Raw genomic sequence first — 284468 nt, 5'->3', positions numbered from 1 at the left:
GTAACTCTTGAAAAATTTTTCATCGTAGGATGTAATTTTGCCCCAGTGCTGAAGTAAAATTCCTATTTGGAGGTCTACAAATAAGAAAGTAGGGCAACACTTTATTAGGTTAAGATGTTACGCTGTGTTTCGTGAATGCAGACATTTCAAGTTTGAGGTTTGTTTTGGTTTTGTTTTAATATCAATTGTTAAACAGGCTTTCTGCACATGTGTACAATTCCCTAACAACAAAACAAAATACTTTCAGAGGTAATGAGGAATGAAAAGGATAAAAAGAGTTAACAATCAAATAGTACAGCTTCTGGAAAACTTTAAACTTCTCCTCTAAGTATTCATCACAGCAGTAGCCTAAAAATTTAGTTTACATTTTGCATGGTGTTATGAAGTGTTTATAAGATTTTATAGTGTTTTTCACCAAGTCTGGAAATAATACATTAATTTTTTTTTTATTCCAGAAGTGTGCCTTATGTATGTTTAGCTCTCACTGCAGTGGCTTGAGCTTATCTCTAAGAACTAAAGTTTGAGTAAGCCTACTCCTGTTGTTTTTTTAAGACAGGAACAACATAGATCTCTACACATCCATGCTAGATCTTCTGCACAGCTTCTGAATTCTGTACTCAGACTATTACTAGAAGTAGAGAGTATTTTGCTCTTTCTGTAGATACACTTTCATTCTGCAGAAAGATTCTATTTCTCTGGTAAGTACATAGCAAATATTAAATTCAGTACTCCATATCCTGTGTCTTCTAGTAGTCTACTGTATCTGGCTGGCATTACTTAAAGTAATATTCTGAACTTGGGTGCTAAATTGTTCAAGTCCTCGGAAGCAAGATTCAGGTTCAGCTACACATTTGCTCAAGAATGTCCCTAAATCATTCCTCAAAAAAGGGCTGTACTGAACCTAAAATCTGTAACTATCTAAACACAGTATCTAAATTTTATTTCAAAGGACTTACATATTTCTGGGAAACATAAAATGGAACGTTACTTCACTCATTTTAGGGTTTTTTTGCGAACTCGTTCTTTTGAGCACTCAAAGCATTTTCTATTTAACACTACTTTCAGCAGTATTTGTGAATTTGTCAGCTTTGGAAATAATACTGAAGATATGTTTTGGATTTTCTCTTTTCATCTTGTTTCTTCTTTTCCTCTTGACTGCATTCTTAAACTACTGTTTATATAATGATAAATGTGAGAGTAATGCCTCATGAGTTTGTCTCACATCTGATGACAAATATGAGAGTAACCACTAGTGACTTTGACTCACTTCTGATTTCCCTTCAGGGATTTATGCTTTTATTTTCAGGATTAATCCCTGCTATTGTAAAAATATTTCTTGTCTTCATAAAGGTTCCCAAGTGATTTTGGTAATGACTTGGGTGTGTCCTGTTTTTATATAGATATATAATGGACCCATATGTACACAGTGGTTGATTAACTGCCAGTTCAGTGCAAACCTCCTTAGTTTTTCAAATATACTTTTATCCTGCCATACTGTGCCCCATTTAAAATACTGTTGGAGGAATTTACTCGATCTTTATTTAGATGTGCTAATCCTGGTAAAACATACAAAAATATTTTTGGTAGCTAAACTGAATAGGTTCATATTTGTTCTACTTTTACTAGATTTAGTATCTAAATTGTGTGCATGAATATAAAATCTTTCCTGAAATGCCCAGAATCTTCATGTTTCCAAATTTAACTTAGTAAGAGTCCAGCTTAACCTCAGCAATTTTCTGAATCTAGAGTGAATATTCTGTTTCTAATTTCAACTGTTAAGAAACAGTTTTTCTTCCTAAGGTCTTCATTTTATTTATTTCTTAAAAGTACACTTACTTACTCACATGGCATTGACTAGGACTCCTCAGTATAGTGTATGATTCTTTTGCAGGGTTATATTACTTCTTACGCAGAGTAGAGGCTTACTATTAGTCTGTTATCTCAGTTTTCTGATACTAAATGTGAGAAAAAAGCTTTTCCTGAACTGAAGTTGTGGGGATTTAGAACTTATTTTTGAGCCATGTAGTGTAGAAAGCTGGTGAATTTGTTTCCAATTTTTCACACAGATATTTTTCAATCTGATTTCTTTCTGTTAATCTTTCCATATTTTGTTTTCTTTTAACTGTGTTGTATTATTGCCACTTACAGTATCAACCCATGTACGAGTGAGAAATAGAGGACAGAAAGGAAAAGTAAGAATAAACAACTTAGAGTCTTAATTCTTAATCAGCTACTGCTTTTGATACTTTAAACATGGTGATAATTAATGTGGAAAGCTCTGGAAGCCTTAGTACGCTAACTTGATCATCTGAAGAATGCCAGTACTTATTAGGGAAAGTTCATGATTCATACTCAAGGATTAAGCCAAGAGAATCTTGTGACCTAAGCAGCCTGGCTCTCCAGTGGTAAAAATGGGATTTTCTTATCTTCAGAAAAATAATAATTGAGACAGAGAGCAGGGATGGAAGCTGACAGTATACATTTGATTTAAGAGCTATCAGTGCTCAGTGTGCAGGGAAATTGCTGTTTTGGAAAATTATTGGTATCATTTTAGAAGTGTAAAACTAAACTACGGTGTGTGAAGTATTCTGTGGAGATGAATCAGAGAATGCCTGAGAAACAGTAACAATGAGAGTTGTAACATGAAATGTTAGGCCTTTCATCATCAATATCTGAGTTATCCTGAAGGAATTTTTGGTCATTTGCCTGATATTCAAGTAAGTGCTCTTCCCTGGCTATTAATCACTTAAACCCAAACACATGAACATGTGTCACATCACGGTAGGCAGTCAGTGCTTGAGACTGGATGCAAGATTTGGAGTGATGACATGAAATCTAATCTCTTTTCTAATAGTAAACCTTGACTTGACAGAGGCAGTCAGCTTCAATACTTCAATTTCTCCATTGCTGTGACTGGGATAATAATTTAACTTTTCACTTACTTTAGAATCTTGAAAAAAAAAAGGCCTTTGAGATATGAAGACTAAGGGACACAGTGTGTAAGGGAGCATTGTGAACCAGCCCCCTGACTGAGAAAGTCACATAAATGCATGCTTATCCTTCTGCAGAGCTCACTGACATAAACCTTGGTTATATTTAGATATACATTTAGAGGCCTTGCCACCCCTATCCTCTCTCTTCATTCTTCTTTTACTGCTTTATCTTATTGTAGTTTACAAATTGGAAGGGAAAATTAAAATAAGACACAAAAAGTCTAACCATTGTGGCTTTTTCATTTGGATCTGTATTCACAAGCATGAGAAAAGGAAAACACTGCTGGTTTGGTGCAGTTCCTGTCTTTTCATATTGCTTTCATTTCCTTTCAAGATGGATGAATATCAGCAGGCAAAAACATAATCATTGTAGAAAACTGATGATCCCATGGTTTCTTTAAAAGCTATGCAGTCAAATTCCTTAGCATTCACAATGTAGAAATCTCTGGCATGTGCCGAGAGAAGTTTCAGTGGCAGCTTTTGTGGGAACTGCATAGGTAAGGTAACAGCACACTTTTCTGTGCAGTCTTTTGTACTGGCTTTTGTATTGTACAGATCAATCATAAGGGAATAATGCTGTAAGGGACATATGCAGGCATGCTACTCATTTTAATAACATCAGTGGTTTGGTTTGAGTTCTGTGGAGGAAATCATACACTTGAAGCTTCTTGCAAGGAGCTGATTTGTGGGGAAAAATTTACCATCATTACATTCCTGTGCTCAATTGCAACATCTCAAATTCATGTTTGTTCAAACCTTCCTTTGCAATCCTCTTGAGTTGCAGTTGAAATAAAACAAATTATACTATGAAAAAGTGTAAACCATAGCAGTACATAAAGCAAATTCCATCAGTGCTGCCAGAATCTTTGCTCAGATAACAGAGTACTTTAAAATCTTCTGTAAAACATTTCTGTGCATTTAAATTTCAACTTGCTTTTGTGGCATTTGGAGAAGAAGTAGATAAATTGCATTAAGGAAGTCACCTTCTATTTAATAATAATACTTTAAGAAATTGCAGTCTAAATTGTTTAATATTTTTCTTAAATTTCAGTTGCATACCAGCCCTTGGCAAGCAGTAGTAGTCATTTCAAGACACATCCTGGACACTCCTTTGTCCCCCAGTGAAAAATGGGTGGGGAAATGCTCTCTCAGGACAGCAGTAATTTTCTGTAATGTAAATCTGAAATTACAGGAGTGGTGGTGTACATGGAAACACCGTATAGCAGCCCTTACCTAGCACTGCTCGTTTTATTTTTACAACTATTCCCACCTTTAATAGCAGTCTGGAATTTTCATCCCTTCTCATTATCATCTCAAAAACTGAAAAGTGAGATTTAGGGTAGCAATAGATTTCTTTCTATGTTTACAATGAATACTTTTATATATACTGCATTGTTACTGTCTTTTCAAAGGGAAGACTTTTAAAAGCAGAAAAGACATTTAGATACCACACTACAGAGAAATCATGATCATGAACCTGCCTAGCTCCATTTATAACTGGGACATAACCAAAGTTTTGTTAAGAGGTTTGCTAAATGTTATTTACTACTTTGGGTAAATGGCCAAAAAAAGTATATTATAAACATAAAAGCCTGTTATTCTACGACCTCTTTCACCTACCAGGTCAAGACAACCTTCTATTGAGGTAAAAATGAGGACGCAAAGATGTACACTTGTAGGTAAATATCAAGAAACTACCAACAATTTAAAGGTTAAGTTTAAAGTGATAGTTCCTGTTGTTAAACTTTTACTTCTTTCCATGCAGTGATTATTTCACATATAAATTGAAAATTGGTAGGTCTTTTAGATGTTGTTTGCTAATGTACATATTTTAAAAGTATTCTCCAACTGAACTTGTAATTCTGTCTTCCCTCATTCTTATTCTGACTTAACATTTACAGCTTCCATTCTATAATTGTGCCTAAGTTGTTAGCTTTCCATCCATCTTTTCTTATTTGAAGTTCTGATATTTTATAGGAAAATGCATTTAAAGAGTTACACTAAAAAGACACCTTTATTTGAAATTTCACTTCTAATTACTTTTACTTCATTATTGTAAATAACTTGCTATTGAGTGTGGCATAGATGTCGTTTTCTCACATACTGAAATGAAAGCTGACACATGTTTCGAGAACATGAAGAGATTAACTAAGTGCAAGCAGGCACTGGGTAACTCCCTTGCCCAGCTTGTTGGTTCTGACTTGCAGAGCCAGTCATGGGATTCATTAAAGTAGGGAAGAGAAAGGACTGCTGAAGTGGTGTAAACCGTGCAATGTTTGCAAGTTGTGTTCCAGATAGACACCTTAGTTTTCTTTATACTGCATCTCATAGAAAATTTGACATCAAACTGCAGCATCTGTCCAGTCACCTACACCTTCAGAGAGTCTCTTCTTTCTGTTATTTTTCGAGAAGCCTATGAGGTGCTAGCACAGTTAAACTGTGGTGAGAAAATCAGAAAGAAACTGCATCTCTGCCAGTTCCTGACACTCTCTTACTTTGTGTTTTCTGGAGAAAACGGGTATTTTCGTTACGAATCAGAAATAGCTGTTAAAGGAAAAAACAGCATGGAAATTTCACTTGGTGAACAGGGAGAACGTACAAATGTAATAAATTCAAAATCAGCAGTTGTAAGAAAACAAAAAACGTTTTTGTTTCAAATGCATATGTCAAACTGATGCAGATATTCTTGTATGTGTAACCTATATTTATATTTCGGTCCATCTCTGATTGCTTCATGCTGGAAACAATGGCATTGCACTAAATGTGAGCAACATAGAGGGCTTCTTAGGAAAAATGCAGTTTTCTCAGTCCTATAAATTACACCGTTGCTATTATTAACTAAAGAGGCATTAAATATTAGCATTTATTCCTGTAAGTAAGAGAGGACATCTGCTCCAGAGAAAAGTGGGCTGTCTGAAATTTGTGAAGATGATATAGTTTATCAAAAATTGGTAGAGTTTGTACTGGAAAAATATTTGATACATGTTTTATTCTCATATCAAAGTTATACCCAGTGTGAATATCTTAAACTCATCTACATAATTCTGACATTTGTATGGACATAAATTATCTCAGTTTTCAATATAGCTTTGAATAACAAACTAGAATATTTTACCCATAGGAAAAGGAAAAAGCAAAACAAGGATTAAGATAGAATTTATATCTTTTAATTCTCATAATATTGTAAAATATTAGCAAAAATATTTTTCCTGCCGAGTAGAAAGAATTGAAAAAGCCTCCGTTCTACACTAATTGTACCCAGGCAGCCCAATGCAATGCCTGTAAGAAGCCCCATCAATTTAACAATGTTTACTGCAGATAACAGTTCTATAGAATGTTATTGCAGAATAATACATTTATGTACCATAAATAAAACCTATTTCTACAATGTTACATGAATTTAGGATTTATATTTTGGAGAGCAGGCCAAAGCTACCTTTATATTTACAGCAAGATTTTGAGTCTGTGTAGTGAATACCACTCGTGGATTGGGAAATCAATGAACAAAGGTTTACAAATTAGGAATAATGCCAGATAAGATTAAACTATTTTAAATATTAGCTATAAAGAACAGGGCTATAAAATTATTCACAGAATTCTATCACCTGAAATAGCAAAACAGTTTACTTGGCTTTACTTGAAGTCAATATAATTTAAATGTTTGCTGTGGTATGGCTTGTCTGCACGCAGAATTTCTCACAGTAAAATACTGACTGAAAGACAAACTCTGGAAGATTGGCAAGAAAGAGCCAAAAAGAAAGCAAAATGGAGGCATAATATAATATTAGGAGTATTTACATACCCACAAATACATCAATGTAATATCTTTCATTTACTTTTTTAGAAAGTCCAGTACTCCATTTACTTTTTCAGGTTCAGTATTCCAGATGTTATATCTGAAGATGTCAGGTGCAACAGATGTTGCTGTGATATACCCGTGTGTGTTTTCAATTATCTACATACTGTCAGCCCAAACCATATTTTCAATTCTTTTTTTTTACTTCTAATTTTGCATGCCTCAGTTTTTTAAATGTATTTTGAACATCAACAAGTCTCTACTGATGTGAGATGCAACTGGAAACTGCCCCAGAAGCAGGTTCTTTTTACACTCCAGAATAAAAGAGAGTAAAGCCTACAGAGTGGGAAAGTTCACTGGAACATACTTTTGGTCAAATGTTTCTTTTACAAACATAATCTTTTCAAAATAGTTTGTAAGAAGAATATGAAATCCACTGGTATAAAAACCTAAAAGTTATATATTGAATACTTGTCTTCTTAAGTAATTTTTTACCTTGCTCCTTTATGAGGAGAGCCACCGTCCATAACACAAAATTATAAAAGATTTCTTCATAATAGGAAATGGGCTGAACAACTCAGTTTTATAAATACTTTGAATATAGAGATTATTTTAAAAACAATGCTGCTTTTTGCTGAGTTTTTAACTTACAGTGTTTATTTTGATGGCCTTTAGAAATTTCATGTATGTAACTGAAACTCAGTCATCATCAACATTAAAGGAATGTGGTATATGGACCCTGTAAATTCCACCAGTGCCCTTAAATTCCATGAAGAGAGAGGGGTTCCAGATGGCTCTGCAGTTACCTAGCAGCCACCCTGTGTCAGAGAATAACAATTTACTACATCTTTTCTAAATATAAGCATATTGGGCATTTCTGTCAGCATAGAAGTAGCTTATCTGGAAAATCTCATTGTAATATGTCTCAATTAGGAGATACCTTTTTTCCCCAATTACAAGTCAATTTTTAGATATTGATCTAATCCAAGTTCACATAGCTCTGACGTAATGAATTTTTCAGCTTGGAGTAAACTTTATTGCTAATTAAATCCAACCTTCCCACAAACAGATAGCAGAAACACAAACAACACATCTGTAACTATTTCTCTAAAAGCTGACATAGATATAAAAAAGATACTTAAAAAATCATGTGCTTGTTTAGAAGACTATTATTTTTGGAGTATAAATATTTTTCTCAGTGAAATGAAGGTAAAGTCTCTCCAGGAAATTGTTATAATGCCAATATTCTTTATAAAGTGAGAGAGATTTCTGCAGTATTTATATTCTCTTATACATGATTAATGGTGTCAGTGCTGCCTTTTTTATTAACATGCTTTTCCTATGGTATTTATGACATTAGAGGGTTAATAGTACTGTCTGCAGTCAAATCTAGTATGGAGAGGCACTATGCGGTATGCAGGCTTCTTGTGCATATTTTAACTAGACCACTGCATTTTGGGACAGATTCTTATCCTAACAACAGAGTTTGCTCAGATTTAATACATACAAAGCAGCTAAGCAGGGTAAAAGTCTAATGACAAATGGAGTAAAAATCTCATTTTCTTCAGGTAATAGCCTCTGAAAATGTAGGTGGTAGCTACCTGATCATATTTTGGCTGTTGTTGATGATGGTGGGAATAGAAAAGCCCCTGCTTCACTAAGCATGCTACATTCCACATAGATCTTTGACACACAAGAAAGAAAGATTCCTCCACTAAATCCTTCAATGATTTCATACTGTAACTTGTTCATGCTGGTAAAGAGTTGAGGAATTCTGATAGAATTGGGTATGTGCAAGTATTAGTTTTGGTGAATAAATGGTTATCACAGTTTAATCAAGCCAGTGAAGGTTTTGCCAGAAAACTTTAAACCAAAGTATTAAAAGACCTTTTTAATACCAAACAGTAGCAAGATGTAACCAAGTAGTTTTCTGTCACTAGACATTAGTGATTCAATTAGGTCATTGGAAAAGGTGGCTAGACTGAAAATACACTTTTTACATTATTCACTATAGTCAAGCAGTCACTTTAAGGATAAACCTTATGCTATGGAAAAAAAGCCCATGCTTGGGTTAGTGTAAAAGAGTTGTATTTTTAATGGGCATGTATGAAGAGATTAAATATTCAGTGAAAATTGTTATTTGTATAATTGAAACACAGAATCAAGTATTCATTGTGCACAGTGTCAAATAATGCCTACAAATAATACTCCTGAATGCAAGTTTTAAGTAGAAGGTATAGTTATCCTAGATGATTTCTGGATTATGCCAGCCACTTCCTAACATGCTCAAAGCAATTACCTTAAGTGTGTCTTTTTATTTGGTCCAGCTACTAGAATGAGGAAAAAATTCTCTATTTAGCAGGCAATGTGTTATTTCATAATGAAGCAAGTTCCTAATAGTGCATTAACAGTCTCATTTTTGCATCAGGTTCCAGCCCCAGCCAACAGCCAGCAGGAAGGGATATGCAGCTATATTGTGCTTTGCCCTCGTGCAAAACACACTCTGCTTAGAGCAGCAGCTTCTGAGACAGCAAAGGAACCTGTTCAAGATGCTGAATTAAATATATGAATTGTGGTTAATTCATTGTGCCCTCTCCTCCTGAACCAACAGGAGTATTCCAGAAGAAGGTGTACAGAGAAACTGCCAGTAGCAGTATCTAGAAGGTCATCATCCTCATTTATTCAATGTGTTAATACGGCTCTCAGAGTTTGTGTTCCAGAGAGAACCTCCTTTAGGACAGGCATCAGCCGTTTTTATCAAGCAGTACTCACAGGCTGCAATGTTTAATCATGGTGCAGTTGGTAAGAGAGGGAGCCTTGTTTGTTCAGGACAGTTGTATGATTTGGGAGTTTTGTTTTGTGAATATAGGAAAAACTTTTCATTTTGGTAAATCGGCATTAAAAGGTTAGCATGAATATTTCCTTCATTTCCATACTAGTTTCTCACACTTTAGAGTTACCAATACTTCAGATTCTACATGAATCTTGGCCGAAATCTTTTCAGTTTCACATTATTTCTTGTCATTGGTACTAACTTTTTGCCGTTTTGACACGAAAGTATACATCAGCTCAGGCATTCTGAATGTGTAAGAGGGACTTTTGTCTGGATTTCTAGTTGATTTAAAAGCAACACTTGTTGAAATCAAGACTCTTTTCCATAGACTGAGATTTCTTTTTCAGTAGTTCGCACCAACCTATGTGATACTCATCATTTACATAAATGATTTTTAGGGTAAAATACAGAAATAGGGACTTGGAACAAAATGTTCTGTCACAAGAACATTTTGCTGTGTTCCATTATAAATAAAATGGTCTCTTACAAATGTAGTTGTTTGGAGATATGCTAAACTTATGATTGTGCAGATCAGGTTCATATATCAAAACAGATCTGTGCCTAGTAGAGATGCCAGGTGACAGAGATACCTATTTCTGCATTCTTTGATTTTCAGTAGTGCTTCTCTAAATAAGGGAATACAATAGTTTCAATATAATCTTATACTGCAAGGGGTTTTACAACATAATGTTTAATGCATACTCTTTTAGTCAGAAAAGTTTTATCTGTATTACGATAGTGACATAAAAATATCACTGCCAATAATTTTCTTTAAGTAGGCAATTAGACTTCATCTTTGACTTCTTCACTTAGACTTCATCTTTGATGATATTAGTTCTTTGCAAGTCAAACACCTAGCTGCTTTATTTTTTATGTGGTATTAGCCTTGTCTAATACCATTTAAAACATGTTTATAGGCTGAAATGATTTATGTGTGATAAATGCATGATATATTTTCTATATTCGTGCTTATTTTTATTTTATTATTTAAAGTATCTGTAGGTTGCATAAATAGATTCAGGTGGTTTATAAAATAGTGCCATAAACAAGATAGGCAGCCACAATTAGACACTATTAGAATAGTCCTTTTTTCACTGTTTCTTTTGATCTTGCAAATAAGAATAATAATGTGCTGGCTTTTCATGTCATAATCCTCTAAGGAAGATAGTGACTAAGGAGAATTAATCCCTCCTTACTTTGGGCATCTAAAACTTAGGCACCACACTGAATGAGATCACAAAGGAGTACACTGTTATCAGGGAAGAGAAATGGCTACTGCCAGAGAAGAATTTGCTGAGTTTTGAAAGACTCTGCAGAACCAGACCGCCATCTTTGAGGGGGTTATGCTGTTAAAGTCATGCTACAGCCATGAAAAGGTGGATTTTATAGAGAGCAGTGTTTCCTTTGCATCTACTAAAGCAAGCCTTACATGTACATATGTGAATCTATGTATAGCTTTATATATTTACTAGGATAATAGTTAGGTCTTGTTCCTATGATCATTTGTTGCAGTGAAATGCTTGTCCATTATTTAGATCACCTTTTAATTTAGACCTTGACTAAGAACAGTTGAACTGGCTGTAATGTGAAAGTCAAGTAGAAATAGATACTGCAGCTATAGGAGTACAGATAAGGCACTTTCCCTATTACCAAAAATTGCTTTATAAGGTTCTGTTACATTTGCAAAATTTCTTCCTTGAATAAGGACTAAAGTAGTCATGCTCTGTAGGAATTCTTCTTAATACTCTGCTTAGTTTATACTTTTCTGTAAAGAACTTATCATTCAGCTCTATAGTACTTTTTTTTCCATAGAAGAGGAATATTATTTCTATCCCATTCATCTTTACATTCCATTTGCTGCTTTGCTAGGATTAACAAAGCATTCCAAGTATTTTAACAAGAAAGGAATACATTCAGAAAAATTCTCATTAAAGTCTTTATCTTCAAGATACAAAAGACTGCACTTTTTAACGACTCAAAACTGCATAGTGAAGCAGCACATACTTACAGAATTATTCCAATAGTACTTCTGTTGCATTGATTTGGGAAGATCCCTTTCTTTGCTACCACATACTTGTGTCTTGGAGCTTTATAATTGCAGTAATAAATACTGCATTCTAATTCCAGAACATAACATGTAGCTATTAATGTCTGACTAACACACACGTATCTCTTTAATTTAAACAATCCTAGTGTGGAAAAGTTCAGTTTTAAACCTAGAGGATCAAATTGTATTTGGGTTTGTACAAAGGGAATATGGCTACAAGCACAACTAAATAGCACCTTTTCAATAAAGGTTTAGTACTTTGAAAGATTTATGTCTCAATTTCATGGAATTTGGGAAGATTTTTAATTCATACTGTATATATATATTTTTTTTTTTAATTCAGAAGGGAACTCTATGTAGTTACTATCAGTACTGGAATACATTACGTAAAGAGCAAAGTAGGTGCATTGTCTATTCAAGCAGAGGTAAACACTCATTAAGATGAATTCCTGGTGCAGTACTGCCGGTGCATTACCTCTGAGCCATTACGTCAGAATAGTTTCTCCACCTCTAGTACTTGGCAACAGAAATCCAAATAAACGGAATTCCCTACAAAACATGCTGAAATGAGGTGTTTCAGACTCATGGCACGTTTCCAAGGTGGGTCCTCTCAGAGAAATACTGCTGGCATGTTGTTTGAAATGAAGGGCTCCATGAAATGCCTTTGTCAGTTACTTCTGTGGTAATGTGTGAATAGAGGAAGACAGAGGTGATTTCTCAAAGGTGGTATCTACAGGGATATGTCACACACATTCAAATCCTAATGTTGAGCTAGTCTCAATTCTGAAGCAAAGTGCTTATTAACTTAATTGTGCAGTCAGGCCTATGATACTGCAGTTTCTAATACATTTCAAGCTACTGCTGTATTGACAAAATAAAAATGCAGCTGATTGCTCTGGGAGATGCACACACTCACTGCAAATTAAATGAACTGTTAGAACACCACAAATATTCTTCATGCTTGAAGAACACTGGATATTCTCAGAGAACACAGAAATGAAAAAAATGTAGTTCTTAATTGTTGTTAGTCTCCACACACTTTAATTCTCCACTAATTTGTGATGATTTATGAATGTACACCACTGTTTGGTTCTATACACAAGTTGCCAGAGCTTTACTTCCCAAAAATTCAGTTCTCAAAAAGTCTTGTAAGGTACTGGGCTGGCAGGTATGTGAAAAGTGGCAAGACTTTAAACTCAGAATTTGGAATAAATGCTCCATCCCTGGCAGTGTTCAAGGCCAGGCTGGATAGAGCCTTGGGAGACATGGTCTAGCGTGAGGCATCCCTGTCTGTGGCAGGAGGTTGGAACTAGATGATGTAAGGCCCTTTCCAACCCAAATCATTCTGTGATTCTGTGAAATGTTTGTCCATTGTAGAGAAAATATTTTTAATGATAATTTGTGCATGCACATGTATGGGTAGTTAGGAAACTTCTGAACACTAACAGTTAATACAATGCCCTGTACTACAAAATTTTATGAACTCTATTGTACAGTTGGGCTTGATGATCTTGGAGGTCTTTCTCAACCTCGTTGATTCTATGGTTCTAAGGTTCTCTGTGATATAACTTGGCATTATGCAAATCCCTGCTGGTATTTTGCTATCGTTGTATGTCTTTTCTGTTAGTGTGAAAGAAAACAAAAGGAAGAACTGACTATAGAATTATGCATTTGACTGTATAAAGAAAGAAAATAACTTGTGAAAGCAAATTTTTACATGTATTTATACATTTAGAGAGAAAATAGTTCTGTTTTTTCTTCACTCATGTATACAATTTCATAATTTAAAGGGATGCATACATAATAACAGTTACATAATTTCCATTTTGCCATCAGGTTTCTTGTCCAAGTGTGTTTTCCTGAAAACATAAGAGTCATTTCAACCACTCAGTGATTCTTCTCTCCCTCCTCAAGTTTCTGTGGTCACCTTCACCAGTGGAAATCACAAACTCATTACTACTACTTGAACTGGCAGGTATTATAACAATACTATATCCAATGACAAAATGAAAGCGAGACATTAGCGTGTTGCAGTAAAATCATTACATACATAACTGTTCAGAATTATATTGAATTTTGAAGGGAGGCAAATGTAAGACTGCTTTATTTTTTCTTATTAAGTCCTATTTCTGAATATTTTTCCATTCATTCTATGTTAATAGTGAATTTAAATTCCTGTGTAAAAAGCCTGGACGTAACTGCACAGTTTAGGTTTGATAAGGCCAGTGAACATGCCTTAAATATTTTAAAAGACTGAACTTTATTCTAAAATAAACCATGACAACTACATACCACGCCAGCATTGAGAAAGGGGTATGTAAGTTCTTAAGTAAGAAATAGATTTTAATAGATATTCACTACTTATTTATATATTTATTTCCCCAGAAAAGGTCATCTTACTTTCAAATAAATCCTGCATTCAAACATTAGATATCTGGCTAAATCCAAATATCTCTTAGTTAAAAACAGTCAAATATTTTCTAGCTACATTTTCAGTTCATCTCCTGTATCAAGAGAGATCTACTTTCAGTGTGCTCCTATTATGGCCATAACCCATACCTGTATTTACATGTACATGTCAGTGTCTGGTTTAAGTTACCTAAGTTTTTATATTCTAGAGTTGAGAATCAGAAGAAACCAGGATAAGCAAATTAAATTAGCGAAATTGATAAATAACTAATTGAAAATTATTCATTTATTAAATTATTGAACTTATTTACTTAATTAATTGAAAATATCTAGCATGCCAATAGCAATACTTCTGTGGTATTAACCTGAGAGTAGCTCAGTTTAGAAAATAATAATCCCTAGTTTACTAATATTAGTATGGTGAATAAATATGCTACCAGAAAAACTGTTTATGTTTTCAAGGAAGCCAAGCATCTGCAAACAAACAGTTTTGGTCTTGCAGCAGAATGTTACTCAGTGTCTGAGAATACAGAGGAAGAAAGCCTTTGCTCTTTATCCTTCATGACAGACAGGAGCATGTTTCCTTTCACAAAATATCCATATATGTGTGACACTCTCCCTCATAAGCATTCTGTTGCTGGAAGAGTAAAATTTCTTTATTCTTTTCAATAAACATCCTGTACACACATCTTCTCTCTGTGTGCACCAAATAAAAGAAGAAAGGAAGTCCTGAACAACTGTCTATGTATTCAGTTGTGAGCTCCCAGAGGGAAAACAAGGCAAAGGATGCAATTCTCATAAAAATGGGCAAAGGTACCTACATTCCACAGTGCCAAGCAACCATCAAATCCAGAAGAAATTCCTAGTCCTCATCCTTGCCCTACTTCAGGCATCTGGGAATCATTGAGTCTTGCAAATAACTGAAAATATTATAGCCCTCTGGTTACTGATCACCCCTTGCTGAAGTTTACATTTCATCTACCCGTCCTAACTTTCCTGTCCCTTTTACCCCATATTGTGAGACAGGATATTAAAATAAGTTCTTCATATTTCTGTGACAGAGTGTAACACATTTTCCAGGCAAAATGTGTCACAATTTTCTCCACAGTGTACTACTGTTATTTCTCTACAGCCATAAAAATTGGCATACCACAAATATCAGTGGTGCTTAAAAGCCTGTCTTAGTGGGGAAAGGGACTAAAAAACAGTATGGATACTTTGGTAAGAAAAAAAAAAAGAAAACTTCTAAAATAGTTCAATTTAATATTCAATAAAATAAATGATACAAAAAAGTATTTAAGTGTAGGATAGAAGTCTCTTCCTATAGCCTAGATAGAAGACCTTTATCCTTATGTTTTTATCATCTGTGATTAATATACCCAGTTTTTGCCAGTAAACCCTGATATTACATCACTGTGCATTATCTCTGTTTCTCAGTGTTTACATTATGCCGCATAGCATTTCAAAAGGTAACTAAAAGTGACATCTGGGATACATACAGCAGGAGTTTTATTATTTACTTTGGCAGATCTTCGTTCAAATACAGATTTGGTGACAATATCACAAGTCAAACAGAATCATTTCGTTCTAAGGCATATAGGCCTACCTCAGAAAAATAATCAGGCAAGACTTTAAGGAGTGCTACATAAAGGTGTACAGCAAAACCCATCATAGCTCCTGCTTTGTACCATACCTAAATACACAGTATTTAATTAATGCTTCTTTTAAATCTAACAGTCCAAATTCTTGCCTATTGTGCCATCACTTTAGCATAGTTGTTGAATGTAGACTCCTGTATTTGTACCACCTGAAAACACAGAACCACAGCACAGGGCTATAACGTGTGCAAAAGAGGCAGATACATTAATTTACCACAAACAGCATGAAAAGCTGTCCACAGCAGTGAAAGCTCCAGTTACAAAGAATAGAAAACCTTTTCCAGCAGAAAAGTTTGGGCACTGACCGATTTTTTTTCATTTTTCAGCAGCACATCAACACCTTTCATCACATTTCTATCTTGTTCCAATGAACTAATAAACTCCTGATACAAGTCTTGATACTGCTTATCAACTTGTCATGCATGGCAGTATTTGTTAACTTGCAACAAGAAAATGTTTATCTTTTTGCTACACTCAAAGCAAGCAGCAAAACTGAAAGTTCCTGTAAGAAGCAGCTGGCAAGTGGCTTGCAGTCTAAAGAGGCTTTGGTTTGCTCTATTTGTTCCCATGCCTTTTCTCAGCACAACACTGTCCATATTCCTAATGCTAAACATTGGTAATAATTATCTACAGCCTGAAGTACAAAAAATGTTCGAAATAATGTACAGCACCTTCAAATTATTATTTTTTCTTTCCAATCTTTGAACACTTGAGTGTTAAACATGTAGATCGGGACTGGGAGATGTAGAAACACAGAAGAGAAACAAACTCCCTATCTCCCAAATATGTTTAAAACTCCATATTAGTGCTGTAACACTGCTGTATTCTGATGTGTTAGCATAAAATACTGAAGTGTTTTAGTGTTCTGCAGATAGAATTGGGAAATACATCTTTCTGTTCTCTGTGACATAAATAGAAGGGGAAAATACGACTTTGGAACATATATGTAATGTTAATAGCATCCAATATTATGGTTCATTAGAAATGTTAACTTTTCTGTGCAATAAGATAAACTTTCTATTAGATTTATTGTCTATATACACTCTGCCGAATTTGGTGTTCCAAATATACAGCTCTGCTCCTACTAATTCCTAGTGAAATGAGGTAAAACTGTGTAGCTAACCAGTTTGCTATGCAGCATCAGGGCTGCAGGCTGTTTTTCAATCCCATTACTAACAATGAGAAAGAGATTAGCGATTCGGGCAAGAGGAAACTCATAATGCAGCAGTCCACCGTTTCTTGTAATTTTGTGGGTGATGGCTGAGAAAAGGCAAATACAGCCAGACATGTAAACCAGCAAGAATAAAGGTCCGGTGTGATCCGCTTGCTGACCAGTGCCAACCAGTGCATGCAGCACAAAGGACAGAGCCAGTATTACTTCCACCACATGCACCACTGTGCTGTACAACCCCTGGCAAAGGCATGCTTCTGTCATACAACGTGCCACACTGGATTCATGTCTCCTGCAGGACATTACGTGTGGGGTGCTCTGCTCTATGAGAAAAATCAAGAGGCTTGAACTGACTAATTGGTATAATTCTTCCCCTTATCCACACCATGCTGGGAAGGGTTTAGCAAGAGGTACGTTATCGGTGAAGTGCAGCCGTGGCGCAGTCTTTATTTTCTGCCAGGAGTGTCTTTAAAAGCAGTTACCTCTGGGTTTGGGTTTGGTTTGGTGGGGTGTTTTTTTTACTTCTTGGAACTTTCTATTTATGAGCCAGATAAAGGCTCCAGCAAAGGAGATAGGAATAGAGCTGGTACAGAAAGATACCATGTGTAAGGCCAGGCCAGAGCTGACTTGCCTCCTGGTTAAAATGCACTCTAAAATGAGGTGGTTGCTGTGACAAGTGAGGGGTGTGCAGTACCTTACCTGGCACAGGTTCTAATGAAGGCATTCTGCACCTTCCTGTGACTGGCTGGAGGACAAATCAGGGACCAGACCTTGAATCCTCTTCTGTTTCCAACATTCATCTCCTAATGCTCAGACTGGAACCAAAACTTTCCACATTTTCATTTCAGATATATTGTAAGGGGTTTATTTTCCTAAGGTTTTTAGATATATTCAGAGTTTTAAAAGAATATTACTGTGAAATTCTGGTACTAGTTAGTATAAATTTATACTGTAAGATGATTTAATATGAATTATCAAGATACTGAATCTAGATTATTTTAATATGAATCTAGATTACATCACAGAGTCGATATTTAATTCAAACTATACTCTAAAGACCTGGACACACTCAATTCTCCTTACTCCTACCTCCAGTCATGGGCTAATTTTGTTATGGATTAGTTCAGAACTTGAAAGATGACTAGCAGATGTTCCCTGGCTTTATGTATCTCAGTGCTTCTTCTGGTGCAAAATTAACCTGCTGCAGTCTAGTTAGATATTTATGTTGTTCTCACCCCTGAGATCTCCAAAAGCCTCAGACAGCAGTCAGATCAAGGCTGTAGATTTCTCTTTCAAATGAATATAAAAAATACAATTTGTCATTGGAAAAAAAGAAATAAAATCTTTTAAGTGGCTTTTTCTAAAAAAAACCCAAAACCAAACAAGCAAAAACCAACCCCACGAACAAAATCAAAACAAAAAAAAATAAACAGACAAACCAAAGCAAACAATAACCCAGAATTCAACAAAAAAATATCATTTTGGTTAAAAATTCCAGTAACTCAGTATATTATTTATCAGGTAATATCACCTGTCAAGTCTAACCACCGGATAAGTTAATCATCTCCAAATATTTCAGCTTTGCTTTTAACTGCTTAAGTGTAAAATAGATCATATTATCTTGATGAAAGCATGATTATGAAATGTGTGTTTTCTTTTAATGATCATTATTAACTTACAATGATCTCTGTATCGCTACACTGTATTCACACTGGCAAACCTTCTTTCAGCTATAATTAAGATTATGTCAGCACTGTATTTCATAACTTACATTTGCACTTGTTTATAATCCAACCATAAAGATCCACTTCAGGCAAAATCTTGGCACTGGTGGTTTAAATTTGGGAATAAAAAATGTTTATACACATTTAAAAGTTAATTAAAAATGAAAACAAAACTGCACATATTGACAAAGTCTGAAACAGTTCAGTATAATTGAGAAATGTAGTAGCAACCATTTATTAGTGGAGTTTATTTTTGTGTGCATTTCTGCTCCCACAACTAACCATTTAAGGAAAAGATACATTGCAGGCTCATGATGAATACTGGTCTGCTTCCTTTACCCTTACTTCTGGCCACACTGTGGTCCTCTGTTCAGAAAACTAGTCGGATTTTTATTCTGTACTTATTTACAGCATCTTACATTACTCTGCTATAGCTCTCCCCTTTCCACAACTTTCTCTAACACACTGTAAAACTAGATGCCTGATCTGAGCTTTTCTGAGCATCTTCGTCATGACACAGGTACAGAACTGCCTCCTGCATCCAAACCCTTACTCTGTTCTTCACGTAGTCACACACTCTCCAGGTAGTGGTCCAGGGACCTGTACTGGTGTAGAATCAGACTGACTGGAGCAGAGTGGATGCTATCTTAATTTAGTAAGAAGCTAGATTTAACATATTGGAAGTCAAATAACATCGTAAATAAATAAATACTACTAAAATGGATGACCCAAGTTCTGCATTCTGAATAACGAATAGTCAATGTACATACAGTTGAGGTAATATTCAAAACTTGAGACAATAATGTGGTTATTCAATACATAAATGAGATTGGTTCATCTTAGTCAACCTATTATATACTTGCATGTCTTTTCTGCTATTTTTGTTTATTATAATGAGACTATTGGTAATCACAAAACCTTTATACATAATCAAAACCTACAGTGCTGTTAATGCTCTTCCATTTTGTAAAAGAGTGAAAGTATTCTCATATTACTCATTTCTTGGCACATAACAAACATTTAATATCTTTTCCACTGTGAAAATTCTATTTCAAGAATATTACCTAGCTGCTACTGTTCTAATGTCTAGAACAACACCATAAATTTGTTAGTTCATGTTAATGACTCTTGGTCCTATAATTAAAAGAAATCAAAATCCCTAAGAAGAGAGCAACAGAAATCTTTGCTTTGCTCATGTTAAAAAAAAAAATACCAACCAACCAACAACCACAAAAAAACAAAAAACAAAAAAACCTAACAACCCAGGCAGCAAAAGTATCTTTTACGAAATATTTAATATTGAAACCTACTCACAGGCTATTCATGAAGTGCTGTTAGCCTCAGTGGACAGTTTTACAGGTGAGTTTTGCAGTCCTTCCTCTGGGGCTGTATCAGATCCAGAGAGGTTTGTGACATACTATTTCAAACCAAAATAATTTAAATACTTAAACAATTTGAAGCAAGCATTTGAATTTGAAAGTTCAAGTACACATCTCAAACCATGTGCATGGCTCCCATTTTCTACTGCTTATTACTTATTCAGTGATAAAAATGTGTAAATATTAACAATTGCATGTCAGGTGATTCCTATTAGATATAAAAGGAATATAGTGTTACTGATTTTGATTTCCTTCCTTGAATTTAATCTCAGGATTGCTAGGTCTAAGCAAATACTTTTCATGATAGCAGTGTCGTATGCTAAATGTATTTCTATGTATTTACAGAACACATGTTCAGAGAGAATCTGACTTTTGCTCTGGCCTGCGTGTATGTAAGTGGGTATGTGTGTAAGAATCAGCTGTCGAGATCTATGAGTTCTAGATGCAAGAACTTTTATGAAAGACTGCTTAGGTTAGGGGAAAGGAAAAAAAAAAAAGTCTGATATCCTGGAAAGATTACATGTAAGATAAGGTTGTAATACAGACAAATACAAAAATCAGATCAGTTTCAATGCTCAGATCTATCACAGTATTCTTTACACAGCATTGTGACTGGCATAGTCCCCAAAAGACTTTAAAGAAGTAACTAGAATTCCAGTCTGTTCATATTAGCAGTGTTTTATATAGAGGTGATGCAATTTATAGCTCTGGGTGTCCTCCCTTCACTGCTCCTTACTATGACAGAACTCGACAGCGTATGTGTGGTGTAACACTTCTTTTTATTTCTTTAACCATTTTCCATTAAATGCAGAGCCTCTAGCTAGGAGTGTTACTTGGAAATACAAAGTTTGCTAAATGTGCACACAGCTGGCAAATAAAGCTTTACTAATGACATTTATAATTCAACTCATCTAATACCTTGTAAGTTACTTTTAGAATTGTAAAGGCTGCATAAGCCTTGTGCCAGTCCGTTACAGCACCTTTCATTTATGTCAGAAGGTGATGGGAATCACCTTGCAATCAGTAGTCGAAACAGAAACACCTAAGTATTGATTTGAAAAATTATAATTAATGTAATGACTAGGTTTTTTACTGCTTTCTGTCTAAACATACATTTAAAACGCTGTTGCATGTTCAAATGTATGTTGAAATGCACACGCCAGCGTGTTTTGACCCATGAATATAGTATTGTGCAACATGGCTCATAATGTCCTTCTAGAAAGTAATTTTCTTGTTATTGTGGTATTTATCTGGGCATCAAAAGTTCTGGGTTCCAGTCATAACAGCAAAGCTTGCTTTGTGACCTATAGGATGTGACTTAACCTGAAGGATTTTCCTGCCTGAAAAATGAGAACTGCTCCTTTAGCAGAATGAAGAAATGCATTTACTTGGGGATTACACTTTAACATAAAAGGGCTTGTGAGGATCTACCCAGCTCATTTCTTTCCTATGTCACCAAATATTTTGAAGGTACTGGACACTGTCAGAGGGACGATGTGACACAGTTTGTCTATTATTTCTCTTAAGCTGGTCAGTGAAGTCCAGAGTACATTTAACACAAACCAGTTATAGTTCTGTCCTACACCTGAAACAAATGTTATATTAGTACTGCACCTGTCCAGCTGATGATATATTGCGCTGCAATACCCAGCCAAAACCAAGCCATATTTATATTTGTATGTTCTGCCTTTTCCTTCAAGAACTATGGAAATCTGCAGATTTCAGGGGACCTTGCAACCCAGCAGGAGTAATCTGTGCCCATCCTGGAGATGGCTCATGCTCACCTGGAGGGGTAGGGAGGAGTCGTGCAGCATGACTGCATTCCCAATGGACTATGCCATCCCTCCTTCCTCAAAAGCCCCAGCAAGAGGTATGCCCACACGAAGACCTTCAAGTTGAATAAGCATAGAATAGCTGAGAACCCACAATGTCTTTCACAGTATCACAGTATGCTAGAGATTGGAAGGGACCTCAAAAGATCATCTAGTCCAATCCCCCTGCCGGAGCAGGAACACCTAGATAATGTCTTTTCTAGGTTTAATCACAAATTTATTTTAGGACTGCATGGAAATTTGATTTGAATATTTTTTGCGCATTTGATTTAAATAAAAGTACTGGGCAGATCCATGCATGTGATAAATGACCTGATATATGTTCTTAAATTCAGTTAATATTCTCAGTGAGGTCCTCTACAGCAATCATTCAAATTAGCTTGCAAAATCTGTGTCATGTTTGAGAGACATACCCATGAAAATGTTATGTTAAACACAAGTTAATCAGAGCAAAAGAATGAAGCTCTCACTCTTAAGCCAGAATATATTCCTCTTCATAACACCACACAGTTATCAGCATGTCCCTTGGATTTATGACTTACGACATCTGTTTACCAACAGGTGGTTTCATATCTTGCCATTTATATTTTAAGCAACAGTAAACACAACTATAAATAATATAAGATAAACAAAATAAAACTCAGTGGGTTTTTCTAAGTGTTTTTAGAGAAAAGGTGTACTTATAAGCTAGGTCTTCAAGTAGTTCACACCAGGCCCAGCAACACAGAAGAATACTGCAAGAGCAATAAGGATTTTTAGGGGCATTATGATGGTGTAATGGAAACACATCTGCCCCCAAAAGTCCCTCATTTTCCCTGCGGTAAAGAGCCATGCAGGAAGTGGTGAATGCTGTGGAACATCAAGAATGAAACTATAAAGAAAATTTTTTTAAGTTAGAACAATTTTCCAACAATACTTCAGGATTTCATAATTTCCTGTTAGTCTCCTGCATAGGAAAATTGTAGTTTTTCAAATAGCCTCTAACTCCTTTGCTTTGGATGTATAAAATGGTTCTGTCCATAAACCAAAGTGACTTTTGAAACAACTGTCTTAGAAATACTGTTAGTGCTGGAAAGGTAAAAACATTATGCATAAAGTACAGACAATCCAGGGCAATTTTTGTTCTTTCACATCCCAAACTGCAAAATATAAACCAGAATAATCATCAGTTAACAGCTGACCTGCATCTCTCATTTTTAAGGATTTGCTTCAATGACAGAGCAAATGTTAGTTTATAGAAGAAGATGATACATAAAGAAAACATGTAACATCTTTCATTTTAAAGGCTTTCAAATTATTTTCCAGCCAGGCATGTGGACAGCTTTCCACACACACAGAAAGACCATTCAGAGTGAAAATGCAGAGGAATCCTATTTAGTAAAGACTGAATACTCCATATTTATAAATCTCCTTAGTAAAACATGTAGCACATTTGAACTTTTAGTTCTGCCTCCTCAATTGACATGCCTAATGAAAAACTACTCTTTTAAAACAATCCACAGTAAATAGCACCTAACAGGAATATTCTTCAACAGATTCTTGTAGCATAACATGTAAAATATAATACTGTTGAAAAAAACAATGCTTAATTCCTTATACGTTATTTAATACAATGTTCCGTGTAATACACTTGCTCTTTTTTCATGTTATAATATAAAAAATGAACCCACTTCTTTCCTCAGGTTCTTGAAATTTCACTGTGATCTCACTTGTGTTTTTTGTGGATGTAGGTCCAGTGATTTCAGTGGAGATCCTGCTGATATACACCAGCATCCAGGCACCTACCCACAGAGGTGTGTGCGGTTTTTGTGATTTCAAAATAAGCCTTTTATTGCAAATGAAAGCTTTTATACAAACAGCAGCAGCAGAGCAGAATTCTAGATTATGCTGACTGAAATAGTAATTTTTAACAATAGCAGTGTGTAACCAACAGAAACAGCCCTTCAGTAAAATTACTGCACTCAGTGATTTTTACTGACCCTTGTGGGCCAATCCTGAAACATCCTGAAATGACTTTTTTCTCACCCTTTCCTAATGCCATTTCCACTTGCCTAGCTGCAGATGACACAATGCATTTTGTCTTTTTGATTCATATCCTGACCTACAAAACAAAAGTTACTACTTTAAAAAATTTGGTGTCTAGCTAGTATTTTTTATCAGTTCATACAGAGAGGCCATGATTCCAGTAAAGGGATTTGGACTGTGACTGAAGCTGAGATACTTAAAGTAGCAGCAATGCATCAATACTACATTACACTGGTGAATTGTAGCCTCTCCCATTAACAGCTAAATCAAAATATTACTGCAGTATTAAATGAAAACATCAAAATAGTTTGTTTAAAGTTAATAATGTATACCAAGGATGTAAGCATTCAGTATATTACAAAACCAGACAGGACTTACTCGTCATTTTTAAGACTTCTTTTGAGCTCAGCTGGAGCAGGCATGCTCCAGGGAGGAAAATGAAAAAAAAACCCAAACTCTGGAGCCTGTTTGTAGAGAATTATGATTCCAATGTACAAAATAAAACGTAGATAACTGAAGAGCTGTATATCTAACAGGGAGTCAGAAATCAGCAGTAAGCTCCTGAAACCACCCGCTAACATGTCATACTTGGCTAGCTCCCAAAGCAAGTTACCTGAGCAATAGGTATGGTTTTGTTTCTAGTCCTATTACTTTTATTTATTCTGAACATGTTGTAGAAATGTCCTGAAAAAAATCCACAAACTGAATAACGCCATTCACACGTCACCTACAGAACCACTGCCCCTGCGCTGAAACCTTGTAAACACAAATTATTTGGGCCTTTTGACAACAGGCAAAAAAAAGTGTTTGTTCTCTTTTCCATCTTTGTACCTTTACCAAATTCCCTGCACATTTGTGTTTTGACTGAGAAAAGCGTATGACACTGCAACAAGAGATTTGTGTATTCATTAACTAGTATGTCCTGTGAACAGGGTGAGTGGTGCCTTAAACCCATTAATTTCACCAGCAGCTTCAGAGTCTGAAGCTGCATGTTCTGAAGTGGGTTGTGCAGTTCATGTCACACAACTTTTCCACCACTTTTTTCACTGCAGGTGCAGGTTCCAAGTGACAGCAGTGTTTTTCCAAGGGGTATTTTAAAGCCATAAAAAACCTTAATTTTTCTTTCATAACCTGCTATATATGATTTTTAAGGCAAATAAAAAGGGGGTTTGTGCAAAACCTGTGAAACAGGTTCAGAACATACTGTTGTATTTTGTTTGTGGCACCAGGTTCGTATTTTAGGCAGGCAAGCAGTGCTGATGTGTAGCATTGTAACAGGGAGCGAAGAACAAGACGCTGTAAAAGTCATACCTTGAGTGTCTGTGCTCCCACCCTGGAAAAACTGTGGGTAGCTTCATAGGAAGGGGTGGCTGATTTTGTAGCCGTCCCTAAGGCAAAATTTTTAGTTGTTCCAGGTCATGCATTTCCAAACTTGAGGTCATTACCTCCCTCTCTTTATTCTATGGCTAGATCAGAGGGGAAACACAAAACTCTTCTGTTGCAACATGAGGTCAGCAGATGTCAAAGGTTGAGGCCCTGCCTCAGAAAATGCAGGGCACAGACCAATCCCCACACCACGTCACTGGATTCTGGTGGAGACTCTGATCTTTTCACTGCTTTCAATAAGATTTCTAAAGTAAACAGATTCGGCCATTTGATAATCCTCTGCTGATTCAGTGTCTGTAAACTGTTTTTTTAAAGGTTTCCTTAAAATACAGAAAAGTAACTCTAAAAAATTAGCTTTAAATTGATTAAATACAAAGGCAGTAGGACTTTCAATTTAATAAATTTGACTTGATATGTCTAAATAGCATTTTTTCAATAATTCATTACTGTTTTTTATCTCAAGGAAAATTAATTTTGATTCCAAACATACCATCTACTTCTTATCTTCCGTACATTTCTTTTTTTCATGTCTAATAGCACGATAGACTGATCCCAGGTATTTAATTATTAATGCTCTGGATACAGAGCACACACTTCAGGAGTCTCAGGCTCTGAGGCCACCGCCCCACACTGCACACAAACCTTATGGGAAAAGCTGCGTGAGGGTAAGAGATCACATTGTTATAACACAGGTGTTTAGGGGATCTATCACTGGTTTGTCTCATCATCATTAATTTGGGTAACTCATATAAAATGAACATACATTTAAAGTTTAGTATCTGTGCATGATGCCTGTAGTAGGAGAAAACTGGTTTAGTGCACACTAGAGACAAACGGAAGCTCTTTCTGTAAGCTTACTAATGGGGAAAAATGTGAATAATAACTGTATGAGGCAAGCCTACAGAAGTGTAACTGTGTTCTTTAACAATTCTCATTAATCATTTAAATCATTTATTAATTCTATAACTACATTATTGGTGATAGAAGGAATGCATGTAAATTTTATTTAGCTTCAATAGAGAATCAAATAGAACCTATTTGAAAAAATATCTAAATATAGCTGGTAAACAAAGGGAGCAACGTAAAGCACATTTGCTGAAAGCAGCTATACAAAATTACATGGTTTAATTTAAGAGCTTTAAAGCAATAGTTGATAAGAAGCAACTGCTCTATTTCAGCAGAGCAGAGCTGATCTTTGCTGCTATTTGGGTACGGAAATTTGTTTCTTTTTTACACTTCAGGCAGGATCCTCACATTGATCCACTTTCTGATCTCTAATTCTCTGCTCTTATCTTCTCAGAGTGCTAGTGAAGACACCATAGGAGTTAAATCAATCCAAATCTGACAACTTGTAATACTGGACAGGTCTAGAATGTATTCACAATTTATAATTAAAAATTAAACCAGTTCCTACAGTTGAATTTGTAACTTGATCGCTTGATGAAAAATTAACCTTCTCATAAATGCAACTTTTGAACAGCATTATTTTATGCAAAATAGTAGCAAAAAGGCATATTAACCGCACAATTCTGACCTAAGCTCTTCCCCATCAGATTTCAGTCTTAAACAAGTGAGGAATTTGTCACAGGTTTGGATAAGTCCTATTTTACATGTGTAGTAATCATATTACTATAGAATGTAAAATACCAGAATTCCATAGAAAAATCTTCATAATTCAGCATGATATTCATTTGCATGAACATATAGATCCTGCATACAGTCACACAACGGATCGTATAGCAGCAACTTTGCTGTAAGAGTGCATCACTGGCTAACTTTGGCTGAATTTCCAGGCCGTTTTCAAACAATCAGATTGATTCAGTCTGAGTAGGTCAGCTCTTCAAATGAATCTGACTGCAATGATACTGTGGCCACAGTGCAAATGTGGAGATGTTTATGTGTAACTTAAGCAGGTTATTATAGCTGGCAGAAAATGTCAAAACTATGACAGATGCGTTTACACCAACAGAGAGGATGCTGCTGTGGCTATCTGGTGTGTGTATGCTGCGTACATGAGCCACTGTACAAATCATATTGTGTGAGTATACTGTGTTACGCTCAGTCTTAAATATGTGTACAGTATATTCAGAACCACAAGAAACTTCAGCTTATGTACTAACAAACTTTCAATCCCAGGAGGAAAGTACAACTATGTAATTTTTAAGTAAAAATTATGCTTAAACTGTTTATGATATTGATACCAAAATATAAATAGTAACATGAACTTAAACAGCTCTATCAAGCTCAGGTTTACAGAGGCTTACTCATAAAAATACACTCTAAAACTTGTAATCAGTACAAAAATTAGAAATCTTTACACTGATACCTAGAAACAGACTGTACATGTGTACACACACAAGCACACACACATAAAAAAAAAAACAGCTAGCTGAAGAGAACCATTAAAACTGAACACTTTGTGTGCAGAGAGCTGAGCAGGGGAATGACAATACAAATGTTCCCAGTGTTTATATGATGTTTTCAAGTTTTAAGTTGCCTCTGTTTTCTAAGGACTTACTTCCTATTCTCCCAATTCACCTATACTGAATGCCCACTCTTTGAAACATTAACTTTTTCTTCGTCTTTTCAAGAGAAAATCACCAACAACTGTTAGAAATTGATCTTTTTTTATGTCTAAGTTTCAGAATAGTTATATTTTCTATCCACTTTTCATTACTGAAGACAATATTAAAGTTAGAATATTATTATTCTTCATTTAAATGTATAATAGCCTTTTATTAAGTGCAGCAGTAGTTTACTAAGTTTAACATCCACTGTAAGAGCCATAAGGTACTGGTTTCTTTTGCAGAACAAAGTGACCACCAAAAGCGGGACTTTGTGGGCCAGTTGGATAATACATAAGCTCATCTCGCCCCCAAAACCCCGACTCTGGAACCACAACCTTCCCGGATTCAATTTGTAAGTAAAGTATCTTTGCAAGATATGCCAAATCAGCTGAGAGAATTGTTGCTTATAAAGTGGGTAACTGTCAGACTAATAACAGAGAATATTGTAGCCACATCACAGCACACACTTCTTCACTCTCTGGACAGCAGGAATTGCTAACAGATACTGTTTGGGTTTATTCACAGTTTATGATTTATTTATTTATTAAGTAGGTAAGCAGTGCTTCTGTAAGTGCCTATAATGACACAGAACTCCTCCAGAGTAACAGTCATTTATTACACCCAGCACTCAAAGTATCTATTAAGATTTCTTCTCAAAGTGAGTAACAACTTGTTTATCTGTTCCACTATAATTTAAACTAAAGCTGACATGTTATAGAGCTGTCGGTCAGTAGTCTGAATTTGTTATTTGTACAATAAACTAGAAAATATTTTCACTTCCCTTGAAACAGTGAGGTCTCTTCCACTAACGGGTAGTTTCATGTATTCAGCTGTGTCTAAATCTCACTACTCTCAGCATTATGTGTCCTAAGAACTTCTTTCAAAGATGAGAGAAGCAGAAATCTGTAGACAAAAGAAACATATTTTCTAAATCCTCAGTTGGTAGTTCCAACAGAACTGTTAAGTCCAGGTTTAAAAGCATTAAGTTTACATTTGGACGACTGAAGTAGGTAAATGCTGTCCATTACTTTAAAAGAAACTAATTATTGTGTTGGAAAAGCCACTATTACTTTTATTCTGCTTTTGACAACCAAAATGCAGAGCTGGAGACTGCTGTCACCGATGAAATGCTGCGTGGTCAGCAAACACGCTGTGGAAGGAACACGCAGAGGAGTTGGTGGAAATCTTGGCTGAGTAGAAACCTTCAAACAGAATACGTGGCCTGCAGAAGGGGGAATTAACCCACTGACCTGGGACGGTTTACCAAGATTTTTCTCACTGTTCCTTCACACAAGCAATTGTCAGACGATGCGGCCCGACCCCCCTGACTCACCCCGCCCTCAGCCACTCGTGTTCGGCCACACGCGGCCGCGGAAGCCGCGCGGAGGCTCCGGGACTGAGACGGGGCCGGCGGCCGGGCCCCACGCGTGCAGACACACCTGCGGCTGCCGAAGGAGCCGGCCTCCCACCCGCAGCGCGGCCTGCCCCCGGAGGGAGCGGGGCCGGCGCTGGGCCAGGGGCGCCTCTTCCGCGGCCGCGCAGGCTCGGTCGGCGCGGAGCCACTCGCCCAGGTGCCCGCCCGGCTCGGAGCCTCCCGCTCCCCGCGGCGGCGGGCGCGGCCCCACCTGCGAGCCCGGCGAGGACGTGGGGTGCCACGCGATCCCCGCGACGGGCAGCGCGGTGTAGGGGCGCGGAAGGAGCGCGCAACTCACCGCTTGTCAGTGCCAGCGGCCGTGCCCCCGGCGAGGCGAGCGGGGCTCCCGAGGAGCGGAGCGGGTGCCGCTCGGCAGCAGGTTCTCGTGCTGGGAGGGAGGCAGCCCCACGATCCTCGCTCGGAGCCGGCTCCTTCCGTTGGCAAAATCCTGACTCATTACATAAAAAGATCGCCCTGCCAGGCTCCCAGAAACATTTCTTCATCACGGTCACGCCACAAGCTAAACAAGAGGCCACAGCGAGGGGAGGGGGAGAAGGGAAGCGGAGGGGGGAAAAATCCAAAAGGTGTTTTTTTTATCTTTAGATTTTCTTCCTTTAAAAAGGACGGGAAAAAAAAAAAAAAAAAGAAAAAGTGCACGGGATAAAAAAGAGCAGCCACCGGGAAGAAACTAGAGAAGATTCCCCCGTTGTTGCCACAAAGCCACCTCTCCCTTCCCACTCCCTCTCCATGCTCGTTGCTCCAGCAGTGTACAAAGACGTGCCGGCTGCGCCGGGAGTTCCCAGCCCGAGCAGGGAGCGCCCCAACTCCGCGGGGCCGGGGCCGGGCACCCGGAGCTCGGCCTCCCCCTGGAGCAACGCGGGGTCCCGGGCCGGCCCAAAAGGTTTTTTTTTCCTAGAAACTACCTCCAAATATAGTAATAGGGAAGGGGCATTCCTAGAAATTCGGGAGACGTCAGAAAGGGAAGATCTGTGAAATTCAGCTTCACTTCCTGCAGAGGGCTCCGAGCACAGGGAAAAAAAAAATCCAGTGAGCAGTAAAGTGCTTTTCATGCTTCTCTGATCAGATAATGGTTAAAAAAAAAAGAATGGTAAAACGCTTAACTCACGTTTCTCCGGTATGATCTAGGAGTTTCGTATGAGAAGAGACCTAATCAGTAACCCCCTTTTCTACCAGTGTTTACAGATGTCTATCTCCTGTATTTACTTTCCCCCATGTCCCATCAGACCTATGCACAGCAAATAAAAGGAATAATACACATATGAATGAAACGTGGGGGAAAAAAATAACCCTCCCATCTATGACAGGAACACGAATTGGTACTTGTGTGTGATTTTAAACAGGCTTTGCGGCTTGCAGCTTCCACGCTATGCCAACGTGAATAATTCATGTTGGTGCTGTAGCTGTGCGCAGCATCGTTACTCGCATGAATGGGAATTCGTAGGTTGGCTTTTGTTTAAGGGCCCCGATACTTAGAACTGCTGAGCACTGTCAGTCCCCAGTGACTTACCCGTATCTTCGGCTGTCAATTCTCCTCAGCCACGCTCAGGATCGGGCCCTTACAAATTTAAATCGGGACTTGCAGCAGACCCCGCACTGTCCTGAGTCAGGGTTATTCTTCATGTGTCTCCTAAATCTTTGTGTTTGCTTTGTGCTTGTTTCTCACACCCAGTCCTTCTTTAATTGCATCTTAAAAACCCACTATTTGACACATTTCACAGCAAGCGGAAACTGATGTTAGCAAAGCAGTAATGGATGACAATGTTGTTATGTGCTATTAATTATATAAAGACATCAATGCATTTGTAATAAAGCATTATTTATCGAGGAACAGCAAAGGTTGCTATAAAAACCACAAGAACCACCTTTTGGGAAAAGAGAATAGATTTCAATGTGTGCAGCTCTTGCAGGTTAATTGAATTTCCGTAACGAAATTTCCCTCAGCCACATGAAATCCTTGTGTTTGTTCTTTGAATTTCATTATGACTTGCAGAGTCTTCTCTGCCCCCCAATCAAATGCAGTTAAACCACTGGAGTCTGGCTTTACTTCAGTGTTTGATAAACACTCCCATTTAATCAAACCTTAGTTAGAGGCACCTTGTCTGTCTGTCTGTCTGCAGTTTTGAAGCAGAATTAGCAGAGTTCACCTGCCAATCCCAAGTGTGCTTTGACTTCAAGGATGTTTTAACTGCTCAGTAAACAATCGCTTCCCAACACAGACCCAGCTTTCAGAGAGGTGCACCCAGTGTTTTGTCAGCAGTAATGCCTGGTCAGAAGTAGATTTATTGTAAGTAATCTCCTGGAATTCAAAACAGCTCTAGTTAATTGCTAAAAAGGCCTTTCTAAGCTGGCTGGCTTACTTATGGCACATGGCGCGACTCTTGTCTTGTCACTCTCATTTCCTGAGTGAAAAAGTGAATGGCAGCTTCAAGTTCAGGTTCTTTTGATCATTAAAAGAAATGGATGTGCTGTCCTCTGTTGGTCATACTGGTTGTCACATGTAAAATCCAATTAACTCAAAAAAAGCAGCAGGAGGCTCTGTTAAAATGACAGAAATGATGAAACGAAATTAAATTTGCTTCACCTTCTGCTTTCACCAGTAAGCCTGCACAGTGTGAGGGGTTTGTAAACCATTTCTACAAAATGGTTCAATGGTGGATACTAGGAGCTGGATTAGTAAGAGGACTCATTTCACATGACTCCCTGCTGCAGGTTCTACCCTGGAATTCAGCCCCATCAGACTCTGGCTGCTGTTTTAACCACTTGCTATAGGGCACCTGCCATGCTGTGCCCAGGATGCTGGGTGGCATGGGGTGCTCTGGAGCGGGGGGATAGAGGGGAAGTTTAACTTGACTGAGAGGAAGTTTCAAGTTTAAACTTCCCATCATAGGGTCTGGTTTGGGGACAGAGCCACATGTACCAGCTGGGATGGTTTGTACTCATGCCATGGGATATGATGCCAGCCATACAGCTTCTTGGAACACTCTCACTATGGCAGCTCAGGCTCATAATCCAAGTTCCCACTTCATCGCTCACAGTGTCCTTCTGTGAGTTGTGATGTGCAGAAATGCTCTGCTCAGTGTCAGTAAGCAGCAGTAGGGTGTCCACTTTGGTCTTCATTTCAAGAAGAATATGCAGCAACTGGAGGGGATCTGGGGGATTGCAGCAGGAGTGATGAGAGGTGTCATTTAGGGGGGTGGAAACCTGACCTAAAAGGAAAGAGGTTAAAATTTGGGTGTTGTGTTGCCTAGACAAGTAGGAAGCTGAAAGCAAATCTAGTAACACTTTCAAAAAGGTTTAATGTCATATGAATGGATATATGGCATGGCAGTAAACCTGTGTGGTATGTTAATTATTTCTACATCTTAACTGCTGCTGGATTTACCAATTTCTGGCCTGCACTTGTTTCTTTTAGGTTGTGACTTCATAAACAGTTTTCTAATTACAAAATTAATTTCAAGTAAATTAACTATAAGACATCTTAAAATGTTACTTAGCAACATTATTATTGTGCTAAGAATTGAGCAATGTCATTTAGCAAAATGTTAAGTTCTGTCTGCAAGCTATGGAAAAATGGGCTCTGCACAATCTGATCTGTGTGTGCGTCTGTGCAATGTAACAGGGACTCACAGGCCTCAAGCTGTTGTTGTATGGGGACAGCTATAGCTCTGGTGTGTACCTGGCTCAGGCTTATAAATATATTTCTGCAAAACAAACAAGACTTTATGAAAGCATCACTCACCACAGGCAACGTAGCTCCTCACCGGGTTTAACCCTGAGGTTGTAGTAACAGAAAGTGCTTATCAGAAACATTGTTTGCCCTTGACTTGGTTTTTTATGTTTAGTTTTGAAAGTCCTCTTATGAAAGCAGCTCCAGGGACATGGCTGTTCCTCAGTGTCCTTTGTGTACATGAGTGAAAATACCTAGGACAACAAAACCCAGTTTTGCATGTGCTCTGTGCTGAAACTGTCACTGCCCAAAGTCAATAACTTACATTTCTTTCCAGGGAGGTTGGGCAGTGTGGTCATGGGCTTCATAGTAGAAATCTAAAGTTCACAACTGAGCTGGAAGGTAAGCGCTCCCGTTTCCTCTCTGCTGATGTTTCTTCAGATCATGCCAAATTTTCTAAGAAGTGGTTCTGGAGATTTGTGAGTATTGCCAGTAAACTAAGTGCAAAGAAAAAAAAAAAAAAAGACATTTGAATTACATGTATTTAATGCAGTCAGATAATCTTCATCATGTTAAATTATTATATATCTTCATTATGTATCACTATAAATCGTTATATAATCTTCATAATAAGAAAAGAGAGCCTTATATAGAATAAATGGCAACAGCCCTTCTTTAAATCAATTTACAACTTGAATGATGATTTTGACCTACCAACACAATGTATATATATAATGTTAAAAGGTTTTACAAAATGTGGTGTAAGTAGTTAATGACAGTTTTTTTGTTCCCACTACAATTGTACAATTTGGATTCTAGACAACAATGGTGCAGAATATGAGAGGAAAATTTGTCAGGAAGAAAACAAAACAAAACCAAAGGGCACTGAAATTCCAAATGGCGAGCAAGTATCAAACATGAATAGAGGTTTCCTTCCATTTGTAGTGCTGTTATTAATGTGTAGTGCTGCTCTTACTGCTGTCGTTAGGATGGTTTTAAGCGCTTATCTGTGTGCAGGGCTGTGGCTGGTCCCGTGCATGTGCCTGAGCCTGGCTGATGTGTCCTAATGCCCAGAGTCTGCATGTGCTCGGCGGTGGGTGAGTACTGCACAGCGCCGGCTGACGGAACCAACCCGCCCTGGCTGTGACTGTTTCCAACGTCACAGGGAGTTTTCCTGCTTAAAAAATAGGAAATGAACACTAACCAGATTGCAAATCCTTTTAAGTGGTTAGTGAGACAGAGGAAGAAACCTCACATTTCAACCAGAATTAAATCACAATGAAAGGCCCCAGGAACCTGGATGACCAACCGGTGGAGAAGATCGAGCAGAGACTTCGCTTGTTCCTCACAGGAACAAACTTGTGTCTTGGTGGGTGCTTTGGAGCCACCATGCAGGGAATGAGTGTGACACGGCTTCCACTTGGCTTCGATACACGTCTTTTCCTTGCACATCTGAAACGATCTTCTGCTGCTTCAGGGTCTCTCGAGTACCGGCTTAACCCCCGAGGAAGGTGGTCTGAAGAAAAACATTGGTAGTGTAGCAGATGCGGATGTAGACGTTGTCATGCGGTGCAATGCAGTGCAATGCAGTGCAATGCAGTGCAATGCAGTGCAATACAGTGCAATGCAGTGCAATGCAGTGCAGGTGTGATCGGGGAAGCGCAGGAGAAAGCGAGGTATGGCAGGTGCGGCACCACCCCCTGCCGCAGCCGCTGAGGTGCCGGTGCTGCAGCGAAGCGCTGCGCCGTGCTCTCCACCCTGCCGGGGGGCGGTAATCGCTGCTGGGTGCTCGCCCGCTGCTCTGCTGGGTACCATGCCGGTGGAAGGCGGGAGCGCTAGGATCCCATCGCAGAGGCCACGCCGCGTCCCCTAAAAACGATAAGGAAGACCCACAAGCGCGGGCCCCCCCCGAGGCACGGACGGGGTTCGAACCCGTGATCTTCGGTTTACGAGACCGACGCCTTACCACTTGGCCACCGCGCCTGCGTTAACCGGTTCTCCGGTCGCCCTTCTATCGCTGGCGCCACTCCCGTCTGCCCTCGCCAATCGCGTGCCAGCAGCGGGCGGGCCGCCTCCGCTTCGCGCCACGCCCCCGCGGCCCGCCGCGTGCGCCTGCGCGTGGGCCGGCACCTGCCGGGTGCCGGGCGGTGTGGTGCGGCGCGGGGGGGGCTCCCGCCATGGCCGCTCCTCGGGGCTAGGCCGGGGCAGCCTCCGCGTTCCCCGTGTGAGGGCGGGCCTGAGGGGCCGCCGCTGGGGGGGGCGGGCAGCGGTGCTGCGGAGGGAGCTCTGTTACCAACGTTGGCACTTCGGCGTTTAGGTCAGTGTGCCGGAATGTGCGGTCCTCCTCCTGACCAGGGAGGGTGGGGGGAAGCGGTGTTAAAGCTTTCCTTCGCCAAGAAAAGAAAAATTAAATTATAAATATTAAATTAAACTTTCTGAGTGCCCGCTGCTTGTTCCATACGAAGCTTCACGTTAAATGCAGAAAAGATACTAAAATACGTGTTTTTCTAGATTTGGCCTCTTGCATATTTACAAGTGTGATCTAAAAATAAAGGTTTTAGTGTTCATTTACTTTTCATTGTGGAGATCCTTTTAAACTGTGAAACTTTTGCTGGGCACCCAAATTATATTCCCACCTCCCTGCATGACAAGAGTTTTGTTCACTGTCTTTTGGGGGAGCTGATCCCAGCGATGGTCACTGGTCTTTGTCTGGTGGAAGAAGCACGTGGACATGTTGACAGGTACCTTTGGAAAGGCTGAGATCAGTTACTAACCCGGTGGTGCTGTAATGCAGGTGTGTTAGGAGAGTGATCTGTCTGGATCATTTTGGGATGTTCTTTGAACTGTCATCAGGAAGACTCACACCTGATGGCTTGGCTGAATGGACAAATGTCAGGTTTTTAACAGTTGCCATTTCCCAGCTTCTTCGTGCTGTGTGTTCCAGCAAACAGAGCAGTCTGAACTCACATTTCCTACAATGAAAGGTACTCGATTTAAATTACCTCAGTGGGTGGTCAGCCCATGTTAAGTGTGTTTGCTGCTGTCCTGGGATAGTTGCCCCAAAGGTGATTTGTTCTGGTTTTCCAGCCCTTACAAGCATAACTGATGCTGTCCTACCCGAACAGTTGCTGGAGTTTTATCTGCTGGTCTTGCTTATCTCTAGCTTCAAAGGACATACCCACATCTGGGCTCTGGAAAGCCACAATATTGCTGCTGAGTTCTGCTCTTTATCACTGCAGTCAGTGCAGCACTTCACAACTGTGGTGACTTGTAGGAGTGGAAACTGCCTCCTGAGCTCTCACACCAGTGGTTTTTATGAAGGGTGACCTCAAAGGGGCAGTTCTCTAAGCTGACTGAAGAAGAGGGAGTTAGTGTGACCCAGGTGGCAGCAGGAAGGAGTTAAGATTTTAGTAAAGTGGTTTTGACTGATGTTCTTCCATTTCTGGCCTGCTAGTTTGTTACAAAATATGCTCTTTCATGTGCCAGTTGTAACTTCTCATCACAGTTCCTGTGCAGCTCATGTCTGCATTTGTTTTATTCATGCTTTGGTATCCTTGTGAGCTGAGAAGTGATTTTGTGCTGGGAGGAAGCAGAGGGACTATTTGACTTACATGTGGTATTCATAGGGGTTGTATCTCTCCAAATAGACTCCATTTTTAATAAATGTATTTGGTTGGCATCAGAAATAGTATTTAACCGTAAATCTATTTCTAGTCAACTAATTCAAGGTAAATCAATTTCTAATGCTAAAGTTCTTTACTTGTATGGGGAGACTGAGAGTTCAGTTTGGAATCATGAATATCTTCTGAGTAGATTAGGAGGATATACTTGATTTTGACTAAAAGTGGTTGTCTACTCTCTCAGCCCAACTGCAGTAACGTGTCTGGAACATGGAGCTGTTTAATGGTAAGTTGGTTTATCAAAATGGTAGTTTTTATAACTAAAAATGTAAGTTTGGTTTAAAACATGTTATTGCCTGTGGTGTCTTCTGATGCCTGGATACATTTGTCTGGGAATGTCTTCTATGCCGGTCACTACCCTTGTTTGAGCTCTCTGCAAAAGTCCTTATTCTTTATGCTGAATCCGCCTTATGCACTGTTCTCTTCTGACAAAATTTTCCTTAAAACACCACATGAATTTCCAAAAGGAAAGTCTTTAGAAGATTCCAGTGCTGAAAAGATCATGTCAGAGATTTTGTTGGAAGGAGAAAATAATCACCGTTCCCCCCCCCCCCCCCTTCCGTAAGCCTCACTATGAGATGGAGGTGTTGCTTTAGGAGAGGGTTTTGATGTCTGTTTTAAAATACAAAATTAAGTCTTGCTACAGATTTCCCTGACTCTTTTGAGGACATAGAAGGGGAACAGTCAAATTCATGCAGAATTTGTATAACTGAGTTTTTAAAGACATACTATAGGGTAGCTGGAGTGCTCCTCAGTTAACAGTTATGTGAACTAAGACTTTGTCCTAGCTTTATGAAAGAGTTGTCTTGGAGGGATTCAGGAAACATGCAGTGTTACCATTGAGTGGCCCTGCAGTCCTTTTTCGGCAGAGAAGACTGGAGGCTCACCTTAAAGTAATTTTTTATGTGAAGGTAAATATTTTTTACTGTATAAATTTATGGAAAAATACTTAAAGGAAAACAACACAAAACCAAACCAAGCCTCTAGCTGTTACATCTCAGATGCTCCTCTAATTTGTAACTTCTCTTTTAGCAAGGTCTTGGTAGGGTTGTAGATTACAGTATGGGGTGCGGAGAAATCTGTGTGACATCTCTGACTTGAGACAGTACAAATATGCTAATATGTCACTCGTATACAAATGTTGTATAATACATAAGAAGCTAATAGACAGGAGTATATAGCATTTAATATTGTACAAATACAAATGTGGTGATGGCCATTTGTAGAACATGGTGTAATATCATAGAATCATAGAATAGTTAGGGTTGGAAAGGACATTAAGATCATCTACCTCCAACCCCCCAGCCATGGGCAGGGACACCTCACACAAAACCATGTCACCCAAGACTCTGTCCAGCCTGGCCTTGAACACCACCAGGGATGGACCATTCACAACCCATTCCAGTGCCTCACCTCACAGTAAAGAACTTTCTCCTTATATCCAATCTAAACTTCCCCTGTTTAAGTTTCAACCCAATACCCCTTTGTCCTATCATTACAGTAACTAATGAAGAGTCCCTCTCCAGAATCCTTGTAGGCCCCCTTCAGATACTGGAAAGCTGCTCTGAGGTCTCCACGCAGCCTTCTCTTCTCCAGGCTGAACAGCCCCAACTTTCTCAGCCTCTCTTCAGGTGCTCCAGTCCCCTGATCATCCTTGTGGCCCTCCTCTGGACTTGCTCCAACAGCTCCATGTCCTTTGTATGTTGAGGACACCAGAACTGCACACAATACTCCAAGTGAGGACTCATGAGAGCAGAGTAGAGGGGCAGGATCACCTCCTTTGACCTGCTGGTCATGCTCCTTTTGATGCAGCCCAGGATATGGTTGGTTTCTGGGATGCAAGCATGCACTGAAGCTGGGTCATATTAAGTTTCTCATCAACCAACACTCCCAAGTCCTTTTCCGCTAGGCTGCTCTGAATCTCTTCTCTGCCCAGCCTGTAGCTGTGCCTGGGATTGCTCCGACCCAGGTGTAGGACCTTGCACCTGGCTTGGTTGAACTTCATGAGGTTGGAATTAATATGAATTTATATATTCAGGTTTTATTGAAAGCCAGGGCTTAGCCTGTGGAAGAAGTTCATTCAGCATAAGCATAATCTTAAGCTTCACCAGTCCTTCTTGGCTTAGGGGTTACATGTTAATACTAATATGAACACAGTTTGGGAGGGAGGGTTATGTGTTTATTTATTTCTTGGTCTTTGTAAAACAATCAAAACCCCAAATAGTCAGTTGGCACCAAATTCAAGTGCTTTATCTCTGATATATTGTAACTATAAATTCTGTAATGCACAAATGTGTGGTCAAAAATTACTGAACTTGCTTTGCAGTATTTCTGTTTGATGTGTGATAGCTGAAAGGAAATTGTGGCAAATACAGCCTACAAACTTTTAGAATGGCTGTGTTCATAAAGAAAATGTATTTTATGCAATTTACCGGGCATAGTAATAGGCTTCTTCAGTTTTATGGGTATTTGCCCGAGTTCTGATGTCATCAGCATAGAACAGACTTTAACAAGGAAAGATTGGATGATCTAATATAGGGACTGCCTCCACAAGTATCATAGTAAATATTGAAATGAAGCAGCTTCACTGTGAAAATCAGCTTGTGCATATTGATCAGCTTATAGCTCATTCTGAAGAAATGTGATGTTCTAGAACACAAATTGAGCAGAATACAAAATGCAGATGCAAAATCTCACAATCTAGCACATTTCGAAAGCCTTAGAATAAGGGAAAGTCATGAATGAAAATGGGTGCAGTCTTTTATACACCAGAAATAATTTTCTGATCCTTTCTTTGCCTTACTATAGTTCTGAAATATCCCTTCTTCTCTCACAGAGCCTTATTCTTTGTACTCACTTGGGGTTTTCTTTACAAATTCATTTCCATTGTTAGGTAATTACAGGTAGCATCTATTTAGAAAAATGTGATACACTATTTCCTTTCCTTTAACACAGTATGAAACAGAATCAAAGTATTTTGTAGCTGAAAAGAATGCCCATATCAACTTAGGGATTATTTCTGTTTGAGACAGCGTAACTCAATGAGGAGTGGAAGTCTGTATTGGAAGGTGAAATACACCCAGTAATCTGCACTGATGCTTAATTGGTTTTGTCTTCACTCTGAGAGGCCTTAGAAGTTCATTTGCATAAGTGAACAAAATGTTGCATTTGACTCACAAATGAGGTTTAACTACCTGGAGAATGTTCAGAAGCTTGCCAGATTTAGAAGGCTGTGCCTCTTCAAAGCTCTGTGTGGCCTGTTCTGAGCAGCAGTGGAACCATTCCATCAGTCTGCTCCGGGACACTGACACGAGAGGTTCTCAACAGGAACATACACCTCTCTAGCATGTCCCATTCAGTCTGTATTTCAAAATGTTGGTTTTGCCTCCCTGAAAAAATCTTACTTGTAGTGAAGAAAACACTCCAGGTTTTTCCTCCTTCCTTTTCACCCAGGCACTGTGAGCCAGAACACCGACTCCCTTCCTCCATTTCTCTTGCGGCTGCTTTTATACATGACTTCAGTGTTGCAGTTTGTTCCCCTTTCCACAAGGAAACACTGTGGACTCACCCAAGAGATTATCCTGAGAAAATTTTGCTAGAGACATGACTCTGTTGTTAACAAAGTACACACAAGAATCATGTTATATTTTACCAGGTATTATCACAGCATCTTGAGTTTTGATTGATTTTTCACAGGGACGGGTTTAAACTAGTGCTGTTCAGTGACCTCCTTAGTACCCCTACGCAGTCATACACCATCACTGCATGCACTGCATAATTTTAAGTCCTCTTCTGTGTTAAGACTTTAGAAGACTTTTTAAATAAGGTGTATTGCCTTTGTGTAAAAGAGCAGGGAATGTCCAAAATTGCTTAATATGTCTCTGCAATTGCATTGTCACAGCTGCTTGGGTTTGTGCTTGTGTTTGGGGGTGAACCCAAGCAGCTGCACATCATATAAAAAATCCAGTGACAAACTATGAAATGAGGACTGTATGAATTATGAGCTACATATAAAGGTCATAGATTGCAATTGTTTTCATTTTTTATGAAGCCACTTCATTTAAAATCTGTTGAAGAGTATCACCTGTATTTTACCTGTGTTATGTAAATTATTCTACTGCATTTTTTTAAAGTGACAAAAAGCACTGAAAAGTCTGGGTTCTTACCCTACCTGCTCTTGAGAAAAGAACAGAAAACAGGAAAGGAATTAATGCAATAGTATTGCTTAAAAAAAGAAAAAGTCCAGACCTACACTGTGAGAGTACAGGAAGTCTATTCCTACAGATTTTGGCCGATTTTGAAGATAAACCATCAATCGTTTCGGGTTTGTGTAAGTGCAGATTTCATTCTTCTTTTTTTTCTTTTGTTTTGTTAGAAATGTGCTTACAACATAGGCCAAATGTCACAATTTTTGTGATTATTATTAATCTGATTTAGTGATTATTATTACAAGGTATTTTGCATTTTAATTAGTAAGCATGGACAAATGAACACAGTTTTCCTTTTTTATTTGAGACACTTAGCAAAAATGCTGAAATATCAAACATTTCCTCGGTAGCTACAATATTGCCACTATGTACAAAATATTTGATAAATGTAGTACACATATAAAAATACAGTATGCATTACATATATACAGTACAATGTGCAAAACATATGGCATTCAAACATATGGAATTGATTTTAGGGGTGCAAACAGCAAATACAAAGGCATCATGGTTTCTTATAGAAAGGCAATACATAAACTGACGCCCTGATTGCCATAATTTGCATTTAGTAAAGTAGTGCTTAAATGAAGAGGGCCCTAGAGACAGGTGTCTATCTTCTTCTTTCCACAAAATGAGATGCTAAGACATAATTATGACTATGAAAATAAGAAGAGAAACACCTACTAGGGTTAGCATTATTTCTACTGCAAGCAGTACTGTGAAGAAAAATCCTATCTGGAAAAAAGCCTGTGCTAGTACTTACTACAAATTTCTCAAACAACAAAAACAAATCTGTACTGTTAAACATCAAAACCAGCTTTCAAAATATCTACATCCTTAATTTTAAAAAAAGTATGGATAATACTTCTGGGGACTTAATTTCCTATGCTTCAAAATACAAAGTGCCTCCTTTGGCAATATAAATGGCAATACTTTGGTTCCTATTTAAATTTTTATATTATAATAATTTATTTTAGGCTGTCTTTTGAATATCTGAGCTGTATTTTTTATAAAAATAGTGTTATTATATAGTTATTAACCATTCCCTGCTTTTTATTGAGATTTTTCTCTCATAGCTAGAATGGCTTTTTGGCTAGATTTCTAAAAATATGCACTTTTAACTTAAAAAGTCTTTAGTCAGTATGGACACTACAGAATGATGTATGTGTCTCTTTTTTGCACTTTTTATTTATTCCTAGCAAATTGGTATAAAAGGAATATTTGAGATTACTTCAGATTTTATGTATGCTCTTTATTGGCTATGTGTATACTATATGCAACTCCATTCCACATTATCTCGTGTTAAAAGCCATCTGTAGTATGGTCTATAAGTCATCAAAAGGTGACTTAATAGACCACAATATAAAGTTTCCACAGATCATTAACTAGAGATAAATGAAAGAATTTTTTTCCAGTTTTAATAGGATTTGCTTTAAGTTTATAATACACTGAAGATGTCATCCAAATAACAATAGTTTACATCGGTGAGCTGTACTGAGTTTGATTCAATAATGCCCTTCCAGTTACATGTATTCTGTGATTGCATTTTCTCTGTCTTGAAACAGTTCAGCAGCTTGTGCCTGGTTTCCAACTACAGTGCCTGTGCTTTTCAGGCATCTGAATGTTTGAGATACATAACATTGCAATACATTTCAATTTTAACATTGAAACTTCCATCTTGATCACTTGCTTCCTTGAACATAACTCCTGGTGGTGAATTTAGAAGTACCTTGGAAAGAAATTTCAGTATTAAGTAGTGATTATTTCTAAAAGCTGTGGCAAGCTGTTGCCTCAACTTTTTAAAGGTCTGATTCTGCAAGCCCACATTGCTGGATTAGACTCTAAATTTCTGTAGTGAACAACTGCCATAAATACATTTTATTCTCAGAGAGAACTGCTATATTTATGACACCAAGATTTCTGAAATATTTGTAATGTTAAAAAAAAAATTGCCTGTAAACTTACTTGCCTTAACTAATGCTGAATGGCACAAAAAGTGCATAACCAATACCATTTCTGTATTAAATGCAGGATGTCACTCTTGACTTGCCAAACATGTCTGAGCTCTCTCAGTGTCTAGAAGTGTAAACGCCAACTTTTGATTTTCACACTGATAAAATGGCATTCCTAATTACTTTGAAGGATCTACTAACAACAACATTTGATGGGATATGTTCCATCAGTATACTGCAGCCATTACATGGCAAATTTAGTGCCAGTGCATTCCTTTTGCAACTGTTCTCTTAATGAGAAGTATTTAGTTCTGCACAGTCGAACTGCACGGTCATGATTAAATTTCTAAAGATGTATTGTACTTGTGTGACAAAAATTGTCATGTAAAGCATGCACACACAGAAGTCTTAAGCAAACCTATTTCTGCCATAACAGGCATTATAACTATGGCAAATACACATTTCAGAACAAAGTCTAAAGCAAACCATTATATATAAGGTTTAATACACAAGTCTGAAATGTACAAAAAAATAATCACACATTCCCTACACTAGAGTATTTGTACTTCAGAAACAAAAATGATCCCTTAATTTTTTAATTTTTTTTTTTTTTCAAATAGACTCAGAGTAGAAAGCTATGATGTACTGATAACAACACATCTTACCTGCTTGGGTTTATTTCTGCACACAGATTCCTATGGATTAGTTAACATTCTACACTGTCAATAAGGATAGTTTTGTAGCAAGATGACTTTGCCAGTTTTAAGCTCTATTTACATGCACATCAAAATGACAGTACAGTTGCTCTAGGTTTATCTGTCCTCTAAAAATTAATTTACTTGCTTCTTAATCAGAAGGCAGGGTCAAAAAGGGCTAACTCTAACCACATGTACGTGGTATGATATCTGGTGTATTACACACAATAAATTGACAGTACTGCAGAACACTAAATTTCATTCAAAGTTGTCCGATCAGACCAAGAGTCCTTAATTGCTATTCTCTTAACAGTTGAGGGCACTTAGTATCTCAGAGTATTAGCTCCAAAGATCATATGATGAAAAGGAATGCAAAAAGTTGAATGTGTTTGTTCAGCGTTACTGGAGAGTCCTATACTATGAAATTTTAAGGCAGACAGTCCATGTGTAGTAATGTACTCAAGTATTGTAGGCACAGCAAGAAGCACTAAGGAAGGATGTCTTTCAGCTTCATCTTTTGTTGTGAAAATCTCCACAGATTGTTTTTCTTTACTTAGTTTTAGATTAAAGTAAATCCTGGCCTGTAAAACTACTGAAGATACATAATGATTTAAAGTGCTGGTAGCTGGATATGACGCAAACATATGATGCCAGTTTAAACCCTAAGCCACTGATATAATCCACTATTTTATCTGAAGCCAATGGAATTGTGTAATATTAGTAAACCAGGCTGCATTGTGCATCTGGAGACATAAATTTGCAGTTAATTCCACAACACTTTCTGACAACAGTATTTTGTTTCATGTTACCATGACACTGTAGTGATTTTCATAAAATGTGACAGAGGTCGCTAAATAGTTAACAGCTACTTTCTGTTTTCATTATTTCTTTCATACTCTGACACATATCATTACTCTAAGAAGTAAACAAAAGCTTCAGGGCTTTTTTCCATTACTTTCTACAAAATTTAAGTTTTGAAAGATAGTGGTGAGGAAGGAATTCTGCAATGAGCTCAGTTTTCAGACTAGAAAATACGAGCCCATTTCCACTGTTCAGGAAATAGGGGAATTTATCTTAATTTAGGAAATCCCTAGTAGGAAATAATTCCGATTTTATATCTGATTATCAGCCTACATCATCTATGGCAACATTTAACAGCTATCACCTGAGAGACAAGCATAAAATGTCAGAGTATTTTACTTCTGTTTGCATTTTGTGTCGGTTTTTTTTTCTTCCACCTGCATGCATAATAGACTGAAAAAAATTACTAAGGGCTTAAAAAATAGTATTTCCATGTGCTGTGCTTTGAGGTAAGAGCTTAATTTTTGCAATTATCTATTTCAGGCATGAAATATGTCTTACCATGAAACAGTACATCCTGATACTGCTATTTAGGATTCTCACTGAGCAGCTTCTCTGTTTAGCTTCCCTGATGTTATGTAGTGGTAGACAAAGCTGTTCAACAGATAAAGTATTCAATAAGAAATGATGGCTGTCCTGTCAGTACTGTCCCTACAACTCGGTCTGATCCTGCAAACATCTTTTATTGAGGGCACTGGGATAGATGCTTGCAGGATCATAATGCACAACAGCATGAGTTGAACTTTTCTACTTCCTCAAACTGTTCTAATATGCTGAGATACTGGATTCAACGATCTAACAAATATCCTCAAGCACACAGTAAATTAGGATATTTATTACTTCCATTACAGTAATCTCTTGTTTGAAGACCACTGTTCCCCTCTGTTTGCAAAAATAAACTATACAAAGTTAAAAGAGTATACAAATAACTGTCTGATATACAGATTAAAATCTAGTTATTAAATCCAGAGCATCGCTATAGAAAATTCAGTGTTCTCAATATTACCTGGCGTAGCTACAGTGGATTTCTTGCAGTTACACTTAATATCCCTTTGAATGTGGTTAAATTCTTCCCTCATGATTAAAGTATAGGGGAAGAGTTTAAAAAAACCACAAAACCAAAATACAAAAACAACTGAACAAATTAAGAGACTAGATATATGAAATTTCACTGAACCAGCCAGTGCTTCTACTTGCCTTTGCCCTCGCAATTCATTTTGAACCTGGCTCAGGCTATCCACAGGAACAATGAAGTGCAGCGATACCTCCCCCTCCCCCAAACATTTGCTCACTGTGTTAATACAGTCGGTTGAAATCTGACTTTTTCTTCTCTAAGTTTAGCCACGTTGTGTTTCTCATTTAAGCATTATAAAGTCAAAGACATAACTTCTTTCTTAAATATTTGTGATGTATTTTACCTTGGGGTACTTTTAATCAGTAAGTATAATCATCCTTTCTTGAATTATGAAATACAGCTTTCAGAGGGCCCTGATCTGCATTACTGCTAGGAGCATAAAGTAATTCACTGTTGTAAACTTGAAAATCAGTATGGAATTAGCTTCAAGCATTTGTTCTTCCAAATATTACTGTCTTAATTTATCTTAACTGCAATCAGAATAATATAATAATGGACCTCTGCTGTAAAGAGACTCACAGGTTGTGTTCTCGTTGGCTACAGCTTAATCCCAGTGCAACTGTAGATCTTGCGGATCTAGAAAGTCAGTGGAAAACACGCTGGGGGCAGTAGAACTGAGAGGAGTGAGTCCCGATGAGGAGCTGGGCATCGTGATGTCTAGCCATTCCATATTGTCCAAATTTGCATCAGGAAGGTCAAGAGACAGGCAGGAATTATTACTGGTAAACTGGGGGTCGGATGTTTCCATGGGTGAATGAGAGTGATCTAAAATGCTGGAGTGATTAAGTAGATCATTCTGGAGGTCTTCAATCAAAGAAAATGACTCTCTGTCCTCATTACTGCTTGTCAGTTGAGGAATTTCATTACCTGATGGTAAAGTTCCATCCAAGAGGGCTTCAAGTTGGTTTTCCAAACTTATAGACAAGCTGGTGGTTGGTTCTAATGACACAGGAGGAGGGGCCATTTGTATTTGTGGTGGTGGGCGGGATATCACTGTGTTCACTGGCATTGTAGTGATGTTGGCTGTTACTGGTCTCATTTTAGAAATGGGAGATGGTTCCTCCTTTATTGGAAGGGTAATCTCTGTAATAAAACCAAAACCAAAACCACTCCACTACTGAATACAGAAAAGATAATGACATATCCTTAGGCTTACAACATCCACCCCTTTTTTTGCACACTTTGAGATGCTCCCACAGTGAACTCAACGGAGTAGGAGCAATTTTGCTGTTCTGATATATTAACGCTACATACATAAGATTATGTCAGGTACTCTGTGAACAACAAAGTATTTTAAAACAAGTTCCAGAGTTCTGCTCTCAGTAATATTTCAGCCAATCAGAATATTTATACTGATGAAAAAAGGAACAATTTTCTAGATGTTAACTTTACCTCATTAATGTTTATAGTTCTGACTAACCAGAATAATTATGGAACCAACACATTTTCAATTTCCAGTTCCATCCCTGTTTAGTACTATGTCCACCTTGATGATAAGAGTCACAGAGATCAATCTAGGATCTAAAACTACTCTTTCTGTCAAGAAGTTCCATATAAGATAGTGATATTAACAATAAAAGGAAAAAAAGTATAAGTTCCAATTAATTCTTATACATTAATGTAATCCAAAAGTAGGATTAGACAGAACAGAACATGGAAATAAATCCTCTAACACAGTTGATGTTTCTGCCAGCAAATGTACACCTGACAATGTATTTTGCACCACTTTTCAAGCAAATCACACATCCTTAAAACCTGTAAGAGCATCTGTTAAAAGGATTACTTAGTAAAAAAGCAAAGCATTACTAAATGGACCCTCTCACACTCTTGAGGTGCCTTAATAAACTAAGTATTTTTCTTTGTAGAGCTCACTTATGTAAGTACAAGAGGCCTGAATACTTTACTTTGGTTTTCATTAAGATGATCAGGAAATAGCTGCCTTTTTATTGCAACTTCACAAACCTTCAAATAGTTTTAGTAACGTAACACTTGAAGATCTAAGTATCACAGTATCACAGTATGCTAGAGATGGGAAGGGACCTCGAAAGATCATCTAGTCCAATCCCCCTGCCGGAGCAGGAACACCTAGATAATGTTACACAGGAATGTTTCCTACATCCTCTGTTCCAGTTCAAACTACCCATGCAATATTTCAATAAAAGCACTGACAGCATTCTTCCATTTAGCTTGAGTTGTTCACTGCACAGGTCACTTATCTCAGTCTGTCACTGTCTACTCCATTTTCTTCAGCTGACTTTGCAATTTGCTTTGGAAAAGAGAAAATACTGCAATGTTTAGAATATGGCTAAAATCTTCTAATAGCCCACAATCAGTCACTTCTGTCCTGGCATTCATGGCTGTCAAGATCCTTATATGACAGTATTACAAAACATTAAGTTAATTGAATTGCTCAGCACCAGAACATTTCCCAGTATTGGAATGGCTTCTTGGTCTCCAAAGCCTAATTATGCCTGAAAGCCGCCTCCTACTGCAAAGCTACCTTTGTATGTTACTCCGGTTATTTTGTCTGCTTTCTGATAGCTTCCTTATGTTAACTGACAAAAAGTTTTTATTCATCAATGCCTTGATGTAGTTCATACATACTCTTTCTGGTCATGTGTCTTTGATGTTTAAGAGCTGATAATACGTGGTTATATTTAATGAAATTTTGGTATCAATATTGCTTTAACTCTTACTCTATTTTTTGTGTAATTTCAATATATGTTATATGGACTTGCTCAACTTTTTCAATTTTGATAAAATACATCTGTGGTAACCTAAGGCATTCTTTTCATCGTTTGAATGCTGTGGATTATTACAGAGGTCTGCCTGAGCTAACTTAAAAGCAGAGAAGTTCCACAGCAGTTTGACTGCATGTGTTTTGGTAAATGTTGCCTTTAATAGATAATTAATGCAAACTTTCAGAAATACAAGTTTCATCCAGTTTGTAGAGCTTCTGTCTCCTCTCCCTGGGAGAATTCTATCCTTTCATTCATTTCAGTATAGTACTGAATTTTTATTCTCAGGTTTTTAATCTCTGTATCAGACAGACGTCACTTAGCTTACCTCCGCTCTTGATGAGAATATCAAAAAGATCATCCATCTGCTGACTGTGCGCACTGGAAATCTGTAATGCATGAGAAAAGAGTTATTCTTTTTCTTGTAGTGTTTATGCCTAAGGTGACTGAGCTTAACACTTTTCAATGGTACATTAAGTACTAACCTATGATCAAGACTAAAATTATTCATATGAAACTGTCAATCTAGAAAACAGAGAAATAGTTTGGAGAGACACTTGTGAATCCCTGTGGTCATTTTCAATACAACAGAATAGGGAAAAAAATCTGTAAAGCAAGACAGATTTCACGAAGGCAACCCAGAAGAGAGGTGCTGAAAACTAGGAACAAGGACAATTACTAACCCTGTCTTGTACCAGGGTAAGTATCTGCAATAACTGCCGTGCTCTGGGGGGTGCAACCTGAAATGTTTTCTCTCAGAGACAGCCTGTGAATAGCCATCATGCAAGATGCATTTTGTTAGGTACGGTTTTGTTGGTTGTTGCCTTGTTTGTGTTTGGTATTGTAGGTTTGGGGTATTTTTTTCTATCTTTTTGCCAATCTGTAGATTCATGTTCTTTTCTTTTTTAAAGGGGAGGGGAAGCTTTCATCAACTGTTTATCTGTTTGTTTTAAACAGCCATCTCCTGAATATCTGAACCTTAAGCAAAAGTTTAAAAAAATCCCCACAAAACCATTCTTTCAAAAACTGTCCAGGAAAAATGGAGACTTTCATGATGGTCTCAAAAACTAAAACAGTGTTTTAAAACACTGTTTTTTTCTGGAGATGGGAAGTAATTTGTTATACTCTGGTGTAACTCTATTATAACCTTTGTCTGGTATAACTGTTATAACCTCGTGTAACTCTGATTATACTGTGGAGATGTGAAATAATTTGTCATCCCAAGATCTAGCTCCTGAAGAGAGGCCAGTGGGGAGGCTAACTGGCAGTCGGTCATGTAAGACCTGTGTGCGTTCACTGTGAGGATGCCTCACACATGCCAAGAACATATGGAATAGCATTAGAAACTCATGCTTCTGTCTGAGTGTCTGTCACCATGAAACCAGCAACCAATAATAAGTCACTTCAATACCTTATCTTTTGGAATAGTTCAGAAACACATGAGGTTAGGGATGCTCATTAGTTTTGTTTGCAACTTTCCTCCAACATGAAAGGGTATCGTGGTAAACTGACAAAGCAATCTGTAGAATTATTCATCAAGATCACTAAATATAGATTCTTTTCAGGCAAGCACCTGGGCTCATGTATATAACGTCTGCCTAAATGTGTATAAACACAAACACATTCTCGTCAAGTTTACTTGAATTTACTTTCTCTCTTTTAAGCCTGAAGTTTGGGTATCATACATCCTTGAAACAAGTTGGGTGAAGGTTAGCTATTAAGTAGCAATAGCAGCATTATCCCATTACATGTATTGCCAACTGAATACTGTAAGAGTTACTTACATCTGTCTATTCCTTTAATAAAAAAGAATCATGAAACAGGAGCCCTGTAGTTAAATGCAGTTATGAAAACAGTAACAGGGTATGTTAGACAATCTTGACACCAAACAAGTACTAAAATAAGCAATGGCTGTGATAAATCTAAAGAAAAAAATATGTTTTTAATAGACTAAAAGGAGAAAATAACTACCTCACGGTGCGATGTCTGAATATTGCGGGTCTGTTTTATGGCCTCTTCATACCGAGGAGGATCTTTTGTCTTGGATACTGTGTTGTTGAAGAGGGTTTGTTGAACAATATAAGGCTGGGCTTGAGATGGAGAACCAGGCTGCATGAAATAACAAAACAGTGACTAAACAATAGGCTTTAGTGAATTCAAGCTGACCAAGTTCTACACTGATTGTATTGTCATACTGATCCACATACTAACAAATATCAATAATATAGGTAATCTGAGGGATAAAATAGTAATTTCTTCACACGTACATACACATATACATTATTAAAATCTACACAACTTTCTTCCTCTTTGAGTGAGCTGCGCTATGTACTTTAAGAACAATAATATAAACCTGAACTTTATGGAACATAGTGGGGCTAACCTTACCTTATTAGGAGTTGCAGGTCCATTCTGCACAGAGGGGACCTGGTTACCACCAGTGTGAATGTTAGAGTTTGATGTCTCGTTAATAAAAGATTGTGAAGGTGTTGTAACTGGTGCAGTCTGATAGGAAAATACTGTATTTGATGTGGTGGGTGGAAAAACCTGTAAAGGATTAATACATCAGTCTTAGGTTGTGTTGGGTTTTTTAATTAATAACATTGGGTAAAAGACATTAATAAATTTTAAGACCTGCTTGTTTAAATTCCCTATTAAGGGAATGTTACCTGTACTGATTTTTATCTCTGGTGGAATAATTTGTAAATCTAGAACAATTACTGTTTGAAAGAAACTTTGTGCTGTGATGTGGTTTCATTCATCACTGATAACTAAAAATATTTCCCTGCAATTTTTCAGGAAGCATGAGGAAAGTGCACTAATACAATTTTTCCCAAGTACATTCAGCAGAGTATGGAACAGTTTATTACAGGCTACATGATTTCCCCACCTAGTGGACAGTCAAGAAAACTAATTTATTTCTGACCTGATAAAAAAACTATAGTCCATATATCCACACCTGTCCTTGCTTTAAGATAGAATGGTTTGGTTTGTGCCATATAATTCTAATTTATTTTATCTAAAAATATCTATGAGTAGTGAGGGAGAGGCAAAAGGTATAAGTGATGAACTTGGGTATCAACTATAAATTTGGTTACTGGTATATAAACTTTTTATTTCTTCGACTGATAGTCCATACAGTCACTGTAAATGATTTCCAGCAGTATCCTGCTTCTTGTATTTTTAAGTTAAAGGGAGAGAAAGAGGGGCTATGAATATATGAGTGTGCAAGACTGTATCACTCCCAGATACCTTTATGACAAAGGTGACAAATCTTAGATCAGGGATGGAGATTAAGCTATGATAAGCTTAATTAAGTCTGCTGTGAAAAGGTTTGATCCAGTTTTTTGTTAGCTCCCTTGATCATCTTTTCTGTGTGAAAACTTGTACTTTCCAGCTGTCTGGCACTGGGGGGAATGGCTGAGGAGATGTTTTTCAGTTCATTCAGTAATGAGACAAGGGCCATGTGGTAGCTACGATGTGAAGAGACATCTCAAGTGTGCAGGAGAAAAGAAATGGAATAATCAGATGGTTTACATAAAAATCTAAGCTACCTGAGAAAGTTTAGACAGATTCAAGGGAAACTGGTTCTGGGAAAAAACTGTTTATAGAGGTGATAACTATTAGGAAGACCAACTTCACTAAAAAAGGTTAAATTAGGAAGTAGCATTATTCACTCACAGTTCATGAGCTCAATCTGCCTGCTGAAATAGCCAACCCTCATGAAATGCAAACAGCAGAGAGGTAGAGCTAATGCTCAATGCATAAAGACTGTCCTGATGTGTTGTATCACATCAGTATCTTACACTGATGAAAAAAGCAGTGGAATTACGTTGCTGGTCTCCTGTGTAAGAGTTGGCAGTAGATGTGTGAGAGAACCAGCTAGGACTGGCAGGCGGCTCAGCTCCGGGACAGCTAGATGCAGAGGGAACTCTGCTGGAAACTGTGCTGTCTCCATGACAACTGTATGGGGGAAAGACCAGAGGCTTCAATCCTTGATTACCTCCTGCAATCATTTCAAGGAACTTGTAGTCGGCAGATGAAGCAAACTGCTAGTTTGGCACAAGTATACACCTTAGGATGACCGGAAAATTTCTATATGGGACTTGTCAAATTAAAGAGGTAAGATTAGCCAGCCCCTCACCAAATGCCAGGGAACCTGGATGAGATCTCTTTTTGGGTCAGTTTTGACTTCTGTAGGATAAGCTCAGTGTTGATGAAATGAAACAGACTGAACAAGCAGTCTGAAGAGTGGTAATGCACATTTAGCGTGCTCCCCTTTATTAGCCAGGCATGTAGAAAATGGCAGGGTGTAATTGTACATCTTTTGAGGTAACTTTTATCTGAACAAGAGCCTTAGCAGAAGCAGATTAGAGGACACTGCACAGGTAGAACATGGTTTTTATGATGCACTTTTGTAAACTGAAATATAAACTTTGAAGGCTTAGGTATTTTGTAACAGTTACAGGAAAATTACTGTAAAAATTAGCCTCTTCATCTTGAAATCTCAGTTGTTTCTGAATTACTCTTTCCTTGAGACAGGCTGAAAAACCTTGCCTAGTGATAGTACTAACTAAGTGATAGGAGCCCCAGAGTTGTTAGCACCACTAAGGAAGCAATAAAGGTATCCCTGAGTCTCTAATAATAGAGGTCAGCCTGAAAGAGGCTCAGAGGAAGAGAAACCCCTTTCTTTTGTGATGACTGGTGCTGTTGGATTGATCTGTGTTACCATATGAACATGACTAGACTGGCACTCTCGGGTGTGCATCCAGTGCTGATCTATGTCTGTTTTGGAATGGGATATTACAGAACTGACTGAGAAAGAGAAGGATCTCTCTGAATCACTGCCTGCATTTCTCAGGAAGAGAGGTATCATAGGTATGTTAGGGTTCTGACTCACTGGAATTGCATCCTCAGTATCTGAGTCCATAGCTTTCTTAGCAAGTAATGATGAAACCAACAAGGAAAGCAGGGAAACTAAAACGAACTCATTTAAAATAATAAATCACTGAAGACATAGGGAAAAGCTTTCTCTTAAGAACTGCCTACAGGAATCCTCCATTTTGAAGCAGCAGCAAATAAGAGAAACTGACTAAAATACCTGGTATACCACTTCTGCCAAGCATGTGGAAGAATGTAGTAAGAGTGGTGCCAGAAGACTACCAGTAAGAGAAAAAGTCCTTTAGCCTTCCTTATTTATTTTCAACTGAAAAACAAAGTAAGTCCTGCATGGACTAAAATGTTGGAAAGAGAAGTTGCAAGCCCATTGTATTACACAGAAAAACATGGTAGAGAGATATTAGGTGACCTGACCATTTACATATGATGCAGATGACACTGCCTAGAATTAGTTACACAACTATGTATCTTAACGCTTGTGCTATCCACAAACCTTTCTGATTTGTTGCGTATGACCAAGTGCGTGCTGCGTGATGGTGTTTTGTTTTGATTGTGGAGTATGCATCTGAGGTGCTGTCTGGACCACGCCAGAGGAAGAAACAGGAGCAGGTATTTGTGATGGGGTCTGTATTCCAGCTTGTGATTGAGCCTAAAGGATGAAGATAAAATATATGCATTATTCGTATCTCACAGTAAATTACATAATGTAAAAATCTATTGCATAGATTCTGCAGAATGGCAATAACGTGTATTCTGGGAAGGATGAGTGTGAACTGTGTATAGGAAACAAAATTTTTACTCTGCTACTGGTGAGTTCCCAAGTAAAAGGTTTTAGAACGTTTACAGAAGATAAAGACAAAGTGGAGAAGATTAAGTGAAGAGCAATGAAAATAGTATAAGAGACAGAGAGAGCATAACCAGCAAGAAAGGATTATAAGAACTATGTTTGAATAACTAGAAAGACAAAACTGATGATGCAAGAAAAAGGTTGTTTTTAAGATGATCATAGTTCAGCCTGGAGAACAGGCTGCATGGAAACCTCAGAGCAGCCTTCTAGTATCTGAAGGGAGCCTACATGGATGCTGGAGAGGGACTCTTCATCAGGCACTGTAGTGACAGGACAAAGGAGTGATGGGTTTAAAGTTAAACAGGGGAGATTTAGGTTAGACAGACAGAAGGAGCTCTTTCCTTCTTCTTTGTGAGGGTGGTGAGGCACTGGTACAGGTGCCCAGAGCAGCTGAGGCTGCCTCATCTTGGAAGTGTTCAAGGCCAGGCTGGACAGGTCTTGGAGCAACCTGGTGTAGCGTGTCCCTGCCCATGGCAGGGGGATGGAACTAGATGATCTTAAGGTCCTTAACCCAAACCATTCCATGATTCTATGATTCTATAGTCAAAGTAGTTTTTAATGGCCACTGAAAGGCAAGAAGCATGTCTAACCCCAGGAAAGAAAATTTTAGCTGGTAGTTAGGAAAACTTCAGCAATATCAGTGAAATGAAATACCAGAAGCTGCTGCTTATGGTTGTTAAGAGAATGCTAGCAGGATTTCAGAACAATTTAGACAACGATCCGTCTGGCTGCATACCTACCAGGAACCACCTCTTGCACTGTGGACTGTGCAAGAATCAGAATTTTACAGTCCTCATAAATGTTGCTAAGTGCAGCTGTGCACACACAGCACCAAAGCCTCAGCCCACAACAGGCCACAGCAGCCAAGTACAAGCTGGGGCTGAAAGAATACTTTGCTGGCACAATAACCATGTGGGTGGCAGGAGATTTCATCTATTCCCAATAATAGCACTGGGTATCTACCTTTGACCAACATGTTAAACTGTTTCAGTTTGGTACAGTTACTCTTAAACCTCTTCATTTATAACCTATCTTGGTTTATGCTGTATTTAGTCACTGTGATACTATAATCAGTCTAGAAATAATATTTGTGTAACTGTGTTTTTACAGTTCCAGTAGGGTCCTACAACCTACCATTCACGTTTTTAACTACGAGCCATCAGCACACAAGAGGTTCAAACACCCATTTTGCAAACAGGGATATTCAAATTAAAGACCTGGGTTTATAGCTATTACAATTTGGGGTTAACAACCTGGTAGCATATGCTGATATAAATTAACACCAACTGTGCATGAAGACAGTGCATGGAAAGGCAGCTACTTTTCAGGAAAGTATCTGGGAACAAAAGTTGCAAAGAAAGCAAGCACCAGAAGTTAGAAAGAGATTGGCTCTTAAGTCTTTCTGCCCTTTTACCTAAAGCAGAAAAAAGGCTAAGCCTGCTTTTTAAGTTAATCTTATAAGCAGCACATTTACCTAATTATAGTAAGTTATGCAAATAGTGCCATGCAGTTTCCATGATGGAAAAATAAAAACACCTTTACCTGCAACTTTATATTTCCAACTGGTAGCTGCACTGCCGTGGTAGAATTCGGTCCCTGGATAGAGAGAGGAAGGAGCAGCTGTGCAGTTCCTTGGGTAGTTAATAAAGCTTGAGGCTGGGCAACAACTGCAGTTTGTGGCTGCCGCTGTGGATTAACATAAAATTGAGAAATGGCATTCTGAGGTTCAGCTTTGGCCACAGGTATCTCCTGCTTGATAACAACTGCCTTTTTGGCAACTGGATTCTGGCTACTAGTATATACTGATTGTCCTAAAGAGTGACTAGCTACAGGTACAGATTGACTGGTACTAGAGCAATCAGTAAGGGCATTTTCATCTTTGACAGCAGTACTGAGCTGCTTCTGTTCCAAAGCAGCTGAGTTACCAGAAGTCTGAGACTGTTGCTGTTGTCCCCGTTTTTCAACCTCAAGTTGCATTTTCAGGACTTCCACAAGTTTTTGCTCTTGTTCCAGTTTCCTTTTGAGCTCTTCAATCTGCTTTTCTTTTTCTTGAAGCTTTCGGTCCTTTTCTGCTACATCAAACTCCATGGTTGAGATGTTTCCACTACTTCGATTCTGGTTGTCATCAGTTGTATTTGCTCTTAGCGGTGAAGTACTTAAGAACTGTGATGGTGACATCATGGTCATCATTTCTGTGAAAGTATCTGCCATACTAGTGTCATCTGTGCTTAGACTAGATTGTTCTGAAGGAGAGGGAGATACAGGCAAAGGAGAGCTAATGTTTTCTGCATTCACTGCTTTGCAGCCAGGTCCAGTAGATGTTTTTTCTGGAGGAAAGCTGGATACCGTGTTAGCCGCTGGTTTATTTAGTGTTGCAACAGGAAATGACACAGACACTTCCCCAGTGTTACCTGTGGCCCCAGTAGAGGTGGCTGCTGTAACAGAGCTACTAGTAGCAACCCCATTGTTATTAAGATCTTGATAGGTTTTCAGACGCTCAATAAGATCTGTTTTTGTTCCTGACACTGGTAATCCCCTCAATTTCAACTCCATTTTAAGCTCAGCTACCTGAAATAAAGCACAACAGGAAAAAAGTAGAACTTACTTATATACATTCTACCTTATTCCATCTTAATAATTATTTTCAGCATATTCACTAGTTATTACACTTCTGGGTTCTGGCACCGTGCATGATCTCTGAGCACATTTCCATGAACTCCTACTTCATTTCACTGTTTAAGTTGCTAAAACCTTAGTAGTGTTAAGTTGTTGTACGATGAATAACAGCAAATCATGCAGATTTTTCATAAGTATTCAAAAAGGGAAAGTGAATATACAGGTCTAATTCTGGGCTAAAAGCTTCTGAAGCAAACCTGTAGAGGGTGGCAGCAGTGCAGATCAGAACACTGAACACCAGCATGCTGAACCCCTTGTTACACCATCAAGACACATAGATCTGAGAAATCTTATCAGGTCAACAGACCCATCAAGCACAAAAGGCTTCCCTCACTAATTACCAACTGAACAATTGAAGCTATGTGTCATCTGGGTTTCTTCTACAAACAGAAAAAGTGTAAGCAATCCAAATCTAACTTCTGGAATAAAAATGTTCTCAGTTTTCCAGTAAGCTTTCAGACAAAGTGAAGTGCAAATGTGTTGAGCGTAAATTAATTCTGTGATTCAGTCACAATGAATGGCTTCCATTTATGATACGCATACACCACATCTAACTGTAGAGTGTTTGGGCTACATGTATGTTAGAACTACCTCTAAAAGAGTAAAAGGTAGTGACCTCAAATATTTCAGTACTTTGCCAGTCTAGAACTTTATAGGTCCTCATGATTTGGAAATGATGAAAAGTCACATCAATCCTTTAGCATCTCTGAGAACCACATCAACTCCGTGTTAAATAACTGTCTCCCTAACAGTGATTATCAGCTGTTTCTCAGTCCTGTCTCCTCTACCCTTGTTCAAGAGTGCTTTCTAATCCTTCTGGGTTTCGGCAATGCATTTCAGCATTAATCAGAGCTGATTTAGTGTTAAAACCACCACTAGCAGGTCTGCTGATATTATTGCTACTACATTTGCAGGAATACCAAAAAGTAAACAGCTTTAATCACTGGAAAGCACAAATTCAGATATTAAATATCTTAAACAGTTATTAGTTAATAATTTAAAGTTTGAAAAGGTTATTTCAAATGCTGTTTTGAATTGAATTTTATAGACTGGCTATAGCCAGTCTATAAAATATATATATATATTTATATAAATATATATATATTTATATATACATATATATATTATAGACTGGCAAACGACTGGCTTTAGCTGATGACAGTACATTCTTGTCTTGAAAATCTGATCTTCTGAAACCCTTTCTTTTATCCTGTCAAGTCTAAAAAATATTCCCATCCCTCAGAAACCCAAAGCCTTGTAAAGAGAGACATGAAGCAACTGCCCACTAGATGTCCCTGCTCCTCTGTTCAGGTCTGGCACATTCCTGTGGTTGCTATTGGAAGGATCTGAATCTAAACCCCCACAAGCTTCTTCAGACTCAATTTCATTAGGTACTTCACTGTGTTAATTCCTGTTGATGTATTTTGAAGGAAGAAAATCCTATACAATCCCGTCATATTACAGTTTAAAGAGAGTTTACACGGTTATAACTTTAAGAAGCTTTTACGAAATTTAGTGTTAATTTTCAGATGATGTATTGAACTCTCGTAAAAAGATCCCTTATTTCCTATTTTCTTTTACAGAGAAAATAGTGTTCCAGTGTTTAATCTGCCTGGGCTAGAACCTCACATGAAGGGTACCTCATGGTTTACCCAAGGTATCAAATTATGTAGCCATGCAATCTGTCCGAATTCTTCCTCTTCTAATTCTATGGGAAAGAAATGTCATTTCCAGAGCATATGCATGTGAGGAGGCTCACTCAAACAAATACTTAAATCCAGAAGAGTTGTGTTTGAAAACTCTGACAACCTTATTGTAAATAATTAAGAGAAAAGTACAGTCTTCATTGGTAAATAATATCCAGGCTTACTCTTGACAGTAACAGTTTGCAAGTTATGACCTATGGTAACACACAGGAACAGACAAATCCCTTTTATTTTTACCTTCAAGTCATCCAAGCTTGAAGGCAGAGGTCCTGGTTTCCGGCTAGGAATATTAGTGTTCTGTCTTGGGGAGCTGGCAGCTGAGGTGGGTGTGCTGCTGTTCAAATTAGTCAGTGGCGTGTTCCCGTTGTTACTCTGCTTGTCATTCAGTGGCCTTCAAGCGATAAAAAAAGGGGGACAGTAATGTCAACACTAAATGTATTATGCTTTCAGTCAAGAAGCTGTGATTCTCAATCTAGTGTCTCATCAAGTTAAGGAACAAATTGTTTTTTTTTCAAACAAATACATGTTTAACATAAGACATTAAGTATTTTTAGTAAAACAGCACAGAGGAGAAAACATAACAGGAGCGTAGAATGTTGGTATTTAATTTTCTCTTCGGTGAAGCGTACTAATTTAATTTTCATGGTTTTTATTATTGTCATGGTATCCCCGAGGGACACTATGGACTGTAGAATCAGTTCATACAAATCACTCATTAACTAGAGCAACCAGTTAAGGTTTTTTTTTGACATCAATAAGAAACCCACAATATTGAACTATGTATCAAACCAACATACATGCCCCCATGCTCATACACAATAAAGACCAATGTGAAGGCAGTTTAGCCTGAAGATCATGCATTTTTATCAGCTGTACTCATAAGAAGTATCTCATATGAGGATCTCAAAATAATCATAAAAAACTTAAAAATGCCATAATTGACACTAGCAACCATAAGTCAGATCTTTTATTTCGTTTAACTGATTTATGAAGAAATGTTTCTGAAATGTCAGTAAGTGGAACAGAAGAAGCGTGGGTAAGCAGGCAGAAACATCTCTAGTCCAAATGTTAGGATACATGGTAATTATAAATATAACCACAGATGGTATCTTTAACTTTTCTAGCCTCACTTGCTGAGGAAAAATAACTTGGTGAAAACTCATATTAAAAAAAAAAAACAGCAAACCCCAACAGTTGAAAGTGATTTGAATTTAGGGTTGTGTGACTGTGGCATATTACACTATAAGCATTTCCAGGAAAAGACTGATCTTAGATGGTGAGAATGAAACCCTGCAGACAGTAGTCATTCTGCCAAATTTATTTTTCTGACTGCTTCTACCTCTAAATCAGAAAGTATATTTCTCACTGTTGGTCTCACTATCAGATCAACACTGATAAGGAACTCTTGTAAGCATCAGCAATGAAACTATATCCAGTAGCTTCACTGATGAAGCATTTTATCCAATTTACAATGACTGTTTCTTCTTCTTTGTAAAACTGTAAAAATGTGCTCTGTGAAACCGATGTAAAAGGACAATAAAACCACAACAGTAGTATGTGTCTTTTTAAAAGCCATTGTCTGTAAGCTGCTCTTCTGCTCCGCCTATGTCATATTTGAGTGAAAATGATGTCAAAACTTTCTGGCTTTTGCATAATTGAGTTTCAAATACGCATCTAGGTCAGAAAAAAATGCATCTGACAGGTAAGAGGTTCTGTTTCAATGTCATACAAAAATAATTAGGAGTATTTTAACAAGAGAACCTTGTTAAATGAGGCCGGTAATACCCACAGTGATGCACATTGCCATTTCAGTTTTTTCAGGTTTCAAACATCTCTTAACATTTGCAAAACACGGTTCCTTCTAAAGCACTAGGTCTGTAACTGATGTACGTATCTTTAAAGGACATAAACAACGCTTCACGTACTTCAGCGGTGCAGGTAGAATTGTCTGGTAGTTGTAGTGCTGTTGCTGTTGGCTCAGGATCTGCAGCTGCAAAAACAGTTGCTGCTGTTGTAGCAGACGAGCATAGTTGGAGTCCATCTGTGGCTCATTTTTCTCACCTTTCTGATCAGGTGGAATATACTGATGATACTTCAATTTTTTCACCCTTGGCTTAGGTTCTTTACATTTCTTGCTCCGATGCTTCTCATTTGGGTTCTTTGGGTGGCTTTGCTGTTTATGGATGGAAAAGATTGAAAACACTGTTATAGCCATCTCATTTACAAGCAGCTATGAAAGGTACAAAGATAAACCTTATAGGAGCACACTTACTGCAAAGAGTTGCTGAATACCATTATCCCTGCAAACTTGCCCTAATGCATCACTTACTACCCTTGAACATAACTAACTAAACATACCCCAGCTGGCTTATACTGTGCACAAGGAGGAGTCATTGAATCAGCCTGTGAATGTTTTTTTAATAGATGGCACAAATGAAGCTAAGGGATTCTGCTAGTCACAACCTGCCACTGCAAAGAGGCATTCTTCTGAAACAGGCAAGTTCAAAGCCACTTAGCACTTGGTACAAGGAAAAGCTAGGATCTTAAAGTCTACCTGTAAACATCTGCAGCTCAGAGGTACTTACAAGTCTAGATTAAAAGCATGGACAATCCTAAAAATTACAGCATCACTCTTCGGAAACTTCCAGCAGCATCCCTATTAGCAATACTTGCACATGTGATGAAACTCCCTTCCTTTACAAGCTCTTTGAAATTATTTTGAGTGAAAAGTTGAAGGCTATTACCTAGGCACACAGAAGGTATCAAAGCATAAATCCTGTGTTGATCCATGCACATTTATTACAGCCTGTTTTGGGGGATATTTCACATTTGTCGTTAAGGTCCTGCGTTAAGGAAGCTGGTACAAGTCCTGTGATTTTACTGGATAGAGCCAGATTTATACTAGAAAATAATTCTCAGTTAAATTTACAAGGATGAACTCTAACTTCATGTAGTTAGGCAGAAGTCCACATACAGTTGTTACACAGCTGAAGAACTTTTGCAAAACTGCTGAAATGAAGTACTGTAGACATTTTCTAACACAACTGGATTTGAAGAAGCTTTCCATGCTGCTGGCTAGGTTACTGCAGACGAGAGAACCAAGTATGTTCTTCTGGTACTCAAATACAAGGACACAGTAACTTCTCTCACACAGTGCCTTCTGCTTACACAATAAATGACCCAAGAAAAACAGCAGCAGAAAAGGAGCAATGCTGTTCACCAGTTTGGTTACAGGTAGACTATGAATGTGGTTGCCTTCGTTTCTATTAAGTTATACTCCACACAAAACTAGACTGGAAACAATTAATTTAACCTATAGAAAGCAGAAACTCAACACTGCAAAAATCTTATTTTCCTTCTTGAAAACTTCCATAGCAATATAATGCATAATTCTGCAGAATTACACAGTACAACTGTACTGTCAGAACCTCTTGGAATAATGAGCCAGTCCCTACAACTGTTAATGATGGATCTTAGCATGCAAAGCTTTTAGTCAACAACCCAGCGTGTTCTCCTGAACACTAATAAACGTTGTTAGTTCTAGGCACTATAACATCACTTGTATTTTCATTAGATATAGCATTGGAAAAGGACATAGGTTAAGAACATAGTCCTCAGATGCCATTCTTACGGGTACCTACCTTTACTAACGTTGGCCCAGGCTTTGCTGCAGATACAGTATTTGTGGTCAGGGTTGTTGTAGCAGTAGAACGTGTAACATGCTGTTCAATTGTAGGGGGAGTTTTGAGAAATTCAGGAACTGGAGAGGTTAAAGGTGGATACTAGTATTAAAAAAAATATAAGGAAAAAGAGAAACATTAAAAACATCCACCATCTGAGTCATTGCAAGAATGTGAAAAGGTTAACACAATTTACTGTCATGGCAAATTCACAAAATATTTTTAGGAGGAATGGCAAAACAAGGACTCTTTTGTACATGTCTACAAGTATTCTAAAAAGGCACATTTTGGCACACTTCAAATATAGCAAATAGGATAAACTGGTTTCTTTCCTTGACTGCTTAGTTTAGAATTTTATCTACTGCATGTAAATGCATCTGAAGTCCGTTTTTACAAATAAAATACAGTGCTTTTAGTTTCACCGAGGTAAAACAGTAACTGATTTTAATATCAATTTTTGTAGTATTTCTTACTACATATTTTCCCAGCATTTAATTTTTTCTTAATTATTATTGTTGGGTTTTCTGCAGGTAGAAGAATGACATCCCAAAAGGATTTATAACAACATACAAAAAAAGCAGAATCCTTCTCTCCTTTCAACCTACATGAAAACATTGTCTTTCATTCAAAATCATACAAAAAGAGGTGGAAGGCCCTTCAGAAGTACCTCACCCATTCAAGTCAGGAACATTTTACTTGAACTGCTCCTAACATGTATTTGTCTCACTGGTAGCCCAGAATCAGATTACCTAACTGATGCCAGTTCTTAGCTTCATAACTGCAAAGAACTGACAGCTGTCACTGAAGTACTTCTGCTCCTGACATAAGGATACAAAAGACATCTTCTCTTCAAGGTAGTCATTCAGAATTACAGAAAAAGGTTATGTCAAATAAACTTCTTTTCTTGTAGTTTCACATATCAAGGCTTCTAGAACCAATGAATTACAGATTTTATGAATATAAATAATTTCTGTATTTTTATATGCAACTAAGTACAGAAAAAATAGTTCAAAGAAAATTTTTAAAATGCTGAGCAAAAGGAGAGCTAAGGGTTAAAAATAATGAAAGGAAAATGGCGTGCACTGTTAGCAGAGATACCTCCATTTGTTTTTACGCTGTTTGAAGCACCATTAATATTTGCCCCTAGACACACTCCATGTTTACTGCAGAAGCCTCCTCAAGCTGCAGAGAACATGGCTTCATCCCCTAAGGACGGGGGCCTCCAGTACCTTTGAACGTCTGGAAAGTCAGAATCATGTGTACACAAGGAGAACCTTACCACCCAAACTAGTACTGTCAGAATAGCCTCCTTCATGAGGGTCAAACACCAACACAGGGAAATGAGCTTCTTGTTTCAGAATGATCATGCAGCAGCACAGATGCGTTTTACAGCGACAGCTTCCTATTGTCAGAGAAAGCACAGCTGTGACTGTGCCAGGAGGTACAATTCTCCTGGATTACATTACTGTGCAGGTACAATCCACTAGCCTGAACTTTACTGAGTTTGTTCCCTTGCTGCTAAAAATATCATATGTGCAGTTTCTTTTATAAACTTCTTATAGGCTTAGGACTTTTTTATTATTATTATTTTCCCAGCCCACCAGAAAATTCCCAAGATTTCCTACATAATAACCAAAATTCACTGAGCTTAACTTTGTCCTATCATTTTTTTCTGTGCTGAAATTTTTTTCTGACTTAAAACCTACTTCCCGTCTGTCGTGAATATCCCTCTGATGGGATATGGATGCTGTATATAAACAGATCTCTACCCTTGTTTTTCTAGCTACACAAATTAATTTTTATTCTTTTCTCATAAGAGATTTTTTTCATTCTCTGATCATCCTCTCGTGTTAGTTTTTATTAGTCCGTCCTTAATATAAGTAGCTGGAAATGTATAGGATATTTCATCTGTGGTTTCACTGGATCCTTGAAGTGGCATTAACACTCATACTGGAATCATCTCATCTGGCATACTTGCAGTTTCACAGAAGCATTAATGCCATAGCTCAGTTACCTCACTGCTGACCACTGCCACCCACACTGTATTCCTCCTCAGTTTTCTCTTAAGTCAAGAGTCCCCAGGTTTCAACACTTTGTCATGAGAAGGAGAGGTGGTGTATATTTTTCTATCTAATTTAACTATTCAATTTTATTGGAATTTTGTTTCTCTTCTACAAGCCCAATCAACAAGTTCTTTGCATAATTCCAACACTCTGTGCTGACTATGCCTTCCATCTTTTGCTGCGTGACCCATTCTTATGTCAAGGTTGTTAATGGTAACATGAAACAATAAGGTCCCCAGATCAACTCCTGCAGAGCACTATTAACAGTTTCCTGTTGACCCAGAACTTCCCTGTCTTACCTTTGCTAAACACAATCTTCTCCAGCTTTGCTAGTGTTTAATATCTTAAAGTATTAAATCTAGACAGATGAGATCAGCTGCGTTTCCACTGTTTAAAAAAGCAATTAGATCACCTAGTACCATATTCTTTCTTATAAAAGCCCATCCTTTATATCCTTTATATTCCTATCAATAAATATCCTTTTTCTTCAGAAAAACTCTAAAACCTTGCATTCTAATTAAGTCAGATGGGTACTTCTCCCTAATTCCTTCCTTCCTATGCTCTGCTATTCCTCCATGAGATTGTACCACAAAGGACTTAAATCAGTTCACTAAAAACACACAGTACACATTTTGCAACTTTATGTCCTGGTTCTTGCGTATTTCTGGGATGGCAGTTACCAAGCTGCCAGCCTGGAGGCACTGAACTCTCTGCCTTCAGCTTACAATTAAATTATAATAATTTTCCCTTCTATCTCTGTGTTTCTTTTAGATTTTGCTGCCTCACCAACCATCAGGTGCCAACCAGCATCTATAGAGAGCTTGCCATAACCTATCTAAAGCGTTTAGTGGCTGTGAGCTTTCTGTGGTGCAGCCATCCAGAGGAAAAGCTCCTGATACTGCTTTAATAAATTGCAAGATTTAGTATGCCATGCCTAGTCACTGAAACATTGCACACATGCCTGTCTTGGGGTTGTGTTAGTTTATGGTGGCAGGCTAAAGATATAAATGCCTCTATTTTTATATCCAACTTTCAAAGTGTTTGCTCTGGAAAGCATCCGATATCTACACAGTATCTGTTATTTGCTGGACTTGCATAAGAACTGGCAGGGTACTTTAGAGGGACTTACCCTTTAAGCAAGGGTTCTGGGTGCTGTATTCCAACATACTGCACTCCTATCAAGTTTAAAAGGCTTACTCTAGTTATAGCAGTAGCGTTTAAAAAAGCACTTAGTTTGTCTTTGATTCGAAGTGTCACATACAGTATTACCATAAAGCACAGGACAATCCTAATGATCTCATGATTTTCACTGGATCTTACACTTTCTTTTCTTGAAGTCCCATCTAAAAAGCGTTTTAAACATGTGATGCTTCAGCTTACTGATTAAATTATCTTTTACAACTCATCATTCTGATCCTTCTGGAACCCAAACAAATAACTTGACTTCAAACATACTGTTTAGCAACCCCTTTATAGGCTATGAAAACTCCATAAAGACAGCACTACAAAACTTCTTCAAATTGAATAGTAACTTTCAAAAAAACCCAAAACCAAAACACCCAACACAAATAAAAAGAACCATGCTCCCTCTTTAATTCGTATTGGTTGTAATCACTGTGTTAAACCTTCTCCTCTTGCCATACAGTGAATTACTTTTTCCTTACATTAGTTGTTATCCTAAATGACAAAGGATTAATGGCTACATAAAGCTTCTTACAGACTTCCCAGTGTTACCTGCAAGTGTTAGATGAGGTGATGAACTGTGTATATAATTAACTTGATATATTTTTAAACTGAAATAAACTAAATCAACAGGTTTTAACTTCACTTGATTACTTCATAAAGTAATATAAAGACTGATTCCTTTAAACTGATCTTCTATTTCCAGTCACAGATAATATGATTTCTGGACCTAATTGCAAACAAGCATCTAGCAGGTCACCAAGCTACAGTGAATATATTAAGAAAACAGTCATTATATTCTGTCTCATGAAGCAGAATACTTGAGATATTTTGACAGTAACTGTTTCATGTCTTCAAAATTGTGAACACCACAATTTGATCTCTTTAGAGTGGTGTGGTTAAACTGCCTAATCCTTACCAGATGCAAATACATCAGGTTAAAGCAAGTTTTAGGTCATCAGTCAATGAGAGCTGAAGGTTCTTGAAGTTATGTTACATCCTCCAAAGCCGGGAAACGTGTGGAGGAGGAAGCCTTGAGAAGAACTCTGGCTGCACTCCACTGTTTTCAAAACATTCTTTGTATTTTATGTTGTAATAAAATGTAAAATTTGTCAGAGGAAATTAAAAGAATGAAGGAGCAATTTGCCAGACACATCTCCTGTAGAGACGTGATGTGCCGTTGTTCTTTATTTCCAGAGGAACAAGGTAAGCAGCTGTTTTATTCTGCAGAAGAGCATCTTCACAATTTAGATCTGTTCACAGAAGGGGCTGTAACGTTATGAAATCCATAAGCAAAGGACTGAAGTTCTAGCTGAAGTGCTTTTTCAATCAAATTCAAGTGCTCTGTTATGCTGTTGCTGCAATCACATATCTATCTTATGCTTCCTACTTGAAAAGCTTTTGGCACGTACTGCTTTGAGTATTTTTATTTAACTCTCCATTAGGAACCTAATTCTTTGCTTAGGAATCTAATTTCATGTGGTTTGTTTTCAATTTATGCAACACAAATTACATTCTCTCTGCAGGAAACCAAATTCACATCTTAGTCTGCATTTTAGGGGACAATGAAAGAAAGTGGATGTGCCATACTTCATGTCCAGCATTGGTTTTGAATATGAACCTTACAATACTTTCTCTATCCACTACAGCAATAAGAAAACCAAGGAGAGTAATTGCAGATCCTAAACTAACTCAGCTGTCAAGGATCCATGGTCATTAAGAAAATAACATCTTTGGGGTACAAACAATATTTATCTCCTGTTTAAATGTTTATTTTTACATTACTTTATGCAGTAAGAACTCCATAATCAGTTCTGTCTTATCTTTTGTTTGTGTCCTAATTAATAAATTGCAGCACAGTTCCCTATGTAGAGCTCTGGCTTTGCTACACATCCTCTGAGAGTTCAGATAGAAATAGATGCATTTTCCAAAAGAATGCTTAATAAAAAGAAAGGCATGAAAAAAACCACAACTGAATAGCAAATTTATGCATCTTTTTCTCTTTAGTGCAGTGAAGAAAGTGATGAAGGAACACTCTTGGAAAGTCCTCCTGAGGAAAAAGTCCATTATAGATAAGAGTTGATCAACATTAACCTGAAGAATATTACATGTTTATAGTGGTACCATTTACATACTGGTCAAATTTTAATACACCCTCAAATTCTTTCAAAATAAAGTATTTTAAAGGTATACAGGCTAGAACAACTTGATTTTAGCAGGTACAGGCTGGCATAAAATGAAACAAATCCAAAGGCTGTTGAATTTCATTGAATTAACACTTTCTGCTTAAGAGCTACTGTTCAAATTAATAGAAAACATTTCAGCTTATCAAGCAGAAATGACAACACTAACGAAATTTCTGTCTGCATATACACACATGGTGTATCGATATCAAGCACACAAGGCTGAGAGCAATATTATTAAACTGATGCCATTTGTAGTCACTTAATGTACATATAACTGTGATGAACACCCAAATCTTTTCACTAAATGATTCATTAAATTTAACCATGGATTGTATGTAAAATGCACCAATCTGAAACATAAATTATTGTAATAATACAGCTGCTTCCACTTACGTACAACAGGAAAACGGGCTTACTGAGAGAAACAGCAGTTCAGGATCAAGGGCTTTTTAATAGCACACACAATAGCTCAGCAGACTTGTGTCAATTTGATTCAACAACCAATTCAGCACTGGTGTTAAGGCAAAAATTTTGTCACTCTTCATTTCAGCATTTGAGAAAAGTCAAGTATTTTCATTCAAATGCACTGTTCTTTACATTGTCATGCATTTAAATACTCTACCATAAAGACATTTTATCTGCTATGGCAGACTTAGTTATTTTTCTTTCTTTGTAAGTAACTCGAAAAAATACTAAAAACCTCATAGAAAAATCAACGTAAAAGTTACTTAAATCTCTCAAATAGTAAATTCCTTAGGCAGTATTTTAAAACAATAGGAGAGAACACTTAAATTATGTGGGAAACCTAAATTTTTTATGGACTTCTCTGGAGATATAATGGAACTGACGTCAACTGTTGTCATTTCAGCTAAGTTTCATTCTCAACGAGTTCAAGACCTTGCCCAGAATGAAGAAAGACATTAAGTAATCAGTAACAGCTGGAGTAAACCATGGATGTGACCTTTTAAACAACTTCTGGGAAAGCTGTAGATCTTCTATGGGCCATAATGAATTTCAGTGAATTTATGGCTTTACCACAGCCTATGGGAATTTCATCGCTGCCAACAGCTAAGTCTGGGTTCTAGTGTATACACTCCTAAACAGAAAATAAGAGTCACAGGCACTCCTGTCCAACAGCAAATGAATTAATTCCATGTGAAACTATGCCCCCGTTTCTATAGTCCCAGACCAAAACCCCTCCTGTGAATATTTTGTTTCAACACTTAAAAACTGTACCTGTGTGGATGTAGCAGCATTTGGTGTCACTGGTGATGGTGAGTCACTTGGTTTTGGCTCACCAGGGGAAGCTGCTGAACCCTGGGATTCTTGGCTGGCTGGCTGATCTGGTGATAAAGCATCACTGCTGTCTTCATCAAAGGAATAATCATCCAAAGCTTGAGGATAATTCTCTTGTCCAACTGCTAGAATGTTTACAAAGAAACAAGCAAACAATTATTGTTTTGTTGTTGCATAAAGTAAATTTTGACACTGGTGACAGAATTAGCCAACTGCTGGAAAATGGTCAGTTTTCAGCACAGTCTAAACATATGATACATAAGCATTTATTGTGGTTTTAACATACTGACAGGCATATTAAATCACATTCAAGGGATTGATAAAGCTAAGTGCATAGTGATTCAAAGGTATGTTTAACATCTGTGGCGTGCACACAGGCACCCAGGAGAGATGAAGTAGCGGCCACAGCTGTTTGATTATTTTGTAGTAATTTTTATTAAGAAACAAGTATTTCCAAAAACAGTATTATACTCCAACTATGTCATTAAAACTTAGTTTTGAATAAAAATAGGATAACTTTAATTAAATGATGTTTAGGACTGAGAAACTGAAAGAATAAGTAGTAATAAACCTTGAGTATATTTTCTTCTAGTGAACATTACCCTGAAGAGTTAAATTATTATATTCCACAATTCCAGGCAGATATGGAGAAGCTGTGGGACTCCTACTTGCCTATAATAGCTTCTTTAACACTGGAGTCTACAGGAAGAATATTTTTTTCTACCAGTTCCATAGGGCCAGGCCTCTGAGCAATCTTCTCATTCAGGTCATCTGCCAAGCGAGCTCTCTTCAGTTTCATCTGAGTGGCTTGTAGCGAAGGCTCCGCAAAGGTCTCTAAAAAAGACAGATTCATTTAAATGCTCTGCTCCATCTTTTCTCCAATTTCATGGCAAACAACATTGTCTCATCTTTGCAGTAGCCATTCCACTTCTATCAAAAGCAGGCAAGTAGTATCCTGAAAATTCTCAAATTAATAAGCAAACGTAAGATTCTGTAGCTGTTTTTCATCCTCATGATCATGTTTTTCTATACATATAACCTCTTTTCTAACAGTGGTAGTACTTTTGGTAAACATTTATATAATGTCCAACAGTAAAGCAGGGAATATAAAAGAACAAGCAATTATTATAATCTGAAGACAGCATTTGCTGCTCCAGCGGTTTACCAGTGTGAGCTATGGTAAAGGTTTAATTAATCCACTGATTTTCGTATTGTCTTTTGACAAGCATCTTAAAAAGTTTACCTTTGAAAATAGCTTTTAGCATAAATTTCAGTCTTCATAATTGTATGCCAATGAAAATATGGAGAAAGGCTGTCAATATGGATGCGATATATCAATATAGAGACTCTTATCCGAGCTAGTATCCAATTGCATGTTTTGAAAAGCAATGTCTGTTAATTGATTTGGATCACGGTTATTTGGTAAGATTATGATGAAACACAGTAATACACCTGCATTCATAAAAAGACTGTTGTTTCATATGACCTGAGCAACAAGGAAAATAACAAGGCAAGGTAAAAGTCGAGTTCATTAAAGGTTGGTTGGCATGGTGGTGGAGAGTACATGATGTCACATAACTTTTGAGTACCACCATGGATATATCTATTATTATACAGATTACCACAGCCATTGTAGAGCATATACACCTTTAGAAATAATTCATATCAAAGCCTAACTCAGTTAGGAAACTGTGCAAAACAGACATTCCTTCCAATAGCCGCTCAAAATGTACCTAGAACTGGGTACGTACCTTCCAGGATGTGCATTCTGACAAGCTCAGAGCGGTCTGGCCTGCTGCGAATCTTGTGCTTCAGGAAATTCTCAGTCTTTAAAGAAATGAGGAAATAGCATTGACTACTACTTATGAGAAAAAATAAAGAGGTTTGATAAACCTCTGATATCCAATCAATGAATATTTGCAATTGCATTTGGATGCTGTTAGAACATGGGCTCTAAAGGTATTTGGTTTGTTATGGTTTTCTATCAGTCAAGCAGTGCTAATGAATTTCTATCTTCCCCAAACAAGTTGGGAATGCTTTTGGATTTGACCTCATACCACCACACATATCACAATAGTATAGATTTGCTTTAGAAATACTGCACAAGCATACTTTACCCGTGTATCCTATTCTTAACTCAGTGAAGCCACGTATTACATCATGACTGTAAATCTATTTCCCCGCCTTCATCTGTTAAGGCTTAACAAAGTTCCTCTCAAATTTGACACCAATATTTTATTTTAATGGATTTTTCCAAGATAAAAGCACAGGTTATTACTGTAATGGTAAGAATTTTTTTCACATACTCAGAGAATTCATTATCAAACACAACTATTCATTTCAGATATTAATAACAAGTTTACACAAAATGGTTTACCCTGGCTCGCTCCAGGCTCTTTATCTGCTCATGGAATGCAGCTGGACTTTTCAAGGCTGTGAAGGGAGAGTAAGAGTTAAATTGACAGAAGTGATTTCCAAAAAAAAAACCCTAATCAGCAGGTGTGCATGGGTGTTTAACACCATCTCAGAGTTGTGTGTGCATGTTACCAGTCTTACTTTTGACTCATACTAGTTGTATTCACTAGTATTTATCAGAGATGAGCAACACTGCTATACAGAGTACTTGGAATATTTGATTTTAGCAGATACTTACCATGTAACAGTTAACCTTTTCACTGTGTATACTGGGATCTATTTACCAAAACTGTTCCACAGTAGAAATTTTATGAGGTAATGTTCAGAATGCCAAAACACTGTTTCATTTATTCCACTGTATTTACTATGTCTATACCTCATACTTGCTGTTACTAGAGAGAACTGGACCATCCCTTAAGAACTATTTGTGCTGATTTAAATTGTAGAAGCCTCAAATGTTCAGACTGGAAAACAGAATAGTTAGTTAGATAGTTAGCTGCAGAACAGCCAAAAAGAGCAAAAAACACTATCTCAACCGTACTGTTGAATAAGTGAAATGGCAGCAGCCATAGTCCATCCTATTTGCCACACTTCTGGCAAAGAGAAAATGAATGTTGCAAATGTGCAAAACAAAATCTTTAACACTTTAGAAGTTTCTTCCCAGGTTTCACTAAAAAAAAAAACAACAATCATTCTGTTCCTGAAGATAATTAACACTACAGGCCTGGGAAGGAGAAGATGCTTTAGCAAAGCAAAAAATCTGAAGTCTGCTGTATACTTGCAAGAAGAGATTAGCTTTATAAAACTGTGCTTTCAAGTTAGAATTACCTAGTGCACACTGGGCTATTTATAAAAGCTTGATATAATGTTGATAAGTGTTCAATGGCTGGGGGATTTGTTAGTTTTAAGGAAAACCACTTTTCACAGTTGACTCTTTTAACAACTTGGACCTATTATCTTGACCACTTAGGAATTCTCAATGTTTTGTGTACCCCTCATCCTGAGGCCAGTCTGATCTCCAAAACAAGTCAGAAGACATACTAAACAATTAGCATAGTCATTGGGAGACCAAGTGGAAGAACATCAAAACATCTCTAAAAAAAGAGTTAACTGCAGCTGAATTCTAGGCCACTAAATAGCCATATTCAGGAGGGCTCTCTTATGATACCTAAAAATCAATTTAGGAATCACAAGTGTTACTGCTGAAATATCCATCATCTCTAACAGACTGAAATCAATAATGGAAAAAATGGACTCTAAAGTGCAGCTGCATAAAGCAATTACTTTCAAAATACAAGTCCTGTCAATTCAGACATACAAACACAATAGACATCCAAATTTACAAACATTATCTGCTTGTCAAAGCAGTAGGATCAGCAATTAAATTCCAGTGTAAGAGAGAAAAATGGTTTACTGAAGAACCGGTTAACTTCTTGCATAGCTGCCAAGGAGGGTAGGTAGCCAGGCCAAAGAGACAGAAGCTCAGCATGAGAGTGTTCTGAAATCATAAATACATCTCTAAATGTGTTTATGAACTTGGTGATGTTGCTGCCTTCACAAGACACATCACACTAAAGCAATCTTAACTCTTTCAAAGACAGCATCTAAAGACATTCATTGAGTTTTTACCACTATACAGATGGTATAACTTGGGTTTGGACCAGTTTGGACAGTTTGCCAGTTGTAGCACGTTGATCAGGAACTTCTGGCAACTGGAAAAAACATTTTAAATCAATTTTCTAAAAAAATTAAAAAAAACTCACCAAAGCCCCAAGATTCTTGGAAAGGGATTCAGACTCAGAAAGGCTTAGGCACAGAAGCTTCTGCATTAGGTCATCCAGTGTTCAATGCCCAATGCCTGGCCTAATCCACAGGCTCCTGTCCTGCAGCATCACAGCTACAATCATGCAGGGTTTGACATACAAGACGTGCCTGTTGGCACTTAAGTCACAACTCTTACATGCCCTTTGGTTTTGTTAGGCAGCCCTCGCCATACTACTCTTTTAAGACTACTAACTTTGTTACTGATGTTCACTCATTTATATAATTCCATTTACTTCGGTAAGATTAGTCATAATTTAAAGAGAGAAAATAAAGGGAGAATCAGACTATGTCTGCAAATCCTTGGATTTCCATCACAATGGCTATTTTAACTGAAATATTAGGTGAGCATGATGTTCATTTAGATTATGAAAAGGATCTCAAGTCTCTTCAAATAATAAAGTTATTTTTAATGATTCTCACAGAAATGCTGATCCTCATTATTCTACATTTTCAGTCCATAATTAATACAGTACAGTGATACAAATGACTAGAAATAATGTAAGTCTTACGTGGCATGATGCCCTGGTCCACCAGTTGTTCTCGTGTCCGTCTTTGTTGTAGTCTCAGCTGAAGTACTGACAAAAGAAAACAATCATTCATTCATATGTGAGCACCCTATCCCTCTGAAAGTACAAAGAATTCACAAGGTACTGTATTGCAACTTCAGTAATATTTGTTTTCTATATGTAATCAGACCTGAAAGTAACCTCTAACTCAGCTACCATTAAGGAGTAACTGCTATTAACATAGTTACAAGTGACCACTCCCAAATCCTAGTTATATTGGAATTTGCTGCTTTTTGGTCACACCTGATAAAGGGACTACATTTCATACATAATATCCACTTCTATCAGCTAGGCCTCATAAGAGGTATTAAGTATCCGTCTGAATCTAGGAATTCTTTATTCCCCTTGTAACACTACTCAGAGAATATTCAAGAAAACCTCATTTATAGTGGGGTATAAAGATTTTATATCATAAACTGCAACACCTAATGATTATATAGCCTTCTTACATGTCTTCAACCAATCATACATGACTGCACTATGCTGGAACAGAAATTATGTTGGCAGAAGATTTTAAAAGGAAAGGTATAGTTTCTTTTTTTAATATATATATAAAGGCTTATTGTATATTTAAATAAATCCTGCTGAAATATGAAAAACTGAAAACACATTTTACCTGGCTTTTTTAAAAACACCAGAACAACCAGGAACAGACCTTATTCTCTCTCCAAACACCAGAAAATGCTGTTTCCCACTTAATCGAGATATATTTTATCATAATTATTTCAAGGACCAAATAAATCCAATAATGTCAAATTTGGGAAAAAACATTTCAGTTTCACAGGTAACTTCCTATGTCGCATTACATTTCATAAAATGTCCAAAGGTTCTGAACCAATGTGACACACATTAAATACTATACCAGGAACTCCACAAACCCTGGGGGAGGGCACAGACATAAAGGCTTCGTACTTTCAAAGATGAGGGTTTTTTTTTGTAAATGTACCCAGAAAAAAATCCAAAATAAAATAAGAACTTGTTTCTTCTGTTGTTCCCTTCCCATGTTTCTTTATCAATTTATCACAGCACTTCATTATTTCTTAGATACATACAGACATTACCCTAATGTGAGATTTGATCTTTTGAACAAGAGATGGTAAAGAAAAAAATATTAAAGGTGTAATATTTACCTTCATTAATTTTGCCTTGATATCTTATTATGGATGTATGATTATAGCATGCTGCTCCCATTGTGTTTCACAAGGAAGCAAAACAAACTAATGCATTGTCCAAAACATCAAAATGAATATAATATCTAAAAAATTAGGCTAAGTTCATTGTTTTCAGTAGTTAAAAGGAACCAGCTTATTTCCTGTTCTACAGTACAGGAAGGATACTCCTCTGGCTAAAGCATTAAGACCAGGAATAGCAAATCCTGAAAACAAGGACATTATTTTCTTGAATCACACAAACATTGAGAACTTAAATATAAACATTTCAGGGTTGTGGCATGGCAGATCTGTTCAGACTTTACAATATTGCTACACAAGAATTACAAAGGACAGAGATGGGAGAATACAAAAGTAACAACAGTAAAATGTAAATTAATGGGAAGTCATTCAAAATGTATTGTGTTCCTCTGGAAACTTGAAAATACCTGCTTTGACGAATGAATTGTATTTTCCAAGTAATATTAAATAACTATAAAAAGTTAAGGGAAGACTTATAAGAATTTGAGTTATTGTTGGTTTCCCTTAATTTCATCTGGCTCCAGGTAAGCCATGACCTCTTCTTACAGTAGCTCTTGCTAGTAAATGCAAACATATGTTGACTGAAGTCTTGAACCAACTCAAATGATGCTGTTAACACTCCTTTTAGCAGCATTTCCTAGGTCAGGTTTGGTGTATGGTGTAGCATTAAGTTCAGAGCATGGGCAAAGAAAGTTCAAGTCTTCAGGCAGAAAACCATGTGGGTTTCAAAATCTCACTGGTCTAATCTGCTCCCAAAACCGCAGGTAAGTGTGTGCAAACACACATTTATGCAACTGTGCATGCAACTTTAAAATCCCACAAGCTTTATACAAGTGTGAATTAAGAAAAATAATGTAGTGGTCAGGATTTAGCTCATTCAAGAAATGCACACTTCGATGGACGTGCACTTTAAGCATATGGTACAATGTTACCACGTTAAGCTTGTATCCCTGTGGCTGCACTAGCACAAAGCCCTGAGAAATTCACTAACTGGCATGATGTTTACAGGAAAGCAAACTCTTGGTATGTTTTTGGTTTGGGTTCTCTTGCTTACAACTGTAAAAAGAAAAAAAAACCAGACAGCTCAAGAGTTAGTCTTAAAACTAAACAGGCAACCCCTTTAAAAATCTTTTAAGTTTTACACATCCAAATGATGTGAGAGCCAATTTCTAAACAGCATGGCAAGACTACCGTACATCACACTCTATTTTTGACTTTTTTCTGTTCTTCACTCAAACTATGTCCTCTTTTACACAACTGGGAAGCTGTGGAAAGGGTTAAAAAGCATGTTCTGCTCTGGGCAGGAAACTCATCCATGCTATACAGCTCTCTTTTGTCCGTATTTACACCATACTTAAATTTGTCTTTCTTAGAACACTAAGCACACTACAAACGTGTCTACCAAACCTTTTACCTAGTTACAAGTTAGTTTTAAACATACGCCTCTTTATTTCAGGCGCAAGGTCTTCCAAGAAAAATGATCCGCTCCAATATCAGTTATGTCCAGGGCAGAGCTGATACATCTCATCAGACACAGTAACTAACTCAGAATTAGTATTTTTAAGTAATTTGTGGCTTCAATTATGATCAGATATTTGGCTTAAGCTTTGAAACAGAGAGAATACACAGTAGGCTATAGCAGAAGGATGAGAAGAACAGTAAGAATGTACCTGCACATAAACCATATGCAGCCAAGTGTGAAGCTTTAGCATTTTTTTAGCAAAAATATATCTAACAAATAATTATGGTCTCTCATATCATTACTTGCCTACACTCCCATCTATTAATCTACACTGGGTATCACAAAGCAAGTAAGGGATGATTTTGAAGTTGTCCCATCTGTATCTGGACAGGTTGTAAAAGCTGGGGGAGGACTGAAAAAAACAAGAGCTATAGAAGACATAGAACATGCAGCTATTCACTTATTAAACATATCAGGAACTTCTATATTACATAGTAAAGAAAGAACAGCCTGTAGCATGACTCACAGAAGAGCACTGCAGTGGGAATACTAAAGAAGAGATGACTCATGATTAGAAAACTGGTATAAGATAATCATTGAAGACTTGACTTGACCAGAGCAAGGAGGTTAAACAGAAACAAAGCTGGATGAAAACCAGATGTTTGCTTTTGTGAACAACCCCCAAATTAAGAAGTTTAAAAAAAATTATGGTGCCTGAATTTTTGTTTTTTGTTTAAATATTAATCACTTGAAAACATTAACAAAGTTGCTTAACAGAAAGTAACTGTGAATAAAAATCCTAATTATATTATTTTTTGATGTTTAAAATCTGAAAAAAAAAAACAAAAAACTTTTGCTTTTCTAAAGCAAACAGATGGGGAAAAAAACCTAATATTTATATCTCACTAAAAGACATAAAAACTTAAAATATTTTTAGCCCCCATGGCAACAAAAAGTTAAAAGCAGAGACGTTTCTAAGGAAGAAATGGTAACACTTGGTAATTCTTTTGGCAAAGAATTGCTGCTGTATTTCAGTGAGAAACATCCTACAGATCAGAATGCAGACTGGTTTAAATCTAACGTAATTAAATCTAATACACTTTCCTTATCACATACATATAAATCCATATAGCAAGAAATTTCTACAACAGTCAATAGTAATACACAAAATAGGTAAATATAAGAAGGTTGAGATCAGAGGACACAATTACCAAAAAGATCTACAGGCTTTACTACACCGTGCTATTTGCTCCAGTGTTCTCTTGTTTTGTTTTTTTTTTGGAGTGGTGGGGTTTTTTTGTTGGTTGGTTGCTTCCCCCTCTCTCTCCCCTCCCCTGACTGCAAAGAACCATTTCCAGACAAACCAGTGTGGAATCTGGGGAAAAGGGAATGCAAAAGACATGAGGGACTACAAAACGAAGTTCCCCATGGGGTGGTACTTAGTCAAACATTGTGTGTAACAGATCTTATTAGGGTAAAGCCATTCAGCTTGTTGCCCAATGGTTTACCTCTCACTTTTACATTTTTTAAATTAGGCATTAGGATTATCTGCATAACATCTAAAATCATAGAAGATGATCTCCAAAATAAAGGCCCAGAATTGAAAAAGGTTTAGATATGTTAAACACTATTAATGTCAGTAATAATATTCTTCTTGTAAAGTGTATGTGTAAAAGAAGAGCTATGTTAACACCACTGAGCAAATCTAGTTACCAGAAGACAGCACAAATATTTTGCACTTAACATTATCTGGCAGGAATCCCCCTTCACATCACTGCAAGTCTAAGAAACTGTTGAACTGCTTCTGAATAAAAGCCACGCACGGAAAGGTTTGTCAAACTCCTGTTTTGACTGAGAGAGAAGGGAGGATATTCTTTTTTATTTTCAAGTCAGTGTATGATTTAAAGAGTAACACTAATGCCAGGTGAAGAGATTCCAAAATTTCCAAGTTTTCTTCAGTCAATAAAATGATCAAAAATCTTACATAGCTTATTTAATAAGTAAGTACTGAAGAAACCAAAAAGCATAATCCCTCCTCACAATAAGAACATCAGGTTATCTTGCTTTCATAAAGTCAGTAAGCATCTTCTGACTTCACTGGAGGTACAGAATTCTCAGCACCTGAAAAACTGAGTGCCAGAGCCTGGTGCTCCCAGTCTTACAGCTTTTTTCCAGTGTCAGCATCCCATGGAATTGATGCTTCTATATCAAGGGAATGGAGATGATGGTACACAAAAGGAGAAGTTATCTGTTAACCAGTGCACTTTATTATTTTCAAATGTATTTCTATATAGCAGTAGATTTTATAAAGTTAACGGCCTCTGTTTCCAAACAGTGAGTACTGTTCAGGTTCACATGCATTATGCCCTGAAGGGGCATACAGATTAATAACCAAACCAAGCAGATCCTCAATAGCTTGCTGAAGCACTATGCTGATTTGGGTGCATTAAAGCTGGCATGAGTAGGCACTTCAGGAAGTTCACATCACATTTTGTGTAAGACCCTCTGAAAAGTAAGAAATACAGAGCAGTCCAGTCAGGTCTTACTCAGTGTGAATGACAGAATAAGTGACAATAAAGTGTATTATTAAATCACTTAGAGCAAGCAGCTGTTATAAAAGTTGAGCAAGTGATTTCTGTTACAAATCTGTAATTTGTATCCTATGGAAAAAGATGTCTCAAAGTAGTACCATATAATCACAAGCACTGGAATGTAAAGAGGCCAAAAATAAATTGATAGTTGTCCTACAGGAACAATGCTATCTACACTGATTGACAAGCTTTCACCACTGCTTCTTGTCTTGAAAAAAACCCAGAACTCATACTGTGCACAGTTCCAGCAACAATAATTCCACATCTAACACAGTTAATTACATACCCTATTAATTTAAAATCAAATATTAATTATATCTTTTTAGAGAAGGTGCTAGGAAACAGCAAATAGTGGTTGCCATTTAACAGTTACACAGCTGAAACACACTAACCCATGGGAAGGGAAGGGGTTCATCTGACAGCACACAGTTCTTTCCAATTACATCAACATGAAAAATAATGCATCAAGACTGTTTATGTGCTGTATATGATCTTTTCTTTATTTCCTCCGAAGTTAAAATCCACTGGATATTAGCTATTTAAACCCTTAAAGCTCCAAGTAAAAATGGGAAAATGCAATGTCCAACATTCCTGCATCCTGCCTTGGAAATTTCCAAGAGTGGTCGGAACTCCAGTGCAGGCAGCAGGCAGGCTGCCATGGAAACAGACAGTGCTGGAAACAGGGCGTTCCCTTTGAACTAAAGCTCCTGCACAGAAAGCCTCCATCGCTTTCTGCCAGCTTCAAACAGCCCTCATGCAACCAAGGTCTCTAACATGATGAGATCGAAACACAGAGGAATAGATGTTACTATCAGATGTTGTAGTTGCAATGAAGCCCTGCTGCAGGAGATGAACTATTCTCTTGTACCTTTGATCTGAAGTAATTTAAAACCAGTTATTTGGCATAAAGACTATAATACAAGTATATGAACAGCAGGGTGGCAGTAAAGTAGGAGAGTATTTTATCAGACGGTAGGTGGACTATACAAGTGATCATCAGTTTTGTATTAGAATTCTGCACCAACCTCATAGCACAGGGCAACAGTTACAGAACAGCAGAGATCACCTTGAGTACTTAACTCTGTGCCTCTGTCAGTTACCTTTGCCCCTCAAACTCCATCTGCTCAGACTTAAAAAGCTTACATGTCATTTTCTAATACCAGAATTTACATTAATTTCCCTGAGACAGATGTTTTGCTTCCTCCTGAGTAGTGGCTGTTTCTCCCTCAATTCTATATGGGGTGATGCACTCTATTTATAACTCATTAAATGCTTTACTGAGTTAAAAAGGTTAATCTCTTCAACTAATATTTGTTCTGTGAATACAACAAAAAATGAATAAAAAATGTTTTGTGTAATAACTAAAAGACAGAGCAGGTGATATGCAAGGTACATGTTTCAGGAAGGTTACAGAATATGGTGGCTAGTTTACATCTGTCATTCCTCATTCCACAGGTGTCAGAATACAGAAATTTGATAACAATGTTATTTTCATTTATATGTCATGACAAAGACAGGGAAAAGCCATGAAAATATTTAGCTACCTGTAATTTGTTGGAAGTGATTCTAAGTAAGTTGTACAGTGTTTAAAGATAAGATGCATTTAAAATCGTGGCACTTGCCTTCCATCAACCTGATGATGACATTTTGTTGAATACAATGTTGAAACAAAACCAATTCATCATTAAAGAAATGAGACATCATCTAAACATGAATGAATGTTATACTGGTTTCAGTCCTCAAAACTTTAATGTATGCCAGGATATAATTTTAAGAAAGAAAATATATTATTTAAAAAATAATCCCTTTTCTATACTTTTAAAGTTCTTTTTTTCCATTACTGCATATGTGATTTTTCCGCAAAGAATATATCCAAAATAATTACGACAAGTGAAATAGCCTCTGATGCATACTCATTTCAAGCAATTCTTTGGTCATACTTTCATTTCAGCTTAGAAATGTTCTGGATAAATGTAAAGCATGTGAGTGGAGACTCCTGAGGGCCATTTCAGATAATCTCTTCAGAATTCCACAAGGAAACCCTGCAGGACCTCCAAGTCTTTTAAATTACACCACTGTGATTTAAAGTTGGTGTCTGTAAGCCAGTAATGATGTATACACAACTCTTTCCAGAAGTATCATCATCATACTGAAAGCAGAAAACAAAAAGTGAGATGGGAATGAGCTAACTGTAAACTTCACATTTAAAACAAAATATAAAGCACAACAATATCATCAGTTGAGAAGCTTTAATGATTAGGATATAGGACAATCTGTATTGTATCCTATTGCTATGGAACATGTTGCTTAGAAACAAACAAGAACATACAAGAACCTCCAAACAAATTACCCGAAAGTCTGCTGGGATGAATATGTATATGCACATCTGTAGGTAAAAAGCAAAATCTATACTTCTCTGTTTAAATCTTTAAAATGAAAAAAATCACTGCTACCTGGGGTGGCAAGTCTGAATAAACAAAAGCTTACATTCCAAGTATTCTGTAAAATTGTATACCTTAAGCCTACTAACAATAACTACGTTTTCTAAATCTGCAAATATTCCCCAGCTTAGTACAGGCTTCTCATTTTTTAAAAACTAATTTGCATTTCCTCAAATACGACCATCAGTCAAGCAATGTTCTGTCCAGGCACTCAGGAACTTGCATTCAAATTCTGCACCTGCTACAGTCTTGCTTTGTGGTAATTTGGAACACATTACACTGATGACAGATGATTGCCAGCCAAGCCCTCTCGAGAAGGTATTACCTCCATTTTCCATGCTTTTCCTAGGCACAGCAGAGCCAGCAACAAAAAGCATACCCCAGCAGATCCTGCAACTCATGAGATTAAACATTAATTCACAACACTGAGGAAGGTGGATTTACACCAATTTGCCTGATTGCAAACTGGGATGTAAGCAATGGCATGGTGTCAACTCTTGCTATGTAGACAACAACATCAGATTTCTGCAGATGATTGCTCAGATTACTTACAGTGACTGCAAAGTTGCTGCATTAGAAGGACTTTACATTAAGAAGGCTGAGGTACATACATGTTTTGTTGGATGCACTGTTAGAGGAAAAAAGAAACCTCCAGCATAGTAACAAAACAGACAGTGGTTTTCAGAGCATGTTTCATAACTTATTGTGATCTAAGACAGGATTACTGACAAGGACAATGGTCTCTCCCTCCTTCCAACCCCAGTGGCTCCAGTTGCATCAATGCTGGCAAAGACACAGCATGTCAGGTCAGTGCTCTGATCTTGCTGAACACCAGCACCACTTAAATAAACAGTCTTCAGTAATACCTGTCCACTGATCCTACTCATTTCAAGGTGGCACAATTACTGATGCCAGCACAAGAAAAAGGCACGGTAGCGCTGGATGGGACTACACCTACTTTTGACAGCAGCAGTCTTAATCCTCACCTTTTATAAAACCTGCCACAAATCTTGTAGTTGCCATAGCAAGTTTCCTTAGAACTCCACTGTATCCTCTAATTAGAATCTACTATAATATAATCTGTATGCAGATTATATACAAAATCAAATTAATACACTGTGGCCTTGGTTTATTGAAGTATTTAAGCATGTATTTATTATAATGCTATTACCAAACATTTATTAGTCATTTAAGTGCTACGCTGAAGAAGAAAATTTTGTGGAATAAGTGCTGTTTTACTTGTGAGACATACAATTATCCTACTGTCATTAAAGATGCCGTTTATGGTAGATACATAAAGTTAAGAATTTTAACACAGCCTCACAGTTTCAGTGTATTGAATTTACAGTGCTTCCTCTATTAAATAAGAGTATGGGAATAATAGTATTTTTTTCCAGTGTTTTTCTTATCATCTGTGTCTCAAGAAACATACCCAATAGACTGCCATTGATAAGGGGTCATAAAAACATCTCTAAACATCATGTAATAAAATTCAAAACTTAAAAATAAACTAAAACAAAACAAAACAACAAACAAAAAAACTAACCAAAAAACACCAAACAAAAAAACCTCCAAACAACAAACCCCAAGCAAAACCGGCAAACCAGCAGCAGAATCTTTAAGTCTAACATACTCCCGCAGGAGAGCAGCAGAGGTCAAGAGTATCACCAATATTCAACATGCCAGCAATAGTAGGAAATTTGTTAAATAAACAATTCTCATGCAACATTGATTTGATTACAAGAAAGGAAGGGAAGAAATCCTTCCTGACTAAATCCGGTAATCTGCTAACCAGACGGTGTGAAGACATTTCCAGCAACACCTGAGAAATCCCTGTGCTTCACTCATTCTACCCTGTATCCTGTTCCTAGCACTTGCCAGTCTCCAGTTCCTCACAAACCAGTAAAATTAAAAAGCAGTACAAATTCAGGAAAGCAATTACATTTTAATGTGGAAAAAAAATTTCCTTCCTGATTAGGGGTTTTTCTTTACAGTTTTCATGCAGACAACTCTTAACTCTGAAGCTCAGATGACTATATGAAAACCATGGTGCAAACAAACTGGGATCCAGTCTCCTTTTAAATCGCAGCTCAGATAGCACCATAATGATTTGTTTCACCAATGTAATAATTCAATAATTCAAGAGATCTGCAGGGCCATGCAGTCTTGCAGAAGCTCATCAATCTTTATATTAAACCAATTTAGGATACATGGCAAGACTTCCTAAAATTAACTCCTTAGTCAGAAACTTTCTTATCGGCAGCCTAAACACATTTCTAATTGCTAATATACATACTGTTGACAATCCTCTTTCTTACTAACTGTATGCACAGTGATGTCCTGATTCATTTAAGGCTTTTCACTTGAATTTTCTAAATGTTTTGGTGACTTACTTGACATTAGAAGTCAATGCTGCAGAAATTTCTGACAAAACTGTTTTGTTAGCACTGTACAGTTAGCCTCAGAGCCCAAAAGTGGTTTTTGTTCCTTGCTTATCAAAATTACCTTTTAGGTGAAACAGATAAAAGAAAGAACTGATTTCACTGAACAGGTCAAATGTAATAGTAATACATGAATTGTTTACAAGAAGGTAGGGTAATTAAGAGGATTTCCTCCTGTGCTATAGGACAATATAATGTATATCTTCTAAGAGTATTCATTAGCCCAAGCAAAGGAAAATAGTCATCCTTGTAATCTAATATTCCAATGTCCTTAATATTAATTTGCTGAAGACAGTGTCAGGATTTGCTTTTCCATCAAAAGGCTTTCCTTATAAAAAAATACCAAGTAAAAAAGAACTGCACCTAACAATTCTCCTAAGGTACACGTTGCTGATATAAGCGCACTGCACTCTCTCAGGGTATTTAGGTTTATCAAACCTGTGCAAAATACATTATGAAGCAAAGGCTGTAGCACCTTCTGATTTACTTGACTTCTATGTGCTCTATCCACTGCCAACAGAATTGCATTTTTAACCATTCACAGACAGTATTGTTCAGTATTTTTGTGTTCTAGCAAAAAAAGGTTGATGATTAATGTGCAAAATCAGTCACTTCCTTGTTTGAATTAAAGGAAAAAGAGAGCAGGGGTGAAAAAGAAGTGAGAGAATACCACAAGCTAATTTTGAACATACTGTTCTGGAAAAGAAGTGGTTTAATGTTATTCATAGTGTTATTTAAATAGGATGAAATTAAACAAATGCAGTCAGATGTTTAAAAATCTAAAGAATACCTGAGCTACATATTTTATGACATTATAAACTGAAAAGGTGAAACCCTGTTCTAGTCTCTCTAGAGGCAAATCCTGCAGATTTGCAGTGTTTTCAATAATTCATTCTATATACTACAAGAAAGAAGAGGCTTGCTTTTTCTGAGCTTTAGAAAGAGAGAAGGCTGGAAGAGGAGATCCTGTAGTCATTCATACTCTCAAAAAGAGGTTCTTTATTTTAATTACTAGGTTGCCAAACTTAGGAGCAGTACAAGGATAAGCAATATTCGCTGGGGAAAAATGAAAATGGAGAACAGATACTAGAACAGAAAAAAGGAAGCAAAGATAGTGATTGTGGGGAAAAATCATACCTTCTTTTATGCACTGAATAATTTAAATTCTAAAATATTTATTAATTTACACTGGAAGAGTGTCCCATAATTGCAGGGTTTTTGCTACTCTGACAGACCATCATTACTGTAATGTACATTCTTCAATCCACTTTCTACATAACTGACATACTAAAAGAAGACTGAAGATAACCATTACTGTGGTTACTTATTAGCCCACCTATATTACCCGCCATGCTAGGTTTTACATGTCTTTCTCCCTTTATTTCTTAGTAGCTTATGTTAGGTTTTGTTTTTCTCTACAGCATTCTCCACAACAGTATGCATACTCCTCTTTCCCTCTCAACTTCCTTGCCTTCCCTCTTTGTTCCTGAAGCCCCACAGATCTTCAGAGGGTGCGGCAGCAGCAGGTTTAACTGGGTCTGTTTAGAGCTGCAAGGCAAACTCCATGAAAAAGCAGCCCCAGTTGGCCTTTTCTCTGCAACCGTCTTTCAGTCAGTACTTTCCTGCTCTAAAGGGAGTAGAACTGTTATACTCCCAGCCACAGCCACATACATCAACACTCAGCTTACCACGTATCTTCCCAATCAAGGAGAAACCTTTAGGATCAGTACATTATATAAAAATCAGTGGTTTCTCTAGCCCTGCTATAGAGCTAAGTAACGGGGCTTTAAAAATAAACTGTCAGGTACTGAATTCAATAATGAAATGTGCTTTTTTGCTATTTTAAACGTTAAGATCCAAATTTTAAAAAAAAACACCCCACCAAAATCCAGCACTTAAATTCTGAGAAAGGCATGATCTCATGTACACGAGGGAAAACCAGCAGTCTTGCCACAACACCAAGGAAGAAATCTCTGAATCACCAGACAATCCAGAGAGATCTGCAGTAAGAGCCATGGCAGAGCGTTGCAAAAGGAAAGCAGGAATTTTGCTACTACAAATACAGGTTGTTTCTGATTAAGAAGTTGGAGTTTGAGTCTTGAACTGCCAAGAGCCCTGTATGTTAGCATGCACCAGTTAACAAACCGGGCTGCGCAGGGCTGGCAGTTGACCTCAGGAGGCTTCTTCCTTCTCCGTACCACAGGCCAGCTGGAAGAATACTGCCAGCTAGGAGTAAGGCAACTCCCCTGCCTCAGCACTATTAGCACCACAGTCCAACAAGTACTACTGTAAATCAATCTGGTGTAGTACCATTTGTCAGCTTTAAATAACGTTCCAAATATCCTCAGACTATTGCTATTTTACAAACTACTGCTTGTGCATTATATCAATTTAATGCACAGTCTGAACCCAATCATTTAAGGAGACACAGTGTAATTTGAAAAGCATATACCTGAAATGCAGAATCAAATTCAATTTAAAGTATGAAGGGAGAAGGGGATTCTAGAGAAGGGCAGCAGCTGAGAAAAGCACTGTTGGAAATGTGGTAGTAATCTACATCTACAACTAAAGTTTTGTGGGGTTTTATTTTTAATAGTATTACATTTAACATTAATTTCATTATAGGTATTGCAGTAGTGACATTTTGAAGCACTTTGTGCAGTATTTGCAGGACAATTTCAGAGCACTTCATGAAGTCAGCACTAGGTGCTACTCCGACAAGACACTACTACAGTTTCTATCAAGCTGATACCACCGTTGCTTTAACAGTCTCAGGTAAACTCTAAATTTAGCTTTGAGACATTGTTTAAGATGAAGCCCAACATCTCATTTAATGTACAAAGCTTATTCCTGACACTGAGCATTTCATCACAGATGCTGGTGAGCTGCCTGTGCCTGGCACTTGTGCCCCCAACCCAGCAAGTGACTGACCTTCCTTGAGACTCTTCTGGCTGTTCACCTCAAGGCATTCTTTCTCCTTCAGAGGCTTAACATCTCCCGCCGGCAGGATCTCGGAAAAGCCCTGTTGCTGCTTCTTAGAGCTATCGATCATGATGACAATCCTTTACAATGGCAACATCCAGCACAAAAATCCGCCCTGGTCTGCGAGCAGCAGCGCGCCGCTCCCCCTCCCTCCGCTCAGCACGGAGCCGCCGCCGGCATCCCCCAGCCGCTCTGCGGACCGGCGCTGCCTGCCACAACTCCCGATCCCGCCTCTTCCCAGGCAACCACTCCCCCTCTGCCTTCAGCTACGCTCGCTTCCTCTGCACAGTCGTGTTTCGATATGCAGCTTGATGGTCAATCATCTGACAAAGAATGAGGCAAGCAGTTAAAAATAAATCCAGCCGTTGCTGAAGGAGCAGCATTCGCTGATACCTAAGACCAGCAACCGCCGAGGACTCTCTCCATGTTTCTCCTTCCTTCTCCCTGCCCCCACTGCTCTGAACACTGCTGTAGGCAGCAGAAACACCTGATCTTCGTCTGACTGGCACATTCATTGCTCATTGAGTTTCACCAATAACCAAAGCTGCACATTGGCATGTTAAAGATGTGCTGGAGAACAGTTCCCCTGCCCCAGCCCCAGGTCTTGTTTCAGAGACGTTTAACTAGCAGTGACAAGCGGGAAAACCACTGGTTATTGCCATGTCTTTACTTGCAGTGTAAGACAGATTCTCTTCCTTGTTATAAACAATCTAAATAAATAGATAAATAAATTATTGTATCTTATTATTCTCCCTTTTGCCTTACAGTTATGCATTTCATTATTCCCAGCAGTTTTAGGAGTATTTCCTCCCACAGCTTCTGATCTGACACTCTCTCCCGCATATCCCATTTATCTTATGAGTCATCAACCTCAGCATCAACTTGGAAGATTTTGGCTTAATGAATCCCCTCCAATTAGCTGGCATTGGCCATGAGAGAACAGCAGACACTAGTTGGCAAGTCACGTACTTAAAGAAAATAAACTATACATAAATAAGTAGTCACTACCTGTCACACAAGTAACTCTAGCAGGTGCATTTTCCCTTCGCTTTGGTCTAAAAACGCTATCATGATATGTATTTTCCACACCCCTACTTCATGTTTTAAATCCTTCAGCTTGAAATTATAAAGGACATCTCCACTCAGAAAACTTACTTCACTTTATAGCATCAGATTTGAAAAGATCTACATACAGTAACAAACCCCTGATGTAGAATTTTTAATAGTAAATTAAATCATAAAATCATCTTGCCTCCTTAGCTCTTTCCACAAGACAATCCTTCAACACCAACGCTTCACCTTAACAGCGCGCTCCCAGGCAAGCAGTTGATACTATGTGGTGTAGGGCTGTGTGACACAGCCAGAAGGGCTTGAAAGACTCTCCCTGGCTTCACACTTCTGGCAGAAGGGGGACCTCCATATACTTGGAACTGCAAATTAAAGGAGCTGTGAGTTTACTAGGCCATATCAACTTCTTGACACCTAAGGAGCTGAAAATACAGGCAAAAGAAGAACTCTTGCAGCATAAGTGACAGTAGTTCTATCCATTCCTATCTGTCTACAGTGCTTTATATAAATTAACAGTGAGAGTGCTCAAGTCAATGCCAGATCACTGCAACAGCAGTTAGGTGCCAGCAGTTCAAGGCTTCATGAGTGTTTCTTACCTGTTCAGAAAGATGAGCTTTAGTAACATGGAGCTCCTCTTTTTCAAGGGTACCCATTCCACAGCAGAATTTACAGAAACGAAATTGCTTATGCTTCAGCCTCTTGGAGCTAAACCTAATATTTTGCTTCAAGTTCACCTCCCAGTTCAATACATGCAGATTAATTCTTGAAATGCCTATAAGAAGTTTGATCAACAGTAATTTACAAATAACTTTGTGAAAAAAAGCAGGGATCACAGAATTTATGGAAAATAAGAAAATTTTTGTGCAGACTGGAAGAGATGGTCAAAATGATGCTGTTTATTTTCCATGTAACCAAATATTGTAATTACCAATAAATGCTATGCAATATTGAATTGCTGGGCTGGAGGCAGACATAACACTGGAGAGTTATGTCTGCCTCTGCTGGAAGCAGACATAATATGGAGAGGAAGAAAAGATACCTTGGAAGAAGAAAACGGTTTTTGTTCAGAGGGACGTGGACCTGCTTGAGCCAGCCCAGAGGAGGCCACGGAGATGCTGCAAGGGCTGGAGCAGCTCTGCTGTGGAAACAGGCTGAGAGAGCTGGGCTTGTTCAGCCTGGAGAAGAGAAGGCTCCTTAAGGGGAGACCTTAGAGCAGCTTCCAGTGCCTGAAGGGGCTACAGGACAGCTGAAGAGGGGCTTTGGACAAGGGCCTGTAGGGACAGGCCAAAGGGGGAGCGGCTTTAACATGACAGTGATAAGGCTTCAAATTAAAAAATAACCTGTTAGAAAGGTCTACAATTCTGGGGCAGTTTCACAGGCACCTGAGGCATCTCATCACTGCTGGCTGCATAGCTGTAGTTTCAGCACTGTAACATGGGAAAAGTGTACGGGTTTATGAGTGACTTACATTCCTAAGAACTGCACTAGAAGAAACAAACACTGTTACCTGGTTAGCACGTTCACATACTAAATTCATCAGCTAACAAGACTCAGTTATTCAAAGGTGTCTTCCAATCATGAGCAGGTCCCACGTGGATCAAGGCAAAGGGCTTCCTCATGATCCCCAGAACCACCCCACCAGCCATTTAACAGCTCCCTGTTCCCTGCTAAATGAAATGAATTTGTAACTCTCCTAGAATGGTTCACGTCTGTTCATACCTTTGGCTGCTAATGCACCATACCTACTTCTCAGATTTACTTAGGCACTTTCAAATCTGACAGCAATTCTTTAAGCTCTTGCAAAACAGCAGAAGCCCTGTCATCAGCCAGCAACTCCAGGTTGACACTTTAAGCATACATCTTATGTTTGGATAGTATCTGTCTTGAAGGTCATTGTTTTGACAGATAAAAAACCTGCTCTGTACAGCAGTTACTATCATTATTGGTTTTAAAAGATGCTAATTCCATACGTATCTTTAAGGAATCCACTTCAATGGTGGGAACTTAAGACTTTCCCATTCAAATTACCCTTCTGTCCTATAACAAAATACCATTTAGAATGTTAGTGAAACACTAGCAACTTGCTTGTCTTTTGACTACTTTTTAAAGCCTTTATTTTAGCGGATACGCTGTAAACAGAACACAACCCATGAAATATAAAATATATACTCAAAAAAGCTTGGGGTCTTTCAATTCCACTCACAGTTAGAAATGCTTTTGTGTTAATTTTTTAAAGGCAGCTGGAATTTGGCTTGTCATTTGAAATTGATGGCATTATTAAAAAACAGGCCAAAAAAGTTGTTCAAATTGATAAATTTTCATCTTGTCTTTCAGTTGCTCATTGGGTACTTAAATAAAGAAGGTTTTGAAATAAAGGAAGGAGAAGTACTCATTTCCAAAGGAAACACTGGATGCATAACCTCTCTGATTTGAATATACACCTGTTTCCAAAGAGCTTTTTTTAACAGTACAAATAGCTAAAGGACATTAAAATGGTAGAGAAACCCATAATGAGCTAGAAACAAAACTGTGCCTGAAAGACTAATGTCTATCAAACAATAAAACACAACTATCTCTTTCAGCTAAAAGAAAACCTTAAGCGGTAAATGTTGTTATCTTTCAATCACAGGTTTAAACCCGATTACAAAGAGCATCAGAGTATCAGTAACATGTTTGCTTTTAATCTAAGGCAATCAATGTTTTATTTCCATCCTCATGCAACACAGACTTTCAACTGCAGCCTACAGCAAACATATTCTTTAAAAACAGGAAGTGCTTAATAAATATTCCCCAAAATCACAATGTACAGGAGGAAGCAATGCAGCGACAGTGCACCCTCCACAGTGCCTGCTTGTCGGCCCTCAGAATAGACCCCGTTATCTGTTTAAGTATCAGGGATCTGGTGAGTGAGATCACTAACAGTGAGCAACTTCACAACCTCATTAAACGTGAAGTAACTAAGCAACAATTGCTTTAACAGTACATTCCAGCTCTTCTCATCATATGGAGCTCATTTCTCTGCAATCCCATAAAAACAAAACCAACCACCCCCCCACCCCCCCCACCCCCCCCCAGGAAAGAAACCCAAACCTAACAATACAAAAGAAAGAAAAATAATAGCCTTCAGTATTTAATTTATTTCACTACCACATGATTTTGAAAAGGGGAAAACAGACATTTATTTCATCTTGGCTTTATGCACACCGTGATGAATTTCTTGGTCCGTGATACTGTGTTAGGATAATCCAGTTCTTGATCATGGTGTAATCATAGCAAAACAGTGCTCTAACTACCCAAGCTAAAGAATTAATTTAGATAGTTCCTGTTACGGTTTATTCTATTAGTTCTTTAAGCAGTAAGAATGTCACCTCAAACTGTTAACTTAAGGGGTTTTGGTCTGGGTTTTTTTGTTTGTTCCCCTTCCTCCTCTGTCCCCAACTGCCACTTATAATAGATCGCTATTCTGCTTTCTTGTTCTGGTTTTTCTATAGCAGTACATAAATTCTTTGCTTTGAACACTTAAGACACTTACAACAACTCAGCAGTAAGTCTCACACAGACCATCTTATCCGTGCACGTGATTAACTGCACATATATTTATATAATTTTTTTAAGGGCAGTATTTGGTCATCTACCGTGCTACTTATGATTTGCAAAACGTGCATATACCAAGTACTGCACAGTGATTACCAGCTCTGTTTGCACTACGTTACCTTCTTGTCGTGACTGTATCACCAGCCAACGTTTCAACACCACCACATACAGCTAAGGTTTGCTTCTAACACTTTAAAACAATTATACAGTGGAATTTAAAATTAACTCAACATTCTTTTCTAGCTATGCATTTTGTTATCCACAAGGAATTTCAGGGAAAAAGAAGTCACAGTAAGACATTTTGATAGAGAGATCTCCTGAAAGGAAAACATACATATCTCCTGTAATCATTCAAATGCCAAGCCCTCCAACAGGATCTTTTCATATATACCAGATGCCTTGAATTGAGTCAGTCACAGGTCACGTCTCCCATGCTAATCTCTTCACAATAAGCAGATAATTTAAAAAAATAATAATCTATAAATCAAACTAAAATGATGGAATGTTTGTTTATAAGTTTACCAAATGGAATGACCCTGCTGGAATTCTTTCATGTAGCCTGTGAAAATGTCAGAATATATTCCATTTAAGAGGTCACAGTCCCTAGAGAGCTCTGAGTTTTGGCCTGTATGTCTTTTCACATGCTTTAATATTTGAAAATCGTTCCTTGTAGACACTGACTGATGCCCTGGGAATGCTCGGATTGTGGGAACTGGCAGTACCAATGACAAAGACATACTTAATGGGAAATCAGTACCTACTCAGTTTGCTCTCTCATCTCATAACAGATAAGACAACATTTATAGGAAGACCAAAAGAATCTGCACATTGAAAGACATTTGTTTTTTCTGCTGACACTGTTAATAAAAACAACCCAACAAACAAAACCACCCCAAAACAAACTCCCCAAATCCCACAGCACCCTCTCCCCCTCCCCAAAGAGACAACCAGATATTAATTACAACATGCTGTGTGTTCTTACAAAGGATTATTTAGTAGAATATTTGCACTGTATGTTCCATAGACTATTAAAACCTTAAAGCAAAGACAGATCACAGAATTACTGTGGTTGGAAGCAGCCTCTTGAGATGCCCAAGCCCAGCCACTGCTCAAGCAAGGTCAGCTGGAACAGCTTGCCTACAGCTGTGTGCACTCAGCTTTACGATCTCCATGGATGCAGATTCCACAACCTCTCAGGGCAACCATTTTACACACACACATTGTGTATATATATTATACTATATACACATGCACACATTTATATTGTAAACTTACATAAATTGTATACTTCTATAGGTAGATAAGCCTTTTAGAATACACTTTCAGGTTTTTGGTTTTGTGGGGTTTTGGGGGGGGGGGGGTGGTGGTGGTGATGGTGGTGGTGTTAATCAGAATATCTGAATGCTGTTTTCAGATCTTACTGCTTTCAGCTTAGTGACTATGAAACTGCTGAATTTGACATTTCCAGTTATTTTCTGTGCCAAGCTATTACTTAAATCGGAACTTAAGCTTTCAATTTGTTGTTTTCTAGTGTTGTGCTAGCCATCTTTTCTCCACTTCATCTTTCCTAACTCTCACAAGAAAATAACTTCTAAGCAGAGTAATCTACCTATGTACCATTTGGAGAGGAAAAAATACACCTAATCACAGATCTTAATGACTGGGGAAAAAAAAGCCCTTTCATACACAGATACAAAGAGAATGTCCCAGATTTCACCTGATTCCCTAGTATAAAATTTGCAGCTCCAAATCTATTAACTGCACAGAGGATTAACAATTTGTTCAGAAGCCATAAAACTATGCCAAGAATGCATATTATCAGTGCTACATAATGAGGGAATGGAAGGTAAGAAATAACAGGCAAACTAATATACCCATGACTCTTCTACATGCCAGAAAAATTCCCCTGGTTCATCAAATTTGTTTCAGTAGCATCATTAGGTTAAGTGTAATGTACATTTCATTCAGTTATTTTGAGAACTGCCTGTCTCCCAGCTGGCTTGACCAGTCCCTCAGGAAGACTCAATATACACCATTTGGAACATGCACTTTTGGTTTGTTTTGTTTTTTTGAGGTTGGGAGTTTTCTGGTTTGGGGGTGTGTGTGGGTGGTGTTGCATCTTCCCCTTAATTCACTACAGCTCCCCACAAGCTCCAGTGGCCCCACAGGAAGCCGTCATTCTCAGCTGACCTTCAGTGCCTTAAGGTCTTTGCTCCTGAGTGTCGTTCTTACGCAGCCAGAGGCACTAATTTCTTTGAGCTAATTTTCTCATTGAAATTTTACCAGTCTTGCTTTTACTTTAAGATGTTCACTGTCTCAAGGCTTTTTTCCTGACAAAATATCCAAGACTCTTAGCTCTGTTTGTGCTGTAGAATATTAGCTGCTAGCTGTAAACTTGCAAGATCTAGCAGACAGCCATGGTAGGGACATCACAACCTTTTATACCCTCCTCCAGCACAAAATACACAACCTCAAACCAAACCAGAACACAGTCCTTTATCTGCTCTGGTTCTGGGTTTAGAGAAGCAGATACCCATTAGCTGGAACAAAATTGGCTCCCCACACAATTTGCAAACAGGCACACTCACAACCTGAAATGATTTATAGCCAGGACAAAGTGCTGAAGCAGGCCTACAGAGTGCTAAAGGACAGTCCAGGGCCTGTACAGGAGCTAACCAGCTCTCTATCCATTTTACAAGAATATAACCACGCTCTCCTCTGTGGATGACAACTGCACAGGAGTCATTTACATGTCTCCGTTTTAGAAACTAGTAGCCACGAGGAGATTCTGGCACAGTAGGATAGACAAGGAAGCCACTGCAAAGCCAAGAGAGGCTGCTGTAAGACACAGAAGCCAGGATCTTTTAAACATCCCTGGCAACAACTATGATTGCCTAGCTCCTGACACCCTGACCTTCACACCTGCCTTACCAGCCAAAGTGACACACTCACCAATTCTGGGAAAGTACTAATTCAGCATGCAAAAAGCTTTACTCATGCAGTGCTTCCTTTCTTTGATGGTATCTGCATGTGCAATCCCTTTCCACCCATTGGCTCTGAAACAGCAGGTTGGAAGGCTGCAAGCAGCATCATTCCCATCCGCCCTCCTGCAGGCAGCAGCAGGCAGCCTATCCTTCCCTCCTTCCTCCCTTGCCACCTTTTGGCTCTCAGACAGAAGCTTGTGAAACTAGTGCGGTGCGTGGGTAGTATATTGTTCTGACTAGTACTTCAGCTGTGCCAGTGCTGCCTGCTACTCTGTCATTCTTCCTCCACTGCAGTCTAACTAAGCAACACCTAGTCATCAATCTTCTCCCTTCTGCTCCCAGAGAAGAGCCTCATCTGTGACACTTCCCCCCCAGCGACCATCCTGCCTAAGGACACAGCATCTTCATTAAGAAAGCAAATATTGTGTACATAACTTAGTGTCCTTCAGGCAGGGATGCAAACCCAGAGCATCTCAAGGCCATGGCATTCTATTTCCCAATCTTCATTTCTGTGAGAAGCCCAACTGCTCACATGATGAAGATGGGCTATACACCAGTACTGGCCATCAAACTGCCAGAATCATGGGCCTGTCTTTGCTGTCCACTCAGCAGGTCACAAGTGTGAAAAGCAGAACCCATGGAAAGGCAACTTTTGCTGCTTTTTGGCAAGTGGAACAAGAGCTGGTCTCCAGAGAACAGGCATGGTAATACGCTGCAATGAACAGGGCATAAGTTCACATTATCAGTGCATTCTAGGTATTGCCTAATTATCCAGAAAGATGCAGACTAATGAGAAACTGAAATTAATTTCATTAGTAATCCAGTACTGCCCACAGCCATTAACCTGAAAACAGCTCAAAAGACAAAGGGGAATCCTAAAACTGTGACAGTCCAGAACATTAACATACAACATCCTGGAAAGATGATTCTTCATTATAACACGTAAACACGTACACAAGCTAACTTCTATAAACAGTTTGTTGTTCTAACTTCAAATAACTGAAATCCTTGTTTCAGAGATGGTTCAGTCCAAGTATTTCAGCCTGCAATAAAACCTTTAATCTTAGCAAATCAGCTTGAAAACTCCCATTACTTGTTCTGCTATTAAAATATGAAACATGAATTGGTCAGAATTTGTGTTTCACAGACTTTTTATGATGGAAGATACCTGAAAATGACATTCAAGAAGAATGTTGCTGCCCTTTCTCTCTCGATCGCCAAAGAAATTTATTCAGGGAGTAAACACCTGCATGTAGTAAATGGCTGGAGAAGCTTAAGATGCTATTGCCCTCCAAGCATTTGTTACTGATCCTCTACTGGAAGTTCCAACCTCTTCAACAGAGTTGGCAGAGCATAGAAGCGTTCCACTGTCAACGGACAACAGCTTAGTCTAAACCGTGAAGTTTTAGGCCACAAAGCACTGAACTATGCTCACCTGAACTCCTACGCTAGGCTCTGCAGTATGGCTGCAATCTCAGGGGGCATGGAAAGAGGAGTAAAATGTGAAAAAGGACAAGGTAATAACATCTCAAGTGACTGTTGGCTCACCAGGCACACGCTTGCACTGTCACTGTGATTACCTCCACAGTAAACAAAACCAAAGCAAAGCACAGGCCTCCCACACTTCCAGTGTCATTGGAAAAGCTTGAAATGCAGTTTCTGTACTAACTTGTGCAAGCAGCTTAACTACACTGTGCAGAACAATACTAGAATAATTCAGCCTTCTACTGGACTACTGCCAGAAGACTCCTTCAAGTAAAGGAAAGGTTTAAAGGATCACTACCAAAGCTCATAGTAAGCATAATGATTCCTGCAGAAAAATATTCAACAGCCCATTCTGTGACCTTCATATGATCTCCTCCTCAAAGACGACATTAAAATCTTTGTGGGAAGCCCGATACTTGCTAAGGAAAGATGCTCAAAAGTATGCTAATTCATAAGGGGAATTATGACAAATATTGAAGAGTAGCAGTTCGTAAGTCAACTGGCACAGAGGAGTGAGGGGCAGCTTCTCAAATTATCGTCTCCTCACCACCACTTTCTTAAGGAAAATCTCCTATGCCCTTAAGCATGAAAATCTCTTGCTGCTGCCTTTTATTTGGAAGAAAATAAACAAGCAGCAGAATATACACAAAGACAGTACAAAACCTACCTATAAATTATTTCACTAATTCATGAAATTGCAAAAAACTTCCAAGTTATGGGAAGAATGCCTAAGAAAAGAACTCTCCAATATAGGAGAATTAAAAATGAAATTAGAAATGAAAAGGAACGTGACCAGCAGGTCGAAGGAGGTGATCCTGCCCCTCTGCTCTCGTGAGACCTCACCTGGAGTATTCTGTGCAGTTCTGGTGTCCTCAACATAAAAAGGACATGGAACTGTTGGAACAAGTCCAGAGGAGGGCCACAAGGATGATCAGGGGACTGGAGCACCTCCCGTATGAAGACAGGCTGAGGAAGTTGGGGCTGTTCAGCCTGGAGAAGGGAAGGCTGCGTGGAGACCTCATAGCAGCCTTCCAGTATCTGAAGGGGGCCTATAAGGATGCTGGAGAGGGACTCTTCATTAGAGACTGTAGTGATAGGACAAGGAGTAACTGGTTAAAACTTAAACAGGGAAAGTTTAGGTTGGATATAAGAAGGAAATTCTTTCATGTTAGGGTGGTGAGGCACTGGAATGGATTGCCCAGGGAGGCTGTGAATACTCCATCCCTGGCGGTGTTCAAGACCAGGTTGGATGAGGCCTTGGGTGATATGGTTTAGTGTGAGGTGTCCCTGCCCATGGCAGGGGGGTTGGAACTAGATGACCTTAAGGTCCTTTCCAACCCTAACTATTCTATGATTCTGTGAAATACTAAAGAGCAAACATGAATAAGTTTAGCACCTGAAGCTACACACTTTGTTTTACCGCTTGACAACTTTACCTTTATTAGTAAAAGTAGGAAGATAAAATGAAAGCTGGAGAGGAGCTTTGTACAAGGGCTCATAGTGACAGGATAAGGGGAATGGCTTTAAATTGACAGAGAGGAGATTCAGATTAGACATTAGGAAAACGCTCTTCCCTGTGAGGTTAGTGAGGCCCTGGCCCAGAGAGGCTGTGGCTGCCCCACAGTGTCCAAGGCCAAGGCTGAAAGGGGCTTGGAGCAACCTGGTCTAGTGGAAGGTGTCCCTGCCCATGGCAGCGGGTTGCAGTGGATGAGCTTGAAGGTCCCTTCCAACCCAAACCAGTCTGGGATTCTATGAAAACAATGAAATTAAGCAAAGGGGTAAGTCTGTACTTAGCACAGTCATAGCAAGGGCTGTCAAGAGAAACTGACAAGCTTGTCCATGTAGAAGGGATTTTCCCTGTTTAATTTAGTGTATTCTTGTGGTAGTAGCCTTCAGAAATGAAAAACGTGACTTATTTAGGCTCAACATAGATACCTGTGTCCTCCAGTTCAGTTTTACAGACAACTAAAAAAAACCAATCTCATTTTCTAGAGCTATAGTTTCACAAGAGGATGCAAAACCCCCACTACGTTCTCTTTGATGAGATTTATGAGTTACACACTGGCATTTTTAGCTTCATTATGAAATAGCTTTAAATAGTATTTCTGTTGCTTCCTGCATAAAAAGGTGAAGTGTTGTAACACATCCTAAAACAAGCTTCTGTTAGAGACATACCTATTACCAGTTTAACATCAAATAGCAGCCAACAAAAAACAGTATTGCCCAAGTTACAATTTTTTTTCTGACTTATATAAAATATTTTTAAGGGATATAGAGCCAGAATATAAATAAATTAATAAAATTATTAATAAAATAGCTGCAGGTCCCTGAGTTTATAATACTCTGAATACATTATATCAGTTAACATAATATTCTGCATTTCAAGCTCTTCAAGAAAAAAAAATGAAGCATTTGATATACATACAGCCTAGTAAAACATATCCCCATTTTTTCTGCTTTGAAGCCAGGATATTCAGTTAGTTTTCTTCCTACTTAATAATGCTTATAGTATTATAACTAAACAGCTAACTGTAGCTAAACCAATTTAAAGAAATTTACATCATTTACATCATTTCAGTGTTCCCAGTATTTACTGCAAATACTGGAAAACAAATCTTCATTATTAAAGATATTCATGTGAGGAAAAAAAAAAACCAACTACCACAAAAAAGTCCTTCCTTCTCTGCTGTAAAAATGAGCCTGTGTTTGGATTCAGACCTAATTCCTCCTGATGCTTACTGTAACAGTGGAAATACTATTTTCCTAAGTTGCCATGCCAACGTCAACAACAAGGAAAGATGCTGGAAAGATTCCCAAAATGTAAATCTTCTTTTTCTTGTGTTGTTAAACCTTAAGCTACGTGCTGAATTACACTTTCTAGGATACAGTGTGCAACTTCAATTCTGCATCGTTTTTTCAGAAAAAAGAAACATACTTGATAATTATCCCTTTGTGTGTGTATTATTTTTTGACTAATACAACTCCCAAAAACATTTAATTGAATACTTCTATTTTACACTAGCTGTGGGGTTAAAACTATTTAAAAACATAAAGAACTCCATTCAATATGCTTTAACAAAGTACTCCAGTTGTGCTTTCAGGCCAGACTTACAAGTGAAGGTGATCAGGACCGCTTTCCTGAAGAGCACTGTAGCACTTTAACTCTACAGAACATGGGTTGGGAAGAGCAAGTCAGGCAAATCAATTAATGATATTTGAAGAAATCAAACATCATTATTCCCACAGGGAACATTTAAGCAATGTAGCAAAAATGAGAAGAGTCCATTGTGCACTCACCATTCTTCCGTTCATTGAGAGGAGGTAAGTACTGACTGGGCTGCAGTGAGAGTTCCTTGAACTCATGTGCAACTGCTTCACTGTGAGGGCTGGGAGCGAGTCGGGTCTGTGATCCAGAGTCATCCTCAGCATCCGCTGTCCCCAGGTGATTCATTGTGGTAAATCCTCTGGAGACAGGGAGAGCAAGTGCTCTCTTAAGCACACTGGAGCGGATAAAACTAAGAAAGAGAGGAAAGAAAAAAAAAAAAAGAAAAGGCAGACACATTACTATTCTCATTCGGGTTTTGGTCAGTTCCTTTGCATACAACACGCAAATTTAGAATGATCCACACAGGATCCATAAATTTTCCAGAAATACTACACGTTTGAAAAAATAGATTTAAGCAATGTATTTACAAGCAATTTCACAGTCCTTTGATTCTGAGCAGGGCAGTTCCCCTGCTCAACTTTGACAGAACAACCACACAGTGTTAATAATCAGTATGGATACCCTGTGCTTTCCCTTTTAGCAAGTGACATGGCCTGATTATCAGCAGAACATTCTGTTTTTTCAGTAGCTTATATTGATTCAGCATTCTCTAATACATGAGAACATACAAAGGGCTTTTAATGTTTTCAAGCACTGCACAACTTTCATTCAGATCAAAAATCAACTTTGGTGTTAATGCTGGACTTGGTACCAAAGAACTGTATCAGAACTAGTCTGACCTCTCCAGGAAGGAAGTCTTCTTGCCATGATTTTTTTTCAAATTAACTTTACTGCATACTAGCTCCTTATTGTAAAATACAGAATGGAACAGAAGTCCCAGTTTATTACTTTCTATCATTAATGTGGTACTTAATCTACAGTGAGGAGAGACAGAAGTATGAATTATTGGCAGAAGCTTTTCATAGCTCACAGAACCCTATCAAGACATTAAAATTTCAATAAATCAGTATGGACTTCAATGAAGTTCATCCCTGGATTCTTGGAAACTCAAACCATACAAAATATTAACAATTCAAGAAGACCCATAAAAAAATCTTATTGATTTTTTTTTTTTAATTTTAGTTCTTTTTCTTCAGAAAGACTTCTGCTTGTCCATTCCCAACCTTCAATTTCGAACTTTGTGTACGCTGAACATAAATACTGTACATGCTGGTGTGTGTATTTAAAGGTTTTTACAACACAACATGGATTTTGATGACCAGACCCAAAAGATTTGAAGTGTTACTTGGTATTTTAAGAAGCAACAAATGACAAAGAAGTTATCATGACCACCAAAGAACGGCCTACACTCCAAAAGGGGTAATGCATCATGTCGCTGATTTAAAGTGCCAATTTAAAAATAAAAACAAGTGCTGCTTGATACATACCTCAGTAGAACAATGATGATGGTTAAGTGCATATTTTTTCATTATTTTCCATAGTTACCAATTGGTGCTTTCACATTACATGAAGACACATTAACTTACAGTTATGCAAGATTTTTTTCTTTGTTCTTAGCTTTTAGAAGCATAATTTACCCGACTCAGATTCCATTCCCTGACATTACACTCTCCTCAAACTCCTACGCACCCATACAAATTAAGTACATTATTAACAAAGTCTCTTCAGAGCAGAATTTCAGGGAAAATTTAGCTGCTTATCTGCTCATATTCCTAGCATTTTATCCACAGCTTATTAGCTATGAGTTATGTCTTGGAATCACTTTTCAAAAAGATTAAACCACATTAGCTGTATTCACACCATTAAATCCTACAAAATTAATAGAAACACCTTCTTGTACTAAAGGTTTAACATACTAGGTTTGACTAACTCCTTTCCCCATTACAGGTAACTACATATCCTGCTATAAATTAAATCATCTCAACTCTCATAATTTCTGGAACAAGCTGCTAAGTTAGTTACATGTCCATTTTTCAACTGTCATTTCAGGAACGTATGTAAATGTGGCTTTACTGACCAGATGCAACTAAGAACACAGCGTGCAAGAAGTATATACAGCACATTAAATTCTATTTATTGCACCACTGAAGTGCAAACCAAAACAAGCAAACTTCTCACAAAAAATGTGCTTAAATTAACTGTGGTTTGAACCTGACTGTATCAGGTTAGAAATACCTGGAGGTCATCTAGTCCATCCCAAATCCCAAGTAGGGCTACCAGCTGCTCAGGTCTTGTCAGGTTCTGAACATCTCTAAAGGTGGTGATTCCACCACCTCTGGGTAACCCCTCTGTGAATGCGTTGCCCACCCCCTTCAAACAGAATTTCTTCTCCTGCAACCTGTGGCTGTTGCATGTTGCTGTTCTGCTCTAACACAGGAGATGCTACTGATTGTGACTCTCAGATCTCAGATTTTATTGCAGTTTCATGCAATCCATGTACTTATAATTATGAAACTCTGAAACCAAAGTCCTCCAATGCAGAACTCTAACCCTAATCAGAAAGTTTCAATTCACAGTAGAGTCTCAGATACTGCAAATTCCTTGTCTTAAATCTTTTGGATAAACAATTTGAACCACTAAACCCAAAGTTGGTTAAAAAACAGCTAGCATAAATATCCACTATTTATCAGTTTACCATCCTTTACAGAATTTCACAAGAACATGCTTCTAGGAAGCAAAACTGAAACAGGTTGCAGCATGTACACTGAAATACCACAGCTGAGCCTCTTGTTTCCTCAAGCAGTTGTCTACACTGATTCACAGAACAGGATGAGGTCACTACCTACTATTCCATGCAGAATACTCTTTGCCTCTTTTGCTGCAGGGGTGCTGCAAACTCCTTTACTTATAGGCTGTAGGCTGTTAAAAATCCAGGTATCTTCCCAAATGATACTTTAACACCAGAACAACCTTGTTGCTATGTTGCTATATCATCTGTGAATGTAAGACACTCTAGAATTCCCAGAGAGCCTGAATTCTCAAATTCCTCAGTCAGGTATCAAATTATATTGGCTCTCATTTCATTTTTACTGATGAACTGTCATTGTATGAGACTACAGAAATATTTTTGAGCTTAGAACAATGAATTGTCTTGACCTTCTCCCCCAAAAAAAGAAAACGCACGCCACCACCTAACATACGTAATGGTTTTTTTGGTAGAGAGAAAAAAGTCTGTGACCTACATAGTGGCTCAGATACACTAGGATTAAACTGACAGAGGGGAGATTGAGACGAGATCTTAGGCAGAAACCCTTCCCCATGAGGGTGGTGAGGCGCTGGCATAGGTTGCCTAGAGAAGCTGTGGCTGCCCCATCCCTGGCAGTGTTCAAGGGCAGGCTGAAAGGGGCTCAGAGCAACCTGGTCTAATGGAAGATGTCCCTGCCTGTGGCAGGCGGTTGCAACTGGATGAGCTTTAAGGTCTCTTCCAACCCCAAAACAATCTGATTCTATGAACAGAATATCTAAACAATACTGTAAAGATGACAAATTATAGACTTGTAATACTAAAATGTAAACAATTTGTCTCTTCTCTCTTGTTCTATTAGAATCTAAAGGAGAACTCAGCTGTTACTGCTCATCCGTGAAATTACTAGTTTGTCTTAGGCAGGTTTTCTTATTGTCAGAGTAATTAGGAAATGTAAATAAAAATAATTTTGATAAATACCTTTTCAAACAGACAAGAAGAAAATAAAGACATCTCAATGAAAACACCTTTTTACACTGTTGTATGCATCGGATAATAACCCACTACTATTTTTTAGCACGCTCATTTTAGTTGCTAGAGAAGATGCATATAATTGCTTTATCATCAGCTGGAGGTTACAACCAGCAGCATTTACTACACATGAAACTAGACTTAAGATATGCAGAACGTCTCCTGTCTATCTTCAGTTTGCAAAACCCATGCTTCATTCTGACATTTCTAACAGAACTGCTTGTTTGGACATCAGCAACTCAAACACACAAAACGAGTAGGTAGAAGAGAACATTAGTTCACCCTGATTGAAATCTAACCCTGCACAGTAAATACTTCATCCAGTCATTAGGTGCAAGAGTGAGAAACACATCTGATTTAGAATTTAATGTACTGTGATACTATCATATTTTAAAGATAACACATTTGCCTCCCCTTTCTCATTTATTTGAAACCTCCTCTATCTTGAAGAATTATTTCATATTTGCCATTTGCCATTTGCATTTGCAGATAGTAATTGTTTTCTAGGTAACCCCTGACTTTAAGCAGACCAATACACAGAAGCATATTAATAATGTAACTGAAACTCAACACTAAAAATGTGCACAAGAAAAATACAATTAAAAAATAAAAAAACTGGTATATTAAATTCTTGGTTTTGTATTCTGCATAATCTGAGAAAGCCCCATTTTATACAAGAATAATCTGACAGCCAGAAATAAATCGTCACTTCAGGGGTTTCCACTCCCTTCTTTGAAACCAAGATATCTAAAGGTTTATTAAGCTGTATAACCATCATCCTATTTGGTATGAAAATAATTTCTACTTAGATAGTGTTGGAAAGTGTAATACCAGTTTATTTGTAGCAACTAAAATAAAACTACTCCATTCTTCCAATAGTCCCAAAGGATCTCAGGTTTGGGGGTGGTTTTCTGTGGGTTGGTTTTGCGTTTTTTTTTTTGGGGGGTGGTTTCATTTTTTTTTTTTGACACAGAATTCAGCAAAATGTTTAAGAGTAGCAAAGCGAAAACTAGGACAGAATTATTTTCCTACTTAACCTTTGGAATAGACTATCAGAATAGACTGTGCAGCAGCCCTGCAAGCAATGCTTTGGTTCACATGTATCTGACAACTACACAGAAACAGTGTTCTAGTACTGGCAGAACAGAACTCCTGTACAATGTATGAGTCTTATGTAAGTGTTCTCACAGATTGTAGGTGGTTGCTATCTTTCTGAACTGCTGAAGACAAACGCTTCTTTTATTTCTCTTCAAAAGACAAAGTATATTTCCTTAGAAAAATCTTAGAAGGGGGAAAATCCATACTTCCCTGCCAGCCGAGACACTGGAATTGGTATTTTATTTGGCACAAACAGAAATCTGGATGACACGTAGGTAGTAAATCAGCTTTCATTTTGGAAATCTGCTGGAAAACAGTTCAAGAATCACAGTGAATTCAAACTCCAGCCAAGTCAAATGGCTGACCTCAACACTGCTCATTCATTTACGTTTGCAAGGAACTTAGCTCGCTATGCACAGCATCAAACTATTAGTAGTCACACCAGATAAGGTATTAGCAATACCAGGCTCCAGTGCATAACTTACTAAGAATCATGGTGTGAACATCACAGTCAAATCACCTAGGTTTAAGTTTCTCCATTTATAAAGCCCAGTACAATTTTAAATGATACTGCTGCAGTTTGTAATACACCAGAACCTGCAGTGGGAAGAACACTACAATTGCAAAATGTTGGGTTTGGATTTGGTTCCCCCCCCCCCCCCCCCCCATCAGTGTGTCAGGAAACCAGGAAACACTAGAAGAGACACCTAAAAAGCTGAAGCAGCGCACACAGCAGGTTAGTGTGACAGCTGCCAATGAAGGTCACTTGCATTAAGCTCTTGGATCTCCTTGTCAATGCGTAGAAAGAATTTTGTATCTGAGGTAATGTGGCAAGTCACAATATATGAGACTAACCTGGCAATTCCTCTTTCTATCTCATAAAGGCAAAAAACTATGCTTTCCAAATGCAGCTGCCCTACCAAGCATATAGATATGCCTGCAGCAAACTTCCTTTCTCATCTCCAAATTAGCTGAGCCCCAGTGGTCAGACCATTGGAATGCTCAGTAACCTCCCTGTTTCCACAGGATCAAGCAGGAGTGGGACATAAACATTCAAAATACGCAGGCACATTTAGCTCAATGAACAATACAGTAACTGTAAGCTAAGACAGTCACTTCCCAGAGACAAGAACTGGGGATGAAATACCAATTTCAAAGAGAGGAAAAGCTGCCGTGCTTCAAAAGGGTGACTCCTCTTGGCATGCCACCTATCAGCAAGGGTGAGAAGAAAATTAACAAATAGTAGGGTTGGCTCCAGGAAATCCATCTCTAGTCAGCTCCTGGAGCAATACCAAATCTAGGGGTCTGCTACAAAGACAACAATGCTCCTCAGCCTGGTATGTAATGGTTTCTCTGTAACCTCTAAAGTACAGCACTTTCTCTTTGGTAGACACTAGCACATATTGTACTTGCACAATTCCTTATCAGCTCTGCTTACGTCCTATTACGTGTCTGAGATCTTACTAAATTCCTACATGAAAAGGTATTGTAATTGTTCTGAATACCTTTCTCTGCAAGCCCGTGCACAATTTCCATCCAAACTCTAAAGACTACTTGTATTTCATTACAATATTGAAAGATAAATAACAGCAATAAAAACCAGCTTTGGAAATACTTACAAAGTATCTAAAAAGCCATTTAAATCTGTTCCTCTAAATCACTAACCCGTCTTTTACACCAAGTCTCACATATTGGTGTTTTGAAAATAGCAGAGATGTAAAAACCAAAAAATAACCTTTTGCATGTAGTACCACAATTTTAACAACAAACTTACAGAAAAGTTCTTTTGTTTTTTTCTTTTTCAGTTTCCTCAGGAGGTTTCAAACTCACTTACTGAACTAGTATTTGGAACCAGTAAAGATGAATACATGACAAAGTACAAAAGGAACATAGAAAGGGACAGTATTTGCTATGAATAAGCATACAAATGTGAATAAGCATAATATTATCAGTAATTTAACTGGGTATGTTAATCTAATTCATCTTTCACTTTCATAGTTTCCCTGATTAAGAGAAAATGTCTCAAATTAAGTCTGCCTCCATTGCAAGAACAATGCTTATTCTGTTGAGACTTAGGCCCCTCATTTTGTGTATTCCACAGTGGATTAAAAGACCAAAAGGCATTTTTAATGTAAAAAAGTCTTGAAAATATTCAACCATTTCAGTATTGCACTTCACACAGTGTAGTGCTGATCCTCTTCCCAAAGAGATATCACCACTGCTGACAAACCACTGGTGCTTGCAACTTTGGCAGTTTTCTTACACAGCCTTTCTCATTAAAAATATTTTGGATACAGTATATGAACTTTGAAATGAATACTGACATTAAATTATTATACTGAAAGAGAAATTGCAATCCTACAGTTAAAATATAGTGTTGATATACTAACTACTGAAGATAAATTTTGTAGCAAAATACACAGCAAAGAGGATTTAAATCATACAGCTATTTTTACAAAGGTAATTAAACAAATGCAGAAAGAGATGAGAAACCTCAAGGCTGACTACCTGAGTAATCCTCTTCGATCATGCACTGTCAAAAAACTCACTGTTACTATTCATTTCTTTGAAAACCAGGGTGCAGAACTGAGGTCCTGTCATGCTTCTCACCACCCCTGTAGCTGGAATTACATGCTTCTTAAAAGGGCATGGAGTCAAGACTGGACTGAGAAGTATTTCTGATAAATCCCCTCTCTTATTTAATACACTGAGATTAAATTTTTGTACTGTCTACTCTAGCTAAATGACTACCACCAAGCATAGACTAAAAGACCTCCGGAAACTCATTCAACACTTTTGCATATTTTGATAATAATGCCTCACTGAGATTCTCTTTCCTAATTCTTAGCACGGAATCTTTAAATCTTGGACTGATCAAAATCTGAAAAGACATAAGTTACACTGGCAAATGCACACCACAAACTAGGTAAAGTACAGAAATTACTTCTGTCTGGACAGAGGCAAGGGATGAGTCAACAGAATCTTAGATGATACACTCTTTCCTGCACCATCTCCAGGCCAAAATAAAGGTGCTTCATTTGTAATGGGAGACATAGCCTAACTGCGAATTAGTTATCCAGGCAGAGTGCGGAGCTGTTATGAACAGAGGCAGCCTCCCACAGCTTCCTTAAAGCTTGTGGAAGTCAAAGCTTGCCCTGTTGCTCTGCAGGGACATACAGGTGATTTAACTACTCTTTTTTCACATTCCTGCCTTCTCAAAACTAACCCATTCAAATAACATTTAGTAGAGTCTTCTGGACTTCACATAACCCTTCAGTGGAAAGAACAGAAACCATAAGAATGTTGTGAAGTTAGAGTTTAAATACTATAAACTCTCTTAATAATGTTTTAAGTAGATACAAAAATTTATCTTCTGTGTTCACACTTTGTGGGCTTTGAAATCTTAATTAAGAATAGAATTTATCCAAGATGCAAAACTTCTCACAAATGTAAAGCAAGGCAAGGTTCAATACACATAATATTCAAGTCACTAAAATGAAACCAATCTCTTCAGATGAAAGTAATGTTTAAATTAGTTACTAATTATCTAAAATATTTCAAACCTACTGTCTTCCTGTAAGAAGCTGTTCTGAAAACATCTTTGCAGCATGCACCAGAAGCAATACACAAATGGTCTGATGGACCAAACAAAAAAGCAGAGTTTAGGATTATGCCTCAAAGATAATACGCAGTCAACAACCACCTTCTTGAAATAAGAGTATGAACTGCTCTGCTAGCCTATGATGTGAAAGGGAGATACGGTCATCCAGGTAGCTGTGCAAGCTATTAAAACCAAGCATCAAAGCTGTGATATATTAATCCATATGGATCACCCAGAATATCTTTTAATACACCTTCTACTGATGCAATGCTTTATAATTATATAACCCTACACTAGCTTAACTTAGAGTATTCTTTGTAGCAGAAAGTTTATAAAGATTTACAAAATAAGAAGCAAATAAATCTAGGCTCAACTTAGAAAATAAACACAAGGTCATACATAATACCGAAATATAGCAAGACAAAGAAACAAAGCAAAACAAATAAACTGTGCACATTATTGGTGTGCAAACAAACAGTGCTTCTAGTTTCTCATCCTTACAGATCTCTACACATCTAAATTACATCTCCTTTTCCCAATAAAACGTGACATATGATTGCAGAAGCAGTTTATTTGAATTCCAGTTAAAAAAAATAATAAAACGTTCTTAATATCTGTTTTAATATGAAGCACACAGCAGCAGTGTTCAAATAATTGCAAGATCAATTCAGATTTACCTGCCAAAAAGCAAGTTCAGTTATTCTGGTCTATGACAGAACTTTGCGTAAAGAATTAGCTCGATAACATGTTCTGTCATCTTCTGTCACCAGTAAACATAACCAGTGTAGCCAGCAGAATCTATTTATGTAATTGAAGTTGGCAACATATAAAAAAATCATAACACAAGTGTTCATTTTGGTATTATAAAAGCACTTGATAGCTGAAGTCTGGAGTAAGGGTCAAATATTTATATTAGCACATCATACAATTGCTAAACATTATAGTATCATGTCCTAGAAGTGGGCATTCAGTAGAAAAAAAAAATAAATTAAAATCCGCAGAGCTTTTTGCAAGAGGTGTTCTGACAGTTCCCAAAATAATGAATTAGTTAATTTTAACAATACATTGGATCTTCATCTTTAACAATTCCTTTACATGTTCAGAGTCCTTTCATCACCAAAATGCTGATCTATCTTAAAAATGAATGCTGGTAGAGAAGCTAAGGCATTTCAGAAAAGGTTAAATCTCCATGATTTCATTGTTTGCTTAGCTACTTTAAGATGTTCCCATTTATGACTAAGCTGCAGGTGCTATTCTGTTTATTTTAGTGCCTGTAAACCAACCCCTTGACTTGAACAAAGCAAGGAAAGCACTAGGATTCAACTTGGAGAGGAAGGAACTGCAGGACTGTTTCCTGTTGAACATACTACTTTCTAGCTTCCTTCGTAAGCATGACTGGCCATTACACAAGCATTTCTGTAACACTTCTTAATGATTCAGAGTTTGCTGCTTCTTATTTCTATACACTGTTACAGAGATCAGCAACATGTTATTATTATAATATTTGGTTTACCAAATACTGATATTTGACCTCTTAAAAAATACAATCAACTTCTACAGGACAGAATTTATTATTCAGATTCAGCAATAAACTAAATACATGAATTCAAAATAATGTGGCAGAAGTAGGGATTACCAGCAGCTCCATTTGAGGGGCTCTTGCAAGTATCATGATGCTTATGTCTGAACTGCAATCCAGTACACATGTGCAGATGATGCTCAGTTCACCCCCTACTTCCAACCTTAGGACAATTTAGAAGATCTGTCTCACAAACCTTTTGCTGCATCCTGGCTTCCACCAACACAGCTGCTTTCAGATATTAAAACCGCCACAGTAACTTGAATTAGCTCCCATGGAAACCAGTCAACTTGTTGCTCTTAACTTCTGAAACTAAAATTTGTAAAACAACCCGCTAATGGACAAAAGAAAATCTTAGAAGGTGCCCTATTAATATTTAAAGAAAGACAAAAATCATCTTTCTGTACTTCTTAAGTGGCAGCTATTTGCCATGCATTCTTTATCTGACTTATGCTATGTCCATAAAGAGTTCATCTGGAATACTCTTTTCTGTTGTCTTCTTATTTATGATGTTACCACCCTGTAAAAAGCATGGCAGAGCATTATGATACGTATTTAATTGTCCCAAATGATTGGGTTTACTTTGCAAGTTACTACAAGTACTTAATCTTCTCCTCTATTCTATTTCCTTTAACTAGAAAGAAAACAGAGGCCTAATAACAAAAAATTAACAAGTTCAAGGGGCCATCTCTTCTTCTCAACAATTCAATTTACATTGGAGGATGTGACCCATTTTGAATAGCAACAGAAGTACCCTTAAGGGCTCATTAAAAAGGTTGTGGAAGTTTTAAGATTTATTTTTTTTTAAATAGTGCTGCTGTTCTGCTTAGATAAAACCATTGGGTGAGCTACAACCATAAGAGTTAGTGCTCCCAAAGATAACCAACAGCTACATACATTAAACACATATATTCACTGCATGCATGCTCATCCTTCTCAACTGAACAGAGGCAGTGACACAAACTTCTGGCAGTTCATATGCTATTGCCAACTCTTCTACTCAACATACGTAAATTATTCTCCACGGTATTCATCATAATCCTGGAGCCAGAATGAGGACAACATACTTCTCATTTCTGATAGCCACAGCTGCTACTGAAACTGAGCAAGTATGTTTATTTACTCCTTTGTATTATGAACTTTATAAAGCATTTAAAACGGAAAAAAGCACAGTTGTTTCCTCACTTGTATACCAGCTTTCATTTAGATTCATGGCTTGAGGACAACCTCTTCCCTCCTCAGTCTTCAGCTGATACTTTCTCCAAGTTACACCTACTGATAGAGCAGGGTTAAAGAGCAGTTGCTACACCCTGCCTGGAAGCAAACAGAAACTGTCACATTGCATTTGTTTTGCAGTGAACTACTGCTCAAATCCCACATCATATTAAGTGGCCTAATTTTTTACACAACAGTGACAAAAGGTCAGAATGTGAGTGCAATTACATCAGTGGTAACAGATATACTCCTTGCAGTATCTTCCCAAGAATTAAAGTGAGGGGTTTTACAGTTCCAATAAGGATGTACACTAAAAGATGCTAATTCCATGCATTTAAGGACTTTTTCAAGTAGAAAAACCCCCAAACCACAATCCTCCAGGCCCCAGCTTCCTAAAAACTGGAAATTAAGCATGAGGACATACCACAAATGAAGTATTATGACTTTAAGAGAAAAATAAATAAATTTTGTTAAAGACAAAATTTACAAAATCTTTACTAAAAAAAAAAGCCAAACTTCTACTTCTCAAATTGAGAACATTTCTTCCAACAAGGCCCATAATACTCTCTGTGAACAGAGTAAGACAACAGGCAGGAACATCACTTCTGTTTCTTTATAAATACAGAACCAAGATTATAAGGGATCAAACTTAATCCCCAGATCAACACCTATATTCTAAAATAACCAGAAAAAAATATGTTATTAGTATGATGCCTGAAAACTCTAATGTTCAAAACAGTTTAATGCTATAATCCACAGTCCATGCCCTCAGTGCTTTAAGAACCAATTTCTCACGATCTCCAAAGCTAAAATGAACTCAAATTCCATTTTCCTTACTGAAATTAGCTGAAGACTAACAGAGCAGAAACCCTGGGTCAGGAGAGTTTATGTTGCCTAAGGCCACTTTCAAAGAAGTCTTATCTGTCCAACTATTGTGTGTTCCAGTATTTTATTCCCCACAAAGATGCTTGTTTAAAAATAAATAAATAAATGGATAGATGACCATGAATTTGTTTACAGTACATTTCTGTATCAGTTGCTAGACGTAACAGCTGTAACATAACTAAATTCCGTATTTCTTGGGATTTTCTCATACTACAACTTGAAGTGGAAAAAAAGCCATTAAAGCTTTCCTTTATAAAACAATCATCATTCTAATCTCCTTCAGTTATAAAGGAGAGAAAAAAGTCCTCTGTTCATGCAGAAATGGTGGTAACTATAAATAGGCTTATCAAGAAACAAACACAATGACCTTCAGAAATAGTTATCATCACAAGAACCACTCAACAAAAAGTTAATCAACACAGAAAAAAGGCTTCCTTTATTTAAAGACAGATACTTCATGTTTAGACCTAAAGATGAGAATGCCTGACTGCAACAGATTATTTCCTTCACTCAGTTTAGACTAATTACTTCCAAAGATCATCTTAAAGGAAAATAGTATTTAGAAATTTATGATGAAAGTAGTAACACAAAGGATCAATTTAGCGTGAGTGTAAAAAAGACACAGTTTGTACCCACCCCTCTATTTGAAGAATGGGCTATTTCTGAAAGAACAAGGAGAAACCATTACTTAAGTCTGCTGTATTAATAAAACACTACCTTATTACTATGGAACTTAAACATCTCTAACTAAAGCTTATTCCCTAATTCAACATGGAACACATGCCCCCACTAGTGTATCATCTTCCAATGATTACAAAAATTAAACTGTAGTTACTAACTAGGGGCAGTGGCACAGTGACTAAATACAGGATATTCCCATTAGACCCACCAAACCCACTACCAGATGTGCTGGCTGACCAGATCACCGGCTCTTGGCTGATTTTCACCCCCTCATTTTCGGTTAGGGTGATCATGTCCACACTGTGGGGTTGGCTGTTGGCATGGGTGCTCCTTACCCACAGGGTGCTCCGTCTGAGCAGAGCTACCGTAGCGGACATGGCTAACCTGAACTCAAATGGCTGAGAAGAACAAACGCAAGCAGGCAAAAAGCTTTGGTAGGGGTAAAACAGAGAAGCTGAGCCAAAGGACAAAGAGTATCACCTTTATCATGTTTCAGTAAGTTACGTGGCTGAATAGTTCTCTTTCCTCAACTGAAACTGTACTTCAAATGTGGAGTAAACTTCATGAGCTTCAGTAAGCCAAAAGAATGCTTAAAATACAGGCTGAAATAGGTTTTAATGTGTTTTCCTAATATTCTTCTGCACAATGCTAATGGAAAAGCTCTTACTGAACATTTCATAAACACATCAAGACTAGAGTAACAGTCAATTTACAAACTCACGAGCCTAAAAACACTTCAGGCCGTAATTTCTCTCCCACATAATTTTATTTATGTATTTATGTACATTTTTGGTCTTAAGCAGCATAACAGAAAACATACCTACTTTTGTATTCCTTCTGATATGTAAGACACTGCCATCATTTAATAAACATAATTTCTTGGGGTTAAATATGTTTCAAAACACTTAGGTTAGACACATTTACTAACACGCAATGTATTTAACCATGAATAACCTAGTAAGAAAAGGCTGAAAATTTGAAGCAATACTGCTCTTTCCTCAAAGATGTTTTTTTTTTTAAAAAGAATAAAATAGATTTTTTAGGAAAAAACAAAACAAAAAAAAATCTCCAGAAAACCCACAACAAAACAAAAAAACCCACCACAAAACCAAATACCAACAAAATACGGCAAAGTTTTATTAGCAACTGTTGGAAAACTACTAATAATGTGATGAAAACAAGATATGCATTAAACATTATCTGGTCAGACAGAATTAGTACAACCCAGGTTACTCTTTTGCTCTTGGCTTATTTTCATTATTTCTTCTCTGACATCAGGTCTTATCATTTCACTACTTGCTTTCCTTCTCAATTCCTCTTCCTGAATGCTCTATTTTTTTAACCTCCATTTATCACTGAAACACTTCTCATCTCAACTTCTACCTTACCTCTAAAAAGTGCTCTGTATACCATCCGTCCTTAATATATCCTCTTCTCTCAACCAGCCAGCACAAGGCTTGGTTTAAGCTTTCAAAAACCTACCTACAGACAGATCAAAGAGATGCTACTGAATTCTATCATTCGGACTACCTTCTGGCCCCATTACTGGCCCCAAGTGTTTGAGAAACAGTAGATGTATAACTCTACCTACATGCAACAGCCTTCTGTCAACTGTCAATCTGGTTTAGTCTGCAGAAAGCGGAAGTACCTTCTTGTGTTTTATTCACCCTGTTTCAGATTTCTAGTTTGTCTCCATATTGCTCACCTTTGTTCCTGCTTAGAACTTTCTCAGGGCAGAGAAAAATGAAATACTGGCTGAAGCAGGTTGTTACTATGCGCATTTCAACCCTTCCCAGAGATTCAACCTTTCTGATTTCCCAGTGCTGTTTGACAGGTTTTTTAAAAATCAGGCATATTTTACAGGACCCAGTCAAAGAGCAGTCAAATGGTAAAACTGGCAGAACAGAGGAAGGATGGAACATATGGCAAAAGAGGGAGCCATTAACCACTCAAACTGGATCTATCACAGCTAGAACAGTTTGCCTCACCATGCTGATCTGATTCCAGAAGAAATCACCAGTTCTACTGTGTTATTCATAGAAGCAAAGAAAGGTGGTTGAAATTGTCTACAGATGTAGACTGAATTATTTAAAGCTCAATTCACACTGAAGATTTATAATTCCTATAACCATAAAGACGGTTTACATTTTGCAGAAACCGATAGCATTTAAAACCCTTTATCTTACACCAAGCACAAGTATATGAGTGCTGCTGTACTGTCTGACATTAACATAAGCAAACATTACTGTAAATAACCCATATGACTGTATAATAAGTAATAACTTCTTTGGAATTGTTTACTGGAAACACCCTTATAAACCAGGTATTAAAACCCTTCTGCTTTTGAGAAACTTCAAATCCAAATACAGTGTTGAATACATTAATTAAAAAATGGTGAGGTTTTCAGTCACTCCTGTAGCTTCACACACAGTTTTATGATGATGACATGATTATTCTCATTAGTATAAGCCAAACTACAGAAATACTGGAAATTTTTAAAGAAATAACTACAAGTCCCAAACAACCAACCTGTTAACTGACCACCCTTTGCTTTTGGAGCATTTCCTCAGCATTCAGGGATAGCAGGTAGTATTAGCACTTCAAGCTTGCGATGTATTTAAGTTTTGGATTTCTTACTAGAAAAAAGGTCGAGGTTTGCAAAGACACATTAATCAGCTCAAGCTCATCTACTCCTCTGAAGTACAAGCATTCAATTCTGCAATTTACTTGAGACACACCCCCCCCCCCCGAACTTTATAACAGTGAAAAACTTAAAGAGAACTGATGTGCAAACACACCTCTTCATTGACAGTTCTGCATTCAATGTCATAGCCAATGCTGCTGCACAGTAACACTCAACCAATGAGAGTCTGAATTTATCTGTGTTCAGAATATTCCTACTAAAGAAACATATATCCATTTATTTCCTCCTGTTGGATGCAAAGCAAGCACAACCATAACCATGAGAGGAAAATGTGTGAACACGCATACTGCCATACAAACCCAGTATTTCATTGATCTGAATTAACAGCAAATCTGACACATCACTATTAAATGGTGTCAAGAGCTCATTTAAGATTTTAAAAATTCTTTCCTAATTCAGATAGTTCCCAAGGCTTTAACAAAACCCTTATAAATATACTAGCTGTATATATATATTTATATATATAAATATACTAGGTATATTTATAAAGAACACAGCTGCACAAAAAGTACAGCTTACACATTGAAAATCATTAGCAAAACGCTAAGGCATTTCCTTTGGTTACCTGTCTTGAGTTGTATTTTCCACTGAAAGATTTTTTTTTTAAATGGTATTTTTAAAAGAGAAAATCCTAAAAAATTAATGTACCAAGTAACAGTAACAATGAAAAAACAAACGCTCCAAAATATTTGAGAGATTTGTTAGTCCATTCAAAACCTCCTAAAATAATACAAAAAGGGAACGCCTCAGACCAACTCCAATGAACATAAAGTGTTCTTTAATGAAGAACATTAGTGAACATTAATTTCTGTATAGTGATCTCAGTATATTCAGCAAGCTCCACTTCTGAAGGACCCATATTCCGAGGCCCTTGTCTACTCAGTTACCACCAAGGAGAGACTACAGAAGCACACACACACACACTCCCCTTTGCTTTCACACTTCCAAAGGCACTTACATCAAAGAGCAAAACGTGCTGAGGAAGATCGCTCATTCACAACATACAAAATACTGGTAGCACATACAACTTACACAATGTTTTAAAACACAAAATGAGGTAATGGTGACATCATGTGTTGTCTCACATAACATTTAAGTATAAACACTTACTAAAAACATAATTCACAATTTACACTGAAAATCTGTCAATGTAAAAGTGACGTTCATATACAGATTTCTTTGCTTATGTTAAGTCACAACTATTACTTTCCTGAAGCTTTACTAACACATGGTTCTAAATCCTGAAAAGCTTTAAGCATGTGTTCCACTTTCTGCAACCCAGTTAGTCTCATAAATGCATGCTTAAAGCTTCTCTGGATGACAACTTCACCAAACAATACATTTTCATTTTCAAAAAAGGGGAACAAAATTAGGAATTGAGACAACACTCTATTACAGAGAATGGCAGTAGCTCACATTCTATGCTTCTATTTTATTTTGCTTTTTGTGTAGGAAATACTTACAAACTTACCACTTCGTGATGTACAAGAACCGTTTATGGGTATTAACTGGACTTACTGGAACATGCTAACTTGAATTCTATTAACAAGTTTCTCTGCTAAATTTTTATGAGCTACTTCTTTTACATTTCTAATAAAGAATGACTGGCAAACTAATTTTCATGTCTCTAGAGTTTGTAATCAAGTTTTCAGCAGTTTCCCAGTGTTCCAACAGACTTCTGACATTAGAAACAAAAAGTGGAAATAAAAATGTAACTGTCCGTCCTTTTTAGAGATATAAATTTGGGCCTATTACCTCATAAATTCACAGTTGGAGAAGGGTAGAAAATCAGTGGGCTTTGTCTTTATTTTTAGCATTTTTGTTCATTTGTATTTCACTAGTCAGTGTGAAGATCAAAAATGAGCTTAACCATGACTTCTCTCTCACTTTGTTGCTTTTGGCCTTATGCCCAGGTTTAAGCCAGTTTTCAAACATTTAATTAATGGCTTTAGCCAGGTACTCAAACATGAAACCTTAAAATACTGTCTACTTAGTCAACAATCACAGAGATTCAGTTTATTGCACAAGTGCAAACCCATTACATTAACATCTGGATTTAATAACAGTAATCCGAACACTTTAATAAATTCTGTAATGTGCATTTGCTTTGGAGTTTCATGATATGGAAGATTTTTGTGGCTGTGGCTCCAACAAAGCCTCAACAACCCCAAAGAGTAGTTTTACAGAAGCTGTCAATCTTTAATGCAGAACAAAAGTTTGAAAAAGTTTTATTCCATAATAAATATAATGCAATTTAGGCTCTTGAACTTCAGGTGATAAAAATGCTGAAGAAACAATGGCAGCAATATTGGTTCCCTGTGCTCAACACAACACAGAATAATTCCATTTAAAGAAGCAAACATGAAACAGTCATGGCTGTCAAGTGTGAACAGGCTTAATTTCAGTTGTTGATCTCTTTTTTTAGGCATGCTGCTAAAAAAGTAACAGCTATATTCACAGCAAGAAACAAAGGCTGCAGATTTACTAAGCAGGGACATGAAATGAACTGGTTTGCCAAGTCTAATCAAACTGGCCCTTCTTTACATGGCCTGAATGCAATCCTAAAGCACACTTTACCTTCAGGTTAAAGGAAGCTCCCCATCTTTAAGTGTTTCCAGCTGCTAATTTTTTGCCTACCCTTACAGTTCTGGGCTTTGCTGGAATACATCAATGCTCCAGACATATCCCACCTTCTGTGGATACCCAGGAAGTTTTGTACATCTTGCTGTTCCTCCCTTCTCTGGAGCAGTTAACCATGGAAGTTGTGTGCACTGTCTGTTTTTTTCTGAAGAGGTGGAGCCAAAGCTTAGTTCACCTTAGAGGGGCCTCAGTGGAAATTATCAGGGAGGCTTTAAGCTTGATGCTCTGTCTTGGTTATTCCAAAATAAAGCAACCCCTTCACCCCAACAAAGCCCTTTTCCTCTATACAAAAGATGATGAGGGAGGGGGTAGGATTGCAATTTTCACCATTTAGGTACCAACTGAACATGAGATGCATACAGTTAGAGAAATGAGAATGTTTTAGTTGACATAACCCAAGTTCCTTATTTTAAGAAGCTGCTTGGGTCCCTTCCTAATACCTACTGAAACAGAATCCTATCAGCAGCCATTAAACATTCTTCATAACTCCCTTCAAGAAGGAAGTTTCCTCTCCTCATTATACCTGGATTTATTTAATCAAAACACATTGGATCTGGTGCACTTTGGAAGTGCTGTGACATGCTCTGGTGCTATGCTGGTACTAGCCTGAATCAAAAATCAACAAAATGCTATACAGGCCAAAGTTTTACCTACCAATACAAAAACTATTAACATTTAGAAAAAGTCTAACATAATTTGTAAAGGTTTAAAAGCATTACAGTCCTTTTAAAAAAAAGAAAATATCATTTAATCAACAGAAGACTATTTAATAAGTCAAAATTCTAAGAGGTGATTAAAAACAACTAAAATCAAATGGCAAACCAAAAATATCACAATAACTTACTCTTAGCTTATGTAACACAGGTAGTACTGATATCCAAATTCCTGTTTGTATGAGAACATATCTTCTGGAAAGCCTTCCATTTTAACAGGATTATATACCCAGCACAATTTAAAGTGAGACTGCTCACTGTAAGTAGTGGCTTTATAAAAAAACCCTGTAAGTAAAGTTTTAGTGTAAGATACAGCACTTACCTAGTATCTTTAGCCTCCTTCTGTGGTGTCTGTTTCAGCACATTTCTGGTCAATTGGAAAGTAAAGACAGGAAAAACAAAAATCAGAAAAATGTCTCGAGAATTCTTTATTTTAAAAGTTGCATACTGTATTCCACTTATGAAATTTAAACCTTGAGAATACAAGTTGTTCTTTCTAATTTTTTTTCAATATTGGGGATGTTAAAGTATCTTACTAGGTCAAAAAAACTTAAACTAATTTCAAGGTAATTTTTTAGCACCTTTTGTATTACTACTCAAATTCTAACACACTAATTATTTGTCTTTCCTCTGGGAAGAACAAGTGCTCTTTTTAATTCAGCTGCAATATATAAGACCAGTCTTAGCTCCTTAAAGTCCCGTTCATTAGAGCTGGAATGTCTTTACACTTGGAAGTTAAAGCACCAATTACATCTATGCACTATAACATCATTTCATAACAGAAATATGTATTAGCTTTCTACAGATTCCAATACAAAGGAACCTTTCTAAACAAAAAAGGAAAATGTCCATAACCACATTTTGGCTTTTTGCTATGGTAATAACTGATGTTTGTTCTGTCATCAACATTTATGTTTTAGAGCATGTGTGTACATATATGTATCTACAGACACATATGATTATGTCAACGTAAACCTTCTGCACACCAAATTTAGAAAAGTTAGAAAGAAAATCAGTTATCTTTAAGGTTGGCATTTACTACATGCTGTTTCATACAACATTAATGGGGTTTTCCAGTTTGAGCTATGCACCCATCAGTGTTGGCCTAAGAGGTCCCATACATGGCTCAGCCACGCAATGCTGCTTTTGTTCCAAGATGAATCCTAACAAGCAGAGGGTTTTCTTAATCTGAAAGTTTGCATGCCCAAAGGCTGAGACTGCTGTGATGGTTTCTATACATATCAGTGGAAGAGGTTAAAACCTAAACATGTAAAAAAACAATCCAAAACACAAGAAGAAGAGGTTCCAAGACCAAAAAGGCACACCAAAAGGTCTAAAAAAAGAAATGGCCTACAATAAAAGGTATTCCCTCTTCCTTCCAATACTTTTCTAAACACTGTTTAAAAAAACACAACAAAACCCTCAAACCCATAATTAAGTATACTTCCTATTCAGTATCATATTAATCCATAATTTCATCAATTATCTTGTTTGATTTCTAGGTTAACAAGTATGGGCTACAATTCACTGAACATTTTACACATAAAACCCCTCAATTTATTTGAATATCTGTGTATTAAGCCCCTCATTTCAAGCTTGTTTATAATAGTAACTTATTCAATAGAAGCCTGTAAATCAAAAAAAGGTAAATATTAAGGTGATTTTCAAGTTACTGTACGACTGCTCTTAAAAATACCCCTGTATCAAGGTCAGTGTTGCACATTTCTCCAAATACAGCCAAACTGGTAAAGTCGCTCTGCACTTCCAATAACGTACTAAGGACTTTCAGCTTTTGCTTTTATTTTCTTTATAACTGGTGTGATTACCACACAGCACTCTGTTGAACTTTGAATGCAAGTTTATACCACAAAAATCATAATTTGCCCTAACTAATTACACAGGAAAGAAAACTTCAGGAAGGAACTAGATAAAATGTCAAACATTAAGAAACTAATCTCATGAAATGCCAGCTGCACCTTTGTTGAAGGCTTCAAAACATCAATTAATTCAAAACCTGGGCATTTTTCCATTATGAAGGGATAGATCTAGTATGTGGAAGAAATGCAACTGCCTTCCCATAACCAAGAACTTTAGAACATGCTGTACTCAGAATGGTGTAAGCTGAGTTTTTCTTAAAAGGTGACTGACGGAAGTGTAAATTTTTTGGATTTATTGACAGCCATGAGATTTCATGGTGCTGCCTGTATGATATGCATGAAAAGGTAGATTTTTGATATTTACTTCGTGATTAAATTTGTTTGTTTTTAATCCTGTTGCCTGTGTTTCAGCTACACTGCCTGCTGCAGCCATAAAGTCCCAGTATTACCTCTCTGAACTGCACTGAGACAGTGTAACAGCAGTTTTCTACACTGCATACTTAGAAACCAGTACAAACCCCATACAAACAGAATGAAGGCAAATTTATTTGCTGGCACAAAGGAAAGGCACTGCAGCACAGCTCTTTGCCTTGCTCCCTCCACTCCAAAGAGCGTCACACGTGTCGATTTAAGTGCACCTGAGCCACAGATCTGCGCATACAACTGCTGCAGACAACACACTTATTTTCCAACCAAGCACCATCTAAAATCTCTGTATTTCATAGGTAACAAACCAAACTCTTTAACAGCCTGGTATAAGGGCATCTGCTCTTTTAACAGGTAAGGGAACACAAGCTGTGGTTGTGTGATCTGGGTCACCAAGGCCAGTGGTCTCGACTTCACTACTTTGAAAAGGAAAAAGCTTTCATTTCAATGCACCTATTTTTAAGGCCAGGCCCTGCAGTTATACCTTTTTACTCTCAGTCCCCGTACCTCTCCCAGCATTTTGTGTGCCTTACTGAACTAGTAATAATAATAAAAATCTGCGGCCGCAGTGCAACAGAAGGTAAGTCTGTCAGCGTGGTCTCGGCAGAAGCCAGGTCGGGCAGACCTCCGAACGGGATGCGAGAGGTTCCGGGACCACAGGAGCAGCCCCCGCCAAGCGGCCCTGCTGAGGGGACGCGGCCGCCCTCAGCCCGTCCACAGGACCCGGCCCTGTGGGGACCCTGCCCTGCCCCATTCCGGCATCGAGAGGCTGGCGCCGAGCCAGGGTGGCGAGGCGCGATCCCACACGCCTCAGCCTCCTTAAGATGGCTGTGGCAGCGCTCACGGAGGCCACTCGCGGGCGGGGTGGGCCCGCAGACCACCGCAGGCCGGGCGGGCACCGCTGTCTCGAGGGGGCCGCCCACCGCCCTGTGGCCCCGCCGCGGCGGCGGCCTCGCGGCCAACCCGCCCGTCAAGTGACGGGGCTCCCCCCTCACCCCCCGGACCCCGCATGGAGAATCGCGGCCGAGCAGCGGCGGAACCGTCCACCCGCACTCTGCCTCTGCCCCTGCCGCCCGCTCCCTCCCGCTCTCTCTGCCTCACCATCGCCCGCTGCCGCCGCGGACATGTCCTCTCGCGAGCTCTGCGGCCGAGACCGCCCTCGGGGGGGGGGGGGGGGTGGCGGGGTGCGCACCCCGGCGGTTGGCCCGCGGGCGGGGGCGGGGAGGCAGCGCGCTCGGGCCCTCTGCGGCCGCCTCACACGTGTGGGAGGCGCGGGCGGGGCGGCTGCATCCGGGTATTCGCACCCTCGTAGCTGGGGGCGGGGGGTTGTCCTTGTCCTTGGCTGTTCTCTGGGGCTGGGGGGGTCTCTGCCCACTTCTGAGGTAACCCTCTCTGGTGTGCCCTACCGCCGTCCGTTGCCGTGTCCCTGTCCGCCCTGGCGGTGACCGCCGCCCGCTGTCAGGTACCTTCTCTGAGCGCACCTGGCCTGTGGCCGTGCCGGGCTAACCCTGCGGCTCGGCCTGGCCCAGCCCTGCGCTAGGGAGAATTTCTGAGGTGAGGCCGGGGGGTTCCACGGAGCTTTCCTTCAGGTGCTGCCGTCGCACGAGTTGGAAATTCGAGGCAAAACTCGGGGTGTGGCTTCAAACCTCCGCCATGCAAACACACCTAAGCGAGGTGGGACTCGTAACTCGTGTGTTTTCCCTTCAGGCTTAGCTATAAACGTTTGAGGTGACTGAACTTGATGAAACATCAAAACAACGAGGAGGAAACGCCCCCATGCCTTAGAAGAGGTTTGGGAAGCCTGGTGATGAACGCTTGGAAAAAATATGCATGTATTCTGCGAGCAGAATGTGATCACACACACAGTAATTTCTTACATGTATTGTGCAACATGGAACTCACAGGACTGAATATTCTACTAGCAAATGGACTAATAACCCAGCTAGTCGAATGCTGTATGTATACCCCATCAGGCCAATTATTATTAACACATACATGCATTAAGAGAAGTCAGGTTTTGATTTCTTACAGTTTTAAGATGATGAGTGACATTTTGATATGCTTCATTATAGAATAATAACACCAAATTACTTGTTCAAATTATTGAGATGAATTAGAAGGGTTATTACTTGTTTTGCATTTTAAAACAGGGTGCATATCTCTTACATTCCTCTAAATTACAGTTAGCTAATCAGATTTTATCTCATTTGAGAAAAAAACTAAACCCAGCAATGACCCAGAAATTTAGCAATGAACTGTAAAGATACCATGAAAACCCATAATTTGTTCCAGATTTACTTCTGTCACCCTTCAAATGAAACAGTTCAGATGCGAGGCTGCTGTAAAAACCAGAAATATGAGCACCTACAAATAAGTACTTCATGTATAGCTTCATAAGTAATCAAATTAGGATTACAAAACAGTTAATGTTAAATTGAATAAAACCAATGTATATCTGAAATTTCAGATTTCCAGGAAAATGGAGCAAAGCTGTGTAATGGCTCAGAGGCTAAAATTTTGCTCCTGCTTTGCCATTATGTTATTTGGAGGAGGTCCTGAAACTTATGAAACTAAAACAGAGAAATGATAACCCTACAAATTCAATGGATGTTTATTGTGTCCAAGCATCATTGTGTCAGACTGAGAGAAATGACTCTCTAAATTCAGGAAAAATTATTACATCAGACCAAACAGCTATTGCTGTTAACCAGCAGGAAGAGATGCACATATCAGAGAAGTAGGTGAGACTCATTCAGTTAACAAGAACTAGACAGTAGAACCAGTATTGGAATACCTTCAGTTCAAGGCCTTTTTGCATGGACAAATGCTTTTAATGTGGTCAGAAGTCTGTAGAGCTTGATTAAAGATGTTTACAGACTTATTCAGCAATGTTTGTGTTTCACAAAAAACAGGGATTCAGCTGAACGTAGCTACATGTCTGTTTTTCACATTTATTCCCTAAGGACAAATCAAGCAGGCTTCATCAAGTCATCCCAATGTCCATGCCTAGAACATGTATATTCTCCTTCAAAAACACTAAATAGTTGATGCTGCCCTCTCCTATGAAGTTTTCCAATTTTAAAATGTTTTGGGAGTAAAAGATTGGTATAGAGAGTTCTGGGAAAACTAATAATTAAACAAGAAAAAAGTCCTCGCCTACAAATTCAATAGTGCACACAAACCTGACAGTAACTGGGGGAGAACAGATTTATAATGTAAATTCTAGCAAAGACTTTTTGGTGTGAATGGTTCTGAAGATGGGATGTCAGATATTTATGCCAAAGAAATTGTTATTATTTTTTCTCCTTCAAATATACTAACAGGAATATTTGCTGTATTAATCTTTTGGAATGGTTTCTAGTCAGAAAGAACTATTTGTTTTCTGTTTTCCTGAAAATGCAAGACATCCCTTTGCTACAGAGGGATTATGTTGACAAAGTTCAATTTGCTTTTTCACCTTAGTTTTTCCTTTTAAGTTATCCAACACATTTAAATGCAGAAACATAAAAAGATTTGCTGTGATTTCCGGTGATAGTAACATGTAAATCATATTTCTATCTTGTTTATAAGAATTGAAGTTACATAGTTAATGCAGAAATGCAGATTACCTCTTTACAGTGTGTAAAGAATATGGGGAAGCAAGATCATTGTACAAGAGGTGTAAAGTCTCTTCAACGTCACAAAGAAGTCTAGGTAATTCTGGTGATTTCAACTGCTGCACGCATTAAGGCATTGCCAATTAATTGATATAAAAGGGTATAGATATGGTTCATCTTATGGAATACCTTCTAAGGTATTCCATAAGATAAGGAATACTTTTTTTCTGGGTTTCTAGTATTCTATAGTATCAGTGGCAAAGGTGTGTGAAAAGTTTGATGTTAAACACAGTTGAGACTCATGTCTTGAAGGTATTTGTGCTTTCTAAACCAACATGGTCATACCAGCCAGCGGAAAGGAAGACGTTTAAAGCAGCAAGTAGCTACTTGAAAACAGTTTCTCCCATAAAATCACTCTACGGAAGTTGTCCAGCTCCACACAATAGCTCTTGTCTTTTGAGCACCACCTTTCCTGTCTCGGGCATGAACGTGTACAACACTTCCTCCTTAGTACTGAAAAGCTCAGCTAGAGCATTCAGCATTTGCCTCCAAGAATAACAGTGAACTCTATATTCCCTTTCTTGCAGTAGAAGTAAGCATAACACAATGGCACAATATCAATATTTTAATGTCCAAATTAATTCACAACAAAAAGTACTTCTGAGTTATAACAAATATGTATTTCATTATGCCATTGTAAGCTGTGTATTTGAGGGAGGGATTGTTTATTTAATGACATTACACCAAATTTTATTTTAGAAGTTATTCAGAAACTACAGATGCTTTTCAGTTCTAGCACAGGTTTTATATAAAGAATTTGATGGTTGTAGAGTTTTAAACAGTGGTTTCAGATTTGCTAATAAAGACAAATCATTATTTAAAACAAAATAAAATATTCTGTAATTAACTTTAAATTAGCACAAGAATTATCAAATTCACCCATACAGTTTTGTGTGATTTTACACGTCAAAGTCATATCAAATACAGGTGGAGTAGGAGTATAATCCTGGAGCAGCAGGAGTATAATCATCAGTGTACTTGTCTTAGATGTACCTGTAAAAATCTTGCATATGACACCTCAGTTATTTGTTTTTTTTTTTTGAAGAAGCTTTGCATCAGTTCTTTTCTCAAACATAGTAGAAAAGGGAGGATTTATTCTGTGTCTTGTAGACCAACAAGTCTATATATGGGTTGATAAGGAGAAGACACTGTTACACAGAACTGTTAAGAATATCTGGCTGTCACTGCTGCCTGTATATATAGCTTCAGATGAATATGGAATGTCACTGCTGGTAATGCAATAGTCAGTGCATCTAATTCACTATTTATCATTTTATTGACTATTAACTTGCTACTGTTGTTTATAGAAAGATTGTCTTACAGTGCCTGTATTCTGCAGGTCTTCTAGTCTTTCTCTTTCTGATATATAAATATTTAGTAACTGTATACAAGAATCACACTAGCCTTCTGGGTAGAAAATTCATATACACCACTCAATAAACCCACATTCTGTGTAAACTCTAGTGAAGAATTTAAAAACAATGTCAGTGTACATTTTCAAGTAGTATTTTTTCATGGCCCTCATCTTCAGGCATTGTGACATTCATTTGGAACATCATTCTCAAGAAAGCGCTTGAACCCTGTATCTGCCAACACAAATAACTGAAGCACTTAGTTTAAAACGGACAAATTTATGCTGTTTCAGAGATACGCTTAGCACCTACTCACATGAAGTGTATCGTACAGCTACACCTCTATACAGAAATGCCATGTAAATGAATTACATTAAAGATAAGAATTTTAATATAGTTTTTGTTATTTATAGGCATAAGAATGTCTTAAAGCATCATTAATAATAATTATAAATTGTAAATTATAAAAACCATTATAATAAAAATTAGTAATTTAAGTTTTAAAGCTTAATGCTTTATAACGATTTGGAAATACACCTTCATTGAAGCACTGAAGATAATATGTTTGTATACATAAAATCAACTTCTGCACAAGATTACAAATGAAGCATTTCAGAGGATTTCTGTAGATCTGTCTTTACCCTGGAGTACCAGTGAAGCACTTTGGTTTTTTTTTCCTGTTCAGGTTGCGATTAGTACATAGGGTATGAGGTTTTTTTGCTCAACATGAATGTTATTGAACGATTAACCTTTAAGAGGTTTAATTACACATTACTAGAATTCAAATGCTGAGAAAAGCATTTTATAATACTTATTCATTGCTCCAGGTATTTTTGTCAGAATGTAGTTCCAGTTTTCCCAGCATACCTATGGAGTATCCATAGTCAACAAAGGAACAATTAACACTGAAGCTCAACAGAAGTTCAAATACAGGATATGACTGCAGAAATTGCTTGTTAGAATATTTTGATCACATCCAAGCTAGAGGGAAAAGGAAGATATAGAGGAAACTTTCTAGTAACATTCTACTAATATTATTTTCACTTACGAACGAGATAAATCCCTATTTCTTTCAGTAGGTCCTTAAGTAGGGGATATGTTAACTTTTGCAAATATCTATCATCTGTGCTCTTTCATCAGTTTAATCAGGGTATAGCCTCAAAGATCGGGAGTACCTGCAGAAAAATAAATGCAATTATTAGCCTCATCTCCCAAAGCCAAGTGTCATCTACGTATTTGATGGTAGATATTTAATTTCTTGGTAGAAGTCATTGAGTGAATTTCACAGTTTTGCCATGTACTTTGCAGGATTACAGAACAGTAGTACAGATAGCTTACAATTGAGCAGGTTGTTTTGAAACTAGGATGAGTGCTATGGCTTCTGTTAGTGTCATAGTAATTATTATATTCCAATACATTCCTTAAAGGTGTGAGATCAAAATAAGATGGAGATGGACAAAACATGCTCTGCAAGGTAAAAATGACTCCATTCTCCAAAGAGCTTTCTCCAAAGGTATTTCCGAGTTATTTCAAATGACTGAGGGAGAAGTGGATAAGCTGGTTTGTTGTTACAGTGTTATTTGGATCTGAATAAGCTTTTAACAGTCAGGTTACAAAGACTCTTACAGAATGGCAACATAGTTAAAAAGGGGTGATTCTTTCACAGACCAGCAACTCCTTAAGTTCAGTAAGAAACAGAGGATGGGAATGTTTATGTGAAGTGTCCCTGGATGGCTACTCTTAGAGGGAGGATGCTGGTCTAGATGGATTTTTTGTGTAAACCACGCTACCAGTTCTTATCTCTGTATGCCAAGGAAATGGAAAAAGACAGCATTTATCAGCATCATAGCTAAGAACAAAACAAAACAAAAAGCACAAAACCCTCCCACCGAAGAACTGGTCAAAGGAGTAGGTTAAATAAGTATCTAAGCCATTATTAATTTGAAACAGCTGTGTTGCAGAAACAGTAGGCTGACCTTATCTCTGCCACAATTTTTTTTGTATTCTCTAGAGAAACTTGCAATGATTTTAGTCCAGTGATTATACACTATACACTGGGGGACTCGATGTCTGGAAGCAGTGATCCTGCAAACAGCTTTAGTCTCCATTGCCAACTGTAGTCAAGCTGACCTTATTGAATGAAGCTCACTGGAGGCCATCAGTGGCTTCTCATAAAAGAAAACAGTATTAAAGTTAGGGTTACATCTCACAAGATAATTAAAACTCAGTAATATTGGCTTTCACTACATTAGATTGTACCACTAATAAACAGCACTTATATTAATTGTAAATTCAGTCTTGCACTAAACCTTGAATAGTCTGACACAAGAAATAGGTATTTATTAATGGTGTTTAAATTCTGTGCTTTCATTAATGTTTGATGGTTGAATGTTTAATGATGCTAGAATTTAAAACCTAGAACCTATGTTTTTACTTTATCTAGATTAAAGAGCAAACAAACCAGCCAGCAAATTATGTTTTTTGAACTTTTTTATTTGCTCTATAAATGTTACTTGTTATGTCCTAAAAAAACAGAAACCAGGAGTATGGCTCAAGAGAAACAGTTCACTGCAATCTGCCAGCTGTACACGTAGTCTGGGTGTATCCAGTTCTGCCAGTTCTTTACTTTAATCCTCCTAGTAGCTTCCTTTTTTTTTTTTTTGGCTGTTTCTTCCTATGAGCTACCTGCATCCCCCTGTATCAGCCCATTTTGCCTGCATTAGACTTTTTTCTCTGTTCTTCCTCTTGTGTATGTGCAGCCCCACCTTTTAACATGTGTGTATTCCATCCCTGCTGCCTCCTCATGCCCCTATTCTCCTCATCTGCCTGTTCCTTTAAGCAAGAGGAAGCATGCCAGAGACTGCTGTTCTTTCATGTCTCAGACATGGTCCTGAAGTTTTGCACAAATTGGAGTCTCATGGGGATAAAATTGAGTTGGCAACAGGATTCTACCTACCAGTAGGCTGCAGGATATGTTGCCTGCTTCCTGTCCTTTTACTCAGCAGTTGGTGGGGAAAAAAGAAGTGAACAAAGATTTAAAATAAAAAAAGAAAAGAAAAGAAAAGAAAAGAAAGACTTTCTCTTTCTTCCAGGTATACCAAAAAAAGGGAGAAAAAGGCACTTGATTCTTGCTACTGCAAAAAATTTGTCTTGGGACATAGCCTTGTGTAGGTGTAAAGTGTAGGTCTGCAGGTATTCCCAGGCAGAAGGTGAATATAAATGTCCAGCTTGTTAAAGCTATTTTACTGGTACATTACTGTATACAAAACACAAATCTTCTTCAAGGGGCAGTACTCCTTGCCAAAACAGTGATAACCCAAGCAGCAGCAGAACAAGGCAGCTGCACAGAGTTTGGGGTATAACAAGATGACGGGGCCAGGTGGAGTTGATGCTTCTCTGAGTGCTGATGGATCTGAAAGGACACAAAAAGACATAGACTAATGTGTGGATTTGGGCCAGTGGCTGTATGAGAAGCAATTAGTAGCTCTCTAAAGGCTGCTACAGTTAGGCAGGGAGACTTGAGAAGCTTTCAGGATATCCCTTTGGGAAATGTTTTTCTAGAGAGCTGACTATACATTCTGTGGTTTGGCAGCGGACTCCAGAATCTCTGGTCATTCGTTTGCCAGTGGGAAAAAAACACCCAAAACACTAAAAACGAAGCCCGGGTGATGGTGGCTATAGTCTCTCTTACTGCTACCCAGTAGAGAGATGAGGAAGGAAAGAGTCTAATTTAACACCTTACTGCCAGTTTAGCTAACCTAGAAACCTTCTGCCTTTCCCATAGAAATGTAGGAAAAAACTTGCTGTAACTATTGAATATGTCTTTTCTCTCCTTGGGAGGCATCTTCTGCTCTGGGCCACGTACACCGCAGGACCACCAATGTTATTCTACTTGACGATTTGTTCATGTCATGAATGTCAGAAAAGAGCTGATGGTCAGTTCACACTTTAGAATGATTATTCATTTTGTTTACTAGTGTAGTGCGTTTAAACTGCAGACACATGGGATCTAAGTGTGGGTTATTAGTAGCCCAGGGTTGGTGAAAGATCCTGAACTCTTTGTCAATTGCTTCTCTTGGCCTTCAAGAGCAAGGATTTCTGAACTCCCTGGTAGTGCATCAAGGCCTTTGAAGAGAGGGTGCTTGAAGTGGGGATGTTTGACATTAGTTTTGGAACATTGGCAGCCAGCCCTTTACTTCTAATTAAATGAGAGAGAATTTCTCACACAGAGAGGTAGTTGATTTCATTTTGTCAGAATGCCCAGAGCATTGAACAGGGCCTGATCATTGAACAACATCCTTAGTACAGATTGAAAGAATTAATACAATGAATTTACCACACCGCAGGAAAAGTTCTGGGATTTTGTTTATACAGTTTGAAACTGATGAATATACAAACCCATATGTATGGTACTTTTGCCTTTTCCATGATGCAAGTTCAATTTCTCATGTAGAGCTCAGGCCTGAGAGGCATATGAGCACTTGCTTTGGTACTTAGGAGGTGGAGGCTCTCTCCATTCCTTTTTGGAGACTGGAGAGTCTGTGAGCTGTTGTCCCAGGTAGTAACTAAGGTCTTTTCCCAAGGGATGCAGGTCTCTCGGTGCTCATTTGGTTTTGTTCTAGAGCATTTTGAAATATAATGAAAGCTTGGCAAAAGAACAATTTTAAATGTAAAAATAGCAAAATGTGCGGAGGCTGCTGTTCATTTTGTAAGTCAAAGCTTGTGACTAAAGAATGCTGCTTAGCAACAGATGAGGGAAATCTGAAGGTGATCACATCATTTTGCACTCGTTGAAAATTAATTATTCATGTTCATCCTACCTTTTAAGCACCATCCTTTTCATGTCCCTGTTTTTGGGACTGTGTGACTGGCTTAGTCGTGTAACCCAGTTTTGTTATCATACGCACATTGATGCAGCTGTGATTCAGCTGCACAGCCCTAGCTCAGGCTTCTTCAGTTCTCTGTACCACTATGCTCTACGTAATGTGTACTGATCTGTATGGAATAGGACAGACAAAAAGGTGTCCTAGGAAGGATGCCAGGACGCTACAGGCTGCAGTTTCTGTAAAGGGTTGTATTAAGCACACACTTCTGTCTCAACAGCGCTATTCACCATCCATCCTTCCTGTTAACACGTTGACTTTGTATGTTGGGGGAGGGGGGGGGGGAGGAGGGAGAGGAGGAGGGAGAGGTTTGCCTTTTTTTTTTTTTTTTGTCCCTGCAAAGAGTTTAGGGATGCTTTTGTTCCTCAGTTTGATTTAGAGATATTTTATAAATATCACTAATGAAATATTCTCAGATTGTAGCATTTGGGAAGCTGTAAAGTTCCTTTTTGATTCACCTGCCACTGCCATCATTCAGCATGCACAGGGTGGAAGTATAAATACTGTATTATAAACTGGTGACTAGTGTTAGATTTATGTATCTGCCACCAGACGAAATCTTGCCTTAAAAATGATCGGAAGTCTTTGATAGGGTGTTTGTACTCCTCACTGGCTGAATGTCAACTTTTAAAATGTACATTTGACACGGTGTAGCATAGGAGTTGTTTAGAAAAGTTACATTTTGCTTTGTTTCTTCTTGGCCCTAAAGCAAAGCTCCTTCAAGTAGGGGTACTGGTTTGCTCTGCCTGATGGGCTAAGAAAGTTCAGCATGAATTAGCCAAGATACTGCTTAGGAGTAGAATAGCAGATTGTAGGAAGTTTTTTTGGTAAAGACAGTTACCATATATTGATCATGCTTCTTACTTGATGAAAGTATGTTTAAAGACTTCAGTTTTCAAAGCCTAGAAGTTACTGTCTATCTCCCTTGTTGTATGCTTCAGTTGCATATAAATCCATGTAAACGAGCATAGAGGGTAATCCTTTTAATAAAGATAGTAGAATGGTGTTTAGGAATATGTAAATAGGAACTAATGAAAGTGAAGAATGTTAGAAATTTCTGAAGGAGTGCGCTGTGAAACACAGATATATATTGTTTTATTGTGTTAAGTCACATCATAACCTCACATAGCAGAGACAATGAGTGTCTGCTTCACAGAGTTGCCAAAAAGTGCAGTTAGGAAGAAATGCAATCTGTACATCTATCATAGAATCCTAAACTGGTTTAGATTGGAAGGGACCTTAAAGCTCATCCAGTTCTTCCAAGGGCAGGGACACCCTCCACTAGACCAGGTTACTCAGTATCTGCTACATGATTCCATTTTATGAGATTCAGGAAGAAAAGTAGAGTTACGGAAGTTGATGATGACTTTATAATCAATGTACTTATGAATAACCTGCTGCAAAGGACCAGAGATTTGACTTGCCTGGTACTGTTTCTCTGACACTGGATAGAGAAGTGGATGCATAGGGAAGATGGTGTATTCCCAGGCACCACCAAATTATACCTGGCACACTTTCTGAACTGCCTGTGGTGTGGAGATACAGTATTGTACAGTGTTGTGAGCTATTCATGATCAAATATTGGTTCCAGTGATTTAAAAAAGCCCAAGTTCTTCTTTTGGGAATTGTGCATGCCCATGTTAAGAATTTTGGACCTCTTTGGCATAGCAGTAATTGGGAACTAAGGCTGATTTCTAGTTATAAAAACTGGGATAGTCTTGATAAGCAAGTAGTCTGATATATGAGTATGTTGCAGAGTGATATTACTTGATGCAACTAATGGGTACAAAAAGTCCCAGCATATACTTTGTTAGGAAACTATTTAGATATTTGAATGCTATTTCAATATGAATGAATTAATTTTTGGTATCTTTGGGAAATCCTTCAGTGTTAGCAAGAATTTTATACTCTCCCCATGTTAACAGATAGCTTGAACAGATAATAGATAGCTTCTGAGACCTCACCTGGAGTACTGTGCAGTTCTGGTGTCCTCAACATAAAAAGGACATGGAACTGTTGGAACAAGTCCAGAGGAGGGCCACGAGGATGATCAGGGGACTGGAGCACCTCCCATATGAAGACAGGCTGAGAAAGTTGGGGCTGTTCAGCCTGGAGAAGAGAAGGCTGCATGGAGACCTCATAGCAGCCTTCCAGTATCTGAAGGGGGCCTATAGGGATGCTGGGGAGGGACTCTTCATTAGGGACTGTAGTGATAGGGCAAGGGGTAACGGGTTAAAACTTAAACAGGGGAAGTTTAGATTGGATAAAGGAAGAAGTACTTTCCTGTTAGGGTGGTGAGGCCCTGGAATGGGGTGCCAAAGGAAGTTGTGAATGCTCCATCCCTGGCAGTGTTCAAAACCAGGTTGGCCAGAGCCTTGGGTGACATTGTTTAGTGTGTGGTGTCCTGCCAATGGCAGAGGGGGTTGGAACTAGATGATCTTAAGGTCCTTTCCAACCCTAACTATTCTGTGATTCTGTGATTCTATGAAAGGCAGAGCACAGTTTATAAACACAGTTACAAGCAATGAAAAAGACCTGGGAAATACTAATTCTTCTTAGGTCAATTACTCTTATAATGCACTCTCATAAAATGAAATAGAGATAGAATCTAAGCTACTGATTTGTAAATAATTGTATATCTAATTTAGTGTTTACCTTATTTCCTAATCTCTTTTACTGGCAATTGAATTTATTTTCCTCTGTCTTTATTTATTTATTTATTTATTTATTTTTTTACAGTTGGTATGAAGTAGCCTGCTGCATGCAGTATTTGCCTGCATTTGAAGAAAGGCTTTTGACTCCTAAAAAGCATAGATTTTTGCATGTTCTCAAATGCAAGGAGATACAGGCAAAGTGTTAATGTAAGAAGAGGGGATAGGACACAGGTTTCCTCTGCTGAAGAGTCTCCCCTTTCTCCTCCTCTTTCCTGGGTTGCATAACCATTTCTTTCCCCCAGTTCCTCATCTTCCTTAGCTCAAGTTGATTAGAGAGTTCTCATTTGTATAACAATCTATTTTATACAGTGCTTATAAGAAGTCTAGATCCGCCATTTGGCATCTACACACATCTGAAAAAAAAAAAGAAACATCACATAGCTGCTAATTCAAGCTTCAAATTGATGTTAAGATGTAATTAGTTGAGAATGAGGCCTTATGTATCAAAATCCCCATGTCAGCTTTGAAAGTTAAGCTTATGATGAAATAAGACATTTCGAAATTGAAGTGATGGCTGCATTTTCTCTTCCTCTCTAGGCCAAATGTGTTCATAATCCTTTCTACTCAGTCATTATTTCTTAACACACACTAGCAAATTAAGTCCACACGAACCTTTTAGCTAAATAGAAACAGATCATAAGCGATTTGGCCCTGATCCTGTTTTGGAATCTCCTGGTTTAAGCAGCATAACCTTAACAATAAGGGTCAACCTAATTATGGTTGCTTAGAAATTCAGATTTTCTAGGTCTGAGCTGGAGCCTGCCTGCCAGCCTGAACTGAGTGATCTGGACTACTTGAAACCTACTCTTTGAACACGGACTGGAACTGAAAATGTCTGGCAGCAAAGCAGTAACTTCTTGGTTCTTAACTCCATGCTGCCGCTCAGTCCCCAGCTTTCCTCTCTACAGGGTAGTTAGAGACAACCCAGATGGTAAGGTGAAGCTGGCTTTTAGAAAGGTTTCATTGGTGAGTCAGCACCATTGGATAGGTGTCATGTTGAGTCCCAAAGCTGTAGTGGAGATGGCAGAACATTTCTGCATGTGGCTGAGCTTGGCTTAGGGTGAATTGATGCATCAGTCCTAGGAATCCAGGGAAACTTCAGTGTATGCTACTCAGTGTCACTAGACACTTACTGAAATTAGGACTTTTACCTTAAACTGGTAATAACAGCATCTCAGAAGAGCAACAGCATATGGAGGGATGCAAAAGATAAAACTTTCAAGGTATAAATGGATCTATGAGTCAGTGGCTAGTTTCAATCCTCATCATAGACCTGCTGTATCACCTTGGGCATATCCCTTTGCTTTTTCTGTCTCCCTGTTGGTGAGATAAAGTAAATACATCACCAAGAATTAGGCTCTTAATTTCCTAATTTATCAAGTAGGCACGGTACTTTCCTCATGTGGTCTGTTTGGTATTTGACTAGAGGTTGTATTCTTTCTGCCACAACTGAAGTCAAGTTACATGAGTTCTACTGATGTCCATAGTCATTAAAAAATTCCTGTATTAATATAAGAAATCACCAGCAAGCCTCTGAGCAAGTCTACTCTGTTGCCTGCAGTAATTTTACTTATCTCTGGACTTTGCATGCTACTTTTTACCTTACCTATTTGTTAGTGCACAGACCAAGATGCAGAGGAGCCATGTGTACTTCTGCTACATCAGAAGAAACAAAACAAAATATAACAGGAGCAAAACAGGAGGTATTTTTTTTTATTATCAAAACTTTATAACCTCTTTCAGCTAAAGAGTTAAAAATAGTTGAAAAATGAATTACTGTATCTGTTTAAGTCTTTTAAGACCTTTTCTTCTGAGATAGAATTTGTAGTTAAGTTCCTAGTTTAAACTGTTGTTACTTAAGGTAAATAGGACACCTTAAAAAACATCTGGTGGCAGTATTCCCTGGTTGACCAAGAGTGCTTAAAAGCTTTTTTTTTTCTTTTATTTTTTTTTTCCTTTTTTTTTCCTTTTTTTGCATGGAAGGAACCTCATCTCCAATCTGGTTAGAATCTGTGACCCAAGTTTAGGATTTGAACTTTAAACAATTTCACAATCAGTAAAAAAACACTCCAGAACCTCACTTACATGCAGGATGCTTCATATGTGAAATATTGTACTGATCCTATAGTTGCAGTTGGATAAAAGCTGTTCAGCTTCAGACAACGAAACCATTAGAAAACCCAACCCAAAGCCACCAAACAGCACAACAAAGGTGAGGGGACAGCTCTGGCTTGCAGAGGCAATCCCAGCTGACTGTTCTGGGAATGATCTTCAGAGTTACCTCATTATTTATTCTTGGTGCAGGCCACCAATTAAACAAACAGTTTATATATAGAAACAGGGATGGGCTTAACCTACTTTTTGAGGGTCATTTTCAGAGACATGGGATGTGAAGATGTGCAGGCTTATATTACCCAACACAGCAGATGCTCATGTCTGTGTGTGTATTTGCACGTGCAAATGTGTACGTGTAATGTTACATGCTATTGGCAGAGTGGACAGTGACTGAAGGAAAGTCAGAGATTCCTGGTGGATATCAGTGAAATTCCTCTATCTGGGTAATAATGCATGTGTTGTTCAAGCCAGTAGAAATCTCTCAGGGATCCCGAAGAAGCTGATGGGGCTGAGAAAGAAAAAAACCCACCGCAATTTAATATCAATGACACTTTGTGGAAAAATTCAGGTGACTTAGTATGTGATCAGACATTCTGTCAAGTAAATATTAAAGTGAAAATCTTAATTATGACTTCTGTCTGCTGGTGATCTGCAGTACAATGCTAATATTTAAGGAAAACCCTAATTTACTGTAAGAGTTATACAAACTGTAATGCAGCAGATTTATTGCTGCAATTCAAATCTCAGTTGAGACATCTTCACTGTCTTATAGTGTGATGTGCCTCAAGCCTGAGACCAAAATGAAACTGAAGGGCAGTATGTTTTTTGTATAAGCTTCTAGACAGTCAAGTACTGAACACGACTCCAGTGCAGACAGTCTTGCCAAGAACTTGGGGGTAGTTGCACTCAGTTGCCATCATTGCAGCAAGATTTAAGCAGCATTCTTGAAGGTAAACAAGTGGACAAGAATAAAGACAGACATCATTAGGATAAGAAATAAAAGTAGAAAATCCCAGGGGAGAAATAGAAGGAAGATAAAAGTTGAATGGAGAATTTGAAAATAATACAAACACAGCATCATAAGAAAAATGTTACAAAAACTGTAAGATGTTGCTTATGGCAGAGCTGGATGATGGTGTGGGTCTGTGGCACACAGACCTCTGCTGCAGTTGAGTATTCCTGGTGCCCCTGGGCCCCGTAATATTCCATTCACCCAGGAGGATGTGTCCCCGAGGGATCGGTGTTGGGACCGGTCTTGTTCAACATCTTTGTCTCTGACATGGACAGTGGGATTGAGTGCGCCCTCAGCAAGTTTGCCGATGACACCAAGCTGTGTGGTCCAGTTGATACGCTGGAGGGAAGGAATGCCATCCAGAGGGACCTTGACACGCTTGTGAGGTGGGCTGATGCCAACCTCATGAAGTTTAACCATGACAAGTGCAAGGTCCTACACATGGGTTGGAGCAATCCCAGGCACAGCTACAGGCTGGGCAGAGAAGAGATTCAGAGCAGCCCTGCGGAGAAGGACTTGGGGGTGCTGGTCGATGAGAAAATGAACATGAGCTGGCAGTGTGCGCTTGCAGCCCAGAAAGCCAACCGTATCCTGGGCTGCATCAGAAGGAGCGTGACCAGCAGGTCGAAGGAGGTGATCCTGCCCCTCTACTCTGCTCTCATGAGACCTCACTTGGAGTATTGTGTACAGTTCTGGTGTCCTCAACATAAAAAGGACATGGAACTGTTGGAACAAGTCCAGAGGAGGGCCACAAGGATGATCAGGGGACTGGAGCACCTCCTGTATGAAGACAGGCTGAGAAAGTTGGGGCTGTTCAGCCTGGAGAAGAGAAGGCTGCGTGGAGACCTCATAGCAGCCTTCCAGTATCTGAAGGGGGGCTATAGGGATACTGGAGAGGAACTCTTCATTAGAGACTCTAGTGACAGGACAAGGGGTAACGGTTAAAACTTAAAAAAGGGAAGTTTAGGTTGGATACAAGAAGGAAATTCTTTCCTGTTAGGGTGGTGAGGCACTGGAATGGGTTGCCCAGGGAGGTTGTGAATGCTCCATCCCCGGCAGTGTTCAGGACCACGTTGGACGAGGCCTTGGGTGATATGATTTAGCGTAAGGTGTCCCTGCCCCTGGCAGGGGGGTTGAAACTAGGTGATCTTAAGGTCCTTTCCAACCCTAACTATTCTGTGATTCTATGATTAAGAGAGAGAAACCAGAGCTACTTCACTGCATCAGTGAAGTAATTTGTTTCTCTGCTTGCTAATCCAGTGATGTAATATTCCAGCCTATACTTACACGCTTTCTGAATTTGGGTTGATGGAATTTGTAGTCATTGAACTATAGTTATCAAAGAGAAGCTGCAGCAGGGGGGAATAGTGATTTTAAAATAGAACTTTTATGAATTTATAGTACATGTGGGATGGATTCAGTAGTGATTTTGAAAAATCTACCCTCAAAAATTATAAATTTACTCTGTGGCATTCTTAAAAAACCTCCAGTAAGGCTCCTGCCTAAAATCTCTTCATCCAGAGTCCCAGCTGTGGCTGCTAGCTGCATAGTTTCTGAAACTGTTTTTAGTCCTCCTTGGACCTTGCTCATGGTAAACCGTGAGCTTGCCATCTCACAGAGAGAATTCTATGTGGTTTTACTTGGAGTCTCCATAAAAAGACTATTGTAATCTGCTGAACAAAAGTATGTGAGAAAGGTGGCCCTTAACAATGGGAAGTCAATTACAAAGCTTTTTTTTTGCCACCTGAGCACTATGTTTTTATAAGCAGAAAGAAAGAATAAAAATGAGAATGGTCTAAATGCCATTCTGAGAGCTGAGGAACCAGCTGGGAGTTCAAGATCACATTGAGGATTAGTAATTCCAGTTTAGAAACAAGGTGACTTTTTTAATAACTATGATTTATTGCTCTTGAATAAAGTTGGAGGAAAAAAGAAGTCAGGCTGAGTGACAGAGGGCCCTGCAAACAAAACCTTTGTTTTTATTTACAGAGGAAAGCTCTCGTGAACAGAACTATGGTAAAATGTAAGCTAAGAAAACAGTATCTACTTAACCCAGATTTAATATTCCTAGCAAGGCTGCTTTATAGCAGTAGTGGATTCAGGTAATTTTACCATGCTCAGGAAAATCACACCAAAATTGGTATGTATGTAGGCCCATTTTGATCTATTGCAGCAATGTCTTCTCTTCAGACAACAAATCTCCACATCAATGTAAGTAGCCTTGGTTACCCTTACTAAGTTCAGTAAGACTAAAGAATTCGTCTCTTAGCAAAGTATTGGCTGGCCTCACAACTGAACATTTCTTCCCTGTTTTCAAGACTCTGTAGCTGAGAATATCCCTTCTTTTAATATATTGCAGAGAGGCCTGTAAATACAGATCAACACTCAAGTAAAAAAATGACCTGGCTATTCCTATTGAAAAGGCTGGGAGAGGAACCCTTCACCTTTTGTACTCGAAAAAATGGCACTGAAGCTTTAAGACATTTGACTACTGTTTCCCTGTATAACCTTATCAAAACACTCAGTCAGTCATGTGCATTCTCTGGCCTTTTACAATAGAGTAAGTTTTATTTTCCCCCCAGAACCTACTGTCTGATTCCAAGAATGAAATACAAGGGAAGATAATAGAATAGTGCTGAAGTGTTTGTTTCCTCTAGAAGCCTCCAGTTCCCTCTCATTTAATACTAGTTTTTCTGACCCTTCTTTTATATATATGTGTATATATATACACATACACATACATGCATATATATGCACACATATATGCATATATATGCATATATGTGTGTATATACACACACATACGATGTTAGCTGCATCAGTTTAGTGGGGAAAAAAGCTAAGTGTTTTTATTTAGTCATTATGATACTGGTTCCTAAAGAGCATTAGGAGAAGCTGAAGTTAAAGAAATGAACAATTTTAAGTGTCAGTGTTTCATCAGCTGGAGCCAAAGGGAGGACAGTAGCTCTGAGTTACCCCTCAGCTACACTTTGGATCACATTTCGCAGTGACTTTGTCTAATCCCACTTTTAGGGACTGGTGGGAAGGTTTAAAGGTTCTTGTTCTGTTACCAAATACATTGAGTCTTTGCCATCATTCTTTACCACACGAATCAGGCAGTCTTTCAAATTCATCCATTAGGACTTGAATCCTGATTTAAAAATAAGATAAAAAGCACCTCTAGATTACAAGAGGTGTGCCCAATAACTACCCAGTAGTAGCCTCACCAAACATGCTGTTAATCACAGTTAAGTCATTTTTAGTTGATAAACATCAAGAAAGACTCTGGGTGTTTCACTCTTCCCCCTCATCTGGTAGACGAAGGACATTATTTCTCATGGTTTGAAGCTGAACTCAAAATAAACTGTAATTAAGAAGAAGAATAGAAGTAAGAAATATTATTGACAGTTCTGTCTATTCTTGACTAGCTTGCTAGCCAACTGTGGAACAGGATTTTAGGAATATTATTTGAGAGGGTAAGTTTTGGCAAAAAAGATATATATAAAAACAGAGACAGACTTTTGGGGGAAAAAAGTGTATGCAATTGCAAATAAAGAAAAATTAGTGCATATATTGCCAGTGAGTGTATTTTCACTGCAAGATTAAGGACTTCATATGAAAAGCATAAAAGGGTTTATGCCTCACTTGAGTTGATTCTGCAAATATCCAAAATTCTTGCTATTATGTCAAGAGTGAACATGTGAGAAGTTGTAGTTACAATGTAGGACAAAATTCCAGAGCAATAATTTTTGAATGTTCTGAATGACCCTCCCTGCATTTCTTAAACCCACAATTGTAGAAAAAAGACCAACTGAATATTAGTTTAGGCTGTCTTTGAGTAAGAGCAAAGGAAAGCTTCATCCTCAAATAGTCCTTCTAAAAGGATCGTAGACCTTCCTAGCATCCAGCTCATGGAGCCCAAAATAAATGTTGTCAACTGGAAAGCCCACACATGGCAAGTACATTTCTTTGTGCTGTTTGGCATTAAGTCATGTATTCGTTTGATAACTATTTTTTGGCAGATGTTTGCTTTTGGAATCTATTCTACAGTGATAAAATTGGAATTCTGGATGACTAAGGAAAGCTTTGGAGACAAATGGTTTTGTTTTTAAAAATTATTTGTGTTTGTACCATCACTCAGCAAATACAAAAGCCTCACACAACAATCCTCATGCTTAAAACTTACCTACTTTTAAAGAGAATCACTGTTTTTTTTTCACAGTATAGCTGTGTATTTTATAAGCTGTGGTGATTTCTGATGCAACTGATTTACATGTAAGTTTTATGGGCATTAATTTGAAAGCAGTCAATACAGCTGGTATCAGAAAAGCCCCACTCTACATGTTAGAATCATAGAATCATAGAATAGTTAGGGTTGGAAAGGACCTTAAGATCATCTAGTTCCAAACCCCCTGCCATGGGCAGGGACACCTCACACTAAACCATGTCATCCAAGGCCTCATCCAATGTGGTCTTGAACACTGCCATGGATGGCGCAATCACAACCTCCCATGGCAACCCATTCCGGTGCCTCACCACCCTAACAGGGAAGAATTTCTTCCTTATATCCAACCTAAACTTCCCCTGTTTAAGTTTTAACCCGTTTAACTCCATGTCCTATCACTACAGTCCTTAATGAAGAGTCCATCCCCAGCATCCCTATAGGCCCTCTTCAGATACTGGAAGGCTGCTATGAGGTCTCCACGCAGCCTTCTCTTCTCCAGGCTGAACAGCCCCAACTTTCTCAGCCTGTCTTCATACAGGAGGTGCTCCAGTCCCCTGATCATCCTTGTGGCCCTCCTCTGGACTTGTTCCAACAGTTCCATCTCCTTTTTATATTGAGGACACCAGAACTGCACACAATACTCCAGGTGAGGTCTCACAAGAGCAGAGTAGAGGGGCAGGATCACCTCCTTTGACCTGCTGGTCACGCTCCTTTTGACGCAGCCCAGGATACAGTTGGCTTTCTGGGCTGTGAGCGCACACTGAAGCCAGCCCATGTTCATTTTCTCATCAACCAACACCCCCAAGTCCTTCTCCACAGGGCTGCTCTGAATCTCTTCTCTGCCCAGCCTGTAGCTGTGCCTGGGATTGCTCTGACCCAGGTGTAGGACCTTGCACTTGGCATGGTGAAACTTCATGAGGTTGGCATCAGCCCACCTCACAAGCGTGTCAAGGTCCCTCTGGATGGCATTCCTTCCCTCCAGCTTATCAAGTGAACCACACAGCTTGGTGTCATCGGCAAACTTGCTGAGGGTGCACTCAATCCCACTGTCCATGTCAGCGACAAAGATGTTGAACAAGACCGGTCCCAACACCGATCCCTGAGGGACGCCACTCGTTACTGGTCTCCAGCCGGACATTGAGCCATTGACCACAACTCTTTGCGTGCGGCCATCCAGCCAGTTCTTTATCCACCGAGTGGTCCATCCATCAAATTGATGTCTCTCCAATTTAGAGACAAGGATGTCGTGCAGGACAGTGTTGAATGCTTTACACAAGTCCAGGTAGACAACATCAACTGCTCTACCCCTGTCCATCAGTTCTGTAGCCCCATCATAGAAGGCCACCAAATTGTTCATGCAGAAAAAGCAATTGTGAAGGTGCAGTTTGTTTCATTAGGGACTGCACATAGGCAACACTGCAAACAAAATGACTCCTTTGTAAGTGTAGCTAGAAACTGCAAGTGGCACCTCTAGCAGGAATAGTATCCGGGTAAGAAACATAGGAACTACACCATAATCTATCCTGTGCAAAATATATTTGCTAATATCAGGTGCATTTGTTCCTATGAGATTTGAGTATTATTGTTATTCTAGGAAGAAATCTAGTGCAATCAAAACCTAGGACAAACTGTAGAAATAAGCAACTTCTCAATAGTATAGAAATCCTCTGGTTTCATATAGTCAGTGGCCTTGGAATGCGTAGTCTTGGTTTGGGTGTAAGAAAGAATCTGAAACACTCTCAAAGGGAAGGCAGGTTGTTGGTTTTTTTTTTTGTTTAATAAAAAAGCACAAAGTTAAAACATCAAGCAATGACAATATGCAAAATATCCTTACTGTTGATGAAAGGAAGCTAAAGAACACCATAAAGGCAGGGAATGCATACTTGGGATTTCTGTCATTCACCCAAACACTTTGTTGGTGTCTGCATACAGGTAAACTCTTTGGTTTGGTTATTTCATAGTAAGTGGTTTCAGGGGACAAGATGTCTTCCACCTTTGTTCACAATTCATACCTGTTTCCCCAGAAGGACTATACGGTAAAATGCCAAATCACAAATGGGCAGTAACAACATACAACCGTGTTACTTGTGGCTGTTTTAAAGAAAAAGCAAAATCCTGCATTGAAAAAAATGCAATCAATACCCTTACAAAAATTCCCCATATATAAACAAAAGACAATTAAATCTAAACATTTAGCAAATACTCATAATTGTATCATGTGATTTTGATCTAGCACATAACACAAAACTACAATTTCTAAGCTCCTCATATCCCCTTTGTTTTCAACTTACACATATCGAAGCAAAAAAACCTGACAAAGCTGAGAGGCAGTACATTTGAAAAAACCCCAAATAACCCAACAAACCAAACCCACAGTTCATACAACGTCTTAATGATGCAAATGCATGAACAAGCCACGTTTGCAAAGGCTGGTCAGCTCTCCTTTTCAAAATCAGGCCCTACAGGCTTTGCATTCAGGACAGTTTTGTTCTTCCTCTGATTTTCTGTTCTCTTAGCATCACTTTACAGGCATTCTCAATCCTGAGCATTTGTGACCTTACTGCTTTGAATAAGTCTAATGGAAAGACTTATTTTTATATTTAATGAAACAAATAAGAATATAGGGCAACAGAAACACTAAAATCTTTATTATAAACCACACACTAAAAAAATTAAAATGTTCTGATATCAATATGGCCAAATGAGGAACAAGATAAATAACACATTTTAATCTTTTAATACTGAAATTTGCACCTGCAGAAAAATGCTCACTTTGGAAATCTCCTCAGTCCTAGAGTGTAAGTTAACAAATTCATCAATTCATGCTTAAAATGAATAGCAAACGTTAAACCTGAAAGTGCACAGTACAGATTTTACTGAACTTGCATACAGAATATCAGTACTTTCTCCTTACACAATGGCGATTATGTTGATCTATTGCCAGCATTAGAATCATAGAAATACATATGTGCAAGTCATTACAGGTAATGATTCTGTACAGAGCTAATGGAAATACATCAGCATGTCAAGACGCAGGACCAGCCCTTTGGCAGTGGCAGGTGGTTACATAGTTCCGTATCAAAGGTCAGTGCAGAATACGTTTTTAACAATATACACCTTCAGAGTCTGTCAGAACTTTTCCCTGGTGTACGCTACAAAGAATGCTAAAAGGTGACAGTGGCTTTACTTTTATTTTTATTTTTTTTTAAATTTATTGACAGATGGTCTATTTAAGACATTAAAATGCAAGTGCAATAGGACACAGAAAGAAGGTAATATTGGAAGAACTGTCAACCCTTTTGGAAAATCTTACTTAGAAAACTGTTGCATTTCATGAGAGGAAATCTGCTCTGGTGTAAAGGAACAGTCCCAATGGTATACCTAGATTTATCACTTTCAAGTGATTGAGCTGAAAGCTATCAAAATGGATTAAAAAAATAAAGCATCTTGAAAGTGTAAGTAAGGCACGCTGGGAAGTTCCATCATGTCATCACAGAATCTCTATCCAGCCCCGACCAAAGGAATATACTTTGTAAAATCTAGCAAGATAGACCTATACTGACTTTGGAATGTCAAAAAAGAAAGCATAATTTCTCCTAAAGTAAGCAAATAGAATGTAGAATATATCATACAATTGTGGTTTACTGTGACAAGGGCCTACAATGATGTTCTAAAATTCATAATTGAGTTCAAGTGCGTTCTCCTAAATGAACTCCTGACCAAAGGCCTCATCAGCCTCATCACTGTCAATCAAAAATTGGCAATTTCCAGAGAGTAAGATGTTAACAAAAATCAGCAAAGGCAAAGTTATAGATCATGCAGCAGGTCACATGTGCTAATCAAAAGACAGGACATTTTAGCTTTAACAAGACATTATAACTTTCAAAAGAAAACACCTTTATTAATTCATCTTAGCACTTAATTCTCATGGAGCTGGTGAAGAATTTAATTTAGTTCATTTGGTGATATTATAGAATTGGTGGAAGTGCTGTAGAAAGAATAAATAGCCTTCATGTTTCTCTATTTAAAATTTGTTCTGTTCCTCCTGAAACTCGCTTTCAGTAATAATTAACTCAAAATCAAAACTAATGGAACAGCATTAGCAAGAAACAGTTGGTTATCTTAGAGGGCATTTATTAAAATGGTTCATGTACTTGCCAAAGTACTGTGCAAGAACAGCTTATCTATGCCCCATGTTGAACAATCCCATTAGTCACCTTTTGCTTTTTTCTTTAGATACTGCCTCTCCGTAGGTCAGGTGAATAAAGTCAAAGAGTTGTGTGGCGTTGGCAGCATTACCCAAGATTTTATGGAGTTCGTCTTTTGACAGTGTCACCAGCTCTGCAATGCTTTTAACCTGGTTCATTAAGGCACGGCAGTTTTTTGCATTAATACCTGGCATTTTTAACAGGAAGTCCTGAGGACCAGGGTTGTACTTGTCTGACTCGGGAAGAATTTCAGAATCTGCTGTGACAGCCATCGCTGTTTCTGCATCAGGCTGGGGATGGTTCTGTTTTAACTCTTCAAACAGCTCAGCAGTAGCATGGGGAGAGGGACACCACAGGATGCGTAACTTTGGGAAATGGAGTGTGAGAAGGGTTAGCTTAGAAGTAATATCATTACTGGAAATCTCCTGACATAGAGAGCCACGTGGTATCAAAGAGAAAGGTTTGTTAGGATCAAATTCAATCAGGAGAACCGGTCGCTTGTAGTAACGGGACATGGAAACACACTGTGCATACAGCCTGCCATTATTCAAGGAGCCAATCAGGTCACTGATACTTTTCCGCTCCACACAGGTATCAGGAGTTAAAATATAATCCCCAACTTCCAAAGTAACAGGCTCAATATCAATACCACGACGATGAATCAGCGATGGAAGCTCACTACGAAATTCCCGCATATCCACTATTATAGTTTGCTGAATACTCTTCTGTTCCTGGCCACCTAAAAAGCAAAAGAAATACAGTTAACCCAAGGAGTTATGACTGCCAGCTCTGGTTGTGTAATCTTCCTGTGTGCTGCCAATGCTTCTGAAATGGATGGGCTTCACATCTCAAATTATACCTTGAATTCAGTAGTATAACAAAGCCAGACTTCACTTACTTTTTCACTGTTACAGAGGAAAAAAAAAAATCAGATATTCTAACATATCAGGTACTCTAGTTTATGGAGTATGCTCTGCAGTGTAATAGAACTATCATGCTACCTCCTATGACCTCTGTATACGTGACAATGAAATACATTAAACTGTGGATGAAAATTGTTTAAATGCACCAGGAAAATCTTTTAAAAGTTGCCTGCAAACAAGGTAGCAAAGCTGATCCTTATTTCCAGCTGATTCCCACAGAAACATGGCATTTTATTGTAAAATTATGCTTTAGCTTCTACAGATCTGTAAAAGCATACATGAAGAGACTGCAGCATCAAGGCCAAAAAGACACAACAGCAAAGATTAGAGAGCATATGGTAAAGGAGAGCAGGATAACAAAGTGACAGCAAAGATAAAGAGAGGCAGAGTTGTAAAGCTGAAGACAGAGTATACACGTCAGAGGAAAGGAATAAAAATGTGGTTAGAACTGCAACAGAAGAAAAAAGATGCTTTACTGCAAAGAAAGTAGACAAACCCCACAATCTGCATTTACCCAGGCAGTCTGTTTTGCCAAGATCAAAGGAAGTCCCCAACATTTACTAGCTCAAGGACACTGCCTTTGGCTAGCTGTAGACTTCAGTTTTAACGTCTTAATTTCTTTCCACCTCCCTACAAGCAATACTAGACAGTCTTGTAAACAGCAAGCTGCCTAGAAACAATCCAAATGGTATCAGTCTTAATGGTGAAATAGTTCATTAATTTGTATTTTCTTTTCAAAGCAAAACGTAATTCATTGTCACTGCACAGTCAGAGGTAGATGCAGTGAGGGAGATACTGTTTCTTTGCCATCAAGACTGCAGAGTCAATGTGCAGCATGTCTATGGCCCAGATACTGTGAATGGGATGTAAATGCAATAGTGAGAAGTCTTTTTAAAGCTTAGGGCGGCACGCCTCACTTCAGGAACTGCTCACCTGCTTTGCGTGTGTCAGGAACAAAAGAAGCAGGATTAGCATCTCTTATTAGGTCTAAATTTGTTTCATCTCTTCCTTCTCTTTCTTCAGGAATAACCATGCTGGCCTTCTCTCTAAAGAGCCACAAACAAAGAAACACTGAAGACTGCAATTATATGAGAAAAATAGATGAAAGGACTTTAATGCCTTTAAATACCAGATGTAACATTAGACATAGTTTAATACTAATTGAAAACCTGATCAGAAATGCAGGTTACTAGGTTCTCCAGATTGTTGGGCTAGATGCTATATTTTTATTTTCAATTTTTAGCAAATTTTAGCATCTGATTTTTTATATTTAGAACTTCTCAGGGCATATGAAACAAAGGAACTGATGACTAGGAATGGCAGTATAACCTGGTGAGCAGACGCTCTCAGGAACAATACTGTCATATACAGACTAAGAAAAGGCCAGGTTGGAACCTGCTCTAGTGCAAGGTGTCCCTGCTCATGGCAGGGGGTTGGAACTGAATGAGCTTTAAGGTCCCTTCCAAACCAAACTAGTTTAGGATTCTGTGATTCTATGAAAAGTATTGTTTTGTTTCCCCAAATGACCCAAGTCATAAAAGCCTTATAAATATCTTACAAGAAATGTTACCTGTGGACAAAAAAACATTTATAGAAATTAAATTTATAGACAATTAGATAAAAGGGGTGCTGTTTAGCTTTTCAAATTTAATATTAAAAAAATAATAAATGAAATATCAGGTGCTTTGAAAAGGAAGGTTTTGACTTCTCATTAATTCTCAGTGGGGAAGCTTTCAACATCTGAAAAGCAACTGAATTAAAAGTTATTTAAGGCTTCACACAGTTAAGAACTTCACTCTATTTAAGATATAAGCATATAAGGGAATTACATGAAACATTAGAAACAAATGTAATAAAGGAATTTTGTTACCGAATGAGCTTTTCGAAGGCCTCCTTCTCTTTTCTCAGAGCTGTGAGGTAGCGCTGTTCTTCTGTTGAGCCCCCATATATGAGGAAATAAACTCTGTAGGTTTGGGGGAGGAAAAAAAGGATCACAAAACCTCCTATTAAGTTAGAAAACCCCACAATCAGTATTTAAGATTAGTAGCACTAAGCGCCTGACAAGGTAGTATTTGCTTTAAAAAAGGCAAGTGAAAAAACACTATCTTTTTCTGTAAAGACATTCCAAAATCAGCCACAAAAATTCTTATATCCAGTGTTTGCTCTTCTTCCAGTGGCAGACACATTCACTGGAATTCTGGGATTCAACCAGAGGAGGCTCAGGTTGCAGTCAGCAATTCAGTCAGCCAGTAGAATGAGGAGTTACTTTCTTATTGCTATTAAAATCTTCCAAGTAGAGTACATGTAACAAAGTGGAAAAATTGCAATCATCTGGGTTAGGAAAAACACCATCTTAAGATTTTAAAATTCTGTATTTGTATAAGGCAATCATAGGTTCTAGAAAAAACAAGCTGTCATCTAGCAGGGATGGAACACACCAGCAAACGTTTTATTTCACAAATAGGGATTTATATGGAACATATAAGAATTAATAATTGGGAATTGATTGCCTGTAGCTTTTCAGCATATTTTTTCCCATTATATTTTCATACACTCTGACAGACTGATAGGATTTTACTCCTGTTAACTTTTCTGATGCAGTGCATTTCCTAAGACCTACTTGCATGACCGCATCTGATTTTCCTGCTCTGAAGTGTGGGATGTGATGCTGGAGGTAGATACAGCACATGCTGATCAGGCAACTAAAAACCAGTTGTACAAATAACCCAGTAATTATCCTTATACAATATGCTTGTGAGTTCTGCTCTTTCTATCTGCACTAGAGAGCCCTATATAGTACCTGGGTATCACGTACAGACATGCTGAACCCTGCCAAATTGATCTCCATTTTCAGTTATGGTGCGTATATACAAATCTTTGACTGGGAAATTACAACTGCTCTTTTAAATTGATGCAAATAATTTTCATGAAGTGATTAAAGTATAAAGCATTTTAATTCTAAAGGTAATAATTGCATATGTCAATAAATTGTGTTTCAACTGTAGAAAGAAAAGTGTGTTTATTCTAAGAACTAAGAAATTGCTGTAAGTTATTTTCAGCAAGACAGAGGTGTAACTGCAGCTCACTGTATTCAAGAAAAGCTGTATTAGGCAGCTATGGAAATGAAAGATAAGTTTTCTACATTTTTAATTAGTCTGTAATATTTATTGATGAAATGAGTTTTGCATATTACACGTGTATCAAATATATATATACACAGTGTGGAAATTTTTGTCAGCTAACTCCAGAACCGAGTATAACTGAAAATACTTCTCATGTTCTTCAGAACTGAGTATAACTGCAAATACTTCTCATGTTCTTTAGTGTATTTTCCCTTCCTTGCTTTCCTGTTAAACTTTCTGAATTACTTTGGTCTTCAGCACGACCAGACATCAGGAAATGTGAAAATTAATTAAATCCAAAATGAAGCTTATTGTGTAAAAATCATTCCTACACAGATGGTTTAAAATGAGACAACCTCACCTCAAAATAGATCTACTGCCATGAAGATCATCTAAGCAGACGTCTTGTAGAAGATGGAATGAAATGTTTTTTTCAGATATGTTTCTACTGTTAAGGGACTAACTACCTGCTGGGAAGTAAAAATCATCCTTTGGTTACCTCAGACATTATGCTGTTGTTTAGTAAGAAGAGGGCTGAACAGGAACTAAAAGGTAGCTGAGGAAAATAAGGAGATGCACAGTCTGCCTTGACTGCTCAAAGCGCACTTTTTATTTTTAGGACTAAAATCACTCTGACCAGGTCAGCTTACCTCAAAGGCTTTCCAGGCCTGCTGGCCTTGTAGATTTCCAACTGCCGAACAAAAGTCAGCTCTGCATCATATAGCACAACATATCTTGGTTCTACTTCATGCAGGACCCGAGTGAGTGCATAGGGATCACTGCAGCCCTGCAGCGGATGAATGATTGTGAGCGGGTTCTTGAAAATGCCATAGTAACAATCTGAGGGTAAGTTCACATGGAAATCTTCAGGAATGTTCTCTTCAATACTGCTTTCTTGGCTACTGCTTAATTCTTTGCTGTCTTCCTTCTCCACCTTCTCTCTCTTTTCCTCCTCAGTTTTCCCTATCATTTGGATTATAGTCCGGTCTTGCTGCTTCTTGGGTTTGCATTGTTTTGACGAAGCTGTGAGTTTGGCTTTTTTGGCTTGAGGCCCTCCATCTGGTCTGGCATTTCCTTTGGACTTGACAGCTTTTCTGTCCTGAATCCACACTTCTGCAGCTTTCTCATCCTTTCCAAAGGTTTTGTTATACAGTCTTGTTAAAAAAGCTTCTGCTCCAGCAATAATATACTCCCTGAGCTGTGCACAAGCTCGATCATCACTGGCACAAATAAGCACTTGCCCTGCAGTCAAGAAACAATACTACATTTATAATCTGTTACGCTGTACTGCTTATCCAGCTACAAGACACCTCTTGAGCAAATGGTTTTTAATGATCTAGAGGCATGCCTGCCGAATGCCTTTACATTTGGTTGTCACAGTTTCTCTGGACTTTGAGGGAGTCTAATTTGCATGATGTTTTGTACCAAACAAGGTTAGAGAAGATGAATGTTAGTTCAGCTTTCCTTATTCTTATATCATCTAAATTAGTGAGGTTTTCCTTCTGAGCACCTGAAACGAGGCAGATAAAGCATGTCCTGAAACCTGCTCGGACAACTTTTTGTTTTAAATGCAGAATATGAGAGAACTTAATGCAGACTATTCTGATTTTGTCAGCTGTGTTAAAGAGTCTAAAAAAATACATGTTACACACAGTACTATTGACATCTGTGGGCCTTGAATAACAATTTTCCACAAGCTGACTCAGATAAACTCCTACAACACTAGGTGAGAGAGCCAGCTCTTATCCAGAGTCAGAACACCGTGGGTGGGAGAAAAGAGCACTTTTTTACCCTTACTATTTCCTAAAATAAAACTTGGTGAAATTTAAGGGGATGAAAAGCCCTAAAATAGTAGCAGTAAAGCAGTTAGATGCATCCTTGCCTTCTACTCTCTACCCCATTTAGGTGCATCTCCCAGAGAAGCAAATTTTCAGGTGCATGAGGAAAATGTCTGAGAAGAATCAGAAGATGTATGAGTGGAAAGGAAGTAAGACTGGACCCCTCCTTTTTTTGAACCTGAACTTGAGAAATGAGCAAATGGTATCTTGATTATTTTAAGTTTCCACATTATTAGGTTCACTGGTTTTAAGACTAAAGTACCAGTACAACATTGTAATGTAAGTCAAAATAGTTTTTTGTAATAATACTTTTATTTTCCTAAACAGTAGTGCGCAGTAACCAACAGCATTTCTTCTTTAGACCCAGAACTAGATAGATACAAGTTTATGTAAAACTATTTAGTTTTACATAGTTTATGTGCATAAGCTCCTTAAGTCCACAAATTCTACTGTACTGTGCAAACCTACATCATTTAGTTAAACACATATAAACATCATTTAGTATTCTCTCACCTGGACCACCAAAGTCTTCACTGTTCTTATTCTCATTTTCAATCTCTTTCAGCACTTCTCTCAAAGCTTCCCATTTTGGGTTACTTTCTAGAACCAATTCCCTTTTTAATTCTGAAACAAAGAAAGACTGAACATAGCAGCTCTTACAGACAAAATTACAGCCAAAAAAATCAGAACTTTAAATTAGCGGTTAGATGTCAATAGCATGATGGCTGTTGGCAAATATGATATTCAACAGCCTACATATGCAACTTGTTATGCTAATGGGCTGGAGAGCACTCTTACAGAAACATTTAAAAATGGGGATAAGTGCTTTAGTGAAGCAAAATTTAAAGTATTAAATCATTCTTCAATTCCGAAACTCCTGAATATATGTATTTTTTTATGAAAGCAATGGCAGCCTCCTACTCATTCACATAAAATAAATCAAGCTAAACACCAATGTAGTACAACAACAATTTCATAAAAGCTCTCCCAATGATCAGCTGAACAAGCTTAGAAGAACCCTTTAATTCTTTTCGTGACTCTGCTTTATGTTGTTTATTATATGCTTTTGAATTAAGATTATGACTCAATTTATCCCAGCTAACAGGTTGAGATCCTGAGCTGTGTAAGACCATCTAGGGAACCATAGCACCAGTAATAATACGCAAAGCATTTGAGATCGTGTGACACTCTCCAACTTAAAATTAGGAATGATCAGTACCATTTTCCTTCTTCACACCACTTTTTTCAGAGCCTTTGCCTTTCTGATGCAGTTTCTCATCTGCAATGCGATAAACTCTAGCTCGAGCATTTACAAACATTGAAGTGCTGGAGTCAAGAAACAGCCAACCTAAACATGAAAAGAAAGCAGTAGTAGCTTGACATTTGCAATGTGTACTTGTTTCAGCCCTATCCATTAAAAGCCTTGATCTCTCATCAGTAATACCTGTGCTACCTGCTTGCTGTGTAGTTACTAGCTCAATAACAGACAGAAATGTGATGCAAATCTCACACTTCTAAGTAACAGCAGTTAAGTGGGAAGATGAAAGAATTATCTGTCAATAAAAACCTACGTCCTTATGGCTGGTTATGTAAAGCCTAATTAGATACCTTCATATGTTTGGGATGTTAATTAAAAATATCAACATTTCAATGTTTCATGCATTAACTTGTATGCTTATTCATTGTTTACCTGAATTCTCACCAAAAGCTTTTTCACTTGCTTTCAGTGACTCCAGAAGATTGAGAAAAGTGACACAATCGTACTGAGTTAGATATAGTAGCAAAGTACGTAGTATCTTCAAATCCTGGACTAAAGATTTTGTCTTAGCTCCAAGTTGGTGCCAGAGAGGATCTAAGTAGTGACGTATTGTCTAGAAATATAAATTAGAAAGTTCAGGATGGCAAATATTTAATATACTAACCAAGGTAAGAATGCATTTCTTTTTCTCCTTTACAGGGGATGCCAATGGTTTTCCAGTTATTAAACTTACCCAATTGAAGATTTGATGGTGAAGTACTTGTTCTGATAAGCAATCATTTCTTTGCAAAGTTAACATAATATAGATGCCTTTATGTAAGATATTTCATCAATTAGCAAATGTATATAAATACTGGTAAAATAACAAAAAACCCCAAACTTATTTTACTGGTACTGGTCTTTACTGGTACTAGATACTTTAGTATATAATATCCTTCACTTAAATAAAAAACAATATAACGTCATTTAGTTTTCAAAGTAAGATGAGGACTACACAGATACACAACCTACATTGTGTAAGAAAAAAGATTCCAGGTATTTGAAGTACAGGAGGCCCTAGGTCAAGATTAAATCACAGATAACACATAACCATGTTTCTGTGTAACTGTGATGGTTGAAGTTCATGATTTTACCCTACAGAAAGCATACATGTGCCAAACATTGCAGATCTGCCAAAGATAGCAATGCACACACATTTAATGACATATAGAATATGTGCATAATAAGTATTACATACAGTGCTTCTCCTACTAGAGAAAGTAAAAAATACAAGCAGGAAATTCAAGAGGGAAAAGGGTATGTGTGTCTAAATAAATGCATACTTATCTGTAAGATATTTTGAGCTAAAATTGCAGCCATCATAATAATAACAACAACAATAATAATAAAAAAAACCCCAACCAATCATGAATCACAATTTTGGTACTGTAGGGACTTTGGAAATGATAGAAGAACAATAGTATCAATACACAAAAACCCTACTGGCAATGGTAACATGATCATTACAGAGTAACCAGAGTACCCAGCCTGACCTGAGCAGTGATCTTGCCCTTCCGGGTAACTGCCCTCAGTTTATATACTGGGCATGACATGCTGTGGTATGGAATACCTCTTTGGTCAGTTTGGGCCAGGTGTCCTGTCTCTGCTTCCTCCCGGCTTCCCCTCCTCCCTGGCAGAGCATGAGACTCACAAAGTCCTTGGTCAGAGTAAACATTACTGAGCAATGACTGAAAACATCGGTATTATCAGCACTGTTCCGAGGCTGAAAGTCAAAACCACAGCACTGCACCAGCTACTAAGAAGGAGAAAAATGACTGCTACTGCTGAACCTAGGACAATCCCTTTGGTTAGACACACCAAAACAATCAAAATAGTTACCTTGTCAAAAGGTTTACCAATAGCATTTTCTAAAGACAAATCTTCTACTTCAAGAACTGGATTGTATCGTTTGAGTTCTCGCAGACATGCATTCAGAATATCGAGGATTGAAGTCTGGATAGCAAGCATAGCAGGGGTCATTGACACATGTATTTCCACCACTTCAGGTTTATGCTTCTCTAAAAATGAGTTCACTGCTATATGAAATCTAAGAGGAAAACAGCTAATTAATATTTACATGGATGGTTTGTTTGATCTACAATTATTCAAACTTTGTATAAACTACAATTACAATTGCTTTAAACATAAACAAATAAGCTAATTGCAAAATAAATCAGTTTCTACTGACATGAAAGCTCAAAGAGCCTTAGAAAACCATCTATTCCACAATTATCTCTGTAGTCATTCTAGTCACGTGAGCCTATAGTGCTGGTGAATGACCCATGGAAAATTACTGCACTAGATTCTAAATCATTACTACACAGAAAAAAGTAAAGCCAAAACAAACTCATAAGGGAGAAACTGGAATGGATTCGTAAAGCTTTTGGAATCACATGGATCCACAAGTAGAGTTTGTGACATTCTTAGCTACTGATCAGAAGCAGCAGGTCCTTGTTAGAACACTGCCTTTACAGCCAGCCTGTCAGTACAGGTACTTACGTGCTAGCTGATCCTTACAGAATGAGGCTCAGAGAATACCGCATCTGTGGACCTCTGAAAATCACTGGATGCTTCCCTTACTGCATCCTGCACCTCCCAGGTCTTTTCATGGTTCAGAAGCCAAGGAAGAAAATTTACAAAGCTTCTAATTTAACCTTTCCTATTCTAGTTACCACCATTTCTACTTCTCTGTGGTAATGAAAAAGACCACTGTTAAAGAGTGCAGAATAACAGTACAGAGTGGAACACATTCTAGTCTGGACTAAAGGAACAAACAGGCAGACCTCCTGCCCAAGGCAGGAGCATTGAGCAGGTCCCGAAGCTGAAGGTCCATTTGTGGCTCTGCTCCTGAAAGACTTTGTGCATGTTACAAGCCTGGCAATTTGGTTTCTATGAGTCATCATTAAACACTCTTCATATACAACATGTATGTAGAAGATAAAAAAATCTGACATAGAAAGAGAGCTCTGGAGTTTTACCAGTTGGAAACAAATATTCCAGGAATGGCAGAGCTGACAAGACTGTATTCCTGGTACTTCATGGCTTAAACAACCTGTTCAATTAGTGAAGGTTTTCTTAAGCTATTAAGAATGTCTCTCTGCTGTGATTTCTGTTGGCTAGAAGAACAGCTATACCATAAAGTTCATCCCCTTACAGTTTTAATTTGGGTCTATCTTCAAAAATACTTACAGAGATTTAGCATCTTTAAAACTACTTCTGTCAAAGACTGAAAGTAATTTGTCTGGGAACACAAGAGGAGCACAGCTTACCAGTGTGACTGCATATACCTCATTTTCTTAGGAACCCACTGTAACATCATGAATCTTTTTTAGAAATTTAACCCTCCAGTGAAGAAGAGGTGCCTTACCTTGGCCAAAGATAAAGTTTCTTGACAAAAAGATTTCTCATTACTCTTTCCACGTGGCAAAAGCCGGTGTTAAATGCAACTGCATTATCTGTGAAAGCTTTAATGAAGCCGTGTTTGTTCTTCTGGCGATAAAGTCGCAAGATAAAGGCTTCCTGACAGGACTCAATTATTCTGTGTGCTTTGTATACTAAAATGCCTGGCAAAAGAAAAGGTTTTGAAGTTACACAAAGTAAAGAAAGGTCCAATTTTGTATAGGTTTCCCATAAGACTCTTACTCTTTTTTTTTTTTTTCCCTTAAATAAAGTACAATAGGAATTTAAAACTTCTACAGTGACTGAACACGTTTTCCAAGTGATTCCTTAATTTCAGTACCATGGCATCCCCAGGCAGCAAAACTGGGTTAATGATGCATCTTCAGGAATAAAACAAAACCAAAACAAAGCTTGTGCCTGAGTGGCAGGACTTAGCCACTAGGACATGGCTTAGAAAATCTTTACTTCTAAGGCAAAACTTGAACTTAAGCCTTTTAAAAGGAGTAAAAGTGAATGCAAGACGTAATACATTATTACAACAATGCAACTTTGCTATGTTCAAGATTGTGGTATTTGAATCCTTTTATTCTGTTCTTTTATTCAGTTCTGGAATTATAGACTTGCCAAGTACATTCTACTGGTAACAATTCAAGTGTTACAGCATCAAAGAGCTTGTGAATAAAATTAATTTGCTTTCCCCTCCTTCTGCTGTTCATATTCACACTTGAGGACAAAAAATACCATCCACTGTAAGAGTAGACCACCCGTTTTCTTCAGGGCTATGGGTGTGTTAGAAAAAACAGTTTTCTCATGAATGTTTTAGTACAGAGAAGTGAAACAATAGTTCAGCTACATTAAGTGTTTGAGGTGAATACTTCTGGGATTTACACCTCAGCCAAGACCTGTTAAAAACAAGACCTGTTAAACAAGACCTGTTAAAAATATTTTTTCTCATGCTCGGCTGTGTTAAACAGCACATTTTTTCACTCTCCCTCTCATGAGGTGAAGCCTATGTGGTACTTTTATCTGTTCACAGCTTCCAGTGGAATAATAAATGCCTTTCTAAAAAGGAAGCAAAGAACATCAAGCATCACAGGTTTTAACTTGGGCCTACTTAAGCTGACAAACTTACAGTGCATTTACTTGCTATAACAAGTTTCTTCAACTCAGCACCAGCCATGGATTTTAATACGTCTTTGCTTTGTAAATGAAAAAGCATCAACAAGAGACTTCTGTATAACTGCTAGCCACTTGTGACCAAATTATGGAATAACCTACTAAAAGGTATTTTTCTATCTAGATATTCCTACATCTCTTCTATGAAGCAAATTTTTCAGGACACAATAAAAAGCATACTCATTTCTGAACGTCTGGTTGGAGGCCTGTAACTAGTGGAGTGCATCAAGGGCCAGTACTGGGACCAGTATTATTTAATATACTCATCAATGATTTAGATGAGGGAATTGAGTGTACTATCAGCAAGTTTGCTGATGACACTAAGCTGGGAGGAGTGGCTGACACGCCAGAAGGCTGTGCTGCCATCCAGCGAGACCTGGACAGGCTGGAGAGTTGGGCAGGGAATAACTTGATGAAATATAACAAGGGAAAGTGTCGAGTCCTGCATCTGGGCAGGAACAACCCCAGGTTCCAGTATAGGTTGGGGAACGACCTGTTAGAGAGCAGTGTAGGGGAGAGGGACCTGGGGGTCCTAGTGGACGACAGGATGACCATGAGCCAACACTGTGCCCTTGTGGCCAAGAAGGCCAATGGCATCCTGGGGTGTATTAGAAGGGGGGTGGTTAGTAGGTCGAGAGAGGTCCTCCTTCCCCTCTACTCTGCCCTGGTGAGACCCCATCTGGAATATTGTGTCCAGTTCTGGGCCCCTCAGTTCAAGAAGGACAGGGACCTGCTGGAGAGAGTCCGGCGCAGGGCAACGAAGAAGATTAAGGGAGTGGAGCATCTCCCTTATGAGGAAAGACTGAGGGAGCTGGGTCTCTAGAGAAGAGGAGACTGAGGGGTGACCTTATTAGTGTATAGAAATATATAAAGTGGGAGTGTCACGAGGATGGAGCCAGGCTCTACTCAGTGGCAAACAATGATAGGACAAGGGGTAATGGGTACAAACTGGAACACAAGAGGTTCCACTTAAACTTGAGAAGAAACTTCTTCTCAGTGAGAGTGACGGAACACTGGAACAGGCTGCCCAGAGAGGCTGTGGAGTCTCCTTCCCTGGAGACATTCAAAACCCGCCTGAACACATTCCTGTGTAACATTATCTAGATGTTCCTGCTCCGGCAGGGGGATTGGACTAGATGATCTTTCGAGGTCCCTTCCAATCTCTAGCATACTGTGATACTGTGATACTGTGATCTTCATCTTCCAGTTTGTCAAGTTATGACTCTGAAAGAACGTTAAAGGAGATGCAGAATTTGTATCAGGCCAGGAAGAACATGTTTTTACCAGAATACTTTCCTTTTAGTCAATATATCTCTGCTTAGGAAGTTAGTTCATACTGCTGCGTAAGCCACTGATTACTACACCAACTGGCATCAGTTGGAGTACACTATTAAGTACATAATTTCTGTTCGGCCAAACCCACCAGGAATAATTCTTCTTTACTGCAGTGATAATTTATCTTCATTTAACTGAATTTATGTGTTCACTAGATGTTAACTCACATGTAATTTTACACTGATTTTATAAACAACATTTATAACACCTACAAAAACTTTTGATGTGTTAACTCCTCAAGAAACATGATTACAGGGTTTTGTAAATTTTGTTGTATAATATCACACACAGATAATACACATTTACAACAGGACCATGTGTTAACCAAGTCTGAAATGAAGCAGCAAGTCGATCAAAGCTGTTGTCACACTGACCTCCAGTGGCAACACAAAAACTATTAACAACTCTTTGCTGTCATTGGACAGGACTATTGAAAATCTTTTGTGTATTTCTTCTTTTCATACTGACAAAGTCTAAAGGTGTGGGGTTTTTTCCTCCCCCCTTCTTTGGTAGGGAAGAAAGGTAGAGAGGAAGGAGTCAAGGGGAGGAAGAGAAATTGTAGGTTGCCCAGAAAATGTGTTCACTTTTTTTTAACCTAGAAATACCAGAATTAACAAACGTGGTATCCTTCGGCTCTAGCATAAAAATGTTCAAAATGTTTTATAGATTAGAGCTTGTCAGACACTGACTAAAGGGAAAGGGTACAGCTTCTGTAGCACACACATTCTTCTAAGCATTCAATATTCAGTTATGTTTAGCCATTAGGATGTTAACATTCAGATAACAATAAAACATTATTATATTCCTGTCTCTCAGGTATCTACTTTACTAGCTCTCTGGGCTGTAACAGGGTTTCCGGCTTAGAAAAGAACAAAAAACAACAGAGGCTGGGGGAGAAAGAGAACAGAACATGAGAGGAGAAAGATAGCCCCAAAATCTTTATAATGACAACAACAATTCCTTCATAATACTGCTACTTAGATAGTGTTCAAGGTGTGCCAAGACAATAATTAGTGACATATTGCTATTTTTTGATGGGGAAAATAATCAGGAGTGACTTGTTAATGCAAAAAATACATAGTGTGCATGGTTGATTAAACATGACATCTAAAAATCTGCTTTAATCATGGGCCAGTGTCCTATAGACCACAGGACACTATTTCACCAAGTGCAATCAACTACTCTTCTTGAAAGCCAGTCATAATTTAACTGATTTGTTTTCCAGCCACTTACTGATACTGGAAAGCCATCCAAATGCACAACCCAGTATCTAAAAATGGTGTGGATATTTTCAAATTGCATGATTTAATAAGGCAAACGAGTTTGGAGCAAAGAAAACCATTTTAAAAAGTAACGAAAGGACTATGTATTTGCTCTTTTCCCCTCAGCCTTTGTAGAGAAAATAGAATAATTCTTCAACCTCAATACTGGCTAGTAGAATTCTTCATATGTAATTAAGCTGTATGTATTTTCAAGCAGAAGTCTTACCTTTGTTTCATTAAACTCTTACCAGTAATGAGGTTTGCAGGAATTCTGTCAGTAAGGAAATCTACCACAAGGATTCGACTTGTAGCAAATATGACTCCTCCTTGAGTGTAAAATTCATACCGAGTATTATTTGTAACTTCATTGGTAACACGCCGAGGAAGATGAACAACTCCATCTGACCTCAGCTGATCGATAAAATACTCCTATACCAAACACAATAAAAACACATCATTGTGGTAACTGATGAAGTGGAGGCAAAAAAACTTACACACACTCTGTTCATTTTAAGGAGCTGTCCAAACCATAGTATAGTATGACATACTATAAGTATATATATAATTATACTTATATAAGTCATATGCTTACTATAAATAAGAATTATCATGATTTTTTACTTCTTTGGTATACTTTGTTCAGTTTCAAATCATCCACGTGATTTAAAAATTATGTATTCTCAGTAGTAGCTAGGCAATACTTAATAAAACGTGAGCAACTTACACTCACAGAAACCTACATTTTCATATATTTTAATAGCACTTTTCCAGAGAACAAGCAATTTTGACACTGACTGAAAAACCGAGAATTGGGAAGAAATCATTCTTTAGTCCGCTCACCTGTTACCAAAGACAACTACAGCAGGTAGGTCAGACGCATCAAGCTCAATCTTATAAACTACATCTGTGATATTTATTCACCCATGGTCACTACAAGAAGTCCCCCTGAACATCACCTCCCTGACGGCGGGAAATCCGCGGGTGGCACGGAAGAGGCAGAGGCTGGTTTTGTACAAGCAGGGACAGATCTGTCAACAAGTGTTCCCTCCTTTCTGCTCACTGGCCACTTAGTGTTCTGCTACGTGCAAGTGATGTCCATAAGCTTATTTTAGCTCGCTAATGTTACCAGGACTTCATCGTGCCGCAAGAGTGGGAACTGGACCCTGATTCGAGCTGGAACGCGCCCGCTGCCGCGCCTGAGCCTCACCCCGGTGCCCCGCGGCCTGAGGAGCGCCTCGGCTCGGAGAGAGCGGGCAGCACCCTGATCCTCCTCCTTCTCTTCCTCCTGGGCCGGGCCGGGCCGAGCCGAACCTATCCCAGGGCCCGGCAGCGCTCGCCGCCATGAACCGGCGCCGGCTCTGAGGGAAGAGGCGGGGGGAGCGCGGCGCCGCTGTCAGGGTTCCCGCTCACCTCCTCTGCGGGGCTGGTGTTGAGCACTAGCACGAGGCTGGCAGGCTCGCAATAGAGGCGCAGGAAGCGCAGCAGCAGGCGGTCGATGCCGAGCCCGCGGGCGCAGATCACCAGCCCATCCTGGTGGAACAGATCCAAGAAGACCTGGCTCTCGTGCTCCAGCAGCGCCGCCATGGCTGCCCGCGCACAGGCGCACGCGCGCCGGCCCCCGCGCCCTCCCGTCACAGAGGCGGACACTGCCCTCTGCCGGATTGAGGCGATGCGGTCCTCCAGTGCCGCGCGCGTGGTTTTCCTGCCCAGGGCGCGAGACACCTCAGGCGGAGCGGCGGAAGTACACGAGGATTCCGGGAACTGGCGCTGCCTGCTCTCTTGGTATGGGCGTGTACGTGTTTCGAGGGTGAAGGTGAGATAGGAGGTGTTTTCCTTTCTTGCTATACATTATTTGTGTTTTGTTACTAATTACTTGCGCTTCTTAAACAAACCCAAAATTTATTGATTGAACTTCAGCGTGCATTCCTCACACGAGGCACCGTACCTCAGTGTTTTTCTGGTACCTCAGTTTTTAGAGTCTTACCTCGCTCAGTGCAGAAACGTTTCTTTGTTCCCACAGGGTGAGCGACTCTTCAGACTTGCTTTCAGAAACAACTGAAAACAAAGGGCAGTCCTCGGAGTTACCCTTCATTCGGCTTGGTGAAGAACGAGTGGACTTGGCTCCAGCCGCTCTTAAGGTAAATCCTTTTCCTGGGCTGCCTCAGGGAAAATGAGCGTCACCTTAGCGGGGACACAGCCACCCCCTGAGGGAGCAAAGGGGAGCACTGAGGGTTACCGGGCAGAGGGACACCATACAGCCAGCTCCTTCGTAATGTGAAGGTGTGGGAGATATTCCAAATATCTTTTATTTACCCTGGGTATTGATTCAAAGAGCTCGCCAAGAACTCGCCAACAAAGTTTAAGTTGACAAGCAGGTATTTTTTATTGCAGCGCTGGGAGACACAGGGGATCTATCCTCCTAATGTGTCTAGTCCCAGCATCAATCAGGCTGTGATTATGTTTTTTTTTAACATACATATTCATTATATTTCCAGTAAACAACATACATATTCATAACATTTCCCACAACTACTTTACATAGATTTACGCCTATTTTCACATGCACCGGGGTCTTTGGGACCTCCGGTGGTAGTTTCCTTATCATCTTCATCTTCACCACTTCGTCCTTTAGCTGAACTTCATGTTTGGAAAGTCCCATTGTCAAGCTGCCCACCACTAGTCCAGTTCTAGCTGGTCATTGTGAAACATTTATCCAAAATATTTCCTTCCTCCTATTATTACTCACCACCAAGGTCAACATTGCTTAGCTACAAAGCAAAACTAAATTTACTTATTTACTAAAGATTATATTTCTTTTTGTGCTTCCCTGTCTCAGTATTAATACTTATTATTTCCCCAAGATAAACTTTTGGTAAAATACCATTATCGGGGCATCGAGTCGGCCATCTAATCCATCCAAATAAATACTTCCAGTTCTCTGTTTTGCATAGTCGCATGTTGGCAGTTGCAGTGGGGTGTCTTTTGTTTTGTGTTTTTTTCTTTTAAGTAAGGGAAAATGAAGTGTATAGCTCCATCATTTTCTTTTGCCTTGTATTTATGTAAGTTGACACAATGAAGAAGCGTTTTGCAATACATTAGTTGCAAATTTGCCACACGATCAGGATGAAGCTGTAGAGTATTTTAGGAAATTTTAGAACTACTTTATAATAGATATTTTTACACTTTAAAATGCAGCACAGGGACTCAGGGCAGATTAGAAAACAAGTATTTAAAAAATGGCAAAAATTAATAAAATATGGGGTCTGTTTTGATTTTTCTCAAACGTGTGTCATATTTCTGAAATTTTATGCTGAAAGCTGAACGATTTTTCCTTTGCAGGTTGGATCATACTGCCAGTTGTTGTACCCAGCACCATACTTTGGTTCTTATTTTTAGTTGGCTGCTACTAAGGTCTTTGATATTGCATTTAAAACTTACTTTACACCATAAAAATGTCAGAAAATAAGTGTTTTTACTTGGACAACATTTCCTTTTTGTGGCCAACAGGTCATTTGACTGACCAAAACAGAATCAGGGCTGTCACTTGGTACCTCAGAAGAGCAGAACTTATGCCTAAATGTTGCAATTAATTTTTGTGCAATTTTTCTTTGCAAAGCATTACAGTAATATTAAAAAGTATTTAGAAAAAAACACAAGAAAGAATTTGTATAGGACCAAGATAAATAAAATCTGTCTAAGATATGACATAATTTTTAAATTGCAAATAATAGGCCAGGAGAATTATATTCAGGGAGTAAACTGTAATACATTTCGTATTCAACAATGAAAGCTTGCTTTTAATTTTAAACATATTAAAACTTGTATTACATACATGTATGTGATAAACATTTTGAGTAACTTTAGGACTTTAATTCCATAGAAAATTATAAACAGATTGTAGGCTACTTTCAAGATGACAGCTTGTGTGAGATGGTCAGTACAGCCCATTATCAGTCTTCCAAGAAAGACATTTACTTGCCTGTTTTAAAAAGGCATTAACAGGCCTATTTACTTAAGACTAGATGAAAGGCATGTTAATTGTATGGTAGGACATATCACTTGAGGTGGGAAAATTATTTGGATCACTCATTATCGGGATCACCAATATTAATCTCTCTAAGGTATGCTTTTAACAACCAGTCTTTTAATTTTGACAAGTTATTGATCTTTACCAGGGATGAGAAGAGCACAAGAAACCACAATACAGTCACTAATCTGCCCATTTTTGCAATGCCAACAGTCATTTCTGAAACTAGTAACAGCTCTTGTGTGTCATCTTAATAGACTTTTCTTACTGATAACATAAAGAGCTGAGGACACCCTGAGAGAAGAAAACCAATATTTAGATAACTTATTGAAAACTTATTTTATACTTTTTTTCTGAGCCATCAACATTTTATTTTGCCTTCTACCCTATCTTTAAGTAAAACTCAGTATTTTCAGTTGCAAAACTGTGATGAGGTTTTCTACTCTCTGGATTTTTTATTGTGTCTTTGGCCTGATTTGTTTTATGGATTTTAGCCTGGTCAACTCCCTTATCTACAGAGAGAAATCTCTGACTGTTTTTAGAGGATGGATTAAACCCCAGTTGTTAGCCAGCAAATTTCTTTGAAATGCCTTAAAAAAATCTCATATTTTGCAGTTTCCCATAGACCCAATTTTATAATAGATAAATAAAATCTGTTTACCTCAAATCCTAAATACATTTTGATTCATAGAATCATAGAATAGTTAGGGTTGGAAAGGACCTTAAGATCATCAAGTTCCAGCCCCTCTGCTGTGGGCAGGGACACCACACACTAAACCGTGTCACCTAAGGCTCTATCCAGCCTGGCCTTGAACAGCACCAGGGATGCAGCATTCACAGCTTCCCTGGGCAACCCATTCCAGTGCCTCACCACCCTAACAGGAAAGAATTTCCTCCTTATATCCAATCTAAACTTCCCCTGTTTAAACCCATTACCCTTTGTCCTATCACTGTAGTCTCTAATGAAGAGTCCCTCTCCAGGATCTTTGTAGCAGATACTGGAAAGCTGCCATGAGGTCTCCATGCAATCTTCTCTTCTCGAGGCTGAACAGCCTCAACTTTCTCAGCCTGTCTTCATACGGGAGGTGCTCCAGTCCTCTGATCGTCCTTGTGGCCTTTCTGTGGACTTGTTCCAACAGTTCTATGTCCTTTTTATGCTGAGAACACGAGAACCCGCGCAATACTCCAGGTGAGGTCTCACGAGAGCAGAGTTGTGGGGCAGGATCAACCTCCTTCGACCTTCTGGTCACGCTGCTTTTGATGCAGCCTGGGATATGGCTGGCTTTCTGGGCTGTGAGCGCACACTGAAGCCGGCTCCTGTTCATTTTCTCATCAACCAACACCCCCAAGTCCTCTGCAGGGCTGCTTTTAATCTCTTCTCTGCCCAACCTGTAGCTGTGCCTGGGATTGCTCCAACCCAGGTGTAGGACCTTGCTCTTGTCATGGTGAAACTTCATGAGGTTGGCATCAGCCCACCTCACAAGCGTGTCAAGGTCCCTCTGGATGGCATTCCTTCCCTCCGGATGCCATTCCTTCCCTCCATCATATCAACTGAACCACACAGCTTGGTGTCATCAGCAAACTTGCTGAGGGCGCACTCAATCCCACTGTCCATGTCACTGACAAAGATGTTGAACAATATCGGTCCCAACACCAATCCCTGAGGGACACCACTCGTTACTGGTCTCCAGCTGTTGACCACAACTCTTTGTGTGCAGCCATCCAGCCAGTTCTTTATCCATTGAGTGTTCTACCTATCAAATTGATGCCTCTCCAATTTAGAGACAAGGATGTCATGTGGGACAGTGTCGAATGCTTTACACAAGTCCAGGTAGATGATGTCAACTGCTCTACCCCTGTCCATCCGTCCTGTAGCCGCATCGTAGAAGGCCACCAAATTGGTCAGGCAGGATTTCCCCTTAGTGAAGCCATGCTGGCTGTCACCTTGTTTTTTTTTTTTTGTGTGCCTTAGCATGCCTTCCAGGAGAAGCTGCTCCAAGATTTTGCCAGACACACAGATGAGACAGACTGGTCTGTAATTCCCTGGGTCATCCATTTTCCCCTTTTTGAAAATGGGGGTTATATTACCCTTTTTTCAGTATATTACCCTTTTCCAGTATTTTCATTATCTCGGATTAGATATATCAACATATTAATTCCTAAACATATTAGCTGATGAATCTTGAAATTGACACCTATAGTTCTGTTACTAGAGTTATCTTGCATCATTATATTATAGACTACATATTTGTTCTTTTTCACACCTTTAATGAAAAGATGTTTAATTTGTTTAATAAAAGAGGTTTTTATTTTTTTAATAAAACCAAACACCTGTTGGAGGTTATAGTTAAAAGATAAGACTGCTGAAATGAAATAGTCTGATTTATTGCATGATTTTGTTATCCAAGTACCCAAGGAAATATTTTTATTTTTTAAAATAAGAACAAACTGCCTTTCTAAGAAAAAGAGCAAGAATAAAAATAATGATGTTTATCTGTAGGTATGAAGTTATATTGGAAATTGAAAAAACATGTTCCATAATTTGGAATTGTATTATAAGCCATCTTTTAGCCACGTTTAATCATGTTCTTGGAATATTTTGTTCTGAGGTGAGCACTTTCTGTAATTGATAATGGGCTGAAAGAGATTTTTCTCCAGCAGTCTACATCCAAAACATTCTTTACAGGTTAAAAAATATTTCCCCTATAAAGGAAAACCTAATTATTCTTTTTCAAGAAAGCTATTGTAAAAATTAAATATGACATGCTTTGGCTGGGTTAAAAATGAACTCTGCTAAAAGAACTGATTTGGGTTATGATTTGATGGATCGGGAACATTAATAAGGGAAGTTCTCGTTCTACACTGGCTCAGCACAGACCCTGAGATCCTGGAATTACTAAGTCTCTCACCTTTGTTTTCCCCTTAAATTCAATTGCCATGCAAGCAACAGCAAGTGTGTTCAGTGTTCTTTGTTTCAAGTAAACTCAGAGTTAAACTTAAGGAGCTGTTAATTACTTCTACAATATTTTTTATCCCCATTTACAGTTCATACTTAAGTACCCTGAGCAACCTTAATTTTGATTTCCACCACCCCAGCTTATGCATCTTATGTAAATAATATATGTGGTGACCTTGTGGAGCATCCCACTTTAAGAGTTTCTAGATGTAAAAGTAATGAAATACAATGAGATTTCTTTATTGTAGCAATATATAAAAATGACAGATAGATGAAGTGTTTTAATATGCTGCTTATGTTGAAGTCTAGCATACGTTTCTAAGGGACATGGTCAGAGATATTTAGTTCATTTAATAGAAGTAATTTTACAAATTAACTACTTTGTTATTAACAAAAGATGAAGCAGTTGATGCAACGGGGAGTATTTCAACATGGATGTACATTGACAGTATTCCATATGTGTGAACATTTGCACTGTTATGACTGGTCTAGATTTGCTGTGTAGTAGTGGCAATGCAAATCTAGTTTTGCACTTTTAGAAGAAGGTTTTGAGTTTCCTGACCCTAGGTGAAAAAATGCTGATGAAAAACTTCATGTTCCAAGTGCTACTAGAAATGTGTTTTTTTTTTTTCTGAAAGAAATGATCTTGCAATGTTATTACTTAGAACTAAACTGTATTTGAACTGTAAACATGTAACATAGGTTGTTGGAACAATGAGTATTTATTTTTCCTTCTGATTCCCATAGAACAGTTATAAAATTTAGGGATTAAAAATGGAGCTTTGTAAAAATACAGTTACTCTCATTTGCAACCCAAATGTTCTATTGAATAGAGCTTGGACAAGAACTCTTAGGGGAAACATTTAAGGTAAGATTGACACAGCATTCTGAAGAGCATGCTTTTTAGGCCCCAGGAAAAGAGATTGACACCTATGGAGCTAATTGGCACCTCAGGCTGTTATTCTCATCTGTCCCTGTCAAGAAAGGAGTTATATGCTTTTCTTTCCAAGGTTTATTTGAAATGACAGCTTTAGTCGTTGTTTTTAAAGCTGTATTTCAAACCCAGCCTTTGCTGTATACGTGAATATGATAACTTTGTGTAGAGCATAAAGCAATAATATTACTGTAGTGGTATCCTGTGGGTAAAACAAACAAGGGACAAAATTGTGACTGCCTCTAAATTTCACTGGTAACATACTGTTATCTTACAAGTTAGTCTGAATTATCAGTTTTATACAGACATTTTTCCTAAGGCATATTATCAAATTTACTGTTTCTCTAAATGAAAGAGTCGTTTAGCAAGGAAAGGTATTAACCTGACAATTAAAAACCTTTTCATATTAATTTGAAGATTGTAAAAGTATTAATATTGTTTTACTTGATGGAAGTATCTAATTAGAGTGCTTTTAGCCTATTATTGAAATAAGATGTTGCTGCTAATGTAATAACACATTTGTAATAATTTACTTAACACTTTTATAACTGAAGGCAACTGCAGCTCCTTCAGTGAAGGAATATTCTGATTTTCTACACAGGACAGATTCATGCCCCTAAAGCTCCTCCGTGACTTTTAAAGAGAGCATAAAGTTAACATGAAGCAAACTTTCCCGATCTCTGGAGTTTTCCTTTCCTCTAAGTGTTTGATTATAGAATGCGTACAGCAAAGACAGCAAATGCAGCATTTTTACACTGCTGTTCAATGTTCTGTTTATGTACTTCCTGAATCAGTAGATACATTCAGGGAATTTGAGGATTAAAAACTCAGTTAACTAAATCCACAATTACTAGAATTTAGTGCAATCAAGACAGGGGTAGCACCCAAGCAGAGGAAATTGGGAGTCCGTTCCAGGCTTGATCTTCTGAAATATGTACTGTCTATTCACGCCTTGCCCTGTGATGTTAACTCTCCTGTAATGCACTGTGTGACTCTTCAAGGCCAGTGACATCTTCTTGCTAATGACATCATATTTCAGATAACTGTTTTCTAGGAAGAGAGATTTAGATTTCCACACAAAGGAAAAAGTTCATCCCTGCTTCTACTATGCTAAGTAAACCAGGACTTGTACGTAAATAAAATGTCCATCTGCCTAGCTGGTGTATTCCAGTGAGGTAAAGAGGATGGTTAACTGCTTGTAGGAGACAGAAGTGTCTGACATGACGCACAGAAGCTCTATACTACAATGTTGCAATTTTCCTGGGATGTTTTCACTTAGGGCATTTCAAAGTGAGAAATAATGCTGCCTTCTGTCAGTGTTATATTATTGCAGGGGATTGCAATACTTTCTCTTCTCCGTCCCCCTCCGTCCCCCTCCCCCCCCCCAGTAATTGTTGGCTTTTAAATCCTAGTTTGAATGTATCATTTTTCTTAGAAACACATCAGGAAAAATAACCTTCTCTTCAGTAAACAGTACCTTGAACATCTTTGGAGCATTTATAAGCTTGAACGAATTTCCTAGGATTTATCGTGCAGTACCAAAATCAGAACTTGAATCTACATGTTTACTTGTGTTTGAAATCAGTATGTCTTTTCTACTCCTCATTTGCAGTAACTGTATCTGAAAAATTAGATGTGTACCAAATTACCACACCTCTCAGATTTCTGCCTTGGTAAAATAGTATTATGAATGTGTGATCTGTTCTATTTTTTAATGGTGTTTTAAACTCAATTTAAAGTAGAGAGAAAACTATTGGCTTACATTCTTCAGAGCCTGTAGGAAACCTCTAATTATGAAGCAGCAATAATCATTTCATAGTTAAGACTGAAGCTGGCTTCTGATTTTATACCTGATTAATAAATTGTCTTGACTGAGCCCCAAGAGTTCTTTGTATCACTTGCAAATTTTGCGTGCTGTGTTTCATCCTGGAGTGTATGTTTCTGGGCAGTTTGTAGGTTAGTCAGATAAAATGTTTTACAAATCTAACACTCAAAAATCTCATCTGACTGTTGAATATTTTTTTAGATCCTTGAAATTGTGAGGCCTAGAGATGTCCCACTCATTTAATTCTTCTATTGCTAAGAAAACAAGTAAATTGTTTTATTGATATAGTATTTCTATGTTAATGGGGTATTGTACAAATTAGTCTCATGATATGTGAGACTTTGAAAGAGACTTAAACCTCTTTCCAGCTAGGAAAGCAAGCAGAATTCTAAACATGCAAGTCCACATAATTAATGATACAGATATTAATGAGGTATGGACTAAATGATTCTTCATAAATATGCAGTTTAAACTTGCAGCATAAGCATAGTGTAAGACAGAACTAAAACTACACAGTTTTGCAGCATAAGCATAGTGTAAGACAGAACTAAAACTACACAGTTTTGCTAAAGTGCTCTGTAGAGGGCTGGAGCAGGTCCCCAAGAAGGAAATACTGAAATTTTCAGATCCAGGTGTATGGACAGTTTATCAGATAAAGTAAGAAACTAATCCTGACACGTGTGCAAGGTCAAGTGAATGACTACGTTTGTTAATTTGATGGAAGTAAACATCATTTACTTTTTGGGTGCTGCAGAGTAGAAAGCTCTAGTGGTGATTTCTTGAATCGGGGGTTTGAATACAAACCTGCTCTATGCAGAAAGATATGTACTTCTAGAAATCTTGTGGTACATTAACTCATTCTTTCAGATTCTCCATTGCAGCTCTTCCCTTTCTAGCTCCCAGCTTTTGGGGTATTCATCTCTGACTTCTCAGAACTTCATGCTATCATCCCTGTCTGCCTTTCCTGTGCCTTTCCTATGATGGCTTCAGTCTGATTTTGTGGTGTTTTTTTGTGTTTTTTTGTTGTGGTTTTTTTTTTTTCCTTATGTAGGAGGCTTTCTTAAAAGTATTAATTTGTTTGGACAAAAGTTATTATTATGAATCATAGTGAACAGTCTGTGCCAGAGTCAAAACTTTCGTGTTTTTTACTCTGTTAGTCTAAAAAGAATAAACACTCCATTTCTTTCCTTTTAAACATTTTGACCAGTACCATTTTTTATACATTAGTTTGCTAACTTTGATGATGATATCCCAGTGACAGATTTCAGAGAAGTAAAATCAAGATCCTTGCTATTTTGATGTTACATTTTTTTAATGTTTTATAAACCAACTTTTGTTGTTTTTTTTTCCCCCAGAACAATTCTAAGAATGAATCATTCTTTTGGTTTGTACACAAGTGCTTAATTTTGTGTGTAACTTGCTGTGTAGTTTGGTCACTTTTTATTGTGAAAGCCAGGGTTGTGGTTGGGGGTATGATAAATCTAGCTTTAGAGCTGCTGATGGCTATTGTGGTTTGCTGTGATCAATGAATTGCTGTGATCAATGGCACAGTTATGCATAAGGTTCACATTCATGAAAAAAATATTGGTGGATTAATCCTAAACCAAACGGCATTATGTGGGAATAGTTCTTGTTTGTCTGTTCATTGTCAGAATAATACTTGTATAAAATTTGCATCCTGTGCTTTGCTTGACAAAATGTGGTTATTTGCTCACATCTGACTAGACTTCTTACTGTAATATGGAAGTGTTTCCTAGAGTTTGTCTTCCATGGGAAGTTGGTTTCTATGTCTTAGAAGGCTCTACCTAAAAAAAAAGTAGGAAAGGCAGGTTCACGTGCTGATAAACCCAAATCCTTATTACACAAATCCTGATTCAACAGACAGGTGTGCAGAATTTTCAGCAAAAGTAGCTTTTTAAAAAAGCACAAGTTGTTGCTTATAAACAACATTAATGACATTACTGTAGACCTTTGCTGGCTCAAACCATTTATGGACTTGTGCTTTATGAGAGTGTATGGGATGGGATGTACCTGAAAAAAGAAAAGCAATTGAAATGCGGTGTACTTCCCAAATAGTATTTGGGATGGTATTCTGTCTGGAAATGGTGTACCTAGAAAAAATAAAGATAAGCACATCAGAAGTAACGATTTTTTGACATAATCTGGAGTAATAGATGTATGCATGTTGCATTTACTAACTTGATTCAGGGAAAGAAGTGGTACAATGGAACTCAGAAATAGGTGTTGAGGTTGATTAGGAGCTGTTGTGAGATCACCTCTCGTTTATCAGTGGGAAGGCTACTGTGAGGAAACAGGATGGAATGCTGAAGATATTCTGAAATACCAATTAACATGTTCGTGTCGTACGAATATAATAAAACAAACTGAGAATACTGCATATAAAAGAAGTGAAAGCAAGGCATATAATATTCTAAAACAGTGTTGTTGTTTGTTTTGGTTTTGATCTTTTTACTCTAAAAGCAGTAGGTTCTTATTTTACCTACCTTTGCATTAAAGTTAACTGCCATAGTTGATTATCTCTGACTCCTTGACCCTGTTATCAGTCTTTTTAGAGCCTGAAAATGAATGACATTGCTTGAGTTTACATGTTTTCCAGCTCCCTGAAATTTCTAGTAGTAAAAGGGTGGTTAAAATTAGATTATTCGAAGAATAGACTAAAGCAACAGTGTCCTTTTCTTACAAGAACTGTAGCGGTTCTGCCAGCCCTCAGTGCTACTTAAGCAGCTATTTGGGAAGCCCAGGCAAAAACCAAGACCAAAGGGCTTATCCACGTAAATATGCGCCAAAAAGAACCTGGAAGATATGAGAATGCTGAAGCATTTTCTTGCACGGTAGTTAAATTTTCTCTTGAATTTTGAATTTTGCAATCTTACGCAGTATTGCACTTTCTTTTGCTGTCATTGTATCATGATTTGCCTCTAATGCTATGAGACAAAGACTGAATTACTAGAGATGGTTTCCATAGCAATTACAACTATTTGAATATGCATGGGACGGCTTTCTTGTTGTTTTTATTTTTCCAAGTATCACTATTTAACACATGAATGGTGCAAGATAAAACTTTCTTAAGGATCTGCAAGGGGGATTTGTTAAGGTTTTCTTTTGGGAAGAGACGGGTTATTTTAATCATGGATTTACTGTGTTTGCCAAAACCAGAGTGAATATTTTAGCAATTTTTAAAAATATCAATATTATCCCTCCACATTGATAGCTTAATGGAACATGTATGTGTGCCACAGCCATTTAAGTGCACAGGGCATTGTCTTCACACAGATAGATCATAGTTTAAGCTGTGAGTGGTTGAGATGTGTGGACATGCTTAATTTTGCTGGCTGTTCTTCAGAGTGGAGTCAAATGGAGTGTGTAGTGTCAGAGCTTGTCAGGTGACATCTGTAAAATTCTTTATTTTGCACTTGTGAAGTGACTAACAAAAGAGGACCAAGAGCAGTATTTCCACTGTGGTATAAAAAGTGAGTACTGATAAGTAGATTTGGTCCAATTTTGTGCTGCTTTTGCCCTTTAATGATCTATTGACAGGATTTCCAAGTTATGAAAAAATTCTCCAACATATATGTCTACTGTACATGTATCACTTTCTAAATTGTACTGTAGTGATACAGCAAGTTTATTGTTCTGCACTGTAACTTTTACAAAGAAAAGAACATTTAATTTGTAAACTAAGTTAATTGAGCACTGAGAAGTGCCAAGTAGTTCACTGGGAAGTTATGAAAGCAAGAACAAAAGAGCATGTATCATACATGGAAACTATTAGAGTTATTTATCAGAAATAAATGTCTGTCTTGACTCTTCTCACACTTGTCACATTTAATTCACTGAATTAGTTGTTGTATTACTTGCAGTTTCCTGGCAGATGATCTACTGTGGAATCTCTCTCAGTTCCCCATGTTCTTATATTTTGTTCTCTCTTTCCTTGCCAAGACTCTATGGACACTTGATTTGTAGCTTCTCCTCACAAAAGTAGGGCTATAACTTTCTTCTAGAGAGTTACATCATGTATCTGATGATTTGCAGTTTGTTTTGTGTCAAGTTGTTTTGTATGTATACAGCCAAAAAATAGCGAGCTACTCAGATTTATTATGAGGTAAAATGTCTGACTCTCTGTAGTTTTACAGATGGAATGGTGCTAGTTTCACAGTGGATGTGCTACTAAAATTAAAAGGAACAGAATGAAAACCATTTTATCTGTCAGCTAAGTTTTTTATCTGTAAGCTAAGTTTCTCATTCAAATGTCTGGTTTTGGTATACAGTAGTGGTGCCTGTGTGCTTAAGGTGTTTGTTAGGAAATGAACTCAAGCTGTACTTTTCAGACTTTACTGTGACAGATACTAAATTTTCTTTGGATTTTTTAATAGTTTTCTTCTTATGGGAAATTTAAGAAACCAGTATTGGCTTAGATCTCCATAGAATTCCTGCTGAAGTTTGTCAGCACTTTTGAATGTAACCACTTGCTTTGCACAAACATTTAGACAAGAATTTAGAGTTGAATTTTAGATTTTGCCACGAGATGTGCATATGCTACTCCTGTGGATAAAAAAAAAAAAAATCAAAGCTAATTGCAGTATTTTACTGCTGAGCTGTGTGGTGCATATAATAAAAATATATAGACTGACAAGAAAATCTGCAGTCAAGCATATTCATTTTAACAAGTGAATGGTACAATTTCAGCACCATTAATAGCTCACTATGGGTAAGATTTTTTTGGCTATGCGTTCTTTGAAATTCTCTTAATGTTTCATATCTTCCCTCCCTTCTTATTTTCTGCTGTTTTCAATAGTTATCTCCCCTCTGGAGGTTTTTTCACAGAACTTCTCAATCCCCTCAACCTTGTGAAAAAAAGCATTTTACTTCTGAAAACAACAACCGGAAGGGGCTCCTCTCACATGATACATGTGGGGTGTGAGACAAAATGCAGTACATGTCTAGGGTTGCATGACTGAGGTAGAAAAGGCAAGAAGAAGTGATACATTTGATGGTGGATGGGCTGACATCCCATTCAGCAGTGTACAACTGAAAATATTTGCAGTGAACTCTGAACTAATTTTCTTTACGGGTTTCACTGAACCCCTTTCTTAATGCTTTGTTTTAGGCTGCAGTAGCTTACAATGTGCTCCTTCTGTGCTACCAGCATGTGTATTTAATGCTGGTTCTTTCCTTTCCTAGAGAGCCCCAGTACTGTCACTTAAGGATGGAGAGCTGCAGATGGAAAAATATCTCTGCTCTGAATCCCTTTACAGTCTTTTCTTTAAGCAGCATTGCTGCTCAAATCCCATTCTTTCTTTACAGTCCTATTCCATTTGCTCTTTCCATTTGTAATGCCTCCTTTCTGCTGCTGCAAATCTCTTGCCTTGCTTCTTTCAACTTCCTAGCCTCCTTTTCATCTTGAAGACAGCGGATGTAGGAAATTCACTTGGGTTTTAAAAAACTAATGGTGTTATAAAACACTAAAGCTATAAAATGCCAGGACCTAAGCTCTGGAATGAAGAGCTCCTATTGAGGAAGTCTCACTTTATGCTACCTGTGCTTTCACTCTTCCCTAGGTACCCACAAAAGACTACTGTCAGATAAGACCTTGCTCTGATCTGGGTTGGCTGCTCTTATGTTCCTGATTGCCAGAGTTGCACACCTCTGTGAACACATGTATATTTACTAGAAAGCTTTTCGCATAGCATGTCTGTGTATAATCTGACAATCCTTCCTCTGTCAGTGCACAACTTCAAAAAAAAGAGAAGTTATATATGAGCCTAAGCCTCATCTACCACTGATTTTCTCCTCTGTCAGCTTTCAGGCTGACACATGATAAAGGACTGTTTCCCCTAAGAGGGACAATTAAAACATTCCTGTTTTTCCTTTGGCTTGTCCAAAACTCTATTGTGCTGCCATATTGAGTCAGCTCTGATTACTGCACTCTATCACTTCACATGCATGTGGGGCAATTCTTTTTTCATGTGTTTTTTGATGCTGATGGGAATACTTTATTAGGTTCACTAATTCCAAACATAACTGTATTCTAACAATTTGACCTTAGTTGTTACAGAATAGAAAGGAAATGAGATTCCTTCATTTGGTTATTTTCCTTTTAATGGATCCTGACAAAAAATTATTATCCATCAAGAAGTTCTGGACCACTCTTTTGGAAAATATGTCTTGATCTAACTTTTACCCTTTGAAGCATTATTACATGACCCCATTTGCAAATGTTCATAATCCTAAAAAAAATAGGTGTAGAATGAGGTTCTTAAAACCCTGTTAGAAGCCGAAGAATCATAGTCCTACTCATTCATAATAATACAAGGACTTTATATTAAAACTGGCTACCTGCGAAGTCTTGTAGGCATTTCACTTTTTAATTCTCTCTGCCCTAAGTCTGATGTTTGATTCCTGTTGCAGCCACATCTCCGATTTATATTACCAGGGAATTCAGGATTACACTTTCAATGCCTTACTCAAAATACACACATATTGGCAGAGGGATAGGTAAATGGATACTGGGAGATACAGCAGTCAGGTATCTTTGTACTGAACTTTGTCTTATTTTTAACTAGAATGACCTGCCTCATAGTTAACATTTAGTCATGTATTTTTCAATCTAAAATAGCAAATACTGAATTAATTCTGATATTGAGTTTTAATGGCATGCACTGAAGTGATAAGATACATAAGGTTAAGGATGATTAAATGCACCAGGCTACTGCTGGCAGCCTGTGCATAATTATATATCTTCTGAGCACTGTAAACAACACAGAGTATCACTGTAAAATATTATTTGTAGCAGTTGTAATATTCAGCAGCTCTTTTGTTGTTTGGCTTGTCTCATAATAATTCCTTAATACCTTACTATTTATGCTAGTTAACATAATTTTTAATCCTCTACTTTTGGGGAATAATTGTAGCCCTATCAAACAAATTCCTTTGTCTTTCTAGCAGTGGTGTCTTGGCACTTTCTTGAAAAGCCTAGGAGTACTTCCAGCTATAAAATGCAGAATGGAGTTTGTTTTATGATAGAAGAATATGTGTTTCATGTCTATAGATTAATATTTCAACCTGGCTAATCTTGGTAGTAACGAAGATTACAAAGTTGTACAAAGGGTATTTACATACAGATGCAAGGTAGATTGATAATATTGGCCCAATTTCTCTTGAGTAGGTGTCCACATCACAGAAAAAATCTGCCACAACTGGCACCAATTGGCAGCATTGTTGGCAGACTCTGAAATATGATCCAAAGGCTGGATAAACAGGATAAACTATTGCCTCCACTTAGATTCAGAGATAGCTGTTTTAGCTGTTTCTTGTAGGGGTTGACAGCTATTGGTGGGGTGGGATATAAACCTTTTCCTTTGGTTCTTTTTTCTACATCCTTTCTGTAGATTTTGGGGTTTAGTATTTCAGAGTAATCCTAACACTTCTCAGGGAAACAAAAATCACTTCAAGACTTAATAAAAAGATATCAAGTCACTACTGTTCCTGAAATTTCATACAATAAAAAAAGTTAGCAGAAGAGATGAGGTATTTTTCTTGTCGATCATATCTAGAGAGTTACTATTTTCACTTCTGCCATAAGAGAGGAATGCCATAATGTTTCTCAGTATGGAAGCTGAATTCAGGGGGATGAAGTGGTGATGAATTGTTGGCATGGAATATGCTTTGTAGGGAAACAATCAAGATGCCATTCTCCATTTCCCTCCCTCGTAAGTGTTAACATGTTAGCTAAAAATACAGATTTTGGGTGATTATTAGGAGCTTTTGTCCACTGCGTTTTTTTGCCTATATGTGTTAATTCAGACAACCTCTGAGTGTTATAGTCCAAAACAGTACTTTAATGAGCAGCTGGGCTGGTTACCATGTTGACATTCATCATGCAGTTCTGGTATATCTGAAGATCAGCAGAAGCTCCTGTGCACAATTCCTTACTTTTTCTCTTGGGACTTCTGGCTCTTACCCTAAAAATTAATTTAAACCTAATTAAAAAAAAAAAAAAAAATACTCATTTATCCTTTTAATTAAATTAGAAGACTTGAGGAAATGTTTGTGGTCATTTGTGACCACTCAAGCATTTTGACTGTAAATTAATGGAAAATATGTTCCCAGGGTCACCTGAGAGTAGTCCCGTGTCATGTTACTTGCTGGTTTCTCACAGAACTCAAGTGAATGTAGGCTGGGATAAACTGATAGGAAGTATTACATTAGACTGCAACTTGATGTGAAATACCTTCTTCTCCAAATTCAAAGTATTGTTCCAAATATCAAAACATGTTGCATAGGCTTTACGATGAGACAATGAGTGAGTAACTAAAGACCAAGGAAATTTCTTTACTGATGGATTTTAGTTTGTAAACCTCTGTTGATAGACATGTTTGAGTACACTTTCCTTAAGTAAAACATATAGCCAAAAATATAAGAATGAAAGTCTTCTTGATAGCATGGCATAAAACTTTATGTATGTTCAACTATATAGTTGAGTGATTTATGATTTTTATTTCCAATTTGATAAACCTATAGTAATTTTTATTAGTATTAAATTTGAAGTTAATATTTGGGTCTTCGAGATATTAAATACAGAGGTTCATAACATTTGGATCTTCTGTTAAAATTCCTTTTCTGTTGTTCAGTGAGAATGAGGATGAATAATTGTCATTATAAAAAGCAGCCCTTGTTGTTCAAAATTCTTCAAATTCTTTGGGGGTTTTGTCACTCTAAAAGTTTTAGTTTGCATTCCTGACATCATCTTAAATTTGGAATTTACTTTTTATGGTAAATGATGCCATAATTATCCAGGAAATTGCTGAGAGAAGCACAAAGAATAATCATAGATGAGTTTGCTGAGGACTTCAAAGTTCTCTCTTCCTGCAACAGTAATCTTACCACAGAAGGGTGAGGAAGTAGGAAGGTACAGACTACACTTCTCAGCACAACAGCAAAAGGATCTGCATCTGTGGAGTGTGCATGGTGATGTGTTTGTTTCTGGTGTACAGTCCCTTCCAAAGCTCTCTGTGGGACAATGAGAGTGCAGCAAAGGAGTAAGGATCAATCCCACAGTTGTCTTCACAATGCAGGCTCACAATTTTCATAATGTTAGAATCATAGAATAGTTAGGGTTGGAAAGGACCTTAAGATCATCTAGTTCCAACCCCACTGCCATGGGCAGGGACACCTCCCACTAAACTATGCCACCCAAGGCTCTGTCCAAACTGGCCTTGAACACTGCCAGGGATGGAGCATTCGCAACCTCCCTGGGAAACCCATTCCACTGCCTCACCACCCTCACAGTAAAGAATTTCTTCCTTATATCCAATCTAAACTTCCCCTGTTTAACTTTTTAACCTGTTACCCCTTGTCCTATCGTTACAGTCCCTAATGAAGAGTCCCTCCCCTGCATCCATATAGGCCCCCTTCAGATACTGGAAGGCTGCTATGAGGTCTCCACGCAGCCTTCTCTTCTCCAGGCTGAACAGCCCCAACTTTCTCAGCCTGTCTTCATACAGGAGGTGCTCCAGTTCCCTGATCAACCTCGTGGCCCTCCTCTGGACTTGTTCCAACAGTTCCATGTCCTTTTTATGTTGAAGACACCAGAACTGCACAGAATACTCCAGGTGAGGTCTCATGAGAGCAGAGTAGAGGGGCAGGATCACCTCCTTCGACCTGCTGGTCACGCTCTTTTTGATGCAGCCCAGGATACGGTTGGCTTTCTGGGCTGCAAGCGCACACTGAAGCCGGCTCATGTTCATTTTCTCATCAACCAACACCCCCAAGTCCTTCTCCACAGGGCTGCTTTTAATCTCTTCTCTGCCCAACCTGTAGCTGTGCCTGGGATTGCTCCGACCCAGGTGTAGGACCTTGCACTTGTCATGGTGAAACTTCATGAGGTTGACATCAGCCCACCTCACAAGCGTGTCAGGGTCCCTCTGGATGGCATTCCTTCCCTCCATCATATCAACCGAACCACACAGCTTGGTGTCATCGGTAAACTTGCTGAGGGCACACTCAATTCCACTGTCCATGTCAGCCACGAAGATGTTGAGCAAGACCAGTCCCAACACCGATCCCCGAGGGACACCACTCGTTACTGGTCTCCAGCTGGACATTAAGGCATTGACCACAACTCTTTGTGTGCTGCCATCCATCCAGTTCTTTATCCACTGAGTGTTCCACCTATCAAATTGATGTCTCTCCAATTTAGGGACAAGGATGTTGTGTGGGACAGTGTTGAATGCTTTGCACAAGTCCAGGTGGATGACATCAACTGCTCTGCCCCTGTCCATCAGTTCTATAGCCCCATCATAGAAGGCCACCAAGTTGGTCAGGCAGGATTTCCCCTTAGTGAAGCCATGCTAGCTGTCACTAAGCACCTTGTTGTTTTTCATGTGCCTTAGCATGCCTTCTAGGAGAATCTGCTCCAAGATTTTGCAAGGCACAGATGTGAGACAGACTGGTGGGTCATCTATTTTCCCCTTCTTGAAAATGGGGTTATATTTCCTTTTTTGCAGTCATCAGGAACTTCACCTGACTGCCATGATTTTTCAAATATGAAAGTGCCTTAGCAACTTCATTCGCCAGCTCCTTCAGGACCCACAAATGGATTTCATCATGTCCCATGGACTTGTGTAAGTTCAGGTTCTTAAGATGGTCTCAAACCAGATCCTCTCCTACACTGGGCCCAAGGTCTTCATTCTCACAGTCCCTGCATCTGCCTTCCAAAGTCCCTGTTTCTCTGCCTTCCAGATGTTGTGGAAAGTAACCTGGTTGATCTGACATAAAAGTTGTGATAACTTAGTTTAATGGCATTAGATTATGGCAGCATTACAAAATAGGTTTCTGTGTTGATTAACATTACTGAGACAAACTGCTGCCCTGAAGCTTTGCGCTACCTAAACTGAATAGCAAATCCTTCCTGCGAAGAAGCACCCTAAGCTGAAAATCAGCTGTTCTTAATACTGATCTATGGCATGTTCATTGAGACAATTCTGTGTGTTCAGCCTTTTACAGGACAAAGAAAGAGGACAGACAAAAAATTCAGGAGCTGATTCTGCATCACTTGGTGGTGCAAACTGTTGAAGTATGAACCTGTTCGGAGATTGTTACAGGAAACTAAAGTGAGAAAGAAGGATATAAATAAAATTCTAGGCAGATTGTTCCTGCTATTGGTGGAGCTGTTAAAATTACCCATTAAAGGAAATATCTTCAGTAGGGAAAGCCTTATAGGTAAAAACATCTAAAGCTGAATCATTAACAGAGGCAGAAGTTGAACTGGAACGCACGAGGAATCGTAGCTTCCACAAGATGGAGCTGTGTGATTTCTGCTTTTGGAGCCAATTCCATCTATTAGTAAATGATTTTTTGATTACTGTACAAGGACAGAAGAATCACAGTGATATATCATTGTGTTACTCAGATCCCAAGGAACTCCTGCAATTTATCTCTAGATGGTCATGTGGTTCCTAAAATAATGTATTTAACATGAAGGCCTCTGAATGAAGAATAACTATATTTTTTTTTTTAAAAGAAGAAAAAAAATCCGTTACCTTTCTCTATGAAGATCACAGTGATTTGCCTAGTGTCTGGTGTCCTATCAGCTTTCCTTTATTTACTTTGATGTTGTCTGCAATGCAGATATTTTTTGGAGTGATTTCATATCATTTATGCCCTGTAACGTGGATGAGGGAGGGATACAATTGCTTAAATGATAATTCAGACAAGTATTTTCAACAACATTGATGGACCTCCAGTTCTGGAGTATTTATTAGGTCTGAGGAGATGCAAGTAAAGTAGTTAATCAACAGAATGAAATACTGTCTTTGAAAGCAATGACTGCAAAAGATCAAGGATTCGTAATAGAAAAATAGCAGAGCATGAGGTCTCCTGGTGTGATGCCTTTGCATTAAATGGTAATGTAATTCTTTTTCTGAATAAGCAGGGAAAGTGAACAGTAGTAAGGAGATAGACTGACTTGTTTTTCCTCCTTTTGTGGCATTGGTGAATATGGCTGAGGAAGACTAGAAGGAAACACAGCACATTCAAAACAGAAGCAGAGAGCAGGCAACACGGGGATTCTCTCAGTTAATTTTGGGCCAAGGGTCGTCCAGACAAAGGCCTGGAAATGTAAAGGAGTTCTTCCACCATATACCAAGAATCTTAAAAGATTCAGGTTATTAAGGTGTTACTATCCTGAGCTATGTTCCTAACAACCCAAGGGCCCACTGTGTAGTTACCAACAGAGCTTGTGCATGTATGATTCCCTGTAGCTTCCTAGATCAAGTGCTGATTGCCCAGAAAGGTGCAGGAGCATTCTGGGATAAATTACTCTGATGAAACTCTGGGAATAATCTCCTTAAATTAATACTGGTGAATAGAAATAGCAACTTGTTTAAATCTCGGTAAACCTGACATTTTCTGATTTTATCCTGTTTTCCATTGCTTTGGGTAATGGTGGGTTAATGATTACACATGTTTTGCAAACTTTAACAAATTAATTTGATTACAATGTATATGCTGAAGCTTGATTTCAAATGATATTATGTGCAATCAAACTACAGGTCCCTTCTTCATTCATTTTTCATTGCTGAAAGCTAACTTCTCCACCAATTCCAAGCTACACCACCAAGCACTCCTCTGTTCCCTAGCTTGTGACTGGGTGACAAACAGAAGACTTGTGATTTCTTCTGAATTGCACGCAAGTAGGTTGTGTAGCTGATATATACACAACGATCATTGACTTGCTGGTATGTCAAGCATAATAGATAATTGCTGAGCTTACACAGCAATATTTTCCTCACTGGGAAGACTCCTGTCAGTCTTTATCTCCTACTCAACTGTCAGTTCTCATGGAAACTTGCTGGAACTTCATATGTTTGAGACCAGGGCCTTTTGTGAAATTTGATCAGAATTAGCCAATTCATTCCAAAGTTAGGAGGGAGCGGTTGAGAACTGACAGGCTGGCAGTGCATCTGTGTAATTTATTTCCTTGCAAAACTTCCTTGAAAAATAGTTAATCAGACTTCAGTAACTGGCCTTTAAATTAAACTCACGTGTCTAAGTTGATGTGCACAACTTAGAGTACTGTAAATCACATCATTTTGGGTTTGTGTGTGTATGGGTGTATATAAGCTGGTATATAAACCACATTCACTCCTGGAGAACCTGAGGAAAAAAATGGATTATCTAGCAGCTTTCAGTTTGTTTGCCTAACACGAGCCAGTTTTGGAAAAAAACTACCTCAATTCCAGCAGTGCTGACTGTCCACCTACTTTTTTTCCCCGTGGCAAACATTTTACCAAAAGGGGAAAGCTGAAGGAAATAGCTGATAGCAGATGACAGCTGTGTTTTCACGTAATCATAGAATCATAGAATGGTTTGGGTTAGAATGGACCTTAAAGCTCATCCAGTTCCATCTCCCTGGCACAGGCAGAGACAACTTCTGCTAGACCAGGTTTCTCCAAGCCCTGTCCAGCCTGGCCTTAAACACTGCCAGGGATGGGGCAGCCACAGCTTCTCTGAGCACCCTGTGCCAACACCTCAGCACCCTCACAGGGAAGAGCTTCTGCCTAAGAGCTCATCTCAATCTCCCCTCTGTCAGGTTAAAGCCATTCCCCCTTGTCCTATCACTGCATATCTTAAACTCTAGTTGTTTTTGTTGTAGTGAACTGACCTGCCTAATTTTTAAAATAGGACTGAAGAAAAATATTGCTTTTATGAACATTACATGGACAAGGCAGATCATATAGTTACTGAGTTTGCAATCTGTGGATCAAAACCCTGATACAGAGTTAGATATTAGAAAACTTATGGAGTTGTCTCATCTTTAATTATGTGTTTCTGAAATCAGGTAAAGTGAATGACCTATTTTTCAAAGAAATTAAAATATTGTAGGCACAGTGTAAGTAAGTACATATGTCCCATATCCATGTATTTTAAATTTATATTAAATAAAATTAATCATGTAGATACTTTGATTTAGCTAGTTTACTTTTTTACATGTTTGTTTTCAGACTTTTGAGTTATAACAGTCTGGAGTTTGTAAAAACAACCTTACCTTTGAAGAAGTTATTAAGAAATGATCCTGAAAATTCCTGGTAGAAGCCAGATTTTGCCTAGGTGAAGTAGTCCATGTAGATACTGATTTTAACTTCAACAGTGTCTGTTTAGAAAGATATGATTATGTATATTCAGTCATTAAATCATATATATCAAAGGATGGAAACTCTAATATGATTCTTGCCCTCCTTCCAAGGGTAGAAAACATAGGAAACTGCTTGGTTTGGACATATTTAAAAGATTTTCAGAAATGAATCATGTGAGTTGAATTGCATCCCGTGAGGGAAAGCATGAAAGGAAAAAGGTAGGCAGTACTAGTGAAGCTTTACTTTTGTGTCATCAATAAACAAGGTTTTAAGTGAAACACAAAAGCAGTAAAGTGTGTGAAATTCATAATATGAAAAGGAGGGATGTAATAACAGGGAGAGCTTCTGAAGTAACTTCAGAACCGGCTGAAGGTGCTTTCTGTGCAGGTAAGTATAGTGCAACCTACACACTTCAATCAAGCCAACAGTAGGCTTTAATAAGTGATAATGAAGTGTGAAAGGTTGTTTTCTGAGAAGGATGGAAAGATGCATGTACTTATTTCTTGTAATTCTGTATCCAGTAAACAGACACCAAAATAGACGCACTGTGTTGCCTTGAGCTATGGCACCCAAACAGTAATATCCATAGGCTCAGCTGAAGCTAAATTTGCTTTTTTGATGTGGTGAACTCAAAGTTCATGGGTAGGAAATATCAAAAGTGATAATCTGGCTAGGAAAAATATACACGTAGATGCTTTGCAAGTATCTGGCAGTCTTCAGGCTGTGAATGAAGTAGTTGCTTATGCACTTGTAAGTTATATAGGAAATTAATTTTGTTTTGGGACTCAGAGGCAGAATTCCCACACTATTGGGGTCTGAATGTGTTTATGTGGAGGTATATTTCAGTCTCCCTGGCCTATTTCAACTCATTCACACATCGATTGCTCCTGAAATTCTATAGAAACAAGCAAAGGCAAAGAGCTTTTATTCTGAATGCTGGTAATCTGTAATAACTCCATATCCTAGCCCTGATGAAATGTACTCCTAATCAATTTAAGACATGCCTGATATGTTGTGGAGCAACTTTTTTTGTGTAGCCAGGCTCTACCTGCAATAAAAACATAATTGAGTAATGTGTTCTCTGTAGGCTTCCCAGCAATGTTGGCTGTCATAGTGTAATCCACTATTTGTGTGAAGATAGAGATGTCTCCAACTCTACTACTTCAAAAGCAGCATTCAGAGTAAACGTTGTGAGACCAAGAGTGAGTGATTTTGCAAGTCACTTATTCCAGAAATTTTAGAGAGCTTTTGCCTGAAGCATCTGGTTACTTTATTCATTTATTATTTTGCATTTTGTTACTTTATTCAATATATTTTTTCATTTAGAGAAGCAATATACTTAGTTTACACCATCCTGCCCAGTGGGCATTGAGGTTGGATAGTTATTCTTAATACTAGTTGTAATGAGAATTTCTGGATTGGGGTAAATACTAGAGGGAGAAGGAAGAATGAAATGGCACAGTTTTAATTTTCACATGTATGCCTAATCTTTCTGTTGTCCTTCAATGGGAGGAGTTTTGCCTCAGGACTGTTTTTTCACTTACAGTGATGCCACAGGAATGGTGGGATTTGCAGGCCAAGGGATGAGAGCACTTTTTAGGATTTATCCTTTCTGTTTTTTCTTGTATGTTTACCACTGTGAACTCAGAGTTCCTTTCCTGCTGTCTGAAGCTTAGAAGATAGCTCTGTCCCTCAACATATTCCTCCATTTTCTAGAATTTACTCTTTTTTCACACTTTACAGGAACTTTTTAGAAGCCATATAGTGTACAAAATCCACCTGCTTCCACAAAGCATGGGTGTAAAATATGTACTACTGTACAGCGGATACTTAATCAGTTTTGTAGTTGAGCCCTTTATATGCCCCCAAATGATGTATAAATTCAATGAGGCTGTAATGGAATATGTCAGCTTGGAATGGAATGTTGTGGCTGAGTACCAAAGCTCTGTCTCTGGGAATCAGTGTGGTGTTGGGTTAACATTGCAGGCTCATGAAAGTTTTAGCTTGAGTAAATGCAAAAACCCGTCAGAATGCCCTTTGTATATCTGGTTGGCTGGAACAATCTGCTACAGGGTTAGTTAGCTTTCTACCGGGATTCATATTTGTGTTTTGTTATCTATAGTACTCTCTCATACAATGAATGTTGCTATACTCTCCTTTATTGAAATTGAATGCCTGTTGTTTAAAGTACTAGAACTTAGGTATTTTGAAAAGTAAAACTAATTGTCATCAAAGGAATATATGACTTTTTTGAGGTGTGATTCCTGCTCAGCAGCACCTGTTTGAGCCTGTTGAAAAACATGAATTAATTTTTTATCTTCTCTCCTTCCTCTCTGTATTTTATCTTCCTCTTTGTAGAAAGGCAGCTTGGAGCAGGTGCCTGTCAGTCTGTGTTTGCAGGTATGTAAGCATGCTACTAATGTGGAATTTTTCCCTGGATCTGAATGTATACAGACTTTTGAGAGTATTTATAGAATCATATAATCATAGAATAGTTAGGGTTGGAAAGGACCTAAAGATCATGTAGTTCAACACCCCTGCCATGGGTAGGGACACCTCCCACTAAACCGTATCACCCAAGGCTCTGTCCAGCCTGGCCTTGAACACTGCCAGGGATGGAGCATTCACAACTTCCCGGGGCAACCCATTCCAATGCCTCACCACCCTTACAGTGAAGAATTTCTTCCTTATATCCAATCTAAACTTCCCCTGTGTAAGTTTTAAGCCGTTACCCCATGTCCTATCACTACAGTCTCTAATGAAGAGTCCCTCCCCAGCATCCCTATAGCCCCCCTTCAGATACTGGAAGGCTGCTATGAGGTCTCCATGCAGCCTTCTCTTCTCCAGGCTGAACAGCCCCGACTTCCTCAGCCTGTCTTCATACGGGAGGTGCTCCAGTTCCCTGATCAATCTCGTGGCCCTCCTCTGGACTTGTTCCAACAGTTCCATATCGTTTTTATGTTGAAGACACCAGAACTGCGCAGAATACTCCAGGTGAGGTCTCATGAGAGCAGAGTAGAGGGGCAGGGTCACCTCCTTTGACCTGCTGGTCGCGCTGCTTTTGATGCAGCCCAGGATACGGTTGGCTTTCTGGGCTGTGAGCGGACACTGCTGGCTCATGTTCATTTTCTCATCAACCAACACCCCCAAGTCCTTCTCCACAGGGCTGCTCTGAATCTCTTCTCTGCCCAACCTGTATCTGTGCCTGGGATTGCTCCAACCCAGGTGCAGGACCTTGCACTTGTCATGGTTAAACTTCATGAGGTTGGCATCAGCCCACCTCACAAGCGTGTTGAGATCCCTCTGGATGGCATTCCTTCCCTCCATCGTATCAACTGAACCACACAGCTTGGTGTCATTGGCAAACTTGCTGAGGGTGCACTCAATCCCACTGTCCATGTCTCCGACAAAGATGTTGAGCAAGACCGGTCCCAACACCGATCCCTGAGGGACACCACTCATTACTGGTCTCCAGCTGGATGTTGAGGCATTGACCACAACTCTTTGTGTGCTGCCATCCATCCAGTTCTTTATCCACTGAGTGTTCCACCTATCAAATTGATGTCTCTCCAATTTAGAGACAAGGATGTCATGTGAGATAGTGTTGAAAGCTTTGCATAAGTCCAGGTAGAAATAATTTAATACCTAATTTAATATCTTTATTATAAAATCTGCAAGAAGAGCAGATAGTAAGTGGCTGATGAATAATGCTTTTAGAGATCACTAATAAATAAGGCTGTGCAAAATAAAGGGTTGCTCTGGGTAACAGTGTAGAAATAGGTTTACCTGGTCAATATTAGTGGAATTTGTCATGCTATTCAAACTGACATGAATAACTTCTGTAGTCAGGTATTGTGTGTGGACCCACATGTCAGTGCTTGCCTGTGGCTGGCAGACAACTTCCTGGTTACTCCAGCTATACACCACTTTCTCTCCGCCTCCAGAACACATGGGTAAATGAGCTTAAAAGAGGACAAAAATTCCCAACACTATGAAAGCAAGAGAAAAAGCAAAAGGCAAGAGTAAACTGGCAGGAGGAGAGTGACATACCAAGCATGTCATGAAATAGTTACAGGGGAAAGTTACAAGCCAGTTTACAGCATTCAGTGATACTTAAATGGATAAACAGGAATGTTCTTTAATAGAACACCATGCATAACATCTTTGTGAAGAATACAATGAGCTCTTTCCATTCCTCTGGCAATAGGACTAGAAATCTGTCAGGAGGGGGTTAGGTAAGTATGTGTTACCCTTTGTCGAGTTAATTATAGCTAAAGAGGAAAGAACTACATATAAAAATTAGGATTGAGAGTTCTTCTAATAAGTGGAAATGAGGTAAAAGAATAATAAAATGAATATCTAAGTCTTTACTACATGAAAGGATTTTCTTGTTCTGAGTGCTGCGTATAGTTTTCCGTATCCTTTTCTTGAAATCAGTGTGATGAGTTCATGTGGACAGATTGTTTTGAAGATTGAGTGGCTCATGTGCATGAAGGAAGCATAAGTTTGTATAATAATAAAGAAAAGCAGGGGAACTATTTCAAGACTGGTTAAAAAAGAGGTGCTTTTGCAGCTGAGTGTATTTTTGTATGTTTTGAACTGATGTAAGGAGGAAGGTGCCATCCATATTTATGCTTCATTAAATAACCATAAGGAGACCTGAAAAATATAAAGGAGAACTGCAACTTTCTTCCTTGTCAGCATGAAGGAACTTGTCAGAGAGAGATGCACTATTTAAATTGTGCCAGCCAAAAATGGGGATCAGGAACAAAGCACAAGAATATAGTCTGTTTCTCAGGTTCCCGAAAGAAGAAATCTCAGTTATTCAAAGTTAACAAACACCAAATGCTTTTCTATGGGGTTCTAAATTCTGACATGAAGAATTAAAATCACCAGCTTCTAGACTGGTTTGATATTTTCAATATTTCAGAAAATGGAATACTTAACTCTTTCTTCATTTCCAGAGTTGGGAAATAGTTTTGTTTTTCTTTTTTTTTTGTGCTGGCTCTACAAGTTCTGGTTTTGTCTGCTTTACAAGTGCTGTAAGTAAAGGTGTTTGCAGGCATACCTAAGCATGGGCAGCGTACCTTCTTACATCATAGCTCAGATAATATTCTTTTTTTTTTTTTCCCTGATTCTGTTACACACATTTTGATATGATTTTATAATCAATTCTTTAAATATGATGGAACCTTGTTAACAGAAATCCTTGAGTTGTAAGGTTGTATAGGATAAAAATACATTATATATTTGTGCTACAAAGACCAGTTTTGTCTTATGTATAGAGAAACTGCAGTGATGGTCACTGTTAATGGTTTTTCATGGTAAGAATTTAGGGAGTGGGAAAGGAGAAAATCAGAGACATTCATGAATGCTAAAGCTCAATCTCTTTTGTGATATATTCTAACTTCTGCATTGTTATACCCTTCTCTTACAGTGCTGGGGTGCTGCAAGTTAGCGCAGTTTGACTGGAGTTCTGTAAAACTGGCTTCTGCAGCAGCAATGGTATGTGTTCTTGGTAAATAGCAATAGATTCTTCATATGTAGATAAGAAAGAACAACAATCAGATTTTTTTTGGTTATTTGTATGTTTTAACTAGTGATGGTTCGGTCATCAAAGAATAATGTGAAAAACACTTTAAACAGCAACTGATGATGCAAACCCTTGAACTCTTTCAAACGTAGGTTCTGTGTTCAATTCCTGTTACTACGGTAGGTCACCTAAATTTGCTTCAGTGTTTTTCGTCTTGAAATGTTAAATTGGCAGAGTAAGTTTTGTTTTAGTGTCTTGTGTTTCAGCTGAGTGAATGTTAAGCTATCTACTTTCATATCTGGGTACCCTTCAGATTTGAAAGTCTGTCTGCTCAATACCTTGAGTGGTTTTAGGTTCCTCTCTTCACAGGAGTACATAATTGGTTGTTTCTAAACTGACCCATTCCTTACTATGATTTAGAACTTGGGTCTCTGCTGGTTATCAGAACAGAAGCTGAAGGAACAAGTAAACTAATAAACAGGATTTTCAACCCTTCTGCGTTAGAATACTTTTTTATATGAAACATGTTAGTGTAGAAGCTGCATTAAAAAGATATTTAGAACAAAAGATGAAAATATACTGAAATACACATGAATGTGTTTGTACTTTGGGATTAACTGTAATGCGCTTTGATTTGAAAATTTCTTTGCTTTCATTATTCTGGTAATGCTAGCACGTGGATAATTTGGAAATTCAAAAAATGCTTATACTTGTAACAGGTTTTGGGGAAAAAAACCCCGAACCAACCACAATAAAAAGGCCCCCAAACCCACCCTTCACCTAGAGAAGTTTTGTGTTGCTGCAATGTACTAATGTTGTTTGTCTTATTAAATACCAGGGAAAGGCAGTAGAATACATCAGGAAAAGTGTCCTCTATGATTTAATCAAATAAGCTGTTGTCAGATACTCCATTTTTTATGGTGGTTTTAGGCTGGGGCTTTACTGAGTAAAACTACTACCATTCTTCAACTCCATTTATGTAAAATGGTTCAAATCATTCCTTCTGTGTGTCTCAAAGTTACTTAACTATAGAGTTGTATTATTAACTGTTTAGGGAAGATTACTGCAAGCACATATGGAAAATTGCTCTGTAAGTAAATGATAGAAAGCACTACTTAAAAATCAGAGTGTTTACAGAGTGTTTACCTTTCTCCTTTATCATCTGTTTGGGCCTATTCTTTCCGTTACATCTGCTAAGAGACGTCCCTCTCGTAGGCTGCCACCATCTACATGCTTCTCCTGCTACTGGCAAAAAATAAACCGAGATTTAACATCACCTGCTGTTTTCTTTGCTAGGTATATTTGTTGTTGGTGTGTGTAATCTAAAGCATGTATATATAAGCACTTATTTATCAGCTACTCCACTATTTAATTCATCTAAGAATTTTTACCTTTTGCAAACTAATCTGTTGCCCAGATGTTTTATAGCATCTTCTAGAATCTTCTGTATTTACCCTTTACAACTTATTTTAGGATAAGCAAACTTTTTTTTTTGTTTTTCTGTAACATAATGTCCTGGGTTCAGCAGTAGCAGTCATGTTTTTTTTTTGTTTTTTTTTTTCCTTTGTGCTAGCTGGTGCAGTGCTGTGTTTTGACTTCCAGCCTGAGAACAGTGTTGGTGAAGTCGATGTTTTCAGTTGTTGCTAAGTGATGTTTACCCTGACCAAGGACTTTGTGAGGCTCATGCTCTGCCAGGGAGGAGGGGAAGCCGGGAGGAAGCAGAGATGGGGAGCCTGACTCGGGCTAGCCAGGGAGGTATTCCATACCACAGCACGTCATGGCTGGGGTGGGGGGTGACTGGGAGTTACCCGGAAGGACACGGGCTTCCGGGTGGAACTCGTCTTCTTGGCCGGTGGTATCGTATTCTCTTCCCTTGTTATTTTCCCTTATCATTGTTGTAGTTGATAGTAGCGGTGGTGATTTGTGTACATTGGTTGCTGGACTGTTCTTGTCTCAACCCGTGGGAGTTGCACTCTTTCGATCCTCCTCCCCGTTCCTCCGGGAGTGGGGGAGAACCCCGGTGGGGGGGGGACACGGACCTCGATAACGGGGTCCCGAATAACGGGGATACACCTATAGATCCAGATGAAGTTGAATGTACACGACCCATGTGGCGAAAACTTACACGGAATGCACCGTCATCATATGCCCATTCATTGGCAACAGTAACCTGGAATGACATAGTACCACTAACAGTGGATGAAATGGTTCATAAACTCCGAGAGTTCGAAGACAACCTCACCCCTTCCATCATCTCAGCTGTGGAAAAACTGTCCCAGGACCTCAAACAATTGAGGGACGATCTATCTGATTTATCCAGCTCCTCACGTGTACCAACACACGTCTCAGCTATTAACAAAAGGCGTCCTATTGTTCAAGAGAGGAGATACAGGAAGTATACGCCACGGGGTACCCTATGGTTTTACCTGCTGGATCACGGAGAAGACATGACAAAGTGGGATGGAAAACCTACTTCAGCTTTGGAGGAACGGGTGAGTGAACTGAAGAGGGGAGCAAGGGCCAAGACTGATCGTCCCATGAGAGCTACGGCTTCAGTCTCTGGTGAGCAGTTTCCCAGATGGAATGGAAGAGCTGATTTTACTCCAGCTCCTGTGATAACGAAGAATAATCCCTTTCACCACGACTTAAGTGTCCAAAGCTGTGACGACCATTAGAGGGGCCCTGCCTCCAGCCAGGTGGAGGTAGGGGACAATCGGATTTACTGGACTGTGTGGATCAGATGGCCTGGCACATCAGCCCCACGTTGGGCGCCAAAAAGAACTGTCGTGGTTTAAACCCAGTCAGGTAACTTGTTCACTCACTCCCAGTGAGTGGTGCCGAGCTGACAACAATCGAGGTCCGTGTCCCGTCCCCCCCCGGGGTTCTCCCCCACTCCCGGAGGAACGGGGAGGAGGATCGAAAGAGTGTAACTCCCACGGGTTGAGACAAGAACAGTCCAGCAACCAATGTACACAAATCACCACCGCTACTATCAACTACAACAATGATAAGGGAAAATAACAAGGGAAGAGAATACGATACCACCGGCCAAGAAGACGAGTTCCACCCGGAAGCCCGTGTCCTTCCGAGTAACTCCCAGTCACCCCCCACCCCGGCCATGACGTGCTGTGGTATGGAATACCTCCCTGGCTAGCCCGAGTCAGGCTCCCCGTCTCTGCTTCCTCCCGGCTTCCCCTCCTCCCTGGCAGAGCATGAGCCTCACAAAGTCCTTGGTCAGGGTAAACATCACTTAGCAACAACTGAAAACATCGACTTCACCAACACTGTTCTCAGGCTGGAAGTCAAAACACAGCACTGCACCAGCTAGCACAAAGGAAAAAAAAAAAAAAACAAAAAAAAAACATGACTGCTACTGCTGAACCCAGGACACCTGCGTATTAAGTGACTTCTTTAAAGAATGCTTTCAGTGTATTTTGAACTTTGAAATGGAGATGCATTAATAGCACCAGCACAATGACATTCATAATGGAAGAGAACAAATAATGCAGTTGTTGGAAATACAGTTCTTGGGTGGACATTCATCAGACTGATCTAGATGAACTTGTTTTCAGTGAGTCTGGTCTGCACTTCTCAGATCTTCCTGCTTTTTCCTTCCTTACTGTTCCTTCAAAGCACCACGTCTCTTTCTTTTATGATGTTCTGTTAAGCCTCTTTGTCAGTTTTGCTTCCTTTTCCTGGTTAGTGTCTGTGCTGTGCTTCTCTCTCTGCAGGGAGGCTGGACAAACTCGAAATTCTTTCAGTTGTAGTCAACTAACTGGTGCAACATGCTCCTGATTAAAGCAATCTGAGGCAGATAATGGGAGCACCTGCTTTGTTTGATGTCAAGGTCTATCACTTTATAGACGCCTGTTAAAGGTACGATTATGCATGTAACCTAACAGTCCTAACTCAACTGCTCAGGCATCCATTGTTAGTTTTACTGTTTTGCAACACATTTACTACATACTGGGATGCTTCAGCACCTTCATGATGTTAATCAGAAGCTCTAAAATACATGTAACGAATAAAGGCTTGAAATAGAAAGTAGTCTTGTGATGAATTTGACTGGCCTTTTATGCTAGGTGGACTTCCTTGATATGTTATGAACTTCCTTGGTATGCTCTGCACAGTGGTTAAGACATTGATTTCCCAGACACTCATGTCAACTTAATTTCAAAATTTATTTCAAACAAACTGTTTGTGGTGTTCGTATTATCCTTAAAGAAAGATACTGGCTTTCTGTAAAAATGAGGAAATCCTCCAGGGAGCCACGTTCTGTGTGCATTTTCCTTTGCAGAACTGGTGACCGTATGAAAAACAAAATATAGAGGTGAAATGCCTGAATTGTAGGTAGCCAAAACACTGTTTATTAAGTGTTGTATATTTACGTCTAAATTGGTCACATTTCATTATCTTTTCAGGCATGATAATATCTCTTGTCATTGAAAATTAAACACATTTTCATAAAAAAAGAAAGGAAATACGTAGTTATTGCAAAAACATATTACCAATGCCATGTATGATTAATGTCATACAATAGGTCTAGCAGCGTATGTTAGGAAATCAGAATTCAGTAAACTGGCTAGGTAATGGGGAAACCTTACATCAGCAGGCTAGAGCAACTCCTTAGATTTATGTTTCCCTGCTAAAACCACTTGAAAGGAAAAAAATCCTTGTACTGTCTACTGTGATAAAGGGGAATACTTTATGCCATGGTAAAGAAGGGTTATTTAAAAAATACGTAGTGGATTGTATGTTACCTTTTTCTTCTCTCATTAGCAGGACCAGTTCCAGGAATATAGATTGACAGCATTTTAAACAGAACTTAAGATATTTTGGAATTCCTGTGAAAGTGACCTCTTTCCTCTCTTCCTTTGCAAATGCCCCATATCTTACTGTATACTGAGCTATTCCAGGAAACTACAGCAGTGAAAAACATGCATGTGGTACACCATACTGGAAGAAAAGTTCACTTGCCAGCTTGTAGTAGGAGGGATGCATATTCAAAAAGGCAGGCTGTAGCTAGAACCTGCTCTTTACAACTTTCTTTAACTTTGCCTTTTATTGTAGTACCATTTCATGAATAGATTTTGACAGAATGCTCAGTTCTCTCATTTGGTGTGATCTAAGATTGCAGGTATTTTTACCTTTCTACTACTGTACCTTGGATGTCCTGGCAGTATCCAGCTCTTGCCCTGGACAGTTAGGGGCACTTCAAGTCTGTTCTCTGTTACCACACAAGCTGATATGCCTTTCTCACAGAATCAGTGTGTGAATCAGTTTGTTTTCTTTCCTCCATGTGATGCAAAATATGTGCCTGTTTGTTATGTAACTCTATAGTCACTCATACGTACCGTGCACAATGTGTCAGAATGGGCCTATTTAAGCATCCCCTGTCTGGAAAACAAGTTCATGTGTCAAGGAACCTCAGAAATGTTGATGGCAAGCACCAGAAGTTTATGAAAGTCCCTGGGAATTGTTCCAATTGTTTCTTCACAGGCAGGAGGATGGCAAATCTTACACACAATAATAATATGTGGCAACATATTACGTGCTGCCATCTATACCGTTATTTGGAGGGTTCTTTCTCAAATTACAAAGCGTTGTCTTTTATTAATACAAAAATCACTATTCCTTTTATGTGATTTTGCATTGAGACAATTTGTTAGATATATGGTAACCTGCCAATGTTGCAATTTCCTATATATTTTTGGATGATGTTTGTGGCATTCCTTTCTTGACAGATCTCTAGACTGCTTTGTTTCAACATCTGATGAGAGAAGAACCAGATGCTGATAAAACCATTCCTTGTACCATTTCAACTTCATGTTCTCAGTTCTGTCCTGAGAAGTTTCTTTTGGTTGTTGCTTTGGCAGCTAATTAGAAGATAATACAGAAAGCTCATGTAAGTCTGATTTTCATATAAAGCATATTTTATTCATTCAGTAGTCATCCTTTCTATATCAGATTATAATTTCCATCTTTTCACACAGTAAAACTGACATATCAAAAAGAGACTATCCTACACAAAACTTGGAATTTTTTGAATTGCTGAGCATGTAAATGCCTTGAGATACAAGATTATTGTGTGTCGCATATTGTGTTTGTGCACACATTAAGAATGGATTATGTTACCAAATCTTACAACAGAGTATGTTATTGCATATTCTCCGATTGCTTTTTGATGGCAGCTACATATTTTTCCTTTGCTTCAACAGTTGATACCTGTTTTAATGCTACAATTATTATCAAGCTAGAAAATATGGACTCTAGCCAGCTTTGAAGGTCCATTGGCACTGCAGAAACATGTGATTGCTACAACTGTAGTAGGCAAAACAGATGATGAGCATGAAAGGAAAGAGATTAGTGATTTATCTGAGGTCTTCTCTAGACATAGAAACCGAATCCAAGTATTCCACTTCCCAGTGCAGTGTCTGTTTTGATTGACTGTTGCATAACTGCAAAATTATATTCAAATAGTCTTCTGAAATATTGCCCAAGGTAAGGATTGCTGTGCAGGCCCCCTCTGCAGGGGTTTCTGATGCTTTTAAAATCAGGCTAAACTTTTGGTTAATGTTCACAAACCTGACTTTGTATTTGGGATATGTTTACATGTTTGAGTATTTTTCTGCTTAGTTGGGAGATGTTCAGGTACATTAAGAGTTGTACTCAAGGCAATTGTTAATATACTAATTTTATAATTATTATATAAGTAATAAATAAAATTTTGTACTTTTAATAACCCTAAATCCATGCCCCTCCATTGCCACGATACGTGTATGACATACTGTATTTGTGAATCTTCATGTTTGCTCAGTTATCAGTTTTAGGATGTGTTTTTATCTGGTGTCCCAAAACATTTAATCTCCATAAATCTAGGCTGAAATTAACAGGAGCTGTGGATAGACAGTGCCTCAAAAGATCATATTTTTTATTTGATAGATGTATGGCAGTAAGACCAGGAAAATAAGCAGATGGTCAGACAAATAACGATCTTGACTGACAGCAACACGGGACAGAGTTCAATTTTTAGGGCTTATTATTTAAATGTTTAATATCATTTTGAACCTTTGCCCAGAAACAAAGAGGGTTTTCCATTTTCTTGTAGCTCAGAAATAAACACTTTTCCCAAGTATGCAAGAGTAAGGCAAGGGTTTGAAATAATAGAAGAGGTAACAGGCAAGAGAAATGAACTACAGTAAAATACCAATTTAGAAATACAGCAAAGGCCAAAAAAGCCAGGTTTCCTCTTAAATGCCCTTGAAAGCCATGCTCCCTGCTAGTTATTCTCCTTTGCCTTTACTGGAATCCCCTGGTGTAGTTAATCGCTCCATCTGGTAGGCAGCTAGCAGTCTTTCTTTTGCTATTTCCTGACTGCCCTGGTTGGCTGTAGTTTACAGCAGCCTCTGTACTTTAGTGAGTTCAGAGTAAGACAGAGGACAATTGAAGTCTTTGCTCAAAATAATGGGACTTCTGGATTGGAGCTTGTTCTTTACCTTCCTTTAAAACAACCCAAACTGAGCCTCTTTTGCTTGTAATTTTTCTTACTTCCTATGAAAGATCTACATTTAGTCAGAATTTCATCTTCCTGGTGGCACCTTATTACCAGGAAAATGCATGCTGTTCAGTTTTCCAAATGTGAATGGTTTTGTGTTGTATTTCTCTCTGTTCTACAATGTAGGTCTTTAAAGAAAGTTTCCAAAACAGTTTGTATCAATTAGGCCTGCTCTGACCTGATCTTTTGTCCCACTCTAATCAATATTGAATGCTTTCATGGCTTTTGAGATCTACATGGAGTCTTCCTACCCTTTGGAGCTCCTCCCTGATTTTCAGCAGTAAGTATGATTAACCAAAAGACTTGCATGAGGCAGTGGTGTCACTTGGAGAAAGCTCTGGAGCTCTGTCTGAATGAAAGCCTTGCCTTGTTTGCTGTAGGCAATTCACAGTGTCTTAGTATGGGTAACCCTACTTCTGATCCTGATGTACCTTCTGATGAACCAGGCTTTTATTTTGTGTCCCCAGCTACATACTGCCAAAGGCACTGGTAAGTATTTGCATAATGTGAGAGGATGGTACAATAAATAGTGACAATCAGATCATGTAGACTTTTTAAATGTTTGAAACATTTAAGTTTTTATTCAATTTTGATGTTTTCTTTGACTCAAAATTCCAGACGTTTACAGAAAAGAATCCCTGAGGATCTGGATTGTTTTAGTTTCTATCTTAACCACAATTTTCATTTCTAAATTGTCTAAAAGCCCTTGTTTCCCCACAAAAAAAAAAAAAAACAACCCTTCTCTCAAACCTGAGGCTGTTAAGGTTTGCCATTATAAAAAGTTCTATAACTACCATGCAGTAGCAGAGGACAACTTTATTTGTCTTAATTTACGTAGCTGGTTATCTCTTGGAGCATGCAAAGAATCCATTTAAGTTGGGAAGCAACTGTGAGTGTGGCTGTGCTGATAAGGATAAGGGAGAAGAGGCAGAGAGCTGTAATGAAAGTGAGGTGGGAGCATAATTGAAGAGAAGCTCGACACAGTAGTGCTTCACAAGTGCGAGTGGAGTGCTGTGAGTGGGCACATAGGCCAGGACTGAGCAGCCACGGCAGAATTTCATATTCTTGTTACAGAGCAATGCTTCTCCCTTCATTTCCTTGAGCCTGAGGGGTTTCTATGACCAAATTTGAATTGCAGTTTTATATCTTTTGGCCTCATGCTGAAGTCTTTTTCTCTAATCACATTCAAACAAGTTCTTCAAATTATTAATGTCTTTTGTGCATTTAAAATGATGCTGTCAGGAGCAAAAAATACAGAAAAAAAATCCATGAGAATCTTTCCACATGTCTTTTATGTGGATTGCCTTTAGCCTGTGAAGGATACAAATTGTAAGTTAGTCAGCTGCTTTTTTTTTTTAATACCCTGTTCTGAAGCTGGTCTTATTCTTAAATCTTTCTCTCCTTTCAGTTGGTGAGAGCTGTCTCTTTCTACCTCTTTCCTCAGTAATGTTTTTGGTAGATTTACAAATTCTCATCCTTGAATTCTGGCACAACTCATGAGGTTTAGGTTTTGCAGTCCTCACAGGAGGCTTACTTAAGATATTTGATCCCAAAGGCCACTGGGAGGGATTTTCCTGCTGGTAAAGCAAGCATACCTTCAGCCAACCAACAATACATCGGGAGAGCGCAGCAGCTCCTGCTTATGATCTCATAATGGGACCATCAGTAAATGAGGTGCGTCCAGACAATAAAAAAGTATATTTTTGACATATGGAAAACAATGAAGTTGCCAACCACAGTAAGAAAACAAAGGACTTCCTGTGGTCCTGACACTTTGAGGACAGGCTCATAGGAAATGTAGATGTCAGTTTGGTACATATGGGTACACATCATAAGAAAGGTAATTGTTATTGCAGAGGAATTTTTCATAATTTCTGAGTTAAACATATAGCAAAACAGCCCAAAGGATGGTATAGAAAATTGATAGAGGCTCCTTTATGACTGAAAGGGAAAAAAAAAAAAAAAGAAAAAAAAAGAAAACCTGGGCTTTTTGCCAATAAAAACAATAAACCAAAATTCAACAAATGGAAAGAAATAAAATAAGCTAGATGAGAGGGGTGAAAGGCTGGAGAAGGTCACAATCACTTTTACACATGGGAAGGGAAAGGCAGATGCTTTCTGCTTGTATGTGCATTTGCAGCACTTGAATAACTCTGTGGTAACCACAAATCCAAACCATTGTATGCTTGATGTCTCCACTCATCTCACTGTTTCATTGGGGGATCTCATGTATTGCTGAACAGCATGCACATTGTTGCTTGCATAAGGTGGTTATTGTCAAATTTATGATCGTCAATTTTATTTTGGTTCCTCACTTTTTCAGTTATTAATTTTTCATTATGTTTTTTAATTGGGGGGTGGAGAGAAGGAATAGGAAATGGATTCTTTGCAATACGTGAAATCACAGCCTGCATTAAACCTGCAGTTATGCATATAGATAAGGGCATAATAGGAAATTAGATTATTCAATGTATACTGCCTTTTTTCCTCCCTTTCCTCACCCTCTAAGTCTAGCAGAAGATGCTACTTCTTTTTTTCTAATGGTTTCCTCTGTTTATTCACCAGTTTTATTTTCTCTTTACCTGTGATGTAATTTAGAATTGATCCCACTTCTCTTTTCAGCTGCACATCTGGTGACTGCAGGACTCAATTATAATGTTTTTAAAGATCAGCTCTGTCATTTCTTCTTACAATATATAGCAAAAAAAACAGGACATGGACACCAAAGAGTCTTTTTGTTATTTTGTTATTTCCTTTTCTATCATTCAGCAGCAGTGAAGCAGAACATTGCAGAAGTGAAATACTAAACCAGAGGGCATGTTAAGAAACTGCCTTTTTTGCTTTATTTTGAGATCAGTGCTGAAGTCTTCTTTCAGGATGACTTTTTAATCTTCTTCCACTTGGTCTCAAGAGTTCTTTTTCTGTGCATGTTCAAAAATGAAAGGAATTCACATCCCATGCCCTGCAATGTGAGATTACTATGTGACATTCTTTTTGCGTTTCTTTATTCCCTATTCTCTGAATATTTTCTTTGTGAAGTAAGTCTGAGAAGAGTCTGATAATCTGAAGATTTGTGAGTTTTGTATGAATTTTTCTTTAATTTGCTGGAATGTTCTGTCTACTCTCATGACACGTAGACGTCTATTGAGCTACAGCTGAAACAGTCTGGTAAATGCACTTATGATATAGACAATGGGGTTTGTAGCGCTGCAGCTGTTCTGTGGCAATGCTGATAGTATCCACAGCATCAGTTGAGAATTGACAGTGGAACAACTTAGACTGCTGTAATATGTTAGCCCCTGATTATGCGTGCATTTGGAAGGACTTGAACTTTATTTTGATGATGGGGGATATTACGGGTGATGTGATATATCTGCCAAACTCTTTTCAAATAATAAGGTCATCAAGTTTACCCATTCTTCAAAAAAGCATAGCAAAATTGTATTTCTTCTTGTCTCCATTGAGAGATACAGAATTATTTTACAGCAGGATTTTTGGTCTGCAAAAACAAACATCATTTGTGGAGTCTATAGAGTGCCTGAATATCAGCAAAATATAAAAAGTAGGTATTAGTGTAGTGAAGTCTTTATGAATATCGGGGCCCTTTTAGATATTTCTAGTTGGTAAGGAAGAAATGCTGATTTTTTTTTTTGTCAGGACAGCTTTACTAGAAGGATCTAATTGATGTTTTGTTGAAGTTTCCTTTTTTCCAAAATAATAGAAAAGCCTAGTCTTGGAGAAAGCGTCACAAGCATGTTTATCTTCCTTATGCTGCTTTTTTATCCTGCTTCTTTTAGTGTTCCCTTTTCTCAGTGTGATTTTTCCCGTCGTTTAGAATGTCTGTTTCTTATTCCTGCAATATTTGTATCCATCTTGGTCTGCATCAACTTGAATGACTTTGTCTCTGGTCTCTCTGTTCCACTCCCTTTTTGTTTTTGTAATTCCAGTCATTCTTCTTCATTTATTTGTGTTCAAGTTAACTGGAGGGAAAAAAAAAAACATTTTCATCTTTACAATTTGGTAATCCAAAATTTGTTTCACTGTTTAAGGTTGTCCTTTCTGAATTTCACTCTTTGCCTAACAGTTTTGTGGTTATTGCTGACATTTGCTGCTGTTTCCATTTTGTACTGGTGACCTGAATCTAGAATTCATTTAACTTCATCTTTCTTGGGTTTTGTGTCCTCTAAGTGTTGTTACTTGTTCGACGCTGTTCCTATGTGTATGATGCCACAAAATCAAAGGGGGTTACACAAGTTATTGAGACACAAACACAACAGTACATTTTGGAGTGTTGGTTTTTTACTTTGGGGCTGTGTTTTTTCTTTTGCTGTTTTTGTTTCTTGGTGGTTCTAATCTCTCTTCAGTTGACTATGAAGAATACTACTGAGTGATCATTGTCCCTGTAATTGAGTAGCTGTAAAATGCTGCCTATTTTCACCTGTCAGTCTGAGCTTGCACTAGGACTGGAGCCTACACTTTTGTAGGTATGTTTTTCTCTTTGACTTTCAGCAGAAATAAAGGAGTGCCAGTATTCTTTTCATGACATTTATAGGTTTTATGTGACCTTTAAAAATATTTCTATATTGTACTTTGCACTCTGTCTTGGCTTTGGATTGGTAACTGGCCACATAAAGGTGTTATGGATGGCTTTATTAAAAATATTTTTCTGTATATGAAAGCATCATCTTTTGATTGCTGAAATTATGTTTTCTGCTCTCATGAGGAAAATGTCCAATATACTGGTGAGCCTTCAAGAAATGCTTAAATGTGAGTATTCTTAATTGCTATATAGCAATTCACTAGAGAATATACCCATCACCTTACTTTTCCATCATCCATGATAGTTTATCCATCATCTCAAAGTATTTAGTAGAACATATATTCACTGAAAAATAAAATATTTGGATGTATTTTAGGTAGCTGAATGTATTCAGGTTGCTAAAATAGCAATTTCTGATAATTTAACACATCTGAAAGAATATGGCAATAACTGAAGAGTAAGTAGGTCTAGGTAGTTACCGTCAGCATAAGCTGATTTGTTTGGAGTATATTCATGTAATTTTTAACATCTATGTTACAAAACGCTATTAAACCATTCATTAACCACCACCCACATGCGTAGGGTGTCTTGGTAGCATGAATAAACTGATATCGATTAATCAGATTTAGATGAATAGTACCAATTTGGAATCTCATGCTGCTGGTATACTTTTTGATTCTGACACCTGTGGTGCAGCTGCAGAACAGAAATATTAGGGTTTCAATAGTCACTTTATTTAAGGAGATAATTTGGTTTGTTAGAATATATAATAACGTAAAGGTTTTTCTTTTTTTTTTCCCCTCTGGTTCTCTCAAAAATACTACCTTGCAAGTGCATTAAAAATGAGATGTTGAAAACACTTAGTTTTTAGCAACTTTAAAACTTTTCCTTAAAGCAGAGAATTATATTGACTGATTTGTCTCAAATAAGTAAGACCTTTCTTCCTAATAGCAATGAGTGAGTTAGAACAGCTAATACATAGTGATTTAGCCTTTCATATCTGCTTTGGGCTGCTGGCCCTTTTTCTTTACTATCCAATTTGGTTTGCTTTTAAGCCTAGAAATCAAGCTGGACATATATTACGGTTGAAAGGTAGACTGCCACTGTTTTCTTCCACTTGTTACAGTTCAGCAGTGCCTTCTCTACATTGCTCTGGGTGATTGCTGAGGGCTTAGAGCTGGATGTGTAATACTGCTTGACTGTACATACAAAACAGGGTAGAGAATAGTAATGGTTCTTTTTGATTCACATAAGGGCTCAGACTAAGCCAGGAGGTTCAGGTTTTACAGAGGTCTGAGAAGATGGTGGTGCAGATGCACTCAGTTTGCACTGAGTCACTGTGTTGGCCTTGCCAGATACAGCTTTCCTCTGCTTGCAGCCACTTCCATGGCTCTGCACGGTGCATGCTTCTGAGTAAATGAAGGGCTGCTTTGGACATATGCAAGTAGCAACCTAGGCTGACTTTGTGCACTGCTGCTAATATCATGAAACACTCAAATGACCTCTTCAAAGACAGTTTCTAACTCAATTTTGTCACTGCTTAGATTGAGTGATGCTGACATAGTGAATGTAGTGAAAAATGTAGTGAAAAAGCCAGATGTCAGTGTCTGGCTTTTTGTTCTCATCATTGTGTGACCTCATTCCTTGCATGCCATTTGGAGATTGGGTCTGGCAGAAAATCTTTTTTGAGCATATGCCTTGGATTATTATATGATGCATAGGACTAATAGATCTGACATACAGTTGTACAGAGGCATGGCTTTCATAACTTTTTCTTTGCCCAAGATATCTTTGCTTATATTTTCCAATACTTAGAAAGGAATTCCCCAGCCACTCAAATTTGGTTAAATAGATATTTTCACTTACCCCATCCATGAGGACAGAGCCATTGCAAAACAGTCTGCAGTAAGCAATGATTTCCTTTGCTAGCCAGCAATCAGGATGAGAGGAGACTTGCGTTTTGTTGCTGGCTTCATTAGCTACTGTTGATAGCAAAAGGGTGTTAACCTGGGGACTCTGGACTTTAGTAAAGACTCCTGGCATGGACTCAGTATGAGCCTTTTCTGACCTATTTTAAAAGTGTCGCTTCCCTAACAATTCTCTTTGGTCCTCATAATAGGTTTTCCCCACTTTCTTTTACTCTGTAGGTGTTTTTCCTTTTGCTGAACCCTGAAAACTCTTCCCAAGACCATACGCAACCCTGACATAAGCAAGAGCAAAACAATTAAACTCATTGCAATAGTGAACATTGTTAAAGAGTCCTACCAAGTTTTGCTGTCTGCAAATCTCATTAGATTCTGGCTCTCTCCAAATGCCATTACAACTAAATGGAGTTTTGCAGCATGCCCTGAAAGTCAACACACACTGGCTGTTTTGGACAAAGAGTAGGTAACAAAAACTAGAGTTTTCTTCTTTTTCAGATTAAGTCTTTTTTCTTCCTTTTTCTTTTTTTGTTAATGTATTTGTTATCTCAGATGCAGAACCTTTTGTTTCTTCTCCAGTGACTCACTTTTCAGTGAATATGGTAGTGGACTACAGAATGCCCCAAAGACAAAAACATTTAAATTATTAACTGCATCTTGATGTGTATACTTGGTCACTCCTTCAGGGTTGTTTACTAAAAACCAGACCAAACAACTTATAGCTTTTCAGTCTGTCTTATTTTAGCAAAATATTAGATGGCAAGAGAACAACAGTTACCTTCTTTTCCCCTGTGAAGTAAAGTGTTAATTGTTATTGATTTCATTAGCTGCCCATGTGTCCTAGAGCTCTTATTCAGAATACCAGTAACTAATATTTTCTCGTATATGTACCTATCTGACGTTAAAAAAACCCCAACAAACCAGTATTTAACATTAAAATTAAATTTCACAGAAATGCAGTGTGTTTTTTTTTCCAAAATCCTTTGATTTTGTTGTTGAGGCAAGTGGTATGTGCTTATCAGACCACAGTTGTTTATTTGTCTATACTCCTAATCTTCAGAATCACGGTCACAATTGCTATTGCTCAGATACAGAAGAGATTTACTTAGATACAAAATGAGATTTTTTTTTTTCTCCATTATTGCAAAATTTCATAGGAACGTCAAATAGAAGAATAAGAATTAAAAATGTATTGAATTACAAATAAAAAAAAAAATCCATATTTATTTTCCTGAGATTTGTTTTCCTGCATGTAGTGGTGTTTCCAAGGTGATGAAAATCAAGAGAGCTACTGATACTGTATAACTTCTGGATTTATGCAAGAAAACCTTTAAAGACTGAATACAGTAATTTAAAGCATGATAATGGCACAAGTTTTTTGTGATATGTGTGTTGGACTTCAAGTTACACTTATTTGTTATATTGTGAAGGTGAGGTAAATGAATTCGGTAAATGAAGTATTTGATATGCATTCAGAAATAGTGGATTGGGGAAGATTTTTGAAATATTTAAGACTGATGTGTAAGGAGTTGATTTCTTGCTCAGACATGGAACTATTTGGTATGTAATCCTAGCTGGCATGGTCTTGTATAATGAATCTTTCTGGCCTCAGAAAGTTTCATCTATAATACTGTGCTTTTGCAGGGTGTTTCATAGTCTGTTTGTAGACTGCACTGAAGTCTTTGGGAGATGCTGGGAAGTATAAATCTGTATTATAATGAATTTGGAACAGCAGTTTTCTGCTGCTTGCCCTTGCAAGGGGCACACTGACAATAATACAGATGCACTTCTAAAATAACGTAGGTGGCTGCTTACAAGTCTGCAAGCAGCCCTTCACTCCTGCAACTGTTTTCAGGGAACAGAGTCAGTGACAGATGCCCTAGAAATAACTAAGCTGAGAGAGAGTGTGTTGCTATGGAAGCTATTCCACTGCTTGATGCACACTGTATCATCCAATTTAGAAGAGCTTGGGAGCCAATCAAGTGGCTTTTTTATTTTTCTCTTTTTTTTTTTTCTTCCTCCCACCCCCAAGAAAATAAATAATTGCCTTTTGGAGGCAAATCCTGCAAATCATCTCCCAGCCTGAGCAAGTTGAGTACTCCAGGAACCAAAAAAGAAGCAACGTGATCTTTGGAGCAGCTACTCAGCTGCTTTGCAGTGACTCTTCAACTTTCCAAGGCTGTGTTAGTGTTTGTTGTGCATGTAGATTCTGAGTGGGTAAACTACAGTTTGGTAGCAGTTGTTTCTAGTCCTGGTATAGAGTTAGGGAGAAGTCTTGCACTGCTGAGGATAATTTGTGTGTGGGTTTCCCAGGTACAAAAGTGAATGGTTTGTTTCTCCCGCACACTGTCTCATCTCTTTAGCCTGTAAGTGCTGCTGTGCAAACCTTTTAATGTCTCTCTCTGGTATGATGGGACTCCATTCTTAAAGCTACTGGAATACTGAGTCAGAGCTGTTGCCCCTCCTTAGCCTCCTCTTCCCTATCCCAAAGCTAGTGCCAGATGAGAAACAAGGATTTTTCCCTTTCCTAAGAGGTGAACATTTGCACATTCTAAACTTATTTTTGATGCAGTAAAACTGCCAGTTTCCAGTATACTAGGGGTGGAGAATAGAAAGATTTTATTGCTGCGTTGGAGCTAAGGGAGAAGACCCAACATCATTGGGCTGTTAAACATTTATATTTGGGTTGTTTGGGTTTTTTTTAAGGGTTGTGTAATATTTACTACCTTGTTCTCCTCTCCATTTTTTTCTGTTTGTGTTGGTTCAGAGGTGAATGATAAATTCCTCTGACAGGGTTTACATTTTCATGATGCTGATTACCTGCTGTTTTTCATGAGCAGGGAATATTTGGAACTTCCCAGCAGAGGCTAGCATCAGTTTCTAATGAAACTTTAAAATAACTGAAGCAGTTCTGTTTTAAGTATTTGGAAGGATATTTACAGTATCTAAATAATTACTTGTGCCATGTAGGAGATATTATTATGATGTATGTTGAGCAGACCTTATAATTAGTTCCCTGGGGTACTGAATGAAAATATGACTCCATTCTGCACTTTCAAATAAAATGTGGCCTTGCTAATTAATCAAGTTGAAGAATACCAGGTACAGCCACATAAAACTCATCCACTAATGCTGGGACAAAGGTTGACAACTTTTGTTAAGAATAAAAATGCAGGAGAGAATAGCAATGATTAGTCATTCCCCTACTTGAAAGTGATTTTTATTTAAACCCATCCTCCTTATTCTCTGTAGCTGCAAGCTTGCTAATAGCTTAAAACTTCTTACTGCATGTTGTAAAGTATTTTGGCAGATCACAAGTGTTACTTTAAATGAACACTTAATAACTGTGAGTTAGTGACTTTATAACGTAGCTAGCAAAATACTAATACTTCTAGTGTCAAATGACGTGATGCAAGACCATGGCATGTGAAAAACAAAAGACGTATTTTCTTAGATCTGGAATCCAAAGGCAGAATACAACAAGGTGTTCCCTCTCCATCGTTACTCTTGACAAATTCAGCTGCAAGGGGAGAACATCTGTATCTATCTCACTTCTTGAAAATGTGTGAAATATCTTCTCAACATCCTCTTGCTCACACTTAAACTATCTGGATGAATTATCTGTTTTGCAGCATAAGCAGAGGGAAGGGGAATAAATGTAACTCCAATTTCAGTTCTTCACTGAGCCACAGCAGATTTAGTATCCTTTAGCAGTAATAACATCACACATTGGATACTACAGTTGTAACTCAGTAATAAGCATCCACTATAGTTCAAGAATGGTGTTTTGATTTCTAGCTGAGGCACTGGTGTCAGAAGAAACATACTTGTGCCATCTGTATTCCTCACACCTTTACTGTGGCAGACTAATGTTTCAGGATACCAAATTGGTGTCCTGTGTCAGCAAAAGGTTTTGCTGCATCCCTAGCTAACAAATTCAAACTAAAGACAAAAAATATTTTCATGTTATACCTCTAAAGCTACAGCAGTAAGAGAAAAATGGGTGCTATACAAGTTACATGTGTATGGTGGTATGTGTATATAATGCATATACTTTCTCCATTATGAACATGTCTCATAGGTGCACCATGTCAGATCAGAAAAACTGTCAGATTCTGACAGCATCTTAAATTGTGCAGCTCAGATCAGTTTCTCATGATCCACAGAGCCTCCATGCATGTGGCTTCATGACTTTGCATCATATCAGTCACTGACGTTGCTAGTGCTATAAAAGCACATCCAAATCTTAAGCTAATTAAGAACTAAGTACATAGATGTAGTAAAAGTCAGCACTTTGGTGGTTGCCAACTTGAGGTGGATTCCATAATACATCTGCTTTCAATTAGTAGGTGTCAGGCTTTAAGTGCAACTCTTTCCTATCCTAAGGCTGTGGCTGCCAGTACTTACAGCCAGCTTTGATGTGGCACAGCTGTGTAATCTTGGATCAGGCTGCTGTGAGAAGAACACTAGGAAGCCATGTTGCAGACTTCCTTGGTTTTCCTGGAGCTTTGGGTTGCATGTGCTGGGGTATTTACCGTGCTGATCCTGATCTTGACCCACTGATTTGACTGCCTGGCTTGAACCCAGACCTACTGCATCAATATGAAAATGCATAGCAGGCACTGAAGTGTGCCTGATCCTGGCTACTGTTTCTGGCCAGCTTTGCTCTCCTTGCTCAGGTACTGCGTGGTTGTGCCCCATGTCAGCAAGGGTGCTACCTGTGCCTACCTTGTCACATGCAGCTCCCGTCTGGCACCTCAGTCCTGCTGCTCCCTGACACTAAAGACCTTCTTGAACAGTTTGTAGTCGGGGCAGTTTTGTGGTATGAATGAGCAAATATTTGTTTCTTAGTATTTTTGAGACACTGAAGATGGTTTAGAGATGTGCTATTTTACATTTTCCAGGAATGAGTTTTATAATATTTGTTTCATTTTCCAAAGATTTTGGAATACATTGGTGTGTATAATCCTCACTAGCAACCTCTGATAAGCACTGCAAGGCCCCTCTTTCCCCCTTCCCGGTCTTTGTTGGTTTGCTTTCAAAGACACAGAGAAACTGTATCTATTATGGTGATATTTTGAAAACAAAATGGCAGCTCTTCAGAGAAGCTTGGAGAGGTGGAGGATATAAAGAAATTATTGTGGAGTTAGTCACTGGGAATGTGTACAGTGTGGACCTGTAGATGCACTATCTTTACAATATATATTTAGCGATAGGTCATGTCGGTCTCCCACTCTTTTAAATTCAGGTTTGAATTTAATTAGTTTTCCCTCCTGTTTGATACCGAGTTAAAACAAGTATTCTGTTGTGTATACAGGCATAGTCATAGACAAGGCTGCAAGGTCTCTCAAGATCAGGAAGGCAGGCAGCAAAAGAACCATATATCTTCCTTCAAATACATGTGGGCTGTCCTTTCAGTAAGGCCTGAGAGATAGTAAACAGTTGCAAGAGAAAACACATAAAGGAGCCTCCCAGGGTGGTAAATTAGCCCAAACAAGAACATGTATTTCCTTGGTGAGACTTAAACAAATATTCCATGTTCTTAAATAACAGACTTCCATAAAAGGGTAAACTGAGTGGTTTACCCCCAAACAACCACTATGACCCCCAAAGATGACTCCTTAAGGCCATGGCCTTATCTACACAAATTATCATCTGCAATGGGTAATGGGAATTGGGTGGGCAGTTTGTGGAATTCTGATGAATATGTCTATAATAAAGGCATATAAGCTGTGAACTGTCTCTTCCTGGGGTGTGTGACAGGCAGAGCAGCTCTCCATGCACCCAGTGCCATAAAGAAGCCATGTCTGTTTCTGATCTGTCCTTCTGGTTGAAGAGGTTATTTTTCCTGGGTTTCAGGGATATGTTTGGATCGAAGCTCTCAGCATGCATAAATTCTTCCTGTATTTCTAAATAGTACAATACAACGAGTTGTTAATGCTGATGGCTCTGAATGGTATTTCTATAGGTAGATGACTAAGGACTTGGATTCCAACATCCACCAGAATTCTCTGAATGTTGATGGCCCAGTGCTGTGACAATTGGAAAATTCATCTATATTCATTGTAAACAACTTTCTTCTGGTGGTATTCTTTGTTGTAAGGGAATGTACTTCAGAAGCAATGCTTCTAAATGTTTAATATGGGATTGAATCACTATAGTTACAAAAGATTAAAAGAGAATCTCAAATTAGAATCATTTGACATTTTATGCTCTCTAGTTAAAAGTGTGTTTATTTTTCCTATGCAAACTTAATTTGGTAGCATGTATCAGTTAAATGAAAAAAAAAAAAGCTTCTGACAGCAAAGGGAGAATTTTGTGTTGTGTACCAGTGCTTGACACGGATGATAGATATTTATTTGATTTCTTTGTTTTAAGTTATGAAGAGTGCGTGTGTGGACACACACTTCTTCATAAATGCACAAGGGTACCATAGAAAGAGCTGTTTCTGGGAAGCTGAGCCAAGCTTGACTGCGGAGATTCACTGGCTTTAACTTAATTCAGTGCAAGGAGCAGATGCTGTACAACAGAAGGGCATGGAATAGGCAGGAGAAAGCAGGCAGGTAAACAAGGCTGAGCAGAGACAGTGTGAGATGTTTTGTCTGAGCAAAGTCTTGAACACACAAGTTCTGCCTGTGAAGGTTGAATGCCCTTTGAGGTGGAAGGAGTTTACAGATTCTGACATGTCATTCTGAACCAAAACTAATGCATGTTTCTTTTGGTAGCACTGCATCTGCATCATCCCAGTGTTCTTTCTACTTCATAGAGAACCCTGATCTCCTTTGTGGAATGGTGTGGCTCCAGTTATTTACTCAGGACCACAGGCCCTGTCTGACTAAAATCATTTCCACACTAAGCACTACTCGGGCAGAGTCGGTTGTCCCTCTCTAGCATTTCTTTTTTTGTCTCAAATACGTGTTGACAGCAAAGAAATAGGGAGACGAGAGAAATCTAGATCACCTAGATGTCTAGGTCATCTAGATCTAGACATTAAGTTGCTCTTTAAAAGGAGTGTTTTCATGAAAAGTGAACTGTTAAATTGCAGATCTTTTGTTTGCTTTTACTTGCCTAATTACTGACTCAAACAAAGGATTCATCCTCTTTTCTCTTCTCTCCTCATTTTTTATTGGTTTTTGTTTTTTTTTTTTTTTTTCAGTTTTACTCCTCTTGGCACACACAAATGATACAGCTGCAGAAGATCTAACCAGAGTTTTCTGACTACTTGTGCCAGAATCTTTCCTCCTGAGTTTCAGCACAGAACAGTGTACTAGCTTTCTATTGTACCTCTGAACTGCATGGGAAGTCCTAGACCTGCGCTGGTGTTCATGAGGGGCAAAATTAATAAAACTTAGTATTTTACTGTGTTTCCTAAAGTGAACTTTCAGACATGCTTTGTTGAGACTCACACCTTTGCTGTTAGGAGAGGGTATGACAGCAAAGCCAGCTTGGCTGTTTAATCCAACCTGAGTTGGCAGGGCTGGCAATATTAAAAACCAAAATAAAGCCAAATTTGAGATCACCAATGCAGAGAGAGCTTGAATCTAAGACATTTGAATCTACTTTCAGATAAAATGTTGATGTGAGACTTGTATGGGATCTGATTCACTATTACTGTCAAATACCTGAGGACTAGCCAAATTATTTAAAAGTCAAGCTGCTTTCCTGACTACCTGTTGAAGTCCAGTGTGCAGTAAGTTCTGCTCAATGCAAAGAACACAAGCTTCCGGTAACTTGGTATGTAAAGGATGGTGCACTATCTAATCTTTGACAGAGGCTCTTCACCCTTATATTGCATTGTTTGCCTTATCTACTAGATGAAGAGGTTTTGTGATGAGGTAGGAGGCTTATCCCAGAATAAATATTGTAGTGCTTGCTCTATATTTGGAATTCTTGGCTTCCAGCCTCCTAATTGTGTAGAGTTTTACCAGTGTGGCTGCAGCTGGGAGCTTACCACCAGGAGCCATCCCTGAGAATCCCTGGAATGCTTTAGTTAGTGTTAATGTCTCACCATACTTCCCAGACTACCTCAGACAATTTCTATTGATTTTGTACTTTTCTGTTGTTGCCATCTAACAGTTTTCTAAAAGCTTCTATTTAGGGTGGATCTCTTTTGACCCAAAACTAGTACAATTGAAAAAGAAATAAACAGGTGTTAGGTAATTCATAGACAATTTGTCTTTCAGGTAACAGAGGGTATATTTGGGGCCTGTTTGTGACACTTGGCTATCCAGGGAAATATCATTATATATATTATATATATAATTTTATATCTCCATAACAAGAAAAGGTGGTTTGCATGGGATTTTTGTCTTCTAAATTGAAATGAAGCTACATCAACAAAGTATTGTTGCCTATGTTTTTTTTAAACAACGGACAATATGCACAGTACTGATAAGAGTAGCAGTGGAAAGTTACATATACCAAAATAACAATCTTTTTTTCTACCCTTCCATTAAGACAAGCTGGATTTCTTTTTCAAAGTCTCTAAAGATAAACACAGCCTTTCATGCCAGGTTTCAGCCCTGAAAAACTTTTTTATTAAGTAATAAATCCACTGGAAAAGAGGTTTACAAGGAAAGTGCTGACACAACCTTAACCGTCATGGCACAATTAGTTTAGCTGCAGGTTTGTTGTAATCCCAAAACAATAACAGAAAATTGTCATGTCAAACAAATTCCATCTGTCCTTTGTATCATGCAGTCCCTGGATTATAACTCTTTACATATGATTATGTCCTCTTCAAACAAGCTTTCTAATATCAAAATTGCATCCAGCTTTTTCAGTACTTCAGTACAGATACTCTGAGTAGGTAGTGAGTTAGCCAAAGACAAAGCACAGGATAAATACATCTTAACAGAGATACTGGCATTCATATATGTACTACTCTCAGTGGTATGTAGGTTTCTTGTTTCCTCTTGCAGGGTTGAGAAAACAGTTGACCAGAATAAGTCCTTCTATATCCTCATTACAGTAACATGACAGATTAAGTGGGCAACAGAAATTTTTCTGTCTTCCTGACTAGCACTAAGAACAGATAGAAAAATTGCATTTAATACTGATGTAATTGTTTAAGCTATTCATCACCACTATGACCAAATGCCAAAAGGGGTACTAAAATCTTTTTGCTGGAAAACTGGGAGGGAGAGATGACTGAAAATCCACTAAATGTGTATGTAATTCCTTTACTTCATCATTCTCAGATATTACCTTTTAATATATCTTGATACACTGAGACTCATATTTCTGAAAGACTTGCAGAGGGAATATTTTTGTGACAGAGCAACATACTGAGATTGAACTTAACTGGGAGGGATATAATTTTTTACTCTGGTTTTGTAGTGGCAGCATAAAAATCTGTGATAAGTAAAAGGCAGAAAATAGTATTTTATTGTAGAAAGCGGAATCCTGTTTTGAGAAAAGAAGTGGAAATTGCAAAATTTCGTGGCTTACCATTCCCATGGGTGTGAAACCTAGGAAAACTTTTTTCTTTTCCTGGGAGAGAAAGGATAAAGAAACAAATTGATACGTTGAGTGCTTATGTAAATGTCTATGAGGAGCTCAGGTGTTATTCAAAAGCTATAAACAAGCTAAATAAGTGAGTATTGGGAAGTTTGTGTTTTCCTTGACATCCCCTCAGTTCTGTTGGGTGTCTACTTCTTTCCTACCCTAAGTGTAAAAAATTAAGCAAAACGATATGTATAAGTATTAATTTTCACACTGATGAAGTCAATCAAATCACATTTTTGCATATGGATTCAATAATTATTTTTTCCTAAGGTTTTGAGGTCTTCCTATTTATCCAAGGTGCAATCTAGCAGTTCACTGATAGATGCTGATATCCTTTAGAAAGGAATAGGATTTAACTTGGTTCTGACCAAGGTGTGATCACGTTTCTCTCACATACAAATGTTTCTTTACACAGAGCACATAGAGCTGAGTTTTTCTTCCGATATCTTTAAAAAACTGAGATGCTTTAAGAGCTTTAAGAGTTTATTCTCTATATAATCTTGGCATATGGGATTGACTGTCTTGTCACCTTGTTGTAGTTCCTGATGATACGCAGTTTTATTACATACAGTTCTTCATGGGATGTGCCCTATTTTCCATACTAATGTATTGTTTCATTCTTGCTCTGTCCCATTTTTAATTTCAATTTAAGTTGGAAAAGAACTCAGTAAGGATGTAGTCATTGAACAAGCTTATTATCACAAAGGAACCGAGAGTCCCTTTGGTTCCTTTATTGCGTGCTTGCAGTCTTAATGTTCAGAGACCGAACTCTGCCTCCTTCCTGTGAGAGAACAGATAAATGGTTACAGCAATACCAGATGAGACTGCAGTGGTACAGCTGTTGTGTGAAAAGCATTTTATATGTTCAAGAAACGAGGATGGATACTTTGCAGAATGTGTGTGTGTGTGGAGAACGCTAGTTAAAACTTCCCTCAGTGAGCTTTAGTTTGAGCATTTGGCAGAAATAAAAGAGTAGTTTCCACAATCCAATGTGTGCTTGTTGAGAATGAACTATGTCTGTACAGAGGCGAGAGTCCAATCTTAGATAATGACTTTTCCTTGTTGATGATGCATTTCTCTTGTGAGGTTCCTTCACTTGTGTCATTTATGATCTGCCCCATTCTTACAGCCCTTATGAATGGAAAAACTGTGCCTTGAATTAGAAGATTCTGATGAAAGCTAGAACCTGAGCTGCTGTAGGGGAATATGTTGGAATATATGTCTTACAAACACCCTGAGAATGATATTACCCCCTTCGTCAGCATGTCATTCAGGTTTTGGTAGTGCCAGGCAGTAGGATGAGAGGCAGCAGGTATAAACTAAACCACAGGAAGTTCCACCTGAACATGAGGAAGAACTTCCTTACTGCGATGGTGATTGAGCATTGGAATAGATTGCCCAGAGAAGTTGTGGATTCTCTTTCCCTGGAGATACTAAAAAGCTGTATAGGCACAGTCCTGAGCAATGTGTTCTGGGAGACCCTGCTGGGGGAGGGAGTTTGGGCTAGATGACTCCCTGTGCTCCCTTCCAGCCTCAGCCATTCTGTGAGTCTGTGGTTTTATTTAGATTGGTTTAAGAGTATGATGAATTCTGACTGTATCATCTTTATGTAAATGACTGTTGATGTGAAATGAGGCAGGGAATCAACTTGCTGTATTTCCCCCCCTGAACTGGACAGTTCCTACATGAGTTTTGCAGAGGTATGTGAAGGATAGCAGTGACATAGCTACATAATAAAGCCCCAGTTTTAACAGCTGTCATGAATAAACATAATATGAGCTCTCAGGGCTAACATAAGGAATAGATGAGTTCATGGAAATAAATGGTTTGCTGACACCATTATGTGATAATTTTCCTCAGCTTTAAATTAATGGGAAGATGAATTAGCTGTCCTCAAGAGTTTCTTCAGTAGGATACTGTGAGATAGTTGAAGGTGGTAAATCGAGCAGCAGTGCCTGTTGAAAACAGCGTCTTTAATCTTTCTGTTGCAAATTAAAAAGCTTCTGAAGAAGCTTTACAACTGGAAAAGAAACAATGACTTATCCGCTGCAAAACGTAGGGGTCAATACTGATATGTACTGCAGACTGCAGAAGGTCTGTGCAGTCACCATAGGGCTACTAGTAATTGCTGAAGAGCTAGTCGCTGGAATTGCTTTACTGTATTTGAATTGCCTTCTGTCTTCTTGCTGTGTGAACTGTGCTGGTTGTACTACATTTTCTTACTCCTGAGCCAGTGTAGTAATCACAGAAAGTAACATTACCTCCTGCGCAAAGAGGTAATGCAGTCACCCTACCAGGTTTGCTGTGAGACAATTTCTCCTGAACTAATCCTGAACTAATCAGTAGCCTGCAGAGCAGCAGCACACAGATTGCTTAAAAGCATAATGTATTTGTTCTGGCTGCCTCTCTTTATCTGGGGGGCATGATTCATCAGTCCTTTTCCAGTAGCCTCTGTCAGGCTGGGTCTGTCCACCATCACTTATTCATATTGCTGGGAAATTGTTTACATGCAGGCTGAGTATACTTGACTCTGAGAGCCTGGAAGCTAAGCCAAACCTGCTGCTGCAGGTAGCTCTTCTGCAACACAGAAAGGAAACTTATTACACAGCTGAGTGGTGAATGGTTGTTGAGGGCTTTAGATGCGAGTCGTTTGAGATCAACTGTTCTGTTTTGCTGAATAAAGCAGCAGGTTTGAGCTCAAGTTTTAGGGATGATAGTTTGGAGGGAAAAAGAAAAAGATTAAGGGCAGGCAATTATCTTTAACTTCAGTGGTAGTTATGTGGCTAACCCCCCTGGTGGGTCTTGAGAACCTTGGTATTTCCCTACAATCTTTAACAAAAACCCCAAACCAAAAACCCACCTCACACCAGGACCAGAGATGTTAGAGCTCTTCCAATTTAGAACTGTTGTTACTTCTCAGTTTTTCAGTTCTGTCTGGAATTCTGGAATACTATGGGAAGGCCTCTACCTCTTTCCTTCCCTTTCCCTTTCCCTTTCCCTTTCCCTTTCCCTTTCCCTTTCCCCTTTCCTTTCCCCTTTCCTTTCCCCTTTCCTTCTTTCCTCTTTCCTTCCTCCCTTCCTTTTTTTAAGTTATGCACAGACAATAGAATTAATTATGCTGTCAGGGAATCACTAAGACATCTTCCAGGCCTGTATATATCTATAAGAAACACCAAAGCAGCCATGCTGGCTTTATGTAAGCTCCACAGAGAGGCCAGAAGCTGACAGTCTGAGAAAATACTTGTGTAAAGAAATATACAGTAGAATAGGGGGAAAGTATAAAAAATTGGCCACAGGAATAATAACTGAAGCAGAGGGGGGGCAAAAAAATCGCCGGCAAGTCTTGTAGAAAGCTCTCTGTCAGGAAGTGCTGTAGCTTCCATAGGGAGCCTGGCAAGCCCTTCTCGGTTTTCCTTCTAATGCAGTCTAGGATACCTGACACTGCTGAAGTGTCCAGTGAGATACATCAGGCACTTGAAAAGGCATTCACTTGTTACGTAGAATCATAGAATCACAGACTGGTTTGAGCTGGAAAAGACCTTAAGATCATCTAGTTCCAACCCCTGCCATGGACAGGGATGCCTCACACCAGACCATGTCGCCCAAGCCTCATTCAGCTTAGCTTTGAGCTCTGCCGGGGTGGGGCATTTATCACTTCTCTGGACGGCCTGTGCTACAGCCTCACCACCCTCATAGTAAAGAACTTCTTCCTTATATCTGACCTGAACTTCCCCTGTTTTAGTCCATTACCCCTTGTCCTATCACTATGGTCCCTGATGAAGAGTCCCTCTCCTAAAGCTTTAAGTCCTGTGTTACTTAGAATGACAATGAAGTTCCAAATTCTATATGAGGTTCAATTTTTGGTAGTGTACATGTAAGAATCTACAGCCATCAGCTCTGCTGAGTGTGGGGAGCAGGCTGGTGGCAGTGTACCCTCTGAGGACAACAGTCCACCATTGTAAGTACACTTGCACAACAATTCCTGCTTGCTTCTGGACTGCTCATACAGCTGTGTTACTCAAATGACTCTTTGTTCACTTTTTTTTTTTATTAGGTATTCCATGTGTGAGTTAGATACTAACATTTTCTCCTACTTGTGGAATATCACCTTCTTTGGAATTTTTCCACTACTTAGGGATCTTGGTAGCATCTGCAGAGCAGTTCTGGTATGCTTGTACTGTTTTAGGTGCACAGCAACTCTGCTCTGCTACCTAATGGAGATGTAAGAGTGGAAAACCAACTTGTTTGAGCAGCTTTGAATTGTGCTTATGATGGTACCATTCACTCCAGGGGATGAGACTAAGTAAAGTTTGTAGTAAAACCCTTGAACATCATATAATGTTGATAGGCACATGAACCTCTTTACTAGCTGCTTTGATCTGATTAGGTCCTGTTTGATAAAACTATTGGCTAAAGTGTCCATAGCCACAGTGAACTCTGAAAGCAGTGGAAGCACTGAAGAACTAAATTGCTTGCAGAAGACAAATAATTATTATTACCAAGATCTGAGTCTTCACTGTGCCAGAGCAAAAAAGTGGCATTCTGAGATATTTTTTTTAAAGTCACTATTTGTTTCTTTTTCTTGTTCTTTTTCCCTTTCTCATTTGTACTTTTATGGGGTTGTTTGTTATTTTTTTTCCCAATACTTCAGTTTTTTAGAAATGCAAACTTCTTTGTAATGTTAGTAGATAATTAGATGTTAGTGAACTGAAGACAAGATCTAGTATGCATTTTCTTTCTTTGGTGTCTGGGTGGCTGTTCTGGCATATGGGTACTTGGCAATAAATGGTACAGGGTGTAGACAATAAATTGCCTGGAGAATAGGGAATAGGGCAAATAGAACAAGTTCCCCATGGTAGTACTGGTTTTAAACAACCAATGGTTTCACAGGAGAGCATGAACATCTGTGCTGATCCTGGAGGAACCTATCTCTGACAAGGAGATCTTATGCTTAAGGATTTCCCGTATGTTTGACTTTATATTAGTGTGTGAAATCACCCTTGTCCTGCTAGACTATTGTTTCACTCTGGATTTCATTATTTTGAGCAATTTCATTGAGTTTTTTTGTTACATTTTATGCACTTAGTGTACCTCTCAGTAAAGTAACTATGTTGAAAAAATTGATAAAATTTTATTATGGCTGGAGAAGATGCAACCTTGAAAAATGAATGGAATTTTTCAGGGGCTGAAGGAACAGGGGCACAGGGAGTACATACAAATGTTTCCAAGTCTTCTGGTAGATGGGAGGGTGGGAGGACATTTGCTGTAGTATTTCTTTGCCTGATCATTTATTTTAAGCTTCTCTGTATCCCCTGTTTCTGTTCTGACGTTTCATTAATATTCATCTGTATTCAGTAGGATTGAGCTGTAATACCTGTTGGCTGCTCCTGTTTGAGTAATCTCACCTCTCATTAGCACTAAAGAAATGAGCCTTCAAGCCCGGTCATGTGTCACAAATTCTTTCATAAGAAGGAATTGCCCAAATATATTCTGAATTTAATTAGTGCCTTTCAAACAAGTTTTTCGCTTGCATATTGCATCAGATCAGCTGTACAGGAAGGAATGTGCCAATATGGGATTAGAATAGGGTTTTGTCTTAATCTTATATAATCAAAATGATGTAAAGGGTTTTGTTTCTTTAATATATATTTATATATGCATACTTCCAAATGTTCATTCTCTGAAGACTCAGAAACACGTTGCTGTTTTGAACTTTGTGACTTTGTGGTCATCTGGTGCCAAATTCTCATGTCATATTGAATAAGACCATTATGTTCGCTCCACTGAATCTGTAATAGTGTACAACAGCCAAGAACTGTTTAGAAGTTCTCAGGTTTTGTATTAATAGTGATACCAATAAAAATTAAGCTTACTTCTAATATGCTTGTAACAAAACTCCCATGTCCTTTCTCTGGTTGTGAGGCTATGGAAATCTTTAAAAACAAACTAAACAGCCAAAGAGCTCTGCTGACTGACACTGGTTCATGTGGATTCACATTCACATTTTTCTTGACCAGCAATCTTCTGTTCTTAAAGGAAAATTCCCTTGCTAGTTTTGCTTCTTGGAGCATGGGATGGATATGCTGTTGAAGCAGAGAGGGAAGTTCTAGATGGCCAAAGCCTTTTGATATTTCTTTTAAAAAATGATGTACTTGTATGGTCTGAGAAAAATGTGGGATACTTCAGGTTTATTCATAAAGAAATTTATCCATGAACTTTTCTGTGTCTGTCACAGAAATGCCAGGTTTGGAAACCAGCAGCTTTTTGTACTTGTTTGCATTTATCCCTCATTTTCCTCGCAGATGTGTAAGTTCCCAAGTGGACAGTGTCCTTACAGATGAATCATATTAGAGTGTGAAGGTGTCCGTTGAGAAACCTTTAGCTAGTAAATCAGTCTTTTTTTTCCTCACGTGAAGCTGTCTGTGTGCTGATGTAGGCTCGCCTGCCCAGCCACACTAGCTCATTTGGAAATGCCATGAAGGAGCACATGTGTGTGTAATGTGTGAAATAACGTAGTTGAAAATGCATTTTTAGGTGGCTAACAGAGAACTTATTCTCTGAAAGTGCCACTACTGCCTCAGTATGCTATAAGGGATATTCTTCTGGTCTCTTGGCTCAAGCTTCCTGGAGAGATAAATCCCAAATGTTGTAGCTGTGTAGTGTTCCTGGTGCCCTGAGAATCACTGCTATATTTCCTCCTGCTCTTGGTGGATTTGCTTTAGATATCTAGGTTGTATGCATGCACTTGTGTCTTCTGGTTAGAGTTTACCCTTATCTATGTGGAAAAAACATAGTTTGCTTCACTGTTGTTTTCTTAAAAGATCTGCTTTTCCTGGTTGCCAAATAATCTGTAGACAAAATCAGAAGAGCTGAGTTTCAGTGTGAAAGAGCACATTGAACTGGTGACCTGACAGTTTCTGCGAGCTAGTGTTGGTTTGATATTTGATATTTATAGAAGGCAAATAATGCAAGTTGAAAACATGACATGTATACATTTTGCAAATATGTTCTGCATCTGAAAGCAGAGGCTGCAAACCTGTTCTGGGTTCTCTGTCTAGAGAAGGAGCAATTGACTGCTGCTGCTACTCTCAGTTTTGATCTGGTTCAGAGCCTATTGCCCTTCTTTTTTTCCACAATAGGTCAAACGTCAGCCAGGAATTTTACTCTGAACTTCCCTTCAGACATTCCAATTATACTGTTCTGTTCTTGCACCCTTGTTTTCACCAAAATCCACATTTCCCAAGCATAATGAGAGTAAAAATCTTACTTTCCTATGTCAGTGCCTAGGAATGAGGGACTGCTTTTCAGATGGGAACTGTCTCCAGTTACATCCTGACTTCCAGAGTCTTCAGTTGCTGAATGTGCAGCTGGATCTGTAGAAGACACAAATATAAATGAAGAAAAAACCAACATCTTACTTGCTGTATTTCTTGCGTTTACTGATCCATCTGATTTTAAAAGCATTTAAGTGGCGTTGGTTATGTGCAAATGAAAAAAAAACTACTAAGGAATGTTAAAATTGAGCAGTTTCTGTGAACATCCCTATTTCTCTTTTCATGGTCCTCAAAGAGCATGTAATATAAAATTGGAGAACAATGAAATACAAAATAATCCCAAATTGCCATGCAGTTAGTTTGACCAGTGTTCTGAAAGTTCATGCTATTTTCTGAAAGCATTTTCTGAAATAGTGCAGTATTTAACTGTGTATATATGATATATGTATACACTTTGGATATATATGATTTGATTTTTTTAATAAAGATGCTGTCTAATTTCTTCCTAAGTATGTAAATGGTAGATAAGAATAATCCAAAAGAGAATTTATTGTAGTCTCTGCCCTGGAATTTTTACAAATATGCATCTCTATTACATTATGCTTAAGGAAAGGTCCTTATGTATGTGTATATGCTCACTGGAGGCTTATTATGGGCCTGCACTATTGCAGTAATACTCCAAACTATTAGTAGCTGTTGTTCAAACTTACTAGAATCCAAATTCAGCATGGCTTTATGATATACAACTTGAGCAAGTCAATCACATGTGAATACTCTTTTCATATGTGAAGAAAAGTGTCTTTTTCAAAGTATTTGTCCAAAGTGTTATAATTCATCTTTAGGGCAAGCATACAAAGATGGTTGTGTGCTCTGTATTACGGTAACATTAAATGGAAGTCTTGTGAGAACTGGGGATTTCCAATGGGAAAACACATTTTATACACTTGTTTCAGTCAACACAAATATAAGAATATTAAAGGGCAAATAACACTTGGGATGAGCAGTCTGTGGATACAGTCAGCTCTAGGAAAATGTCCACAAATTTGTTCAGGAAGATGTCTTTCAGGGACATCTTTTAAATCTTAACAAGTTGGGACTAAAATAATACTGTTAACTGCATTATCTTATAGGCTTTTGTTTGGAAACTTTCATAGTCATATTTCATTTTCTTCAGGTTCCTAGTAAATTTAAAATTAATATGGTGCAAGGAGCCATTTAATGTTTGCTGAAGGAGCCATTTAATATTTGCTGTAAGCTTTTATAAAACTTAAGCAGGCCATCTTCAAAAGAGCAGAAATAGCTGAATTGTACCAGCAGTCACTTATTTGCTGGGATTTCTCTTTTAGAATTGTCAGCTAAGCATGTCTTAGCACATACAAATGGACAGGAAGGTCCTGCTCCTTGCAAGTGTGTGGGGAAGTCCACATAAAAACAAGAGGTTAAAAGAAAACCCTACAGCAAGCATAGTTTTTTTTTCTGCAATAACGTGACATTAAGGCCAATGTCTTGATCAAAGCTCCAGTACTCCTTGTGTGCTTCCACTGTGTGTAAAAAGAAGGAAATGGAAAATGGCTTTTTTTTTTTCTGGTTTTGCTCCCAGAATAAAATTGCATTATGTTGTGTGGCTGTGCTTCATTAAACAGCTGCTCTGGTGTACCCTGGAGATAGTTTTTATGTCTGTACTATGTAAAATGATCCCTGGCTAGTAACAATCTTTATATAGAATTTAACAAAGGTTAGTAACTGTTACCTCTAGTTTACAGTTAGAGAAAGATACAGAGTATTTTGCCCAATTGCAGCACTATGTGGGTGTAGTTTATATTTTTCCTTCCCTGCTTCCTGCATGTGGAAGATACTGAATTTGATCACTGAAAAAAAGGGAGCTCATCTCTTAACTCTATTTACATATGCCAGACCTGCAGTTTGGAGGTCACGGCAAGATGCGCCATCGGTGTTGAGGAAGATTTATTTAATGCCTACAATATTGGGCCATTTTCTGCTGCTTTTCAAATCCAGCGTTCCTATTTTATAGTGTCTACCTGAAGTTTTATGGAACATTATGTGAAGAGAAGGCTGCGTGGAGACCTCATAGCAGCCTTCCAGTATCTGAAAGGGGGCTCTAGGGATGCAGGGCAGGGACTCTTCATTAGGGACTGTAGTGACAGGACAAGGGGTAATTGCTTAAAACTTAAACAGGGGAAGTTTAGATTGGACATAAGGTAGAAATTCTTTCCTGTTAGGGTGGTGAGGCACTGGAATGGGTTGCCCAGGGAAGTTGTGGATGCTCCATCCCTGAGGGTGTTCAAGGCCAGTTTGGACAGAGCCTTGGGTGGCATGGTTTAGTGTGAGTGTCCCTGCCCATGGCAGGGGGGTTGGAACTAGATGATCTTAAGGTCCTTTCCAACCCAAACCATTCTATGACTCAAAGATTCTTTCTGCTGTAGCCATGTTTTAAAGAAGAACCTGTGCCAACTGCCCCATATTCATGTACCCTGTTTAATAAAAAGTATAGATGATGACTTTTTTTAGAGTTTATATAATTTAGTAATGATTCAAATAAGGGCCAAAGTCAAGAGAGTTGTGAGGTTAACTAGAAAGTAAAAGCAGGGACTTGGCTGTGCTTGTATGTGCTCCTTATGTGGAGTATGAAGTGGGTACAGATTTATCAGTCATTTTGCACTCTTGAAGAAAAGCTAGTTATTAAAGTTACCCTGCCCAAGCTTCTGAGTGCTTTTAGCAACATCTCTGTCCCATGAACAGAAATTACAGGCTGGTGAAGAAAAAAACTTTTTAATTTAAAATGATTTATTTTAAAATAGCTAAATGCTTTTTTTTTTTTTTTTTTTCTTCTTTTTGGTAGAGATCTTTAGTGTTTTAAGAATTTATTCATGTTTTGCTTGACATTTGTCTTCCTTTTCCCAGAAATGAAGCATTGATGTGCTGAAGATAATATTCTAAAATTGCACTATTTCACACTTTAAAAAAAAAAATTCTACACCCACTGTGTGCATTTTTTGTACTTGTCCCAAGTGACAATAGAATGTTATGACTGTAGGAGAAAAACCCACAGTGATTCTTCTTCAGCAGTGCAGGTGAAGGTCATCCAGAGTTCTCTTCTGCATTTTCAGAAGTCACAGAACTTAGTTTGGAAAGAACCTGAAGTTTTAAAATAACTTTGGGTTTAGATAAGAAAAAGGTATCTCAAAGCCAATTCAAGGGCTGCTGCTGCTGATTTCATTATTATTTCTTATTTCTTATGCTATTTAACAAGCCCTTACTTCTTATCTATGGATTTTAACAGCTATTTAAAACAAAGCTCACATTTTAATAGCACTAAAGAATGCAAAGAAACAGGTGGGAAGGCAGGTGTTCTCCTGCTATAAATTTTTCTGGGGCTCGGTGATTCACTTGTGCTTCTCTCCATGTCAGGAATGGATGCTATATATAATTCCAGGTTGAGTGAGGGCCACCTGCCTCTCTGAGCTGTGTGTCTAATGTAATGTATACATCCTCCTCTTGCAGCAAAATTTCTATTCACTTGCTGTATGGTTTATCATTTAAACCAAAAACTGCTCAGAGATTAGGGTATATGTATGTTTAGAAATGAATCCATTATAAGTGCCACTTGTAAAAGGCAATTACGTAAATTCAGATCAGAATGTGACCCTATCCCTGTGCTGTATAGTTCATATCAGAATGTCATTCCATTTATTAGGGAAAGTGTAAGACAATATGATGATATACATGGTGCAGAATACAGTACATGGTACAGAATACAGTCTGAACGAGGATGCTATTGAAGGGGATCTGCAAACATTCACCTCTAAGGAGCCACTTTTTTGCAAGGACTGACTGAAGGATTTGGGACAGTGGCATAATAAATTCTCACTTGCCTGGTGTATAGATAAACAAGCTGCTGGTGCAAATAGGTTACTTTATAAATGCAATTTACTTAATGCAGGTATTTTTACAGGCTGCACTAATGTTTGGTTTCACTTTGCTGTTTCTTTTATGTTAGACTCTAACAATCAGAAGGCTACAATGTCTTATGTACTATGCATCAGAGATCTTTTTATTTCCTCCTTTCTCTGTCTCTGCGTTTGGCTGCAGGTCCAGCAACACATGCTGAAGTGCATGTATTATGTGCCTTCTGCTGCTTGCTTTGGAGAAGGGAAACGAAGGAGGACTGGAAATTTCTGTCTGTCTAATGTGATGTATTCCTGCAGTACTGTTCTTTGGTATTGCTACCAGCTAGTGATAAATGTACCCTTTCTCCACAAGCCTGAGCAAAGAGAAATCCGTTTGGTAGTTTGTTTTTTTTTTGTGGAAGACTAGGAAATGAGTTGCTATAACTAGGACAATGTATGAGGCAGCATTTTGGCATTCAGAGGTCATGTCTGGCCTTGTTGCAGTTCTGCAAAGCAATCCTTCACAGCCTATCTGCTAAGGTTTTCACTTGCTCCTCTTAAAATAATTATTAGTTTATCTTAACAATATATATCCTGATGAGAAAAGGTATTCTACCAATGTCATTAGTCTTATCTTTTGGATAAACAGATTTATGTTTTTGTTCTTTTTAAATCTCTCTTTAGTTTTTTTTCTAGAGTGCAAATGTAATGTTGTTGTAATACACAGGCTTGAGAGACCTGGTTCTAGATTCAGCTTGTCACAGGTAATTCATTGTGGTTCTTACGTGACACGTTTATGGATCCAAGTGTTACACTGAATATTGCAAGACTGTATGTGACCAAAAGACTTCGGGGTTTTTTTGAAGTTACAAAAAACATACACAAAGAAGGATGAGCTCAAGAGGAAACAGATCAAATGAAACATACTGGTTTTATTTTTGCATGTTAGGAACTGCTTCAGTATTTCTCCAATGTTTTCTGTATTTATGACATTTAATTGCCATTTGTGCATCTGGTGACTTGCTTTTCCTGTGGGGATTAGCCACACTTCCATACTTTAGTCTGTGTCATCTCGGGTAGTTCTAATTCCTGTCCCATGACAACCATGAATGTGATCTCACATAATTCAGTTAATTACTGGGTTACTCTGCTTTTTTCAGAGACCCTTATCATAGGATGTTATTTTAAATTTGGGTTTGGTTTGAGCAAGGCTTAAACTCGCTATGGATCAGCTGCTTATTGATCTATTACTCCTAAAGGAAAGCGGGGCTGCACATGCATCACATTGCTCTGGGATCACTTTGCTGCTGAACAAGATTCAAGGATAGATGAGTAAGATTTTCCTAAATATTTGATAGCATTACTTGAAATCATTAAATAAAACAATAAAATCATGCAATAAACCAATTCTGTGTTATAATTTGCAATTAGTTTCTTCTTTTATTGCTTTAATGTCTCTTTCATGTCTTTATTTTCTCGGTCTGCTGGAAGACTGGTTACTTATTTCCACTGCTTAATTCCCCATGTTCTCCCCTTTTCCAGTCATACCTTGGCTGCTGTGCACAGTACTGCTGTGCTCATGCATCTCTGTTTCTATAGAGTTAGGTCACATGCTTTATATATTGCACAGGCTTGCTTGGAAACAGGAGAGGTAAGGTGAAACCAATCTTTTGTTGCCAGCTGAAGAACACTGCCTTTGTGATGAGCAGCAAAAGGAGTGTTAAACTGACTTATGACTCAGAAAACATGCTTTCTTTTCAGAAGAGAATCATAGAATTGTTTAGGTTGGAAAAGACCTTTAAGAACATAAAGTCCAACCATTAACCCAGCACAGCCAAGTCCATCATTAAGCCTCTAGGTGCTGCATCTCCAGTCTTTAGATACCTCTGTCATGGTTTAAGGCCAGACAGTAACCCAGAACCATGGAGCTGCTCTTTCACTCCCCTCCCTTCCTCCCTCAGCTCCCAGAGGGATGGGGAGGAGAATCGAAAGAATGCAACTCCCATGGCTGAGATAAGAACAGTCCAGTAACTAAGGTATAACACAAACCACTACTGCTACCACCAATAATAATAATGATAAGGGAAGTAAAGGGAAGAGAATACAACTGCTCACCACCCACTGACTGATACCCAGCCTGACCCAAGCAGTGATCTAGCCCTTCTGGGTAATGGCCCCCAGTTTATATACTGGGCATGACGTGCTGTGGTATCGAATACCTCTTTGGCTAGTTTGGGTCAGGTGTCCTGTCTTGGCTTCCTCCCGGCTTCCCCTCCTCCCTGGCAGAACATGAGACTCAGAAAAGTTCTTGGTCAGAATAAACATTACTGAGCAGCAACTAAAAACATCGGTGTTACCAGTGCTGTTCCGAGGCTGAAAGTCAAAACCACAGCACTGCACCAGCTACTAAGAAGGAGAAAAATGACTGCTACTGCTGAACCTAGGAGAACCTCCAGGGATGGTGACTCTTCCACTTCCCTGAGAAGCCTCTTCCGAGGCTTAACAACCCTTTCAGTGAAGATATTTTTCCTAATATCCAACCTAAATCTCCCCTGGTGCCATCTCCTTTTGTTGGATATTTTTCCTAATATCCAACCTAAATCTCCCCTGGTGCCATCTCCTTTTGTCCTCTTTTCACTTGTTACCTCAGAGAAGAGTGAGACAGCCATCTTGCTACTCCAGTTGTGTCAATCATCCCACCATGTTTCCGTGACAGCAGCTATGTCACTGTTTTCCTGCTGTGCAATGACTTCCAGGTCCTCATGTTGCATGTGCTGGTGTAGATCACTCCTCTCACTATTGATACCACTACTTTTCTGGGAGAAGAAGCCCTAATTCCTACATGACCATTTCCAGGCACTCCTGTAGTTTCTAACAAATCAATAACTCTTGCATCTCTGCAGCTGCATGGGTCTCCATCCCCTGCCTCCACTGAGGCAGCAGACCCATGGACCTTTCTAGACCACCATCCCTCACTGGCATGCTGCCCCCAGGCTTGGCTTTAGCAAGCCTGGTTTTACTCCTTTTGCCCTTCAAATCTACCTCGAAGCTCTTTCAGTGAGCTCTGCTAACTTCTGTGCAAAGATCCTTTCCCCACTTTGAGACAGGGGTACCTCATCTGTCACAAGCAGTCCTCGTGTCATGCAAACTGGCCCATGATCAAATCTCCAAATTCTTCCAGTGACATCAGGCTTCAAGCCAGGTATTGATCTTTCTCATCATTCTCTGCAACTGGAAGGCTAGAGGAGACGATGGTACCGCTTCTTTATTTCTAAAGGTTTTGAGGGCTAAATCACTGATATCTGCAGAGTGATTTTGATCCTCCTTTGAAAGAATAATGCTGTTCTTAGTGAGATCAACGTTTGAGATAATGCTTAGAATTGTAACAGTTGCCCTCCTACCAAGGACGCAGCCAAACCTAGTGCAGAGCACTACTACTTGCATTGTTAAAACACTTTTCATTGTTACACTTAGTGAATCACAGTTCTGCTTTGTGCTTCTTTCTGCAGGAGCACTGGCATAATTTGAAGCAACAGCTATTTTAATGGGGTGTAATGAGCAATTAATGAGCAAAATAATATCTGTGGTATTCATGTTAACAGCATGTCATTGGTCCTTTGTTCCTGTTCTCATAATCTTCTTTAGCATCTGACCTATCATCGTGTTTCTTTTCAGGCGTATCTACAGTACTATTACTTTAGGCAAGGTCTTATCATCCTTTTTGGCATAGAGAAAATTGATACCATGAAAATCACATTAAAAGAAAATAATGTGCTTTTCTTCACATAACTAATTTCTCTCACTCTCTACCTGTGCTAGGGATGACATCCTTAACTACTTGCAGTCTCTTTTTCCTCAGAGTAATGTTGTTTATAAATTAAATATTTCCTTGCAAGCTTCAGCCTATCCTGAATTTTGCAGTAGGATGTACAAATGTCTTGAACCTTTTTGAACTTATTGAACCATAGTTCTGAACCTTTTTAATGTCCTTTTGGATTTTTTAGCATACTCCATAGGAGCCTATGTTCCAATGCAGCTTTGAGAATTCCCTTCCTAGAGAGCCCTGCCAGGATGTAACCACAAAAAGGAGGCAGCCTGGGTCCAGCTCCATTCCTTGTCTGCATGGCGGCTACTTCTTCATACTGGGTTTTGGCAAAGGAAAAAGCATTTGCCTGTTTTTACATGGAGTAACGGTCAGAACAGTCTTTTCCATCACCAGAAAATTCTGAAGAGAAAGAACAGAAGCTGGGAAGAAATGTTTCAAATGTAACTTTGTTAAAGTAATTCAAGATTCTCAGGGCTGTTTATTCTTATTCTGTAAATGTTGTTTGTCTTGAGAACTCAGGGGAAGCAGCTGATTTTGCTTTAGCCTCAAGGTGTATTAAAGATGGTATTCAAGAGCAGTTACTGCACTGGAAATAGGGAAGTAACAAACCACAACTTATTCTAGAATTTTATTTATTTAATTTTTTTTTTAACTTTTATTTCTACAACACCAGGAGTTTGTTTTTAACAGGGAGGAAACTATATTCAGCCATGAACTTTAATACTCATGAGAATTCTAGTTTACTTTAGTAAAAGATGTAAAAGTTAGTTCATTATGATTAGATACTCCCTATTTCTGTGCCCCAGGACAATAATGTGATGCCTTTTTCATAGGCTTTCTGAGCAGGAAACAATACAGTGAAATGTAAATGCAGTTTTTCCATAGTGATGATGGATGTCTATGTGCTCAAATATTAATGCTGAGTATTCCACCAGGACACTATTATATCACTAAAATTGTAATTTATCCATAATGCCTAGGAAAAAATCTTTGAAAATAAACTCAGGCAGATGAGCTCTTCTTTTACTCAAGATGTAGCATAGGTGTGATGTAAAGCATGGCTGAAGTTCTTGCAGCATAATATGGATGCCCCTTTTCAGGTGCACCATCATGGGATTGTGTAAGTGTGAAGGTAAGGAGGTGGCTGAGGTTTTGGACAGATGGAGAGGTGGATGTTGAGTCATAAACCTGGAGCCAGTTGCATTGTGGAAGCTGCTTATAAAAGATCAGGCCACAGTTTTTGAAAGCTTGGGAAGCTTGCAAGCTGACCATGGAAAGGCAGGGACATGCAAGTGGGAGGAAAACTGTCTGTCCTTTATCCAGAGGAAAGTTTACTGTCATTAGGTAGGTTTATGTTTTTCTGGTTCTCATTGTAACTGTGCAGCTTTGCTTGTAGTTTAATTGAGTATGTCTTAGAAGAGTTGGAACCTTCTGAGCCTGAGAAGTAGCTATTCTTTGGAAACAGACTTGGCCAAACCTGTGCTTGATTTTCTGGCATGGTGGGAGAACACCGAAAGGACCGGGGAGGGATCAGCAGGCTGTGCAGATTTACCTAAACTGATTTTAAACTGAAGGATCTGGTTTGTATTAAGTGCTGCTGTAGCAGAACATGTGGGAAATTGGAATTAATAAGTCTGAGTCCCTCTACACACATATTCTAAGGCTTTAAAGCGCATGCTCATGTCTCTTTTTAGCACACCAAAGTTTAGTTTTATTGCTTGTTTCATGCTTTTTGTGCTTAGTGTATGCCTTTGTCAATCCTCCCCAAGAATTACAGAAAACTATGCTGTTCTGCTTTGCTCTTTTGGTTTTGGTATTATGGAAGGTGAAGCAGTGAAAGAGATTTCAGGAAAAGATCTGTGGCAGTTCAAGCCATTCTGCCTCTGAGTTGCCTGCTCCCATTCTTCATTTTGGAGTGCCCTGGAAAACTGCTTTTATGCTTGCAGAAGCAGGCATATCTTATTGTGAACCAGTCTGTTTTCAGTAAAATTCCTCTTTCTGTCCTGATAAAATTTTCCCACTCTGATCTATGGAGCTGAATTGCTGATTCGATAAACTGTGATGAAAAAATAATTTGTCTATCTGAAGCAAAGGTTAACTGTCTCCCAGATTTCACTGTTCAAAACAACTGAGAACAAGCTAGAGAAAAATGAGTTAGAGGCAAATTGAAAACTGGTAAAAACATCTTTTCTTCCCATTAATCATAAGGCTTAAGTGGTTTTGCTAAGTGTGAGTTGCTTCATTCTCAGGTGAGGTGAAATCTGAATGCACAGATTCAAATCAAGAGTGATCTCTTAGTAGCAATGCTAAAAAGAAGAGTCCAGAATTAATGTTTCCTCCTGAAGCTTGTGCATATTGAGAGCTCATTCATTTTGCCTTGCATGCTGCATTGCACGTGGTAGTTGAAAGGGTCACTGAAGTGAAATCCCCCTGCTCTCAATGGACTCCTCTGCCTGCATCACTTAGGGCAGGTCATGCAGGTGCCCTAGCTCAGTCTCCTGAAGCAGTAAAGCAACAGCAGGATGTCCTGTGCTCCCAGTCATTGCCCTGGTGCTGAGTGACTTGCCCAGGTCCCACAGGCAAGCCAAACAGTCCTCAAGATGCAGTCTATTGACTTACCTTCAGGTACTGTAGCATGCTTTGGATGTATTTCTTGAAACCAGTAGCACTTAGGAGTCATTCAGAACTCAATGTATTGCCTGTTTTTATGCAGAGAAAATAGTCTTAAAACTTAGTTAGGGGAACAGTTTTTAGAGTTTATTTATTTTTCTGATAAACACAGGAAAATAACCATTTAAAATAAAGATTCCCTTGCAAATGGACTAAGCAGAGGTGTGCTGACAGGAAAGAAGTTATAGCATTGCGAAAGTTTGCATATTGACTATTAAATTGGATTCCTACTGCAATAGGTATTATTTTTTAACTTTAGTAGTAGGTTGGATAATGTATAGTAGTTGTCATATAGTTGTCATTTTACAGTAATATCCTGCATATCTTAGGCATTAGTGTGTGTTTCATTTAGAGACAGATTATTTCTAAAATAATTTGAACAGTTTTGGTTATAAGCATGAATAAGCACTGACATTTTAAAAACCTGTTTGGGCCCAAATTACATGCGCACAAGGTAAAGATCATATTGGTCAGCACAGATAACTTTTGCTTCATTAAAAACTATAAGGTAGAATAATAGCCACTAGCATTTATCAAGTGATTGATTAGTTTCTCAGTGATAAACATGAAAGAAAATCTATGCCACAAGAAGTTTTCTCAAGTAGCTTGAAGAGGCTGCCTTTGATAGATAGAGCCTTCAGAGAAGAACCTAAAAGGAATCAATTGTTGCCCTGACTATAACTTCACATGAGTTCATCATTAAGCAACTCCACTCATCATTAATTCTCAGGAAGTCCATCTGCCTTTGTGCTCATGTGTTACCTACTTTTCACTCTGGTCACCTACAAAATTTTGAACTGAGTATTTAACATTCAAAATGCTTGTCCCAGTAGCTAAATAGCTACAGGCTTTTGTTCCAGAAGCATGCAAAGACTCGTATTTGTCAGCTAGAAACAAACAGATTTTAGACTGGGAAGGGAAAAGACCTGTTAACAATTATGTGGAGACTTTTCTTCTTGTGTTGCTAAGTTGGTAAGTCACCATTCTTGCCTTGTGTCAAACCTATTTGCAGGTTAGCATCACATCTTTCACAGCTGATTGAAGGTGGGCAAGGCTGGGTTTTGTCTGGTCAAACCATCAGAAGGACAGCAACATCTGCTGTATTTTCCTGTAGTCCATCTTTTTGTAAATAACCCTAGAAATGACTTTTGCTTTTCTGACCCTTTGGGTCCAGAAACACTTTCAAATTCAGGGTAAGTGACAATACCTGGTCATGTAGGTTGTCAAAATCCAAGGCAAATAAAGAACAAAACCAAGTTGCTGTTAAAGAGCTAGCAAATCTCTAATTGTCTTAATATCCATCTCTCTGTGAGCTGAAGTAGGTTGTGATTTGGGCTTTTTTTTTTTTTTTTTTTTGAGAGACAGAGAGAGAGAGAGATAGGGTGAATTGCACAGCAGTATTTCATTTTTTTTCTCTTCTAGACAATTCTTTTGGCTTTGGGATCTCAGCTGCCTTGGTCTTTTGGTTTACCAAGCAAGAAAATCTTGCATTTGCCAGGGATAACTATGGGGTTAGGGTCCCCAAGTAACAGAAATCCTCTATTTTGAGCTTGGCTTTGAAATTTGATGTAATTTTACACCTAGCATGATAGATTAATTTTACTTTTTTATTGGAATTGCTGGCAGGAACTGGGGAGGGGGGGTGGTGAGAAAAATTTTCAGTTTTTAAATGAAATGTTCTTTATCAATTTAGAAATTAGGGGGACAGGAGTGAGGCACAGCATATAGCAGTGGCAGAACATGTACCTCTGCAGCACATCTTTGCTGTGGAAGGCAGGTGCTCACTCTGGTGTCCCAAACCTTGTGAATTTGGCTTTCAGACTGGAGTGTGACTGTTCCAGGTACCCACCATAGTAACACATCAAGGCCAACTGTGCACAGCACAGCTCCTTTGGGAGAGAAGTATAATCCGTCAGTGCAAACTGATGCCAGACTTATCTGGTGGTGCTGAAGTAGGGAGGATCATTTAATACATGTTTGTATGCCGTCATGTCAGCTGGGAGGAAGAGCTTGGAGTAAATTTGTGATAATATCTTCCTGTAGTTTTGAGAAGTCAAACTCTGAAAATTTTGTGTCACGTGAACTTTTGCAAATTTTTGTTTCAGTGCCCACAGCTATAGAAGGTTACATAGAGAACGTTTGTCTTGTGCATCATTGTTCATACATAACACTAGAAACGCCAGGAGAGGCAGAAGTTGGAGGGGATGTATTTGAGGAGGGGAATGCAAAGGAAAACTTGCAAGATGCTTTTTCACAGTAAGCCATTTGACTGAGGTCTGGGAGAGATGGTTAGTAGTTACCACTGTTAGCAGTAAGCAGCATACACAGTGGAACGTGAGCTAAGATCACCAGATTCTCCTGTTACGCTTCAGTGTAAATCAAAAATAGCTCAGTGGAAGACAGTTTCAGTTGTGCAATGAAAAGGAGATATTACCTTACCTGAACACATTATGATTGCTATGTCTGTAAAATATCTGTTCCATACTGACAGTTCACCAGAAAAGCTGCCCGTCCCATCTATTTGCCAAGGATTCTTCTTTCACTCCCTGAATTCATGAGGATTATCAATGTTTTTACATACATAGTTCATTATGGTCTCCTTTTCCATTCATTTGTATTAAATGAAGAAGGAGATCTACAATAATCAAATTTCCTTCTTTTTATCCTCCTTTATGCTTTTAACGGGGGAACCCGCCCCCAAAACCCAGAAAAAAACCTCAAACAAACATGCCCCACTGATGTTTTAATGAGGAAGCCACTTAAGAGGAATTCATTTTGTCTGTTGTGGTGTTGATAGTAAAAAAGATACCACATAGGGAAGTTCTAAATTTATGTTCAGAAATCCCTCCAGGAAGTAGTTAAACTGAAGTTAATGGGGGAAAAAAGAGGTGATATGTCACCCCTTTATTAACTGGCCTCTCAAGTCTGAATACAATAGGGAGTAATTTTGTTTCTGGCTATAGCCTGGCTGGCTGGCAAGCTCCAGAAATCTGCTGTGATGCTCTCAGTAGCCTACTTCTGGATTCCTGTGGTTTTCTAGGAGTTTCCTCTCATTTGCTTTTTATGGTTTTCACAGTTTTCTGCACCAGTGTTTGCAACTTGAGTGGAAGCTTTTGTGCTAAAAGTCACCACTCTCGAGTAAAGTCTTTGTAAACGTTTTCCCATCTGTGTGACAACACTGTTCAAAGCACAGATCCTAAAAGACCTTTGCTTGCCAAAGAGTCCTGTAAGCATCCTGAGAGTAAAGGTGATCTTTCAATTAGAGTTACATTGTGTAACTTTGTCATGGTTTAAACCCAGCCAGGTAACTCATTCACTCACTCCCCCCCCTTCTTTCCCTCCCCCTACTCCCGGAGGGAGGGAGAGGAGAATCGAAAAGAATGCAAATCCCACGGGTTGAGATGAGAACAGTTTAGTAACTAAGGTATAACACAAACCACTGCTGCTACTACCAATAATAACAATGATAAAGGAAATAGCAAGGGAAGAGAATACATCACCTCACCACCAGCCAACCGATAACTCACCGCCCCCCAGCCCAACCAAGCCCCGACCTATACCTCCTCCAACCCCACAGTCTACCAGTCCTTCCGGCTAACTCCCAGTTACATCCCGGGCATGACGTGCTGTGGTATGGAATACTTCTTTGGCTAGCTTGGGTCAGGTGTCCTGTCTGCTTCCTCCCGGCTTCCCCTCCTCCCTGGCAGAGCATGAGGCTCACAAAGTCCTTGGCCAAACCAAAACATCGCTATCAGCTCTGTTCCCAGGCCGAAAGTCAAAACACAGCACTGCACCAGCTACCAAGAATGAGAAAAATGACTGCTACTGCTGAACCCAGGACAAACTTCTGTAAATTGAGCACAAACTTTGGAGAGATGTTGATGCTTGTAGCTACACAGTCCAGTGCATTTGGGAAAAGTGTATCGAAACCAAGCCCATAGATGGCCTTTTCAGGTCTCAATTTTGTGGAAACGAAGAACTGAAAACACCTTCTGGATTCAGCTACCGAGGAACCTACATTGCCACTCTCAGCTAAGTGCTCACTGAAGAAAAATCTGCAAGAGGTAGAATAGTTGTTCAGCAACTGAAATGACCTTAGTAAGGAACTTAGACACTCTTTTTTCACCCCAAATACGCAGGGCTGCCCATGAGCCTACTAAGACTCATATGCTGGAAATCCAGGCCAAGTTGAACAAAAATGTCCTGTGTTGGGAGCTGAAATACAAAGAAGAATAAACCAGGCATATTTGATCATCTAGACAGGAAACCATAATGCAGTCTTTGTAGATTAATATTTACCAAGAGCTTCCCAAATTCCCTGTATAGTTATGGGAGTAATATGTTGAGCATTGACAGTGGGAATAGCAGCTTTACAAGAGAACAACTGCTGTTTCATGATTTACACTGTGGTGTTTACTTGTTCATCTGCTTTGTCTACATTAAAGTAGCATAAGAAAGACTGGGCTGGAATCTAATCATGGATTACTTAAACATTCTTATGTCAGAGATGCTGTGATTGTGAAGGCAATGGATTTTTTACCTACTTGTCATCTCACTTTTAACAGCTAAATAAGAGAAAAACCATGGTGGAAGTGGGTTTTCCATCGAGGGGAAGGGTAGAGTCAGGGAGTGCTTGGTAGCAAGGGTGCTGAGTATGTTTATCTCTGCTGCCTCAAATCCTCTGTTTTTTTTTGCAGATGGTCTGCTTGTGTTTCCCTTGGTGACCACTTGGGAGTTCTTAGACCTTCCCAACCCATTCCTGTGCCTCAGGCAAACTAGCTTTAGTTCCCAACAGCACATCCCAAACAGCAGAGTTCAGTGCCCCTTGGTAGATTCTTTTTTTCCAGGACCTCATATCCCCTTCTCTTTTAGTTCTCCCTAGCACAAAACTTCATGTCAAACCTTTCATCTGCTGCCTCAATATTCTTAGTTTCTTCTAATCCAGGACCTCCACTTCAATAAACTCACCCTTTGCATTTCCAGTCTTCAATCCTAATTCTCTTTTTTAAATTCTGTGTTTCGATTTTATATTCTTGCTGGCTCCTGGCACCAGCCTCCTCCTGCACTCTGTACTGAAGCATGGTCTAAGCTTCTGGGCTCTTTGTTAGTAGTTATTTGGGTTCTTCTCTTGATTTGCTTGTTCAAAGAGCAAAATCCTTCATATTGGGAGTGGTTATTGGAAACCCCCCTAGCCAGGATGCTGAGAGCAGAAATGTAGTGTATGCATGGGAGTGAAGGTGTAGTGCAGGAATGACATATACCTATATATCTTGGTCAAAGTTTCTCTTTAAATAAACAGCTGGAGAGAATATGTTTTAGGTGCCGTTTGTGCAGAAAGCTCTGTTCACACTTGATACATCCAGGGAAGCTGCAGGTGGAACTGGTTATATTGTCCATCAAGTATTACAGTAAGCAGAAACAGGAGCAGCAGCTTTCAGCTCTAAACCCATGGCTTAGTGCAGATGGACAGGAAATTGAAGGTCTGTAATAATTCAGGAGTTGCAATGATACCTACCTACCCATTTCTTTCATCTCCTCTAATTCATTTGAAAATCAAAGTTCAGCTTTTTAAATTTACTTTTCTGTCAGTTTGTGCACTTAGTTTTGTACTTCTAGCAACAAAGTAATCAAAATACCCTTTCTAGTGAAATATAGTTATCCAAACAAGTGTAGAAAATATAATAAACATGCTTTAGGACAAATAAATATGAATACAACTATGTTATAGTGTAAATTGAAGTGTAACTTTTAATCTAGTGAAACGCTACAGTAGCTCCTGTGATCAAGGTTCGGAAGTGGTCCTTGGAAGAAGTATTTTGTTTCTCAGAAGAAGCTGACAGAATCCAGTACAAAAAGTTGTAATTGGCCTTTCAGCATGAAATGCCAGTTTCCTTCACCCTTCTGTCAATATAGCACAAGATTATGTGTTTTTGTAAACCTGCCAAGCTGAAATCTCAAGGAATAGATTTACATGGGGCAATAACTGCAATATATAGCTAGGAAGCTGTGCAATAAAAGAATGATAGGCTGAAATTCCTGCAAATTACTTCCTGGGTGGCTCCAGGGAGCTCTGTTGTAAAGGATAGCCTCATCTTAGCCAAGAATAGATGAGCCCATATGTATCTCTTGTAATTAATGAGGACAAGACCCCTGAAAGTTCAACTGAAAGAAGGCAAAGTTGCAGAGACCAGAGCGGGGAAAGCAGATTTTATATGTAGAATGGGATGACTAATTAGCTGTTATTTTCCATATGATGTAGGACTGCTTAAGCTTGCAGGGAATTTGGGAAGTGGTACTTGGCCACTGATATGAGAGGAATGGGTTTGTTACTACTGAGTCCCAAAGTGTTTTGTTACTGATATTGAAATTGTGTTAATGTTTGAGAGCGAACTTAACAAGGAATTAGTCATGTTGTGAGGTGAATCCAGGCTAGAGTGAGTGACACCAGCTGAGGGAAACCGCCTGAGCTGTCTAAATCCTGAAGACAGCTTAATAAGTTTGCCACCTCTCCTTGGGTTGTTTTCAGCCCTTGAGGGCAACTGTGGATATGTCTTGGTACCTCAGGATACTTCCAATGATAAAGTTCTGGTCTGTCTGCTACCTGTTGGAAATGGCCACCAAGCTACAGCAGGCAAGAAAGGAGACACACAACCTTTTTTCCCATTCATAGTTCCCCTGTAAAAGGATGGAAGCAATCATAAACCATGCACTAATGAATGTGCTTGAATATATTCAGATTAATGTAACTTTAATGTGTTAATTTGTGTGACAGGGTATTTGTGAACACATATATATGTTTAGATACAGTATTTTCTTTAGTTTCAGTAATCTTTGTTGTTGTGACTACAGTGTCTCTAGTACAGTGACTACTACTCATTCCTGAAAAGACATATAGGTATGAAAGGAAATAACAGTGATTGTTCTTTCAGAAAACTTTGACTATATCTTGTACAAGTGTTACTGGAAAGTCCACTTACACTGCTATAAATACTTGTATTTTCAAGAAGAGTGTGGATTTCTGTGACTTTGATGGAGACTGGCAGCTTTGTTCCATGCTTTAAACTTAAAATGAATTCCTTAGATTCTAGGACTAGCAAGTGGTCAGTAGGTTATTTATCTATCAAAAAATCAATCAATCTGTAAATAATATTTTCCCCAAATGATGTGCCTCAATTATATGTTATTGCTGGAATGCATTGGATGTCACTGTGGCTCAACAGTTTGGACAAGTAGCTGCCAGACAGACTAGTGATATTGTCTGCTTTGTTTTGAAGCAATGCCATTAGTCCTGGGATGAGAAGCCACTCTAAGGTGCCTTTAACTAGGCTGAAATCCTCAAAAATAGATTTAAGTGTGGTTTTGTGTAGGCTGCTTTCAAATTAAATTTTGGCTTGATGTGTTACTGTTTCTTTTAAGTTTTAAAACTTACAGCAAAGAAAAATAAATTCAGGAAAATATGACTTTAACGTGTGTGCTGCATAAAGATGTCAGAAGTGCTATAATTATATTTCATCAAGTGTAGCTTAACATTTTAATAAGTAGTGTCTGGGGCTGAGCTGAAAAGGCATTTTGAAAGTTTTGAAATGAAAGCTCAAAATAAGAAAACATGCCACTTAAATTTAATGAACCATTTCCATAAGGTGTAGGGGCTCGTCAGGAATGCCGGGGAAGTATTGCATGTAGAAGGGGCTCTATTATAGTCTGAAGCAGGAGGTGTACTTTCACTTCTGATTTCAGGGTGACAAAACTCCATACTTCCCTTCTAGCTCATGTTGGGGCAGAAAAAAGCGAAGCCTTTGCACAAGGTGTCCAGCATGACTTTAGGCTGAATCAACCCAAATTCTTCACAATATAATTAATTACATTTCATTAAAGTTATCCAATCAGTCCTTCAGGTGTTTAATCGACAGCAGTAAGTCTGCAAGTTTATAAATCACTTTACAAGGCAAACCCTGATTGAATAAGAAAGGGACTTAATCTTTATGTTACAACATAAATCATGTGTACTGCTCACTAAGAGATGGGATCAGTTTATTTTTCTACAGATATGCTACTGACAGCTATTGTTTATAAAGCAACACAGACTTACTTGCATTAAACCAAGAACTTGGCTGGAAGTGTGAGGTGCATGTCAGTTTGCCTGAATCAGAAGACCAAGAGAAGACACTTCCATCTAACTCCGTATGACATGGCATGTCCTTTTTCTTGTGTGTTTTTATTTGAAGAAAGGCAGTGCAGCAGAGATGAGGGGCAGGGGGAGCCCTGGCTGCAATGGAAGCAGTGGAGGTACAGAGATAGAATCGTAGAATCACAGAATGGTTTGGGTTGGAAAGGATCTTAAGATAGCTAATTCCAGCCCCCTTGCCATGGTCAGGTACACCTACTAGACCATGTCACCCAAGGTTCTGTCCAACCTAGCCCTGAACACCACCAGAGATGGGGCATTTACCAGTGCTTTGGGCAACCTGTGCCAGTGCCTCACCAACCCTCACAGTAAAGAACTTCTTCCTTGTATCTAACCTGAACTTCCCCTGGTTAAGTTTTAACCCATTACCCCTTGTCCTATCGCTACAGTCCCGAATAAAGAGTCCCTCTCCGGCATCCTTGTAGGCCCCCTTCAGATACTGGAAGGCTGCTATGAGGTCTCCACACAGCTTCTCTTCTCCAGGTTGAACAGCCCCAATTTTCTTAGCTTGTCTTTGTATAGGAGCTGCCCCCTTTTCATCCTCATGGCCCTAATGTTCTGCTCTGTATGCCTATGAGTGTCATTAGACTACCATAACTCATACCATATGCATGGCATGTGTGCATGTATGTATTTATGGGTTTATAGTGTATGATGGATCTATCATATGGATGTAGTTAATCTGCACTAAGGCTTTATTAAACCCTAATACAAGAATTCAGTCTAGAGAGGTGCCCAGAATGACAAGAGCTTCTTAGCTCTTGCTTCCTTCTTGCTTTCTTCCAGACCCTCCTTTTTCTTATGTTAACTGCCCCCTTTGCTTCCAGTTTAGGGACTGAATTTTGATTGTGTAGCTAATACTGGTATCCAACATTGCAACTTAATAACTTTATTTGGACAAGATTAAATTTAAAGAAGCTTTGAAGTCCCTGATATGCATATGGTAAATCCTGTGTTTTTAACAACATATTTGCAGAAGATACTTAGAAATTGCTTAGCATTTGACTGAATCTACAAAACCAGGATGAAAAGACAAAGCTGAGAGCCCAATTTTCTGCTCCAGTGCATGCTTCCAACAAAAACTATTGTCTTCCTGTGGATAGAAGTTGCACACATTTAACAGAGGGAAGTGTTCTCAGTGCTGGCATTTACCTTGTTTTTTAATGAGGGGGAGGCCCCAACTGATAAAATTTATGCTGTACATCCTCAGCAGGGTATGAGAGGCATATAACTTTTCTTAATGCAAAACCTCATTTCTTTGAAATGTATTCCTCCTGCTTGTAGCTGTAATGTACTGAATATTTCTGAATACATAATTGTATTTTTTATTTAAGAATAGAAAAAAGTTTCCTGCTGTGTGTGCATTACTTTTGGCTGTTTAATTAATTGTCTAGACTAAAGGTATGATGTAATTCTTAGTTCAGATGTTTCCTGCAGCTAAAGGCATGCATTTCTTGAAGGGATTAAGTAGCTATGAAGACTGGGAAATGAATGGCCTTTGGAAACCTCCCAAAAATTTCTTCTGTAATGATTTTTGTCATGGTGAAAGCTACAGTGGCTGGGGCTCCAGGCAGAAAAATTAATCTCAATTACAACACAGTGAAACAAATCCTGAACAGTTCTATTGATGTTCCTCTTTAAGAGCAGATTGCATGTAAATATTTATCTTCTACTTCTAAAATATTTGACTGCAAATTCATCATCATCTTGCTGTCTTGATGCAAAGAGAAGAAAGTTCCCCCTGCAGGGAGTGAGGGTGAAGTGTTCTGCAGCATTGAATGGTAGTGAGCTAAAGAAATGAATTTATTTCTGGAATCTTTCAACCTGAGCAGAGGGCACTGCCAGGCCCACATGGAGTCATGAGAGGCTTTTTAATGTGCTGCAGGCAGCAGGCTTGGGGCTGTTGAGTCAGAGCACCAACACAGCAGGAGGGAAGCCGCTGCTGTCTGCCCAGTTTGTCTTTCCTTTCTCAAAGTCTGGAGCGTGTTCTGGTAAGCATAGCCATAGTCTCTCTGCCAGAAGAACCAGTCTTCTGGTTTTGCCTTTGCGAGGGCTTTGGCATAAGGTCTCGAGCCACTGGGGTTACTGCTGTCTCTTGGGATGGAGCAGGAATCTGAAATGGTGAAATTACTCAGAAGTTCAGAGACCTCATAAAGCATGGAGGACAGTTACTGAGTAATTTTTAATATTAGGTGCCTGTCTGTCTGATTTCTTGGCTCTCATGAGGTGTCTATCCACACACTGAACAGGCTGGAAGGCAGCCCCTGGTGATTCTGATAGGTGCTTCATGTCACTGTGGGCCAGTGTGACGTGCTGTGTACAGGGAATCTGATTCTTGACAAAAGTACACTTTGCAATTAGTTAAATTGGATGTAAACTGATTTCAGTAACAACAAAGAGAAAGTTAAGAAGTTTCCACATCTGTGGAAAAGTAAAAAGTTGCAAGGAAGTGTCAGTATCCTGGAAGCTGGTAACTGATGTTGATTGAAAAGATAAGAACAAGCTGCTTTCTGTGGAATATTTGCAGTGGACCGCTTCATTTTCTGGTTGGGATTTGTTCACTTCGCAGTTCACTGAGGAATGAAATAATGGAATTATTCTCCTGATGATAAAAATCACCTGTGTTGCTCTATAAGCAGAGTTGGGATTGGACCTTGCTACAACATTTGGTACACATGTACGGTAGAAGGTTCCTTTAGTGGAAAGCTTATGATTGAGTAAATAAGACTTGGTGATAATAATAAAGTACCATAATACTATTAATAATACTTTATACATGGAAAAGAGTAATATGGAAATGAAAACTATATTTGGGGTTTTCACCTCAGAAACTATGTAAAGTTAAATGAGTCATTTATTGTTGTGATGTGCTGTTGTATGAAGTGAGATGAATTAAAAACATATTCCTCAGTATCAGTGAAAAGAAAAATGAGAGCCTGGGGGAGAGCCTTCATGACAGCCTTCGTGACAGCCTTCGTGTCCTAGTGGACTGCGCCTTGATTTCCTGGAGCAGCTTTTGAACTGGATTGTTTTTGTGCTGTTCTGACTCAGTGGCTGGGGCAGTGGGAGTGAGATCATTCCTCTGTTTTCCTGAATTTGGGTTAGAGATGGATACTGCAATGGAATGGGGCTCACTGGTCCTGGCTGGTCTGCTGGCTGCAGAGACCTTAGAATCCTCTGGGATGAACAGAGATGCAGCAGCCAAATGTTGAAGTTGCCCTGCCTGTCAGTGTTACCTACTTCTGGCTTTCCTGGACTTGGTGGGCAAAGGATAAACTTTAACAGCTCTCCTCCATCTCCCTGCTCCCCTACTTAGAATAGAATCATAGAATAGTTAGGGTTGGAAAGGACCTTAAGATCATCTAGTTCCAACCCCCATGCCATGGGCAGGGACACCTCCCACTAAACCATGCCACCCAAGGCTCTGTCCAACCTGGCCTTGAACAACACCAGGTATGGAGCATTCACAACTTCCCTGAGCAACCCATTCCAGTGCCTCACCACCCTAACAGGAAAGAATTTCTTCCTTATACTTCCCCTCCTCCCCCATCCCTTTCAGGCAAGCAATCAGATCAAATATTAAAGAACCAATCCTTTTATAGTCACTGAATATTTCCAAATACATTTTGGACATTTTGAGCTAGAAAGTCTTGCTGAGGTTTATTTACAGGTAGTGCTTATTCTAAACCTTCAGTGCTGTTGTTGAGACAGCCTGTTTTGAATCTCCTTAGCACACATGCTGCACTCTATAATGTCACTAGTGTCCTGCTCACTACTACTGAAATGTTTTCCCAGGAATTATCAAAAGTTACGTTTTTGCAATCTCTGAATTGCTCAGTGGAATATTCAAATGTCTTTTGATTGCCAAATTGTGATTTTTTTTATAAATCCTGATGATGATTCATTGCACTGTTGCTCAGAGGTGACAGTGACTTTTAATGGTTATTGAGTGAAAATTGGGTGTGAGAAATTGCACTGGCAATGTTAGTTGTTATGTTACAGTCATTAGTACTGATCTGACTGTGAAAGTTTTCTTAGTCAACATGCACTTCACATGCTCATGCAAGCCACCTCAGAAATGGAAGCTTTTACAAAGACAAACACACAACTTGAGTGTTATCACAGTATCACAGTATGCTAGAGATTGGAAGGGACCTCGAAAGATCATCTAGTCCAATCCCCCTGCTGGAGCAGGAACGCCTAGATAATGTTACACAGGAATGTGTCCAGGCAGGTTTTGAATGTCTCCAGGGAAGGAGACTCCACAACCTCCCTGGGCAGCCTGTTCCAGTGTTCCGTCACCCTCACTGAGAAGAAGTTTCTTCTCAAGTTTAAGTGGAACCTCTTGTGTTCCAGTTTGTACCCATTACCCCTTGTCCTATCATTGTTTGCCACTGAGTAGAGCCTGGCTCCATCCTCGTGACACTCCCCCTTTATATATTTCTAGACACTAATAAGGTCACCCCTCAGTCTCCTCTTCTCTAGAGACCCAGCTCCCTCAGTCTTTCCTCATAAGGGAGATGCTCCACTCCCTTAATCATCTTCGTTGCCCTGCGCTGGACCCTCTCCAGCAGCTCCCTGTCCTTCTTGAACTGAGGGGCCCAGAACTGGACACAATATTCCAGATGGGGTCTCACCAGGGCAGAGTAGAGGGGAAGGAGGACCTCTCTCGACCTACTAACCACCGCCCTTCTAATACACCCCAGGATACCATTGGCCTTCTTAGCCACAAGGGCACAGTGTTGGCTCATGGTCATCCTGTCGTCCACTAGGACCCCCAGGTCCCTCTCCCCTACACTGCTCTCTAACAGGTCGTTTCCCAACCTATACTGGAACCTGGGGTTGTTCCTGCCCAGATGCAGGACTCGACACTTTCCCTTGTTATATTTCATCAAGTTATTCCCTGCCCAACTCTCCAGCCTGTCCAGGTCTCGCTGGATGGCAGCACAGCCTTCTGGCGTGTCAGCCACTCCTCCCAGTTTAGTGTCATCAGCAAACTTGCTGATAGTACGCTCAATTCCCTCATCTAAATCATTGATGAATATATTAAATAATACTGGTCCCAGTGCTGACCCTTGAGGCACTCCACTAGTTACAGGCCTCCAACTAGACTCAGCCCCATAGACTACAACTCTCTGGCTTCTCTCCTTCAGCCAGTTCACAGTTCACCTCACTGCCTGATCATCCAGACCACACTTCCTCAATTTAGCCGTGAGGATGCTGTGGGAGACTGTGTCAAATGCTTTGCTGAAGTCAAGGTAGACCACATCCACCGCTCTGCCATCATCCATCCACCGTGTTATTTCCTCATAAAAGGCTAAGAGATTGGTCAAACATGATTTCCCCCTGGTGAAGCCATGTTGACTGCCCCTCATAACCCTCTTATCCTTGATATGCCTTAAGATGGCACCAAGGATAAGGTGTTCCATCACTTTCCCAGGGATGGAGGTGAGGCTGACCGGTCTATAGTTACCCGGGTCCTCCTTCTTGCCCTTTTTGAAGACTGGAGTGACATTTGCTTTCCTCCAGTCCTCAGGCACCTCTCCCGTTTCCCAAGACTTGGTAAAGATGATGGAGAGCGGTCTAGCAATGACTTCCGCCAGTTCCCTCAGCACCCGCGGGTGCATCCCATCTGGACCCCTGGATTTATGGATGTCCAGATTGCTCAACTGGTCTCTAACCCATTCCTCATCGACTAAGGCAAACCGCTCCATCGACCTGACTTCATCTAAGGTCTCAGGGGTACAGGGCTCTTCAGGACTGCCCGCAGCAGAGTAGACAGAGACAAAGAAGGCATTCAGTAACTCTGCCATCTCTTTATCTTCTGTCACCAGGGCACCCATCCCGTTCATCAGTGGGCCTACATTGCCTCTGGTGTTAGTTTTGTCTGCCATGTATTTAAAAAAGCTCTTTTTGCTGTCCTTGACCCTTCTTGCCAGGTTTAATTCTAAGGATGCCTTAGTCCTCCTAGCTGCCTTCCTACATTCTCTAGCAGCAGCCTTATATTCCTCCCAAGTGGCCAACCCCTCCTTCCATGACCTGTAAACTCTCCTCTTCCACTTGAGCATACCCAGCAATTCCCTATTTAGCCACACAGGTCTCCTGGCCCTCTTCCTTGACTTCCTAAGTGTCGGGATGCTCCGATCTTGAGCTTGGAAAAAGCAGTCCTTGAATGTCAACCAACTATCTTGGGCCCCTTTACCTTCAAACAGCCTTGCCCATGGGATTTCCCCTAGCAATTGCTTGAAAAGGCCAAAGTTTGCCCTGCTAAAGTCCAGGGTTTCAATTCTACTTGGTATTCTACTAGCCCTACCACACAAGATCCTGAGCTCCACCATCTCGTGGTCGCTGCAGCCAAGGCAGCCCTCAACCCTTACTGCTTCAACCAGATCCTCCTTGTTAGTGAGGATGAGATCCAGCAGCGCTCCTCTCCTGGTCGGCTCATCCACCATTTGCAGGAGGAAGTTATCATCCATACACTGGAGGAGCCTCCTGGACTGTGGCTGGGTTGCTGAGTGGTCCTTCCAGCAAACATCAGGGAAGTTAAAATCCCCCACGACAACCACGGCCTGTGACTGTGAGGCCGCTCTCAGCTGCCTGTAGAAGGCCTCGTCAACTTCCTCACCCTGATCCGGTGGTCTGTAACAGACACCCGCAACAGTATCCCCCCTGCCAGCCTGCCCCTTAATTCTCACCCACAGACTCTCAACTCGCTTGTCATCTGTCCCCGGACAGAACTCGGTGCATTGTAGTTCCTCCCGCACATAAAGAGCAACCCCACCACCCTTCCTGGCTGGCCTGTCTTTCCTGAAAAGGACATAGCCCTCCATGACTATATTCCAGTCATGTGAGCTGTCCCACCACGTCTCTGTAATTGCCACCAGATCACAGTCTCCTGACTTAACACAGGTTTCCAACTCCTCCTGCTTATTTCCCATGCTGCGCGCATTGGTGTACAGACATTCCAGGGAGCGAGCTGAGCACACCGATTTCACCCTAGGATTATAGGAGGCCTCCCAGTCTTCATTAATTCTGGAGCGCTGCCCCACTGGGGCAAGCCCAGCTACAACCCCATCCCCCTTCGAATCTAGTTTAAAGCTCTCCAAATGAGCCCTGCTAATTCATGCCCTAGCATCCTTTTGCCTCTGTGAGACAAACCTTTCTCACTTGTCATTGTCCAGACTGGTGCCCTATAAAACCAGCCGTTATCAAAGAATCCAAAGCCCTGCCTGTAGCACCAGTCTCGAAGCCAATTGTATGTGAACTGAATCTTCCCATTCCTTCCCACATCATCAGTGGAAGATGGAAGGAGTGAGGAGAAGATCACTTGAGCCCCAGACTCTTTCACCATCCGCCCCAAGGCCCTGTAGTCTTTCTTCATCCCCCTCAGACTGCGGGAAGCAGCTTCCCCCCCACCTGTCTGGAAGACCAGCAGCGGGTAGTAGTCTGTCGGGTGCACCATGTTGGGGAGCTCCCTGGTGATATCCCTGATCCGGGCCCCAGGCAGACTACACACTTCCCTATGATGAGGATCAACTCTGCATATCGGGCCCTCTGTTCCTCTCAGAAGGGAATCGCCTACTACACTGACCCTTCTTTCTTTCTTATCAGAGGCAGTCTTGAGGTGCAAAGTCAACTGCCTTATCCACACAAACATTTTAAAACACTATTAATGATTTTAGCTTTCTCTTTGCCCTATATATGGTAGAAGCAAATTAATTCATTGGAGTTCACCTTGGCTGCTTTTTCAAGATTTCCATCACAGATGCCCATTATTGTGAAAGGGGTTGGGTATTTTGTTCAGATTCCTTTGTGATAGCTGTGGTCACTTTTACGTGGTCTGCTGAGCTTTGTGAACACATTGTCCTTGCCTGTCTTGCCTATCACTACTAGGTTGCAGTCTACTTCAGCCCAGGACCAAAGTATATGCTTTGTCTGTTGTTCAGTTCCTGTGTTCCTTACAGTCGTGTGAGCTCATGAGTAGAGCTTAGGGGAGACTGTTTACAAGAGACGTAGAACTTGGTCTGGGACCATAAATTGTTAGCGATCTTTGGAAAGCTTTCCTGGAACCCTTTCAGTACAGTATAATTTTTTTAGAGGAAATCTTTTATATTGTCTTTGGAACTTCTTCAAAGATGTTTGTGTGTGAATCATTTCTGTAGACAGTTGCAGTCTTAAAAAGCTACATTCTTGCTTTTCATCCTGTTTTGATGTTTGCCATTGTCGTTGACTGTGTATATCTAAGACGTGAAACCTCAGACTTTTAAGACTCTGTCTTAGAAGAGCTGTCATTGTGATAAGAAATGCTACCAGTGAAGAGAGTCTCAGGATTTTAATTAACTAACTCTGTAGTTTGTAATTTTTATTTGAAGAAAGAATGTCACGAACAGTATCAAATAAAACAGACATGAAAACCTAAGGACAAGTAGGACTTGATTTATACTTTTGCTTGAAAAAGAATATCAAAAGGCACCATTGCACATTGCTGATGAAAGCTTACACATTTTATTTGTATATATATTTGTCACTTCTAGATGTCACTGTTCAGGAAAATATCTGATATCAGCCTCATGTTGAAACAGAAAAGCGTTAAAGCAGCCCTGTAGTGTTAGCTCTGATGTGGATCAAAGGTACTTGTATCCATTTGGGGTTGATCCTCAAGTAAAGAAAAACTTGCATGATCTTCAGTTGGATTCTTTATGTACGCTGAGAAAGAAGACAAAGTAGCATGATTCTGGGAGTAACAGAGCACTCTGGGGCTGTCAGGAGGATGTCAGAATGTTCCTGATTTTCAGAAAGAATTGATCTTTAAAAATAGACCCCTCTATCCACGTTGAGATATAAAAATAATCTGGGTGTAATTAAGTTTGTATGTCAAAACCAGTCAGATTTTTTTAGCACTTCTTTTTTAAGTCTCAACACAGTTATTTTTATTTCATCTGATGAATTAAACCTTTCATTGCTACTTCCTTTACATTACTGAATCTGTGCTAATCTCTGTTTGAAGTACATGCAAGAATATTTTATCTATTCATTGTATTTTCTTTTCCTGGCAACAAAATTTTGCCATTTCCACAGCTGAACATTAGAAACATCATAAGGATCCACGAATTTTGCATTTGTTCTTTTTCTGTAGAGTTGTTGCTTCAGAAAGTTGAAGAACTTGAACTGCGTTATATTCTCAAATAGAAAAGAAGAATATAGATGGTCCAACAAAAGGAAGTTATGAAGAATTCTGAAAGGGCAAATACATTTTTGTCACCAAGTTTAAAAAGATGTTCCAAAAATATGTCCTTTTTAATAGGACTATTAAAATATTCTAAGTAATTATATTTGTATTAATCAGACTAATATATTCTGTATAATAGGATATCTATTAAAAAGCTGAAGTAATAACCATGCTAAATCTTCAAACAAATCACTGGTAAAATTGTCATTTTTTAAAAATTTGCCTTTATTGCTCAATTTTGATGAAAGCACATTTGTTCAGAAATACTCATTTTTAGAATTGATACTTTGATTGTTATTACTATTTGATCAAACAATTATTTATTTATTTACCTGAGTCCAGTATTGTTACACTTGCTGGAGTTAGAAACCTGTGCTGGAGATTAGGTGTAGCTGGTGTACCTTCTTCTGCCATCCTTCCTGCTGTGCTGATGCTGTCAACAGACTCAAAGTTTTCACAGTCTATGTGATTTTTAATTTTAAAGCAAGCAGATAAATATACTTGTGATAAAACCAGGCTATGGAATGCTTTCTCAGGTTCTACAAACTAAAAGGCTTTTCCAGGATCAGTAGCAAATCTTTTCCTAGTCAAAAACCAAGTTTGAGTTTCTTATCCTTATGATTTTAGGTGATGGCTGGGTAAAAATGAGGAGAAAGAGGAAAGACACCATGCTTAAAACTAGAGTATGAGAGGCTTCATCAGAGTCTTGTGAAATAGGCTGAAGTCCAGAATTCACACTGGGGCAATGAGCATTTCAGTTACGCCAGAGGGAAGTTGTGACCATTCCTCTAGGCTCTGAGTTGAAGCTTCTGCTCAGTTTGTTGTAGAGAGGAAAATGTATTCTTTGTTTTGGGTTTTATTTTTTTTTAATCAGGAAGTTGGGGTAAAAGAGTGACAGACCGGCTGACTCTTGGACGTCTGCAGCCAGAACTTGGTAACATACCGAGTATGAACTCCAGAATACCTCGTGCGGAAGAAATACAAGGAATATTAACAGAAACCTCTTTTCATAGGGCTTAACATATAGCTGAGTTAGCAAGCATTTGGGGTGGATCAGTGTTTGTCAGTCGTTTCTGGCAGTTTAACTTGGCATACAGTGAAGTGTGTGTCTTGTTTTTTGTGTAGAGACACAAAGTGGCTTTCAAACTGGCCGGTGCTGCACTTACGGGTTGTGTAACTAATGTAATTTGCTTCCTGCTTTCTGTTGCAATATCTCCCAATTATCTACATCAATACTCTGACAGTATTGATGTGAAGTGTGTCAGCCAGTCTTGGTAACTGTTACTGAGACTTAATGTCATAATTCAAGGTGAACACAGGAGGCAATACTGGAGGTTTCGTTAGTAATAGCATTGGATCATCAGTAATGATGCTAATGGAACTTGAAACCCGTGGCAGAGTAAACCCCAAGTGTTTCAAAGGTTAGATCCTTTGTAGTCTCCCGATACCAGCTTTCTCAAATGTGCCCATGCCAGAGAAAAAACACCCAAATATGGCCTAGGTTTATTTAAAAAAAAAATAAATGAGGTTTTGGTTCTCATGCCATGCTGGCACCCTACAAATTATCTGTGTTCCCTAAAAAAACTGTGGACATTTCAAAGCAAATTAGAACTGTGTTACTTCAGTTAGGCTCTGTTCTACTTCTGACAGCCAGTTTGTTTAGATCTATATAGCTTATTTTCTGTGAAGCTAATTTTGGATAATTGTATCTAAACCATTCCATATTAGTAGTGAAAGGCTATGAAGCTCTAGGGGAATGGTAAAGAATAAAAATACATGTTTGTGGATTCCTTAGTGAATTGAAAAGGAATGTTTTAGTTAGGTTTTGGTTTTTTTTCTGGTTTATAGAGGAAAATCTTGAGATCAGAAGATGAAATTTCCATTTCTTAGGCTCACCTCTGCAAATTAGTTGCTACAAGTGCTTCAGGTTAAGTACCCAAAGTTGTAAGCTGTTTTTAGAGATCTTTTTGAGTTTCTGAGGAAACACATAGTTTTGGAGGCTTTTATAAGCTTTAAAGAAGGATATATATGCCACAAAGTTTGCACAAATCCAAAGTTAATGCAAACATTTCTGGAGCTATGTTTAATGGCTTAGATGTACATGGTAATGAGTATTTCCCGAAGTGGCTTTTTCTTAGTAAAAATTTGGGAAACTGAAAGAAAATTGATGATTGTAAGAAGAAAAAATATTTTTTTCCTGATCTTATTTAATGCTAATCCAAATGCTAGCTCGTTCATTCTTTTGCCTTGTCTGTGTTTCAGTCTGCATCTGGCCAAGTGTCCTGCCTATGAAATGACACACAGAATTTCCATAAAAATACAATAAATTAGTTATGATGTTTCATAATTAGTAAGTTTAATAACTCAATAAGAACCTCAATGAGGAAAACCAGAGCTTGGAAAGGTAACCCCCCCGCAGATTAAATCCCAGGGTATATTCATCCAAACAAGCAAAGTCTAATGTCAGACACGACTTTTCAAGTGGATCTTAGAATCATTTCTCCTGATTTGTTCAGGGCCCCATTCTAACAAATGTGTTTGTTAATGATTTAGGAATGGGGATGAGGGTGGGTTTGTGAGACAGCTCTTGTAAAATGCAATTCAAATCAATCTTCAAGTGCCTGGAGAAGTGGCCCCCTATTGAAGAGGTAGAATTTCAGAAAGACAGAGGCAGTGTGATGTATTAAGGAAGACAAACTGCTCATCACAAGTACCCGGTGGGCTTCACAGGCCACCACAGAAGAGGCCCTTGAATAGAGTGCATGGATTGCAGATCAGCTGTGGGCCAGTGTGTCAGGAGATTGTGGCTGCTTATTGCGCAAAGCCACGTCTCACTTTAGATAGCGTTAGCAAGAGTTTTGTATGTAAGAAGTGAGAGGCAATTAATCTGTGCTATTTGGAGCTAATGAGGCAGGAATATTGCTCAGATTTGGGCATCATGCTGATGGTGTCTGACATGGCGATGTCAAACAGGCTGATAAATTTCAAAGCAGAGCAAAATGGAATTTGTGACCTGTGAAGAAAGGCTTATTTAGTCAGAAGAAAGGAGAAGGCAGGACAATGTGACTCTTGCCTTGCTTGTTGCTTTGTGCCTAGGTCAAGTAGGGAGAAGTGGGATGCAGGCTGCTGGGAACACAAGGGCCAGCTCAGGAGAGCGCGTGACAAAGCTGCTATCTTAGACAGAAGCGCCAGGAGGATGGTGTGTAACACGATGGATGAGTTCTACTGAGTTTTATGTCACTCTGCAGCCACCTCAGTGTTAACCTCAAACTGTAAGGAATAAAGGTTACCTTGTGAGGAGCCAGCATGGAACTGCTGACTCCATGATGCCGATGATGAGCAGTGACAACTTCTCTCTCACTGACAGTAGTCCGAGCCAACAAGAACTTCTCATGGGACGGGTAGTAGTGTCCTACTTCAGTGACTGTATGTGTTTTCTTACCCTGCGTGGATATAAAGTAATCTGAGGTAGCTTATCCTCAATGGATTAAAAATGTCTTTTAAAAAACATAGTAAGAGTGTTTTGAAAAATTATATTTAAAGATTTCTTTGTTTTTTGAAATCAGCTGTGGGACTGTGTGTAGTATTTATGGAATCAAGGTCATTATGGATTTAGGCAGATATACTAGGAAGGGTAAGAGGAGGAAAGCACTATAGCAGGCCAACTGTGGAGGTTATAGATTTTTCCTTTGTTGCTTGTTAAGATTAGATTTGCTAAATATCTGTCATAGATTACATCAGTATTTTCCAGTCCTTAAAGTTTGTATTACGTAGTCTTTTGCCATCTGTTTCTGTTCCAGACCTCTCTTTCACTGATGCTATGCAGAATACACAAAACACTGCTTTCCTCCCCCTCCCCACCCCCAAACTAAGGGTCTTTTCATCTGTTTCCAGCCTTTGTTTTCAGATCACTAGACTTACTTTTTTTTTTGTTTTGTCATCCTGTATGATTTGTTCTCTGATCACATCTGTTTGTCTCAACAAAATAAGTGCAGAAAGCAGTTAAAAGAGAAGAGTACTAAGCAGCAGAGAAAGGTAAAAAGAAGATTGGAGACAGGAAGGAGAAATAATTGTCTAATTACAATATTGTGTGTGCAGAATCCAAAGGCAATGTTCTCTTGCTGTGATAGAGTGAAATGCTGCAGGAAGAAGTAGGTGTAATAAAGAGGAAAGCAGTGAATAAAACAGGGTAACAGAGCAGGTAAGGGAAAATTGAGAAAGCTTGTGGGAGTTGAAGGAAGAACGCAAACAGCCAAGGGAACTAGGAGAGAACAGTTGAGAAATGGAGACACAAGCTGAAAGGGGACTGGAGTGAAGCAGATGGTGGGTGGGGTGGGCAAAACAAGAGAGCAAAATAGCTGAAAAACTAGTTCAGAGTAGGTAGTAGGAATGGCAAACAGCAATATCCAGGGAGCGCTCAGTAAAAGGATGACTTCTGGGAAATGGCTGAGAAGTGTTGAAGGAAGCTGAAAAGGAATCAAGTAATCAGAGATGACAAAGAAGTAACATTTGAGAAGGGCAGACAGAATAATGTCAAAAGCAGAAGAGCTCTATAAAAGGCTTTTCAGACTCCTATTTTTGAGCAGGTCTTGCCACCAGCCCTGTAGCTTCCTTTTCCAGCTGCTGGTTATTTATTCCAGTTTTAATATAGCTTCTGCAGCTTTATCTTAAAATCATGGCTTGATCTCCTGTTTGAGATGTCACTCTTCACAAATTTAATAAGTGTTATCATCCATTCTAAACACAGAGGAGAAAGCTTGTTTACTCTTTATTTCCTGCAACAAGAAATGCTGAAGTGTTAGCTGTGCTGTGCAGTTTTGCATCTTTCACTGTATTCACTTGGGACTTGCATCATGGAGATTTCATGTTAAGCTGGTCTATACTTCTCTAAATGGGTTAATAACATTAATTAACATTTAATAACATTTTAATTCTACTTGAGTAGATTTTACATTGCTTTCCTGCTGTGTAAATAGTTTGGTTCAGTGTGTGAAGAGAATTTCCTTCACCATTTCTTTGCAAAAAGAACAATAGTGACCATAGTAGTGAACACCAAAGTATGCTTTGGGATGTCAGTGGCTTTGGGAATCCCATTGCAGGAAGCGTGTTACAGTTGGTTGTGATTCACATGGGTTTACGTCATATGGTAACTGAAGAGGGAAATGCTATTTTTTTTTAATTACTTTTGGAAATAGAATCACAGAGTGGCTTGGGTTGAAAGGGACCTTAAAGCTCATCTAGTTCCACCCCTGTGCCAGAGGCACCTTCCACTAGACCAGGTTGCTCCAAGCCCCCTCCAGCCTGGCCTTGAACACTGCCAAGGATGAGGCAGCCACAACAAGTAGATAAATACAAATAGAAGTGGCTTGAGTTTAGTTTGTGCTCTGTTGTGGCTTCAGTTAGTTATTCAAGGGTTTTGTGCTTTCATTCTGAGCTTGTCTGTTGTTACACTAGTAGTTATTGCTGAAATAAGGGGGTGAAACTCTCATATCGCTGATGTTCTACCCATTAAAAAAGCAGAAGTAAATTAGTAGTTTACTAGAGACTGAATAATTAATTTCTCCTTTGTTTAACATCTACTGCACTAATCTTCTCACCATATTATTGGCAGAGTATGAGAAAACAGTAGAAGAAGTGAGAAAAAATCCTCCAAATGTAGCCAAAAAAAAAGAGATTGTAGAATATGAAAATGATAACTGTGGTATGTAGAGATGTGGGTGAAATAGCACTGATGAATAATTACGTACAGCCTTCCAGCTGCTATGAACTTGAGGGATGCTCAGGAACATCATTTGGGATTCCATGCTGCAGGATGTTTGTGCGGTCTGCATGGTTCAAACTAAGCATGGCACACGTGTGTGCTCCAGGCAAGTTTGTAACGCACAGTGGGTGTTTTGTTGTTGCTGTCTGCATGGTGAATTCCCCAATACTTCCCTTTTTAGATGAATATTCTTAGTTTTGTGTGGCATATACCAAAACAAAAACCTTGCAAAGAAAAGGAAGGAGAAAGGCTGCAGACAACCAGGTCTCACAGTATCACAGTATCACAGTATGTTAGAGATTGGAAGGGACCTCGAAAGATCATCTAGTCCAATCCGCCTGCCGGAGCAGGAACACCTAGATAATGTTACACAGGAATGCGTCCAGGCGGGTTTTGAATGTCTCCAGGGAAGGAGACTCCACAACCTCCCTGGGCAGCCTGTTCCAGTGTTCCGTCACCCTCACTGAGAAGAAGTTTCTTCTCAAGTTTAAGTGGAACCTCTTGTGTTCCAGTTTGTACCCATTACCCCTTGTCCTATCATTGTTTGCCACTGAGTAGAGCCTGGCTCCGTCCTCGTGACACTCCCCCTTTATATATTTATAGACACTGATAAGGTCACCCCTCAGTCTCCTCTTCTCCAAACTATAGAGACCCAGCTCCCTCAGTCTTTCCTCATAAGGGAGATGCTCCACTCCCTTAATCATCTTCGTTGCCCTGTGCTGGACTCTCTCCAGCAGCTCCCTGTCCTTCTTGAACTGAGGGGCCCAGAACTGGACACAATACTCCAGATGCGGTCTCACCAGGGCAGAGTAGAGGGGAAGGAGGACCTCTCTCGACCTACTAACCACCGCCCTTCTAATACACCCCAGGATGCCATTGGCCTTCTTAGCCACAAGGGCACAGTGTTGGCTCATGGTCATCCTGTTGTCCACTAGGACCCCCAGGTCCCTCTCCCCTACACTGCTCCCTAACAGGTCATTTCCCAACCTATACTGGAACCTGGGGTTGTTCCTGCCCAGATGCAGGACTCGACACTTTCCCTTGTTATATTTCATCAAGTTACTCCCTGCCCAACTCTCCAGCCTGTCCAGGTCTCGCTGGATGGCAGCACAGCCTTCTGGCGTGTCAGCCACTCCTCCCAGCTTAGTGTCATCAGCAAACTTGCTGATAGTACACTCAATTCCCTCATCTAAATCGCTGATGAATATATTAAATAATACCGGTCCCAGTACTGACCCTTGAGGCACTCCACTAGTTACAGGCCTCCAACTAGACTCAGCCCCATAGGCTACAACTCTCTGGCTTCTCTCCTTCAGCCAGTTCGCAGTCCACCTCACTACCTGATCATCCAGACCACACTTCCTCAATTTAGCTGTGAGGATGCTGTGGGAGACTGTGTCAAATGCTTTGCTGAAGTCAAGGTAGACCACATCCACCGCTCTGCCATCATCCATCCACCGTGTTATTTCCTCATAAAAGGCTAAGAGACTGGTCAAACATGATTTCCCCTTGGTGAAGCCATGTTGACTGCCCCTCATAACCCTCTTATCCTTGATATGCCTTAAGATGGCACCAAGGATAAGGTGTTCCATCACTTTCCCAGGGATGGAGGTGAGGCTGACCGGTCTATAGTTACCCGGGTCCTCCTTCTTGCCCTTTTTGAAGACTGGAGTGACATTTGCTTTCCTCCAGTCCTCAGGCACCTCTCCCGTTTCCCAAGACTTGGTAAAGATGATGGAGAGCGGTCTAGCAATGACTTCCGCCAGTTCCCTCAGCACCCGCGGGTGCATCCCATCTGGACCCCTGGGTTTATGGATGTCCAGATTGCTCAACTGATCTCTAACCCATTCCTCATCAACTAAGGCAAACCGCTCCGTCGACCTGACTTCATCTAAGGTCTCCGGGGTACAGGGCTCTTCAGGACTGCCTGCAGCAGAGTAGACAGAGACAAAGAAGGCATTCAGTAACTCTGCCATCTCTTTATCTTCTGTCACCAGGGCACCCATCCCGTTCATCTGTGGGCCTACATTGCCTCTGGGGTTAGTTTTGTCTGCCATGTATTTGAAAAAGCTCTTTTTGCTGTCCTTGACCCTTCTTGCCAGGTTTAATTCTAAGGATGCCTTAGTCCTCCTAGCTGCCTTCCTACATCCTCTAGCAGCAGCCTTATATTCCTCCCAGGTGGCCAGCCCCTCCTTCCATGACCTGTAAACTCTCCTCTTTCACTTGAGCATACCCAGCAATTCCCTATTTAGCCACGCAGGTCTCCTGGCCCTCTTCCTTGACTTCCTAAGTGTCGGGATGCTCCGATCTTGAGCTTGGAAAAAGCAGTCCTTGAATGTCAACCAACTATCTTGGGCCCCTTTACCTTCAAACAGCCTTGCCCATGGGATTTCCCCTAGCAATTGCTTGAAAAGGCCAAAGTTTGCCCTGCTAAAGTCCAGGGTTGCAATTCTACTTGGTATTCTACTAGTCCTGCCACACAAGATCCTGAACTCCACCATCTCGTGGTCGCTGCAACCAAGGCAGCCCTCAACCCTTACTGCTTCAACCAGATCCTCCTTGTTAGTGAGGATGAGATCCAGCAGCCCTCCTCTCCTGGTCGGCTCATCCACCATTTGCAGGAGGAAGTTATCATCCATACACTGGAGGAACCTCCTGGACTGCGGCTGGGTTGCTGAGTGGTCCTTCCAGCAAGCATCAGGGAAGTTAAAATCCCCCACGACAACCACGGCCTGTGACTGTGAGGCCGCTCTCAGCTGCCTGTAGAAGGCCTCGTCAACTTCCTCACCCTGATCCGGTGGTCTGTAACAGACACCTACAACAGTATCCCCCCTGCCAGTCTGCCCCTTAATTCTCACCTCAGCTTCCTTTTGAATGTCTATCCATTGTAGTTTATTGACCTAATATAAACAAACAAGCTCATTCTCAATATATGTGCTAACAGTTGAAAATACTTATATTTTGAAATAAATATTTTAGCCCTGATTTATCAGGGGTCTTTCTCTGTACCTGCTTTTGTTCCTTTTCCTTTACACCTCATACTCTTGAACCTGTTGGCCAGTTTTAGGTGTTTTGTGATCTCAGGGAAGACTTTTTTTTTTTAAATTATTATTTTATTTTGTGAGGTGGGAGTTAGACCATGTGAGTGCCTCCACTGAAAGCAATTGTGGAAAGTTGCTTTATTTGACAGGAGAGAATCTGTATGAAATGAGGCACTGGAAATCAGCCTGTTTTATATCACTGCTCACAGGCTTATTTCTAATACTTTCCATCAGCTGCTATAGGAGGATCTGTTGAACTTCTGGAGCAGTTCATGGAAGTTCATGACTTTTCAAATAATATTTGAATTCATTTAATTAACTTATTTTGCAGCCAACCCTGTGACTCTGGATTTCAGTGATCAAGCAGCTTGTGTGCTTAGGCACTGTTTTAATTTATTACTTGCCTATGCAATGGAAAGAAATAGGGGATACATGCTCAGATTCTTTAATATTAAATGCCATGGCTCTGATTTAAATTTTCAAAGAGAAATTAGATTAGGAAACAGGTTTGGGATATTCCTCTTTTTATAGTTAGAAGCACAAATTGTAAAAACCTCTTGATCTCTGAAATAAGACAAAATAAATGCTGAGACACACCTATTTGGATCCTCTCTCTAGGCACAGAAGCTGTATAAAAACATATCTGAGTGTTTTTCTTTCCTCAGACACTTTAGCAGCAGGGTTAACTCAGCTCGGTCTGCCATAGCTTCTGTTCTGGTAGCAGCCCTGCGTGCCAACTGGCCAATGTAACCATCTGTAGAGGGGTTTGTGAAGTTTTTAAAGCATTTATCATTTTGATCTGGAGTTATAAGTGATCCAAATCCTTGTAGATGTTAAATATATGTGTAAGATGCCATGTGCATTATTCAGGAAGGTATTTTTCATAGAATACTTGTAAAATATTTCATGTTGGAAATACTTTATTTGAGATTTTGCCAACAAAAGTAATTCCTGGTTGCAGATAGTAAAACACATGGCTGTTTTCAAAGATTGCTTTAGCTTTTAGGGCATTATCAATCTAAAGAGAATGAGATTTTTTTTTTTTTTTTTTATTTACTGGAGCTATCTTGAAAATCAGTAACCAAAGCTTCTGGAAAATACTTGAGGCTTGAGTATCAAGTTGTGATTATACACGACTGAAGATCTGATATACTGAAGATCTGATGCACACCTGGGCATGGTTTGGATAGTGTTTGCAACTCCTCATCAGAGCATGAAAATCATCAAGAGGGTGTGAAATAGAACTCGTCACTGCTGGGGACTCGTCTGGAATCATCCCTTTTTTTAAAAAAATATTTTAAGAGGTACTTGTTCCAAGCAAGTTTCTCTAAAGAGTAATTATTCTAAAGAGAGATTCCCATATTTTTTGACACCAGTAGGCAAAAATTACATAAACCTGGGATAAATCAAAGCAAAGAGTGTGTGTACTTACCCAGACAGTGAGGCAGAGGTTATTTACAACTACGGAATCATATTGCACGTATCATTCTTTACATGGAATGCAAGTAAGTGAACTTTACACGGTTGGTGACTGTCGTTCTTTAAACCCAGTCAGGCGACTCGTTCACTCACTCCCCCCCCTTCTTTCCCTCCCCCTACTCCCAGAGGGATGGAGAGGAGAATCGAAAAGAATGCAACTCCCACGGGTTGAGATGAGAACAGTTTAGTAACTAAGGTATAACACAAATCACTACTGCTACCACCAATAATAATAATGATAGAGGAAATAACAAGGGAAGAGAATACGACATCTCACCACCAGCCGACTGATAACTCGCCCCCCCCAGCCTCACCAAGCTCTGACCGATACCTCCTCCAACCCCGCAGTCTCCCAGCCCTTCCGGCCAACTCTCAGTTACATGCTGGGCATGACGTGCTGTGGTATGGAATACTTCTTTGGCTAGCTTAGGTCAGGTGTCCTGTCTCTGCTTCCTCCCGGCTTCCCCTCCTCCCTGGCAGAGCATGAGGCTCACAAAGTCCTTGGCCAAACCAAAACATCATTGTTATCAGCTCTGTTCCCAGGCTGAAAGTCAAAACACAGCACTGCACCAGCTACCAAGAAGGAGAAAAATGACTGCTACTGCTGAACCCAGGACAATGACCAAGTGGAAAAATAATATGTACCTGTTTGTATCAAACAAATTTAAATTTGCTATTTCTCTCATCAAAATGTTTTTCATTCAACGTGAACCATTGTTTTGTCCCCCAAAAGCCTGGTTCTAGGAAAGGAAACATTAAAACAGAGTTAAAAGCTTTTTTTAAACAATGCATTTGTCCTTAAAGCATTTGCATAAGAGGTGCGATAGGCAGGTTCTCAGGGCTCTCCTGATTGACCTGTCCTGCCCTGCACCCAGCCCAGGGAGGAGCACTGTCACACTGGCAGGTGGAGGTGCACAGGTAGGCAACCTCTGTGCTAAAGTCTTCTTATATGCTTGTTGCCTAGGGTTTTGGGCACACCATTTAATAACTCTGTCTTGTTTCTTCTGTTAAAAAAATGAAAAACAAAAGGCAGCTAACTTCCAAATGAAGTAAATAAATGTAGTAAATATATTGGGATGCTTTTCTGGCTTTATTTTTATTTATGCAATATAACATATTCCAGAGAAAATATTACTTCTGAGGGAAGTTAAGGTTGCTATTTGAATGTTCTAAAATTAAGGGCTGCCATACTGAAATGCCCTGAAAGTTGGACCAGGCATAACTGGGCTGGGGAATGTGGCTGTCTGTGAATCCTTGCTCAGAGTGGGAATACATTAGCTGGTGCTGGTGAAGGAGCCTACATTACCATGTTTTAGATAACCCCATGACTGGGCATTTAGTGTGTATGACTTCAGTCCAACAGCATGACTTTAATTATAATATATTTTGTCCTCCATTCAGGAAGGGAGGAATGATCTAGTAATATATACATAGAGAAAAAAAAATATATATATATGTATATGTCAGTGCTGCTATCACTTTGGGCAGATACTTGTCCCTGTGAAGGGCAGGTGTAAGTCTGCGCTGACCCATGAGTAAAGTGATGTTCTTGCCAGCTAATTCATGGATGAATGATTTGTTGTGAATGTTTCAGTTTATAATGGTAATTTGTGCTTGTGTTAAGAAAATACAAATATTATTGAACTATCCCAAGTGATGTAAATAACATGAAGAAATGAAGCCCCCTTAATCCAGATCCTTTGTTCACCTCTGCAAGTCCTCAATGATTTAAATATACTAATAACAGCAGAATCCTGATTTCCACCATGGAATAGAGGCTCGGCCTGTAGTGCGGGACAGGTTTCTCAGCTCTGATCTAACTTGTGGATAACCTGAAGGTTAATTCAGGATTTTGTTTTTTTCAGGAAACTAAATTGTTCCAAACATGCTATTGTATAATCATTTTAGTCACTTAGTCAAAACACGTGAATAAACCGGAGGAAAAAAGTTATAAATGTCTAGAAACACTTGCACAGAATGAATGACTAGAAGTACAGATATTTTTGAATCTAGGGAAGGTTTTATAAAATGACAGATATGAAAAACTGTCACTTCTTTGTATCAAAGTTACACAACTCAGGAAAAAAGAGTTTTATATGTAAAACTATTTTCAATGTTATTCAGTGGTAAACCAGTCTTTTCGATAGGAATCTGCTCAAATCCATCTTGTATTTTCTGATGCTTGCTCTCTGTATAGAGCTCTGCTTTCTACAATCCCATTTGCTTATATGATCACTATTCCACTGTAAACATACATAGGATGTCCTAAACAATCCTGCAGGCAAAGTGGGCTGTCTGCTGTTGCTTCTTTTTCTGCATCTGCGCAGCACAGATCTGTGCCATACTGATCCTCACACTGAAGGGCTAATATGCCTTCCATCCCCCAGTGCTCCTACCCAAGCAAATGAAAAGTTTCCTGCTGTTGGTTTGTGGGTAGAAAAAAAATTAGGGTTTATGGTTAGGTAAGTACCTTGCTTGTCTGTTTTCAGCTCCTCAGTTTCCCATTGCATTCTGTGCCTTTGGGATTCTCATGTCATATTTACAAGTGTTATGCACAGTTGTGAGAGTGAAAATTCTAATGTAAAATAAAAGGCAGATATGCTGGCAAAAATACCATGTATTTGAGGGGAAAACCCCAGAGTATTATTAGGTTATAGTATTCTTTCCTTTACTGTGAATGCTAGACACGTTCTAAAGGCTGCTGCCTGAAGTATAGCGATGCAGCACTGAGACTTCTGCAGGGGACAGAAGCTTGAACATTTAGACTGTTTGGCATTTGTTTTCCTGGTCAAAAGTATGTGCTGTGTGCTTTTTCTCAGTGACCTGTGGCTATGTGGCTAGTTTGGGCACTCCTGTGGCATGTGTGTAGGCACCAGCAGCAGCTGGCTAAGTGTGGCTGGAGAGATGGGGCTCCAAGCTTTGTACCCTGCTGGGTTCCAGCCCAGGTCCCAACTCCTCTGCTTAGGGACTGTCGTGGTTTAAAACCAGCCAGCCAGCTCGGTCACTCACTCCTTCCCTTTCCTCCCTCTTTCTTTCCTCCTGGAGGGATGGGGAGGAGAATCGAAAGAATGTAACTCCCACAGGTTGAGATAAGAACAGTCCAGTAACTAAGGTATAACACAAATCACTGCTGCTACCACCAGTAATAATAATGATAAAGGAAATAACAAGGGAAGAGAATACGATAACACATGCCGAAACGAGCCTGACCCAGAAGAACCTGTACCCTTCCGGGTAACTCCCAATTACCTCCCCAAGCATGACATGCTGTGCTGTGGAATACCTCTTTGGCTACCCTGGGTCAGGTGTCCTGTCTCTGCTTCCTCCCGGCTTCCCCTCCTCCCTGGCAGAGCATGAGACTCAGGAAGTCCATGGTCAGACTAAACATTACTGAGCAGTAACTAAAACCATTGGTGTTATCAGCACTGTTCCCAGGCTGAAAGTCAAAACACAATGCTGCACCAGCTACCAAAAAGGAGAAACATTGTCTGCTACTGCTAAACCCAGGACAGGGACCCAGGATGCAAAGATGCAAATGCAGCCAAGTAAATCACAATGAAACCCTTAAACCCTCCATTTTGGGTTCATACTGCTGGTCCCTGTGTAAGCTGAAGACTGACATGTGGAAAAATACAATTTAATGTGATAATCCATGGTTGGAATCTTGAGTGAAAAAGTCACTTATTGCACTAACAGTCCTTAATTTGTCTAAGCAGTATTGTTGCAACACTTTGCATTTGGAAAATAAAAGCTCTCAAAAACTGGCATGATGCTGTAGTTATTGATGCATACAAACTCATTATCTGTGCAGAGTTTTGATCCAATGACCCTATAGATTTTCTGTTGCCAAAATGTTTGTTACAGTAGGCATTGATGCACTTCTGCTAGTGTGTTTTCAATGTCAGTGCTGAATTTCCCTTCACACATACATTCAGAAGCCACGATGCAGCGTATGCATGTAACAAACCCATGAAAACATCTGCTCATGTGCCCTCTTGAGTGTTTAGCTGAGACTGTCAAAGAAATCTAATGAAACTAGCACTGAGGATTTTTGTCTAAGGGGTGGCACAGTGCCTGATTTCTTCGACAGCTTTTTATGTTTGGAAAATTTTGGGGTTTTTTGAATCTACACCTTCCGTAGGATTTATTCTGTAACTGTTCTGTGCCTGGAACTTGGTGTGCAGTGCTGAGAGCAGCACTGCAATGTGAGAAACAGAGAGGGTAGAACAAAAAAAGCAGATGTATTGGCCAGTAGTATCTAAGGAATTCGCATTCTTCTGCTCTGAAGTAAGGCAATCTAATATTCTAAGTGCAAATCAGGTTTTGAGGGAGGCAATTTTAAGCTGGAAAAAGGAGTTCGTATTTCAGAATAAAAGCTTCTGTGTGGTAAAGGGAGAGATAAAAAAGATCATGTTTGATGAATTTCTAGCTATTGTTCATTAAAACAAAAACCTTCTCAATGAAGTGTAGGTCATAAGTTCAAGGAAGAATGTTTTTCTTTCCAAGTCCATTTGCTAGAACTTATATTTTTGTCTTTTATTTCTGTCTAAAAACCCCCCACCTATTTACAGCACCACCTATCTGCCTCTTCCAGGTGAGGAGTCTGGTGGCCTTAGGAGGACAGTGATGGCTCGAGGCTGTAGTACAGCTGTCCAGCTGCTTTATTTGTCTCTCCTTTTTCTTGCAGTCTTAATATGGCCACAGCCTGTACTGAAACTGGAGAGTCTCATGCTCTCTTTCATCAAGAGAGAGATATGTTTGAATTTAAACAAGGCTGAGCTGTGAAACCATGGAGCTGTGTGTGCTACTATTTTATTTAACAACACTGCTTCTTCTAGTAGCAGACAAGTAAACTAGAAAGGCAGTGGTGTATCCCACAGCAAATGCCTCAAGGAGGCTGCAGGGTAGTCTGGAGGAGCCTCTCAGGTCTTGAGTAGGCACCTCATCCCTATTCTCCCCTTTTCACAGTGCCGTCCTTGGTGTTAGAGCTAGAGGACACATTTACATGGCTTCCAGGAGTCACTTTTTCTTGCTGGCAAAGGTTGAACAGCTTGAGCAACGGTTGCCCAAGTACACAGCCAAGCAGTCTGTGACTGTGGAGCTGCAGGGCCTGCAGCAAGGCTCACCCCAGCTGCATCAGCCACTGCCATGTGAACCAGAACCTGGCCGGGCAGGAGCTGCTTGTGCAAAAGTATTACAGTGGGAGCACAAAAAGATTTCTTTCTCTTTTCCTTCCTCTGCTAATCCTTCTACCACCAGTAAACTGTTTATTTAGCAGTATAGAGTAGCTCTTCCTTTTTAGAGTGGTATATTACTAATAAGTATATAAAAGTATGTTGTTTAATCTAAAAACCAGGGAGTAATGTGCAACTACTGTGTGGTGGTTAATGAAATTTGCATATTTAACATAAAAAAAATTATTTTTCCAGTAGCAAATGGAATAAGTAATTTTTGGAATGCACTTTCAATGCAGTGACCTAGCTTTATTGCTGCAATAATGCCATTAACAAGAAGATCTGAATTCTGGAAATTGTTAAGATCTGTAAAACATTATCACCTTCAGCTGTGCACTTTGTTATTAGTTGAAAATATTTATTCTGTAAATATTTTCGTTGTGATCCTGTGGGTGGTGTGTGGAGCATGTGTCACAGGGTGTTGTATCCTTTGTTGTTCCCAAGTGAAGTAGGACCAGTGAAACTCCTGTTTGTGGTACACTACAAATGTACTAAACTCATGCTACATCACGCTTCCCAAAATGCCCACATGTAGCAAGGGATGAACTGGCTGTGATAAGTTTCTGAGTACACAAAAGGGCTCATTGATATGTCTGGCTCAACTGTTGCTGTCTCTCTGAAGCTAATGTCAGTGGTTTACAAAGAAATCAGGAGTGTTCAGTTGCCAAGGGATATTCCACACTTTCCACCTGTCTGCATTTATCAGTGGGCACAGATCCCTATCCTGGTGGCTACTTCCTTGTGGATTTGTGTTTTGGTCAGAGACAATCCTGCTTGCCTAATCTGAATGCCACTTAATTCCCACCCAAGGCCCATTGAGTGTTATGAGCCCACAGTACCCATTCAAACACTGATAATTAACTGCCTGAAACTTGAAATACCCTTGAATTTTAAAACAGATTTTATACCCCTTGTAAACAACAGTTATCAGGAAAAAAAGGTAAAATTGTATATCATTCTGTTTTCCACCATACACAATTTGCAGTTCAAAGTGACTGTATTTAAATGAATTTCCCTGCAGCTACTGTTTACAGTAGCCTTCGAAGAATGATGAAAGCTTTAAAATAATGTAAAATATTACATGACTTACTTTTCAGAGCACATTCACTGAATGTTTTAGAGTGAAATGTCTGTGTTTCAGATTAGATGGATTGCAGACTGCTGCGTTTACTGAATGTTACAGATGGAAGGGAGAATAAATGTAGGGAGAAGTCAAAGAAAATGAAGGATTCTTAAGGATGCCTTATACCTGAAGAGCAGTAACTTAAAGGCCAATCAGATTCTATCAGACATCATCTTGATAGTGAAGAAAACCTCACTCTCTTCCTCTTCAAAAAAAAAAACCATAAAAAATTCTATGTGTATTTGCCGTAAGTTTTCTGGGAGAGGGATGTGCTGCTTCTCCTATTCCCTTTCCAACTTCTGCTGGAGCTGTGTCTTACTTATTGCCAGCATTTCTTGTCTGCACTGTTTTATCCAGGAAACCTTTAGGTGCTGATAAAATGACGTTATAAAGAGTTTAAGCAGCAGGAAGACATTTCTCCATTAGATTTTACATTTTTTTTTTTAGCCTAGCCCAGAATTCTTTCTCTCAATCCATTTGTAATGCTGTAAATACTGCTTATGTGCATGCTTCTTGATGGGGTGCAAGGTGAGTAGTGAAAAGACTGACCCAACTTCACAATGCTTACTGACCAGCTGCATAGAATCCCAGACTGGTTTGGGTTGGAAGGGACCTTAAAGCTCATCCAGTTCTAACTTTCTGCCATGGGCAGGAACACCTTCCACTGGACCAGGTTGCTCTAAGCCCTGTCCAACTTGGCCCTGAACACTGCCAAGGATGAGGTAACCACAGTGTCTCTGGGCAACTTATGCTAGGGCCTCACCATCCTCACAGGGAAGAACTTCTAAGTTCTCATCTCAATCTCCCTTCTGTCAGGTAAAAGCTATTCCTCCTTGTCCTGTCACTATGTGCCCTTGTAAAAATCCTGTCTTCAGAATTCTTGTGAGCACTCTTTAGGCACTGTAAGGCTGATTTGAGGTTGGGCTATCTACCCACCTTTTTCTCGATGGGTTTTGCATTTTTAACTAAGCTTTAGGCTGTCAAAATTACATTGCTTACACTAGAAAAGACTGCTTAAATTTGGCATAAATTGTGTCTACACAGACCACAGGCATTGCTGCCTTGTAAAAGTGTGGTACAAGATGCAAACAAAAATGTCATTATGTGTATTTATGGGATAATTAGGAGAAATAGCATAAAGCTTTACACTTTACAACTTTTCAAATTGAAAGTCCTTTGTGGGTTTTGTAAACTCCCTGGTTTTACACTTTTATTTTTTTGCTAGTTTGTTACACATGATCTCTTCTGCTGATTAAAACAGATGGACACCTCTCAGTTCTGAGCTTTGCTATGTTTTCAAAATGTAAAATTTATTCCCCAAGAGGAATAAGGCTAAGGGGGCCCTATTTCTGCCTTCTCATCCAAAAAACCCAAAAAAGGTTACAAGTCTTCTAGGGAACACTAGATGGATCATTGTGATGCTTCCCAGAGCCACCTCACCTGACAGCTTATGAAAAGGAGTTTGCTCTGGGCTTGCTGCTTTTGTGTCCCCTTAATGACTGGTACACTGGGCCCTGGAGGACAATGTGCTTCTATAGCTTTATGGGGTGTGTGCTGGAGGAAGCAGGATTTTTAGAAGGTGAAACATTCTCTTAACTGCACTGGTCTGGGGTGAGGATTTCAGTGGATGATCTTTATTTTGGTCTTGAGGTTATGAGGTTTAATATTTAGGGGCTTTTCTTCCTTGGCACTGAGCACTTTCTTGCTTTGTTACAGCTGCTACAGCACATCTTATGTTGAGACTTTCTCCTCCCTCTTTTTTTAAAAAGTACCTGCAGGGAATATTTTGATGTTTATAACCACAAATTGGCAGATGGGTTAAATAGGACACTGGGTCTCTTGTGGTACTTACCAGGGTAAATTGATAAAAACCTATAACAAAACAATTTTAAGCCACAAACATAAGGTGATTTATTTCCAGATGGTATCACAGTTAAGGAATATTATGGAGACAATAATCCTTAATATAAGAGTTGTTATATGCAATAATTAGCTGCAATAGCAGTAATACTACTTGTGACACAGGAAAACTTCCTTCTCTGGAAAAAAAAACCTTGTGGAAGATTTGAAGTCTCCAAGAGAAATAATGTAGTCTGTATTAAAAATAAGTAACAGGAGAGCATTGTATAAACAGAAGGTTTTATTTATCTCTTTTATATTGGCATTTGCACCATCTGTGTTAGCTTTTGCTGGTTCCAACAGCACTGTACCCTCTGATGGCTTCTGACCCTCAATGTCCTCTGCTGCTTCCTCCTTTGAAGTATGTTATTGGTTGCGCTTTGTTTTCCACGTTATGGTCGTATGGAATGTTGTATGGAGTTCAGAGCCTTGTTCAAGGTCTTGTTTGAAATGGAATTTGGAGATATGTCTGGCTATATTTGTATCTAACTACTTTCACAATCTCTGGTGTAAAGCAGCCTGGGTCAGTGCTAGTGATGAGAGCTATAGCCCATCTGATGTGTCAGCTCCTTCCTACTTGAAAAGATCAGATGGGTCACACACACACACGGGAATGCCCTGGCTTGCAGTTGCACAGCCCAGGCTGAAATCAGCTACTGAAATCAAATAGGTGCAAAGAGTGAATTATGCTATTCACTCGTATAAAAAGCTCTCCTGGTTTAGAGCAAGTCTTGGTGGGCAAGACAGTGTAAGGAAGCTCCACAGCTGCCCCTACACTACTGCAGTTGTTGAGCTGCAGACAGAACACTTGATCTTAGGGACTTAGCAATCCATATGCATATTTTCCAGCATGAATTTTTAATTCTTTTTAATAAAAAGCTGTTACTCAAAACCAGTGAGTAGCTAGCATTCTCTGGATTCAGGATGGAAATTGAGCCGATGACACTTTCCTCTCACAAAAGTGAAATTAGAGTAAATATAAGTTATTTCATCACTATGTATTATTTATGATACCTTTATAAATGTGGTGCTTTGCAGAAGCAGTGTAAAAGAAATGAATCTTTAATATTTGTATCACAGTGAGATTTAATGAGTAGAAAAGAAATGTAGTTTCTTGCAATAGGAACCAATGTCACTAAAATTCCAGTTCCCCTAATTGGAGGAAAAGAAGTCTTCTGATGAATATGCAGAAAATATCAATTTATTATAACACACATATTACAGGAGCTGGAAATAACTTTCCCCTGTAATATTCTTGTGAAAATTGGGTTAGGGTTTGGAAATGTTCTTCTCAGTAGGGTAAAGTGCAAGCCTATTCTGCAATGGTTTGGTTGGTTCCTTATTCCTTAGTATCAGTAATGACAAATTAAAAAGAATAGTAAGAATAAAATGTGTTTTCATACAGCTGATGGATGAAATGAGGGTGATGGAGTGGTTTGTGTTTGCTTTTGACTTATATTTAAACCCAAAGCCCACAGTTGTTTATGAGGTGAAACTGTTTTCCCCAAGCATATTTCTGTACCTCTTGCAACCATACCAGTAGGTACAGCTGTGGTTTATCAGCCTGGTTCTCTGTCAGGGTGTCTGCCCCTCTCAGGTTTGCTCTTGAATCTTCAGGTCCTTGGGATGCCCCATGACACAGCTGCCCCAGGCTGCAGTGATCCATCCCCGGCATGTCCCTGCCTGGCTGTTCCACAGGGATTGTGCAGACTGTGGCTAAGGCTTTGAACTGCTGTTTGGACACATTGCGTGTCTATTCGACAGAAAAATATGTTAATGTACTTTGGATTTTAGAATTTAATGTGTAGAATTGGAATTTAATGTTGGCATATATTGTCTTCTGTGGCCTTCAATAAAATCTTTTTTCCCCTTTTGCTTCAGTTCTGTCTTTCTAGGCTGAGGGGAGCAAATGGTCTGCAAAAACATATACTAAAGGTATTAAAAAGGATGGAAACGATAATAATGAGATCCTTCACATATTCCCTCTTGGGCTATAGGTTTTATGTTTCCATAAGACAAGGATATAAGCCGTTCTCCTTTGTCCAAGAAATATCAAACAAGATTTAACCAAGCTTGCCTAGGGAAAAGGCATTCATTTGGTGACTCCTCCAGTACAATTACCTTTGAAATATGTCTAATTTTTTAAAGACATGATTCCAGAAGCAGTATTATTTAATATGGTATTTATTTTATACATTCATTATATTCAGATCTTGAAGGTCTGTGTAAATAAAGTCAATATTCTCCATGCATGTTTATGCATTTAGGTTTTCATGTACTTTCTATTAAATGAAGCAAAAGATATGAAGGCATTGTGCACCATTCTGAAGCTGCATGTCTCTGCTCAGTTTTCTTTCAGGAAAAAAGCAAATATTGAAAGACATTTCTTCTGTTATAGGGTATTAGCCATGACTTCAAGAAGTGTAATCTGTCATTTTCAACTGTTCTACTGGCATACATAAGGAGTGGGGAAAGCAGAGCCTTGGGAATGACAAATTGAGTCACACAAAATAGATTTGTGTTTAATCTCAATAAAATGTTTTTCTTTCAAAGCAGAAGCTTCAGCCAACAAACCGTGAATACAAGTCTATTTAATTTTGAGGTAACTGTTGATTTGTGTAGTTCGAGTATGATAAAGCTTTAAAGCTGAACAGTTGCACTTTATTACATGTTGTTCCAAGTCTGGGTTGTTTTACAGATAACGATGCCAACAGTGCAAAAGGCTTTTAGTTTATGAACGTAATTATCCCAGTCCTCTACTTTCACTGCTCTTCACGTGTGTGTCACTGATACATGAAGCTTTATGGTTATAAAGTGTATTTCTTTAGCAATGCTATGGAGTCTGCAGTAGGGCAGCTGAAAGGTTGAGTTCTTATGACTGTAAGATGAGTTTTTGGAGCTGCATGATAAAGGACTGATACAAGGCAATATGTTCTGGATTGAAAGGTGTGGAAATCAGCAGGGGAAAATTCACACTAACAAAATAATCAGAGAATATAATAATATTTTCATCTCAAATGGCACAAGTTTGTAAAGTGCTTCCTTTATTGGATTCTGGATGTTTTAGCATGTTTTCTATTAGACAGTAGAAACTGGTAGTAGCTATTGCTGCATAGCTGTGTTCTTCCTCCTGCTGAAAGCAGCTTCTGGTGGCTGTTCTCAGAATAACAAGCTAGGCATATAGATTTTCATGGTGGAATGGCCAAAAAATGGTTCATGATCTTCAGTATCAGACCCAAGATAATTTCACATGAAGAGGTTTTTTTTCCCCTCCCCCCAAAAAACCAAAACCAAAACATCAACCCCCCCTACATTTCAGGTAGTTCTTCTGTGGGCAACTTCTTGACTGAATCAGGTTATCCTTGTTCTTTCCTATTTCAGTGAGGAGTTCTTGTAGGCCGCCTATTTGAAACCAATTATTTTCAGGAATAAAACCCATGATGATTTAAATGGGAAATGTGTATGCGTTTATAGCAAGGCTTTATTCTGTAAAAAGATGAAGAACTTTATGAAAAATGCATGACAAAAAATGCCCCACAGCCCAATAACAAAACAAATGGCAAACCTGCCCTAAGTACTTACTCAGTGTGTCTGCTTTGCCTTCTGTGATTTCAAGTGCACTACCTAAGGGATGACTGAGAGTTTTTTTACCTAGTCAGAAAGTCTTCCTTCATTCAGTTCTCTCTAATAATAGTAGAAATGAACTTTTGAACATTATGAATAAACATACCTGGTTTTGCTTGAAATAAATGTTTCATGTATCTATAAATGTATCAGGAGAACATAGACTATATAATGAAAATGTGATGCCTGAGACCAAAAAGTTCAGTGTGATCTCGTGGGAACAGAATTGCCGTCAAAGCATGTTGTTAATACATAGGTCATTGAGCCTAAAGATGTGTCTTTACTGAGCAGCTGATCCGGGATTTTTCCCAGATTTTGAGCATCCATGAGAGAAAGTGATATACTATGTGTACACTCCCTTCCCCCCCCCCCCTTTTTCCTTTACTGAGAGGTTCCTGAATTAAACCCAGGTGAAGTGGACCCTGTAGGAGATGCTAATGTGTTTCACAGCTCATTCTTATCTTTCCTGAAATCTTTATGTCCAGGATGAGGTCATCTTATATAGAGGTTCTTAAACGCAGAACAGAATTCACCATGGGACTCTGTTGCTGGAGACTTGCCGAGTGGGAGTCCAGTGGGAGGAGGGAACTGAGGAGAGCAGTAGCACTGAGAGAAGTGTCACCAAGTGCAGAAACCAGCAGAACCCGTGGAAGCCACGGTGCTGCTTCTTAGTGGGACTTCTGGACGGGAGGATAATCTAAGGAAAAGGTGCGATATAGCTTCTGGTGAGTGTGGGTTCTTTCTGCTGCTCCTCTCTATGCAGTCGATCACTCTGAAGCCTTGTCTTTGGCACAGAACTGCCTCCTCACACTAATGCCTCCTTCATGTAGACTAAAGTGCAGAAGCAGGAAAAAAATGCCAGTATTTCTCTGTGCTTATCAGCATGACTGTGAAAGATGGATCCTGTTTGATGCAGTTGTCCTGGGAGCAACTCCAGGAAGTGTCATGGCCTGAAGCTTGCCCACCATGTCCTGCAGAAGCAGTGGTAAGGCACTGTGATGTGTGTTGAACTTTGCTGTTGCGGTTACCACCCCATTTTTAGGCTAAACTAGACCCCAGAATGATCAATAAAGAGTAGTTTGATAATCTGCAGGTGTTTTAGATGCTGAATGAGGCATGTTGTCAAGAAGTCATCTACTACTAAGTGTACTCCCAAGTGCTTTTAAAGGACTGTTTCTCTCATTCACCCAACAGAATGACCTTGACAATTGACTTCATTATATAGGCAAGTTATTACTGTGCCTTGCTCTGGATTAACTGCAACTCTGAAACTGATAATGTGTTCTTAATTTGAAATAATGTGTTAACCTTGTGGTTGTTGGGGCCAATAAAATGAGAAGCAGGAAACCAGCAGAAATAACCACTGGGAAATGTAGGAATTCTTATGTTCATTAGCATTTTAAAACTACATTGAAATGCATAACGATGACTGTAAAGATACATTAATTTGATTTCATGTAAGCGTACAGTTCTGAACAAATGTAAGCCAAACTATTGCATCAAAGACAGTTGAAGTCAGTGGACTGGGCTTTGAAAACTGCATTTTAAAGGATTTTGTCAAATTCGTAGAATCCCAGACTGGTTTGGGTTGGAAGGGACCTTAAAGCTCATACAATTCTAACCCCTTGCCATGAGCAGGGACACCTTTCACTAGACCAGGTGGCTCCAAGCCCTGTCCAACCTGGCCTTGAACACTGCCAGGGATGGGGCAACCACAGCTTCTTTGGACAGGGAAGAATTTCTTCCTAATATCTAATTTAAATCTGCCCTCTTTCAGTTTAAGGCCATATCAGTGTCGTGGTTTAAACCCAGTCAGGTAATTCGTTCGCTCACTTCCCCCCCTTTCTTGCCCTCCCCCTGCTCTCGGAGGGACAGAGAGGAGAATCAAAAGAATGCAACTCCCACGGGTTGAGATAAGAACAGTTTAGTAACTAAGGTATAACACAAATCACTACTGCTACCACCAATGATAATAATGATAAAGGAAATAACAAGGGAACAGAATACAACACCTCACCACCCGCTGACCGATAACTCGCCCCCCAAGCCCGACCAAGCTCCGACCGATACCTCCTCCAACCCTGCAGTCTCCCAGCCCTTCCGGCTAACTCCCAGTTACATGCTGGGCATGACGTGCTGTGGTATGGAATACCTCTTTGGTCAGTTTGGGTCAGGTGTCCTGTCTCTGCTTCCTCCCAGCTTCCCCTCCTCCCTGGCAGAGCATGAGGCTCACAAAGTCCTTGGCCAAACCAAAACATCTCTATCAGCTCTGTTCCCGAGCCGAAAGTCAAAACACTGCACTGCACCAGCTACCAAGGAGGAGAAACATGACTGCTACTGCTGAACCCAGGACAATCAGAAAGAAAGAGACTACAAAAATCTGTATACACTTTAGTGTATTTTTTCTATTAACAGCATCTGCAAGAAATTGATATAAAAATATTTTAACTTCTCTGTAACTCTTTCATACATCATATGATCTTTGGAAATTGAGCCGGTATTGATCTTCATCCATTTAGTGAAGCTTGCGTAGTGAGCTATTCTTTCTTCATTGGAACCAGGTTGTTTTCAGCACTTTCTCTGTAAGTATTCAGTTCCATTCATACGAAAGTTATGTTACCTTCTTTCTTCTAGGGTTTCTGTTGCCCCATCACACTTGACATCAAAATAACAAGGGAAGCAGGCAGGGCATCATTGTAGTGAATGTCTATTGTATGTGAATTCTGAAAAGCTGGACATATAGACTTTCTTTAAATCTGATTTTGTTGCAGTCTTCGATTCCATCACTAATTAATTGCTTTATTAGTTGTAGGGATTTTGAGAAGTTCTTGCTATCTGTATTTGGGACCCTAAACTGGATTCCAAAGAAAGTTCTTTTATAAAATATTGCCTAAGATGTTTGAGACCAGCACAATCTGTTCAAGGCTAAACTCATTAGATCCAGGAATATTTAGATTGAGCTATGTTGGCCTAGGCTACACTGCTATAAACCTACCACAGATCAGTTGAGAAGGGCATTGACAGTTACTTTTTCATCACTAATATCTCAGTTACTGCAACTGGAGGAGGAGTAACTCCGGTGAATATTCAGGGAAAAGAGGATGGCAAGTGCTGGCCACAACCTTTCAGCATACTTTGCTTTTTCAAATTTTTGAAGTTTCAGTCAGAGAAGTAAATGCTTTTATTTTTCCTCCTACAGTTTCTTGCCAGTACATCACAGTTATGAATTTCTTTTTTATGAAAAGTATAAAGAATTTGAAGGGAAAGAATCATCTTGATCCTTATATCAGGCTTTTCCTATACAGTTCTTATTTTTGCCATAAGTATGCTTGTGGAAAACAGCTCTTTTTTCTTTCAAGAACAAAGAAAAATTCATATTTGTATTTCTTTTGCAAAGGCCCTTCAGTGAATATCTGTCCTGTAGAGAATATTGATTGTAATGATACATCTTTCTATCTTTCTTGTTCATAGCTCAAGATGTTAGTCTTATATATAAGAAGATACAAGCCAAAATATAAGTCATCCTATGCCTCAAGTATGTGTTAAAAATATTATTTGAGCAGAATTTTGTAACCCGAGCAAATCTGTGCTGAAATGGGATGTGACTGATTTTTGGCAAACATTTGAAGATGTCCAAAATTCATGTTTTAGAGTTCAGTTGGCTCTTTATAAAATTTGATGATGTATCAGAGTGTGAGGGAAATACGTAATTACAAAAGTGCTTCCAGGCTTCAGGCCAAATGGACAAGTACCATCCTTGAAAGCTTTTTATGGATCACATGTGGCCACACGAGTCTGATACATTAGCACATTTTTCTGTCAAGTAAGGTTCTGCTGTTCTTGCTACAAACTTTTGTAATGGACCTCTGATTTATGGTGCAGTTTGGAAAGCATTATTTTACTGTAATCTTATAAATTTACTTTTTGAAGTATAAACATTACTGATGAAAGTCCTAGTCCTATAGTGCTTGTCCTTTTCTGATCTTGATACGGTTTTGGCTATTCTTTAACAGGTTCTTATTTTGGACCTTTGTTGATCTCTAAGGGGAGTCCTTCAATTCAAAGCTTTATTGGGGTATCTCAAATTGCCACTAAGATTCTTGCATTCATCTAATGAATTTCTGTGAAACCCTGAAAAAGTAAGTGCTGCACCAGACCACAAGGTCTGTAGCCTTTCACTGTCAGCGCGTGTGAAACCTTGTTGAGTTTCCTAGTAATTGCTTCATGCTTTTTACAGCAATTAATCATCAGACATAACAACGAGAAAAAATGGGAGGGAAGATATCCACTATTTTGTGACTCTGGGAAAGGGACAGCATTCAAATGTGATGTATTTTTGATAATGCTAATTAAATTCTCATCAGGTTGGAATACAAGTACAGCTCCTCAGTGTTACCAGGGTCATCCCTGTGTGTACCGAGCAGCTAAGTGCCTTTCAGTAATGTGTGAACAAAGCTCTTTATTATCATAAAAGGAAACAGTGGCTTTTGTTTCAGAAAACTAGGACAATGTAAAATAGATACATTGAGTAGGAAAGTTGAAAAGTCTTTTAATTATTAGAATTTTCCTAGTCTGTCTCTTGTTGACAATATCTTTTTCTGTAAAGTTTTATTGTTAACATAAACCCAGATTTCTAAAACCTGGTTGTCATGCAAATGTTATCTCACATAGCTTCAAAACAAGTATATGTTTTAAGAAGCATTATTTCATTTTTCATTAGAATCTAAATTATAAAAACTTTTATGACTTGCTAAAGTCACAGTCTGTGGCAGATGAAGGAACAAAACCAAACTCTCTTGAGTGTGATCACAATTCCTGTTCAGTCACTGAGTATTTAAAGATGTTCGGATGTTGCTTACTTAGCAAATTGTCTGTCCCCCTTTATAACCAAAGACAGGATTTAGAAAATCTCTCCTATAGTAAATGATGAATCTTACTAAAGTGAAGTAGCACTTGCTACTGAAAAGTAGCAACTTCTAAGTCTACTGGTAGTTATGACAAATGCTTTTCTGAATGGGAATAAAGATTCCTTTTTTCTTCATGAAGAGTTTAAAAATGGAAGGTAGTTCCATGATGTCACATATTTGGAGATGGTATAATTTACATGAACAGATGATAGTAACACTTTAAAAAAGTTTACTTGTATTATCTGAGCAGGAATTGTTAAGAAATTATCTAGGGAGGGATCTATTTGGTCATGTTCTCTGGACTTACCATATGCAACTTTTGGTGATGTTTACTAAGTTTCTTAAGTGTGCTTGGACAGTGGGTTACATGGAATTAGAGGATGCCTGAAGGCCTGGCTCACGTGTGGCTGTGCCTGCAGCGCAGCCTGCCCACAACTGCCCACAGGCATGTTGTGCGTTTTCCCATTGCTTGACTGGAAAAGTACTGTCAGAAAAGTAGTTTTGGGAGCTTAGGAGGCAGGAGATTCTGACTTTCATTTAATTTGATGAAAAAGAAATAAATACTGGAGAGGTACTATAAAAGCATAATTAAAAACCCAAACCAAACCAAAACACCAACAAATCACAAAACCAAAAACAATGATACAAAACAAGGCAACAAAAAACCCCCAATGCACCACCACCACCAAAAGAAGTGTGATCAGCAGGTTGAAGGAGATAATCTTAGGGTCCTTTCCAACCAAAACCGTTCTATGATTCTGAATCTAAAAAAAACTCAACTCACAACACCCCAGGGAAACTTGTACAGCTTTTACCTAGGTAATGAAGCATAAGAGAAATGTGAGGAGTTAAGGACAGAAACCAGGCTGCCCAGGTGGGTGATGGCAATGCTGCAGATGTGCAGAATTAGAACAGACAAGGCCATGAGCAACCAGACTAAACTCTGCAGTTAGCTTTACTTTGATAGGAGGGTTAGTCTAGGTGAGTTCCAGAGGTAGCTTTCAACCAAAAGGTTATTGTGACTCCGTTAATGCAAATGCTAATATTGCTGGAAATCTTTCATGCAGTTTGCTTTTTGAGTTTAGTAATAACAAATAAAGAGACTTCAGTCACACAAAGATACTAGTAGTCAATCGTCAGTATGCAGAACTATTGTGTGGAATAAAAGTAGAGCACTCACTACCCTGAGCTGGGTGACAATAACTGGGTTATAAACTGGTATACTGGTTCTCTAAAGACTGCCTGCAGTGAAGTGTCAATGCAGTTATCTGGTTGTGACCCACTTGAGCACCCAGCAAGAAGAAATACATTAAATACTCCTCATTAACTAGAATGCATATCATGATCCAATTCACTTTTTTCTTAGAGAGTGAGGATTGGAAATGACTTGTTTCAGGAATTGCAGCAGCCATTTAATATAGATATTCATTAATACGTTGCTAATTGGTATCAGTAAGTTTAAGGATCAAGAAAAGAGAACAGAAAGTAACATATCTGTGCTAGTTTCCTGACCTCATTCCTGTTGCTAGATAACATTAGACTCTGAAAATGTTGGCACCAAACTGTATAGTATATAACCACTGGCTGTTAATTGCCAGTGAAGGAACAAGAGAGGTAGTGAACTCTGAATGTCTTCAATCTTACCCTTAATAAAGTCAAATTCTTTTGCCAGGAAAGACAATCTGATGAGTCTCTGTATTGCCATTAAGTAAAAGGAATTGATCAAAGGTTTTAAACAAGGCTTCTTGGGGATTTTTTGCACCATTGTCAACCACAGCTGACTAATGCTTCTTCCTTTCCAGCCTTGAAGGCTGACTGTATTCATGAAGTCATTTATTTTCAATAACCTGTCAAATAATTACCTAGTTTCTCTAGTGATGTTTGTGTTCACAACGTCTTAAATTTCTTGGCTGGAAAGAAAAATAACACTGAAAATCACTGTGCTCTTTGGAGGTCCCCGAGAGCTGTCAGAGCTGTGCTAGCTGACCTGGTTGGCTTGGGACTGCAGTTCATGTCCATGTCCGGCACAGCACAGTCCTCACCATACCAGCACAGCTGCTGTGTGCCTCTATGCAAGGGATGCTCCTCCATATCCCGCAGTGAAGGCTGCCAGGCACTTTGTCTCTGCAGCACCCTGTTACCTCTTGTCTCTTTTGGGACTGGCTGTGGGGGTCTTTGAGTAATAAGGGTGAAAAAGGACTGAGCTGCATTCAAACTGGGGGGTGTGTGTGACTGTGAAGTTTAACAATCTATTTTTCCAGTGAAAGGTGACTTGGAACTCAGTGGCAAAATATCCCTCAAGGAAAGGGTGGCAGCATATTGATGGCCATAGAAAAAAACCACTTTAGTTTAAAAAAGTTCATCCTCATCCAGTATGAAAGTGCCCTAGTTCTTCTGAAATCATTGGTTCAGAGCAGAGGATGTTCACCCACAAGTTGACTGGTACTGCAAAGTATTGTTTACAAGAAATGTGTTCCTATGAAAAATAATAGAAGAAATGTGCTTGACAGCAGTACTGGTTGATGTTGGGTGGATCCTGCCTCTGCAAGTGGAAGATATTTACCATGATGTTGCCTGTTGGAGGTGGTGACTCATTTTACTCTTGTTGCTGCCATGCAAACAGTTCTCTGGACAGAAATAGCTTGTCCAGTTCATGGCTCTCTGAAAACTAACTCCTGGCCAATGCAAATCAGGGTAACACTACTGGCTAGGGTGATACATGCAGTCTTGGAAGGCATAGTAAAGTAAAGGACAGCCAATGGCGCTACCATAATTGATATGTTAAGTGGAAAGTAAATGGAGGATAATGAGAGAGAAGGAAGACTGTTGCCTCTTTTGTTCTTCCCCCTGCCACTCCATGGCTTCTTTTTTCTCCAAACATCTGGTATACTGTTTAGTGACAGTTTGCCTTGCCTTTAACCCAGTCTCATACAGAATTTCATAGTTGAACATGGAAGGAGAAAATAGCACTGTTTAAAAATTAAATTGCATCTGAAGTGTAGTATCTACTTTTAAAAACATAAGCAACTGAATCTTGCATTGGAAATGGGTGTCCTTGAGGGATGTTTATTCCTGTGATCACACTTCAGTGGATCATGTTAGAGGTATTTATTGTGACCTTAAATTGTAAGCATGCTTTCTGAACAAGTAAAGCACTACGAAGGGCAGTACACATGTTAAATATATGTAGTTTATTATTTAGCAGTTTTCATTTTCAGGAGCTTCTGCAGTTGCATATTCATGTGCTCTTATGTGCAAATATGCTAAAGAGATTATAATACTAAAGTAGAGTTGTCAAGTATCCATTCTCACTTTGTTGTTGTTGGGTTGTATGTTTTTTTTTTGGGAGGGTGTTGGGGGTTTTTTTGGTAGTTTTTGTGTTTGGTTAGTTGACTGGTTTAGAATACCTACAGCTTCCTTTTCAGCAGGTGTTTTCTGGTTTTGTCTTGATAACAGTGAATAATGACAGAATATTTAGTCATAATCTAAACAGATGACAACTTTCTGAATTTGATGGGTTTTTTGCTTCATGCATGCATTCTTACTACTGCCAAACTGGTTGCAGAGGTATTTAATAATCTGAATATCTGAAGTTCCTGGGTAACCACCCATATCTGCTAATTGAATTGCAAAGAGAATTTTCAGCATTAAGAGAAGGAACATGTTACATTTAGCTCTTGGAACCAATTAAAACCATGTACAAGATAAAAGCATACCTATTTAGGAAGAGGTGCATTCCTCTCAGATGTTAAAAAGCATGTGTGCAAACATTCCACCATCGTCAGTAGAACATATGAATATGGTTTTGTCAGCTGAGAACCTTGCCAGGCTTTGAAACCAAAATGTGCTTCCGGACTACATGACAAAACTCTGTAAGAAGTCTCCTAGCAGGACTAGGGGACAAATAACAGAAAAATTTTGTAACACCTTTTGTAAGCCTAAACCTAATCCTAATCCTAACCCTAAACCCTAACCCTAAACCTAATGAATAACGCTAAAAATAACCCCAACCCTAACCCCTAACCCTAACCCAAACTGCTAAACCTAACCCTAATTCATAAACCTAAGACTGAGCCTAACACTAAGCCCTATCTATAAGCCAAAGCCTAACACTAACACTAACTCCAAAACAAAACCCCTAACACTAACACTAAGACTAACCACTAACCCTAACCATAAAACCACTCGCTAACCCTAAGGGTAAACCTAACCCCTAAAACTAACCCGAAACTTAATCCTAAACCCCAACACTAATGCTAAAACAAACCCTAATACTAACCCTAATACTAACCCCTAACCCTAACCCTAACCCTAAACCCTAACCTTCACCCTAACCCATAAACTTCACAATAACCTAAAACAAACACTAACCCTTAATATTAAACCTAACCCTAAACATAAACCCTAAACCTAACCCTAAACCTAACCCTTAACCCAAACCCTAAACCCTAACCCTAACACTAAATGTAACCAATAAAAATAACCCGAACCCAAAAAAGGAAGACTAACCCTAAAATTAACCCCTAAAACTAACCCTAACACCGACCCTAACGCCTAACCCTAACCCTAACCCCTAAAACTAAACCTAACACTAACACTAAACCCTAACCCGAATCCTGAACCCTAACACTAAACCTAACCCTAACCCCAACCCTAACCCCTAAACCTAACACCTAACCCTATACCTAAACCTAATCCTGACCCTAAACCCTAACCACAAACCCTAACCCCAAACCGCTAACTCGAACCATAACACTACACCCGAATCCCTAACCCTAACAGTAACACTAACCGTAAACTTAACCCGTAAACCTAACCCTAACCCTAAAACCTAAACCTAAAAATAACACTAACCTTAAGCCCTAAACATAATCCTAACCCTTAGCACTAATCCTAACCCCAACCCTAACATCTAAACGTAACCCCTAAACCTAAAACTAACCCTAACACCTAAACCTAACACTAATGCTAACCCTAACACTAACCCTAATCCTAATCCCTATCCCTAACACTAACCCTAATCCCTAACCCTAACCCCTAACTCTAACCCTAACCCTAACCCTTAACCTAAACCTAACCCCTAACCCTAACCCTAAGCCCTAACCCTAACCCTAAGCCCTATCCCTAACCCTAACCATAACCCCTATCCCTAACTCTAACCCTATCCACTAAACCTAAACCCTAACCCTTACCCTAACCCTTACCCTAACCCTAACTGCTATCCCTAACTCTAACCGTAACCCCTAAATCTAAACCCTAACCCTTACCCTAACCCTAACCCTAACTGCTATCCCTAACTCTAACCATAACCCCTAAACCTAACCCTTATCCCTAACCCTCACCCTAACCCTAACCCTATCCCTAACCCTAACCCTTATCCCTAACCCTAACCCCTAACCCTAACCCTTATCCCTAACCCTAACCCCTATCCCTAACCCTAACTCCTAACCCTAACCCCTAACCCTAACCCCTAACCCTAACCCTAACCCTTATCCCTAACCCTAACCCTAACCCTTATCCCTAACCTTAACCCTAACCCCTATCCCTAACCCTAACTCCTAACCCTAACCCTAACCCTAACCAGATCCCTAACTCCTAACCCTAACCTAATTTGTAAGGGCCTTTAGAAGCATCATCTATTTCACAATGTAAGGTAACTTCATGAAGTGTATAAATTGATGATTTTGTAGACAGACCGAAAAAAGGCAGCTTTAAATAGCACAATTTATGTACTTAGTTGTTTTGCTCCCAGGCCCTTGAACATGAAGTTCTGTGTCCCTACATGATTTAGCAGAGATTCTTTGGGAATTAAAGTGACATAGAAGTTATGCCATAATATGAATATCTCGGTTTCAATTAAAAAAAAACCCCAACTTTTTCCTAACATTTCAAGAAACATGTGAAGGAAAGCAGCAGTGTCAATGTGTAAAAGGAGCTAAGGAAGATGTAGTGATTTGTAGAAGGCAGAACTATGTCCATTCTGCCTTTGCACCTTGGGACTGCTTTGCTGTAGATCAGTCAAAGCTGTGGGAAGCCATGGACATGGCCTCTGGTAAGTTGAGGGATTAGAGAGGAAGATTTTGGTGAGGGTATGTGATGGAAAAATTGAAGTGAACAAATCTGCACACACATAAATCATTCACAGCTAACACAACTCCTGTGGAGTTCAGAGGCGCTGGTGTAGCAGCGCTGTAGAGGACAGTGCAGGTAGCTATTCTGGCTGTGCTGATGTCCATGCTTGCGTGGGGCAGTAAGAGTTGGGGAGGTCAGTGACTGCCACGTGAGGTAGAAAACACCAAGTGAGCTGCTTTTTTCAGACTCTCCTGGGTTGATCCTGGTCATGTTGCCCAGTGAGCTATCTGGAAATAGCAACACAAAACAAGCTCTTCTGTTACAAGGCAGTTTATAAAAATCATTGTAGTCCCATTCCATCTGGAAAGGTATGATAGCCTACCTTAGCTGATGCTCTGACTGTAGTTTATCCCATGTGTTACCTTGCAGTGGGTGGAATTTGGTAAGCATCAGGAAACAGCAGCAGGTAGGGACTAGCATTTTTGGAAAATTAACAGCATGAAAATACTTTGAGCAAAAGTTTGTCTTTCAACCTCAAACCTTACTTGGTTTAGAGAGCTCAGCAGATTGTGAACATATAGGGAGTTTCGGTCAGAAGTTTACATGTATTGAGTTGTAGTACTTGTTTTACAGGACTTTTATCCATGAACTGCATGGAAATTCACAAGGACAGGGTACTGGTTTTAGGGAGATATTGGAGCTTTTTTCTTCTTCCTGCCCTTACCTTGATGAAAATTTCAGTGCTGCCTGGCAGATGTGCGCATTTCAGCCCAAGTGAGACATTAACCTTATGCTGTCCAGTGCCTTCTTCAACAGTGTAATGGTGTCCTGTCACTCTCTTGTGCCAGAACTGCAACCAACAATTACACAGATAATGCTCATCAGCAGGTTTAACAGCCCTTCTGACAGTGACCAGTGTTGCACAGTGGTCCTATAAGCCCAAAATGGCTTTCTCATTTGGCACATGGCTCCCATTAACTTCCAGGTATTTATCTCCTCCTTGGCATGCTGGGACACACAAACCTCCTGAACTTTTTTTACTCTGAATCTGTGGGTTGAATGGAGCATAAATGGTTCTTCCAGGGCCATGGAGAGAAGGTTTATCAAACAGCACTGAGCACCATCTGTGCTTATATGTAAAAATACATTAGGGTTTAAAATGTCAACCATTAATTAAGCCAGGTGCTCCAACATAAAAGTTTACTGCTGTTCTCTTGTGAGAAATCTAATTAGGATGTCTGAGTTGGTAGAACAGAAGATGCTCGGGTACAGTGTGCTTTCAGCTGCCTTAGAAATAAGATTTCTTCCTTTTTACACAGTTTATCACGGAAAGCTAAATATCCTCTATTTGTCTTACAAGTACAACACTTACCCATCTTGATATTTGCAGTGCTTCGTCCCTGCAGAATGAGATTTTCATGACTTTCCCGTCGGGTTTGCTGCAATATCTTTTGTGACGAGTAAATTGGCTTTGCATGTGCTGTTCCCAAGCAACCCAGCTCCTCTGAGGCTGGGTTTCCCTGGATCCTTGGGGAGTAGGTGTTTAGAGAGACACAGGTGATAACTCAGTTTGCCTCTGTCTAGGCTGTGCTGATGAGATAGAAATTTGGCCACCATGTGAAGATGATCTGTTTTGTAGCTATGCCTGATGTTGCAGACGATACAATGGAACATCTAAAGCTGAATTTTTAAATACTCATTTTAAATACTAATACTAAAGGGGTATGTGTGCATGTGTGCGTGAGATATTTATAACTCTTGATAGTACAAAGAAAACCCCTAAGAAAGAGCTAGCTGAACAGGCAGGATGCGAACCTTTAGTTGTGGGTTTTGTATTCATGAAGAGTATGTAAAATAAGTGACTGACTAAATAACAGAAGAAAAAAGGTATAATAAGGGCAGAAAAATGCAAGAAACTGAAGTTGAAAAGCCTGAGGGCATCTTTCAGTGGCCTTGGTGATTTTACAAAATGTCAGATAATGTTGGAAGAATGGGGCTTACAAGCTTGGTGTGTTCATTTGTTTGGGAAAAGAGAACCTGAGATGTCTGACTCTTACTAACATAAGGCAATGCCTGTGTACTGGCAGCGTTAGTCTCCTGGTGTGGTTAAATGATGCATTATTTGGAAACTGTAAATTGCAGGATGGAGTTAAAAAGGAGTTGTCTGTCTGAACACTGTCAACTTGGGCTAGCTGTGTATCTTATTCAGGGTGCTGAAGGTTTCTGTGGAGCAGAATTCTGTAACAGAAAAAAAATACATGAGAGCTGTCAAGTCTTGCTGATTCAGTCTGTGACGGGCAGTTTGCAAATGGAAAGCAAGATGAGAAATCTTTATAATTCTACTATTTCCTTCAATCAAGCCAAACGAGAGATTTCTGAGTTGCCCCAAGTTATACTTTGCCCTTTGAAATCAGGCATGGAAGAAGGAGAGTGCTTGGGAAAATCAGAGGGTCAAATAAAAGGCTATGGAAATGGAGCTGGGAAGAAGCCAGAAAGTTTCCAAGCTTCAAGCAGAATTTCTCTAGAGAAAATAGCAAAAATAAAAAGGGGCCTCCAGATGGGTGGCTGACATTAAAATGGATGTTACTGCTTTATGAGTGCAATACACAGCCAGCAAAGTATTTCTGTTTTAGAAGCATTGGCAAAAGAAAAAATTGTCATTAAACATGTTAGAGCCATAGTGGAAAAATTAGTAAATGGGGATGAACTGAATATTATTGGATTTATTTGCACAATTACAGTGGAAATATTTACAATAGCATTTCCCTGATGCCCTTTTACCTGTTGCCCAAACTCAAATCGCATGAGTGGCTGTGCTTAGAAGACTTCTAGAGTTAAATAGTTGGTGCAAGTGGTAGAAAAGCCCAGGACCTTAAACTACTATGTCATCTTCTCTCTAAGAGTCTTCAGATATTTTATAGGTTGAATTAAACCCCACAGCATTGTTGATATGTGCATAGTATCTTTTTTGCCAATGAAGAGTTGATCTAAATGAGAATATTTGTATTTATATTTTTATTTGTATATATTTATATATTTATAACCATAAATAGGGTGTAAACCTGAATGTAGTCAGATTCAATGTGATGTTTGGAGGAGCAGAGGTAAAACTGAATAAACCTCAGCCTTTGATGGCAGACTTAGCTGGAAATGCGAAGCAATTGCTGTCTAATGGGCAACACTTTCCAATTAGGAACACACAACCAGTACCTCTTCAATATGTGATTATTCCCTGCCATTCACAAAAATACTCTGAAAGTAGAACGATTTGGTGGCGCTGAGGATTTTTTCAGTCAAATACCCCCTGTGTGACCATTTAAATGTAATCATCCATCCAGGTTTTCTGACTGACATGGCTTATGATCAGAGCTTTTCATAAATACTTGATAAAATATTCTACATAAGAGCCTAAGGAGAATGTAATTGTGACAAAGTGACGTTGGCTGCAGAACAAATATAAATCTGTCTATTTAGTGTTGGTCCAATAGGCACAAATTTCACTTAGTCATTAAAGTTTTCGTAACCCTATCTTGGCTGCATTTTGCTTGTTAATTTTGAAATTGTTAGTATTTTATATTTGAGTTGCTTGATGTTATCATAACACAGTAACTCACTATTTTTTCTGTAAAATATAAATTCTAGTTAGCTGTAATGTACTTTTGGAGGAACTTTGTGACTTCTTGTGAGCACATGAAATGTGCTGGATGGCTGATGGAAAGCTGTAGTACTCAAAATTTGTGAAGAATCAGACTGGGACACAAAGTATTTCACTCTGGTGTGCTTTTAAGTTGTGTTGTCACTGATTCACCAGGATAGTATACTATAGGGAAATACAATCTCTTCCTTAAAGCAGAAGAAAAGAGATATCATAAAAGATGCAACAATATTATGGTAAATTGTTTTCTTTATTTTAAAGAACCTAAACCCATGCCAAGGCATTGCCATTTTAAATAGAATATGGTTATATTCCTGCCCTGTTTTCCAGTTCATCATTTTTGCCTGAAATACCCAGATGGAATAACAGTTGTACATAGATTTATAAGTAGAAATTTGTCCCTGCGTCACTCCAAGTGATTCTCATCACTTAGCTCATCGGCAGTGTAATTCATGTGCCTATGATAGAGGTGTCTGATATAGCTCTGCTGGAAGTGAGGAGTCTAAACCTGTGATGCCATCATGAAGGGTGAGTCAGACCAAACAGAACTTTGTGCGTGCCTGATGCTGATGTCTCTCTCCCTGGGCATTCGTTTCTGTGCAGTGCGAGGAGCACTGAGACTCAACACAGGGGGTGAATATTTTTCACTTTGCAGCTCTTCATACTATGTATATAAAGCATGTGAGAGGACAATGTCCCAGCCCTTCTGTGGCGTTAATCCTTGGGACTATTCTAGGGAGTGTCATGGCAAGGTTAAAAATCTTCAAACTACTTAAAAATAGCATAAAAGTCTAATCCTTTAGTTTAGAAACTAGTAATTGTGAAATAGTGGTAAAAAACATATTTGAAAATCAGATGTCACACTTTTCTATGGGCAGTGTTGTTTTCCATTAGACATCTACATTCACCAGCATTCTTCTGCCAGATATGTAAAGATGAAATGAGATTGATTGATCAGCTATTTTCCAGTGTACAGACCT

General features: G+C 38.9%; 2 protein-coding genes, 1 long non-coding RNA gene and 1 other non-coding gene across 10 annotated transcripts; 1 reads left to right on the top strand and 3 right to left on the bottom strand.

Annotated features, from left to right (window-relative positions):
* Positions 1 to 34833: 34833 nt before the first annotated feature.
* TRNAT-CGU (transfer RNA threonine (anticodon CGU)) lies at positions 34834 to 34905 on the bottom strand. Its single transcript has one exon. It is a non-coding gene; the product is annotated as a tRNA-Thr (tRNA).
* Positions 34906 to 41093: 6188 nt separating this feature from the next.
* MRTFB (myocardin related transcription factor B) lies at positions 41094 to 121248 on the bottom strand. 7 transcript variants are annotated; one of them, XM_061473225.1, is made up of 17 exons: positions 121231 to 121248; positions 118149 to 118193; positions 99067 to 99284; positions 73475 to 73540; positions 71104 to 71159; positions 70478 to 70553; positions 69399 to 69560; positions 68667 to 68851; positions 61961 to 62101; positions 60245 to 60492; positions 58557 to 58710; positions 55480 to 56505; positions 53584 to 53739; positions 50580 to 50738; positions 50163 to 50300; positions 48520 to 48580; positions 41094 to 46536 (listed from the first exon to the last, which is right to left on the bottom strand). In XM_061473225.1, the coding sequence occupies exons 3-17, from the start codon at positions 99218 to 99220 to the stop codon at positions 45998 to 46000; spliced, it is 3321 nt and encodes a 1106-aa protein (XP_061329209.1). In that variant the 5' UTR covers positions 99221 to 99284; positions 118149 to 118193; positions 121231 to 121248; the 3' UTR covers positions 41094 to 45997. The 7 variants fall into 7 exon arrangements, with proteins under 7 accessions (XP_061329209.1, XP_061329211.1, XP_061329208.1 ...); XM_061473227.1 differs by lacking the exon at positions 121231 to 121248 and having other exon boundaries at positions 68667 to 68848; positions 118149 to 120369; XM_061473224.1 differs by lacking the exon at positions 121231 to 121248 and having other exon boundaries at positions 118149 to 120368.
* A 264-nt stretch (positions 121249 to 121512) lies between these two features.
* Positions 121513 to 132829, top strand: LOC133279490 (uncharacterized). Its single transcript, XR_009746904.1, has 3 exons — positions 121513 to 121812; positions 130730 to 130831; positions 132760 to 132829. It is a non-coding gene; the product is annotated as an uncharacterized LOC133279490 (long non-coding RNA).
* A 9017-nt stretch (positions 132830 to 141846) lies between these two features.
* Positions 141847 to 160260, bottom strand: ERCC4 (ERCC excision repair 4, endonuclease catalytic subunit). Its single transcript, XM_061473234.1, has 11 exons — positions 160057 to 160260; positions 158895 to 159075; positions 154842 to 155037; positions 153314 to 153521; positions 151868 to 152048; positions 151397 to 151525; positions 150691 to 150801; positions 148990 to 149581; positions 147088 to 147180; positions 146151 to 146263; positions 141847 to 145033 (listed from the first exon to the last, which is right to left on the bottom strand). The coding sequence occupies exons 1-11, from the start codon at positions 160228 to 160230 to the stop codon at positions 144300 to 144302; spliced, it is 2712 nt and encodes a 903-aa protein (XP_061329218.1). The 5' UTR covers positions 160231 to 160260; the 3' UTR covers positions 141847 to 144299.
* Positions 160261 to 284468: the final 124208 nt, after the last annotated feature.

The sequence above is a fragment of the Pezoporus flaviventris genome, unplaced genomic scaffold (genome assembly GCF_033815535.1).
Source record: "Pezoporus flaviventris isolate CSIRO_AGI_PZ_B2104156 unplaced genomic scaffold, CSIRO_AGI_Pfla_v1 ptg000078l, whole genome shotgun sequence".
Taxonomy (NCBI): domain Eukaryota; kingdom Metazoa; phylum Chordata; class Aves; order Psittaciformes; family Psittacidae; genus Pezoporus; species Pezoporus flaviventris.
The sequence above is the reverse complement of the archived record's forward strand: the minus strand, read 5'-3'. Positions and strand labels throughout refer to the sequence as shown.

Bases quoted from the DNA above. Each gene is read 5' to 3' on its own strand.
- MRTFB (XM_061473225.1), bottom strand. From the start codon at position 99,220: ATGAATCACCTGGGGACAGCGGATGCTGAGGATGACTCTGGATCACAG. The intron at 60,493-61,960 runs GTAGGTACCCGT...ATCCATAAACAG, and splicing joins CTGGGCCAACGTTAGTAAAG to CAAAGCCACCCAAAGAACCC. The intron at 56,506-58,556 runs GTAAAAATAAAA...GCTTTATTTCAG, and splicing joins CAAGCTTGGATGACTTGAAG to GTAGCTGAGCTTAAAATGGA.
- ERCC4 (XM_061473234.1), bottom strand. From the start codon at position 160,230: ATGGCGGCGCTGCTGGAGCACGAGAGCCAGGTCTTCTTGGATCTGTTC. The intron at 152,049-153,313 runs GTAACTATTTTG...TTATATTTCTAG, and splicing joins TTGGTAAACCTTTTGACAAG to ACAATACGTCACTACTTAGA. The intron at 151,526-151,867 runs GTAAACAATGAA...TTTCATGTTTAG, and splicing joins AGCTTTTGGTGAGAATTCAG to GTTGGCTGTTTCTTGACTCC.